The sequence below is a fragment of the Salvelinus alpinus genome, chromosome 35 (assembly GCF_045679555.1).
Source record: "Salvelinus alpinus chromosome 35, SLU_Salpinus.1, whole genome shotgun sequence".
NCBI lineage: Eukaryota > Metazoa > Chordata > Actinopteri > Salmoniformes > Salmonidae > Salvelinus > Salvelinus alpinus.
This window is the reverse complement of record NC_092120.1, coordinates 13,995,397-14,236,266: the sequence shown is the minus strand read 5'-3', so window position 1 is coordinate 14,236,266 and position 240,870 is coordinate 13,995,397. Positions and strand designations below refer to the sequence as shown.

Below are 240,870 nucleotides of genomic sequence, written 5' to 3'. Positions count from 1 at the left end.
CGTTGTGCAGACCTCACTACCCTCTGGAGAGCCTTACGGTTATGGGCGGAGCAGTTGCCGTACCAGGCGGTGATACAGCCTGAAAGGATGCTCTCGATTGTGCATCTGTAAAAGTTTGTGAGTGTTTTTCGTGACAAGCCAAATTTCTTCAGCCTCCTGAGGTTGAAGAGGCGCTGCTGCGCCTTCTTCACCACGCTGTCTGTGTGGTTGGACCATTTCAGTTTGTCCGTGATGTGTACGCCGAGGAACTTAAAACTTTCTACCCTCTCCACTACTGTCCCGTCGATGTGGATAGGGGGGGTGCTTCCTCTGCTGTTTCCGATCATACACTATTTACCAGGGGGCAGGGCTACCGACATTAACGCTAATTTGAAGATGGTGCTGGCTAAGGCTAAACCTGGCGAGTGTAGAGCATATAGAGATATTGTTATCCACGTCGGCACCAACGATGTTAGGATGAAACAGTCAGAGGTCACCAAGCGCAACATAGCTTCAGCGTGTAAATCAGCTAGAAAGATGTGTCGGCATCGAGTAATTGTCTCTGGCCCCCTCCCAGTTAGGGGGAGTGATGAGCTCTACAGCAGTCTCACAACTCAATCGCTGGTTGAAAACTGTTTTCTGCCCCTCACAAAAGATAGAATTTGTAGATAATTGGCCCTCTTTCTGGGACTCACCCACAAACAGGACCAAGCCTGGCCTGCTGAGGAGTGACTGACTCCATCCTAGCTGGAGGGGTGCTCTCATCTTATCTACCAAAATAGACAGGGCTCTAACTCCTCTAGCTCCACAATGAAATAGGGTGCAGGCCAGGCAGCAGGCTGTTAGCCAGCCTGCCAGCTTAGTGGAGTCTGCCACTAGCACAGTCAGTGTAGTCAGCTCAGCTATCCCCATTGAGACCGTGTCTGTGCCTCGACCTAGGTTGGGCAAAACTAAACATGGCGGTGTTTGCCTTAGCAATCTCACTAGAATAAAGTCCTCCTCCCTTCCTGCCATTATTGAAAGAGATCGTGATACCTCACATCTCAAAATAGGGCTACTTAATGTTAGATCCCTCACTTCAAAGGCAGTTATAGTCATTGAACTTATCACTGATCATAATCTTGATGTGATTGGCCTGACTGAAACATGGTTTAAGCCTGATGAATTTACTGTGTTAAATGAGGCCTCACCCCCTGGTTACACTAGTGACCATATCCCCCTTGCATCCCGCAAAGGCGGAGGTGTTGCTAACATTTACGATTTCAAATTTCAATTTACCAACATAAAAAACAATGTTTTTGTCTTTTGAGCTTCTAGTCATGAAATCTATGCAGGCTACTCAATCGCTTTTATAGATACTGTTTACAGGCCTCCTGGGCAATATACAGTGTTCCTCACTGAGTTCCCTGAATTCCTATCGGACCTTGTACTCATAGGAGATAATATTCTAACTTTTTAATATTCACATGGAAAAGTCCACATACCCACTCCAAAAGGCTTTCGGAGCCATCATCGACTCAGTGGGTTTTGTCCAACATGTTTCTGGACCTACTCACTGTCACAGTCATACTCTGGACCTAGTTTTGTCCCATGGAATAAATGTTGTGGATCTTAAGGTTTTTCCTCATAATCCTGGACTATCGGACCACCATTTTATTACGTTTGTAATCGCAACAAATAATCTGCTCAGACCCCAACCAAGGAGCATCAAAAGTCGTGCAGTAAATTATCAGACAACCCAAAGATTCCTTGATGCTCTTACAGAGAGGACGCGGCTGGGGATGCCGTCTGGACCTGCAGCCTTGCGAGGGTTGACACGTCTAAATGTTTTGCTCACGTCGGCTGCAGTGAAGGAGAGCCCACAGGTTTTGGTAGCGGGCCGTGTCAGTGGCACTGTGTTGTCCTCAAAGGGAGCAAAGAAGTTGTTTAGTCTGTCTGGGAGCAAGACATCCTGGTCCGCGACGGGGCTGGTTTTCCTTTTATAGTCCGTGATTGACTGTAGACCCTGCCACATACCTCTCGTGTCTGAGCCGTTGAATTGCGACTCTACTTTGTCTCTATACTGACGCTTAGCTTGTTTGATTGCCTTGTGGAGGGAATAGCTACACTGTTTGTATTCGGTCATATTCAATGCAAAAGGGATGTTCCAAAATCCTTAATTACGCTGTATAATAATTTACATTTTACATTTAAGTCATTTAGCAGACGCTCTTATCCAGAGCGACTTACAAATTGGTGCATTCACCTTATGATATCCAGTGGAACAACCACTTTACAATAGTGCATCTAACTCTTTTAAGGGGGGGGGGGGGGGTTAGAAGGATTACTTTATCCTATCCTAGGTATTCCTTAAAGAGGTGGGGTTTCAGGTGTCTCCGGAAGGTGGTGATTGACTCCGCTGACCTGGCGTCGTGAGGGAGTTTGTTCCACCATTGGGGTGCCAGAGCAGCGAACAGTTTTGACTGGGCTGAGCGGGAACTGTACTTCCTCAGAGGTAGGGAGGCGAGCAGGCCAGAGGTGGATGAACGCAGTGCCCTTGTTTGGGTGTAGGGCCTGATCAGAGCCTGAAGGTACGGGGGTGCCGTTCCCCTCACAGCTCCGTAGGCAAGCACCATGGTCTTGTAGCGGATGCGAGCTTCAACTGGAAGCCAGTGGAGAGAGCGGAGGAGCGGGGTGACGTGAGAGAACTTGGGAAAGTTGAACACCAGACGGGCTGCGGCGTTCTGGATGAGTTGTAGGGGTTTAATGGCACAGGCAGGGAGCCCAGCCAACAGCGAGTTGCAGTAATCCAGACGGGAGATGACAAGTGCCTGGATTAGGACCTGCGCCGCTTCCTGCGTGAGGCAGGGTCGTACTCTGCGAATGTTGTAGAGCATGAACCTACAGGAACGGGTCACCGCCTTGATGTTAGTTGAGAACGACAGGGTGTTGTCCAGGATCACGCCAAGGTTCTTAGCACTCTGGGAGGAGGACACAATGGAGTTGTCAACCGTGATGGCGAGATCATGGAACGGGCAGTCCTTCCCCGGGAGGAAGAGCAGCTCCGTCTTGCCGAGGTTCAGCTTGAGGTGGTGATCCGTCATCCACACTGATATGTCTGCCAGACATGCAGAGATGCGATTCACCACCTGGTTATCAGAGGGGGGAAAGGAGAAGATTAATTGTGTGTCGTCTGCATAGCAATGATAGGAGAGACCATGTGAGGATATGACAGAGCCAAGTGACTTGGTGTATAGCGAGAATAGGAGAGGGCCTAGAACAGAGCCCTGGGGGACACCAGTGGTGAGAGCACGTGGTGCGGAGACAGATTCTCGCCACGCCACCTGGTAGGAGCGACCTGTCAGGTAGGACGCAATCCAAGCGTGGGCCGCGCCGGAGATGCCCAGCTCGGAGAGGGTGGAGAGGAGGATCTGATGGTTCACAGTATCAAAGGCAGCCGATAGGTCTAGAAGGATGAGAGCAGAGGAGAGAGAGTTAGCTTTAGCAGTGCGGAGCGCCTCCGTGACACAGAGAAGAGCAGTCTCAGTTGAATGACTAGTCTTGAAACCTGACTGATTTGGATCAAGAAGGTCATTCTGAGAGAGATAGCAGGAGAGCTGGCCAAGGACGGCACGTTCAAGAGTTTTGGAGAGAAAAGAAAGAAGGGATACTGGTCTGTAGTTGTTGACATCGGAGGGATCGAGTGTAGGTTTTTTCAGAAGGGGTGCAACTCTCGCTCTCTTGAAGACGGAAGGGACGTAGCCAGCGGTCAAGGATGAGTTGATGAGCGAGGTGAGGTAAGGGAGAAGGTCTCCGGAAATGGTCTGGAGAAGAGAGGAGGGGATAGGGTCAAGCGGGCAGGTTGTTGGGCGGCCGGCCGTCACAAGACGCGAGATTTCATCTGGAGAGAGAGGGGAGAAAGAGGTCAAAGCACAGGGTAGGGCAGTGTGAGCAGAACCAGCGGTGTCGTTTGACTTAGCAAACGAGGATCGGATGTCGTCGACCTTCTTTTCAAAATGGTTGACAAAGTCATCAGCAGAGAGGGAGGAGGGGGGAGGAGGGGGAGGAGGATTCAGGAGGGAGGAGAAGGTGGCAAAGAGCTTCCTAGGGTTAGAGGCAGATGCTTGGAATTTAGAGTGGTAGAAATTGGCTTTAGCAGCAGAGACAGAAGAGGAGAATGTAGAGAGGAGGGAGTGAAAGGATGCCAGGTCCGCAGGGAGGCGAGTTTTCCTCCATTTCCGCTCGGCTGCCCGGAGCCCTGTTCTGTGAGCTCGCAATGAGTCGTCGAGCCACGGAGCAGGAGGGGAGGACCGAGCCGGCCTGGAGGATAGGGGACATAGAGAGTCAAAGGATGCAGAAAGGGAGGAGAGGAGGGTTGAGGAGGCAGAATCAGGAGATAGGTTGGAGAAGGTTTGAGCAGAGGGAAGAGATGATAGGATGGAAGAGGAGAGAGTAGCGGGGGAGAGAGAGCGAAGGTTGGGACGGCGCGATACCATCCGAGTAGGGGCAGTGTGGGAAGTGTTGGATGAGAGCGAGAGGGAAAAGGATACAAGGTAGTGGTCGGAGACTTGGAGGGGAGTTGCAATGAGATTAGTGGAAGAACAGCATCTAGTAAAGATGAGGTCAAGCGTATTGCCTGCCTTGTGAGTAGGGGGGGAAGGTGAGAGGGTGAGGTCAAAAGAGGAGAGGAGTGGAAAGAAGGAGGCAGAGAGGAATGAGTCAAAGGTAGACGTGGGGAGGTTAAAGTCACCCAGAACTGTGAGAGGTGAGCCATCCTCAGGAAAGGAACTTATCAGGGCGTCAAGCTCATTGATGAACTCTCCAAGGGAACCTGGAGGGCGATAAATGATAAGGATGTTAAGCTTGAAAGGGCTGGTAACTGTGACAGCATGGAATTCAAAGGAGGCGATAGACAGATGGGTCAGGGGAGAAAGAGAGAATGTCCACTTGGGAGAGATGAGGATCCCAGTGCCACCACCCCGCTGACCAGAAGCTCTCGGGGTGTGCGAGAACACGTGGGCAGACGAGGAGAGAGCAGTAGGAGTAGCAGTGTTATCAGTGGTAATCCATGTTTCCGTCAGTGCCAAGAAGTCGAGGGACTGGAGGGAAGCATAGGCTGAGATGAACTCTGCCTTGTTGGCCGCAGATCGGCAGTTCCAGAGGCTGCCTGAGACCTGGAACTCCACGTGGGTCGTGCGCGCTGGGACCACCAGGTTAGAGTAGCAGCGGCCACGCGGTGTGAAGCGTTTGTATGGTCTGTGCAGAGAGGAGAGAACAGGGATAGACAGACACATAGTTGACAGGCTACAGAAGAGGCTACGCTAATGCAAAGGAGATTGGAATGACAAGTGGACTACACGTCTCGAATGTTCAGAAAGTTAAGCTTACGTTGCAAAAAATCTTATTGACTAAAATGATATAGTACTGCTGGCTGGTGAAATAGGCTAGCTAGCAGTGGCTGCGTTGTTGACTTTGTTTGAAAGTGTAGCTGGCTAGGTAACCTCTAACTGGCTAGGTAACCTCGACAATTACTCTAGACTACACAATTATCTTGGATACAAAGACGGCTATGTAGCCAGCTAAGATCAAACAAATCAAACTGTTGTACTGTAATGAAATGAAATGTAATACTACCTGTAATACTACCTGTGGAGCAAAGCGGAATGCAACTACTCGCTCCAAACCAAACCGGAAGTGCGTATCGTAGAGGGAGAGGCAATAATAATAGTCTAAAGGAGACATAATCATAACTAATTTAATTCACAGTTGACTTATAAATAACATTGGCGTCCTTGCTGGAATGCCATGTACAACTACTGGAATGCGCAGATACGTGCACCCTTAATTTTGGCGGGTAGGCTCAGGGTCGGACTACCGCATTAAGGAAAACGGCTAACTTCCTGCATTTCAACACAATTTTAAAGCTAATTTCTTGCAATTTTGCTGTCATACGCTATCTGGGGGGCCAGTTTAATGTCTAGTTTTGATTTAACATTTAGTTGAGTTGTCAACTAACGTGAATTCAATGTGAAATGATCAAAAAATGTCACATTGGTTAATAAAAGTTGTGTAAAAAAAGACGAAATGTCTTACGTTGATGATTTTTTTCAAATCAAATCACTTTCCACGTTGATTCACGCCATCACATAGATTTTTGTTGGTTCAAATGACGTGGAAACAATGTTGATTCAACCAGTTTGTGCCCGGTGGGGTAGGCCTATCAAAATGAAACAAATGTCTACAATGTTTTAATAAACAAAGTGAATTAAATCGTATAACGCTAGAGATTATTGTAAGATTATATGGAATATAGAATTAGCAGGAAATTTGTTTTACTTGAAATCACAGCATCAGACACTTTCAATGGGGAATGCTTTCTAAAATGGCAGGAGTTTGAAGAGTGGAAAGGCCTAGTTTTTTTGACTGGTCTTCAGTGGTTTCTTAAAATCTCTACCACCTGCAATTTGTGACGTCTCAGCAGAGTGTTTACATTGATGGCAAAATCAGTTTAGAAATGGTTTTAAAAGTGTTGACAACTTGTGTTGGTCTATGGGCATAATGCTACTTTCTGTGGGTCCAGAGTAATGATTTTTTTGCATTCGCTGTGCACTATAGGACGGCTTTGCGGATAGAGTTTTTAATTTAAATCAGGACTAGGCTAATTCTACTTAAATAAATCCAGATTTAAAAAATGGCTTTATGAGACTTTGCTTAACTTCAGATTAATTAATTATAGACTAGGGAGTCCCAGACTACGGTAATTAAGGACTAACCAGTTAATCTTTGAAGCCTGATTAGATTAACGATGTGCACTTGATGCTGACCTGAGGATGATTCAAAAACCACGGATGGGACACTAATACATAAGTATTGTGTGGAATTGGAGCAAGTCACCTAAACAAAACAATGGATGGAGGTAAAAGAAAATGTTCAAAGAATTTTAATGACTTTGAAGAAAAAATTGTTTCAAGAGGTTAACGAGGACAAACAGCATGATTCATCAACAGAAAACAAGAAAAATAATGCCTGGACTACCATTTATAATGAATTCAACTCAAATGAAAAAGTTTAACAAAAAGGATGCTACAACAACTTCAGGTAAGGTACTGTATTTATTGTTGGCCCACTTTTACAAATCAGAGTCACTTTGGAATGTTAGTTTTCTTGTGTAACACAACATAGTGGGGCCTAAATGTATTTGTGTGACAGAAATGTAACACAAACAATACCATACATAATTACTAATATCATTTCTATGTTGTCTTTCTAAGGGCCTGTGGAAAAACATAAAAATAAACTTAAAGAAGACATGCTGTTGCTCAAAGAGAGCGTTTCAAGACTGTATAGCCTCCTTTGAATTCCATGCTGTCACAGTTACCAGCCCTTTCAAGCTTAACATCCTTATCATTTATCGCCCTCCAGGTTCCCTTGGAGAGTTCATCAATGAGATTGACGCCCTGATAAGTTCCTTTCCTGAGGATGGCTCACCTCTCACAGTTCTGGGTGACTTTAACCTCCCCACGTCTACCTTTGACTCATTCCTCTCTGCCTCCTTCTTTCCACTCCTCTCCTCTTTTGACCTCACCCTCTCACATTCCCCCCCTACTCACAAGGCAGGCAATACGCTTGACCTCATCTTTACTAGATGCTGTTCTTCCACTAATCTCATTGCAACTCCCCTCCAAGTCTCCGACCACTACCTTGTATCCTTTTCCCTCTCGCTCTCATCCAACACTTCCCACACTGCCCCTACTCGGATGGTATCGCGCCGTCCCAACCTTCGCTCTCTCTCCCCCGCTACTCTCTCCTCTTCCATCCTATCATCTCTTCCCTCTGCTCAAACCTTCTCCAACCTATCTCCTGATTCTGCCTCCTCAACCCTCCTCTCCTCCCTTTCTGCATCCTTTGACTCTCTATGTCCCCTATCCTCCAGGCCGGCTCGGTCCTCCCCTCCTGCTCCGTGGCTCGACGACTCATTGCGAGCTCACAGAACAGGGCTCCGGGCAGCCGAGCGGAAATGGAGGAAAACTCGCCTCCCTGCGGACCTGGCATCCTTTCACTCCCTCCTCTCTACATTCTCCTCTTCTGTCTCTGCTGCTAAAGCCAATTTCTACCACTCTAAATTCCAAGCATCTGCCTCTAACCCTAGGAAGCTCTTTGCCACCTTCTCCTCCCTCCTGAATCCTCCTCCCCCTCCTCCCCCCTCCTCCCTCTCTGCTGATGACTTTGTCAACCATTTTGAAAAGAAGGTCGACGACATCCGATCCTCGTTTGCTAAGTCAAACGACACCGCTGGTTCTGCTCACACTGCCCTACCCTGTGCTTTGACCTCTTTCTCCCCTCTCTCTCCAGATGAAATCTCGCGTCTTGTGACGGCCGGCCGCCCAACAACCTGCCCGCTTGACCCTATCCCCTCCTCTCTTCTCCAGACCATTTCCGGAGACCTTCTCCCTTACCTCACCTCGCTCATCAACTCATCCTTGACCGCTGGCTACGTCCCTTCCGTCTTCAAGAGAGCGAGAGTTGCACCCCTTCTGAAAAAACCTACACTCGATCCCTCCGATGTCAACAACTACAGACCAGTATCCCTTCTTTCTTTTCTCTCCAAAACTCTTGAACGTGCCGTCCTTGGCCAGCTCTCCTGCTATCTCTCTCAGAATGACCTTCTTGATCCAAATCAGTCAGGTTTCAAGACTAGTCATTCAACTGAGACTGCTCTTCTCTGTGTCACGGAGGCGCTCCGCACTGCTAAAGCTAACTCTCTCTCCTCTGCTCTCATCCTTCTAGACCTATCGGCTGCCTTTGATACTGTGAACCATCAGATCCTCCTCTCCACCCTCTCCGAGCTGGGCATCTCCGGCGCGGCCCACGCTTGGATTGCGTCCTACCTGACAGGTCGCTCCTACCAGGTGGCGTGGCGAGAATCTGTCTCCGCACCACGTGCTCTCACCACTGGTGTCCCCCAGGGCTCTGTTCTAGGCCCTCTCCTATTCTCGCTATACACCAAGTCACTTGGCTCTGTCATATCCTCACATGGTCTCTCCTATCATTGCTATGCAGACGACACACAATTAATCTTCTCCTTTCCCCCCTCTGATAACCAGGTGGTGAATCGCATCTCTGCATGTCTGGCAGACATATCAGTGTGGATGACGGATCACCACCTCAAGCTGAACCTCGGCAAGACGGAGCTGCTCTTCCTCCCGGGGAAGGACTGCCCGTTCCATGATCTCGCCATCACGGTTGACAACTCCATTGTGTCCTCCTCCCAGAGTGCTAAGAACCTTGGCGTGATCCTGGACAACACCCTGTCGTTCTCAACTAACATCAAGGCGGTGACCCGTTCCTGTAGGTTCATGCTCTACAACATTCGCAGAGTACGACCCTGCCTCACGCAGGAAGCGGCGCAGGTCCTAATCCAGGCACTTGTCATCTCCCGTCTGGATTACTGCAACTCGCTGTTGGCTGGGCTCCCTGCCTGTGCCATTAAACCCCTACAACTCATCCAGAACGCCGCAGCCCGTCTGGTGGTCAACTTTCCCAAGTTCTCTCACGTCACCCCGCTCCTCCGCTCTCTCCACTGGCTTCCAGTTGAAGCTCGCATCCGCTACAAGACCATGGCGCTTGCCTACGGAGCTGTGAGGGGAACGGCACCCCCGTACCTTCAGGCTCTGATCAGGCCCTACACCCAAACAAGGGCACTGCGTTCATCCACCTCTGGCCTGCTCGCCTCCCTACCTCTGAGGAAGTACAGTTCCCGCTCAGCCCAGTCAAAACTGTTCGCTGCTCTGGCACCCCAATGGTGGAACAAACTCCCTCACGACGCCAGGTCAGCGGAGTCAATCACCACCTTCCGGAGACACCTGAAACCCCACCTCTTTAAGGAATACCTAGGATAGGATAAAGTAATCCTTCTAACCCCCCCCCCCCCCCTTAAAAGAGTTAGATGCACTATTGTAAAGTGGTTGTTCCACTGGATATCATAAGGTGAATGCACCAATTTGTAAGTCGCTCTGGATAAGAGCGTCTGCTAAATGACTTAAATGTAAATGTAAATGTATAGACCAGCGACCGAGAGAAGAAAAAAAAGATGGGGGACTTGTTGACCAGGATCATTGATAGCCAGCAACCCCTGGAAGGTATCCCCGATGATGACCATTTGGACAGTTAAGATGGGGCACCGTTCCAATCCTCATTTGGTAGGACACATTCATTCAACATGTGTCATCCCTGGACTGCAGGGAATATGTAATGTTGTCAGTCATCTCTTGCACTCCCATAATAAAAAATGATGTAATGAACTCAACTCTTGAAATGTTCTCTAATGCAGCAACGTAATCATTTTCTAGAGGCAGATCACCATAGCTTGGAGGGGACTTGTCTTAACAGGAAGGTCAGCTCGTTACATCTGCAGCAGCCAAGAGGGAAGATTGTGTTATTAATCCGGGCCGGAGGACAAAGATAAGGAGGCTGAGCATGCATGAGAAACTGCCCATGGAATTTCATGAGTGCAAACTAATGTATTTGAAAGGGCATGATATGAAGATGCAAATCCTGCATGTTGAGTTGGCTATGAAGGAGGAGGAAAGAAACATGAAGCAGCAGCAGTTGTGGGTCTTGACATTTCCATTTGTGAATTAAAAACCTTTTTGTTACCAATACATGGCTATTGTTTGCTTCAATCCCGATCTATCTCTGCAGGCTTGACCATTTCTGTTATTGTCCGCGTCAACTATTGGAACATCTGGGTCATCCTCATCTTCAATGCGAGGATCTGGGCAGCCATGTTTGAGGTAATTGTGAAGCACTGCTTTTGCAATTATGACAACGCAGCATCTTTGTTGAAAGCACAGTGTTTCTGAGACACTGGAAATGACTCGTCCATACAACAAACATGCGCTCAACATCTCTGGTGTGGATATGAGCTTGGTTGAGCCGTTGTTGCTCAGGTCCGTTTGTGTGAAAATAGGGGGTGAACAAGAAGTTGGTTTGTGCATACCCACTGTTACCAAGTATGATTCAACTCAACCTCCTTCAAGCTGAGCATACAAAGAGGATCCTTGAGTCATTAGATGCACCTTTTCAACATACAATGTTGGAGAACTGCAAATTGGGAGTGAACACACTTTGTACATTTATTGAGAACCAGTTAAGATTCCTGTACTCCTTAGCATCTGCTCTAGAGGGACACTTGATGGGAATATGACATCATACAGCCAATGACTCCATATTTATGGAACTATACCTTGTAGGTGGATTGGGCAGCAGTATCAGGGAACTTGATTTGTCTTTTAGGTAATTGTCTTTTAGTTCACATATAGCATTGCAGACTTTGAACTATTCTACATGGAGTCGGTTCACTTACACCACACAAATGTTCTGTTTCACAATGGAAGGTTCCAGATGCCAAAAACCTCAAGGTGATCAGTGCTTGGAGGGATGGGACTTCCCCAAAGAGATTCAGATGAAAGCCTTGGATCAAGCAAACAAATGTCAGCTGCATTTTCTTTTGTACATACAGAAATGGATTTAATCAAAATCATTCACTGGGTTGCTCCTGTCTATAACCACCCTTCTGTCTGGCCTTGGTGGTGCTCTTTGATCGTCATTGAAATAGTCCAGGTAATCAATTTTCCTCCATTGCCAAGGTCAACCTGGGGGCCAACATCCATTCAACTGAAGTTAAACCTGCCTCGGGCCAGGTTTAATTAAAGCCTTCACTTATACTGAACAAAAATATAAACGCAACATGCAACAATTTCTAAGATTTTACTGAGTTACAGTTCATATAAGGAAATCAGTCACCTGAAATACATTTATTAGACTATAATCTATGGATTTCACATGACTGGGAATACAGATATGCATCTGCTGGTCACAGATACCTTAAAAATAAAAGTAGGGGCGTGTGTCAGAAAACCAGTCAGTATCTGGTGTGACCACCATTTACCTCATGCATCATAACACATCTCCTTCGCATAGAGTTGATCAGGCTGTTGATTGTGGCCTGTGGAATGTTTTCCCACTACTCTTAAATGGCTGTGTGATGTTGCTGGATATTGGCGAGAACTGAAACGCGCTGTTGTACACGTCGGTTCAGAGCATACCAAATATGCTCAATTGGTGACATGTCTGGTGAGTATGCAGGCCATGGAAGAACTGGTCAATTTTTAGCTTCCAGGAATAGTGTATGGATTCTTGCCACATGGGGCTGTGCATTATCATGCTGAAACATGAGGTGATGGTGGCAGATGAATGGCACAACAATGGGCCTCAGGATCTCGTCACAGTATCTCTGTGAATTCAAATTGCCATCGATAAAATGCAATTGTGTTCATTGTCTGTAGCTTATGCCTGACCATACCATAACCTCACCGCCACCATGGGGCATTCTGTTCACAATGTTGACATCAGCAAACTGCTCGCCCACACGATGATCTGCGGTTGTGAGGTCGGTTGGTCCTGCCAAATTCTCTAAAACGACATTGGAGGCGGCTTATGGTAGAGAAATAAATTAACATTCAATACTCTGGCAACAGCTCTGGTGGACATTTTGTAGACAGCATGTCAATTGCATGCTCCCTCAACTTGAAACATCTGTGGCATTGTGTTGTGTGACAAAACTGCACATTTTAGAGTGGCCCTTTATTGTCAACTTCTTGATATGCCACACCTGTCAGGTGGATGGATTATCTTGGCAAAGAAAAAATGCTCACTAAAAGGGATGTAATCTAATTTGTGAACAACATTTGAGAGAAATAAGCTTTTTGTGTTTATGTAAAATTCCTGGGATATTTTATTTCAGCTCATGAAACATGGGACCAACATTTTACATGTTACGTTTATATTTATATTCAGTGTAGATCTAGATTAACTCTAATCGTCCTTCTCGAAATCAGACTTTTTAAATCAAGACTAGGGCAAATCTGAGACTATTTTAAACCATGTCTGAGAAATGGAATTTCAGTTAGTCCAGTTTAAAAGTGCAAAACCGCCCCTAAGAGTCCTTAGAAGTTTCAAGTGACAAAAGTGTTGCCATTGAAGTGATATGGATTGTGCAGTCTTCTTTCTTTGTAGTCCCATCAGTTATTGCACAACTCTCTTCAAAATGATACATTTTCATCTATAATTCCCTCAATGTCTTTATAATCTATTTAAAATAGAAAACAATATGTCAAATCAAATCAAATCAAATGTTATTTGTCACATACACATGGTTAGCAGATGTTAATGCGAGTGTAGCGAAATGCTTGTGCTTCTAGTTCCGACAATGCATTAACAACCAACGAGTAATCTAACCTAACAATTTCACAACAACTACCTTATACACACAAGTGTAAAGGGATGAAGAATATGTACATAAAAATATATGAATGAGTGATGGTACAGAACGGCATAGGCAAGGTGCAGTAGATGGTATAGAGTACAGTATATACATACAGTATGAGATGAGTAATGTAGGGTATGTAAACATATAAAAGTGTCATTGTTTAAAGTGGCTAGTGATACATGTATTACATAAAGATGGCAAGATGCAGTAGATGGTATAGAGTACAGTATATACATATGAGATGAGTAATGTAGGGTATGTAAACATTATATTAGGTGGCATTGTTTAAAGTGGCTTGTGAAAAACATTTTTACATACATTTTTCCATTATTAAAGTGGCTGGAGTTGAGTCAGTATGTTGGCAGCACCACTAACACTCAATGTTAGTGGTGGCTGTTTAACAGTCTGATGGCCTTGAGATAGAAGCTGTTTTTCAGTCTCTCGGTCCCTGCTTTGATGCACCTGTACTGACCTCGCCTTCTGGATGATAGCGGGGTGAACAGGCAGTGGCTCGGGTGGTGGTTGTCCTTGATGATCGTTTTGGCCTGTCAGTAGCAATGTCTAGCAGACTGGTAGGTCAGAAATGTCTAGCAGGTTAAATTAAAACATTATTATATATTACCTCACACTGTACCTTATATACCTTACTATTTAACCATAAAAAATCTACTTGAATGAATCTGCCAATACAACCCCCCCAATCCCAACGTGCACCCCTTGGGGTCCTGAGGACCCGTTTAGGAAACCCTGCTTTATAGGGACATCATTTACAGTTCACTGGAAACATTACACGAGGGAGGAGAGGACGGTTTATGCAGTTCCATGTGTGACCTGCAGATGACAGCAGCAGCATGCGCGTAACATAACGGTAGGCCAATTAGCCAAGTAAAACTTAACTCCACGATGTACTTCACATCAACGGAGTTGAGGTGACTAGCGTGGGGGAACTGGAGCTCCGGCATCACATAAAATGTAGTTTTTATCAAAAACTACGGATTTCAGCAACCACAGACCAGCCCGCAATTATAAGGGACAATGCCGGAGCTTTAGTCAACCCACACTAGTCATGGATGTGAAGTACATTGTGGAGTTGAGTTTTACTTGGCTATAGGCCAGTATGCTGCTAGCCATTGTTACATAATCTGAAACATGCTCTGAAATACCATACCCCCAGCGAGCAAAAACACTGATAATGTATCAGGAAGTGCATTTGCTCTAATTTAATCAAACTTTTCTTAATCTCTCCTGAAATTCTCCTGAATTTGTTTAACCTTTTTGTGGTTAATTAAAAGGAAGCTCAGAAGACTTCCCTTACCTGCACTGCGTTCTATCATAACAATTTTTATTTGATTCATGTTCCCTCACTACCAAAATGAAGGTTTCACACATACCTACTCATTCTCAGTGCAATATGTCCCCTTACCTTTAAACGGTGGTATGAGGTCTTTTTTCTTGAGGAGCAGTCCGTCTCCAAAAAGGAAGCTATCAGCAGATCTGCACTCAAGTGAAAAATGGATTAGAATTTTTTTTTCATTTGGTTCAAAGTGGGGACATTTATTTCACAGTCCTGTACAATTCCAATAATGTCTCAGTGTGGTTTGAACTGCTGAGCGGGCCAGCTGGAGCGTTTTTCACAGTTTTTACCTCACTCCCAAGACTTTGTAACAAATGTCCACTAAGAGAAGGAAATGGCTTTGCTGACTTTTCACTTCAGTGTTTAAAACTGTGACATAGTGTTTTCTTTCATTTATACACAAAGCAGACATTTTCATGACAAGTTTATATGGACTTAAAAACGAATCTCAAATTTGACTGCTGGACGTCATCATGCTGTGTGTGAGTGAGTCAGTGTGTTAATTAGTTAGACACAGGAAAGTACTGTAGCATGACAGAAAAACAACACATTTGGGACAGATTAGGTGAGTGTTTTGGTAGATGCACTTTTTGCATTGACCTTTTTCGCACAAACTTTTTTTCTCATTACATACGCTGCTGCTACTGTTTATTATCTGTCACTTTATTACTAGTTATATGTTCATATCTACCTCAATTACCTCGTACCCTTGCACAACTAGTACAACAAGTTATCATTACTCATTGTGTATCTATTATTACTTGTTTTACTTTTCTATTATTTCTCTACTCTTTTTCATTCTGCATTGTTAGGAAGGCCCCGTGAACATTTCACTGTTAGTCCACACCTGTTGTTGATGAAGCATGTGATGAAGAAAATGTGATTTGATTTATTGTTCCTGCCATTAAACCTCAACACATATAGACGGACAGGGTAGTACAAGAGAAGGTGCCTGTACAGACACTATACTTAGAGATTTACTCTACGCTATCCAAGGGGGTTGGATCACTTTAATAAACAATGGACTGACATACAGCTGTTCAAACTATAGCAGAGAGCTTTGCAGGACGTCCAATTAAATGCCAGTCACAGTCCTAGAAAAGCAGAGGGCCATAAACATCACTCATTTTGGCTGGATTTTATTGGTCTATCTTGGAAGTAGAGGACTTCTCATAAAGCCACTTCATATGACTTCAAAGTACTCCGTATGGCAGTGCACGAGTCTGAGAAAGAATTCACCGAGCATTACCTCAAGGCTAATAGCTAGAGAATCTGACACTGGATGTCTGCTGCAAAATGCTAATCATAATCAACAAAGTGATGTCGATGACAAGAGATTTAGCCTCGTACACACCGGTGCCAGTTGCTGTTAGCATGTGTTATGGTAGTCCCTGCTTGATACAGTGGAGCAGCATTTACAACCTCCATAAGGTCATGGTACACATGGGAGACGTCAAGGGGCTTCTGTGTTTTGGGAGGGGAGGTGAAATGAAGTGGGAGAGACGTGAGTGAAGTCAATTATGTAGAGGGCAGGATCAGCTGGTGGAGAGAGTTGTTTGTTTTGTTCCCAGGCACGATGAGGAAAAGGCCTAGAGTTGCCCAGTGGCTCAGCTCTGTCACTACTCCTGATTACCAGGGGGAACGAAACCATGGGGGTTACAGAGGATATCGCAATGGTCTGTCACTACTCCTGATTACCAGGAGGAGCGAAACCATGGGGGTTACAGAGGATATCGCAATGGTCTGTCACTACTCCTGATTACCAGGGGAAAGAAACCATGGGGGTCACAGAGGATATCGCAATGTTGCTTATCACCAACTAGCTGTAATAATGTCATTGTTGTCAGTTCTAGTAAACTGCATTTCTTTGTAGTGCTCTGTAATCCATGGGGGACCGTAAGTGGTGTAGACATTGCATTCAACATGAGAGCTTGTGATGTGGAAGAGATGCTTTGATGTTCACACACACACACTCACACACACACACACATGCAAACACAAGCGCGCTCACACGCACACACACTTTCAAGCACTCTCTGTTGGCTTCTATTCAAACTAATGTGATCACCCTCAGTGCAAACCCTGCATTTTCCACATTCAATTTAGTGGATTGCGCTTGTTTTTGGGGACAGGCATTTGGGAGATAAAGTGGATGATAACTCTCAGGCAACAGTTCTCTTTTCCCCAACCAAATTGCAGTGGAGAGCACAGAGGAATTTTAAAAGACACATTTATCTGCTCCCGACAAGACCTTCATGCAGTGAATAATTAATGCAGTGGGCATGATGTGTCTTCCAGCTCTGTCCTTTAAGGCTGTTGTCTCGGGGGACGTTGAGTGTTGAGTTGAGCGTCCAGAGGTTGTTTGCATGGAAGTCTTACGATACCCACTCTGGGCCATATATTAGTGTCTAATAGTCGATTTACCATAGGGGTTTGCTTCACTGGCCAAAGGAAATTGTGCTATGAATTACCAGAGTAGTAGCTAGGCCATGTTTATTTATTTTTATTTTTTTAAATCCGAGAAATAAATTCAGAGCAATAAAAGGATGAACTGTGATAGTAAAAGCCATTACTGATAGTGAGGAGAGGCTAAATGGATTGTAATGGCTGTGTGGGGTATGATGAGAGAGCGGAGATTACACTTTTTCTTGCTAACTCCCTGATGAAATATAGACTTTATATGACATTATGTGTTATTATACTTTTTATTAGCTTTGGGCGTATCTGAAAGGATATTTCAGCAAGAAAGACGCTTTCAATATGCAGTGTTACACTGTCATATTAATAACATTAACATTTGTCTCAAATGCTCAGCAATGCAGCCATAGGCAGACAGTATCATTTTGATTTTAGGTGACAACAGTGTGATGCTGGTTTTATACTGCAGCATGGATTGTCAATGTAAAGGTATTGTAAGGTCAAGTATCTAGTGGAGCGTTGTCACTCGTTACCTCATACAACACGAGGTGAGATTAAGCTCCAACATACTAGGTTTCCAAATCCTGTGGCTTCACATATTGCACATATTTCTCATATTTCTAAGTGTAATACAATAACTTAAATCCTCTCTTCCCTTGCCTATGGCTATAGTTCTAGTACCTCTCCGTCTCTACACTCCCACTGTCATTTGGATACTTACTTTCTATGGCATTGATTACGGGTTGAGTGCGTATGTAGAGGATTTAAAGGGAATTAAGACACACTGTTGCACGCCAACGAGGTTTCCCCCAAATCCTTGGAGACTTGATTTGGTTTATCCGATGTTCACAGCTGTGGGGTCAGCTTATCGTCTTCTTTCACAGCCCTCAATTTATCTGGATTTCATCGAACGGAAATAAGGTCTTGGTGCACGGTTTTGTATTTGTTTGCTTACAACACAACATATATACTTTTTTCTGTGTTATCTGACTGGGATTAGGCAATAGGGACAAAGTATCATTTTAACATGGATTTCAGTGGAAGTCAATGTCTTCACTTTGATAGATTCACTTTTATGTGTAGATGTGAGCTTTCCCTTGTCTTTGTGTGTGATCTCAGTAAGAGATATGAAGATTTCCATGTCTCCGGATAATACTTGCTTAATATACATTGATATGATAAAACTGGGCAGGTTAGGTTAAATATTCAAATTAAAACTGTTTCAGGGATGTGCAGCAAGGCTCTACAGCTGAGGTTATTCTGGTCCTCAAAGCCTGCGATCGAGATTGCTCAGGTTGACAGCTAGGAACATTGATTATCTTTCCCAGAAGTCGTCTGTGAAATAATCTGTGCTCTGAGGTGCTGGGGCTTACTGCGGGTAATTGACCTCAACGTTTCCAAAGTGTTATGTTTTTTTAAAGGCAGTGGCCAATGTCTCAGAGTGATGGAGGGCTATTATGGCTCCTTTTGGAATATGATGTCATTTATCTCGGATTCTGTTCAGTTTATGACCGTTCACCACAGACGAATCTATATAGGAATCTTAACTCAGCAAAAAAAGAAACGCCCTCTCACTGTCAACTGTGTTTATTTTCAGCAAACTTAACATGTGTAAATATTTGTATGAACATAACAAGATTCAACAACTGAGACATAAACTGAACAAGTTCCACAGACATGTGACTAACAGAAATTGAATAATGTGTCCCTGAACAAAGGGGGGGTCAAAATCAAAAGTAACAGTCAGTATCTGGTGTGGCCACCAGCTGCATTAAGTACTGCAGTGCATCTCCTCCTCATGGACTGCACCAGATTTGCCAGTTCTTGCTGTGAGATGTTACCCCACTCTTCCACCAAGGCACCTGCAAGTTCCCGGACATTTCTGGGGGGAATGGTCCTAGCCCTCACCCTCCGATCCAACTGGTCCCAGACGTGCTCAATGGGATTGAGATCCGGGCTCTTTGCTGGCCATGGCAGAACACTGACATTCCTGTCTTGCAGGAAATCACGCACAGAACGAGCAGTATGACTGGTGGCATTGTCATGCTGGAGGGACATGTCAGGATGAGCCTGCAGGAAGGGTACCAGTTGAGGGAGGAGGATGTCTTCCCTGTAACGCACAGCGTTGAGATTGCCTGCAATGACAACAAGCTCAGTCCGATGATGCTGTGACATACCGCCCCAGACCATGACGGACCCTCCACCTCTAAATCAATCCTGCTCCAGAGTACAGGCCTCGTGTAACGCTCATTCCTTTGACGATAAACGCGAATCCGACCATCACCCCTGGTGAGACAAAACCGCGACTCGTCAGTGAAGAGCACTTTTTACCAGTCTTTTCTGGTCCAGCGACGGTGGGTTTGTGCCCATAGGCGACGTTGTTGCCGGTGATGTCTGGTGAGGACCTGCTTTACAACAGGCCTACAAGCCCTCAGTCCAGCCTCTCTCAGCCTATTGCGAACAGTCTGTGCACTGATGGAGGGATTGTGTGTTCCTGGTGTAACTCGGGCAGTTGTTGTTGCCATCCTGTACCTGTCCTGCAGGTGTGATGTTCGGATGTACCGATCCTGTGCAGGTGTTGTTACACGTGGTCTGCCACTGCAAGTGCGATCAGCTGTCCATCCTGTCTCCCTGTAGCGCTGTCTTAGGCGTCTCACAGTACGGACATTGCAATTTATTGCCCTGGCCACATCTGCAGTCCTCATGCCTCCTTGCAGCATGCCTAGGGCACGTTCACGCAGATGAGCAGGGACCCTGAGCATCTTTCTTTTGGTGTTTTTCAGAGTCAGTAGAAAGGCCTCTTCAGTGTCCTAAGTTTTCATAACTGTGACCTAATTGCCTACCGTCTGTAAGCTGTTAGTGTCTTACCGACCGTTCCACAGGTGCTTGTTCATTAATTGTTTATGGTTCATTGAGCAAGCATGGGAAACAGTGTTTAAACCCTTTACAATGAAGATCTGTGAAGTTATTTGGATTATTACGAATTATCTTTGAAAGACAGGGTCCTGAAAAAGGGACATTTCTTTTTTTGCTAAGTTTATGTAATGTTAGTATGAGTAGTTCTATTGTATAACAAAAACACTAGTCAGAGATAACATGCATTTTTAGATTTTCTCTATAAATCATAGTCAAAAACATACAAGATAGAGCTATTTCTTCATCATAAGAGAATACATTATATTTTGCCATAATGAAGAAATATCTTTATTTTGTATGTTTTTGTCTATGATTTATTTTGATGAACCTTAGAATGCATGTTATCTCTGACTAGTGTTTTAGTTATACAATAGAATTACTCTTATCTCTTCACTTGCCATATTGGTTCTTCTCAACTCTACCTTACTTCTTTTCACATTCTTAGCTATCTTCTTTCTAAAACAAATTCTATATGCTATATGACATGTATTGAAACACTGATATTATTGTATTGCCTAAATTACACCTTTATGTTAGGCTAAACCATGAGGGACACTTTACTTATTAGCCTTTGCATAGCTGAGAGTTTCTCTGAGGCAGTAGTGGTTAAGTGCCTTACTCAAGGACATCCTCTCATGGGACACACATGAATGCAGTGATAATCTCTCTGCCAAACCACAGCCCATAGACGAGGCTGGCTACTGGAGCTAATGCATGAACTGTTTACAAACACATGCTGTAGTGCTAATACAGTAGAGTGCTATGTGGACTGTAAGCATGCTTTAGTGTTAAGCAATGTGGCAACCAGATTATTATATACTGGCTATACCAGATTAACTAGGGTGAAATAATCTTAAGTGGCTTCAATTGCACCATAAACCCCTATATAAGGTATAAAATGAATAGTGGTCATACAGTTGAAGTCGGAAGTTTACATACACTCAGGTTGGAGTCATTAAAACTCGTTTTTCAACCACTCCACAAATTTCTTGTTAACAAACTATAGTTTTGGCAAGTCGGTTAGGACATCTACTTTGTGCATGACACAAGTAATTTTTCCAACAATTGTTTACAGACAGATTATTTCATTTATAATTCACTGTATCACAATTCCAGTGGGTCAGAAGTTTACATACACTAAGTTGACTGTGCCTTTAAACGGCTTGGAAAATTCCAGAAAATAATGTCATGGCTTTAGAAGCTTCTGATAGGCTAATTGACATCATTTGAGTCAATTGGAGGTGTACCTGTGGATGTATTTCAAGGCCTACCTTTAAACTCAGTGCCTCTTTTCTTGACATCATGGGAAAATCTAAAGAAATCAGCCAAGGCCTCAGAATTTTTTTTGTAGACCTCCACAAGTCTGGTTCATCCTTGGGAGCAATTTCCAAACGCCTGAAGGTACCACGTTCTTCTGTACAAACAATAGTACGCAAGTATAAACACCATGGGACCACGCAGCCGTCATACCGCTCAGGAAAGAGACGCGATCTGTCTCCTAAAGATGAACGTACTTTGGTGCGAAAAGTGCAAATCAATCCCGGAACAACAGCAAAGAACCTTGTGAAGATGCTGGAGGAAACAGGTACAAAGTATCTATTTCCACACTAAAATGAGTCCTATATTGACATAACCTGAAAGGCCGCTCAGCAAGGAAGAAACCCCTGCTCCAAAACCGCCATAAAAAAGGCAGACTACGGTTTGCAACTGCACATGGCGACAAAGATTGTACATTTTGGATAAATGTCCTCTGGTCTGATGAAACAAAAATAGAACTGTTTGGCCATAATGACCATTGTTATGTTTGGAGGAAAAAGGGGGAGGCTTGCAAGCCGAACAACACCATCCTAACCGTGAAGCATGGGGGTGGCAGCATCATGTTGTGGGGGTGCTTTGCTGCAGGAGGGACTGGTGCACTTCACAAAATAGATGGCAACATGAGGAAGGAAAATGATGTGGATATATTGAAGCAACATCTCAAGACATCAGTCAGGAAGTTAAAGCTTGGTCGCAAATGGGTCTTCCAAATGGACAATGACCCCAAGCATACTTCTAAAGTTGTGGCAAAATGGCTTAAGGACAACAAAGTCAAGGTATTGGAGTGGCCATCACAAAGCCCTGACCTCAATCCTATAGAGAATTTGTGGGCAGAACTGAAAAAGCATGTGCGAGCAAGGAGGCCTACAAACCTAACTCAGTTACACCAGCTATGTCAGGACGAATGGCCAAAATTCACCCAACTTATTGTGGTAAGCTTATGGAAGGCTACCCGAAACGTTTGACCCAAGTTAAACAATTTAAAGGCAATGCTACCAAATACTAATTGAGTGTATGTAAACTTCTGACCCACTGGGAATGTAATGAAATAAATAAAAGCTGAAATAAATCATTCTCTCTACTATTATTCTGACATTTCACATTCTTAAAATAAAGTGGTGATTGTAACTGACCTTAGACAGGGAATTTTTACTAGGATTAAATGTCAGGAATTGTGAAAAACCGAATTTAAATGTATTTGGCTATGGTGTATGTAAACTTCCGTCTTCAACTGTAACAACAGGGCACCAACGTACTATAGGTTATGCCACTATAGTTCCATGATTATAATACATAGTCTTATTGCATGGGATTTATCTTCCGTTTCCCATCATGCACTGAGACAGCTAGAATAATTAGTTATTGATAGAGGGCCGGTAATTAATGATGATGAGTCTAGGTGCAATATTAGCTGCCCGTGATTGCATCTGAGTGGCCGCTGTGATTGGTTCAGAGAGTCACGGAGACATGGACACTCGTTTGTTGTCCCTTGAACCGAATCTGGGGTAATTGGATGGAGTCACACAGTGAAGGGGAAGGGGACCAAATTCACTGCTCAATAGTTCTGAAATGGTCAGTGATAGTGATAACCTCCAAGCCATTTAGGGTGTGGTGTAATTCAGGCAATGGTTATGGATTATAGATCGATCCGTGCTCTGTCGCTTCTCTCGTTGTGTCTCTGTAAATTCTTATGAACCAGGTCATATTGTGTTATTTTAAAGCTCTCGATATTTATGGACATATTTTGATGATATCGATAGGGGGTTAGGATATTCAGATCAAATCTAATTGGGATTCATTAAGTGTTTATGAGTTGGTTAGAGATATTGATGGTTTCATGTTAATGTTTATTAACTATTTACAATAATCAATGGCATCATTTTGATAGAACCAAACAGAAAAAGTACATGTTTTATAATATGTAGAACTACTCTGAATAATCTTAAAGAGGTCCAGTTCAAACTTCTAGCCATTGAGATAATTGAGCTATAAAATGCAATAAAGAATATTTGATTTGCTTGAAATATATGATGTATCCCTTAGGAGTAGAGAAAGTGAGGACTGGAGCCTCTTGAAGGTCCTAGTGTGTGCCATGTGTGTGTCTGTGTGTGTGTGTGTATGTGTGTGTGAGTGCATGTGTGTGTAGCCTACGTGTGGAAGTGATCGTCTGTGTCCCTGCTCCCCCTGTGGGGACGTGTGTGTGAGTGATGGCTCTGTGTCTGAGACGGCGTTGTGTGTGAGCAGCAGAGCGTGTAATGAACGTTACCGTCACCCCCACTCCCCCGTCGTTCTCCTTCATCCCTCACTCTGCTACAGCAGATCCTGTACAGGGCCATTCCCATCACACACATCACAGTACATCCCTCCTAATCACTAGAAGTTATCAGACCACACACACTCCAGGGAGTACAGTACACTAGTCCCTACGGTCTGCACTGATGACAATGTTTGAACACAGATGCATAGGCTAAAAGGAAGTGTGATCATCAACTCCTTGACAATGGGATACAGTTTGATATTCTGTGCGCATAATTCTTTTGTTATGTCTGACCTATGATACATGATGTTTGTGAAAGGTCAATGTGTCTACATCTAATTAGCTCATTTGAACACAGTTGATGTAATTCTGTGAAATTTACGGAAAATATGATATGTAATGGAGACTGGATGACGTCCTCAGATCAATCTCTATGACAATGACAGAGTAATACTGTTGGCTACACGCAGCAGGATGGAAACAGAAAAAAAGCTTTGTCAGGTTGGATGGGGAGCGTCGCTGCACAGCTATTTACAGGTCTCTCCAGAGATGTTCGATCGAGTTCAAGTCCGGGCTCTGGCTGGGCAACTCAAGGACATTCAGAGACTTGTCCCGAAGCTCCTCCTGCGTTGTCTTGGCTGTGTGCTTATGGTCGTTGTCGTGTTGGAAGGTGAACTTTCGCCCCCCAGGTCCTGAGGTCCTGAGCGTTCTGGAGCAGGTTTCCATCAAGGATCTCTCTGTACTTTGCTCCATTCATCTTTCCTTTTGATCCTGACATCCCCCCAGCATGATGCTGCCACCACCATGCTTCACCGTAGGGATGGTGCCAGGTAACGCTTGGCATTCAGGCCAAAGAGTTCAATGTTAGTTTCATCAGATCAGAGAATCTTGTTTCTCATGGTCTGAGAGTCCTTTAGGTGCCTTTTGGCAAACTCCAAGCAGGCTGTCCTGTGCTTTTTACTGAGGAGTGTCTTCTGTCTGGCGACTCTACCATAAAGGCCTGATTGGTGCTGCAGAGATGGTTGTCCTTCTGGAAGTTTCTCCCATTTCCAGAGAGGAACTCTGGAGCTCTGTCAGAGTGACCATTGGGTACTTGGTCACCTCCCTGACCAATGCCCCTCTCCCCCGATTGCTCAGTTTGGCTGGGAGAGTCTTTGCTCTAGGAAGAGTCTTTGTGGTTCCAAACTTCTTCCATTGAAGAATGATGGAGGCCACTGTGTTCTTGGGGACCCTTTTTGGTACCCTTCCCCAGATCTGTGCCTCGACACAATCCTGTCTTGGACCTCTACGGACAATTCCTTCGACCTCATGGCTTGGTTTTTGATCTGACATGCACTGTTAACTGTGGGACCTTTAAATAGACAGGTGTGTGTCTTTCCAAATCATGTCCAATTAATTGAATTGACCACAGGTGGTAGAAACATCTCAAGGATGATCAATGGAAACAGGATGCACCTGAGCTCAATTTCAAATCTCATAGCAAAGGGTCAGAATACTTATGTAAAAAGGTATTTCTGTTTTTTTATTTTTAATACATTTCTATAAACCTGTTTTTGCTTTGTCATTATGGGGTATGGTGTGTAGATTGACAAATATTTGTATTTATTTAATCCATTTTAGAATAAGGCTGTAATGTTACAAAATATGGAAAAAGTCAAGGGGTCTGAATACTTTCCGAATGCGCTGTATACCCAGATAAGCACACCCATTCCTAGAAAACCTTTAGTAGTGCCGGCACACCTAAATGCTACAAATATACATTATGCTTTGTGACACACGTTCTGCTTATGAATCAGTACTCTTAAAGGCAAACAGTTTGACTTCAAATGCTCCACAAAAGGCTATATTGACCAATTCCCCGCAGCTCCACTGTTAAAACATGACAGTTTTAGGTCTTTGGTGCCCTGGTGCATGACAACCCAGTTCTGGCTAGTGTTAAAACCCCTTCAGTGCAGGCAAAGCAGCTCTCACTGTATATGGATTCCATATGGGTTACAGCCACATCTTTATTTTACGTATCAACATATTTCCTGAGACGGTATAGAAGTCCTGATTGGGTGAAATTTCAAAATCCCCACTACATACAGGCATTCCATTACCAAAGCTACAGAGGGAGAGTCTGCTTCCCAAATGGCCCCCTATTCCCTACACTGTGCCCTACTTTTGATAGGGCTCTAGTCAAAAGTAGTGCACTAAATAGGGAATGTGTTATTTGAGAAGCAGCCTGACTCTCCCTCTGTAGCTGTCTTAATGGAATGCCTGTATGTAATGGTGATTTTGAAATTTCACCCAATCAGGACCTTTATACCATCTCAGGAAATATGTTGATACATTAAAGAAAGATGTGGCTGTAGGCTTTAAGGCTGACAGGTCACAGTTCGACGTCGAGGTCTTACCTGTTCTGAGGAGATTGGTTTTGTGATGAATTGTTCGATGCTTGTTGTCGCCTGCAGCGTATGTTCTTTTCTCTTCCCTCCACTTAGTTGAAATGCAGCCGGGGCCAGAGGTCCTTCCCATTCATCAGGCAACTGATGCCATCATCTGGCAAACTGCTGCGTATGGGAGAAAATGTGGAAGGAAGGAAAATAGTGTGTGTAGGAGGATTGATCCAACCATGTGATCTGTGATCAGTAGAACTGTCAAGAACGATCAAAATAGATACAATGCTGACTGGATTCAATCTATGAAACATCCAAATATGCATGGATGGATGCTGGGGTGATTTTGATTGGACGGGTCAAGAATAATAGGAATGAATTCCTTGTTGTTTACATTCCTGCTGGGTATACAGATCTGCGAGTGGATATGTGTTATGAGACTTTGCTGAGTAGCATTAGTTACAGAGGCAAAAACATCTCATACACACACACACACACACACACACACACACACACACACACACACACACACACACACACACACACACACACACACACACACACACACACACACACACATACAAAGAGAGCAGGAATTCCATCTGCTGGAAATATTATAGCTCATAATTTTCTTTGACCAAAAAGAAAAACGAGTGAAAAGTTTGAAGATACATGTTTTTGGAAAACGTTCGATGAACGCAGAGAATACAAACATCTGGGACGTGTGTTGCTTTCCACAGCTTTTTCAATTTATCCTTATTGTTGCCATTATTGTCAATTAGTTGAACACATGGCTCATGGAACATGTAATGATGGTGAGTTATGTAAGCATTATAAAGACCAGAAGGTTGTCAGCGATTACTGATGTGGTGGGGAAGGATTTCTGTGGCGTTCTCGCTGGGCACTGCTATTATCAAAGAGAGCTATCTTGTCCAACAGATGCTAATTGATACCAGCTCTGGCTTTCCCGCTCCTTTAAAGAATCCATATGTTATGTTACGGCTTATGACGTCACAACTTTAAACGGTCTGTATCTCATTTTCGGTGATTGATACCACCCTTGGTTTTGAAGAATTGACATAGACTTTAATAGGTACAGTACTAGCATTAGAGAGATCAAGAAAGCTATTATAGTTATAAACCGTTTATTATCTTCTTGAAGCAATTTTGAGTAATGAGATTTACTCATCACACTCACAGTAAATGTGTTTCGGATTGTGTGAAAAGGAAAGAGGAAACGTTTCAAGACAAACAAACAAAGGGATCAATGTCTGCCTCTGTCTGTATATCTCCAAGCATTTTTTTGTGTGCGTGTTTGATTTTTAAAAATGTAACCTTTATTTAACTAGGCAAGTCAGTTAAGAACAAATTCTTATTTACAATGATGGCCTACCAGGGAACAGTGAGTTAACTGCCTTGTTCAGGGGCAGAACAACAGATTTTTACCTTGTCAGCTCGGGGAGCCGATCCAGCAACCTTTCGGTTACTGGCCCGACGCTCTAACCACTAGGCTACCTACCGCCCCACTGTACACTAATACACTGACAGGTTTGGAATTTTTTGTCTCTGATGAGACAAGAGGCATTGCTCTTTCTTGTCAACATTCTTTCCAAGCAGGGCAAAAAGGAAAGCACGCCCTTTCTTGTCTGTCATATTGAAGAATGGCTTTCATTTTCATTCGTTAATGCTTTCAAATGTTTATGAATAATTCTCTGATAAGAGCTGAGGACCATCGGCTTCCATATCTTTATATATGAGTTCCGTAGTCATACATCTAGTATGTTGATTGATGTATATATACTGTATGTATGATGAGATCTATATCTGTATCCTTACCATATATGGTTATCCTCATCTGTCTTTCTACGTCTCATTATCTTGCCTTTGCTGCAGAGTTCGTTACATGGAATGACTTGGTTTCAGAATTGCTTATCATTTCATTTCAAATCTCAGCATTTCTCCACATCGCCCTCTTCTAACTCATCTGCAGATTATCTGTACATGCAAGATTGTAATCTCATGAAATACTGCCACCCGCCAACGACCCCTTCAAGGTAGCTCCTTGATACAGTGGCTTGCGAAGGTATTCACCCCCTTGGCATTTCTTCCTATTTTGTTGCCTTACAACCTGGAATTAAAATAGATTTTCGGGGGATTTGTATAATTTGATTTACACAACATGCCTACCACTTTGAAGATGCAAAATAATTTTTATTGTGAAAATATCTGTACATTAGGAGGATGTTGAGCACAGATATTACTGCTTACACTAACCTGTGATCACATTATTTATGACCAAACAAATGCAAATATTTGAGGACCCAACCTTGAGAATGAGATATTGCTCATGTCCCAGAGTGGTGATTCCCTATACAGTGGCTTTTGGGGGTTTGTATCATTTGATTTACACAACATATCCTTAGGATATGCAAAATATTTTTTCTTGTGAAACAAACAAGAAATAAGACAAAAAAACGGAAAACTTGAGCATGCATAACTATTCACCCCCCCAAAGTCAATACTTTGTAGAGCCACCTTTTGCAGCAATTACAGCTGCAAGTCTCTTGGGGTATTGGAGGTTGTTGGCAAAGATCTCGCAATACATGGCCCCATCCATCCTCCCCTCAATACGGTGCAGTCGTCCTGTCCCCTTTGCAGAAAAGCATCCCCAAAGAATGATGTTTCCACCTCCATGCTTCACGGTTGGGATGGTGTCCTTGGTGTTGTACTCATCCTTCTTATTCCTCCAAACACGGCGAGTGGAGTTTAGACCAAAACGCTCTATTTTTGTCTCATCAGACCACATGACCTTCTCCCATTCCTCCTCTGGATCATCCAGATGGTCATTGGCAAACTTCAGACGGGCCTGGACATGCGCTGGCTTGAGCAGAGGGACCTTGCGTGCGCTGCAGGATTTTAATCCATGACGGCGTAGTGTGTTACTAATGGTTTTCTTTGAGACTGTGGTCCCAGCTCTCTTCAGGTCATTGACCAGGTCCTGCCGTGTAGTTCTGGGCTGATCTCTCACCTTCCTCATGATCATTGATGCCCCACGAGGTGAGATCTTGCATGGAGCCCCAGACCGAGGGTGATTGACCGTCATCTTCAACTTCTTCCATTTTCTAATAATTGCGCCAACAGTTGTTGCCTTCTCACCAAGCTGCTTGCCTATTGTCCTGTAGCCCATCACAGCCTTGTGCAGGTCTACAATTTTATCCCTGATGTCCTTACACAGCTCTCTGGTCTTGGCCATTGTGGAGAGGTTGGAGTCTGTTTGATTGAGTGTGTGGACAGGTGTCTTTTGTACAGGTAACGAGTTCAAACAGGTGCAGTTAATACAGGTAATGAGTGGAGAACAGGAGAGCTTCTGAAAGAAAAACTAACAGGTCTGTGAGAGACGGAATTCTTACTGGTTGGTAGGTGATCAAATACTTATGTCATGCAATAAAATGCAAATGAATTACTTAAAAATCATACAATGTGATTTTCTGGATTTTTGTTTTAGACTCCGTCTCTCACAGTTGAAGTGTACCTATGATAAAAATTACAGACCTCTACATGCTTTGTAAGTAGGAAAACCTGCAAAATCGGCAGTGTTTCAAATACTTGTTCTCCCCACTGTATGCAGGCACCACTTTTCCGTTTAGAATTTTTTAGAATTTTTTTAAACAAGTTATTTTTTTCATTTCACTTCACCAATTTGGACTATTTTGTGTATGTCCATTACATGAAATACAATTAAAAATCTATTTAAATTATAGGTTGTAATGCAACAAAATAGGAAAAACGCCAAGGGTGGTGAATACTTTTGCAAGGCACTGTAAGTTGATCATCAGTAGCCAGGAGCAAGTGATGTGCAAATAAAGCCATGGAGACGTTACTAAGAGGTTTGAATAATGGATGAATCATCATTCAAATTTAAGGCAAATGTAGGGCAAAAAGGACAGGTGCATTCTGTTTTACTACTTCCTGTATTAGTTGTTAACGAACCAGGTACCCACTCTCAAAAGATATCAGTCTCACTGCAGCACTCACACACAAGGTGACAGAGGCCAGGTAGATCATTGTGGGAGTGTCCATCATCCATGCAGAAAGGACAGGGAACCTTTCAGTCACCAGGCCCATATTGTTCAATGAAGGTCAGTGGCAAGGGGAAAATGAAATAGGGTGACACAGCAGAGAGAAAACACATAATGGAGAGGAATCTGTCTTGCTGACATGTATTATGCCAACATAAAACATATTCATAACCACTGTATATCACTTAGCAGCAGCTGGTAAAATCCAATCATTTTATATATGTGCTCACTTACAGGGCTTTCCCAACAATGCAGAGAGAAACAAAGAACAATTACAGAAAGATAATAACACAAGGAATAAATACACAATGAGTAATGATAACATCGCTATATACACAGGGTACCAGTACCGGGTCAATGTGCAGGGGTACGAGGGAATTGAGGTAGATATGTGCATATTTATTTTTATTTAACCTTTTATTTAACTAGGCAAGTCAGTTAACTTCTCTGCGCTACGGATCCCTTTAGCGGGATCATTTTCCTAAACAACCGCTGAATTGCAGGCCGCAAAATATTACAAAAAATATTTATAATCATGCAATCACAAGTGAAATATACCAAAATACAGTTTAGCTTGTTGTTATTCCACCTATCGTGTCAGATTTTGAAAATATTCTTTGCAGCGAAAGCAATCCAAGCTTTTGTGAGTGTACAACAGCTAGCCCCAAATTAGCATGGTCACGAAAGTCAGAAAAGCAATAAAATTAATCCCTTACCTTTGATAATCTTTGGATGTTTGCACTCACGAGACTCCCAGTTACACAACAAATGTTATTTTTGTTCGATAAATATTACTTTTATAACAAAAAAACGCCATTTGGGTTGCGCGTTATGTTCAGAAAACCAAAGCCTTGTTCCGTTCGACGAAAATTCCAAAATGTATCCGTAATGTTCGTAGAAACATGTCAAATGTTTTTTATAATCAATCCTCAGGTTGTTTTAAACAAACATAATCGATAATATTTCAACCGGACCGTAACCTATTCAATAAAAGAGAGAAAGAAAATGGAGAGCTACCCCTCTCGTGCGCAGGAACTAATCACAGGACACCTGACTAGTTTTAAAAAATCTTGCTCATTTTTCAAAATAAAAGCCTGAAACTATGTCTAAAGCCTGGTCACAGCCTGAGGAAGCCACTGGAAAAGGCATCTGGTTGATACCCCTTTATATGGAAGAATGACGGGCCAGGAAACACAGATAAAAAAATTATTAAAAAATCACTCCCGGGTTAGATTTCCTCAGGTTTTCGCCTGCAGAATCAGTTTTGTTATACTCACAGACAATATTTTGACAGTTTTGGAAACTTTGGAGTGTTTTCTATCCTAATCTGTAAAGTATATGCATATTCTACGATCTGGACCTGAGAAATAGTCCGTTTACCTTGGGAACGTTATTTTAAAAATAAATAAAAAATCTGACCCCTAGCGTCAAGAGGTTTTAAGAACAAATTCTCATTTTACAATGACAGCCTACCCCGGTCGAACCCTAACCCGGACAACACTTGGCCAATTGTGCGCCGCCCTATGGGACTCCCAATCACGGCCAGTTGTAATACAGCCCGGTATTGAACCAGGATCTGTAATGATGCCTCTATCACTGAGATGCAGTGCCTTAGATCGCTGCGCCACTCGGGAGCCCCCATATAGGTAGGGGTAAAGTGACTAGGCAACAGGATATATAATAAACAGTAGCAGCAGTGTATGTGATGAGTCAAAATAGTTTGTGTGGGGGGGAGTCAATGCAGATACACCATGTAAATTCTGTACAGTCGGAAAACACGTTTATTGGGTAATATTTTAAATAAATCAAAAGACTGGTTGGAGGCATGGGCAAACTAATGGTAAACAACATGCTGCGCACAGTACTCTGGAGTCATAATTCTGTCTGGAAAGCTTCCCAGGCAAGTCGGGCTCAGCATGAGTCTTTATGTACAGTCCTCTTTGAATTAGATCCCCTGGAATGATTAAACCTTTACAACCTAAAGGGATAAGTGAACTGCGCACAAGAGGGGATTTACCCGTCCCCCCGTCCCCCCCGCCCCCCCAAGCAAATCAGAACCTCCTGTGTATTTCACCAATAATGATTTAGTCTCAAATGACTTTCATATTTTTGGATACAGATATTAAGTCCTCTGCTCTTTATCGTTAGCTATTATTTTAATAGGAAACGACATCACTGGAAGCCCAAGGTGGGCCCGTTAAGGGACAAAACAACCGCACTGCCCATTGGCACAAACATGCTAGGGCCGGTTAGTTTTTTTCACTGAAATTAAGGGTATTTTGTTCACTCACACTAGGGTCCAAAAAAGATTATGCTGGGACTTGCAGAGACAGCTGGATAGTAAAAAAGGAAAAGAGGAAAATCCCCAGAAAGAAGCCTGGTCTTAATTACAAAAGGCTGATGGGAATGGTTGAATAGAGGAGCTTTGGAGAGAAGATATTTGCAGCGGGATCAAAGGAGAAATGAGGGATGACAAATAACCCCTGGACCAAGTCTGCTGGAATCCAACTGGTAGACAATCTAACCCGAGGGATAGGGAGAGAGAAGGAGAGAGAGAGATAAAAGGGGGATGGGGATTGCATCCATCTATTTGAGTTTCCTGCAACGTTTTAGCATCATTTGTATCCACAAAATTAGGAGCAGATGGACCTTGCCAATACTATCTTTTAAACAATTGCAATCCTCTCGAGCTGTACCAATACAGTACTGTTTTACAACTTTTTATTTTGCAATCGCAGCATTTCAATGTCATCAACAAATGACAGCAGAGTAGGAGAGTTTCTTTCAGCTCTTGTTATGTGTTTTCAATGTCCAGTTCAATGTTTCACCAGCGCTGTCAATGGAACTGTCACTTTAGGCTTTGGTGAATTGAGTGCCGGTTACAAAAACAGGAAATAAAATCACCCGTCTTTCCTCTCATTCTGAACATGCAATCTCCTCCGACATTGGGAGAATTCCCAGCCCAGCCACACTATGAGTCCCAATTGTTTACACACTTCCTCTATTCAACACCAGGCCGACTTTATGAGAGGCTCTATTGTGTATTTGTAGGCTGTTCTTAGACCAGGAATAGGGATCAAGACTAAATGAGAGGATTGCCAATAATGTGACAAAAGGCAATCCTTTTTGTTTGACATCTGTTTTCACTGGCGAGTGGTATCTTGAGTCATAGTCGCAGGAAGTAGGGGTGCTGAGGATGCTGCAGCACCCCTGAAAAAGCGTAATATATATACAGTGAGGGGAAAAAGTATTTGATCCCCTGCTGATTTTGTACGTTTGCCCACTGACAAAGATATTATCAGTCTATAATTTTAATGGTAGGTTTATTTGAACAGTGAGAGACAGAATAACAACAAAAATATCCAGAAAAATGCATGTCAAAAATGTTATGAATTGATTTGCATTTTAATGAGGGAAATAAGTATTTGACCCCTTCTCAATCAAAAAGATTTCTGGCTCCCAGGTGTCTTTCATACAGGTAACGAACGGAGATTAGGAGCACACTCTTAAAGGGAGTGCTCCTAATCTCAGTTTCTTACCTGTATAAAAGATACCTGTCCACAGAAGCAATCAATCAATCAGATTCCAAACTCTCCACCATGGCCAAGACCAAAGAGCTCTCCAAGGATGTCAGGGACAAGATTGTAGACCTACACAAGGCTGGAATGGGCTACAAGACCATCGCCAAGCAGCTTGGTGAGAAGGTGACAACAGTTTCTGTGATTATTTGCAAATGGAAGAAACACAAAAGACCTGTCAATCTCCCTCAGCCTGGGGCTCCATGCAAGATCTCACCTCGTGAAGTTGCAATGATCATGAGAACGGTGAGGAATCAGCCCAGAACTACACAGGAGGACCTTGTCAATGATCTCAAGGCAGCTGGGACCATAGTCATCAAGAAAACAATTGGTAACACACTATGCCGTGAAGGACTGAAATCCTGCAGCGCCCGCAAGGTCCCCCTGCTCAAGAAAGCACATATACATGCCCGTCTGAAGTTTGCCAATGAACATCTGAATGATTCAGAGGACAACTGGGTGAACGTGTTGTGGTCAGATGAGACCAAAATGGAGTTATTTGGCATCAACCCAACTTGCCGTGTTTGGAGGAGGAGGAATGCTGCCTATGACCCCAAGAAACCATCCCCACCGTCAAACATGGAGGTGGAAACATTATGCTTTGGGGGTGTTTTTCTGCTAAAGGGACAGGACAACTTCACCGCATCAAAGGGACGATGGACGGGGCCATGTACCGTCAAATCTTGGGTGAAAACCTCCTTCCCTCAGCCAGGGTATTGAAAATGGGTCGTGGATGGGTATTCCAGCATGACAATGACCCAAAACACACGGCCAAGGCAACAAAGGAGTGGCTCAAGAAGAAGCACATTAAGGTCCTGGAGTGGCCTAGCCAGTATCCAGACCTTAATCCCATAGAAAATCTGTGGAGGGAGCTGAAGGTTCGAGTTGCCAAACGTCAGCCTCAAAACCTTAATGACTTGAAGAAGATCTGCAAAGAGGAGTGGGACAAAATCCCTCCTGAGATGTGTGCAAACCTGGTGGCCAACTACAAGAAACGTCTGACCTCTGTGATTGCCAACAAGGGTTTTGCCACCAAGTACTAAGTCATGTTTTGCAGAGGGGTCAAATACTTATTTCCCTCATTAAAATGCAAATCAATTCATAACATTTTTGACATGCGTTTTTCTGGATTTTTTTGTTGATATTCTGTCTCTCACTGTTCAAATAAACCTACCATTAAAATTATAGACTGATCATTTCTTTGTCAGTGGGCAAACGTACAAAATCAGCAGGGGATCAAATACTTTTTTCCCTCACTGTATATATTTCCACAGAAGTAGTATACTTGGCCTTTAATAGTTCTGTATTAGCGGACCGATAAAGCCGTCTGAAGAGCAAACACAATTTAAAAGGATTCCACCTGATCATCTACTGTACATACCTTTGACATAACTGTAAGATAATTCAAGTACTGAGCTAATGCAGTATATTTTTCTTCCTGTGCTGTTCATGTAACTAACTGTGCCCAGTGCTTAAAAATCACCCATACAAAGGATTGCAAAACCGTTGTCAAATTGTTTCAAGGGGTTTGACCGGAAATCACGGTATATCATTATTGTTACAGGTTTAAAAAATAGCCAAAGTAATCTTCTTCAATCTTTCCAGATGTTAGTATGGTGATAGAAGACATACAGTGGCAAGAAAAAGTATGTGAACCCTTTGGATTTACCTGGATTTCTGCATAAAATGGTCATCAAATTTGATCTGACCTTCATCTAAGTCACAACAATAGACAAGCACAGAACTAATAAACTAATAACACACAAACAATTATACGTTTTCATGTCTTCACTGAACACACCTCGTAAACATTCACAGTGCAGGGTGGAAAAAGTATGTTAATCCTTAAATTTAATAACTGGTTGACCCTCCTTTGAAGCAATAACCTCAACCAAACGTTTTCTGTAGTTGATCAGACCTGCAAAACGATCAGGAGGAATTTCGGACCATTCCTCTTTACAAAACTGTTTCAGTTCAGCAATATTCTTGTGAAGTCTGGTATGAACCGCTCTCTTGAGGTAATGCCACTGCATCTCAATCGGGTTGAGGTCAGGACTTGTTGATTTACTTCTGTGTTTTGGGTCGTTGTCCTGTTGCATCACCCAACTTCTGTTGACCTTCAATTGGCAGACAAATAGCCTTACATTCTCCTGCAAAAAGTATTGATAAACTTGGGAATTCATCTTTCCGTCAATGATAGCAAGCTGTCCAGGCCCTGAGGCAGCAAAGCAGACCTAAACCAGGATGCTCCCTCCACCATACTTTACAGTTGGGATGAGGTTTTGATGTTGGTGTGCTGTGCCTTTTTTTCTCCACACATAATGTTGTGTGTTCCTTCCAAACAACTCAACTTTAGTGTCATCTGTCCACAGAATATTTTACCTGTAGCGCTGTGGAACATCCATGTGCTCTTTTGTGAACTTCAGACGCGTTTTTGGACAGCGGTGGCTTCTTCCGTGGTGTTCTCCCATGAATAACATTCTTGTTTAGTGTTTTACGTATCGTAGACTCGTCAACAGAGATGTTATCATGTTCCAGAGATTTCTGTAAGTCTTTAGCTGACACTAGGATTCTTCTTAACCTCATTAAGCATTCTGCTCTGTGCTCTTGCAGTCATCTTTGCAGGGCGGCCAGTCCTAGGGAGAGTAGCAACAGTGCTGAACTTTCTCCATTTAAAGACAATTTATCTTGCCGTGGACTGATGAACATCAAGACTTTTAGAGATAATTTTGTAACCCTTTCCAGCTTTATGCAAGTCAACAATTCTTAATCTTAGGTCTTCTGAGATCTCTTTTGTTCTAGGCATGGTTCACATCAGGCAATGCTTCTTGTGAATATTAAACTCAAATTTTGTGAGTGTTTTATATAGGGCAGGGCAACTCTAACCAACATCTCCAATCTCATCTCATTGATTGGACTCCAGGTTAGCTGACGCCTGACTCAAATTAGCTTTTGGAGAAGTCATTAGTCTAGGGGTTAACATACTTTTTCCAAACTACACTGTGAATTTTTAAATGACGTATTCAGTATAGACAAATACAATAATTTGTGTGTTATTAGTTTAATCACACCGTGTGTGTCTATTGTTGTGACTTAGATGAAGGTCAGATCAAATTTTAGGACCAATTTATGCAGAAATCCAAGTAATTCCAAAGGGTTCACATACTTTTTCTTGCCACTGTACCCCAGTACCAACCCCCTTCTAAAACACACCACAGGAAAGAGAAGAGTAGCAGAACGGTCCCTGTGGGATCTCAAGTTAGTCTAAAATAAAGCCCTCTGGGAAATGAGCAAGGAACCTGCATTGAGTTACCTAAGAAGTAATACCTTCATCCAGTCCGTTGATTTACAGTGGTGGCTAGTACTCTATGTTACAGTAATTGGCTTTTTAGATAACAAAACAACTTTAATAGGTTTGTGCTGACTGGCTGAGCAGGCTTGTTGTTATCAGTAGTGCAGTGCACTTTGGATGATGGATTATGTGAGTGGTCTCAGTCACACGACGACCGGGTCTTTGAAAAATGTACCCTTATCTTGCTGATGTCATCTAAGAGAGACTGTTGCCATGACTCATGATACAGCAATCATACATGTCTGGAATGTACAATCACAAGGGCAAAGTAATGACTTTCCCTGAGAGATATTCAGGACTATTTCCTCACTGATTTACTGGAGTAAAGATACTAGACATTGGTTATGAATTTGGAATTCTTGTGTTACTGGATAGCCATAGTCATTGGTCTTAGTTTGGTGTAATTGGGAAAAAAGTTGAAAGCACACAGAGAGCTTTTAAGGTGCTAAAACATAATTTCTGCAGTGAAGGAGAACTAATGAATGCCGGCCAAACAGTTTCCACCCTAGGAAAGAACATGGTTTATTGAATCTCTGTGTGCTCCACTGTATCCGAGGCAAATTAAATTCTAGAAGCCCTGTAATGGATTGCGCTGTCTGCTATTGTATTGGGCTTTCAATATCCACCTCAGCTGGGGCAATACAGCCCTTCTACTCAGTGCCAAAGTTGCCGTTAGCCCAGTGAAAGTAGCCTGTTGTTTCTTTCCTCCCTCAGTTTTTTCTTTAAAATTGGATAAAGCCAAAGTTGTCCAAGTTGCTTCAATATGCTGACCCAAAACAACATAGCAGAAATGGGAAGGCAAGTTGGTTGAAAACACATTGTTGTTTGTGTGATTATTTTTGGTACGTTTCATTTTAGGGGGTTTTGCGATCCAGATGCATGTAAAATCTATTTTGTGAAGTGCACCAGTCCCTCCTGCAGCAAAGCACCCCCACAACATGATGCTGTCACCCCCATGCTTCACGGTTGGGATGGTGTTCTTCGGCTTGCAAGCCTTCCCCTTTTCCCTCCAAACATAACGATGGTCATTATGGCCAAACAGTTCTATTTTTGTTTCATCAGACCAGAGGACATTTATCCAAAATGTATGGTCTTTGTTGCCATGTGCAGTTGCAAACTGTAGTCTGTTTTTTTTATGCCGGTTTTGGAGCAGTGGCTTCTTCCTTGCTGAGCGGCCTTTCAGGTTATGTCGATATATGACTCGTTTTACTGTGGATATAGTCACTTTTGTACCTGTTTCCTCCAGCATCTTCACAAGGTTCTTTGCTGTTGTCCTGGGATTGATTTGCCCTTTTCACACCAAAGTACGTTCATCTCTAGAAGACAGAATGCGTCTCCTTCCTGAGCGGTATGACGGCTGCGTGGTCCCATGGTGTTTATACTTGCGTACTATTGTTTGTACAGATGAACGTGGTACCTTCAGGCGTTTGGAAATTGCTCACATGGATGAACCAGACTTGTGGAGGTCTACAATTTTTGGCAGATTTATTTTTATTTTCCCATGATGTCAATCAAAGAGGCACTTATTTTGAAGGTAGGCCTTGAAATACATCCACAGGTACACCTCCAATTGACTCAAATGATGTGAATTAGCCTATCAGAAGCTTCTAATGCCATGACATCATTTTCTGGAATTTTCCAAGCTGTTTAAAGGCACAGTCAACTTAATTTATGTAAACTTCTGACCCACTGGAATTGTGATACAGTGAATTAGAAGTGAAATCATCTGTCTGTAAACAATTGTTGGAAAAATTACTTGAGTCATGAATAAAGTAGATGTCCTAACTGACTTGCCAAAACTACAGTTTGTTAACAAGGAATTTGTGGAGTTTTAATGACTCCAACCTAAGTGTATGTAAACTTCCGATATCAACTGTACTTAAATGTCCATGAATGTTTCATGTGTTTCGACCTGTCCCCAAATGAATATAGGTGGTTCAGAGTTTGTTTTGATATTTCAACCTGCGTGTCCTGATCGCATCTAGTGTGGATGGACAAAATCAACATACACACGATGGCACACGCACGTGCCCGGTCTAGTCAGCATTTTACTCTATGTCATGGAATTTTTGGTCAAATGGAACCTATTTTTAAAACCTTGTATGAAGTTGGTTTTGTAGCATTAACTGGGAATTTTGTATTTTTCACTGATATTATGGCTGTCTGTTTTGTTTCATATCTGCATAGTAATTGAAACGCTGTCAGATCCACTTTAAGTTAAGTGTTACCCAGTATTTCATTAGAGCATCAGAGGCAGTATAATGCAGGAGGGATGGCACAAGCATGGCAGGTGAACCGCTGTGTATAATGACAATGACACTGAGATTGTATTACAAGTATCAGGAAAGTGTAGTATTGCACTTGCTTTCGCAGAACTGAGTCAGGCCCTGAGAATAGCATGATACCAAAATACTTTGAAGCTAAAATAAATGAGCTGTTCCACTGATGACCTTTGAGATATAAGACATTTCAAAATCAGTTAAAATCTTAAAGTGAAACTGGAAGCGTTTTGAACTACTTTGCAGTTATGAAACAAACAGACAATGATAATATCAGTAAAACATATACAATTCCCAGTTTATGCTACAAAACCAACTTTAAACGAGTGTCACGAGAATTTTTATCCCAATGGTTGAACTCAACTATCACTATAGCGTTGACCAATTCCCAGAAGTTTGTAAGACCCTGGTTAATGAAGAATTAGACAAAGCCCCCAGTCTGCAATAGGTTAGTTCTTTATTCAGAGAGTACTCTGAAGTCAAACATGCAAACACAGTAATTTTATAACTCCCACCCCCACCTACATACACCCACACACGCACGCACGCACGCACGCACGCACGCACGCACTCACACACACACACACACACACACACACACACACACACACACACACACACACACACACACATACACACACACACACACACACACACAATATATCACTTTTCTACCAGCCTGGCAGTTTCTAGCCCTTCCTCTCCTCCCTAGATTAGAGGAACCTTGTAAGGAGCCTCTTTCCTGTTGTCCTTTGTTCTCTCAACTCTCACATTACTACATAGTAACACAATGGTCTAGTCACACACATTATGGAATTATGACTCAAACACATTTCATACAATTATATGATTTCAGGGTGGATTCCTTTAGTCATTACTATATACATATACATTCCTTTATTAAAGAGGTTTTAAAAATAAGTTATATTTGACTCAACATTCCAATGGCGTACACAAAGGCATTGTTGGCAGAATAGATGGATGCAGTTCAATGCATGAATAATATAATTCACCAATACATTTCTTGGTAGTCCAAAAAATATTGCTATCATGTTGTAAATCACAACTGGCCTGGTACATTATTTGTTGCCTCCATTCGGGATGCACTATTTCCGTTTCAATGACTCAATATTTTGGACAAAAACGGATGAATGTAACTAATGCCGGGAATGTCAATTCAATCAAACTAGCAAAGGCAATGATCACAAGTCAGTCATAACGTGGCTAATATGCTAGCGTATCTATTTATGTAGCGAGCTAAACACACAGAGCCTAACATTAGCTAGATATTTAACTAGCTGCTAGGAGGATGTCATGTCATTGGAGGAATGGGTGAGTGACTGACTTTTCCCCTCATATCGTTTTTCGGTGGCTACACAGGTAGAGATGCATGTGTCGTTTGGCTAGGTAGCAAGAAATGTGAATAGCTTTTTCTAGCTAGCTATGCTGACCGACTGATATCCAGTTAGCATATCTCTTGCATTTGCAAATTCACTCTGGCTAGCTATCTACTTCGATTTCAAAGCACTCTTGTCTGAATGTGCTAGAGCGCAGAATAACTGATGAATTTACGAACACGCAACACCCGCTGAATATGACCGGTGTTAGTAAACATAGGCCCAAAAAAGTTAATAGTCACGAACATTCTATGTAGTATTGATATTTTATTAGGATTCCCATTAGCTGTTGCGAAAACCGTAGCTACTCTTCCTGGTGTCCACACAGAACATGAAACATGACATAATACAGAACATCAATAGACAAGAACAGCTCAAGGTCAGAACTACATACATTTAAAAACGGCACACATAGCCTACGTATCTATACATGCACAAAATATCTAGGTCAAATAGGGGAGATGCGTTGTGCCGTGAAGTGTTACTTTATCAGATTTTTTAAAACCAGATTTGCTGTTCATTTGAGCAATATGAAATGGAAGGGAGTTCTATGCAATAATAGCTCTATATAATACTGTACGCCTTCTTGAATTTGTTCTAGTATCAGGACTATGAATAGACCCCTGGTGGCATGTCTGGTGGAGTAAGTGTGTGTGTAAGAGCTCAGTGTAATTTGACTAGGCAAATAATTAGGAATTTTCAACACATGAATGTTTCTTTTAAAAAGAAGTGATGCAGTCAGTCTCTCCTCAACTCTTAGGCAAGATAGACTGGCATGCATAGTATTTATATTAGCCCTCTGATTACAATGAAGAGCAAGTGGTGCTTCTCTGTTCTGGACCAGCTGCAGCTTAACTAGGTATTTCTTAACAGCACTTGGCCACATGGCTGGACTATAATCAAGATAAGACAAAACTAGAGCCTGCAAGACTTGCATTGTGTATTACATACAGACCTCTTCCCATCTTTACAACCATTGAATCTATATGTTTCGACCATGACCGTTTACGTTCTATGTTAACACCAAGTAATTTAGTCGCCTCAACTTGTTCAACAGCCACACCATTCATTACCAGATTCAGCTGAAGTCTAGAGCTTAGGGAATGATTTGTACCAAATACAATGCTCTTAGTTTTAGAGATGTTCAGGACCAGTTTAGTACTGGCCACCCATTCCAAACCTGAACAACTTATTGATAAGGGTTACAGTGATTTCATTAGCTATGGTTGCTGACACGTATATGGTTGAGTTATCAGCATACACAGCATATATAACATGTAAACAGTCTAACCAGCTCAGCTAGGGCGAGTAAAATGTAAAAGTAAAACGTTTATTAATGCATTTATGCCCGCTAACTAGCTGGATAATTTTGAGAACGTTTATCTAATGTTTTTTTATTCGATTTTAGCTCATCTTGCTCTGGCTAGCATTAGTTGACAATCTTGTTGATAGCCTACCCTTGTTTAATCAATAGGACTGTAAAGTTCCCAAATGTAAGAAGACTCCCGTGGTATTTAGCTACATATTTGCAGAAATCCATTCATGTGTATTTTGTGGCTATTGCAGAATGTTGTCCAATGATCTAAAGTCGTGCTGTTGCAACTGACTGTAAACACACAGTCCCGTTTAAAGTGAATGATGGCAGGCCCTTGTGGCAAATGGCTTGTTTGCATATAGGCCTACTGTACCTCTGATTGGCTATTATGCACCGGTCTGCGTAGACTCCGGTCCTGGAGGAGACACATGTTTTATTCGATTTTATTTACTGCAGTGTCTATAATTTTCCAACTGCACAGCCGCTTTGCCACTCTATATTGCTATAGAATTTTCACAAATGCCTTGGTATACCTAAATTCCGAAACATTCTAAGAATGTATGAAAATGTGAAATTACCATATCTAAGTGCTCGCTTGATTGGAGTCCATATGTTGTAAATTCAATTGATTGGACATGATTTGGAAAAGCACACACCTGTCTATATATGGTCCCAGAGTTGACAGTGCATGTCAGAGCAAAAACCAAGCCATGAGGTCGAAGGAATTTTCCTAGAGCTCCGAGACAGGATTGTGATGAGGATCACAGATCTGGTCGAAGGGTACCAAGAAATGTCTGCAGCTTTGAAGGTCCCCAAGAACACAGTGGCCTCCATCATTCTTAAATGGAAGAAGTTTGGAACCACCAAGACTCTTCCTAGAGCTGGCCACCCAGCCAAACTGAGCAATCGGGGGAGAAGGGACTTGGTCAGGGAGAACTCAATGGTCACTCTGACAGAGCTTCAGAGTTCCTCTGTGGAGATGGGAGAACCTTCCAGAAGGACGACCATCTCTGCAGCACTCCACCAATCAGTCCTTTATGGTAGAGTGGCCAGACGGAAGCCACTCCTCAGTAAAAGGCACATGACAGCCAGCTTGGAGTTTGCCAAAAGGCACCAGAAGGACATGAGAAACCAGATTCTCTGGTCCGATGAAACCAAGATTGAACTCTTTGGCCTGAATGCCAAGTGTCACGTCTGGAGGAAACCTGGCACCATCCCTATGGTGAAGCATAGTGGTGGCAGCATCATGCTGTGGGGATGTTTTTCAGCGGAAGGGACTGGGAGACTAGTCAGGATAGAGGGAAAGATGAACGGAGAAAAGTACATAGAGATCCTTGATGAAAACCTGCTCCAGAGCGCTCAGGACCTGACTGGGGCTCACCTTCCAACAGGACAACGACCCTAAGCACACAACCAAGACAACGCAGGAGTAGCATTGGGACAAGTCTCTGAATGTCCTTGAGTGGCCCAGCCAAAGCCCAGACTTGAACCCGATAGAACATCTCTGGAGAGACCTGAAAATAGCTGTGCAGCGACGCTCCCCAACCAACTTGACAGAGCTTAAGAGGATCTACAGAGAAGAATGGAATAAACTCCCAAAATACCCAAGAAGACTCGTGGTTGTAATCACTGCCAAATGTGCTTCAACAAAGTACTGAGTAAAGGGTCTGAATACTTATGTAAATGTGATATTTCAGTTTTTTATTTGTAATAGATTTGTTAAAAAAATCAAAAGCTGTTTTTGCTTTGTCATTATGGGGTATTCTGTGTAGATTGATGAGGGGGGAAAAACAATTTAATACATTTTAGAATAAGGCTGTAACGTAACAGAATGTGGGAAAAGTCAAGGGGTCTGAATACTTTCCGAATGCACTGTATATGAACAGATTTCAATAAGATTTCATGTTGCTAAAATGCTGTCACTTCCACTTTTAAAGTGTTTTTTTATTTCACTTAATATGGTTGTCAGTCTCTTTTGTATAATATAAAAATAACCACGTTTTAACTTTGATTCTCACAGCTGGTGTCAGTTCACATTTGTTAGGTGTGGTATGAGCACGGCAACCGATACATATGTAAAAGTGGAATGCATTTTAAGTTCTCCATGATTCATATGCAAGCATTACTTAGGTTTTATGCACTGCTTCCTGTAGTCAGGGAAGTTGAGGGAACCATAGAGGCAATCAACTGGGAGACAGACATCATATTGAGTTCTGGATGCTGGTTGGATGTTTGAAGATACTGAAGTTGAGCAACACTGTTTAGTGTATGTCACTGTGTTAGATAAGGGCTCAATGAAATGCTGGGTTCATCACATTGAAGTGGATGAAATTAGATGTCTCATTGGCCTGCTGGTCAGTGCAGATCTCATCAAAGCAGAAAGGTCTGTGTTCTGAGAGCTTTCAATATCTACAGCAAGACCCTCCCCCTCTCTCTCATCACTGTGTTAATCTCTCTCTCTCTCTCTCTCTCTCTCTCACTCCCTTTGCCTTCCACTCTTCCAATCCCCTCTCCTTCCCTTTTCTTCGCATTCCTCTTTTAGCTTTCTCCTCTGTCTGCCTGTCTTCTTTTTCTCTCTCCTCTTCCTCTTTTCTTCTTCCTCCCGTTGTCTTCTGCTAGTGTGACAGTGATACTAGGAAGTAGCAACCGTCTATTGTTCACACAAGCGTTTCATACTATGACACAGTCCTGGTGTCTCGTAGAATAGATCTCACTATAAATACAGTTAGTCCTAGTTGCTTTCCCTACTGTGCTGAGTCAAATGGTGCAGACATTTTAACATTAGTTTCCATTTTAGTTTTAGGATGAGAAAGGCCTGTATTTTGGCCTGTGTACTGTATGTACCCATTTACAGTCTTCATACAGGTGCACTGTAAAAAATCAAATAAAAAGAGAGAGAATGCCAAGAGTGTGGAAAGCTGTCATCAAGGCAAAGGTTGGCTACTTTGAAGAATCTCAAATATAAAATAGATTTTGATTTGTTTAACACTTTTTTGGTTACTACATGATTCCATATGTGTTATTTCATAGTTGTGATGTCTTCCCTGTTATTCTACAATGTACAAAATAGTCAAAATAAAGAACTCTTGAATGAGTAGGTGTGTCCAAACGTTTGACTGGTACTGTATTATGTTAATTATTAGGTTTTATCAAAAGGGAAAAGTAAGTTGAGTGTTGAAGAAGTAGGTTGCAATTTGAAATATAGGTTTGTTAATAATCAAATATAACAGTTGGCATTGAATCATATTGGTTTCAACAAATGTTTGTTTTTTTTCAATTGAGAAATCCTAACTTATTTGCTTGTACAGTTGACACATTTTTTTTTAGGTTGACCCAAAGAGTCATTTTTTTTCTAGTGTGGTTGGTGTACATGTCTTGGATATTGCAATTACGTTTTTCTTTTTCTGTAGAGCTATAGACTAATGTTTTCCTTCTCCGCTCTCCATCTGATGTGGAATGTATTTGCTTGTCTGATGTCGGTATTACAGTCTTGGACAGGGGCTCACCTCAAAGCCAAGGTGTCAGCACTGTTTCCAACCCTTTGCCATTACTCAACGACAGTCGAGTCAGTGTCGACTACAAGCTCTCCTCCATTCAGTTAGTTCCCTGACTGGTAATTACAGCATTGTGATCTGTGTGTCCGCCTAACAAACAGCCCACCGCTCATGATTGGCCAGCTCAAGGGCGACCGGGCAGCCCACCCTGTCCGCTGCCATTGCTCAACTGTCGGTCCCGGTTCACCGCCGTTCACGCACCCTCCCTGACTCCATGATTCTCCTGCCAGGTGCTGTCCTCCCTCACCCTGCCAGGGAAGACACATCAGGATGTTTCCACAGGATGTTTCCACATATATCTTGGTGATCGAGTTGGCAATGGAAAATAGGTTTGAATATCCAATAAAGTGCATCTTTCCTCGCTAATCTTGACAGAGGCAGGGGGAGGATGGAGGATGCGTCCATTTATCTTGCAGCGCCTTGGCGGGCCGGCGCATTTATTAGGATTTACGTGTCACTCGATGACAAGGTGCACATTCTTTCCGTTCATTATGGGTTGGATGATAGCGGTTCGAAAACAGTTAATAACCTCGAGGTTATGTATTTTATTGAGTTAATCATTGTCTAATTTACGATTGGGACGAGGCCCACAGAGAAAACGATACAACTACAATACCCAATGGAATGTATAAGGATGTGTAGAAAAATATCTGTTTTCCAGGAAGGGTTCTTGTTTGGCCTGTATCATGTATAATAATGTTATGAATCAATTCATGGCAATACCTGGACGTTTCAGAACAAATTCGTTTTGAGTTCAATTATGTGCACTCACACTGGATCGAAATAGCTAATGTATGTTCACGCTATCTATGAATAAAATATTAACGGTATAACACATTTAGTGATGAGCCGTGCAGCTATGGGATGTGACTATAGCGATAATGAGATATCTGCAGAACTCATCCTTTGTAAGGATATAAATGACCTCATGATTGAATGTTACACTGGTGTCATCGGGTTAGACAAGTAGGGTGTAATATTGGGGTGTTGCATTACTTCTATATTGGAGAATTTCCTCTTGTAGCACTCAAATCCAGGAATGATTCAAATGGATTAAATAAGCACAACAATCATTGTCTCACATATTTTACAATAGCAACCTTTATGGACCAGCCTAGAAAGTTTGTATTGGGCTAACAATATTGGGTGTCATCGATGACGTGCTTGACTGGAGAGACTGAATCCCTTAGTTTTGTACTTCATTCAGCCAAGCGGTGTTATGGAAAAATACTAACAGTGAGGGATTCAAGATGGAGATCGATTGTTCAAAGTCCTACTCACATCAGTTTTTCATGAGTAAGCAAAACTGGAATCGACGATTTGATTCTATGACAGTTGGCTCTGGTTTCTGATGGGAGGAAAGGTTTAAAGAAGTGTTCCCTGCAGGAGAAGCTAGATAACTCAGGCTTGGTTAGGTTCTGCTGATCAAATCCACAATGTCTCTTTAATTACTTGCCCGCACACTCAGCAACCTCCTCAGAATACGTCTGCACATTTCAGCTAAGATCCAACAAATTTCTGTGTGGCGCAAATCAAATCCATATTGACCCGGCGTCCTGAAGGCTTGGTGAGCTGAGGAGGCTGCCAATCGATAACCCCCACAGCTCAGATTGGCTTTAGCACTGAGACGCCATCTGTCCGTCACCCCACTACCTCTGTGATTCATAGCAGCTAAAACTCCCCACTCATGTCAGCAGCAATTAAGCTCTGGCTGTGCCTACTGTAATAGAGAAAAATAGATGTTGAGATGAGATCCAATCAGTTAAGGAGGGAGCTTTTTCTTGTAAGACACTTTCCCTGAAATGTCCTTCATGAAGCGACTGTCTGTGTCATTTGACACTGTCATGAGAATGACATAGCTTATGCTTTAAGCAGCCATAAAACTGTAATCAGTGTGTGTGACAAATGACGTGGCATTGTTCTCCATTGCAGCAGTACGCAACTGATAACCATGATCAGGTGATTGGCTACATCCCTAGCCAATCATAATTCATCATGGGCAACCACACACAGGACCCATCCAACCAATTTGTCCTATTTGCGGTACTTGTCCTGAGTAATATAATAAATATGTGTGTGTTTTTTGTTTGGTTTCTGTTTCTACCCAACATTTCAAACGTTACTAACTTCCACCCAGTTTAGCCCAGTTTACTTTCTCTGGTCCTCCTGAAGTCGATGTTTAAATGGCAAAGCCATCTTCCACAGCATGTACTTTGTCTTTTAGGCCGTTCTCTCGGCCCTAGATTTGCGTGAGTTTCGAACAAGAGCTCACAACTGGTTGGAATCCGACGATGTCAAGTCCACATCAGTATCCAATTAGAAGCTGTTAAAGCTTGGAACCTCTCCCGTTGAGTTTGGCTCGGCTAAAAGTTCAGAACCGTTGCTTTTTCTCATCCAATGTCAAGAGGAGAAGAACATTCCCCTGTTAGTCCAGCAGTAAAAGAGCTGGCAGACAAAGCTAAGACGAGATTACATTTGTTTGAAACGCCTGTTTTCAGAGATCCCATCATCCCCAAACCTCTGTATGTTTAATTCCCATGTTACAAGGGAACAACAATATGTAAGATGTATTGTTTTGCCATATTTCTCCTGACATGGAGTGACTTCATAACTCTGTATAGTGTTGTACAGTGCTGTGAAAAAAGTATTTGCCCCCTGTCTGATTTTCACATTTTTGCATATTTTTGATACTGAATGTTATCAGATCTTCAACCAAAACCTAATATTAGATAAAGGGAACATGAGTTTACAATAACAAACATTTGTTTTACTTTTATTTTTTTAATTAACAAAGTTATGCAACACCCGATTCCCCTGGGTGAGAAGGTAATTGCCCCCTGACACTCAATAACTGGTTGTGCCACCTTCAGCTGCAATGACTGCAACCAAATGCTTTCCATTCGCTATGGAGGAATTTTGGCCCACTCTTGCATGCTGAGTTGTAACTCAGCGACATTTGTGCGTTTTCAAACATGAACTGCTCATTTCTAGTCCTGCCACAACATCTCAATTGGGATTTTGTCTGGAATTTAACTAGAACATTCCAAAACTTCAAATTTGTTCCCTTTTCGACATTTCCATGTAGACTTGATTGTGTGTTGTGGGTCATTGTCTTGCTGCATGACCCAGTTGCGCTTCAGCTCACAGACGGATGGCCTGACATTCTCCTGTAGAAATCTCTGATACAGACCAGAATTCATGGTTCCTTCAATCAAGGCAAGTCATCCAGGTCCTGAGGCAGCAAAGCATCCCCAAACCATCACACTACCACCACCATGCTTGACCGTTGGTATAAGGTTCTTACTGTGGAATGCAGTGTTTAGTTTTCGCCAGGCATAATGAGACCGTGTCGTCCAAATGAGCAGTTCATGCTTGAAATCCCACAAATGTCGCTGAGTTAAAGCAGTTCTTCATGCAAGAGAGGGACACTATTCCTCCACAGAGATGTGAGAGTCTGATCAACAACTACAGGAAGTATTTGGTTGCAGTCATTGCAGCTAAAGGTGGCACAACCAGTTATTGAGTGAAAGGGGACATAACTTGGTTTATGAAATAAAGGAAATAAGTATGTCGGGGTGGTGTTATTTGTTCACTCGGATTCTCTTTATCTAATATTAGGTTTTGGTAGAAGATCTGATAACATTCAGTATCAAAAATATGCAAAAGTAGAGAAAATTAGAAAGGGGGCAAATACTTTTTCACGACACTGTATGTACAGTATATGCAATCGCAGGTATTTGAATAGAGCAATACAAAAAATGGTCCAAGGCTACATATGTATAATAGATTTAGCCATTTGAACATACCGTGCATTCGAAAAGTATTCAGACCCCTTGACTTTTCCCACATTTTGTTACGCTACAGCCTTTATTGTAAAATTGATTTTAAAATGTTTTTCCCTCATCAGTCTACACACAATACCCCATAATGATAAAGTAAATACAGGCTTTTAGACATTTTTGCAAATGTATATAAAAAAACAACTGAAATATCACATTTACATAAGTATTCAGACCCTTTACTCAGTACTTTGTTGAAGCACCTTTGGCAGTGATTACAAACTCGAGTCGTCTTGGGTATGACACTACAAGCTTGGCACACCTGTATTTGGGGAGTTTCTCCCATTCTTCTCTGCATATCCTCTCAAGCTCTGTCAGGTTGGATGGGGAGCATCGCTGCACATCTATTTTCAGGTCTCTCCAGAAATGTTAGATCAGGTTCAGGTCTGGGCTCTGGCTGGGCCACTCAAGGACATTCAGAGACTTGTCCCGAAGCCACTCCTGCGTTGTCTTGGGTGTGTGCTTAGGGTCTTTGTCCTGTTGGAAGGTGAACCTTCACCCCAGTCCGAGGTCCTGAATGCTCTGGAGCAGGTTTTCATCAAGGATCTCTCTGTACTTTGCTCCGTTCATCTTACTCTCAATCCTGACTAGTCTCCCTGTCCCTGCCGCTGAAAAACATTCCCACAAAATGATGCTGCCACCACCATGCTTCACCGTAGAGATGGTGCCAGGTTTCCTCCAGAAATTACGCTTGGCATTGAGGCTAAAGACTTTCATGTTGGTTTCATCAGACCAGAGAATCTTGTTTATCATGGTCTGAGAGTCCTTTAGGAGCCTTTTGGCAAACTCCAAGTCAATTGTCATGTGCTTTTTACTGAGGAGTGGCTTCCGTCTGGCCACTCCACCATAAAGGCCTGATTGGTGGAGTGCTGCAGAGATGGTTGTCCTTCTGGAAGGTTCTGCCATCTCCACAGTGGAATTCTGTCATAGTGACCATCAGGTTCTTGGTCACCTCCCTGACCAATGCCTTTCTCCCCCAATTGCTCGGTTTGGCTCGGGCGGCCAGCTCTAGGAATAGTCTTTGTGGTTCCAACCTTCTTCCATTTAAGAATGATGGAGGCCACTGTGTTCTTGGGGACCTTCAATGCTGCATACATTTTTTGGTACCTTTCCCCAGTTCTGAGCCTCGACACAATCCTGTCTCTGAGCTCTACAGACAATTTCATCGACCTCATGGCTTGGTTTTTGCTCTGGCATGCACTGTCAACTGTAGGACCTCATATAGACAGGTGTGTGTATTTCCAAATCATGTCCAATCAATTGAATTTACCACAGGTGGACTCCAATCATCTATAGGATGATCAATGGAAACAGGATGCACCTGAGTTCAATTTCGAGGCTCATAGCAAAGGGTCTGAATTAATTTGCAAACATTTCTGAAAATCTGTTTTCGCTTTGTCATTATGGGGTACTGTGTGTAGATTGTCAAAATGTTTTTATTTAATCCATTTAAAATAAAGCTGTAATGTAACAAAATCTGTAAAAAGGGAAGGGGTCTGAATACTTTCCGAATGCACTGCGTCTTATTCTTTTCTGCACACATAATCATGCCTTTCCCCTTTGTGTATTCCCTTGACAACATCACTCCCACCGTCTATTCATTTCCATTTCTCTCTCTATTTATCGAGTTTTCCTTGGATTCAAACCAGTCAGATCTATTTGTAGTGGGAAACATTTGTCTGAGGGGATGTTGCTCTTAGTGGCGCGATAAGCTCTTGACACCAATGTGTTGACACCAATGTGTGTTAGACTGCAGTAATTCTCTGTCCTCTGGAGATCAATACTTCCCTCCTTTCCTTCCAACTGCTCCTCTTACAAGCTGTAAAAGCAGATAAAGGAGAGAATAAAGGAAAAATAGAGAGAGAAAGAGGGGGACGGAGATAGGGAGAGAGAACAAGTACATTAAAGAATATGGAATTGGTTTGAATGCCGGAGCCTGTCTTGCCTGTATTCTGTTGGCTCTGTGATGTTCAGTGATAAAGTGAGGAGTGGGTGGATGAGGGTACTTTCCCCAAACTCTATCTAACTATGTCCATCAGGGTACTTTATCCCAACAAAGTGATGTGCTTCAAATCACCCAACTGGGTACAGAGCTATAGTGCACACACGTGGTGCAGATGATGGGACCGTGATGTGGTTGCTTTGTTCTTCACTGCTGAGAAAATAAATTACTGGATGATAAATTCATTGATTGATAACTGAAGCAGATTGCTAAAATATGATTAGAAAAATAGTTTAAATATGTTGTGCGCCAGTTTTGTTTAAATGGCCTCCTACTGCTGTTGGGCTTGGCTGAGACTCAAATAGAAAATATGGAGCATATAGGGGCCAAACCATCTCTATCATGTAAAAGGTGTTTCTGCATATTTGTAGGTGGTTAGAAATGTTACTTTGCGAGCGTTCTACCCTCTAGGTATATGAATGGTATCTCCCTGCTGTACACTATTGACCTGATGATGTAAAACACATGCTGAGGAAATGGTGGGAACCCAAGTTTTACTCCCAGAAGCCACTGCAGGAGGGAAGTGGGCCAAATCGCCGTCCACACACATGGAGGGATTACACACAATTAATGGTACTGTTTGCATGTAATGTTTCATTTCATAAACTATCTGTAACTGTCAACTATCATTACATTTACATTTAAGTCATTTAGCAGACGCTCTTATCCAGAGCGACTTACAAATTGGTGCATTCACCTTATGATATCCAGTGGAACAACCACTTTACAATAGTGCATCTAACTCTTTTAAGGGGGGGGGGGTTAGAAGGATTACTTTATCCTATCCTAGGTTTTCCTTAAAGAGGTGGGGTTTCAGGTGTCTCCGGAAGGTGGTGATTGACTCCGCTGACCTGGCGTCGTGAGGGAGTTTGTTCCACCATTGGGGTGCCAGAGCAGCGAACAGTTTTGACTGGGCTGAGCGGGAACTGTACTTCCTCAGAGGTAGGGAGGCGAGCAGGCCAGAGGTGGATGAACGCAGTGCCCTTGTTTGGGTGTAGGGCCTGATCAGAGCCTGAAGGTACGGAGGTGCCGTTCCCCTCACAGCTCCGTAGGCAAGCACCATGGTCTTGTAGCGGATGCGAGCTTCAACTGGAAGCCAGTGGAGAGAGCGGAGGAGCGGGGTGACGTGAAAGAACTTGGGAAAGTTGAACACCAGACGGGCTGCGGCGTTCTGGATGAGTTGTAGGGGTTTAATGGCACAGGCAGGGAGCCCAGCCAACAGCGAGTTGCAGTAATCCAGACGGGAGATGACAAGTGCCTGGATTAGGACCTGCGCCGCTTCCTGCGTGAGGCAGGGTCGTACTCTGCGAATGTTGTAGAGCATGAACCTACAGGAACGGGTCACCGCCTTGATGTTAGTTGAGAACGACAGGGTGTTGTCCAGGATCACGCCAAGGTTCTTAGCACTCTGGGAGGAGGTTGTTGGGCGGCCGGCCGTCACAAGACGCGAGATTTCATCTGGAGAGAGAGGGGAGAAAGAGGTCAAAGCACAGGGTAGGGCAGTGTGAGCAGAACCAGCGGTGTCGTTTGACTTAGCAAACGAGGATCGGATGTCGTCGACCTTCTTTTCAAAATGGTTGACGAAGTCATCAGCAGAGAGGGAGGAGGGGGGAGGAGGGGGAGGAGGATTCAGGAGGGAGGAGAAGGTGGCAAAGAGCTTCCTAGGGTTAGAGGCAGATGCTTGGAATTTAGAGTGGTAGAAATTGGCTTTAGCAGCAGAGACAGAAGAGGAGAATGTAGAGAGGAGGGAGTGAAAGGATGCCAGGTCCGCAGGGAGGCGAGTTTTCCTCCATTTCCGCTCGGCTGCCCGGAGCCCTGTTCTGTGAGCTCGCAATGAGTCGTCGAGCCACGGAGCAGGAGGGGAGGACCGATCCGGCCTGGAGGATAGGGGACATAGAGAGTCAAAGGATGCAGAAAGGGAGGAGAGGAGGGTTGAGGAGGCAGAATCAGGAGATAGGTTGGAGAAGGTTTGAGCAGAGGGAAGAGATGATAGGATGGAAGAGGAGAGAGTAGCGGGGGAGAGAGAGCGAAGGTTGGGACGGCGCGATACCATCCGAGTAGGGGCAGTGTGGGAAGTGTTGGATGAGAGCGAGAGGGAAAAGGATACAAGGTAGTGGTCGGAGACTTGGAGGGGAGTTGCAATGAGATTAGTGGAAGAACAGCATCTAGTAAAGATGAGGTCAAGCGTATTGCCTGCCTTGTGAGTAGGGGGGGAAGGTGAGAGGGTGAGGTCAAAAGAGGAGAGGAGTGGAAAGAAGGAGGCAGAGAGGAATGAGTCAAAGGTAGACGTGGGGAGGTTAAAGTCACCCAGAACTGTGAGAGGTGAGCCATCCTCAGGAAAGGAACTTATCAGGGCGTCAAGCTCATTGATGAACTCTCCAAGGGAACCTGGAGGGCGATAAATGATAAGGATGTTAAGCTTGAAAGGGCTGGTAACTGTGACAGCATGGAATTCAAAGGAGGCGATAGACAGATGGGTCAGGGGAGAAAGAGAGAATGTCCACTTGGGAGAGATGAGGATCCCAGTGCCACCACCCCGCTGACCAGAAGCTCTCGGGGTGTGCGAGAACACGTGGGCAGACGAGGAGAGAGCAGTAGGAGTAGCAGTGTTATCAGGAGACCACTGTAATATTTGTGTTGTGGAGAAATGACCAGGCAGGAGACGGGAGTACAGTTAGTTTTCGTTTAGTCAAAACCTCTCCTGCTCTACAGTTTCCCGGGCACACTCGTGCGCATGTGCATTTCCTATTAGGTGTAGTAACGTACACTGTCGTAATACATCACTGCTTAGTAACAGCATAGTAACTAATATAAACAGATGTAGATCCCAGATACTACACTCCTCCCCCATAGTGTTTAACTCCCAGAGAACAAGGTAAATATGTTAGGGAACTACTAATGCAATATCTGAACAATGCATTCTTAACATTTTTCAACTACTGGGTTGAAGCAGACTTTTCAGAGCCCAGCGCAAATCCAGGGGATTATTCTGCCCCGAAGATGGAGTTTGTGTCCTAATAACTAACCCAGGTAATGTCCTTTTTCTTTCCTTTTATCTAGGACATATTAAAGTGTTTGTTTGTTTTACTGTCTGTTACCTCAAACAGCTCAACTCACAGGTCAAGCTTTTGAGGTGCCTTTCGCTGTCGAATAGGATATCTCCGCTCCTCCTGGGCATCATCATTATCATCAGCGTAATACGTAGTTTACCTACCGAGCGTGTGGTTAAGTTAACATGGCCGATGGTGTTAAGTTTCCAGTGCTGTGGTTATGATATTTTCTGTCTTTAAATGACTCATGTTCTTGAAAGAGTTTGACCTAGTACTGTTTCTACTTCTTCTACGGTTGTCATGACAGTTCGACTCTGTACCCACAACACAGTTCCAACAGTATATTACAAAATCTTGCATTGCACCAAGTTTGTCAGTATAGACAACATCTATGAATATTCACACGATGCCTTGCATACATTGTTTTCAGAGAATTTTGGGGTTTGACTAACGCTGAGACTAGGGCTTGAGTACCAAACAGTATGGCCTAATAAAGGACAGAACCAGAATGACATGCCTGAAGGGCATTTTTCTCTGGTGGGTTTATTCACTTATTCAATTTGTTTATCAAAATGCAGTGGCGTAAAGTATAAAGGCACAAGGGGAGACCCAGATGCAGACACAGGAGGCAGATGGTTGGAGTCTTACAATGTTTATTAATCGAAAGGGGTAGGCAAGAGAATGGTCGTGGACAGGCAAAAATGTCAAAACCAGATCAGAGTCCAGGAGGTACAGAGTGGCAGACAGGCTCGTGGTAAAGGCAGGCAGAATGGTCAGGCAGGCGGGTACAAAGTCCAGAAACAGGCAAGGGTCAAAACCGGGAGGACTAGAAAAAGGAGAATGCAAAAAGCAGGAGAATGGGAAAACATGGCCACATATAAGATGAACTGACACAGAAAGACAGGAAACACAGGGATGAATACACTGGGGAAAATAAGCGACACCTGAAGGGGGTGGAGACAATAACAGGAACAGGTGAAACAGATCAGGGCATGACAGTAAAGTACTTAAGTAAAAAGACTTTACAGTACTACTTGAATATTTTTGGGGGGTATCTGTACTTTACTTTACTATTTATATTTTTGATAACTTTTACTTCACTACATTCCTAAAGAAAATGATATACTTTTTACTCCATACATTTTCACTGACACCCAAAAGTACTCATTACATTTTGAATGCTTAGCAGGACAGGAAAATGGTCTAATTCATGCACTTATCAAGAGAACATCCCTGGTCACCCCCCCTATCCCCCAACTCCTCCCGGTTCCGTGAAACCATAGTCTTAATGCAACTCTGCCACCCCCTCCCCTGCACACATCTATATCTATATGTGAGTTGGTTTAAGGTCACGACACCTGCAGCAAACCTGCTCTCGCTTTCACTCTTGCTCTCGCTTTCTTTCTCCCAACATGAAAAAAATACAATAGTGTACTTAAGCAATAAGGCCCGGTTACCAACGTAATTAGACCAGTAAAAAGTATGTTTTTGCCATACCTGTGGTATATGGTCTGATATACCATGGCTTTCAGCCAATCAACATTCAGAGCTCAACCCACCCAGTTTATAATATGGTATAAATACTATAGCATCCACTGTAGTGTTTTTGCAGACTAGGTGAAAAATCTGTCGATGTGCCCTTGAGCAAGGCACTTATTCACTCCTGTAAGTCGCTCTGGATAAGAGTGTGTGCTAAATTACATTTTTTTTTAAATGTACTGTAGTGTTTTTGTGGACTGTACTTTACAGTAGTATTTACTGTAGTGTTTTTGCGGACATTACTGTAGTATTTACTATAGTGTTTCTGTTTTATTATCTTTGACATAGAATAGTGGAGGCTCTCTTCTTCAGGAAACCAATGGAGAAATACTAAGAGAGCTAATTTTCTATAACCTGTAGGTAGGTGGGACTGGGGTCTGATCTGATAGTTCAGAGCTTCTGCTCTTTCTATAACCTGTAGGTAGGTGGGACTGGGGTCTGATCGGATAGTTCAGAGCTTCTGCTCTTTCTATAACCTGTAGGTAGATGGTACTGGGGTCTGATCGGATAGTTCAGAGCTTCTGCTCTTTTTATAACCTGTAGGTAGGTGGGACTGGGGTCTGATCTGATAGTTCAGAGCTTCTGCTCTTTCTATAACCTGTAGGTAGATGGGACTGGGGTCTGATCGGATAGTTCAGAGCTTCTGCTCTTTCTATAACCTGTAGGCAGGTGGGACTGGGGTCTGAACGGATAGTTCAGAGCTTCTGCTCTTTCTATAACCTGTAGGTAGGTGGGACTGGGGTCTGAACGGATAGTTCAGAGCTTCTGCTCTTTCTATAACCTGTAGGTAGATGGGACTGGGGTCTGATCGGATAGTTCAGAGCTTCTGCTCTTTCTATAACCTGTAGGCAGGTGGGACTGGGGTCTGAATGGATAGTTCAGAGCTTCTGCTCTTTCTATAACCTGTAGGTAGGTGGGACTGGGGTCTGAGCGGATAGTTCAGAGCTTCTGCTCTTTCTATAACCTGTAGGTAGATGGGACTGGGGTCTGAACGGATAGTTCAGAGCTTCTGCTCTTTCTATAACCTGTAGGTAGGTGGGACTGGGGTCTGATTGGATAGTTCAGAGCTTCTGCTCTTTTTATAACCTGTAGGTAGGTGGGACTGGGGTCTGATCGGATAGTTCAGAGCTTCTGCTCTTTCTATAACCTGTAGGTAGATGGGACTGGGGTCTGATCGGATAGTTCAGAGCTTCTGCTCTTTCTATAACCTGTAGGTAGGTGGGACTGGGGTCTGATCGGATAGTTCAGAGCTTCTGCTCTTTCTATAACCTGTAGGTAGGTGGGACTGGGGTCTGAACGGATAGTTCAGAGCTTCTGTTCTTTCTATAACCTGTAGGTAGATGGGACTGGGTTCTGATCGGAGAGTTCAGAGCTTCTGCTCTTTCTATAACCTGTAGGCAGGTGGGACTGGGGTCTGATCGGATAGTTCATAGCTTCTGTTCTTTCTATAACCTGTAGGTAGATGGGACTGGGGTCTGAACGGATAGTTCAGAGCTTCTGCTCTTTCTATAACCTGTAGGTAGGTGGAACTGGGGTCTGAACGGATAGTTCAGAGCTTCTGCTCTTTCTATAACCTGTAGGTAGATGGGACTGGGGTCTGAATGGATAGTTCAGAGCTTCTGCTCTTTCTATAACCTGTAGGTAGATGGGACTGGGGTCTGATCGGATAGTTCAGAGCTTCTGCTCTTTCTATAACCTGTAGGTAGCTGGGACTGGGGTCTGATTGGATAGTTCAGAGCTTCTGCTCTTTCTATAACCTGTAGGTAGGTGGGACTGGGGTCTGATCGGATAGTTCAGAGCTTTTGCTCTTTCTATAACCTGTAGGCAGGTGGGACTGGGGTCTGAACGGATAGTTCAGAGCTTCTGCTCTTTCTATAACCTGTAGGTAGGTGGGACTGGGGTCTGAACGGATAGTTCAGAGCTTCTGCTCTTTCTATAACCTGTAGGTAGATGGGACTGGGGTCTGAACGGATAGTTCAGAGCTTCTGCTCTTTCTATAACCTGTAGGTAGGTGGGACTGGGGTCTGATAGGATAGTTCAGAGCTTCTGCTCTTTCTATAACCTGTAGGTAGGTGGGACTGGGGTCTGATCGGATAGTTCAGAGCTTCTGCTCTTTCTATAACCTGTAGGTAGGTGGGACTGGGGTCTGAACGGATAGTTCAGAGCTTCTGCTCTTTCTATAACCTGTAGGTAGGTGGGACTGGGGTCTGATCGGATAGTTCAGAGCTTCTGCTCTTTCTATAACCTGTAGGTAGCTGGGACTGGGGTCTGATCGGATAGTTCAGAGCTTCTGCTCTTTCTATAACCTGTAGGTAGATGGGACTGGGGTCTGATCGGATAGTTCAGAGCGTCTGCTCTTTCTATAACCTGTAGGTAGATGGGACTGGGGTCTGATCGGATAGTTCAGAGCTTCTGCTCTTTCTATAACCTGTAGGTAGATGGGACTGGGGTCTGATCGGATAGTTCAGAGCTTCTGCTCTTTCTATAACCTGTAGGTAGCTGGGACTGGGGTCTGATCGGATAGTTCAGAGCTTCTGCTCTTTCTATAACCTGTAGGTAGGTGGGACTGGGGTCTGAACGGATAGTTCAGAGCTTCTGCTCTTTCTATAACCTGTAGGTAGGTGGGACTGGGGTCTGAACGGATAGTTCAGAGCTTCTGCTCTTTCTATAACCTGTAGGTAGATGGGACTGGGGTCTGATCGGATAGTTCAGAGCTTCTGCTCTTTCTATATCCTGTAGGTAGGTGGGACTGGGGTCTGAACGGATAGTTCAGAGCTTCTGCTCTTTCTATATCCTGTAGGTAGATGGGACTGGGGTCTGATCGGATAGTTCAGAGCTTCTGCTCTTTCTATATCCTCTAGGTAGATGGGACTGGGGTCTGAACGGATAGTTCAGAGCTTCTGCTCTTTCTATAACCTGTAGGTAGATGGGACTGGGGTCTGATCGGATAGTTCAGAGCTTCTGCTCTTTCTATAACCTGTAGGTAGGTGGGACTGGGGTCTGATCGGATAGTTCAGAGCTTCTGCTCTTTCTATATCCTGTAGGTAGGTGGGACTGGGGTCTGAACGGATAGTTCAGAGCTTCTGCTCTTTCTATAACCTGTAGGTAGGCGGGACTGGGGTCTGAACGGATAGTTCAGAGCTTCTGCTCTTTCTATAACCTGTAGGTAGGTGGGACTGGGGTCTGATCGGATAGTTCAGAGCTTCTGCTCTTTCTATAACCTGTAGGTAGGTGGGACTGGGGTCTGATCGGATAGTTCAGAGCTTCTGCTCTTTCTATATCCTGTAGGTAGGTGGGACTGGGGTCTGAACGGATAGTTCAGAGCTTCTGCTCTTTCTATAACCTGTAGGTAGGTGGGACTGGGGTCTGAACGGATAGTTCAGAGCTTCTGCTCTTTCTATAACCTGTAGGTAGGTGGGACTGGGGTCTGATCGGATAGTTCAGAGCTTCTGCTCTTTCTATAACCTGTAGGTAGGTGGGACTGGGGTCTGATCGGATAGTTCAGAGCTTCTGCTCTTTCTATAACCTGTAGGTAGCTGGGACTGGGGTCTGATCGGATAGTTCAGAGCTTCTGCTCTTTCTAAAACCTGTAGGTAGCTGGGACTGGGTTCTGATCGGATAGTTCAGAGCTTCTGCTCTTTCTATAACCTGTAGGTAGATCGGACTGGGGTCTGATCGGATAGTTCAGAGCTTCTGCTCTTTCTATAACCTGTAGGTAGATGGGACTGGGGTCTGATCGGATAGTTCAGAGCTTCTGCTCTTTCTATAAATTGTAGGGAAGACAATAATGTTGTATACTTGGCATGTAGGAGAGGAATGGGCAGGGTATATGCAAATTAAATACTTTAGTATTTACTATGGTTAAAGTGTAGTGTTTTTGCGGACTGTAGTGTTTTGCAGACATTACTGTAGGTTTCTACTGTGTACTACAACATTCTATAGTAAGTACTACACAGGATTGAGGGATACTACAGTGTGTAGTATAGTATTCTACAGTATACTTACTACCGTTTACTATAGAATTCTATAGTAAGTACTGTAGTATTCTATAGTAAACTATAGTATTTGTTCATGTGCGTCTCTCTCTCTCGCCTGGCTCTTTCCCAGATAGCAGTTTAAAGGCTTTGAAAAGCCGGGGAGTCTGCCTGTTGATCAGATAGCCATATAACTAATGGAAAGCATCATGGAAGTGACAGCAAGATTAATGAAGTAGCCTAGGCTGCACTTGCATATGGTGCAGTGGTGCTCCTCCGGGCTGCATCGCTGCTTTAACCGCTATTCATGGTGACAAATAATGCACCATCCCGCCACTGACACCTGCGAGTCAAGGTTAAAAACACATTCGCCCAGCCACCAGTGAGAGAGAGAGAGAGAGAGAGAGAGAGAGAGAGAGAGAGAGAGAGAGAGAGAGAGAGAGAGAGAGAGAGAGAGAGAGAGAGAGAGAGAGAGAGGCTGCCGTTTCAGATATGGAATAAACGTGTATACTGGAAGTGGGCTCGGGGGTTGGGCGAGACAGAATGGGAATTCAGGATTAATTGAAAACATCTGTGCGGCCCGAGATGGCCGCCATAGCTGAGCCTGAGGGGATAGGAGGAGAGGAATCGCAACACTTGAGAACATTGATTTCTTTTTGGGTCTTGAGGAGACAGTTATGATGTCACTAATGGCTGGGCTCGCTATCTCGCGGTGTGTGTGGACAGACATCACTCTGATCAGGACTGTCTCATTTGTAGTCGATAGCTGTGGCCAGACTTTGGAGCGGTCAATGCTGCTGTCTGACCTTCAGAGGCATTACAGTGAACCAATCAAAGTGATTGTGTGAAAACAAAACTGACACACACACACACACACACACATATATATATATATATATATATATATATATATACAGGCGAACCCTTGTTGTGCATCACAAAAGATAGTTGATATTTATGGGTAACAGCGACCAGCCATCTCTGTGTGGCCGGTGGCTGTCCCGTGTGCATGGTGCTGTTCTGTGTTGTGTTGTGTTGTGCCTGAGGAGCCACCAGACAGAGAAGAGCAGTGGCGCTCACACCAACAGCACAGCACTGATATCAGCCCAGCTCCAGGAGTCAGATTACAGACAGAGAGAGAGAGAGAGAAATAGAGAGGGAGAGAGAGCATGGAGAGAGAGATGGAGAGAGGTAGAGAGAACATGGAGAGAGATGGAGAGAGCATGGAGAGAGGTAGAGAGATCATGGAGAGTGGTAGAGAGAGAGAGAGAGAAAGAAAAAGAGAAAGAGAGAGAGAGAGAGAGAGAGAGAGAGAGAGAGAGAGAGAGAGAGAGAGAGAGAGAGAGAGAGAGAGAGAGAGAGAGAGAGAGAGAGAGAGAGAGAGAGAGAGAGAGAGCATGGAGAGAGAGAGAGCATGGAGAGAGGTAGAGCAAGATGGAGAGAGAGGTAGAGCAAGATGGAGAGAGAGGTAGAGCAAGATGGAGAGAGAGGTAGAAAGAGATGGAGAGAGAGGTAGAGAGAGAGCATGAGAGAGATGGAGAGAGAGCATGAGAGAGATGGAAAGAGAGGTAGAGAGAGATGGAGAGAGAGGTAGAGAGAGAATGAGAGAGAGGTAGAGAGAGCATGAGAGAGAGGTAGAGAGAGCATGAGAGAGAGGTAGAGAGAGCATGAGAGAGATGGAAAGAGAGGTAGAGAGAGATGGAGAGAGAGGTAGAGAGAGAATGAGAGAGAGGTAGAGAGAGCATGAGAGAGAGGTAGAGAGAGCATGAGAGAGAGGTAGAGAGAGCATGAGAGAGAGGTAGAGAGAGCATGAGAGAGAGGTAGAGAGAGCATGAGAGAGAGGTAGAGAGAGCATGAGAGAGAGGTAGAGAGAGCATGAGAGAGAGGTAGAGAGAGCATGAGAGAGAGGTAGAGAGAGCATGAGAGAGAGGTAGAGAGAGCATGAGAGAGGTAGGGAGAGATGGAGAGGCAGAGAAAAAGCGAGTAACAAGAGAAGAATAAAGGGAGTAAGAAAACAGACAGAGAAAGAGAGAACAGAGGAAGAAGTAAAGAATGAAAGATATTCAAAGGAGAGAAAAAGAGGGAAAGATATATAGAAAGTGTGAGGCGACGGGGAGAGTTTTACACATTTAACAAAGAAGAGACGGACAGAGAAGAAACCCAGAGAGAGAGAGAGGAGCAAAAGATCAGAAGAGAAGCTGTAGCTGGAAAATGTAGATTGACACCTTGGAGAGAAGAGAAGCACGCAGAGGGACCAGCACTCAAGTAGAGTAGAGAGGAGAGTGTACAGGAGGAGGGGAGGAGAGACAGGCAGAACCAGCAAGGAGGGAGGGAGAGAGGGAGAGATGTGTGGAGAGAGAGAGAGGTGTGTGGAGAGAAAGAGAGAGAGAGAGAGAGAAGTGTGTGGAGAGAGAGAGAGAGCAGTGTGTAGTGAGAGCAGTGTGTCGAGAGAGAGAGAGAGAGCAGTGTGTAGTGAGAGAGAGGGAGCGAGAGAGAGAGAGAAGTGTGTGGAGAGTAAGAGAGCGAGAGACGAAGGAGGGAGACACAGACCACTGTTAGAGGAGGGTGCCGGCTGTGCACGGTAACGGCTGCAGACAACACACGCAGATAGAGAGACGGACTCCAGCGCTGCACACACACTCACACAAACCTGCATAAAGAGTGTGTGAGACATGCCAAGGCTGCTGCCCATGGACACACACACACACAACCTGGCAGGGCATCCGAGAGGACATACAGACCCCTATGTCTAAGGAGTCATGGAGAGCAGCATGTTTTTCGGTGAGTTGATGTGTGTTTGTGTGTTTGTGTGGTATTAGCAGTACATACATCATCGTCAGAGATGGAGCGGATGGTTTGGTTAACGTAAAAGGAAGGAAAGTGTGAAGTTCCACATAAGCCCTAGGCACCGTGTCTATCCCCCCTAGCCATTATCCATCCTGCCAGACTAGATCCATGTGTGGGGTTGAAAGTCCAAGGTTTGGATTTCATCTCACATGTTTTATAGAGTCTCTCCGATGTGTTTATAGCGAAGGAATTCAAAGAAGGACAAAGTTAGCTCACGGTCGGCTTTGAGAGCCACTTGATATGTTGTGTAGAATAGTTCGAGAAATGAAAGAATTTGACTTCTTCCATTAGATTTGTGTTTGATGAGAGGCTTAGACAGACTTAAAGCAGGAGTGGTTTCCTTTCAAGTGCTCTTCACATCGCTGGCTTACATTCTCACGTTAGAAGAATAATTACACTGATTCTTCCGCAGCAAAGCTTCGTAAAAGGGCACTGTCTTTTTTGTGGGATTAAAATCATCTCAAATTACACTGCAGCCTTATAGAGTGAGACTCTGACATTATAAGGTGTTCATTATAGATCATGCTCATGACAAGACTTGTAATGCATTATAACTGCATTATAATGCATTACACCTGCGGGCTTTAAGTAAAGTGTTACAGAGAGTTTTCGTTTTGGAGCCAGGTGACATTGTGAGTAGACTGTTAATGTGTCCTTTAGGAAAGAGGTTATGATGTAGGATGTGTGTCAGGTGTGATATATTAGCTCTCAGAGACCTGTGACTGTTGGTTGTCTGGCAGGTGTTCATGTATTAGCTCTGAGACCTGTGACTGTTGGTTGCCTGGCAGGTGTTCATGTATTAGCTCTCAGAGACCTGTGACTGTTGGTTGCCTGGCAGGTGTTCATGTATTAGCTCTCAGAGACCTGTGACTGTTGGTTGTCTGGCAGGTGTTCATGTATTAGCTCTCAGAGACCTGTGACTGTTGGTTGCCTGGCAGGTGTTCATGTATTAGCTCTCAGAGACCTGTGACTGTTGGTTGCCTGGCAGGTGTTCATGTATTAGCTCTCAGAGACCTGTGACTGTTGATTGCCTGGCAGGTGTTCATGTATTAGCTCTCAGAGACCTGTGACTGTTGGTTGCCTGGCAGGTGTTCATGTATTAGCTCTCAGAGACCTGTGACTGTTGGTTGTCTGGCAGGTGTTCATGTATTAGCCCTCAAAAACCTGTGACTGTTGGTTGTCTGGCAGGTGTTCATGTATTAGCCCTCAAAAACCTGTGACTGTTGGTTGCCTGGCAGGTGTTCATGTATTAGCACTCAGAAACCTGTGACTGTTGGTTGCCTGGCAGGTGTTCATGTATTAGCTCTCAGAGACCTGTGACTGTTGGTTGTCTGGCAGGTGTTCATGTATTAGCTCTCAGAGACCTGTGACTGTTGGTTGCCTGGCAGGTGTTCATGTATTAGCTCTCAGAGACCTGTGACTGTTGGTTGCCTGGCAGGTGTTCATGTATTAGCTCTCAGAGACCTGTGACTGTTGGTTGTCTGGCAGGTGTTCATGTATTAGCACTCAGAAACCTGTGACTGTTGGTTGCCTGGCAGGTGTTCATGTATTAGCTCTCAGAGACCTGTGACTGTTGGTTGTCTGGCAGGTGTTCATGTATTAGCTCTCAGAGACCTGTGACTGTTGGTTGTCTGGCAGGTGTTCATGTATTAGCTCTCAGAGACCTGTGACTGTTGGTTGCCTGGCAGGTGTTCATGTATTAGCTCTCAGAAACCTGTGACTGTTGGTTGCCTGGCAGGTGTTCATGTATTAGCTCTCAGAGACCTGTGACTGTTGGTTGTCTGGCAGGTGTTCATGTATTAGCTCTCAGAGACCTGTGACTGTTGGTTGCCTGGCAGGTGTTCATGTATTAGCTCTCAGAGACCTGTGACTGTTGGTTGCCTGGCAGGTGTTCATGTATTAGCTCTCAGAGACCTGTGACTGTTGGTTGCCTGGCAGGTGTTCATGTATTAGCTCTCAGAGACCTGTGACTGTTGGTTGCCTGGCAGGTGTTCATGTATTAGCCCTCAAAAACCTGTGACTGTTGGTTGTCTGGCAGGTGTTCATGTATTAGCCCTCAAAAACCTGTGACTGTTGGTTGTCTGGCAGGTGTTCATGTATTAGCTCTCAGAAACCTGTGACTGTTGGTTGCCTGGCAGGTGTTCATGTATTAGCTCTCAGAGACCTGTGACTGTTGGTTGTCTGGCAGGTGTTCATGTATTAGCTCTCAGAGACCTGTGACTGTTGGTTGCCTGGCAGGTGTTCATGTATTAGCTCTCAGAGACCTGTGACTGTTGGTTGCCTGGCAGGTGTTCATGTATTAGCTCTCAGAGACCTGTGACTGTTGGTTGTCTGGCAGGTGTTCATGTATTAGCACTCAGAAACCTGTGACTGTTGGTTGCCTGGCAGGTGTTCATGTATTAGCTCTCAGAGACCTGTGACTGTTGGTTGTCTGGCAGGTGTTCATGTATTAGCTCTCAGAGACCTGTGACTGTTGGTTGTCTGGCAGGTGTTCATGTATTAGCTCTCAGAGACCTGTGACTGTTGGTTGCCTGGCAGGTGTTCATGTATTAGCTCTCAGAAACCTGTGACTGTTGGTTGCCTGGCAGGTGTTCATGTATTAGCTCTCAGAGACCTGTGACTGTTGGTTGTCTGGCAGGTGTTCATGTATTAGCTCTCAGAGACCTGTGACTGTTGGTTGCCTGGCAGGTGTTCATGTATTAGCTCTCAGAGACCTGTGACTGTTGGTTGCCTGGCAGGTGTTCATGTATTAGCTCTCAGAGACCTGTGACTGTTGGTTGCCTGGCAGGTGTTCATGTATTAGCTCTCAGAAACCTGTGACTGTTGGTTGCCTGGCAGGTGTTCATGTATTAGCTCTCAGAGACCTGTGACTGTTGGTTGCCTGGCAGGTGTTCATGTATTAGCCCTCAAAAACCTGTGACTGTTGGTTGTCTGGCAGGTGTTCATGTATTAGCCCTCAAAAACCTGTGACTGTTGGTTGTCTGGCAGGTGTTCATGTATTAGCTCTCAGAAACCTGTGACTGTTGGTTGCCTGGCAGGTGTTCATCCACAGGACTATTTTTGTTGTTGTATTTTATTAGGATTCCCATTCTTGCTGGGGTCCACACAGAACATGAAACCTGACATATAACAGAATATCAATAGAAAATAACAGCTCAAGGACTGAGCTACACACTTTGAAAATGAAAATAATAGACCCAAAGAAAGGTCCTACTGACAGCTACACAGATTACTGACAGTTACACAGATTACTGACAGTTACACAGATTACTGACAGTTACACACATTACTGACAGTTACACACACATCAGTACATATACATATGCCTCAAAGCCTAAGTGTTGTGCGTGTTGTTTTATTTGTTTGCTTGAATAATTTGATTGAAGGGAGTTCATGGCTCTATATAATACTGTGTGTTGCCTTGAATTCATTCTGGATTTGGGGACTGCGAAGAGACCCCTGGTGGCATGTCTGGTGGGGTAAGTATTTCTGTCAGAGCTGTATGTAAGTTGATTATACAGACCATTTGGAATTTTCTACACAATAATATTTCTCACAAAAACAAGAATTGATGCAGTCAATCTCTCCTGTACTGATATGCATACTGTTGACATTAGCCCTCTGTGTACATTGAAGGGCAAGGAGTGTTGATGTAGTGGGGACGTGACTGGTCTGGTGTCCTTGGTCTGTGGAGTCACCTAACTGGTTCTGGCTCAGCCTCATGACTCATCAGCTTTAGCCAACACACAGACCCACCTGGTGACGGGTAGCCCTAGTGACGATAAAGTGGTGAAACTCTATTTTGTCACTTTTGTCAAATGTACGAGAAGTGCATTGTGAATAAAATAATGTGATTATTTTGTTTTTGTACCAATGTCTAATGCCGTCATTGCATAATGGAGGAACAGGGAGGAAGGAAGCTTGTTAGGTTTTGGTTGTGGAGAACGTGCGTTGCTTAAGCATTTGTGGATGAAGATATTAATATAGTTTGCATAATATATTAGACTATTAACAAGCTAAATTAGCTGTTGTGTCTGTGATAGAATACTTTTAGAATACAAATCCAAGTTTGTGGTTTTCCTCAAATATGTTTTTAAATACGCATTTTGAATAATATAAATTCTCATATCACATAATATTTCTACAAATTCCTATGAATTTGATCCCTTACAATTTCCGATGGGAAAAAAATAAACAAAAATCAAGGGGGAAAATACCCCTGTCCCCTATGCAAATAACCCTCTTCATGAACCAAATGGATGAAGAAGGCCAATGGAAGGACAGTAACTCAGCAGGAGTAATGTCTCCTAGTGTGAGCTGTAATCATACAAGGGATTAGTGTTGAATTGGACGTATCTGGTGTATCTGGCCTGGCGGTTGGAGTTTAAGAGCACGTAAACTTCTCTTTGGTTAACCTCAGATTACAGAGCACAGGGGATGTGATTGTTGGATCAAACTCCGAGACAGCTGTGTTTATTAGAGGTTACATCACGAAAGTCATGACAACAGAGCGGGTTACGTTGGGAGGGTGGGGTTCTAGTGTTAGCCAGGTCTAGTCTGAGCCCGGAGCTAAATGCTAACGGTTAGCAATGCAGCGGAGAGCTTAGTGAAATGGATACAAACATGTAGCTTAGGGGTACATTGGCATAAATCTGTTTTCTAACTGACCAATCTTCAAATGTTATTGATTAATAAGAGATTTTTATGTTTCTACATGCTTTGTTGTTTTTGTAAATGGGGTGAAACCACTGTAACCCCTGCATCTTGATTACAGTGATTGATCCTGAGTGTAATTTTAGGGTCATGGAATTCAATCAGACAGCCCCTGAGAACACAATGCTGTGAAACACATCTGAATAGACATCATCAGGATATGAACGTTTTTGACACACAGTTGAACTCATATTTCCAAATAATAGGATTTATATTTGCTCCGTGAAATAGTAGACCGTTGCTTCGTAGATTCTATATTCCATGACAGCAGTTTTATGGCTGTGTGGAATCTCGGGCAAATTTCACAGATCTTATTGGAGAGCAGTCGGAATCAAGACCAGGAGAGGCGGAGGTGGGAGAGAGCAGTGGAAGACGATTAATTATTCACGTTAGTCTGTGTCCTTCAGACATCTTAACTCTCACTCGACACACTGCCGCTGGGTTTTAGTCCCAGATAAAGACATTTTTAAGAGGGCCGATAGGCAAGGCGCCCACACGCACAGACATGCATGAAAAGACGCGTGACGCACAAGACATTGACAGATACACATTAAACAAACTTACGAGGACACGCTTACATGCATTTACGAGCAGCACACATATCTATTTTACACGTGTTTCAAAACACACCACATGAAAACACCCTTGCACACTCCTCATAGGAGAACCCTTTGGTTCCAGGTAGAACCCATTTTGGGGTTCAATGTAGGACCCTTTTCAGAAAGGGTTCTACCTGGAACCAAAAAGGGTTCTACCTGGAACCAAAAAGGGTTCTACCTTGACCCAAAAATGGTTCTCCAATGGGGACAGCTGTAGAACCCTTTTTTCTAAGAGTGTACTATCCACAGCTAGAGAGTCTCATACCTAGAGACAGGACTTACTCAAGTCTACAAGCTCCACTCTTAATACTACAATGAGCCATAAGCCAATATAATGTTCAGGTCAGGGAGTTGAAACACTAGCCTTACACGAGGCAGTGTTAATAAAAGATGGAACGTCTCCTTGTGTGTTCGTGCATGTTGGGAGATCAGTGTGGCTTTGTTATCCTTCGGAACGGAGGAAAATGTGAAAATGAACGCATGAGGTTAAAGAGTCTTGTCTCAGTACGCCATCCTGAAATGGGGAAATTGGTTTTTGAGTTACTGCACTCTGTTAGCTGAGACTAAAAGATTGGCTAAAATATTGACCTACAGTTGAATTCGGAAGTTTACATACACCTTACCCAAATACATTTAAACTCAGTATTTCACAATTCCTGACATTTAAGCCTAGTAAAAAGTCCCTGTCTTAGGTCGGTTAGGATCACCACTTTATTTTAAGAATGTGAAATGTCAGAATAATAGTAGAGAGAATGATTTATTTCAGCTTTTATTTCTTTCATCACATTCCCAGTGGGTCAGAAGTTTACATACACTCAATTAGTATTTGGTAGCATTGCCTTTACATTGTTTAACTTGGGTCAAACGGTTCGGGTAGCCTTCCATAAGCTTCCCACAATAAGTTGGGTAAATTTTGGCACATTCCTCCTGACATAGCTGGTGTAAATGAGTCAGGTTTGTAGGCCTCCTTGCTCACACATGCTTTTTCAATTCTGCCCACAAATGTTCTATAGGATTGAGGTCAGGATTTTATGATGGCCACTCGTGGCAAACATAGTTTTTATTTGTCTCAAGCCGGTGTTTTGATATGGTGTCTGCGCTTTTAGTCATGCTGGCTCCGAGTTCGTCATGTTGTTAAATGTGCAGTGGTAAAAGTCATCCCTGGTTGTAATTAATGGGCACGGAATGGCTTTCTTTAGTTCCTAATGTTTTGGAAAGCTGCTTTCTAATCCCCCGGTGTTGAAGAAAGGCTCTGCTGGTTGTAATTGTTGGCTTATAAAGCCCGCTCTGGCTTGTCTTATGTAGATGACAATAAAAGTATTTACATTGGTTTTTCCAGGGAGTTTTGCACCCCTTGCTATTGAATCTTCTTAGTTATGGATCTGTCTGGCATGGTTCACTCATTTCACATTTGTAATTTAGAGGATGGTTTCAGCATTAGGACATTTCTCTTAAAGATGCACTATGCAGAAATCTATCCACCATTTCCTGGTTGCTAAAATTTAAAAAGTTTGCCTAATTTCAGTTTATCTGACAAAACAAGCAACTATAGTGTAGAGAATTATTGTACCATCTTAACCACTGTGAAATATATTTTCAATAACCGAAAATATAGTATTTTCATCTGTCTGAAGCTGGTGTACAAAACCAAAAGTAGAAGATGCAAAATCAAATCTTAGAAATCATAGAAATAGCACACAGAACATATCTGCCGCTTCTTAGACTTGGTTTCAATAAGAATAACAGATTTATAACTTAAATATCTATGTGAATTTGGTCGGGTCACCCAAGAAGTTACATATATTGATTGTAGCTTTAAACAGTGCTTATGAGAAGGATTATTAAAGAGTCAAATACTACTGGGTAACGCTGCCATGACATCCCATGATCCAATTAACATCATACTGTATTTGTCTCTGTAGGCTATGTCTCAATTGTCTCAATTTATCTACAACTTGTTCAGACTCAGTCTAGAGACCTTGTTTTCATTAGCAGAGAGGTCATCATAGTCAGGGAAGGCAGAACTATATCAGATTTTTTAAAACCTTTATTTAACTAGCCAAGTCATTTAAGAACAAATTCTTATTTACAATGATGGCTTACCCCGGCCAAACCCGGACAACACTGGGACAATTGTGCACCACCCTGTGGGACTCCCAATTACGGCCAGATGTGATACAGCCTGGATTCGAACCAGGGACTGTAGTGACGCCTCTTGTACTAAGATGCAGTGCCTTAGACCGCTGGGCCACTCGGGAGCCCCCGAAATACACTCGGGAGCCCCCCAGATACAAGTGCTCTCATATTTCATCTCATTTGAATCTGCATTTTTTGGTGGTTTGGTCTATGAGACGTTTTACAGTTTGCTCATAATATCATAATCCTTTTTAACCGAGAACCACCACAGCACAGACCATCTAACATGGCCCATTCTCTTTCTTCTCCTCTACAGGTAATGCATGTCAAAATGGCCTCCTGCCGACGCTGATACGTCCTGCTCTGCCCACCGTCCAGCATTCTCTGGGAATGAAGCAGTTCCAGCTCCCGTTTCCCCTGGATACGGCCTCAGCAGTCAGCCTTTTCCCCGGCTTCGGCACGGTAAGTCCCGGGTCATGTGATAAGGGTCAGCTCAGGGCATTACGATCTGGTTAGGTCTGGCTAAGGTCATAAAGTACGGTATCTGATATCTTTGGTGTAATGGTTTAGATTTAGTATGATGACATTCATGTTAGAGGGCATGTGATTTGTCTTTTGAAGTGTGAGCCTCTTTCAAACATTTGACCATACATTTCCAATACTTTCAGCTGCTGATGTAAACAATGATTTAGGACAGTCGTAAATGTGTGCACTAAACCAGAGCAGGCAGTCAACCAGGGTAATTTAAAAGAATATATTGGAATTGGGACTAGTTAAATACGTTGCATGTGAACAGACTTCACACATATCCAATGTGCACTTATTGTAGAAGTTGACTGTATTCTCTTGCACAGTTTTCTTTGTATGCAGACATAAATTATAGGCAAATACTGTATGTGGCCTCATCAGGTTTGAATTGAGCAAAATCATCACAAAATGATGACTAGTGGAAAATATGTGACAGATAAAAGTCTACGGCTTGAGCTTTTTGCGTTTGAATTACAGGGGATAGCTCAATTTAAAGTCTGCTTGAAACAGAAACAGAAATATGGAGCACAGCTGCAGGAAAACACAGGAGACAAGTGGGGACATCATTACGGAACAAGGCTTGGATAGTCCAGTTGAAGACCAGATAGTATCAGGAATGGATTTCATGAGAAAGTTCAAGTCTTGCCTCCATTCCTCTTCTCACCTTCTAATCTGCATTTAACAGACCTTTCGGCAAATAATGAGTTCACTTTCTGTGATTTGGGAAGCCTCCAAATCACGGAAAGCTGATATTGGATTAACATGGGGTAATTACCTCTCCCATACGCTATTTTCTTTCTCTCTCCATCTCTCTCTCTCACACTCCCTCGCTCGCTCTCTCTCTCTCTCTCTCTCTCTCCTTTCTCTGTGCCCTTGACGTTTAATCACTGGCAGAATGAATGTAGGGTGATTGTAAAAGCTAGCGTTGGAACGATCAACAGCGCTATGAAAGTGTTTATGCATAAGTTATTGTTCCAGGTTTGGTTGTGCTGCTTACACTTGCATATCTTTGTATTGGTTTGGTTTCAGGGACATAACAAAGTGGTGATGTCTGTTTTCTTGCATGTGGGATGGAGCGCTTTTTTATGTGTGTGTCCATTTGAAGTGATCCATGGTTAGTGTTGTGTGAAGAGGTTTCACAGCACTGTTGCGAGTGGGATCAATTCAATGTTTTGACTTGAAAACTCAAACTCAATTGAAAACTCAATGCCTTATTGATCTAATTTGAGATCAAATCGTGACGTTTCCACCGTCAATGCCCTTCATCAGAAAGAAGGGATCAATTCAATTAAATGATTGATGAAGTGGGTCAATAGCATGTGTGGTAATCCTGCATTCTTTTCCAGTGTAGATAGAGAGGTATTAGGCATTATTAAATGTACTATACAAGGTTTAGCTAAAGCTACTTACCATCATCAGCTATTGGAAAGGTCGCTGTTCTATCAGATATGAGGTCAGTTTTGCTAATGCGCCTCTAAGGCACAATAAACATTTATGCACTCTGATTCGCAATGTACAAAATAATTATATAGACTACGATGATGACTACAGTTTTCCGTTAATCTACTCCGGTGTAATAAAGTGTCAGTGTTCTGGCGTGATATTCAGCAGACACGTTTTCCACCTCCTTTCCAGAGCCGGGGAGTTACGTCCATGACCACACCTGCATCTGATGAGATAGATTCCAAGTCTCCTTGCAGCTCTCAGCCAGTGATGTTTTGTAATACAGTATGTTTCTGGATATGTTTCCCCAGAAAGGATAGCAGGAAACTTTTCTCAATGTTTTGTTGTACTCCAGCTTGGTTGCTATTCCTTCTTCCTGGGGTGCGATACTTCTCATAAAATCTAAATGTGTCCTTATGTAATGTAACAGTGTGTATATATAATATATAACGTAATATTTCTTTTTTACTCATTTGCTCTATAAAAGCTGTGCAACCCCCCGCTCAATTCTTTGCATATTACATTCTGGGCATTGTGCTGGAGTATTTTATGTTAGAAGGAATTGGTTTGTAGAATCTCCTCTTCACATTTCCTAGAAAACATTAGGTTTATTTGTCAGGATGAGAAAGAAAGTTTTTGTCGACAAAGGAACAACAGAGCAGGAAATAGGTGTAGAACTTTAGATTGCAGCAACTCTGCAGTAGTGATATTGAGATGACCAGAGTGAAAGAACAGAAACAAACCAAATAAAAAGAGTAAGAGCTCAACACTCAGCACAGGCAGGTGTTGGTTTGGGGGTGTAATGAAAGGAGTGAATGGGAAAAGTAGTTTCCAGTTAAGGGGGCTTTCTTCACCCCTGAAAATACCATTTATCTTTCCAGGGGCCTACATTTGTCTTGAAGAAACAATACAAACTCTATTTCCTCTGTAGAGTAATCAGGAATGTGAGTTATTGATTCCTTCTCACCGATCTGCACGCTGGAAAATTGCTTTGTAGTCCCGGACTGAGAATGACACATGGGCTTCAGCCAGGATTCCCTAAAGCATCACAACCCATTTCAATCCCCCCCTCTAAAAGTCAGTTATTCTATCAATACCAGTAATGGATATGTAGGTTTCAAATGCACTTGCGTATAAGCATACAGCGTTATCTGTTTTTGCTTTGGATGATAAATGATACCGGAGGAGCGCTGCGTGATTTGAAAAAAGAACAAAGGGCCGGAGACTATTTGCAGATTTTTATTTGATTTACGCAAGTCTCGTAACAGCTAATGGATTCTATAAATTGTATTCCCAGAAGGATAGCAGCTGAACCACCAAAGAGGAGAACGCAGTGGGGATAAGGACCACCCTTGTGGTGCGCCCTTTCAAATTACACCTGATGTAAAAACGCAATACAGCCTATATGGTTAATGCAATGGTTGCTATCAGTTAGCACTCTGTACTTTTTAACCTCTGCCCCTAACAGTAGCTTTACGTGGCCAGCACTCTCTTAATGGTTTCTCCCACGATAACATTTCACTCTCCTGGGTAGCGGCCAGCAGAGCTCTCTTAGTAGGAATGCAGAGATAAACTGTGGAGCTAAAGCCAATTCTTTATGGGGATGCTCTGTGTCAGCAGCTCGCCTGGCAAAGTATTGTTAATACTTGTACACTTATATTTAGTAGTGCTTTCTCTCGTCTCAAGATTTGCAGTAAGCCCTCTCCAAAGTAGAATATTTACAAAATTGATTTAGATGGGACAATTATGTATGTTGTAAGATGTTATGTGAAAAGTTGACAATAAATCATACTGTACTAGATGTGTTACAGTGCATTCAAGGGTCTATGTAGCCCCAAAGTCTATGATATACAGATTGATTTATACTGGATCAACCAATGAACCCTTGAGTTTAAAATCTTCCATAAGAAGGAAACATGATTCTGTTGCATTATTAGTTGCTCTCAAAGTGGGCCAAGATGAATAAGAAAAAGTGACAATGTATTAACCTTAAACTGTTCATCTGGCAATTTTAAGATGTTCACCTGTTTTCTGTGTATTACCCAACTGCTCTTTCTCACATCCCTGGTAGAGGCATCTGTCCATTGTGGGGATGTGTGCGTGAGGTTCAGGTCTGCACGGTACCATGTTTCACTGCTAAACCAGAAACAGCTGGGGAGTCACGCAAGCAGTTTGCACCTGCAGCACCGATTGTTCCCTAATGAAAAGCACACTTGCCATGTACGGTCCCTGGGGAAAGATTTAGTGGAGGAAAGATTTTTCCACCGAGACAAGGTTGACCCAGTGGATTTACGAGACTGACAAACTTTCAAGACTAGATCATTGTTTAGATTGTTAGCCTCGAGCAGCTAGAGGGCTGAACGTTCCTATCGTAGAAGATCTTTTGTGGTGTTTTGCCACACCCTACTTCGAGCTGGGATTCTGTGAACTTGTATACTTCCCTTCCGCTGTGCTTGTGAAAGGTTTATGATATGTATATAAGTCTTCCTCCACACTTGTCCACCTGAGACTCCTGAAACATCCTCTGATTTGTACACAAACTACAATTTCTAGAGCTCAGTAGTATTACAAACTTCAAAAGATATAATTCCTTGCATTCACATAAAAAAAGTATCATATCACTTCGAGCCAGGGCCGGCCCTAACCTTTTGGGGGCCATAGGCGGGAATTTGCCCACCTCGCGGGCAAAAGTAGTTTTAGAATTAGCTTTAATTTGAAAGTTAATTTCCTGCAATTCTACACATTTTGCCGTGGAGCTGAGAGAAGATTTTGCAATTATAGCACATTTCATGCAATTCTACTCGTTTTGCCATCAGGTGGAGGGAAAAATTTGCAGTTTTACAGATCATTTCCTGCAATTCTACATATTTTACCATGGCTTATGCCATGTTAATATGATATCTGAGTGAGAGTGACTAACAAAATCAATTGGGGCCTGTCATGCTAAACAATGTCCCCCAGACAAAAAAGGTTCGTCCCCCCCTGCATTACAATGGGATTCGATAAACTATTAGCGTCCGTTGCTATATCAATGGTATGATGACCTAATGCATCAACATTTTTAGATCATTACAGCCTAAATGGCGTTATTTTCTGCACGCTATAAAAACAAAGCTGATTTCCACAAGACAATCACTGTTTAAACTTGTTTTGTTTAGCCAATAAGATGAAAACATTACTTCTAGCTACTTTTGCGTACCTTGTTAACATTTCAACATGAAATCCATGTCTTAAACATTGCCAAGTTTCTGAAATAGCAAAAAAAAATATTGTAATCTGCTTGACACATTAAAGTTACTTACCTTACAGATACAAAGTCAGCTAATTTCCACTCCATTCATATGCAAATCCGTTTGATTCATACACTGGCTTGTCTGGCTGCCGTGTTTTTATTTTAAGCTACCCGTCCCTTATCCACACTGAAGTAATAATATTTCAGTAGTCCTCTATTATGATAAAATATATATATATATCTCTCATAGCTCATTAGTACACCCTTGTGGTTGAATATATATGTACCTATTGTAGGTCCCAGGATACAACAATGAATAATGTTGAACTAACAAATAGCATCAAAGGATACATTACCATTTATAACAACAAACAAACACCTTGTGAAACAGCTGTGAAAACCAACCTGACAATTTTTAAGATTTAAATATATAAACGTTGATCTTTTTTGGGTACAGTTGTCATTCATTTATTTTCACCACATTTTTTGGAACACTCACATGGCAATCATAGACTGAAATAGTGAATTCTGGTGTGTGTAATAGAGAGGAGGTGGGTGCTGTGTGGGTGGGAGGTTCTGCCTGTCACTTCTGCCTGTCACTCTCAACAGGCAGTCTTGGAAGGGGGACGTGAAGAGGGAGACTACAAAGTCCAGGCACTGCTGCTTTCTTTGTTCTGAGTGTTTGCAGTGCTCGTGTTTTGAGTTCATCTGTGTATCTCACATATTATGTGCCCAGTATGATGGAGCAAGAAAACTTTCTTAGCAGGTAATGACAACAGTAGCTGTAGATGTAATGAAAAGTTGGATGGTGGTTGATAATGAAGCATATCAGTTGAGTATTAGGCAGAACTCCTAGGTCCTGGTCCTGGAGAACAGGAGCAGAGTAAAGGGAACAGAGTAGGAGAGAGAGACATCAACAAGCAAACACACAGGTTACATTTAATGTGATGGATTACTGCAGTGTTACAAAATGAAGATATGTCATCTTTAACCCTTTTTGAAGGTATATCCTACCTCAAGTTGGTCCCCCGCCTACTGGTCCCACGCCCACAGAGAATCAGACTGATACGAACTAAATGGCTCTGTTGGTTGAGATACCTCCTGGGTATTGATAATCGATAGTACTAAAGTCATTTGGAGAGGTAAATTAAGGAGGTACATTTTTATAAGCTTTCTCAAATGTCAAGCAAAGCTTAACATACCTTGTCTCATAGGCTTCACCGAAGTGTAGGGCGTCAGGGCTTTCAGTGGTCGACCGTTCAACCACTCCAACTGGAGAGGATTATTGGCTTCCACCGAGTTAACCCTAGGAAGACAAAGACAAAAAAATCAGTGTTGGGGACACCACAACTTCAGGTTATTTTGTGTGTAAATGCAAATAGTTATTATCTGAGGTGTTTATATTCACCTTAACAGATGGTGACCCCAGCTAGGAGCAAAAGAGCAGCGAGGTTTCCCAGGTCTCGCCTTCCTTTCGTCCTTCTACCAAACCAAGTCATTTACCCGGATGTCGAAGCACTTGGTCCTCTTCTTGAATCTCCTCCAGTAGCTCTCCTTCTGTTTCTCCTGCGCTTTGTTGATGTTCACTCCGACCTTGATTGATAATAGAAATAAATGCGATTATATTTCATATTATTACAATACATTTCTTACATATCTCTTGGAGGGCCAGAAAATAAATGAACAGCGGACAATCAAATAAAATTTCAAATCAAATGTATTTATATAGCCCTTCTTACATCAGCTGATATCTCAAAGTGCTGTACAGAAACCCAGCCTAAAACCCCAAACAGCAAGCAATGCAGGTGTAGAAGCACGGTGGCTAGGAAAAACTCCCTAGAAAGGCCAAAACCTAGGAAGAAACCTAGAGAGGAACCAGGCTATGAGGGGTGGCCAGTCCTCTTCTGGCTGTGCCGGGTGGAGATTATAACAGAACATGGCCAAGATGTTCAAATGTTCATAAATGACCAGCATGGTCAAATAATAATAATCACAGTAGTTGTCGAGGGTGCAGCAAGTCAGCACCTCAGGAGTAAATGTCAGTTGGCCTTTCATAGCAGATCATTAAGAGTATCTCTACCGCTCCTGCGGTCTCTAGAGAGTTGAGAACAGCAGGTCTGGGACAGGTAGCACGTCCGGTGAACAGGTCAGGGTTCCATAGCCGCAGGCAGAACAGTTGAAACTGGAGCAGCAGCACGGCCAGGTGGACTGGGGACAGCAAGGAGTCATCATGACAGGTAGTCCTGAGGCATGGTCCTAGGGCTCAGGTCCTCCGAGAGAGAGAAAGAAAGAGAGAAAGAGAGAATTAGAGAGAGCATACTTAAATTCACACAGGACACCGGTTAAGACAGGAGAAATACTCCAGATATAACAGACTGACCCTAGCCCCCCGACACATAAACTACTACAGCATAAATACTGGAGTCTGAGACAGGAGGGGTCAGGAGACACTGTGGCCCCATCCGATGATACCCCCGGACAGGGCCAAACAGGAAGGATATAACCCCACCCACTTTGCCAAAGCACAGCCCCCACACCACAGCCCCCACAATAATTTTTACCTGGTCAAAAACCACCACATCCTTCTCAGCCCGTGCCTGAAGGTGGTCCTTGAAAGCGTTCTGATCTGGTTCCACAACTTCCACCACATCAGGTGGGGTTTCAGTGATCTGAAAGTACATTATACAAAAATATCAATAGACCAACAACACTAAGTCAATCACACATTTGAAAGACTACAGTATATACAATTATTGTATATACAGTACAATTGCATTGTTTACTTCAGTCTGCTGCCGCTCCCGTCCGTACATCAGGCGATCGGCGAGTACTCTGTGGAGGCCTGGACACTGCTCTTGTGTGCAAAGAGAATGACCTTCAGGTTGTCCTCTCACCGTTCTTGGAACCCGTCAAGGGACTTGCCCATGGCAGTCTTGAGTGTCTGGTTGGTCCGTTCATCCAAAATCTGGAGGAGGGGGTAGGAAAAGGATATCTATTGACAATGTAAAATATTGAAATATGTCTTATGTACCATAAAATAAAATAAAAAAAACAGAATATAACCAATAACATCCGTACCTTGTTTCACTCAAGATGGCCTCAGGAGAACTGTGGGTGTTGAAGATGTCCATCACCTTGGAGGTGGCCTCGCCAGTCTCGTCCTTGATTGGCATCATACAAAACAAAAATCTATTTTTGGTTCCAAGCTCCCTCTTTAATAGGTTACAGAAGGGAATTTAGAGTTAAGCACGTACTCTTCCTTACTGACCTTAATGGATATTGCCTCCACCTACTTGGTAAAGTGATTGGTCACCGTCAGACACCAGCGGTTGCCATTCCTGGATTTAGTGAAGGGTCCGATCAGATCCACCCCTAACATTTTAAAGTGTTACAGAGAAGATTACTTTATTCTTAACCGTATCTGTGTCATGCAGTATGCAGATTTTCATATTTGTAAGGATAGTAACACACACACACACACACACACACACACACACACACACACACACACACACACACACACACACACACACACACACACACACACACACACACACACACACACACACACACACACACACACCTACACACGCACACACACACACACAGACAGGTTCTATAATAAATAAAGCAACCATTACAAAACAACTTATCAGTGCAAAAATGGTATTGTTACACTTACCGATCATGGTGAAACAACTTTGATGGGCTTCAACTCTGGCGCCACAGTCTTCACCCTCTCAAACTTAGCTTCTGGCAGGCTAGACAGGTACTGACCTTTTAGTACAGAGTCACATTGAAACACTGTGTGCTCTCTGATTTGACATTCATTGAAATCACAATCATTTCAGATATAATAGAATGTGATTGATAAACAAAAGGTTATTTCACTTGCCAAGCTGTCCACATCCTTGACAAGCCCACGCCAGAAGAAGCGTAGGTTTATTTTGGCAATCATGCGCTTCATTCTGAAATGGCCAGATGCTTTCGGTCTGCACGGCCTCCTTAATAAAAAGCACCCTGCTGTGTGGCTGGCCATCCTTCCCTCGTAGGTACATGTGATTGCCTAACAAGTTGGAAGAGAAGAGTTGTTGAAATAGTGATGTCTAAGTCAATTTGCAGTGCTGTCTTTCTCTGTTTCTCTCTCTCTCATCTCTCTCTGTCTTCCACTCTCTTCCCAACTCTCTTTCCCTCTCTCACTTTCATCCTTTCTTTAAAATGTTCTCCCCCCTCTGTCTGTCTGTCTGTATGTATATGTCTGTCTAGCAAAGACACCTAGTTAAGTGCAGTTGGAATGATCATAATTGCTCACACCTATCCATTTGATTGATCCGGGTTTATTATAGCTAGATTCCTCAATATGACAGACATATAACTACATGTATTGCTATCAACATGTACAGTAGATGACTAACTAGCTAGATGGAATTATTACCCTGAATTATGAATTTGTGAATTTCTCTGCCCCCTACGAAATTTGCTTCTCTTGTCGAGATCAGTGGTGCCTTCATGGTACTTTGCCTGGTTGGAAAGATAAATTGGTAATTCGGCCAGGATTATTATAAATTTAGATAGTCTACCCAGCTAATTTACCAATCTAAAAAATATTAGCTGACATGGGCAAACAAAACGGTCACTGAGTTTATCAAGAAGTGGATAGGAGATGTTGTACCAACTGTGACTATTCAAACCTACCCTAACCAGAAACTGTGGATAGATTGCAGCATTCACATAAAACTGAAAGCACGAAACACTGTATTTAACCATGACAAGGTGACGGGGAATATCGCAGAATACAAACAGAGTAGTCGTTCCCTCCGCAAGGCAATCAAACAGGCAAAATGTCAATATCGAGACAAAGTGGAGTTGCAATTCAACGGCTCAGACACAAGACGTATGTGGCAGGGTCTACAGACAATCACAACTACAAAAGGAAAACCAACCACGTCGCGGATACCGACGTCTTGCTGCCAGACAAACTAAACACCTTCTTTGCCCACTTTGAGGATAATACAGTGCCACCGATGCGGCCAGCTACCAAGGAATGTGGGCTCTCCTTCTCCGTGGCTGACGTGAGTAAAACATTTAAACGTGTTAAGCCTCGCAAGGCTGCCGACCCAGACGGCATCCCTAGTCACGTTCTCAGAGCATGCGCAGACCAGCTGGCTGGTGTGTTTACGGACATATTCAATCTTTCCCTATCCCAGTCTGCTGTCCCTACATGCTTCACGATGGCCACCATTATTCCTGTACCCAAGAATGCAAAGGGGTAACTGAACTAAATGACTAGCACTCACTTCTGTCAACATGAAGTGCTTTGAGAGACTAGTCAAGGAATAGTATCTCCACCTTACCTGTCACTCTAGAGCCACTTAAATTTGCATACCTCCCCAATAGGTCCACAGACGATGTAATTGCCATCACACTGCACACTGCCCTATCCCATCTGGACAAGAGGAATACCTATGTAAGAATGCTGTTCATTGACTACAGCTCAGCATTCCACACCATAGGACCCTCCATTCTCATCATTAAGCTTGAGGCCCTGGGTCTCAAATCCGCCCTGTGCAATTGGTTCCTGGACTTCCTGACGGGCCGCCCCCCCAGGTGGTGAAGGTAGGAAACAACATCTCCACTTCGCTGATCCTCAACACTGGGGCCCCACAAAGGTGCCTGCTCAGCCCCCTCCTGTACTCCCTGTTCACCCATGACTGCGTGGCCATGCACAACTCAATCATCAAGTTTGCAGATGACAAAACAGTAGTAGGCTTGATTACCAACAACGATGAGACAGCCTACAGGGAGGAGATGAGGGCTCTCGGAGAGTGTGGTGTCAGGAAAATGACCTCTCACTCAACGTCAACATAACAAAGGAGATGATCGTTGACTTCAGGAAACAGCAGAGGGAGCACCCCCCATCAACAGCAGTGGAGAAAGTGAAAAGTTTTAAGTTCCTCTGCATACATATCACTGACAAACTGAAATGGTCCAACCACACAGACAGTGTGGTGAAGAAGGCGCAACAACGCCTCTTCAACCTCAGGAGGCTGAAGAAATGTGGCTTGTCGCCTAAAACCCTCACAAACCTTTACAGATGCCGAATTGAGACCGTCCTGTCGGGCTGTATCACCGCCTGGTACGGCAACTGTACCACCTACAACCGCAGGGCTCTCCAGAGGGTTGTGCGGTCTGCACAACACATCATCACCACAGGAAGGCCAAAAAGAACATCAAGGACAACAACAACCCGAGCCACTGACTGTTCACCCCGTTATTATCCAGAAGGCAAGGTCAGTACAGGTGCATCAAAGCGGGGACCGAGAGACTGAAAACAGCTTCTGTCTCAAGGCCATCAGACTGTTAAACAGCCATCACTAGCACAGAGAGGCTGCTGCTTATATACAGACTTGAAATCATTGGCCACTTTAATAAATGAAACACTAGTCACTTTAATAATGCCACTTTAATAATGTTTACATATCTTGCATTACTCATCTCATATATGTATATGTATATACTGTATTCTATACTATCTATTGCATCTTAACCTATGTCGCTCTGACATTGCTCATCCATATATTTATACATTCTTATTCCATTCCTTACTTAGATGTGTGTGTATTAGGTTTTTGTTGTGGAATTGTTAGATATTGCTGCACTGTCAGAACTAGAAGCACAAGCATTTCGCTACATTCACAACAACATCTGCTAACCATGTGTATGTAACAAATAAACTTGATTTGATTTGACTGTCAGTAAGAAAAGGAAAACTGCTGATGCACCACCAAATGTAGAAACTGTTCTTAACAGTAAGTTCCCCAAAAATATTTAAATGTTGGTTGAGGGCCTCGGTCCTGGGGCCCCCTCTGGGTGCACGTTTTGGTTTTTGTCCTAGCTCTATACAGCTGATTAAAATAACCAACTCATCATCAAGCTTGGATTATTTGAATTAGATGTATAGTACTAATCAAATCAAATTAAACTTTATTTGTCACATGCGCCGAATACAACAAGTGTAGACTTTACCGTGAAATGCTTACCTACAAGCCCTTAATCAACAGTGCAGTTTAAGAATAAGAAAATATTTACCAAGTAGACTAAAATAAAAAGTAATAATAAAAAGTAACACAATAAGAATAAGAATAACAAGGCTATATATAGGGGGCACCGGTACTGAGTCACTGTGTGGGGTACGGGCTAGTTGAGGTAATCGATACATGTAGGTGGGGGCGAAGTGACTATGCATAGGTAATAAACAACAGCGAGTAGCAGCAATGTACAAAAGGGGGGGGGTGTCAATGTAAATTGTCCGGTGGCGATTTTATGAATAGTTCAGCAGTCTTATGGCTTGGGGGTAGAAGCTGTTGAGGAGCTTTTTGGTCCTAGACCTGGCGCTCCGGTACTGCTTGCCGTACGGTAGCAGAGAAAACAGTCTATAACTTGGGTGACTGGAGTCTCGGACAATTGTATGGGCTTTCCTCTGACACCGCCTATTATATAGGTCCTGGACGGCAGGAAGCTTGGCCCCAGTGATGTACTGGGCCGTACGCACTACCCTCTGTAGTGCCTTACGGTCAGATGCCGAGCAGTTGCTATACCAGGCGGTGATGCAACTGGTCATGATGCTCTCGATGGTGCAGCTGTAGAACCTTTTGAGGACCTGGGGACCCATGCCAAATCTTTTCAGTCTCCTGAGGGAAAAGGTTTTGTCGTGCCCTCTTCACAACTGTCTTGGTATGTTTGGACCATGATAGTTTGTTGGTGATGTGGACACCAAGGAACTTGAAACTCTCGACACGCTCCACTACAGCCCCGTCAATGTAATCCATGATCAGCTCCTTAGTCTTGCTCACATTGAGGGAGAGGTTGTTGTCCTGGCACCACACTGCCAGTTCTCTGATCTCCTCCCTATAGGCCGTTTCATCATTGTCGGTGATCAGACCTACCACTGTTGTCGTCAGCAAACTTACTAGGGCAAAAACCAAAGCGTGCATCCAGAGGGGGCCCTAGGACCAAGTTTGGGAACCCCTTACTTAGGTGACCACCTACGTAGATTACAGTATACCAAGGGCCAGCCCTGCTTCAAGCAGTGTAGGCATGTGTGTAAAACCCTTGAATTCATTGGTATTAAAGTGTTCACCATTATTATATTCTGTGTTTGCAGGTAAGCCATGCATTTCTCTATTTCAAGGCATTGATTTGGAAAAGAGGAATTCAATAGCAATGTAGGTTTTTCTTTCATTATCATGAATATTGGCCTTGTTTGATATTCATGGAGAATATTATGAGAAGATAAATTGTTTCATCTTAGATTTCATTGAACCATGTCATGAGAGAATAACTCCCCTCGATGCAGTGGGGTGTTGCCAGAGAGGTGTGATAGATTGATAGATTAGAAATTGGGTTATGAAGGAATTTAGCAAAACACTACTGGACCACATCAACTTGATCTATGGTACACCAATGAATTGTGATGTATATGCGAAAGATGAAATCACTTTTTATTGTGGTGAGTTTGGCTCAAGACCTGGGAAGATATTGTATTGCTGTTGTAGATGGATTCATTCAATTAAGTTGATTTGTTGTGGGGGGGGGGGGGGGGGTGCAGTTAAATGCCCTTTTTAAGCGTTGTTTCATAATGTTCAAGGCTACTTTTTTTTAGGTGTTAGTTAGGGTTTTTATATCATGTCACGCATGACAGGTCTATGGATAAAGACAATTTGATGGAGCTCAGATGTGCTTTGTTCTGAGGCAAGGGGTGGGTGGGGCAGGGGTGAAGGGGTTAAGGCGTTACATTTTCATCTGAGCAGGTCGGGGACAGTGTGAGGCAGCCAGGTGGCTCTGGGGAGCAGAGGAGACACCCTAGTTCAATATTTCATCCTGACGGATCTTGATGGTGTGAGAGGGGTCAGCGGTGAAGACCGATGGGAAAATGCTAAAGTACCACTCATAGTGGAGAAAATACAATCTGAGACAAGAAGCAGAAAGCCGAGGGATAGATAAGTGGAACGAGAGGCGCAATGGAGAAAAAGAGCAGAGAAAGAGAGCGGGAGAAAGAATGGGTTATAAGGAGAGATTGGAGAAATAGAGAGGGAGAGAGAGAATTATCATTATGCTTGCTCTGTATTCATCAAAAGTAGTCCATTCAGTCTCTCTCTCTCTCTCTCTCTCTCTCTCTCTCTCTCTCTCTCTCTCTCTCTCTCTCTCTCTCTCTCTCTCTCTCTCTCTCTCTCTCTCTCTCTCTCTCTCTCTCTCTCTCTCTCTCTCTCTCTCTCTCTCTCTCTCTCTCTCTCTCTCTCTACTTACATTTGAATCATTTAACACTCTTATTTAGCGTTACTGACAGTAAGTGCCTGTATCAAGGGGAACAACAGCATAAAACGTACATTCTTTTATAGAATCCAAAACCTCTTAAAACCCCTTAAAAAGCAGTAATATCCACAGGAGCAATATGCGTAATGAACCCCCACCCCAGCCTTCTGTGCGGCATATTGAATAAGAAGCCCAATTGAAGAGCTGCCCCTTTGCATAGTAATGATAGACACACACAAGTACAGTACACACACAAATTCCACTGAGATCCACTAGACCTATTTTCCTCTACACATGATGAAGAAACACACTCAAATCATTTTCAGTTTGGGATGCTTCAACCCTAAGGAGGAGAGATAAACAAGTGCAACAATAGAAAGAAAACAGACTGTTCCCTGGGGCTTTCTGAGCCAAGTTAACACTTTGAAGAAGATCAAATTGATCTGTACTAACGGAATAATATTCCTATTCGAATATTAAATTGAATCAAGATTCTATGAGTTTCAATCTACTCACTGTCACTGTGAATGTTCCTATCCCGTGACCCACTCAAGTATACTATGGGGAAATTCCTTCTCGTCTCTCTTTCTCTCTTCTCCCTCATTCTCTCTCTCTCTCTCTCCTCCTGTTGCAAACAAATCCATACTACACCAAACATTTTCACTTCTCACGGTACATGATTACGAAAAAGTACTCAAAGTTTAACAGTTGTACTAAGACAGTGGGGGAAAATTGATTGATCTTTCTCTACCTCTGTCTTTCACTATCTTCAGGGGATAAATCCACTAGTCTGTGCGCTCAGTTTACAGCAGACTCTCTTCTCTTCACCCCTCAGACCTCATTGCTTCCTCTCTTCCCCTCTCAACTTCCTCTCATGTGATAAGGGTCTGCGTTTTTATTAACACCTGGGAAGCGTGTTGTTTCTCATTATAAGTTATGAGCGTCCCCCGCGTTTGACTTGCAAATGTTTTGGTGTGGCAACAATCTATAGCGGCGTGGCTGATGATAACTAACTGACTGGCCTAGGCAGCGAGGTAATTGGGAAACGCATAGGACGGAGGATTACTTTTGGCAGGTCATTCATCCCACTTTAGTTAATGGTAAGCGTGCCTGGCGGCCGTGAATGGAACATTCAGACCTCACGGTGGGGGCTGGCTCAGTGTGTTGACCAGTCATTCCCCCTCTCTCTCTCCCTCTCTCTCTCATTCTCTCTCTCTCTCTGATGCCGTCACATCACTGCAGTGGTGGAATCCTAAACAGTAGACTACGAGGACACATAAAGCATAAGTATGTTATTGGGCAGCATTTGAGCTGATGGCCACAGTCTTTTACTAAATGTATAAGAACACAAATACTATTATTTTGAATATAATTATGACAATATGCAAAAAGGCTGATGTGTTATACAGTGATATATGGGCATATAGAAAATATAATGTTGATAAATTAACAAAAATAGTGCTCAGTGTTTTGTTTGTCCAGTTTATCACAGTTAGGAAGGGAAAGTCACCCACACACACACTGCCACTGCGTCTCATCACTGTCTAGTCTTGTTGCATTATCTCCTGCTCTGAGTGAACCGGTCTCACGGCCGACGGGCTCAACTGTCCGACAGACAGGCTGCTGTCGGCTGTCGGATAGTATCCATTAAACTGCCTGGTTATTCCTCTATCGTCAGGGGCGATGGTCCCCTGACATCTCCCCAGCACATCAGCATGAATCACAGAGGACACATGAATGAAAGGAGACACTCTCTCGGACGGAGAGAATAAAATAGGGAAAACTACACGTCCGTGGGCTTTGATAACAGGCGTGTGACTTAGCATGAAGATGTGTGTGTAGATGGGGAGATATCTCAATGGAAGCCGGCTCCCAGCAGGAGGTTCTCTGTGGAGTATGTGGCGCAGTGGGTGGCTGATGGGAGAGTCTGATGGAGGAATGATGTGTCGCTAGGAATGCAGCTGTGCTGGCTAAGGCCCTGTTCACACTCAAGTGTGAACTGATTTACAACACATTTGTTTAAATGGTTGTGATACAACAGCGTTTCTCTGCACCAAAATAATTACACAAGTGCTGTGGAGATACCGTAAAAAATGTTTTGCAGACAAGCAGCCTGCCATTTCCGGAGACCTTCTCCCTTACCTCACCTCGCTCATCAACTCATCCTTGACCGCTGGCTACGTCCCTTCCGCCTTCAAGAGAGCGAGAGTTGCACCCCTTCTGAAAAAACCTACACTCGATCCCTCTGATGTCAACAACTACAGACCAGTATCCCTTCTTTCTTTTCTCTCCAAAACTCTTGAACGTGCCGTCCTTGGCCAGCTCTCCTGCTATCTCTCTCAGAATGACCTTCTTGATCCAAATCAGTCAGGGTTCAAGACTAGTCATTCAACTGAGACTGCTCTTCTCTGTGTCACGGAGGCGCTCCGCACTGCTAAAGCTAACTCTCTCTCCTCTGCTCTCATCCTTCTAGACCTATCGGCTGCCTTTGATACTGTGAACCATCAGATCCTCCTCTCCACCCTCTCCGAGTTGGGCATCTCCGGCGCGGCCCACGCTTGGATTGCGTCCTACCTGACAGGTCGCTCCTACCAGGTGGCGTGGCGAGAATCTGTCTCCGCACCACGTGCTCTCACCACTGGTGTCCCCCAGGGCTCTGTTCTAGGCCCTCTCCTATTCTCGCTATACACCAAGTCACTTGGCTCTGTCATATCCTCACATGGTCTCTCCTATCATTGCTATGCAGACGACACACAATTAATCTTCTCCTTTCCCCCTTCTGATAACCAGGTGGCGAATCGCATCTCTGCATGTCTGGCAGACATATCAGTGTGGATGACGGATCACCACCTCAAGCTGAACCTCGGCAAGACGGAGCTGCTCTTCCTCCCGGGGAAGGACTGCCCGTTCCATGATCTTGCCATCACGGTTGACAACTCCATTGTGTCCTCCTCCCAGAGCGCTAAGAACCTTGGCGTGATCCTGGACAACACCCTGTCGTTCTCAACCAACATCAAGGCGGTGACCCGTTCCTGTAGGTTCATGCTCTACAACATTCGCAGAGTACGACCCTGCCTCACACAGGAAGCGGCGCAGGTCCTAATCCAGGCACTTGTCATCTCCCGTCTGGATTACTGCAACTCGCTGTTGGCTGGGCTCCCTGCCTGTGCGATTAAACCCCTACAACTCATCCAGAACGCCGCAGCCCGTCTGGTGTTCAACCTTCCCAAGTTCTCTCACGTCACCCCGCTCCTCCGCTCTCTCCACTGGCTTCCAGTTGAAGCTCGCATCCGCTACAAGACCATGGTGCTTGCCTACGGAGCTGTGAGGGGAACGGCACCTCCGTACCTTCAGGCTCTGATCAGGCCCTACACCCAAACAAGGGCACTGCGTTCATCCACCTCTGGCCTGCTCGCCTCCCTACCTCTGAGGAAGTACAGCTCCCGCTCAGCCCAGTCAAAACTGTTCGCTGCTCTGGCACCCCAATGGTGGAACAAACTCCCCCACGACGCCAGGTCAGCGGAATCAATCACCACCTTCCGGAGACACCTGAAACCCCACCTCTTTAAGGAATACCTAGAATAGGATAAAGTAATCCTTCTAACCCCCCCACCCTTAGAGTTAGATGCACTATTGTAAAGTGGTTGTTCCACTGGACATCATAAGGTGAATGCACCAACTTGTAAGTCGCTCTGGATAAGAGCGTCTGCTAAATGACTTAAATGTTAAATGTTAAATGTTAAGCTCTGTCAGGTTGTATCACCATTGTGTCAAATACGTTGTACATCAGTTGTACAACCGGAGTGTGTACGGGGCCTTAGACCGCAGCTGAGTGGTGGAGGACTGTGTAATGGACAGATTTTATACAGTAGATCTAGAAGAGAGTTCTGTGAATGTTATGTGATGAGGCTACGCACTGAATATACACCAAGGTTACTTGTGTGAAGTACTTCCCTAGTAACTTTGGTGTATTGTGTGTTTATTATTCTAAGTCTATATAGCCCTGTCCCAATATTCATTTGACACTGATTGTGATGGTATTTCTGCATTTCTGACCCTCACGCCCAGTTCGTGTTTTAAGTAGAAGGTCATCCTTTTTTTCGTGGCACAGATGTTTCTCACACTCGATACGTTTCCAGTCCTCCATATTAGCCTATTTCCCAGCAGGCTGTAGCTAATGTATCGGTACTGAAGTTTTCCCTGCCAGGGACCTGTGCCAGATTTATGTCATCTTCTCTCCAAAACTTGGGTGAGATTTACAATGGAAGAATGTTGCGTAACACACGTTTCTTCAATTCACCCACAGTATAACTCTACTCACGAACTTGTGTCGACATTTTATGATTGCGTTAATCCAGTTATGTTCTTGTAGAATGTTCCCTTTTAACAGTATAGTTATTGCCCTATAGATCTAGATCTATAGACAGGTGGGTTATTTAGCAATAAACCGATGCGTGTGTAACTGTGGAGCACAACAGGCGGGGTTGGCTTAAAATCAAAGGATTGTTGACATGCCAACTATATTTCCTCTCCAAATCTTTATTGAAAACATAAATACATTTGCACAATGAGCACTTATTGTCTCTCAAATATATTGTTACTGTAGTTGGTTAGCTAGCTAGCAAATGTTTGTCACATTAGCATAGACGTGACAAGAGTCAGAAACACCTCAAAACGATGTTATCAAGAACAAGATGCAACAAGCTGAAACGATCCACCTATGATTCCCCACATGGCAGCTTCTTGTCATTGTCGCTAGCGATTTGACGGTCCAGAATCAAAACAACACACAGACTTCTGCTGTGGACGCTCGTGCATCGTCTTTGTGACATTGTCAGCTAACCCGTCTATATACACTATCCTTCAAAGGTTTGAGGTCACTGACAAATGTCCTTCTTTTGAAAGAAAAGCAATGTTTTTGTCCATTTAAAATAACATCAAATTGATCCGAAATACAGTGTAGACATTGTTAATGTTGCAAATGACTATTGTAGCTGGAAACGGCAGATTTTTTATGGAATATCAACGTAGGCGTACAGAGGCCCATTTTCAGCAATCATCACTCCTGTGTTCCAATGGCACATTCTGTTAGCTAATCCAAGTTTAGTTCCTCTGTCCAGTGTCTGTGTTATTTTGCCCATCTTAATATTACATTTTTATTGGCCAGTCTGAGATATGGCTTTTTCTTTGCAACTCTGCCTAGAAGGTCAGCATCCCGGAGTCGCCTCTTCACTGTTGATGTTGAGACTGGTGTTTTGCGGGTACTATTTACTGAAGCTGCCAGTTGAGGATTTGTGAGGCGTCTGTTTCTCAAACTAGACACTCTAACGTACTTGTCCTCTTGCTCAGTTGTGCACCGGGGCCTCCCACTCCTCTTTCTATTCTGGTTAGAGCCATTTTGCTCTGTTCTGTGAAGGGAGTAGTACACAGCGTTGTACGAGATCTTCAGTTTCTTGGCAATTTCTCGCATAGTATAGCCTTCATTTCTCAGAACAAGAATAGACTGACGAGTTTCAGAAGAAAGTTCTTTGTGTCTGGCCATTTTGAGCCTGTAATCGAACCCACAAATGCTGATGCTCCAGATACTCAACTAGTCTAAAGAAGGCCAGTTTTATTGCTTCTTTAATCAGAACAACAGTTTTCAGCTGTACTAACATAATTGTAAAAGGGTTTTCTAATGATCAATTTGCCAACATTAACAATGTCTACACTGTATTTCTGATCAATTTGATGTTATTTTAATGCACAAACAAATGTGCTTTTCTTTCAAAAACAAGGACATTTCTAAGTGACCCCAAACTTTTGAACAGTAGTGTATATCTGACCTCTTTTTTTTTACACGGATATATTCAAAGCCATTGCTACCCCACCTAATTATTGTCATTTTAATTCAAAATTCAAAGTTTCAATCCAATTTTAACCCAATTATTTTGAGTTTACTAATCTAATGCATAAAACAACAGGTAGCTCCCCCTAATCCAGCTCTAACAATGTAACTTTTCTCTGTGTCGGATGGCTGTTCACTCCTTTAAGATCGGTCATTAGACTGATTGAGGTGCAAACAATATCAAACAGAGAGAAAGAGGGTGCAGCAACACATGATAAAGGAAGTAAATGCTTCAACAGAAGTATCTTTTACACCTTCTTCCTGCCCTAAACTTCTAGAATTTGATCTATAGACTTTTGTTTTGGGGTACAGCACGACGTTGTTTGAATTGATCATGTGCTATTGGCTGATGATTATTGAACTTGATTTGAACAATGAAAGACCAAAGAGAGAGTGAACAATTACATTTTATTGTGTCTACTGACTAAGATTAATGTGCACTATGTCTGTGTCTGAGTTGGAAGACAGCTGCTGTAGCTAATATTAAACGTCTAACCCCCGAAGAAGCTCTAAAGCAGGGCTCATCAACTATATTCAGCCGCGGGCCTATCTTTTCTTGAGCGGATGGTCAGGGGGCCGGAACATAATTACAAATCATTTGTAGACTGCAAATTGGCCGCAAGAAGCCCAAACATATATAATATTTGACTAAAACATAATCATTTCAAACCTTGCTTTGTATACGATCACATATATCTCTCTACTATGGAACAGATTTCCAAAATTAAAATCACTTGTAGCTGATTTGCTGGTGTTTTTACAGTCTTTTGTGTCCAGCAATAAAAAATAAAAAATAATACAAAGAAATCACCTGCCGCAAGTTAGGGAACCCTGCTCTGAAGCAAATCATTTTCTCTTTCCACCCCACCAAGGGATGTAAGGTGGTTGATTTAGAGGTCTGCTCTAACACTGTATCTCACTTAGATTCTATACTCTCCTCTCTCCCCCCAGATGGACCCAGTTCAGAAAGCTGTTATGCATCACACGTTTGGAGTTCCTCCCTTGGCGAAGAGAAGACACGTCTCGTGCAGCGTGTGCCAACTGAGATTCAACTCACAGGTGAGTGAGCTTCGGGGTACCAAATGCCCTCGATGAATCCAGTGTTGTGTTGAGTCGTACTGACCTGAATAACAAAGCACAACGGTCCACTCCTACATGTTCGACCCATATTTACAGGATCACAGAAGACGTTGACGAGGTCATACTTCAAACAAAGTCTTGCTTGAAACATAAGACATAATGGGCTCATGAATCTTGAAAAGTATATGTAATTTGTTATAAAAGGGGACACATTGCATTCTTATATAAGATGTCAGTTGTGAAATAGCACATGATGTCACTTGTCTCATATGAGGATGTTTTCTGAATAATATATCCAGCACAACATGCCGTCTTTGTAATCTAGGGCAACTTTCTTGTAAAGGCTTTAAAGTTGGAGTAAGCAACTGTTATCTTGCAATACATTACAGCAGTTGTTTAATAATAAACAAAGTAGTTCTGATATAACCCTCATTACTAAAATGCATGGAAGCTGAATATACAATTTCCTTATTCTTACCATCAATACGCATTTTCCTACAATTTAAAACACATTTTTGAGCCAGGGGTAGTTAATTCAGTAGCATTACAAAATGGCATTGTCATACTTCCTCCTCTAAGGAAGCTAGCTATCTATTCAGGGCCCCAATGTGCTAGTGATTACTCAATGCGGCGGTTATTATTTATTTTGAGGTCTAGCTCAGGATAATCATCATCCATCCCAGCCATCAATCACAACTCCTGAGCAAACAGATAAAGATGGTGTTTACCTATCAAATCTCCGTGGTACCGGGATAGGGAGAATAAATTTCAGTTTGATGTCACTTGGGCATCAAAAATACTTTATCATCTTTGCAGATTGACTATATAGGAGTTTAAATTGGATGGAGAAACCTGGTGGACTTGGAGGTTGTTTGGGTGGTGGATGGTGCGTGTAGCTTAGCTTACTTTGGTGAAGAACGGAATACCTGAACTTTTGAGTGGTGAAAAATACTAAAATACATACAATATGATTTAATTAAAGTGGTCTTTCCATTGTACCATATAATTGGGATATTCCCACCCAGTTTTCCTCTGCGCTAAGTCAAAAAGGCCCCAATAAGCTGACACAGCTCTCAAATATCTTGCTGAAACAGTAAAACTATTTTTACCTTGAGTCATTCAACCTGAGGAGAGAACTACTGATGTTCTGATTGGTGACCAGTAAAACACAAGCCACAAACACACTCACTACCACCAAACCAGTCTCACGCTGTGGAGAACTTCACACTGATTCTCTCCACCTCTTGCTTGGCTGTTGACAGAAAATGTCAGTCTATAAAAAGGGCCTGAAGTATCTGCTTTTCTTCTTCAACTTGCTGCCCTGGATCGATGAATACATCCTTATGAGTGTCTCCATCTACCAAAGTGAATATGGATGGAAGCAGTATTGCAGATGAAGCAGTCCCAGCTCTAAACCTGAGTCATCACCATGGTGTTTGGCTTCCTGGGTTGTGTTGGAGCTGTTGTGACAAGGTAGGGGTGGTATACAGAAGATAGCCCTATTTGGTAAAAGATAAAGTCCATATTATGGCAAGAACAGCTCAAATAAGCAAAGAGAAACCACAGTCCATCATTACTTTAAGACATGAACGTTAGTCAATCCTGAAGTTAAAGTTGAAAGTTTCTTGAAGTGCAGTCGCAAAAACCATCAAGCGCTATGATGAAACTGGCTCTCATGAGGACCGCCACAGGAAAGGAAGACCCAGAGTTACCTCTGCTGCAGAGGATAAGTTCAATAGAGTTACCAGCCTCAGAAATTGCAGCCCAAATAAATGCTTCACAGAGTTCAAGTAACAGACACGTGGTTTTATTGATCTAATTACACCGCCAGCAAGATATTTCCCTACAGCCACCCATATACTGTAACATAGTGACTACAACCCAACCAAAAAATGTCACCGGTTTGGCTGATCTATATGTTTAGAGTATATTTTAAGAATGATTTAAAGAATGCACAGAACATGAAATATCACACGTGGGAATGCACTTGAATTTTTCTGTGCGATGATTGACTGACTAAATGGCTAATTGACAGTCTTATTTGGTAAAACGAATTGCCTCCTTCCCCACCTTAATCTGGTCTGTGTCAAATCTCAAGTATCGTTAAGGCAATTCTTCCACATCATTGCTCTAATGAAAGATGAATTATGGTCTTGATTACACTAAACACTCATCCATATCACTTGTCTTCTGGCAGAGATCTACTGATGGCTTGGATAACTGGAGCATGACATAAGGAAGCAATATATTGGAGGAAAGATAACATAGACATTAACCAGGTTTCCATCCAATCTTTTTATGCGTGTAAAGAACATGTCGGATAAAAAATGTCGTGACAGGCCTGATGGAAACAGCAAATTTGTCAGAAAATGTTCCAAATATCAACCAAACAAAATACGCTAGACAAGGTGGGATCTTTTTGTGTCTGTAAAATTAATGATGCGAAAAATGGCGGTGGAAATGCCTTTATGCGCAAATATTGATAGAATGACCATCATATCGAAGTAAATTTGAAGTCACGCGATGATATTGTGTGATCCTTCCACTACGACTCGTTTAGCAGGCTGTATATTAGGCTACAGATGAAATAAGTTATGATGAACTTCACAGGGGGGTGAAAGTGCACGGTGATTGATGCTCCTTTCCAATAAATATCTAGGGTCTTATTCTGATGACATGATAATCGATGCTTGGCTGCCATTCAGGAAAAATACAAATGATCTTGCTCTTATCATGTAGGTAGCCTACCCGCACTGTATCTGCGAGATGTTGGTTAGAAGGCACGTGCCAAGACCAGAGATTCGCTATATAACGCATCATTTCCTCTGACTTCAGAATATTTGCATGAAAATCTGTTGCCAATTGGATGGAAACTAGCTAGTGCCATGCTTGGCTTTTTGTGGTGCCTTGCATTAGAGGATTTAGTATTTTATGCATTTTCCAATGCCAATAATTGTCTATGTCCTCCACAGACTAAATCAATTTAGGTTGAGTGTAGAGAAAAGGTTTTTATTCTGGAAATTTCCATTTTGTTGATTTGCTCTAATGGCATGGAGACATTTTCTCCTAAAAATTGTAAACAGCAAGTAAGAATTATTTTCACGGGCAAAGTCAGCCAGAAAGTAGGTGGAGGTAAACAAGGACGGCTGAAAGTTTTTGCAAGTGGCCCAGTCCATGCGTCTGGGTAAATCCGTTGTGAAGGTGAATCTTGGAAGAATCGTGTCTGGACTCTAAACTCAAACAGCTACATTAATGAAACATCAGACTATCACAGATTCACCATCACATGGCCCCTGATACTATACTGACATGTGAGACAAAGACAAAAATCACATAACAGGCAAAGAAGCATGGATAACATTGTAAATAAAACTGGGACAAACTCTGCAGCACATTGTCCTTGTTAATGTCATGGATGTTCTTTTGATGCTGAAGCCCTTTAAAGTTTGTGTCTACTCAGCACTATAAAAGGCAAAGCTTTGTAATACCTGCTCACTGTGTTTTGTATGTTTCATGAGTCACTGATTTGAGTTAGTTTTTAGTCATAGTTTGGCCAGGTTTCAATCGAGCCTGCCATTTGTTCTTCTCACAGAGCCAAGCCTTAGCCCACTACAAAGGAACAAAACACGCCAAGAAGCTGAAATCTCTGGACGCTACCAAATGTAAGCTCAAGGGTTCAGTGGTCACCAAGGAAACCACCAACCACGAAACCCCTAAGAGCATCAACCCTCCAGCAATGTGCTACGGCACTGACAGGAAAGGTTGGTAATTTTCCTTTACTTTCCTTCCGTATCCACAGTTTTTTCCAATCCCCATCCACTCTCTCTGTCTGTCACTCTTTTCTTTGTCACATCCATCCAACAAATTTCAAAAGGTGCCAAGTCTGCCGAAATACCTGACCAGGTCCCTTTCGTGTAAAGGTTGCAAAAGATAACAGTACAGAAACAGTGTGCTGATAGTTTTCTTTCTCCACATCCATTTGTTTTCACCTGGATAACATTACTGTAAATGTTGTGTATCTGATCATGGTGTCACAATAGAGGAAGTTGGGAGCAGGAGGAAGTAGATACAGGAGACGTCTTGATGATGTATATTTACTACAGAAGACAGGCACCAGGACCAGAAAAGCTTGACTGTCTTTTATCTTTCTAAAATGTAGTCAGTGGAGGGTGACCTTCTGTCAATTCCATTAGTCTTACAGCTAAACCCATTGGACCTGGAGAACCAGAGTGCTATCTGGGTAACCTCTGTCCACTAGTGAAGTCTTCCTGTATCCATCTTTAATTGCCTAATAAAACGGCACCAATGGCTCTCCAGGATTAGGTCTGAGTGCCTCAGTCTAGGGCCTACAATTCAATGTTCCATGAGTAAATGATTTTAAACCAGGAGCACATTTCTGGAGCACATACAAGCATTCATATTTTTTATTTATTTAACCTTTATTTAACTAGGCAAGTCAGTTAAGAACAAATTCTTATTTTCAATGATGGCCTAGGAACAGTGGGTTAACTGCCTTGTTCATAGGCAGAACGACAGATTTTTACCTTGTTAGCTCAGGGATTCGATCTTTCGGTTACTAGTCCAACGCTCTAACCACTAGGCTACCTGCCGCCCCATAATTGAGCTCAGGTTTTGCGATTCCTCTTCACATTCTGTAAGGCACTGCATTGTGAACACTCTGGTCCCACATGCTCACACCTGCAGAATAGGATAATTCACAATTTACGGCGAGTGTATCAACATATTTCAGAAGTCATAAGATATTTATTCCAATAGGACAATGTTTTGTCCCCACATTGTAGTTACTTTACCCCTACCTACATGTACGAATTACCTCGACTAACCTGTACCCCCGCACATTGACTCGGTACCGGTAAACCCTGTATATAGCCTCGTTATTTTATTGCCTTACTTTTTATAATTTTTTACTTTAGCTGGCTTTATTTTTACTTTATTTGGTAAATACTTTCTTAACTCTTTCTTGAGCTGCATTGTTGGTTAAGGGCTTGTAAGTAAGCATTTCACGGTAAGGTCTGCACCTGTTGTATTCGGCGCATGTGACAAATAAAGTTTGATTGGAGTTGTGAAGGTAGAGTATACCAGGTCACTTTTTAATATAACGTTTGCTACACAATGGGGGATTTCGTCAATGTATGTGTTGGTCCTCCTCATGTTTTCTTCATTGAAACCCCCTTTAGTGAGATCTGATATCACTCTTCAGTCTGGTACACACCTAATGAATTCCAAAACAAGCTTTAGTTTATTCAGCCAGTATATCTTGTAATATTTATGCATTTGTTAGAGAAATGCAGTCCAGAGCTCACTCATAGGTGTGTTTCAAGAGCAAGCCCACATCTCACTATGTGGAAAATATTGTTCACAAAATAATGTTTAAAAATAAGACCCTGAAAGGCCTCAAAGACAGACCATTAAACACTGTATCGGGAAAGGAACAAATAGCCATAAATCATTTTCATCACTGACCTCCCAAAACAAAACAAGCAGGTTTCTCCTCCACCTCACTATCGTGTCCACAAAGCGTGGGAGCATCCGTTTGTCAAAAGTGGCGTTGGGTAATGAATATTAATGTGCTCAGATGTCAGGGAAATTAATTGGCGAGGCGGGTAAACGACACATTATCTTTAGGGCTGAAGTATTTAGCGGTATATCAGTGCCCGTGAGCTCCTCTAATGAAAAGCAGAGGTCAGGGAAGAGAAATGGCTACGGAGAGCAGATATGAGGAACGGGGAGAGGAACTGCAGTCTCTCTTGATAGTGGGCTCTCAGTGTTGATGCAAAACTTCTGCCAAAGAGCCATTATATGTCACGTTCCTGACCTTGTTTTCCTTGTGTATTGTTGTGTTTAGTGGGTCAGGACGTGAGCTGGGTGGGCAGTCTGTGTTGTTTGTTCTATGTTAAGTGTCAGGTTTAATTGACCTTGTATGGCTCTCAATCAGAGGCAGGCGTTTTCGTTTTCCTCTGATTGAGAGACATACATAGGGAGGTTGTTTCACATTGTTTGTCATGGGTGATTGTCTTCCGTGTCTGTGTCTATGCACCACACGGGACTGTTTCGGTTCGTTCGTTTTATGTAGTCATTTTTCCTGTTCGTGCGTTCTTCGTGTTACATGTAAGTTCTCAGAGTTCAGGTTTGTCCACGTTTTCGTTTTGTTATTTTGTAATATTTCAAGTGTTCTTCGTCTTGTTCTGTAATAAATTCATTATGTATTCACAACCCGGTGCATTTTGGTCCTCCGATCCTTCTCTCCTCTCCTCGTCCGAGGAGGAGGAAGATCTAGACACCCGTGACAGAATCACCCACCAACCTAGGACCAAGCGACGGGGGAGAGCGCAACAAAGAAACCAGGACTCTTGGACGGAAAAGGACCCTGGGCTCAGACAGGGGCATATCGCCGCTCTATTGAAGAGAGGGAGGCAGCTAAAGCCCAGGAGCGGTGGTTTGAGGAGGCAGCAAGGAGACGTGGCTGGAAACCCGAAAAGCCTGTGAGTAAACCCCAAAAATTTCTTGGGGGGGGGCTTAAAGGGAGAGTGGCGAAGTCAGGTAGGAAACCTGCGCCTACTCCCTGTACTTACCGTGGAGAGCGAGAGTACGGGCAGACACCATGTTACGCAGTAGAGCACACGGTGTCTCCTGTACGTGTGCATAGCCTGGTGCGGGTTATTCCACCTCCCCGCACTGGTAGGGCTAGATTGGGCATTGAGCCAGGTGCCATGAAGCCGGCTCAACGCGTCTGGTCTCCAGTGCGTCTCCTCGGGCCGGCATACATGGCACCAGCCTTACGCATGGTGTCCCCGGTTCGCCTACATAGCCCGGTGCGGGTTATTCCACCTCCCCGCACTGGTCGGGTGACGGGGAGTATTCAACCAGGTAAGGTTGGGCAGGCTCGGTGCTCAAGGGAGCCAGTACGCCTGCACGGTCCGGTATTTCCGGCGCCACCTTCCCGCCCCAGCCCAGTACCACCAGTGCCTACACCACGCACCAGGCTTCCAGTGCGTCTCCAGAGCCCTGTTCCTCCTCCATGCACTCTCCCTGTGGTGTGTGTATCCAGCCCAGTGCCTCCAGTTCCGGCACGACGCACCAAGCCTCATGTGGGTCTCCAGAGTCCTGTACGCACTGTTCCTTCTCCCCGTATTCGCCCTGATGTGCGTGCCCTCAGCCCGGTACCACCAGTTCCGGTACCACGCACCAGGCCTATAGTACGTGTTGAGAGTCCAGTGTGCCCTGTTGTTGTTCCCCGCACTAGCCTGAAGGTGCGTGTCTTTAGCCCGGTACCTCCAGTTCCGGTACCACGCACTAGGCCTACAGTGCGTCTCAGCCGGCCAGAGTCTGCCGTCTGCCCAGCGGCGCCTGAACTGCCCGTCTGCCCAATGGCGCCCGAACTGTCCGTCTGCCCAACGCCGTCTGAACTGTCCGTCTGCCAAGCGCCGCATGAACTGCCCGTCTGTATTGAGCCTTCAAAGCCGCCCGTCGGTACTGAGCCTTCAAAGCCGCCCGTCTGCCATGAGCCTGCAAAGCCGCCCGTCTGCCATGAGCCTGCAGAGCCGTCCGCCAGACAGGAGCCGCTAGAGCCTTCCGCCAGACAGGAGCCGCCAGAGCCTTCCGCCCGACAGGAGCCGCCAGAGCCTTCCGCCAGACAGGAGCAGCCAAAGCCTTCCGCCAGACAGGAGCAGCCAAAGCCTTCCGCCAGACAGGATCAGCCTGAGCCTTCCGCCAGACAGGATCAGCCAGAGCCTTCCGCCAGCCAGGACCAGCCAGAGCCGTCATCCAGCCAGGACCAGCCAGAGCCGTCATCCAGCCAGGACCAGCCAGAGCCGTCATCCAGGACCAGCCAGAGCCGTCATCCAGCCATGACCAGCCAGAGCCGTCATCCAGCCATGACCAGCCAGAGCCGTCATCCAGCCATGACCAGCCAGAGCCGTCATCCAGCCATGACCAGCCAGAGCCGTCATCCAGCCATGACCAGCCAGAGCCGTCATCCAGCCATGACCAGCCAGAGCCGTCATCCAGCCAGAGCCGTCATCCAGCCATGACCAGCCAGAGCCGTCATCCAGCCAGGATCCGCCAGAGCCGTCATCCAGCCAGGATCCGCCAGAGCCGTCATCCAGCCAGGATCCGCCAGAGCCGTCATCCAGCCAGGATCCGCCAGAGCCGTCATCCAGCCAGGATCCGCCAGAGCCGTCATCCAGCCAGGATCCGCCAGAGCCAGCCAGCCAGGATCCGCCAGTCATTCTGGTGTTGCCCCTCATTCCGGTGCTGCTCCTTATCCTGTTGATGCCCCTTAATTTAGGTGGGGTTATTTGGAGGGTGGTCATTGTGAGGGGGATAAAGAAGCGGGGATGTATTATGGTGGGATGGGAACCACGCCCAGAGCCTGAGCCACCACCGTGGACAGATGCCCACCCAGACCCTCCCCTAGACTTTTGGTGGTGCGTCCGGAGTTCGCACCTTGAGGGGGGGGTTCTGTCACGTTCCTGACCTGTTTTATGTTATTTTTGTATGTGTTTAGTTGGTCAGGGCGTGAGTTGGGGTGGGCATTTTATGTTTTGTGTTTCTATGTTTAGGTCACTTGTAATTAGCCTTATATGGTTCTCAATCAGAGACAGGTGTTTGACGTTTTCCTCTGATTGAGAACCATATATAGGTTGGCTGTTCACACTGTTTGTTTGTGGGTGATTGTCTTCTGTGTCAGTGTATGTTCGCACCACACGGGACTGTTTCGTTGTCGTTAGTATATGTAGTCTGTTCCTGTTCGTGCGTTCTTCATGTTTTATGTAAGTTCTCTCATTCAGGTCTGTCTACGTAGTTTTGTTGTTTTGTAAAATTATCAAGTGTTCTTCGTGTGTTTAGTTTCGTCTTGTTAATAAAGTTAATCATGTCGTCATACCTCGCTGCAAATTGGTCTTCCGATCCCTCTCTCCTCTCCTCGTCCGAGGAGGAGGAAGAATTAGAGTTTCGTGACATTATAACACACATTTTGTGTACATGTGAGTTCATGTATTTTCTGTATGCATTTTGAGGATGTGCGTGTGTGTGTGTGTGTGTTTTAAACTTGTGAACTTGTGTGTGGCTTTGAATGGACAGCTGGCCACAGTGAGATTGTATAGATTAGCCAATGACTTAGCCACTGCTTGTCAAGCTGTGTGTGGGTGTCTGTCTGTGTATGTGTGTGCGCATGCACGTGGCTAAGAAAGAGAAGAGTCGCCCATAGCGCAGTCGCCATCTCTCTGTTCCAGTCCAGTGCCTGAGGAAATGTACCCTGATATTAGCTATTAAAGAGCAGATTGTCAGGGGAGCCATGCCTGCACTGGCAGCAGCTGCACAATAGAACAGGCATGGGGCATGGGGGCTAGCTTAGGCTTGTTCAGCCGTCAGTTAACCACTAAAGCTCCCCATGCACGTCTCCTAACCAACAAGGAATTCAAAGATCCAAATCTGTACGCACTGGGTTGGAAAAAGCCCTTACACACAGACATGCATCACAAAGTGGCAAAGCTGATGACTCTGTGCATGAAACCTGCTTTTCACTTGCGTGGAACTATGATTTACTGTAAATACCCTCTTTTGTGAGAAGTTCTGAGGAGGTTTAAAGCTGTAGAAACTTTTCAAAAGGATTTAGTCTGGAGAATGAATTCCAATGAGGAAGGAGGGGCTGAATGAGTCAACGTAAGATCTATGACCCTTGCTGTGAAATATCTCAAAGATAATTTTGCTCTGTTATCCAAATGATAACCACTACCATTACAAATACACTTCTGAATCAAAGCTACTTTATCAAGATCCTAATCACAGTAGATTCAAAACTGCCTCTGTAGTTGGCCTGAAAATCAAAATGAAGAAAGGAAAGAATGCCTCACAACTGCAGGGCCTTGAGGGGTTTCTGTCCTTTAAGTCATGGTGGCATATAATGGGGCTCAATCATTTTAATTAAAGCGCTTAATCCAGCATCATTGAGAAAGGTAATCAGATATCATGGGGCGCTCTGTGATTGCCTGGAAGCCTAACGAGAGTGTAAGGATTTGAGAAGAGCATTTCTGCTCTATCGCCAAAGGAAATCTCCTGGGCAAACTGAGAGCTATAGAGGTATAGAAACAGGTGACATGGGCCTGCCGAGTGGCGCATTGGTCTAAGGCACTACATCGCAGTGATAGAGGTGTTACTACAGACTCTGGTTCATTCCCGGGCTGTTCCACAACCGGCCGTGGCCGGGAGTCACATAGGACGGTGCACAGCGTCATCCAGGTTAGGGGAGGGTTTGGCCAAGGGGGCTTACTTGGCTCATCGCTCCCTAGCTATTCCTTGTGGTGGGCCGAGTACCTGCAGGCTGACCCCGGTCGCCAGTTGAACGGTGTTACCTCTCACACATTGGTGCCGGGTTAAGCTGGCGGGTGTTAAGGAGCGCGGTTAGGCGGGTCATGTTTGGAGGACGCATGACTCCACCTTCGCCTCTCCTGAGCCCATTGGGGAGTTGCAGCGATGAGACAAGATCAAAATTGGGGGGTAAAAACAGAAACAGACGATAAAAAAGATGGGGAGCTCTCCAAGAGGGTCATGATAGCTGTCTCTTTTCCCCAATCAAATTCCCTCTTTCTTTGTGGCATCCACTCTCTTTCCCTCTCTCTTTAATTGTGTCCCTCTTTTGATTAGATCTCCTCTCTTCCCCTTTCCTTCTGTGGCCCTTGCACTCCCTCCTCTTTCTTTCTTTCACATACTGTATTTTTCATTCCCTCCTCTCTCACTGATGCTTCCTCTCCAATCTCTCTTTCCCTCTCCACGCTCTCTTTCCCTCTTCACGCTCTCGTTCCGTCTCCTTACTCCTTTCCTTATTTACTCTATTACTCTTATTTACTCTTATCTTCCCTTTTCTCTCTCTCTCTCTCCCTCTCTACCCACCCCCCTCTCTGAGCCCATAGCTGTCAGTCCCCACCCGCTGCCTCTCTAGATTGATCACAGTCATTACCTTCATTAATGAGAGGTGATTGAGTTCTTAACAGAGCCAGTTAGGTCACAGCGAGTGGGGATATGGATTACTGGAGCCTTCCCAGAGTAGAGGGCATTTTAGGCCAGCCAAGTACACTATAATCACCTGCTCGCGAAAGGCAAATGGCTCTTTTAATGGCGTTATGGAAGATGAGTGCACTGCAATGCAAGAACAAACACATGCATGTGCCTACATTGCTTTTTGAACAGGCCGCCCTTGATTGAAATGGAGGTGTGTCACTGAAATGGGATTTCCTGTTTAAAAGATGAAGCAACGAAGAGTCACATCCGTGCTTGTGTGTGAACAGTACACAACCACACACATACTGTAAATATAACATACTGTATATACCTACCACAAAAACACATTGTACATAGAGAGAGTACATACTCAAAAGCACATGTATAGAGACACGCATGTGCGCATGCAAGCACAATACATGTATGTTGACAGACAAACTACAAAAACGCATTTAACCCTGCTTTTCAAGGACAAATCAAATCATTATCTTGTGCTGAAAACCTGCCCACAGAAGGAGGTAGGTTGACAGCTCTTGGTCTCTAGTGAGTTGGCTTTGATTGAGTGATTGGCTTAGTGTGAGTGCGGGGTGTTTTGATACCTAGCACTTAAGAGAAGGCTGGGAGTAGCTGGATGATAATTGCAGGGGGGTGAGGGGGCACTGTTATTGTTTTCCTCTTAGCATAAACAGTATTCATCAGTGACAAGGTGAGGCCCACCATCAATTACCATCCAATTAAAGATTCACTCAAATGCTAATTATGGTGGCGTCATGTGATATAACAGAAATATCAAGTATCAACTAGAGTTAATGGTGTATATTGTAATGTGGATATTGTAGAGTATTATGAATGAAATGGTTTGGGGTCATGTGGAACTTCATGTAAAGTTTTCAAATAATTTAATTGAGATCTTATGGAATAAGCAACTACAATTCATGCACTGGAAGATTGATCAATACTCAATGACATTGTCACGGTCGTCTGAAGAAGAGGGAGTGGACCAAAGCGCAGCGTGGTAAGTGTTCATGATTTATTTTTTTAAACAACAAAATAACAAAGAGCAAAACGACAATGAACAGTTCTGTCAGGTGCAGAAACACAAAACAGAAAACAACTACCCACAAAAACCATGTGGGTAAAAGCTACCTAAGTATGGTTCTCAATCAGAGACAACGATAGACAGCTGCCTCTGATTGAGAACCACACCCGGCCAAACACAAAGAAATACAAAACATAGAAAAAAGAACATAGAATGCCCACCCAAATCACACCCTGACCAAACCAAAATAGAGACATAAAAAGCTCTCTACGGTCAGGGCGTGACAATTTAATTGTCACAAATCACATTCATTATTTTACGTTCATCAACACTAATAAATGAACGCATTTTTGTGTTTGTAATTACATACCAAAACTAACGGCTGCTCTCAAAATCACCTTAATAGCAGAAAGTGGATGAATTGCTTGTTCTTGGACTGTGATAAATGTGTGTCTAGTGATGTTGTAACTCCCATCAGTATTGTGCTTCTCTGACACGTCTACTGGGATAAATAAGAGCCATACATAGTGGTTCACTAAAATAGCACGAAATAATTCACTATTGATTCACTCCCTTGGCTGGCGATCTTCACTCTGTGTCATTGCAGTAGAGAGAACTGAGAGGAATTGCCATCGATCAGGGGATGCTGCCGAGACTAAAATGTCATTTTGGTAAATGAGGAGCCAGTTCACTGTATTTTTTATAACGACTTGTGTTGTTTCTCTCATCAGATCTTATTGATCCATAGATGACTTTGATCTCTCGACATGAGACAATAATTTTTGGTGCAGTAGTCGTCTTGGAACATGTTAATTTACCTTCCCTGCTGAAATAGCATATCTATCGCCCTCTGCAGATGGCTTTCCAGGTGCCTCGCCACTACCACTATCTCCTGTGCTCACACTGGCTCCAACCCTGGGATCCCTGGCATCAACCCTGGCACCCATGACATCAATGTTACCACCCGTGGCACCTACGCTGGCATCGAGTCCCAACTCATCCACAGGGACAGAGACTACCTCAGCTACAGGATGGGACGACCGGGCCTCGCCCAAACCCAGCTCACCTTTAGAACCAGACATGGAGGTGAAGCAAGAGGCTGAGACGGACGCGGAGACAGAGGAAGAGAAAGCCAGGCGTCTGCTCTACTGCTCGCTCTGCAAGATGGCCGTCAACTCGGCATCCCAACTGGAGGCTCATAACAGCGGTGAGAGACCTGCCCTCCTCGCAGGGTGTCCTGTCCCTGAGGGGCTCAATCGCTAACCCTGCATAGCAGCTCTTAAATAGAGTTAATTCTTCTGTCAATGAGAAGAACACAGCCAATCATGTCCATCAATTGATTGGTAGGGTCTATTCATTAGCAAATAATGTCAGTGCCTCTCAATGATGTTTCATAATAGTGGCAAAGGACTGTGGATGCAAATGCTTGAAAGACCTTATTGTGACTCACATTTTCCTATTTTATCGTCCAGGTACGAAGCACAAGACCATGCTAGAGGCCAGGAGTGGTGTGGGCTCCATCAAGTCCTTCCCCCGGCCAGGGGTCAAGAGTAACCTAGCTCCGCCCACCAAGGCAGTCACGGGCCTGCAGAACAAAACATTTCACTGTGAGATCTGCGATGTACACGTCAACTCTGAGACACAGCTAAAACAGGTGAGCTACACCAGGGTGTTATATGAACATTAGCCATTGTATATTATCACAGTTCCATGAGTGAACATTGTGAATTTGGAAATTGTTTGAATTCACTATATTTAAATGTCATGTTCTTATCAGTGGTATAACTGTATCTGTCTCTCTTGGGTTCGTTGAAGTAGTGTCTAATTGGAGATGATTACAAAGCCTACGTAATATAACCTTGAAATGACAGAAAACAGTTTTCAAGCATTGATTACACTAAATGAATAGAAACAAATTAGTAGGTAGGCTTTCAAAACTGGATGAATGGAACAGTTTTTTTATATATATATTTGGACTTTTAGAGTGCCGCATTGATCATGCAATTTTGACATATTGCATTTACTGGCAATTTTCGTGTACCTCTACGGCTGACAACCCTTCCAAATCAATTAGTGGTGTTCTGTCCTCCTTGGTCGTATAGAGCCCCCTTAACTCTTAAGGATCCGGCCCTTTTTTACAATTTTCGCCTAAAATTACATACCCAAATCTAACTGCCTGTAGCTCAGGACCTGAAGCAAGGATATGCATATTCTTGCTACTATTTGAAAGGAAACACTTTGAAGTTTGTGGAAATGTTAAATTAATGTAGGAGAATATAACACATTAGATCTGGTAATAGATAATAAAAAGAAAAAAAACATAGTATTTAAAAAACAAATGTACCGTCATCTTTGAAATACAAGAGAAAGGCCATAATGTATTATTTCAGCCCAGGCGTAATGTATATTTTGGCCACTAGATGGCAGCAGTGCATGTGTAAAGTTTTAGACTGATCCAATGAACCATTGCATTTCTGTTCAAAATGTTGTATCAGGACTGCCCAAATGTGCCTAATTGGTTTATTAATACATTGTCAAGTTCATAACTGTGCACTCTCCTCAAACAACAGCATGGTATTCTTTCATTGTAATAGCTACTGTAAATTGGACAGTGCAGTTAGATTAACACAAATTAAAGCTTTCTGCCAATATCAGATATGTCTATGTCCTGGGAAATGTTCTTTTTACTTACAACCTCATGCTAATCACATTAGCCTACGTTAGCTCAACCGTCCCACGATCCTGTAGATCTAGGACCAATCACTTGTAGTCACTCTCTTTCTTACTATATAACCTTACTGTCCTCTCCATCTCTCCTCCAGCACATCAGCAGCAGACGTCACAAAGACCGAGCGGCAGGCAAACCGGCCAAACCCAAATACAGTCCCTACAGTAAACCCCCGAAAAGCCAGGCCACACAACCAGTAAGTCCCTCCTTGTCTCAATACTGACAAAATACAGAATCATAGGAATCACCTAAACAATCAGAAAGTCTCTACTCCACAAATCTATGTCACCAAGATGTGAGAGACACGATTGAGGGTATCTCTTTCTCTTGTTTTGTCATCTAAAACAGTGTTCTTCATTATTTGTTTATTCAATAACCCCTGGATATGAAGTTGATACGGTTTGTGACTTTACAGGCCTAGTAAAAATGAAGGTCTGAGACCAGCATGCTAAAGGTGGAATGTATTGGGGATTCATCTGGGGCCAAATGGCAGAAAAAAATGAGGGAAAAGTCAAGTTTCCATCATGGGTCTCATAAAGTGGCAGACAGAGATAACTTGCGACCAGGCCCAGGGGTTGACAATCTGTGGGAAATGACTCCTCTAAATCCCATCATCAACTGTATTAACCCAGAGGAGACACTTTTATATGGAAAGAGCCAAGATTCCTCCCAGTAGGTTAGAATACATGAGTCAGTTGATTGACAGCACATAACAATTTCCATCTTGGTGTTCAGAGGAAGCTCCATTTCCCTATCACTAATACAGAAGACGATTTCAAAGGGCTCCATTGACCTTCAAACCCATACTCTCAGACAATGATTTAGTTTTTGTTCTCTGTCTCTCTCTCTCGCTCTCCCTCTCGCTTTCCCTCTCGCTCTCCCTCTCTGTCTCCCTCTCTGTCTCTCTCTCTCTCTCTCTCTCTCTGTCTCTCTCTCTCTCTCTCGCTCTCTCTCTCTCGCTCTCACTCTCCAGGTGAAGCTGACAGTGGGGAAGGAATTGTGCCAACCTCAGATAACCCAGATAATGCCCGCTCACCTGGCAGCATTGGCAGCAGCAGCCATGGGCTCGGCCTTCCCTGGCCTCCGCTCCACCCACGCTCCCTCCCATGGCCCCACCCTTTTTCAGACACAGACCCTCCCTGCTGCCCTGCTCCGCCCCGCCCCCGGGCCTGTCAGGACCTCCCATACACAGTTACTGTTTGCCCCCTACTGACTCACAACCCCACCCTAGAGACTCTATGGACTTCCCATGACGGACGTGCCACGGAGGTTGTTATGAACCAGAGTCCCCTTCCCTCTGCTTATCCCTCTATACATTTGAACCACAGGCCACCTTCACCAGAATATGGGGATAATAGGCACAGAGGAATTGTTTAACCCATACTGACAGATAAACCCTACTGAGCTGGCCAGACCTCGCGTTATGGATTTCCCAAGGAACCCATCAATGACCCAGAATTGATCAGCGTCCCCTTCCCTCTGCTGTTCCCCCTATATTCAGAGAAGAACCACACCGGAACGAATAACGGCTCAAATAAACAGATGGCCGCGGTGTGTTAGCGATCACCTGCTGGGTGTGAACGATCCAACATGTAGAATCATGGGGAAATAATAGCCGATATTCTGGTCAGAGGCGATAGGACGGCCACCCAAGGCTTTTAACCGTTCGTCGTCCTGGTGTGTATTCTCTGAAGACTACCATCTTCACCAAAACATGTGGACTACAGACAACCTGAAGCATTACATCTGGACTACTGCCCACTCTATTCCATTTGGATTACTACTGCTCTACAGTATTAACCTTGCATCTCCTGTTCCACTGGACTACAGGCCAGTCTCATCATTACTGAGTCATTGACTCATCACAATTCCCTCCTATAGTAGCTAGTACTTAGTAGTACCCACACAGCCACCCACGTTCCTGTGCCATTCTCTTACCCATGAGTCATACCCAAGGACAGGACTTGGAGTTATATTGTACTGCAATAATGTATAAGACAAACCAGTGAACTATGCAGTGTCATTTCTGTCTAATGCAAGGCACAGTTTGAGCTATAAATGTGCTATAGGGATATCATGTTTGTAAAGATAGTGTCGTACTAAGATCATTGCTTCAGTGGAGGTAGCTATCACTCATGTTTGTAAAAAAGACTGGTAAGGATCTCCTCTTTTGCTGTTTGCACTTTAAGTCCCCTCTCTGTTGACGTCTGCAGTGCATTAGATGGCTAGAGTATGTGTTGTAGTTTCTCTTGCATTACGTGTCTGTGTCTGTTAGTGTGTACGTGTTTGTTTCTTTGTGTGTGTGCGTATGTGTGTGGGTGTATATGGGCGTTTGTGTGTGACCTTGCCCTCCACCTTAAAGCCATCCCAGCTGACACCCAATAACCATTCTGAATGACCACGTCATGGGCTCAAGGGACCACTAAGGCTTGTGTATAATATCTGTTAATGTGTAAAAGATGAACAATTTCAAATAAAAGAGTCTTACTTTGTTAACTTTGTTGATGCTACAATTCACCAATGGGACTGTACAGTTGCACATGCATGTAGAAACATGTATGCACTACCGTAAGTCCCTCTGGATAAGAGCGTCTGCTAAATGACTCAAATGTAAAATGCACACACTCCTACATGACATAGTGTCATATAGACATACACCACAAGTGTTTTGTCATGAATCTTGTTCTGGAGGCAGCTCTGCGGAGTGATCACTAGCTGGCACAGCCACAAAGTAATACAATCAGATTTTTTACCTAACCCTAACGTTAAATTAAGACCTAAAAGCAACAAAAAATAATAATAAAATAAATAAAAAAACATGCTTTTTTTTTTATTTATTTTTTAACAATAGGTATATCAAATTTGGACATTGCAGCTGGACTATTTAAGGGGAAATCATCCAGTTCTGCCTCCAGGACAAGACTCATGACAATAAACGTCAACCTGCAGCTTGCTTCCCCTTAGGAAGTAAAATCATTGACAAACAGGTTTCGGCGCTAGCAATTTGAGCTCACCAAAACACTATAAGTCACCAGGTCAATATTGTAGCCAGTTGTTCAGTCTGTCTGTGGTCCTTTCCATGAACCCATAAGGCTGTGTGTCAATCCCCAGTCTGTAGTATATCTGCCCAAAAGACTCCTGACAACATTCCTGACACACACAACTCCCCTCTCCAGCCAGAGAGAGCTTACTTCCAACCCTAATCCGACTCCAAAAACAATACAGCAGGCTGCCTGATGACCAGAGAGCAAGTCATTTTTTTAAATGTATTTAAATAGGCAAGTCAGTTAAGAACAAAATCTTATTTACAATGACGGCCTACCCTGGTCAAACCCGGACGACGCTGGGTCAATTGTGCCCCGCCCTATGGGACTCCCAATTACGGCCGGATGTGATTCAGCCTGGATTAGTACCAGAGACTGTAGGGTCGCCTCTTAAACTGAGATGCAGTGCCTTAGAACCCTGCGCCACTCAAATCAAATCAAACTTCATTTGTCAAATGCTCTGAATACAACAAGTATAAACTTTACCATGAAATGCTTACTTACAAGCCCTTAACCAACAGTGCAGTTCAAGAAGAGTTAAGAAAATATTTACCAAGTAGACTAAAATAAAAAAGTAACACAATAAGAATAACAATAAGGAGGCTATATACAGGGGGCACCGGTACCGAGTCAGTGTGCGGGGGTACAGGTGAGTTGATGTGCCTGAGCCCATTGAGTGTGTGACAAATGGGTATTGAGGTTCCTTGGTACCACACAGTACAATACAGAGGGACTTATTTCCAAAATATTATCACCTTACATTTATCACCTGTTTACTAGAACTCCTGAGAAAACCACAGATTGGATTGATGAATTGCTTCATACTTGATGCCAACCAAACTTTCGATATATTTTGCCCTTCATTTAGAGGGGTGTTAACCTGTCTTTTTCTCTGACAACAGAAAACATTCATTTTATGATTGAAAGAGGGGATTATGAAGAATTTATCTGGTGGGCTGTGGATGGGTAACAGTAGGAGTGTTTATATGCAGTAGCACACACTGCTGAACTAATAGCTGGTAGTTTTCTGTCATCTTAAAAAAGACACAAGTTCATTGCACTATCGCTTCTATTGAGTTGTTTTCCCTTTCTATCCTGTAGGCTGTAGAAAGCAATGCCGTGCTGGAAGACTAATGTACAGGCAGGGAGATGTGTAGTAACAGAGTAGGAACAGGATCTGAAGTCGGATACCCTTGGGACACAAGGGCAGATTCAGACAGCGTGTCTGTCCGTGTTCACCTCGGATTCCACATTATGATAAATGCCTCAATTAACATTCCATGTCCATGAGAACTTTGATATATTTCTTCCATCAGGTTTTATACAGTTTTGAAACCTGGTGATGTTATCTTAGACTGAACACCTGCATCACATGCCAGTTGGTTTTTACAGTCTCTTCATGTTTCAGCAGACTGCTTTCATGCCTTTCAAGTTAGGATAGGGATTTGATTAGAAGTCCCAGTCGAATACTTTTGTGAGAAGGTAGAAATATTGGAGTGCTCAAAACAACAATTGCAATCCATTAAAATGCATACCTGCCGACCCTAATGTCAAACATAGGTCAGAATACTGATAGAGGTTTTGAGGTTTGGTTTCGAAATGGCACAGAGTACTGTGTCTAAAATGTACAGTAAACCTTTTGTTTTCCTCAGTCTTAAAGAGCTATACAGTACCTTTGACCTTGACAATAACGGTAGTCTTCAAAATGAGAACAAAGCCAACAAGCTTCGGCTTGTTTAGGAATCTATGGTTAACATGCAGTTCAGATTGACCAAGACACAACAACATTACAAACATGTTTCCCCAAATGTGTTGGAATTAGTTTGTTTGAATGGAACTGAGATCCAAACATAACTTACGGAAAGCATTTACAAGCAACACCGAGGCAAACGAATAGTCCACCTAAGTTCTCTGCTCTCCACATTGTACAGTATAGCTATTGTTGACATCTCCCATTGGCGCCAAATCCACCTTCATTCCGAGGCTTTGTCGTGTCCAATATCAATATGGGGAATCACTGAGTCAGAGGGAGAAGAAATTGGCTCAATTAGTATACAAATAAATAAATAATACTAGTCTACATGATTACTAATGTTGTCATGGATTCATTGCATGCATACAGAAACCCTTACTCTGTTAGCTCAGATTACTACTGGCTGACCCCTCATACTAAATTAGTATTTTCGGTTATACGACCCGCCCTTTGCCTTGCTCTCCTTGGCCACATCAATTATTGAGCCATTCATTATTGGCTCAAACAGATGTCACTCAAGTGGGACGGAGACTGTGACCTTAATGAATAACCTGCTGCCATAAACACACAGAGAGCGTGTTGGACCGGACTGAACGGATCTGAGAGGTGCTATAAATTACAAGGACAGAGAACTAGTAAAAGGGTTCCATGTCAGTGACTGGCCGATATATCAGCCAGTATGATGTTATAAATGCTTATACTGCTCCATGTCTCTTCTAGGAACCAAATAAGCGTTCCAATAGAACATATTAATACAGCTGAGGCAATATGGGAGGAGTAGCCTACCTATAAAAGGACACTGGGTGTGCAGTAACTACCCAGCTAGCACATAATGTTCTGAGAACCATATGTTTCTTTGAGCTTGGTGAGAGCGTGGTTGTCTTATGATTATTTTGCATACAACATTCTGGGAAAGGTGCAGGATACCCAGCTAGAGCGAAACATTCTGAGAACCATATGCTTCTTAGAAGGGAATTTCATTACTTCAGCATAACATTTCTTAAAGGTTTCCTCATGGTTCTATTTAAAATAATGTACTCAAATTGTTCCGAGATCGTTAAGAAACAACGTTCTTCTGTGGGAATTTCAGTACTTCAGCATAACTTTTTCTGCAGGTTTCCTCGTGGTTCTATTTGAAGTCATGTTCTCAGAACATTAAGAAAACTTTCCATAAAAAACACAAGTAACGTTCAAAGAATGTATAAGAATATACATTCCGTTCTCCAGGTCAACAAAACTCTCTCTATCCTCTGTCTTGTTAGGCGTGTTCAGATGTGCCCACTAATTGGCCACACCTGATCTTAATGAGTGTGTGTTTCCTTTGAAATTAGGTATTTTTGAATAGACAAAAATGTAAAACTTTTTATGAGTAAACAGGAACATTTTTATTTTAACCATTACGTTGACTGAGAACACATTCTCATGTAGAGCAATGACCTGGGGAATAGTTACAGAGGAGAGGATGAATGAGCCAATTGGAAGCTGGGGATAATTACATGTCTATGATTTGGAATTTAGCCAGGACACTGGGATTAACACCCCTACTCTTATGATAAGTGCAATGGGAGCTTTAGTGACCACAACGTCCAATCCGAAAGACAGCACCCTATACAGGGCGATCCTCAATCACTGCCCTGGGATATTAGCTTTGTTTCAGACCAGAGGAAAGAGTGCCTCCTACTGGCCCTCCAACACCACTTCCAGCAGCATCTGGTCTCCAGTCTAGGGACCGACCATGATCAACCCTGCTTAGTTTCAGAGGCAAGCCAGCAGTGGGATGCAGGGTGGTATGCTGCCCACTTCTGTTCTCAGAATGTTTAAAAAACGTTTTGTTTTACCGGCTAGGAAACTTATGACTTAATTCCCAGAACCAATGGGAAACCAAAAATGAACGTTTCCACAACTTCCAAAGAACCAAGCTGAGTATGATCTAGAAGGCAAGGTTCTGCACTTTATAGAGTGCTTAAGAAAATTCAAGTGCCCCTGGGCTGAGTGTAAGGTTGTTTAAGGTCTGCAGAAAGCTGTGTGTGTGTGTGTGTGTGTGTGTGTGTGTGTGTGTGTGTGTGTGTGTGTGTGTGTGTGTGTGTGTGTGTGTGTGTGTGTGTGTGTGTGTGTGTGTGTGTGTGTGTGTGTGTGCGCGTGCGCGCGTGCGTGCGTGCGTGCGTGCGTGCGTGCGTGCGTGCGTGCGTGCGTGTTCAGTGTTCTCTATCAATGTCAAGTGCCTATCAAGATTTAGTGGACAGGAAATATTCAAGCTATTATTAAAAGTGGAGATGGAGATAATGTAAACTGTTTACCAATGACACATTTTGCTTAGTCATTTTTTTAAACAACTTACTATAGATGACATATCTCTGCAGGTAACTGCCTGATTCTGATCGTTGGGAATTTGTGTTAGTTCCAGTGTTGCTGTCTCCGCATCAGCTGAACGCTGACATAGAAATGTAGCAGTAATGTAGGCAGGGCCAGGAGAGTTATCATGGTAATAGAACTGTCAGGGAGGTGACATCTCAGGGTTACAGTGATGACATCTAGGACAGGTGCTGCACGCTGCCAGCTAAGGAGATCACGCCAGGTAACAGCTGTGACTTTCAGGAAGTGTCACCTTGTGTTTCATGTCAACTGCAGTTTTTTAAAATTGTATTTAACTAGGCAAGTCAGTTAAGAACAAATTGTTATTTACAATGATGGACTACCCCGGCCAACTGTGCACTGCCCTATGGGACTCCCAATCACAGCCGGTTGTGATACAGCCTGGAATCAAACCAGGATCTGTAGTGACACCTTTAGCACTGAGATGCAGTGCCTTAGACTGCTGCGCCACTCGGGAGCCCCTAAAGGTAAGAAGGAAGTGAACACATTCTTGCATCCCACTGCTTCCCTAATGATCTATCGAGTGTGTTTCATGCAGTAATGTCTGTACATTGCAGCAGTGAGTTATAGCAACATTTTCACAAATGTTCTGTAAGGTACACTATAAATACAAAAGTATGTGGACACCACTTCAAATTAGTGGATTCGGCTATTTCAGCCACACCCGTTGCTGACAGGTGTTTAAAATCAAGCACACAGCCATGCAATCTGCATAGACAATTGTTAGTAGAATGGCCTTCCTGAATTGACTTTCAACATGGCACTGTCATAGGATGCCACCTTTCCAACAAGTCAGTTCGTAAAATTTCTGCCCTGCTAGAGCTGCCCCGGTCAATTGTAAGTGCTGTTATTGTGAAGTGGAAACGTCTAGGAGCAACAACGACTCAGCCGTAAAGTGGTTGGCCACACAAGCTCACAGAACGGGATCGCCAAGTGCTGAAGCGTGTAGTGTGTAAAAATCGTCCTTCTCGGACGGATAACCGAGTTCCAAACTGCCTCTGGAAGCAATGTCAGCGGAGCTTCATGAAATGGCTTTCTATGGCCGAGCAGGCCTACAAAAACCTAAGATCCCCATGCGCAATGCCAAGCGTCGGCTGGAGTGGTGTAAAGCTCGCCGCCGTTGGACTCTGGAGCAGTGGAAACGTATTCTCTGGAGTGATGAATCACGCTTCACAATCTGGCAGTCAGACAGACAAATCTGGGTTTGATGGATCCCAGGAGAACGCTACCTGCCCCAATGCATAGTGTCAACTGTCAAGTTTGGTGGAGGAGGAATAATGGTCTGGGACTGTTTTTCATGGTTCGGGCTAGGGCCCTTAGTTCCAGTGAAGGAAAATCTTAACATTACAGCATACAATGACATTCTAGATGATTATGTGCTTCCAACTCTGTGGCAACAGTTTGGGGAAGGCCCTTTCATGTTTCAGCATGACATTGACCCCCGTGCACAAAGCGAGGTCCGAACAGAAATGGTTTGTCGAGATCAGTGTGGAAGAACTTGACTGGCCTGCACAGAGCCCTGACCTCAACCCCATCTAACACCTTTGGGATGAATTGGAACGCCGAATGTGAACCAGGCCTAATCGCCCAACATCAGTGCCCGACCTCACTAATGCGCTTGTGGCTGAATGGAAGCAAGTCCCCACCGCAATGTTCCACAATCTAGTGGAAATCCTTCCCAGAAGAGTGGAAGATAGCACCAAAGGGGGGACCAAATCTATATTAACGCCCATGATTTTGGAATGAGATGTTCGACGAGCAGGTGTCCACATACTTTTGGTCATGTAGTGTGTTTGAGGTGCCTTTAGCGATGGTATGGATGTGAAATTCTCATTCTAATTGTTCATTAAACTCCAAGTATGAAATTATAGATTTGGTCAACATTTCAAGAGTATCCTATAAGGTAGGCTGGCTCACACTGACTCTTATTGTTTTATGGTCCCCTTTGAGATGGTGTACTACTGCTGCCATCTGTTGGATAAAAGAGGGGCATACAGGTGCACAAAGCCAGCTCTTTAATTAAGTACTTTAAGTAAATTGACAAGCCTATACTATTTTTGTTATTTTGTTGTTGTCCCCTTCCCCTCAACACTATTAATCAGACTACTACTTTACTCTTAATGTCCGTAATGACCAAAAGCCTACCAAACATCTTTCTTCATTTTATTCCCCGGAAAAACACACTTATTTGGAAGGCTCTTGCACAAGCTGCACAATTTTGTCATAGTGCCTTTAGTTGCCAAGGAAACTGTTTCCGTGGAAAGGCCAGTAAACAGCTGAACCCAATCTAAAGTACTGTCATTACTTGAGGCGAGCATAAATGGACTCATGGTACACCTCTTCACATTACATCTGGAAATATTCACTAGGCTAGTTTGATAAATAAGTCATTCTTTGTTACTAATACAATGGAACTTGTGAAATGGAAAATGAAAGGGCGACACGTTTCAGTCCTGATTTGTTTGTGTTTGTATTCCCATTCTTTGAATAATTCTCACTCCAGTATTCCCATAGAGCTCCCTGGGGAATCCTTTGACTCCAGTCCTGACACAGGAGGCCCTTACCCTTCCCAACACCATGCCCTCCACCACAGTGGGAGCAACATCCATGGCATCCCATCTTCCAATCTGGAGAAGGGTAAGAGCCACTTCAGCGTCAGGGTCCAGTGTGTGGACTTTGTCCAACTTCAGCGCATGGCAGAATACAGCGTCACCAAGCACAAAGGGAGCAACCCGTTAATCCGTGCTGTGGCAGCGTGTGAGGAGAAAAACTCCACATGGAAAAAGAACATGGAGGATGTGACCGTTTTCCATGAGGGGTATGGAGGCAAAGAGGGGAACAGCTTTTTCGGGGTCTTTGACGGGTTCCACTGACAAATTTCTGCAGTTACGGCAGCCAGGGAGATGCTTGTTTTAGTCCTGAAGCAACTCTCCAAACAGGACCCCTTGCTCTCCTTGGAGAAGGACCAGGTGAAGCTAATGTCACGCTTTGAGGCCCTGTTCCAGGAAGACTACAACAGACCTTACCCAGGCCAAGCCCAGAACATTGCACTAGGACTAGGCCCTAAGCAGCTAGAGAATCTGACCAACGTGGAACAGGTGAACCTAGCCTTCCCCACAGCCTTCTGGAAGATGGACCGGGTCCTGGGGCTTGGCAAGGACGAGACCTCCAAGATCCGCTGGAGTGGCTGCACAGCGCTACTCTGCCTTATCGACAGTGGGCTGCCCTCCTCAGACGGGAAGGAGCAGGGAACAGGACAGGAGAGTAATATACCAACCCCCTCACAGGAGTTACAGGGTGGAAGAATTCTCATTGCTGACTGTGGTCAGTATTTTACTAGCATACTGATAATACACTGCAAATATGATACAGAACAGGTCTTATTCATTGAATACTATACATTTCCAATTAACGTCTCTTGTTGATTCCCATTTCATGGGTAACGTCCAAGGCGGTGGCTTCCGTCTGACCAAAGCACGTCCAACCCAGTGATAAATTAATGAACTGCTTTGAGGAAAAGATCATGATCATCAGAAAGCAAATTACGGACTCCTCTTTAAATCTGCGTATTCCTCCAAAGCTCAGCTGTCCTGAGTCTGCACAACTCTGCCAGAACCTAGGATCAAGGGAGACACTCAAGTGTTTTAGTACTATATCTCTTGACACAATGATGAAAATAATCATGGCCTCTAAACCTTCAAGCTGCATACTGGACCCTATTCCAACTAAACTACTGAAAGAGCTGCTTCCTGTGCTTGGCCCTCCTATGTTGAACATAATATAAGGTTCTCTATCCACCGGATGTGTACCAAACTCACTAAAAGTGGCAGTAATAAAGTCTCTCTTGTAAAAGCCAAACCTTGACCCAGAAAATATAAAAAACTATCGGGCTATATCGAATCTCCCATTCCTCTCAAACAATTTTGGAAAACCTGTTGCGCAGCAACTCACTGCCTTCCTGAAGACAATGTATACGAAATGCTTCAGTCTGGTTTTAGACCCCATCATAGCACTGAGACTGCACTTGTGAAGGTGGTAAATTACCTTTTAATGGCGTCAGACCGAGGCTCTGCATCTGTCCTCGTGCTCCTAGACCTTAGTGCTGCTTTTGATACCATCGATCACCAAATTCTTTTGGAGAGATTGGAAACCCAAATGGTTTACACGGACAGGTTCTGGCCTGGTTTAGATCTTATCTGTCGGAAAGATATCAGTTTGTCTCTGTGGTTGGTTTGTCCTCTGACAAATCAACTGTAAATTTCGGTGTTCCTCAAGGTTCCGTTTTAGGACCACTATTGTTTTCACTATATATTTTACCTCTTGGTGATGTCATCCGGAAACATAATGTTAACTTTCACTGCTATGCGGATGACACACAGCTGTACATTTCGATAAAACATGGTGAATCCCCAAAATTGCCTTCGCTGGAAGCCTGTGTTTCAGACATAAGGAAGTGGATGGCTGCAACTCGGACAAAACAGAGGTGCTTGTTCTCGGTCTTGTTCTAGGTGCTTGTTCTAGGTCCCAAGAAACAAAGCGATCTTCTGTTGAATCTGACAATTAATCTTGATTAATCGTCTCAAATAAAACTGTGAAGGACCTCGGCGTTACTCTGGACCCTGATCTCTTTTGACGAACATATCAAGACTGTTTCAAGGACAGCTTTTTTTCATCTACGTAACATTGCAAAAATCAGAAACTTTCTGTCCAAATATGATGCAGAAAAATTGCTTTTGTCACTTCTAGGTTAGACTACTGCAATGCTCTACTTTCCAGCTACCCGGATAAGGCACTAAATAAACTTCAGTTAGTGCTAAACACAGCTGCTAGAATCTTGACCAGAACCAAAAAATGTGATCAAATTACTTGTGCTAGCCTCTCTACACTGGCTTCCTGTTAAGGCAAGGGCTGATTTCAAGGTTTTACTGCTAACCTACAAAGCATTACATGGGCTTGCTCCTACCTATCTTTCCGATTTGGTCCTGCCGTACCTACCTACACTACGATCACAAGACGCAGGCCTCCTAACTGTCCCTAGAATTTCTAAGCAAACAACTGGAGGCAGGGCTTTATCCCATAGAGCTCCATTTTTATGGAATGGTCTGCCTTCCCATGTGAGAGACGCAGACTCGGTCTCAACCTTTAAGTCTTTACTGAAGACTCATCTCTTCAGTAGGTCATATGATTGAGTGTAGTCTGGCCCAGGAGTGTGAAGGTGAACGGAAAGGCACTGGAGCAACAAACCGCCCTTGCTGTCTCTGCCTGTCCGGTTCCCCTCTCTCCACTGGGATTCTCTACCTCTAACCCAGGGGTGTCAAACATACGGCCCGCGGGCCGGAACCGGCCCCCAAGGAGGTTCGATCAGGCCCGCAGGATAATTTGAAAGTGGAAAAAATGCATAAAAGACATGGAATTAATATTTTTAATTCGCTGCAATTCATGGATTATCCGCTAAGGGGCGCACTCTTTCCATCAGAGTAGAAGACAAGCCGCATCACTGAGACAGACTGAAAACAGCAGACGGTATCAATGCGCCATCTGCTGCTTGTTACGACGTTGTTAATACCTTGGTCTCTACCTCTCCGCTACACCCTCATTAGCCAAAATGTCGTTATCCAAACGGAGAAAAGTAGATAAGGAGTGTAGAATTTTCAAAGAAAAATGGACCACGTCCTATTTATTTACAGAGATGCACGGAAAACCTTCGTGCTTGGTGTGTTTGCAACAAGTTTCGGTATTTCGGTACCTTTAAAATGCTGCCTTAGATACTGTTTGCATTGAAAGAATACAGCTCTGTGAAGATGAATCCTTACTGTGGTGATTTAAAAAATGTGCACTTTAATGTTAGTCAGCAGCTTCAAAACAAAAGTTGTGTGATGGAATTCTACTGTTCATACAACTCCATAAATTTTCAGTATGTATTGTATGTGTATGTATGTTTCATGTATGAAGTTTACAGATTTACAGGACAGGCGAACACTTTCTTCATTACACATTTAAAATCACTCTCCTTAGTTTGTAAGGTGTACGCAGGGATTACATTTAGATTTTATATGCGTATGTGTAAGTGGTTTAAAAATTCCTTTCTTTAAAAGTCTCATTTAATCTTAAAGTGCATTACTATATTTTTCAGTACCAATTAAAGTTTTGTGCCTTTGTACAATCAGTGGGATCAGTTGCAATGCATATTTGTGAATGATAAAAGTAAATTGCACATTTGTCTAAGGAAATATGAGGTGTTTCATGAAATGTTTTGTAAAAGGATAGTTCATTAAATTTCAATATTTTCCTAATGTTCTTGTGCTTCTTTACACCAAAACAAAGGAAAGACATGATATTTTGGTTATTTATAGCAGAGTATGGTATAATTTTAATGGTCCGGCCCACTTGACATCTCCCTAGGCCGTATGTGGCCCACGATGCGAAATGAGTTTGACACCCCTGCTCTAACCCTATTACAGGGGCTGAGTCACTAGCTTACTGGTGCTCTTCCATGCCGTCCCTAGGAGGGGTGCGTCACTTGAGTGGGATGAGTCACTGACGTGATCTTCCTGTCTGGGTTGGCGCCCCCCCCCTGGGTTGTGCAGTGGCAGAGATCTCAGTCCTGCAGCAGGAGTGAGGTCAATGTGAAGGAAACTATGGCTGACAGTCTGAAGAATCTCACCTTGGACTACGAGTGCCTTGCAGCCGACAATTGTAGAGAGCTAGTGGACACAGCATTGGTCTCAGGTTCAAAGGAAAACATTTCAGTCATGGTCATACTACTTCAGGGGTTGGATGTGCTCAGAGAAAACACTCTCAAAGGAGAGTTGACAAACCAAACAAATACCACGTAATTATAACTTCAGGACAATTTTTCAAGTTTTGCAGAGAATGAATAGCTCTTGCATTTCTTGTGGTATCAAAAACATAAAAGGCATACAATAGCAATATACCTAATTTATTGAATTTATTGACTTGTACCCTGACACTCAAACTGATCAGTCCTTCTTCACTAGTCATGTTTGACATTGTTAAATCCACCTGGCTTCAGAAAGACTACCAGTCAGTAAGCCACTACCGGTTGTTTGCAATAGGTTAGCAAGTCCGACACAGTGCATCAGTTTTATAAATTGTAATGGCCAGTCATCAATTAAAATATAACCAACAATTGTGCAATGCAATAGTCCTCTCAAATATGAACAGACCATTGAGAAAAGTAACAAGACACAGGAGATACAATTGAATTGTTAATAACACTACATAGTTAAAAAGACCACCATTGATTAGCATTTGACCAGTTTGTTTGTGACAAGGTCACAAACCCATAGCAGACCTAGACCTACATTGGTGTACTGTACAATTGTTCAGAATCTCTAGATACTTTCCTGACAAGCTTATGCCCTCCAAGCTGTATTGGTAGAAGATACATTGCAACACCCTATATAACAGAGTAATATTCCACAGACTGATGATAGGTAATAGTCAAGACTTATGTTGGTGCATGGTTTGAGGCCTACTTTTTAACACCACTAATTCTGACAAGTTGATAACTGAACAATAACAGTTTGGGGAAACAACGGACTAGTCATGTGTTAGGTCTTAGCAAGACATTTTACTAAACTTGTCTGAGCATGTCCAACTGTCTCAATGTTCTCCTTAAATCAATGTTTCAACCAGAGAATATTGTGGTTTGAAGAGGGACTTCCCATGATGCACAAGGCTGTCATCATAGATGTGACAAACTTGCAGAGTCATCAGCCATCCAATCACAAAACCCCCCTTAAATCCTGTTCAACCGGTTGCAGTGGGCCAGTGGTGTAATAGCATTGGAAGTTCTTGCCAAACATCTCTGCAGACGGATATGTCGTCGTCTCGGCAGCAGGTGCAAGGAGGAATGCTTGGTTTGATAGTCCTTACCTGACACTGCTTCAATGATGTTATTATACTCAGTACAAACTGTCATAGCCTCCAGGCATTTCACAATGGGTGAATTTGGTTTGTTTTGTTTGGACGGACACTCAACTCCCTTTTACCCCCAGTCGAATAACCCTATGACCTAGGTTACACTTTCTCTTCAGGGAATCAGTCACACTCACACACACACACACACACACAGCTTACTCTCTCTCGTAGGGGCTAGTCTTCCAACTGAAGTAAAAAAAAAAATGTTTTAGGCCTTGTAGTGATACATGCATACATTATACTGATATACACTTTAAAATAAAAGTAAAACCAAACAAGGTATTAGAAATGCAGCTATACAGAGTCTTCAGCTATTCCAAGGAGAAAGGACGAGAGGTGGAAGGTCTGATGTCAGGAAGGGGAACACCATGTCCAGATGTTATTCAGAGTTAGGAGGAGAGGGGGAAGGTGCATGTGGGACGAGTGGGCCAGGTTTAGGTACTGCAGCAGGAGCGGCTGGCTGGCTGAGCTGTCTCCGTAAGATCCACTCCCCGGTTCCGCCCACTGTTCGCTCCGGCAGCTTGAGGCTCGTTCTTGGGTAATTTCTTTGCTGTGAAGCAATAGGGAAAATGTTTATGACCTGTGTTTCTATTATCAGATAGTTTGAAAATGTTAAAGATTCTATCAAAGTGTAATGAACATGGAACATAAAACACTTACCAATAGCCATGAATATCTCATTAACGTTCATAGAGGTCTTTGCTGATGTTTCCATGAACAGTAAACTGTTATCATCTGCATATGACTGGGCATCCTGGAAGAAAACCACCAAAATCAGTCAATATGCAACAAAGGTTGTGTTTAACTGCCTTATAGGTCAAATTGTATGATGACTCCAATGAGAATAAAACTAGCACAGTGTAATGTCCAATAGCAAATTCACTGGCACAAACCTGAAAATCCAATGCTCGTTTGTTTGCAAGGTCAGCTTTGTTCCCAGCCAACGCTATTACAATATTTGGACTGGCTTGTCTCTGAAGCTCTTTAACCCAGTTCTTTGCTCGTGCAAAGGAGTCCTGGCAAACAGCAGAGGATGAGAGATTAAGTCAGAAAATAACAAGGTCCTTGAGGAAGAATGACAACACAACCACTCCCTTCATTCCCTGGTTATGAGATTGACTTTGCAGGATATCCAAGACGTGGTCTTGTTAAAGGAGAACTTCTATAAAATATGACAATTAGATATAATGTTCCCCAGCTTACATGTATGGGGAGTTCGTCAACGAGATGTACAGTGGGGCAAAAAAGTATTTAGTCAGCCACCAATTGTGCAAGTTCTCCCACTTAAAAAGATGAGAGAGGCCTGTAATTTTCATCATAGGTACACTTTAACTATGACAGACAAAATGAGAAAAAAAAATCCAGAAAATCACATTGTAGGATTTTAAATTAATTAATTTGCAAATTATGGTGGAAAATAAGTATTTGGTCAATAACAAAAGTTTATCTCAATACTTTGTTATATACCCTTTTTTGGCAATGACAGAGGTCAAACGTTTTCTGTAAGTCTTCACAAGGTTTTCACACACTGTTGCTGGTATTTTGGCCCATTCCTCCATGCAGATCTCCTCTAGAGCAGTGATGTTTTGGGGCTGTTGCTGGGCAACACGGACTTTCAACTCCCTCCAAAGATTTTCTATGGGGTTGAGATCTGGAGACTGGCTAGGCCACTCCAGGACCTTGAAATGCTTCTTACGAAGCCACTCCTTCGTTGCCCGGGCGGTGTGTTTGGGATCATTGTCATGCTGAAAGACCCAGCCACGTTTCATCTTCAATGCCCTTGAGGTTTTCACTCAAATCTCACGATACATGGCCCCATTCATTCTTTCCTTTACACGGATCAGTTGTCCTGGTCCCTTTACAGAAAAACAGCCCCAAAGCATGATGTTGCCACCCCCATGCTTCACAGTAGGTATGGTGTTCTTTGGATGAAACTCAGCATTATTTGTCCTCCAAACACGACGAGTTGAGTTTTTACCAAAAAGTTATATTTTGGTTTCATCTGACCATATGACATTCTCCCAATCTTCTTCTGGATCATCCAAATGCTCTCTAGCAAACTTCAGACGGGCCTGGACATGTACTGGCTTAAGCAGGGGGACACGTCTGGCACTGCAGGATTTGAGTCCCTGGCGGCGTAGTGTGTTACTGATGGTAGGCTTTGTTACTTTGGTCCCAGCTCTCTGCAGGTCATTCACTAGGTCCCCCCGTGTGGTTCTGGGATTTTTGCTCACCGTTCTTGTGATCATTTTGACCCCACGTGGTGAGATCTTGCGTGGAGCCCCAGATCGAGGGAGATTATCAGTGGTCTTGTATGTCTTCCATTTCCTAATAATTGCTCCCACAGTTGATTTCTTCAAACCAAGCTGCTTACCTATTGCAGATTCAGTCTTCCCAGCCTGGTGCAGGTCTACAATTTTGTTTCTGGTGTCCTTTGACAGCTCTTTGGTCTTGGCCATAGTGGAGTTTGGAGTGTGACTGTTTGAGGTTGTGGACAGGTGTCTTTTATACTGATAACAAGTTCAAACAGGTGCCATTAATACAGGTAACGAGTGGAGGACAGAGGAGCCTCTTAAAGAAGAAGTTACAGGTCTGTGAGAGCCAGAAATCTTGCTTGTTTGTAGGTGACCAAATACTTATTTTCCACCATAATTTGCAAATAAATTCATTAAAAATCCTACAATGTGGTTTTCTGGATTTTTTTTTCTCATTTTGTCTGTCATAGTTGAAGTGTACCTATGATGAAAATTACAGGCCTCTCTCATCTTTTTAAGTGGGAGAACTTGCACAATTGGTGGCTGACTAAATACTTTTTTGCCCCATTGTATCATATTGCTGAGTTGAAGATATTCTCTGCTCCAAACATTGGCTTAAGATTTGTGTACAAAACTTCGAGTTAGAAAACCAAGCTCTTTTGACAGCTTATTTCCATGAAATACAATGTTCTAACAACTTCCCATCAAACGTCTCAGCAAATAGAGCAAAAGCAGACATGGGGATCAAAATAGAATTTCTCATTGGAGTTGCTCTTTTTTTATTTTAAAAACCAGGTTTGTTAATCTCTTTTACAAGAGAGACCTGGCCAAAATAGCAGCACAAAGTATCAGAAACATTTACAACATAAAATATCAATTTACACATTGAACAGAAAGAAGGTTTGGGAAAGTGTGGTGCAACTAGGGGTCAAAACATTGACAGCTCCTCAATTAATTTGTTAAAACAAAAGTGCCCTAGATGTGACAGGTTTGTTAGGACCAAATTAAATGAATAGGGATATTTTAGACTTGTCAAATCTAAGAGAAACTACAACTACAGAAATGTGCTTGAAAACATGTCAGCAAAACAAGGCTAGCCTTTTTCTCAATCTTTTCTTCAGATTCTCAACTAGGCCTATTATATAGGGCATAATCTTCAAACTCCTGCTAAATTTTCACAAAATGTCTTCAGCTGTACCTAATGCTATACAGTTCATTCGTAAAGTATTCAGACCTTTACTTTTTCCACATATTGTCACGTTACAGCCTTATACTAAAATGGATTCAATTGTTTGTTCCCCCTCATAAAATCGACACACAATACCCCATAATGACAAAGCAAAAACAGTCATAGAAATTTTTGTAAATGTATTAATGAACAAAAGAAATCACATTTACATAGGTATTCAGATCCTTTACTCCGTACTTTGTTGAAGCACCATTGGCAAAGATTACAGCCTCGAGTCTTCTTGGGTATGACACTACAAGCTTGGCACACTTGACTTGAACCCTGTCAAGCTCTGTCAGGTTTGATGGGGAGCTATTTTCAGGTCTCTCCAGAGAAGTTCAATCGAGTTCAAGTCCGGGCTCTGAATGGGCCACTCAAGGACATCCAGAGACTTGTCCCAAAGCCACTCCTGTGTTGTCTTGGATGTGTGCTTAGGATCGTTGTCCTGTTGGAAGGTGAACCTTCACCCCAGTCTGAGGTCCTGAGCCCCCTGGAGCAGGTTTTCAGCAATGATCTCACTGTACTTTTCTCTGTTCATATTTCCCTCGATCCTGACTAGTCTCCCAGTCCCTGCAGCTGAAAAACATCCCCACAGCACTTTGGTGCGAAAAGTGCAAATCAATCCCAGAACAGCAGCAAAGGACTTTGTGAAGATGCTGGAGGAAACAGGTACAAAAGTATATATATCCACAGTAAAACGAGTCATATATGGACGTAACCTGAAAGGCCGATCAGCAAGGAAGAAGCCACTGCTCCAAAACAGCCATAAAAAAGCAAGACTACGATTTGCAAGTGCACATGGGGACAAAGATTGTACTTTTTGGAGAAATTTCATCTCATCTGATGAAATAAAAATAGAACTGTTTGGCCATAATGACCATTGTTATGTTTGGAGGAAAAAGAGGGAGGCTTGCAAGCCGATGAACACCATCCCAACCGTGAAGCACGGGGGTGGCAGCATCATGTTGTGGGGGTGCTTTGCTGCAGGAGGGACTGGTGCACTTCACAAAATAGATGGCATCATGAGGAGAGAAAATTATGGGGATATGTTGAAGCAACGTCTCAAGACATCAGTCAGGAAGTTAAAGCTTGTTCGCAAATAGGTCTTCCAAATGGACAATGACCCCAAGCATACTTCCAAAGTTGTGGCAAAATGGCTTAAGGACAACAAAGTCAAGGTATTGGAGTGGCCATCACAAAGCCCTGACCTCAATCCTATAGAAAATGTGTGGGCAGAACTGAAAAAGTGTGTGCGAGCAAGTGGGCCTACAAACCTCACTCAGTTACACCAGCTCTGTCAGGAGGAATGGGCCAAAATTCCCCAACTTATTGTGGGAAGCTTGTGGAAGGCTACCCAAAACATTTGACCCAAGTTAAACAATTTAAAAGCAATGCTACCAAATACTAATTGAGTGTATGTAAACTTCTGACCCACTGGGAATGTGATGAAAGAAATAAAAGTTGAAATAAATCATTCTCTACTATTATTCTGACATTTCACATTCTTAAAATAAAGTGGTGATCCTAACTGACCTAAGACAGGGAATTGTTACTAGGATTAAATGTCAGGAATTGTGAAAAACGGAGTTTAAATGTATTTGGCTATGGTGTATGTAAACTTCCGCATTCAAATGTATGTAAATATGGTATTTCTGTTTTTAATCACTTTGTCATTATGGTATCTGTTTTTTATTTTTAATACATGTTAATGTCTAAAACCCTGTTTTCGCTTTGTCATTATGGGACATTGTGTGTAGATTGAAAAAAAAGAAGAAGATTTAATACATTTTAGAATAAGGCTGTAACGTAACAAACTGTGGAAAAAGGGAAAGGGTCTGAATACTTTCCAAATGCACTGTACCTAATATAAGAGTATCTTATAATGTGTGACAGAGTACATAAACCCGGCTGCTGACTCACTTTGTTAGTTATGTCGTAGACCACGATGGCGGCCTGGGCACCTCTGTAGTACATGGGTGCTAAGCTGTGGTAGCGCTCCTGACCAGCTGTGTCCCAGATCTCAAACTTGACTGTCGTGTCATCCAAACATACTGTCTGAGTCAGGAAGGCAGCTGAGAGGGGACAAACAGTCATTGCAGCATTTAGAATTTTGTTTGCAGTAGGCTATAAAAGAAAAACAGCTGGCTGTCCAGTTTCCAACAATGGACTAATATATATCATGGGAGATTGCATAACCTACAGAATGTAGTCAGAATCACTACAGGACAAAAATATAGTGGTGTTGGGTTATGTCCATTCCACTAACACATGAATAGAAGATGTCAGATCAGCCTACCTCCAATTGTGCTCTCTTGGAATTCCTGAAACTGGCCCTTGACAAAGCGAAGTACCAGACTGGACTTTCCCACAGCGGACTCCCCTAAGAGTACTAATTTGAACTGGGAGATCTTGTTGCCTGTGTTTGGCCCATTGGGTCGTGTTGCACCACCCCTACTTGCCATGTCCTACACCCCAGTCTCTTGCTCTGGATGCAGAAGTACCGCTTGAATGTTCACTCCTAGAACTGCCAAAAATGAGATGTCACATTACATAAATTGTGAACAGATCAACAGTGAATAAAGTAGTGTGGGGAAAACAAATACAACAAAATAATACATAATTATCAACTTTGACGTTGAATTGGTTAGAAATTGTTCAATTAGCTTTGTCTCTGATCATCATTGTAATATCATTGAATCACAGGATGTAGTTACTTAAAACTAGACAATCTTTGGAAATGTGACGACTTTCACTTGGCTATTAGCTAGTAACGTTAGACTTGTTTACAAAGACTATATTACACTTATTTCTTAACTGACCCAACAAGTAAACACAACAAGCCCATGTCTAGCCAAAAATAATTGCAGTGAAGACATGTGGGTCGAACTCGTGTTACGTCAGTCTTGCCCACTAATAACCACTGTGTTGACAAGCTAGCTAGTCAGTTAGGATGGCGGCTCAAACTTGCTATCATCAAGCACTGTGTCCGTCAAAAAATAATGATTAGCTTTCTCAGTCCCACCCATTGGTCCAATCTTGTTTTAGACAAATTGGTTAACTAGCTAGTTCACGCTAGCTAGCCAGTCCGTTACAGCTAGCTAACTAGCTTTAATTATTCAGATTAGGTGGCTACTGTTAGCTGCTAGCTAGTTTACTATAGCTAGCTAACTACACACAGTATATTGAATAATTAGCTAGTTCGCTAAGCTAGGTCGTACACGAAAGTTATCGGTCTTACTGTTAGTAAGCTACATAACGTTGAACCACACCTCACCCTGCTTCACACACGCAAATACGTAGTAACTAGGAAGCTAGCTAGCTAGCCCCCCACCACACACATATATATATATATACATACATACATTTCAATGATCAACACACAGCTGTATATTAATTAAGAACGGGTCAACTGCTGGCTTATTATTTGATGTGAGCTAGCTAACAAAACATAGTTTTCGGCCTAGCAAGCTAGTTCTGCCGGTAAATCAGCTAGCGATAATGATATCTACTTACCCTAATCGAGATAACTAACTAGCTAGGTAGCTGAATGGATTTCCAAAAAATAATATTTTCGGCACTCAAATATATTCACAGGGCGAGAAATTTCATAAAGCTTGTCCCTTTCTCACTTCTTCCAACTTCCCGTGTGTTTTGCATGGCACAGTGTATGATGATAGATCGAATGCCTACGTCGCACTGAGAATAAACCAATCACACGCTCGTGTTCCAATTTGTGAACGTGTTAAAGGGGCAATTTGCACTTGAAACAACAACGCGTCTACCCCGCCACTGTTTCGGTAAAAAGCTGAGGGATGGGACTGGAGAAATGTAACCGCTCTCAAATTAATAGACAGAGCTATGGATACAAGGACTGGCCATCCATGGTATCAACATTATACACTGCTCAAAAAAATAAAGGGAACACTTAAACAACACAATGTAACTCCAAGTCAATCACACTTCTGTGAAATCAAACTGTCCACTTAGGAAGCAACACTGATTGACAATAAATTTCACATGCTGTTGTGCAAATGGAATAGACAAAAGGTGGAAATTATAGGCAATTAGCAAGACACCCCCAATAAAGGAGTGATTCTGCAGGTGGTGACCACAGACCACTTTTCAGTTCCTATGCTTCCTGGCTGATGTTTTGGTCACTTTTGAATGCTGGCGGTGCTCTCACTCTAGTGGTAGCATGAGACGGAGTCTACAACCCACACAAGTGGCTCAGGTAGTGCAGCTCATCCAGGATGAGACATCAATGCGAGCTGTGGCAAGAAGGTTTGCTGTGTCTGTCAGCGTAGTGTCCAAAGCATGGAGGCGCTACCAGGAGACAGGCCAGTACATCAGGAGACGTGGAGGAGGCCGTAGGAGGGCAACAACCCAGCAGCAGGACCACTACCTCCGCCTTTGTGCAGGACCACTATCTCCGTAGCTGCACTACCTGAGCCACTTGTGTGGGTTGTAGACTCCGTCTCATGCTACCACTAGAGTGAGAGCACCGCCAGCATTCAAAAGTGACCAAAACATCAGCCAGGAAGCATAGGAACTGAAAAGTGGTCTGTGGTCACCACCTGCAGAATCACTCCTTTATTGGGGGTGTCTTGCTAATTGCCTATAATTTCCACCTTTTGTCTATTCCATTTGCACAACAGCATGTGAAATTTATTGTCAATCAGTGTTGCTTCCTAAGTGGACAGTTTAATTTCACAGAAGTGTGATTGACTTGGAGTTCCATTGTGTTGTTTAAGTGTTCCCTTTATTTTTTTGAGCAGTGTAGTTTGACCTATGTTTTGAGGTTATACAACGTTTGTTTACATTTACTTTGTTGGAGTAAAACAAACGTATATTAGGGTTCTGATGGGGTCCGACAGTTGAACTAAGTTCAATAGGCATTTATAAGTTATATTCTTAAAGAAGTAATTGGTACATATAATAAATTTACAAGTCCAAAAATCGATGTAGCAACTGCAGATTGGCTCTTTAATGAAAGGATCAGGGAAACTAATCGTTTTATAAGGCAAAGAGGAAATGTTACACAAGTGTGCTAATTAATTCACAAAAAACCTTTGTAACATATGACATGACGTATGCAACTTTATGTCATAATATGCCATACTGCCAAAGTGTAGGCTAAAAGCAAACATGGGCATGCATTTGCAATGTTCATAATCATACAGGTTCTTAATTGGGGTTGGTTGGGATTTAACCATTGTTTCTTTAACATTTCTTAGTTTGGGTCTGAAACAATTGTATCCATTTATCAGTTTCAAAGACAAGTCATTACATGATATTGTAATGAAGCAGGCAGGGAGCAGGTCTCGAACCCTCGACCTTCTAGCCCGAGGTCCGGCGCGCTAAAAAAAATAATATATATTGTAACGACCCTGGGTTTATAAGCGCGGAAATCGACTATGCCGCACGATCATGCTTTTGCGGCACAGTCGATTTCCGCGCTTATAAACCCAGGGTCGTTACAATATATATATATTTTTTTTACAAAAACTGTAATTATTCAATACATTCTAAATCACTATAACATAAATCAGCATAGATGCGGTAAATGGAACGCAGACAGTTTCCATTGCCCAGATCGGCGCACATCCAACAAATCCGTCATGATGTATGTATTGTAGAAGGCCCACAATGTGGTTACTTGAATCCGATTTGGATATATTTAGCTGTTTTTGCTTTAGAAGTTGTCCCTTTTCAGGTTTAGAATAAGTGTCTGCTAAATGCTAACGCCCTTTCAGATAAACTGGTTAGCATAGCTAGCATGCAGAAATCAGTAGTGGTAGTCTGTCGTTTTTAACTGTAATGCAGTTGATTGGTGACAATGACATGAACATGTGTTGGGGTTGACATCTATACAAGCATTATACTCAAAATTTTACCTCAACATAGTGTGAAATACACAAACAATAGCCGAAATGTAGGCACATTTTGCTGGGAGGCAATGAGAAGGGATATTTCCCTCACCGCCCTTTCCCCCACGCGTTTCCATGTCAATTCCATTGTTTTGATCGAGTTCGATTGACCTCTTTGCGGTGGAGTATTTTTTTCCCGCCATAGTAATATATATATATTTTTTTAATAAAAAAAAAAACGTTTTTTTTATTGCCATAGTAATTATAACAAGGTATACTTTTGGTGTCTTTATTCTAGAACACTTGCACAGTAAGCCTATAATTATAGCGCCATTATAGCCTCGGTTTCCTAGTGGCGGTTGCCATGTGACTCGAGATAAACATTCTATCAGAATATCCTCAGAATATCCTGGAATTTGATACAAAGTAGCCATTTTAAGCTTCTCTCTTCAGAGTGAAACATTGTAACTAGCAACTAGACATGTAAACCCGTGTTGAGTAGACTACATATTTTTATAGCAACTTGTTGATACGCTAACGATATGAATTTGATAGAAAGGAATGCAACCAACACCTGGAAATACACCGAAAGTTTCCCGGATATTCGAAGGGTAACAAGCAAATAGGCTTGGTAGCCTAGTTATTTCTTTGCGTTTGACTGATTCATCTGGTAACTATTTTATCTTGCAAGATGTGCGTATATGATGTGGTCTACTGTAAATGCATGTTACCATACTGTATGTCTATGATATCCCCATGTCACCTAGGCTGGGAAACGTATTCCTGTAGGTGACAGAGCTAAGACTTGCTTACAAGAAATATCACCCAAGGTAAGTTGAGATCGTGCTGCCAAATAATAAACATCAATATGATATAGCTAGATCAACACACTAACTGAATTAACATCACTACCAAACTGTCCTGAATGGCAATATACAATAAGATCTGATGTGCCTGGGATATACAGTGCAGTCCTTTGTCATTCTCCTTTTTGCCTCAGCAGCATGTGTAGGGGGGATTGTGCACAAGTGCATGTGTCTGTTTGTGTGGGTGTATATTCACTGTCTCACACCTTCCTTTTAAAGCCCCAAACCCCACCAGTAGTGAGGAAGTTTCTCAACACAACACGCCCAGGTGCAGGAGCTATCCGAGTGTTCCATGGGAAAGCCGACGACCCTGATATTGCCAGTACTCTAGTTCATGGAGTGAGCAGCCAAGCTTCTATTTCTGTAAGTAGAGGCCTAAATTAACATGTATAGTGAGTTTTAAGCTAACTAGCCTCAGGTTTTCATGTTACAGATGTAGGATTTTAATTTGATCACTATTTTGTTGCTGAGAATTTTTACTGCATGACAGGAAATGCAAACTTGTAGTGTTTTCATGGTTTAAAAAGGCTTCTGAATCAGACTTGATTTGCCCTAACAAAAAATGTATCAAACTCTACAGAAAATGTCCATTAATTATAATCCACATAATAATTCAAATTTCCTGTTGTTGCAGGATTGTTTTCCTGCTGTAGCAAACTGGCTAAAATTAAGATCCTACATCTGTAGATGCATTTAACATGGTAGAGATCATGCACACATTAATTAATGGAATTGGTATGGTCGCATTTGTTTCTGTATTTCCTACAGGGTGGATTAGTGATCAACCCACCACCTAAAACCATCTATCAACAGAGGTTACATCAGCTCAGTGAAGCTGGGTATTCCACCAATCAAAAAGCCCCCCTGGGCAGGTCACATGATCAGAGCCCTGGGCTTCCAAATTGTCTCGACACTGGCAAAGCCACATTTGGTGTGAAATCCCCCAAAAGTGAGTCAGACAATAAAGAAAGACCGTAGAAGCTACAATGTGTCACCATGAACATTCATATTATGACTGAAAGACATATCCACAAGCCTTCATGTACAAGTGTGTTCCTTCTGATCCAGCTGCAGCTGCAGGTGCGATTATCAACCCACCTAAAAGTGCGGAGCAGGTGGCGACAGAGGCTCAGGAGGGACACCAGTCTTATATCCGCTCCCACAATGCCTACTTTGTCGGTGAGTATTGTGGACATTTGTCTCTCTTTAGTTCTGACAGTGTTCAAATGGGGACTTCATTTCGGCTTGAAAGTTATTTATATGCTATTCAATATGTTGTTTTACACATTGATTTAACACCCATCATTTTCAGACACATTTCTGAAGAAACACCATAGCCAGTGGTTAATCACACAAGTCGATATTTCTCTGTTTGATTTCAGCCTGGGTAAATCCATCATAACTGTGTTGTGTCCCAGGTGAACAGGTTGATAGGAAATACAAGTGGAGCCGTTATGAAAAGGACGGCAGGTTCGGAGTGCCTACTCCCCACCACAACGATGGACGCAGTGTCTCCAAATCTCTCCACTGGTTGTGTGATACTCAGAAGTAAGCACTTATCCTACCTTATGTTTATTCAAAACACTTGACTTCTTATCGCTCATCACCATTCAGTGTCACACAATGCATTGCCAATAGTCATGACATCAAATGTTGATTTGTGTACTGCTATTTTTCCAATAGGCATAACAGTGCAAAGTTTGTTTCTCAGAGATGTGATGACTTCAGGGAAAGGACACAGCCACAGATTGGCAAAGTGCATGACCCGTAAGTCTATCACATTAACTCTTTAATGCAGATCTAGTTAAATGCCTGTTCAGTATACATTCCAGACCTGTTAATTGCACAACTCATGCCCAGCTACTACAGTAGCTTTAATTCCTCTGTTCCCGGCCTTTTACAGCATAGCAGACACATTGAAAGTGCCAGCAGGTCATACATTTGGAATCTTGATGCGGCCAGATGACTTTGGTGAGTCAAATTTGAATTAATAAAAGTACACATATTCATAAAAGGACAGATATTGAGTTTTCTATTCCAATGCAAGTATGAAATTGGTAAAAAAAATGGGTCAAGCTATAATGTAGTCTAGAGGGGTGACCAAAATGTAAGCCTTTTGTTATTGTTTGAAGATGAAGAATTTGGTTTAACTTTCTCCACAGGTGCGGGTGACCTTCTCCACTCTACCCCTCCAGCAGAGTACCAGAAAGGCACAGACAGACAGCGCACCCTGGTCAGTGCTGTACGCCAGCACCTCAAGAAGGTCAACTTCCACCACTTTAACTCCCTGCTGCAGGCCTTCAGGCACTACGACAAGGTAACATACAGTGCATTCGGAAGGTATTAAGACCCCTTGACTTTTTCCACATTTTGTTACGTTACAGCCTTATTCTAAAATGGATTAAATAAATTAAAAAATCCTCATCAATCTACACACAATACCCCATAATGACAAAGCAAAAACATGTTTTTAGAAATCTTTGCAAATTTATTACAAATAAAAAACAGATATCATACCTTATTTACATAAGTATCCAGACCCTTTGCTATGAGACTCGAAATTGAGCTAAGGTGCATGCTGTTTCCATTGATCATCCTTGAGATGTGTCTACAACTTGATTGGAGTCCACCTATGGTAAATTCAATTAATTGGACATGATTTGTAAAGGCACACACCTGTCTATATAAGGTCCCACAGTTGACAGTGCATGTCAGAGAAAAATCCAAGCCATGAGGTCGAAGGAATTTTCCACAGAGATCCAAGACAGGATTGTGTCGGGGCACAGATCTGGGGAAGGGTACCAAAAAATGTCTGCAGCATTAGAGATCCCCATGAACACAGTGGCCTCATCATTCTTAAATGGAAGAAGTTTGGAACCACCCAGACTCTTCCTAGAGCTGGCCGCCCAGCCAAACTGAGGAATCGGGGGAGAAGGGTCTAGGCCAGGGAGGTGACCAAGAACATGATTGTCACTCTGACAGAGTTCCAGAATTCCTATGTGGAGATGGGAGAACCTTCCAGAATTACAACGATCTCTGCAGCACTCCACCAATCAAGCCTTTATGGTAGTAACCAGACGGAAGCCACTTCTCAGTAAAAGGCACATGACAGCCAGCTTGGAGTTTGCCAAAAGGCACCTAAAGGACTCTCAGACCATGAAAAACAAGATTCTTTGGTCTGATGAAACCAAGATTGAACTCTTTGACCTGAATGCCAAGTGTCACGTTTGGAGGAAACCTGGCATCATCCCTACGGTGAAGCATGGTGGTGGCAGCATCATGCTGTGGGGATGTTTTTCAGCAGCAGGGACTGGGGGACTATTCAGGATAGAGGGAAAGATGAATGGAGCAAAGTACAGAGTAATCCTTGATGAAAACCTGGTCCAGAGCGCTGAGAACCTCAGACTGGGGCGAATGTTCGCCTTTCAACAGGACAACAACCCTAAGCACACAGCCAAGACAACACAGATAAGTCTCTGAATGTCCTTGAGTGGCTCAGCCAGAGCCCGGACTTGAACCCGATCAAACATCTATGGAAAGACCTGAAAATAGCTGTGCTGAGACGCTCCACACCCAACCTGACAGAGCTTGAGAGGATCTGCAGAGAAGAATGGCAGAAACTCCCCAAATACAGGTGTGCCAAGCTTGTAGCATCATACCCAAGAAGACTCGAGGCTGTTATCCCTGCCAAAGGTGCTTCAACAAAGGACTGAGTAAAGGGCCTGAATACTTATGTAAATGTAGATTTTAAAAAATGTAATAATACATTTGCAAAAATGTCTAAAAACCTGTTTTTGCTTTGTCATTATGGGGTTTTGTGTGTAGATTGATGAGGGGGAAAAAACTATTTAATACATTTTAGAATAAGGCTGTAACGTAACAATGTGGGGAAAGTAAAGGTGTCTGAATGCACTGTATGTACTGTATTAACTTGATAATATCACAGAATTTCTAAACCCCAGGAACAACATCGCAATACTTCTGGGAAAGCTTTGCGAAGCAGACTTGACCGACCAGACATGGGTTTGGGGTCTGCAAGTCAATGGGAGAAGTGAAAAATGATTCCTTAGTTGTTGAGTTTCCTGGAATCTAAAGGAACAACCTAGATTCAAGCCAATATCGAAAGTAGCTGACCATGTTATTACTCCAACTTTGTGAAAGTGTCTGACACATTTTCATAAACAACTACTTAATATCGAAGGAGTGCCTTTGATTTGATTGCCTGCACATGCGCAGTTTGGCGTGAGACTACCATTAGACCTGATGAGATGTTTCTGCGCATGAGCTTAGCTAACCAACGTCGCCATGACATCGCCTACAAGCATGATCTGGGATTTCTATTGGAGAAGCAGTTTCTAGATATCTTCATACTGTACTGTCTTTGATAATATTATGTTAGTTTGAGATAGACACAACCTCTGTTCAGTCTGTCTGTGTGCGTACTACGTGCATGCGTTTGTGTGTGTCTGCGACTCCACAGAAGGGTCAGGGTGTGATCGACAAGGAGGACCTGCAGGATGTGTGTCGTCAGTTTAACCTGGACCTGAGTGGGCCGATGCTGGATGACTTGATGGAGTACTGTGACGTGGACAAAGACGGACTCCTCAACTTTCTGGAGTTCGCCAACTTCCTCAACTGGAAGGACAAAATGCCCATCAGTAAAGTGGAGCAGCGCATTCTGACCAGTGGTTAGTTACAGTGTCTAAGCATAGAAATATAATTACTAGAAGGCTCATTCCCATTCAAGTCAACGTTCTGTGATTGGTGGACTGGTGGTAATTCTATTCCCTTTTGACTGACAACTCTACCTCAGAGTGTAAGACCAGCACAGCCCCAGATAACATGCAGAGAGAGGCTCTCCCTGTGAGACCTGCAGCCTCAGAGGCTTTGGCCAGACCGGAGGACCTGGAGCCTGTAGAGGTGGGCAGCATGCTGAAGACCCCCAAGACCCTCAACAGACCCAGGACCATCCAGGACCGCTTCATCACCTCCTCCTCTCTCATCCGGGCTGTCGTGGGTGGTCTCCCTACAACTGGTCAGTTCTGATTGTGTTTACTTGTAACACTTCACTGTCCAGGTTTACCTCAGACTACAGTAAATAGATATTTAGGTGAAAGATGCATGAAGAATTTGTATATACACTACCGTTCAAATGTTTGGGGTCACTAAGATATTTCTTTGTTTTTGAAAGAAAAGCAAAAAAAATGGTCCGTTAAAATAACATCAAATTGATCAAAAATACAGTGTAGACATTGTTAATGTTGTAAATGACTTGTGTAGCTGGAAACAGCTGATTTTTAATGGAATATCTACATAGGCGTACAGAGGCCCATTATCAACCAACTACAATAGTCATTTACAACATTAACAATGTCTACACTGTATTTCTGATCAATTTGATGTTATTTTAATGAACAAAAAATCTGCTTTTCTTTCAAAAACAAGGACATTTCTAAGTGACCCCAAACGTTTGAATGGTAGTGTAATTCCCATACTTCTCCCCAAAAAATTCAGGGAGGGACATTTCTCCGTGATTCAGCACACGATTTCTGACATTTGTATCTTTGCATTACAATGGACTGGTAGTCCTTTCCCCCCTGCTTCTCTACATTGTGTGAATCACATTCTCACTGTATAATTATGACATCTTTCCACATAGACTATCGTATGTATGGGACTCCCACAGTGCGCACCGACCTGGCGGCCCCACGGATCAAGCGCGTCAGCGACAGCACTAACTACGGTGACCAGACCACGGCCTTTGACCTCCTGTATCCTACGCTGCACTCCCTAAGGGGAGTCCACAAGGAGCACTTCTTCTGCCCCCGCACCAAAGAGGAGGTACAGAATACCAATGAACCCACTGAAGAATCAAGGGAGAGAAAGAAAGATATGGTCTAGTAGATTTTATAGAATAGCACTGGGACCCACCGTACCATGTGGAGGTTTTGTGGGATTTTGTTACAGCATTCAAAATGTAGGAAAAAACGTTGTTTCAAAAAATGATAATTGGTATGAACAATTCTGCCATTGGAGAAGTGATTGACACAAAATGTTATTGAAATAGGACGGAGCATAAGCAAATCATTTGTGAAAGACATCTTCTGATTCTTATTTCCACCTCCATTTCCTTTTCAGATTGCTGACATATTCCGAAATGTGGGCGCGAGTATTGCCGCGGAGACATTTGAGGAGGCGTGGAAGCTGGCATCCATGAGACACCCCACTGGGGACGTGTGTGTGGAGATTTTCCGGGACGTTCTAAAGGAAATTCAAGCTAATTAAATCTGAATAGTATCTTTTACCACCTCAGTATCTATTCCGTGAAAGAATGTAATTCAAGTATTACATATACTACATAAGTGTTATACTTCTTTTTTTTTCCTGTGACACTAACTATTAATTGTCATATTAACTGTCATTAAAATTATTTTTGATTGTGGACTATAATGTATTTTCTAATGTTGAGAGCAATAAGCTGTTGCTAGAATAAGTAATACCTTTTTTCTGCTTCTAACTGAATGCTTAGTCTTCCTGCATGTGATAATATACAGTATCTACTCCTGAAACCGAAGTAAATATTGAGAATTATGAGTACCATCATGCCATCGGAGTCTTATCATTTGAAGTCCTGTTTATTCTGTCACACTCTTTGATTAGATTTACACACATATTTACTCTATGGTTTTATTAGTCAGTGTTATAATGTCAATCTGTCAATCCTAATTAAATATGTGGCCATAGCCTTAGACACACAAACACACAGGCGTGCGCACATACACACAGGCGTGCTGAAACACCCACCTACTGTACTGACGGCATATTGAAGTAATTGTTTGGATAACAATATCAACTTGAATAACCAGATGAATAAAAGGTACAGTGTGCATACACTAATCCATGTCAAAACCCAACAACACAGAAATATAATGTGTTAATAAACACAACACATTAGCTTTTGTCAGTGTTTTATCACTTGAATTATTCCACTACTGTAAATTACCATTTAACAATCTGACACCCTGGCGTGGTGAATTGGCTAATATGCTATAAACATATTCACTAGCATTTTAACATAAGTAAAGCTATCCACACTCATAATCACATTAGGAATAACCAGGAAGCGTCTCTAACCAGAACCCCCTACGCACCTGCCCATATTACCACGCCTGGAAATGATAATAATCCACACCCATATTTCATTATGCATGAAGGAATGCTTACTAATGAAGGAATTGTCTCTCTATTTGATGCATCATTAATAGTGTGATTTAAGAGTTGACAGAATTGGATGACACAGCGTTCAATAGCCTGTCAGTGTAATTGTTTTACATTGTATTTTATTAAACATTTATTTAACTAGGCAAGTCAATTAAGAACAAATGATTATATACAATGACGGCCTAATAGAGGATGCTTGATTTTGGCAATGGCATAATACATTACAGTACACCAACATCTGTGATTCCTTTGAGACATTTAATCATAATGTAAGATATTTGGGTCCCACTTGAAACAAAGTACAACTTAAAAAGGCTTTAAATACCATACATAAAGGCTTCATAAGCACTACATAAACGCTTCACAAATCATCTGTCATACTCTATAACTGATGCAGAAAGGGTGACATAACCATTACCACTGTAGGGTGAATTGCCAAATGTGACATAACACACCTTGTATGTTTTTACAACATTTATAGAGTATGTCATGTGCTTATAGATTATTTGTGAAGCATTTATGCTATATAAAGCCTTTACAAGTTGTACTTCCTTTAAAGTGGGACCGGTATGTGTATACTATCCTATCCTTGTTTTTTCCCAAACTAAACCGAGGTCACTCATGTAAAATGTGTATCATATAAACACCTATACAAGGATAAAGAGACTTGCCAGTTATTATCCAACAGCTTTCAATAAACACTCATTCATATTGTGATTTGTGTAACACAATAACACAATAACATAACGATTGTTGTGTTTATAGATGCTATGCGGCATCAATTTTACTTCTGAATAATCAGACAACTAAGTTGTTTCTGAACAATACAGAACAACAGTTTAACCTGTGATACTGTTTCAAAGAGACAAAAGCTCACACAGCATCACCATGAAGCAGTTTATTTTGTTCTGGGACAAACTGTAACAGCAGGGATATTGTAGGCACTAATTGTTCATGCTGAGGAGATTCAGATAAAGTCTATTGTTCCCAACAAACCTCAGATTGGAGAACTTAGGGAGAAATAATACGTCTGTATTTCAGTGTGTAGGGCTCTGGTTCCATCCAGTCCACCCTACAAAGCAGCTAGAACTCAAGGTGACTCTTCTGTTGGCTTGTAATGGTTCAGTTGAGTTTGGGTGCGCTTGGCTGAGTACAATGGTCCTGCTGATTGAAGTTCTGTTGGTTAATAACGTTTTGTTGAGTTGAATGTTGTCGGAACTGAATTAGGTAAACTGTGCTGTGTATGCTTGGTCTGATGCTGTATCCTGGTGACAGAGGTGTTCATGGGTCTTTTCCAATCACCCAATCTGTTTCCAGTGCCAGTGCCAGATGTTAGTGACTGTCCAATCAGGTTCAGCTCCCCTGGTCAGCTCCCGGTGGAATCTGAGAGGAGAGATGGAGGGAGGGAGAGAGAGAAAGGGGGGAGAGGGAGAGAAACACATTAAAATTAGATCTAATAGGAATTGCTTTAGATTTTTCGATGGTGTTTTAGCACCTCTGCAAAGTGACAAGAGAAGTAGAGTGAATGAGACAGAGAGAGAGAAAGAGAGTGTGACGACAAATATTTTTTATGGAGTATACTTTTGAAGATGAGAAAAGTTGTTTCCAAACAGCTGAGGGAAGACCATTGAAACCAATGCTGACAAACAACCAAACTAATCTTCCCACCATCACCTTGAAAATAAGGTGAAGCATCTTAACAGAGCTCTCTTATCCTGCCAAACTGTATCTCAGCAATGAAAGGGAAAACATATGAAGTATGACAGGCTTTTAGAAAAGAGTTTAAGACCTGAAACAATGAGAGTGAGATTCTGGCCAACTAGATAGGTGGGTATTAGGTATGACAACCAAACTGTGTGGTCCAATTCCTAACGGCATTTCTGATCAGGAATGGGAGAAGAAGCTTGATCCTGCTCCGTGGATCGGAAGTGGATTTAATTCCTGTCATTGTGCTTGGAGCAAATCGCGTAAGTGATTCAGACCAAATCAGAAGTTACAGCACTGAAGCTTTCTCTTCAATTGGTTATCCATAGGTGTACTTTTATAGCACTTAGGAAGTGTTATAACACATTAATTACACTGTCAACATGGCTGTCATGACACACTACAGTACTATGAGACGTAATACAGAAAATATAAAAGAATCAAGAGCAACTACAATGTGCTTTCTTTATACACAATATAACTAACTACCTCACGTAGAGGTTTGTATGCTTCCATACTTCCCCCAACCTTTCTCTATGAGATGCAGAAAATTAAGTCTCTGGTTAAATGTTTCCATTACTTAATTGTGGGTTCACATACATGGAGAAAGTAAAGAAAATATTGACAAACTCTCGCATATCAAATCTCTTGGTTTATCCATCAAGATTTAAGAGATTAAGAATTGGTGGAGACACAGCACTAAAAAGTATTTAATTCATATTTAAACATATTTAAGTAAAATTTAGGGAGACTTAATACAAATAATCCAAACATTTGGATGCGTGAAATGAATATTGATTAGTCGGATGCCATGCTTACTCATAGACAGCTGTCACTATCTTCTTCTGTGGGCCGTCTTCTTCAGTGGCGGCCATTTTGAATATCTTGGTACTCTCCGGGTCCTCAGGAACATCAGCAGTGGACATATGCCAGAACCTAATCACAATGAAGCAAAACTTCCTACCTGAGAATAACAGAGGAAGCAGGAAAACAGAGTGTTAACAAAAGACAAATATACAGAAACAATGAAGTAGGACAAAGTTATGCATCACACTCGCACGCACGCACACACACACAGCAATACCATTTGAATCAAAAACTATGGAAACTTCCTCTGGCAGAATAAATATAATATCGTCCAATGAGATAGCTAGATGTCTTCTTTGGGTTTCTGAGAGAGCCCTACATCTCTGTTGCGCATAGACCACCATCTGAAATAAAACCAGATAAGACACAACTTATGGGACATGGCTATAACAGGGGCCATTGATTCGTCAGAAAACTGATAAAGGAATCTAAAACAGGACACAACACTTTGTCTTTACAATAGACTATAATGTAGATGAATATAAAATACGACTTTGGAGATGGTAAGAGTAGGCTACCTCAGTTGATACCAACCCTCTCAGCTCCTCAAAGTTGCCATTGGACATCATGGTGGAGACATGGACCAGTGCCTATTTCAAAGACCAGGTCAGTCAAGTGTCTAGTTCACATTTGCCAATGTGTAGTTTCTAGTATCCCAAACATATATGATGAATACAGTGAGTTATGACCCTATCATAAAGCTGACATAACCCTTATCAAACAAGGGATATAATGATATACCAAAGAGCAGCCTATATATAACACCTGAGAAACCATACCTGCTTGACTCCATTGTCAAATTCCACACTATTAATGCCCAATTGAAAATAGAGTTCTATCAGGTAGATGTGGACTTTATTCCGAATCCACGTGAGTGGATCAGGGATGCCGACAACTGTGATGCCATGATGACCATGGCCGCCAGTGCGCTTCCGTTCATTCTCGCGCTCTGTGCAGTAGTGTCTGTATTTCTCATGGGGGGAAAAAACACTTTGTCGCCACAAGTTATGCAAGCTACATTGTGCGGTCGGTTCTCCAAGCGGACCCGCGGTGCACGTATAGATAGACGTCAATGAACGGCATAGGGGCTGTTTTGCCATTGTGGAATAGGTCCTATTCAAGGGGGAGGCCAGCGATGACACGTAGGAGCGCTTTACCAACCCGCGGAGCTCACGGCACGTGGCGATACATGTAAACCGCTGCATCATGCCAACGCACTTGCGAAAGCAAAACGATATAGTATAATTTTCATTCTGGATTTTGATAGAAAGCAATGTGCATTCTCCTGTGTGGTTCTTCCGGCAACCTTATGTAACTGTCCGATGCTGTACCCATAATCCTTATGGAAAATACACAACATTTACTGTACCTATAATATCCAGTAGAGGGAACTAAATGTCTACAATTCAGTCTTGTACATGGATAGTTTCACAACTAAAATTGTCGGGGGAAAATATGCAAGTTTCTGAGCGTAAAATATTCCCCATGGAACCTTGAATTGCAGAAGTTCTGTAAGGTCTTATTTCTAAAACGTTGCATTCCAGAACCATGCCTTTAAAGCTGCGATTTGTAACTTTTTGGGTGACGACCAAATGCACATAGAAATGTGAGTTATAGATCTGTCATCCTCATTGAAAGCATGTCTAAGAAGCAGTAGATCTGTTCTATGTGCTATTTCTATTCTTTCCATTGTTAAGTTTCGTTTTTGCATCTTTTACTTTCAATTTTGTAAACCAGCTTCAAACAGCTTAAAATACAGTATTTTTGGTTATGGAAAATATATTTCATAGTGGTTTAGATGGTACAATGATTCTCTACATTATACTTGCTTGTTTTGTTACATAAACTGAAATTAGGTGAACTATTAGAATTTGAGCATTCAGGAAATGTGGATAGAATAGTGTATATACAGCAATAGTTGAATAGGTTGGACTTGACTAGAATACAGTATAAACATATGAAATGGGTAAAACAGTATGTAAACGTTATTAGTGACCAGTGTTCCATGTCTATGTACATAGAGCAGCAGCATCTAAGGTTCAGGGATGAGTAACCGGGTGGTTACTTGGTAAAGCGCTCCTACCATTGTGGTCCCGTGTGGCTCAGTTGGTAGAGCATGGCGCTTGCAACGCCAGGGTTGTGGGTTCATTCCCCACGGGGGGACCAGGATGAATATGTATGAACTTTCCAATTTGTAAGTCGCTCTGGATAAGAGCGTCAGCTAAATGACTTAAATGTAAATGTGGTAGCCGGCTAGTGACAGTGAGTAAGTTCAGGACAGGGTACTGGGTGGAGGCTGGCTAGTGATGGCTATTTAACAGTCTGATGGCCATGAGATAGAAGCTGTTTTTCAGTGTCTCAGTCCCAGCTTTGATTCACCTGTACTGACCTTGCCTTCTGGATGGTAGCGGGGTGAACAAGCCGTGGCTGAAGTCCGTGTTGATCTTCTTGACCTTCCTTTGACACCAGGTGCTGTAGATGTCCTGAAGGGCAGGCAGTGTGCTCCCGGTGATGCGTTAGGCTGACCGGTGCGGTTGCCATGCCAGGCTGTGACATAGCCTGACAGGATGCTCTCAATGGTGCATCTGTAAAAGTTTGTGAGGGTCTTAGGGGCCAAGCCACATTTCTTCAGCCTCCTGAAGACGCTGTTGCGTCTTCTTCACCACACTGTCTGTGTGGGTGGACCATTTTAAACCGCCTGTGCTATGTACGCCGAGGAACTTGAATCTTTTCACCTTCTCCACTGTGGCCCCATCGGTGTGGATGGAGGTGTGCTCCCTCTACTGTCTCCTGAAGTCCACAATCAGCTCCTTCGTTTTGTTGATGTTGAGGGAGAGGTTATTTTCTTGGCACAACTCCGCCGGGCCCTCACCTCTTCCCTGTAGGCTGTCTCGTCTTTGTTGGTAATTTACATTTACATTTAAGTCATTTAGCAGATGCTCTTATCCAGAGCGACTTACAAGTTGGTGCATTCACCTTATGATGTCCAGTGGAACAACCACTTTACAATAGTGCATCTAACTCTAAGGGGGGGGGGGGGGGGGGTTAGAAGGATTACTTTATCCTATCCTAGGTATTCCTTAAAGAGGTGGGGTTTCAGGTGTCTCCGGAAGGTGGTGATTGATTCCGCTGACCTGGCGTCGTGGGGGAGTTTGTTCCACCATTGGGGTGCCAGAGCAGCGAACAGTTTTGACTGGGCTGAGCGGGAGCTGTACTTCCTCAGAGGTAGGAAGGCGAGCAGGCCAGAGGTGGATGAACGCAGTGCCCTTGTTTGGGTGTAGGGCCTGATCAGAGCCTGAAGTAATCTGGCCTACCATTGTTGTGTCGTCTGCAAACTTGATGATTGAGTTGGAGGCGTGCGTGGCCATGCAGTCATGGGTAACAGGGAGTACAGGAGGGGGCTGAGCACGCACAATTGTGGGGCCCACAAATGCTTAGGCCTACATTGTGTGTGTTAGAGAGAGCGAGAGAAAGAGAGAAAAAAACACAGCAATGGTTGAGTAAACATACAACTGTGTTCAAATAGCTTTGTTTTCAGTCGGATGTTTGTGCACAGGTGCACAAAATCATTGTCTCAAAAGCTGAAATTTGATCAGTAGACCAAAACATAATTAAATTCCCGCTGTTCTTGGTGATTACAGGTCACGAACATTTGTGTTTGCTTGATATTTCAATTTCCTTTTAGTATTCAGGCGAATTAATCGGATAATATATTCTAGTTTGAGATAATATTCCCACGCATGAAATCAAGCGGAGAGACGCCTGCATGTGTCCACACCCCTTTAAGTTCTGCAAGTCATTTTATTGATAAATAATTGCTAGCGCAGCACTTGATTATTGAAATTGCATTCAGATATGGAAACCTTTCTGAGAGTATTATAGTAATCATCCATGTCAGTTTAAAATACTTTTACATCTGTCGGTTGAATGGAGCAAAATAATAAAATCTATTGCTGCTCTGATTCCACACAATTGCCAAACTATTTCTATATGAGAATGATGCCACCTTCATGTGCAGGGAACAGTTTGGAATTTAATTGTAGTTGGTAAAGCCATAATCTCTTTTGCCACTTTTGTCCGCAACTTTGTCAATAAAACATCCCCATTAACAGGCCAGCAAATACAATACATTTAAAACATTTAAAAGAAAGAAATGTGACAAGGTAGGAACTATAGTTTTGGTCAGTGTTTCCCCTGGGACTATAATGAGTGGTGAACATGTAAACTGGTATAAAAACCCTCCGTGTATACCTGTCCCCCCCCACTCCTCCCCATTAATCTAATATTATTGACTTTAATATAATTTATCATCTAATTTCTTAGTTAGCTATTTTATCTTTTAATCTAATAAAGTTTATTTTAAATAAAATCATGTTGGGCAATCACATTTGTTGAATGCTTACAGGGAAACTACCTGACCCAAGAGCACCTTTAGAATCACAATTAAAATCCAATTTAAAGCAGAGAAATGCCTTGATCTAACCACGCCCTCCCTCCTTGATCCTTGCCTGCCTCGCGTCTTCCTCCCATCCAAGAGAACTATATGGACAGAAAAGAGCAGAAACTCTGAGCTGTCCCATCAGGCCCAGTTAGTCTTAATCTCTCTTAGTCTCTTAGTGTCCAGATGAGAGCTTTTGTGCAGAAGGTACTGTGTGGAGTCATTAGGCTACTGCGTCCTTGCTGTTGGCCCTACTAGTCTACAGTGTATTTGTGTGAGAGCAACCATTTTCTGACCATGCTTTTTTAAAGAAGTATTTGGGTTTTGGTCAAGAGTTTTCTGAGAAGTTATGCTTGTTTTTTATATAAAAATGTACATACACATATACAGTACCATTAAAAACTACTCATTCAAAGATTTTTCTTTATTTTTACTATTTTCTACATTGTAGAATAATATTGAAGACATCAAAACTATGAAATAACACATATGGAATCATGTAGTAAGAAAAAAGTGTTAAACAAATCAAAATATATTTTATATTTGAGATTCTGCAAAGTAGCCACCCTTTGCCATGATGACGGCATTGCACACTCTTGGCATTCTTTCAACAAGCTTAATGAGGAATGCTTTTCCAACAGTCTTGAAAGAGTTCCCACATATGCTGAGCACTTGTTGGATGCTTGTCCTTCACTCTGCAGTCCAACTCATACTTAACCATCTCAATTGGGTTGAGGTCGGGTGATTGAGGTCGGGTGAACTCCCTGTAGGCCTAGATGGGTAGTTCGAATAAACCCTTACAGAAAAACCACATGATTTCACATGTGGAAAATCACATTATTTCACATTCACATTCACATTTCACATGTGAAAAAGTGTTTTTTGAACACTTTTCATGTGCACTCTTAGAAAAAAGTGTTTCAAAAGTGTTCTTCAACTGTCCCCATAGGAGAACCATTTTTGGTTCCAGGTACTTTTTGGTCTACAAGGAACCCAACACATTTCTACTTGGAACCAAAAGCTTTCTGCAAAGTATTCTCCGTTGGGGACAGCGGAAGAACCCTTTTAGGTTCTAGATAGCACCTTTTTTTTAGTAAGTGTGCAGTGTCATGTTATCACATGTTGCTTTACATGTTGTCACGTGTTATCATTAACTTCACATAAAATCACATGTGATTGCATTAAAACATGTTTTTGAAACACTTCATATGCTCATGTAAAATTCATGTGTTTTTTTCGTATGGGGATTAAATAAAGAAAGAGATAAAGAAAGAAAGATCAATGCAATATCCACATTTTAGATGCAAATCCATGGATCAAATTTAAAGGGCAATTCCGCCACTTTTCAACCTCATATTCATTATCTCGAGCGCCATACCAGTCTACATATTTGAAAACAGCGTGTTTCTATGATCTGTACTTAAAAAGATAAGAAGAAAGATCCCACCCCACAAAAAATCTGTGACATCACAGGGTAGGATTCAAAGTCAGAAAAACTGTGATTTTCAAAACCTGCAACGAGGTGTTGTCTTTTCTTGCTCCCCACATCACCGTGAATCTCATAGTGTTTGGAAATCACTGTTTTTAAAATGTTTTGACTTTTGATGATGTCATTGGGTAGAACTTTTTTACTTTATCATTTTTCTCCTGAAACAATGAAATGCGCTATTTTCATAGACACTAATATTGTGCTGGAGATAATGAAAACGAGGTTGACAAGTGGTAGAATTGCTTTTTAAGACAGTCATTATCATCCTATTATGGTTATAAGAATCTGAGGCCTTATCTGCCTCATCAGCACTCTGTTTGTTAGTCAAGTCTTTCCCATGTCATGCCACTGAAAGGCACTGTTGTCCACAAATGAACCCATGAATGCCATAGGTTGATAGTGAATTACAAATCACTTTTGTTGAAACGCATAACTGCTATCTGTCTTTATTAAAGATTTGGATAAACAATTGAAAAACTTACTTCTTCTACAAATTGTCCTAGCATACTTGGACCTGCAGACGTTTCACATTTTTGTTGTGGCCCTGAACTAGCTCACTGAATTCACCTAATCAAGGGCTTAATGATTAGAGTGGAATCAGGTGTGCTACTGTAGCTGTGGAATAGTTCAAATACATTGAATGGCTGAGGTCCCCGAGGAGAGGTTTGAAAACCCCTGGCCTAGACTTAACTGTGATGATTGAACGAAGCATGAGGGCTTCTGAGTGCGTGTTCAATGTGCGTCCTCTCCCCTTAAATGTGCGTCCTCTCCTCAAGACCTGTGGCCTTTGTTAGTACGTTGTCAAGGAGGGTGTTCATGTGCTTTTGCGAGCAGAGGATCACTAGTTCGAGCCTGGTATGGGACAGGGACAGTGGAGGAAGCACGCGGACGCTGGTTTCGCTTATACAACCGAACAGCTTGCTTTTACTATTTAACACAACTTTCTTGCAATAACTTTTATGCCATGTGCACTACAGGTTTGGCATGTATTATCTGGCCACTTGCACAATCCTCGGCCAAGGTGTGTTGATCAAGGAGAAAAGAAAAATCCACATTTAAAAATTGAAATTGGAGTGACAGTCACCGCAGGAACAAGCTCAAAGTGAAAGCACAAATCGATTCAGGAAAATAAATCATATATTTATTTTATTTTTCCTTCCCAAAATATATCTTAAAATAATATAGAGCTTGTTGATCAAGATTCTGAGCAAAGATGCCTCCTTAACTTTGGTGCAGGTTAATGAGAGAAATGAGTGCAAATGCTCTAAGTAATAGTTCCTGATTTTTTTCCATCACAAATAATTTTTTCAACTCGTTTTTGTATCTATGCATAAATTTAAAAATCCGCTGAAATTTATTATTCATCTGAGATGTGATTAATATGCAAAATTATGTAAATTAAGATGCAATTAGGCTCCAATTCTCTAGTGGAATTTTCCATTATAATTTAATACAAAGTAACAGAGTAATTGGTGTCACGTGTAATTACGGTTACTCAAGTATACTTTCAGGCATGCAAATGATTTGCTATATGTTGGTTATCCTATGCAAATGTACCATGTGGTGCTTTAACAAGTTGGGAAATATGAAGGGAAACCAAGAGGGATTAACAAAAAAGGTAACTCCACCAAAGTGCATTTCTTTATTATGAATGGACATTCTAGGTGCTGTATGTTTTAGGATGAATTTACCAAAGATACTTGTCAAGAAAGCAGTCAACTGAATGTTGAGGAGATAGATGGGGCCTCTTATATTGAAGCTTCTAAAACATCACCTGTGCACATCACTATCATATTGTATCTGATCAATGAGAAAAGTAACATCACTTTCAGAGATGGACGAACTAGCATAACAGTTGGATATAAACAGTTTTCTGTTTTCGAGGGCTAAATTGGGCATTGAGTAACATTAAAACTGTTGATTGCCAATCAGGGTAGATCATGCTAGAGAAAATAAAGGGGCCATGAATATTATACTATATTTGATCAATGTGAAAGAAAATGTCACAACCAATAGTAGGCCTGCAACATAATGTATGAGCTCAATTACTCTGCACAGGGTGACTAACTTCCCCGTGGCAGTCTGCACTGAGGGGAGAAAAAAGCGATTATGTAATTGATATCTATTTAGATAGAATAAAAGTCCTTTACTGCTTCTTGGGAAATTCCTTTGCGGAGAGCAACTCCCTCTCAGGAGCCAAATTGATTTAAAATTGTTACATGGCTGGTTACATGTCCTGACATCTTGCTTTGCTCTCTCTCTCTCTCTCTCTCTCTCTCTCTCTCTCTCTCTCTCTCTCTCTCTCTCTCTCTCTCTCTCTCTCTCTCTCTCTCTCTCTCTCTCTCTCTCTCTCTCTCTCTCTCTCTCTCTCTCTCTCTCTCTCTCTCTCTCTCTCTCTCTCACTCTCTCTCTCTCTCACTCTCTCTCTCTCTCATTCTCTCTCTCTCTTTCTCTCTCTCTTTCTCTTTCTATCACGCTCTCTCTCTATATATCACACACACACACACACACACACACACACACACACACACACACACACACACACACACACACACACACACACACACACACACACACACACACACACACACACACACACACACACACACACACACACACACACACACACACACACACACACACACACACACACACACACACACACACACTGCTGTCTGTCTTGTTCATGATCATTGCACTGAACAAAGACGTCCTTCCCCCCTCTCCCAGCGCTCTCTCCGCCTCCACGCTGTGTGCCTGCCTGCTTGCACAACTCTCTCAAAGAACATAATCCCTCAACAAAATGCCAACACAAAAGAAACTTGAGCTCAATCCTATAACACACGGACACAGCAGACAATGCCCCCTCCCACCAGTCCCCCCCCCCCCCCTCCATCCCGGCTTCTCTCCCAGCAATAAATGCCCCGTGGCACAGATCAGGCATTATCAGCCCCCCCTCACCCCATTTCCCCTCCTCCTCCATCTCCATCCTTCTCTCCCTCCCTCTTTTCCCCAAGCAGGATGATAAGAACCCCCACTCCCCCAGAGACACACACTGCAATCTCCCCTACCTTCCCCAGTCTCTCCCATACCTCCACACACACGACCCATCCCTATCATTAGAGCTGAAGAATGGAGGCTGCAGCTCCATAAACAAGGGTCTCTGTGACCTAAAGACAGACTGATGTGTCATGCAGATAATGGATTACTTACTGTAGGTTGCCAGGGTGATACTGATGATGGACAGCCAGATTAGAGAAATGTAATGCCGAATGAATCTGCATGTGTTTATAATGTGTGCCACCTTGCACAAGCCCTCATTTTCTTTTCTCCGTGAGGGTTATTTAACTACAGCACAGCTGTCATGTGTAACGGAGGTAACACCTCATGTGATGAATAACCTTACCTGAGGTTGGCTCTCCACGTGAATGTCTAGGCTTTAGCGCGGAGGGCTACATCAGCCTTGTGTCATGCAGGTGACCCGGGTTCAAGTCAGTCACACTGTGTGATAGTGAGATTTGTGGCCTTTTTTTAACGTAAATGCAGGGTGATTAACTTATTTGACTGTCAGAATGTCAACATTTGTTATAAATGCACAAGGCTTCAAGGGGACATATAAAAATCAGAAGAATGACGTCTGTGGCTTTTGTGCATGTAATGTAGGATAGTGGTGGTATGCTTCTGCCTAGTTTTTACTTGCATTTGATATTACCACCCATGCTTCTCCAATGCACTGATACCTGCCTATTTTCTCTCAGTTTAGTGTGTGTTGTCAGCTCTGAGCTCTGGCTGCGTAGCTACACGGTAGCGGTTGGGCAAGTGAGTGGGTGAGGTGGGTGAGAGAATGGCGGAGGTCTGATGTAATCTCATGTCGGAGGCGTTGGCACGAGCAGGGCTCTCATTCACTGTGTGGTGTGGTCTTCTGAGAGCGTCTACACCCCCCCGGTTTCGGGACAAGACAAGCGCTCTGCCCCCCATCTGCTGATTACATCAACAGTGCACTGGCAGACGTGACACAGAGAGAAAGTAGGCCACCTTAGCACCTCATTGTCACACAGGAAGTGTACCGGTGCACCTTCTTCACCTGTCTCTGTCTGTGAGCTCAGTGATGTAGGCTACAGTACTAGTCAGGCGCACATCACTGTGATGCTCTCTGCAGGATGTGGTAGCTTTCATAAAAGGGTCCTAGCATGTTTGCCTTTTGAATGGTCATATGCGGCCTCAACATCTAACGGAAAATACATATAGTTGTGTATAGATGATTTTCCACTTAATATCTAATCACTTTTCTTATATATAAGTAAAGTATTGTGCACATGTCTATTCCAAAAGTAACATATTGTATAATGCAAGAATAGTATATATATTAATTACAATAAACATATTTCATAAATTAATATAACACTCTAAAGTGCAAATATGTTTATTACATTATAATAACTGCACAAAATTAGAAAAAAATATATATATTTTTGTTCATCATTGCATTTTTATCCAAAAAGCAGCGCAATGAACCCGAAATTAATGTGAAGTTTAAAAATCATAGTAAGGCATTTTAATGATTTTTTGGAGGATGTACAAGGCTATTGAACCTCTTACCAAAAATAAAACCAAAAGACATCAGAGATGTGGAATGGCGGGTTCAAAATACATTCTATAAATGTGTGCTCTTTTTCATGGATTACTGTCATTTGACATCCTCCATTGTGAGAGCCTGCCAGCCCTGCTTGCCATTTCTGGGCCTGTGTTTGGAACCTTGATATATTTGCCAAATTAATATTTGAAGCTTTAATTAAATGCATTCCACCTCTACACCTTCTGTAAGACGGCCAAGGCCACCTTGCACATTTCTCATATTGGGTCTATAATGTACCTGCTGGGTTGGGTGAAAATTTACAGCATGTTGCCATTTCAGAGAATATTTCAGCTAGGTTAAATTAACTGATTTGTGAACATGTATAAAGCTGTAAATATAGGCTTTACTGTAACAGGATCATTAAAAGATGGCTTTAGTCCTAAAACATATAAAACAAAGTCAGTCATTATGACCAGAAAGAAGATCACAAAGAACAAATCAGAAATATAATTGAATCATACATATGAATACAAACAGTAATGACGCAGTAGAACTGTGCTGTGATGTTTTTCTGGTGCTAATCTCCACTCTCCTGACAGACGAGGGACTATTTCCAGCCAGCCAGGGGAGGACGAGCTAGCATACTTTTAACCAGGACAGAGTAATACATCTTACTCTGAATACTTACTCAACAACATAGAGCATTTCCCTTTCATATACCCACAGAGATGGTAACTTCCATTATATTGGAATTGTTCAGGGGTAAGGGGTTATATTCCAACTGTCATTGTGTTTGCCAAATTAAAAATCTAATTAACCATGCTTACAGTAGATGTGTAATTGACTGTGTACATGTAGGTTATAGATGGGTGGAGGGATATGAATAGGAAGTGTTCTGTGAATACTATTCATGCCTACCTACCATAACAGTATTCATGCCTACCTACCATACAGAAGAGTTACACTCTGACAAACAAACACTTCTTTATGGAGAAAGAGGGCATTGAGGTAATGGTAGGACCCTGAAAACATCAAATATATATTTGATTTCAGAACACAACATTTGTCTGACTGTTTGAATTACCTCATAAAATCCTAGCTCCTCGCCCTTCAACAACCCATAGTATTCAATAAGTACACCTTACACACCATAATCTTCCCAAGGAATCTTGTTAGGTACAGTTGAAGTCGGAAGTTTACATACACCTTAGCCAAATACATTTAGACTCCGTTTATTTACAATTCCTGACATTTAATCCTAGTAAAAATTCCCTGTCTTTGGTTAGTTAGGATCACCACTTTTTTTTTAAGAATGTGAAATGTCAGAATAATAGTAGAGAGGATGATTTATTTCAGCTTTTATTTCTTTCATCACATTCCCAGTGGGTCAGAAGTTTACATACACTCAATTCGTATTTGGTAGCATTCCACAAGCTTCCCACAATAAGTTGGGTGAATTTTGGCCCATGCCTCCTGACAGAGGTGGTGTAACTGAATCAGGTTTGTAGGCCTCCTTGCTTGCACATGCTTTTCAGTTCTCCCCACAAATGTTCTATAGGATTGAGATCAGGGCTTTGCGATGACCACTCCAATACCTTGACATTGTTGTCCTTAAGCCATTTTGCCACAACTTTGGAAGTATGCTTGGGGTCATTGTTCATTTGGAAGACCCATTTGCGACCGAGCTTTAACTTCCTGACTGATGTCTTGAGATGTTGCTTCAATATATGCACATAATTTTCCTCTCTCATGATGCCATCTATTTTGTGAAGTGAACCAGTCCCTCCTGCAGCAAAGCACCCCCACACCATGATGCTGCCACCCCCGTGCTTCACGGTTGGGATGGTGTTTTTCGCCTTGCAAGCATCCCCCTTTTTCCTCCAAACATAACGATGGTCATTATGGCCAAACAGTTCTATTTTTGTTTCATCAAACCAGAGAACATTTCTCCAAAAAGTACAATCTTTGTCCCCATGTGCAGTTGCAAACCATAGTCTGGCTTTTTTATGCCGGTTTTGGAGCAGAGGCTTCTTCCTTGCTGAGCGGCCTTTCAGGTTATGTCGATATAGGACTTGTTTTACTGTGGATATAGATATGGTACCTGTTTCCTCCAGTATCTTCACAAGGTCCTTTGCTGTTGTTCTGGGATTGATTTGCGCTTTTCGCACCAAAGTACGTTCATCTCTCGGAAACAGAACGCGTCTCCTTCCTGAGAAGTATTGTCACGATCTTGGAAATGAGCGGACCAAGGCGCAGCATGAGTATAGTTCCACATATTTATTTAAGTGAAACTAACAAAACAAAATAACAAAACTTACAAAGACCGTGAGGACGTAGTGCCCAAACACACTAACAAACAATCAATATCCCACAAAACACAGGTGGGGAAATAGCTACCTAAATATGATCCCCAATCAGAGGCAACGATAAACAGCTGCCTCTAATTGGGAACCACATTAGCACCAACATAGAAATAGATATACTAGATCACCCCCTAGTCACGCCCTGACCTACTACACCATAGAGAACCAAGGGCTCTCTATGGTCAGGGCGTGACAGGTATGACGTCTGCGTGGTCCCATGGTGTTTATACTTGCGTACTATTGTTTGTACAGATGAACGTGGTACCTTCAGGTGTTTGGAAATTGCTCACAAGGATGACCCAGACTTGTGGAGGTCTACAATTTTTTTTCTGAGGTCTTTGCTGATTTCTTTTGATTTTCCCATGATGTCAAGCAAAGAGGCACTGAGTTTGAAGGTAGGTCATCCACAGGTACACCTCCAATTGACTCAAATTATGTAAATTAGATTATCAGAAGCTTCTAAATCCATGACATAATTTTCTGGAATTGTCCAAGCTGTTTAAAGGCACAGTCAACTTAATGTATGTAAACTTCTGACCAACTGGAATTGTGATACAGTGAATTATAAGTGAAATAATCTGTCTGTTAACAATTGTCGGGAAAATTACTTGTGTCATGCACAAAGTAGATGTCCTAACCGACTTGCCAAAACTATAGTTTGTTAAAAATAAATTTGTGGAGTGGTTGAAAAACTAGTTTTAATGCTCCAAACTAAGTGTATGTAAACTTCCGGCTTCAACTGTACACTTCAAAGGCGTCCTCACTCCTCTCCCTAGCCCCCCAAATGCCTCCTTTCCTGTCTTTAGATAATTACCCCACTGGTTCCCAAGCACTTTTAGATCGCGGTTATGGTGACATAATTCATTAGTGTTGGCCCAAAGAAATGATTTAAACTCTTTAAAGTGCTCCTCCAAGCAGAATAGATATTACTGGAGCCATATGCACCAGCTTAAGTATTAAACGGTTTGTTGAAGTCAACTACGGTACAAGAGATGATAAACATAAATTATGGCTAATATATTGCACCAGTGGTTTTTAGAAAAAATTAAATGTTACTGACACAGGGAAAACACTTTGGAGTCACCGTCGCAGCAAAACTGCCCTTCTAATCCGTGACTGGTGAAGCGAGTGCCTAGAAAACACAACACAACATGGCACCGCGTCACCTTGAACATTCAGAAGGGTTACTGCATCGTTTATGCCTGGGTACACCAGTGTGATTAGCGACTCCTGGTTTGGCGTAACTTTGATTTGTTGAGATATCTAGGAAAACATAATTAAATAGAATGTATGAGTTCTATGTTTTGGGTTGCTCCTAGTAAATCATATTTTACCCTCAATGATATTGTGATGAAAGTAAAGACTGCTAACTATCACCGTCTTGTACGTGTGGTTAAGATTGATCTAATTATTATCCTTCTATATAAAAAATCCCCTAAGTAAGTATGTGTTTTAAATGTCAGAGAAGAAGGGTCTTTTTATCATTTAATAGCAGGTAAATCAGGTTTCAACGAGTCTAACGCCATGTACTTTCAATTATTACTATTGTATGATTAAATGACACTAATGTTCTACATTTGTTGCTCTACTCAGGGAGATGAACAGTATTCTTCTAATGTTAACTGACATGTATAACTTTGTATCCCACACTTGAACTGTTTGTTCTTCTATTCATCATGATGATAATGATAGCGAAATATGATAGCGTCAGAAGGGTCCAGTAACTCTTATCTCCTCACCTTGTAGCTGTACCTTGTCACTACAGTTGTGACATTTAGTTCCAATAATTTCCAGTGATTCTGAGGGAAAAACTAGAGGGTGCTTAGTGCAGGTTCGCTATTATGAGGGAACTGATGTGACCTAGCAGCCACTCCCAGTAGCTGAGGGGTCTTTGTGAAGGCCTGGGGTTCATTGTCAGCATGGCCTTGCTATTACCATATACAAGCATTCATGACTTTGTCTCGCCTTTGTGTGTATCACTTTTTTAAAGGAACTGCAGGAATTATTAGAGGCTTAGCATTGACAGGGCCTCTAAGTAGCTTGAGGGGTGTAAACCTCTTCCCCAAGTCAAGGCCAACATGCACACTCTGATCCCCAGTCCTATTCAGTGATAATGTACATGTCAGTGGGGACATGCAATGATCCCGCACTTCTCCATGCTAAATGATCACTCTCTTTCTTCCCCTCTTTCTTTCATTTAACTAAATCCATTCTCCTAAAACTCACAGCAAATATTAACATGTTCCCAAACAATAGTCCACAGAAAGCATGAATCAGCAGACAATTTCCAATTCCAGGCACACAACAGGGGACTGTGTAGGGGAGGGGGAGCTCTGTCGAAGCCTCCATCTTAAAAAATTCCAAACTCCGGAATAGGGGGGCTTTTGATCCTGGGAAAACCAAAGCGAGTTGCGAGCAGTGCCGCACAACTCCGTGTCTCCAGACAGCCTGATTTGGGAACGCCGTGAAATCCGTGGCACCTCTCCTGCTTCTCTGGCTGAATCGGTGCCATATCTGTGATGGACTGAGGCAGGAGAAGGAGGCAGCCAGGGATGAATACGGCTTAATCTTTACCCAGGCCACATGTGTGTGTATGATAACATGGATGCTTTCTTCCTGTGCAGGGCAATACTCAGCCAGCTGCCAGGTTGCTGCTTCGCTGCGATATTTGCTCACACTAAAAATAACTATTGCACCTAAGGAGGGGGTTAATGCATGTTTTTGGAATAGGAGGCTCAAATGGTAGTAATTCCTGACACATTTCGAGAGACAGATAGGGTTGTCTTATGGCTACTGACAATATGTAAAAGCAACTACACATGGAGCTTTCTCCCTTCTAGGTCCTTATATCTGATTTGTGCAGATCACCTCACGTGAGGTTATTTTTGTACACAAGTGACGGTGTTGCCATAGATGCTCTTGTCAATTAGAATAAATACGACGTTTTAGTCTCCACACACGAGGAGAAATGCTACCTGCAGCGTAACACCCCACCAGGATTCTATGGAGAATGAATGTAGGCCGTGTTCTGTTTACCTTAAATCCTCTGATTTAACAGAATATAAACAAATGTGTACTCCTAAGCATGTATGGTGCATTAACAAAATACCTTTGTGTTTGTGTGTGTGTGTGTGTGTGTGTGTGTGTGTGTGTGTGTGTGTGTGTGTGTGTGTGTGTGTGTGTGTGTGTGTGTGTGTGTGTGTGTGTGTGTGTGTGTGTGTGTGTGTGTGTGTGTGTGTGTGTGTGTTTGTAACATCTTTCACCGCATACTGTCGCCTATATGCAGTAGTCACTTGGACAGCTTTGTTTAAAAAAATGTAAACTGCCTCCCCATTCCCCACCCTTTCCCACATCAAGTCCCCCCCCACCCAGCAACAAAAGCCATTTATTATGATTGCATTACCATAAATGACTTTATAACATCTGCTTGTCAATAATTATCGTACAAATTCCCCTACCCTCTGACCCCTGGTTTGGATGAACCCCAGGTGTATGCCACAGTCAGGCTAATGAGTAGTGCGGCGCTAGCACATTGTCCCCACGTCACTGCACACAGCCACATAGCCACTTCAATTAAAACACAGTGTGGGCCTTAATATTAAGAGGAAATGAGGAATCATGAGCTAATTGAAAACAACACATTCAAGAGATACTGTAGCTTCGAAACAAAAGACTAGGATATTTAATCTAATATTGCTCAAATAGCTCATCAGTAACACATGGAAGGATGGTATGTATTGTATGTGATTGTTAAAACAAGGGGATGTATGAGTATTATTTATTTTATTTATTTATTTTATTTAACCTTTATTTAACCTTTATTTAACTAGGCAAGTCAGTTAAGAACAAATTCTTATTTACAATGACGGCCTACCAAAAGGCAAAAGGCCTCCTGCGGGGACATGGGCTGGGATGAAAAAAAAATATATATATATACACTACAATACTAAAGACTAGTCCCACACAAGAATATCCCACACAAGAGTTTGGGGTGACTTAGAAATATCCTTGTTTTTGAAAGAAAAGCTAATTCTTTGTCCATTAAAATAACATCAAATTGATCAGAAATACAGTGTAGACATTGTTAATGTTGTAAATGACTGTTGTAGCTGGAAACGGCTGATTTTTTTATGGAATATCTACATAGGCGTACAGAGGCTAAGGCTAATTGATCATTAGAAAACCCTTTTGCAATTATGTTAGCACAGCTAAAAACTGTTGTCCTGATTAAAGAAGCAATAAAACTGTCCTTCTTTAGACTAGTTGAGTATCTGGAGCATCAGTATTTGTGGGTTCAATTCCATGCTCAAAATGGCTAGAAACAAAGAACTTTCATCTGAAACTCGTCAGTTTATTCTTGTTCTGAGAAATGAAGGCTATTCCATGTAGTACCCGCAAATAGTACCGCAAAACACCAGTCTCAACGTCAACAGTGAAGAAGTGTCTCTAGGATGCTGGCTTTCTAGGCAACGTTGCAAAGAAATAGCCATATCTCAGACTGGCCAATAAAAAGAAAAGATTAAGATGGGCAAAAGAACACAGACACTGGACAGAGGATCTCTGCCTATAAGGCCAGTATCCCGGAGTCGCCTTCTCACTGTTGATGTTGAGACTGGTGTTTTGTGTTTTGTCCTATATTATATCAATATAAGACAAAACACACATCACGACAAGAGAGACAACACACCACTACATAAAGTGCGACCTAAGACAACAACATAGCAAGGCAGCAACACATGACAACACAGCATGGTAGCAACACAACATGACAACAACATGGTAGCATCCCAACAATGGTAGCAGCACAAAACATGGTACAAACATTATTGGGCACAGACAACAACACAAAGGGCAAGAAGGTAGAGACATCAATACATCACGCAAAGCAGCCACAACTGTCAGTAAGTGTCCATGATTGAGTCTTTGATTGAAGAGATTGAGATAAAACTGTCTATTTTGAGTGTTTGTTGCAGCTCGTTCCAGTCTCTAGCTGCAGCGAACTGAAAAGACGAGCGACCCAAGGATGTGTGTGCTTTGGGGACCTTTAACAGAATGTGACTGGTAGAATGGGTGTTGTATGTGGAGGATGAGGGCTGCAGTAGATAGCTCAGATAGGGGGGAGTGAGACCTAAGAGGGTTTAATAAATAAGCATCAACCAGTGAGTCTTGCGACGGGTATACAGAGATGACCAGTTTACAGAGGAGTATAGAGTGCAGTGATGTGTCCGATAAGGAGCATTGCTGGCAAATCTGATGGCTCAATGGTAAATAACATCTTGCTGCACGAGAGCACCCTTACCTGCCGATCTATAAATGTCTCCGTAATCTAGCATGGGTAGGATGGTCATCTGAATCAGGGTTAGTTTGGCAGCTGGGGTGAAAGAGGAGCGATTACGATAGAGGAAACCAAGTCTAGATTTAACTTTAGCCTGCAGCTTTGATATATGCTGAGAGAAGGACAGTGTACCATCTAGCCATACTCCCAAGTACTTGTATGAGGTGACTACCTCAAGCTCTAAACCCTCAGAGTTAGTAATCACACCTGTGGGGAGAGGGGCATTCTTCTTACCAAACCACTCTTTGCTTTGGAGGTGTGCAGAACAAGGTTAAGGGTAGAGAAAGCTTTTCGGACATTAATAAAGCTTTGTTGTAGAGCATTTAACACAAAATCCAGGGAGGGGCCAGCTGAGTATAAAACTGTATCATCTGCATATAAATGGATGAGAGAGCTTCCTACTGCCTGAGCTATGCTGTTGATGTAAATTGAGAAGAGTGTGGTGCTTAGGATTGAGCCTTGGGGTACTCCCTTGGTGACAGGCAGTGGCTGAGACAGCAGATTTTCTGACTTTATACACTGCACTCTTTGAGAGAGGTAATTAGCAAAGCAGGCCAAAGACCCCTCAGAGACACCAATACTCCTTAGCCAACCCACGAGAATGGAATGGTCTTCCGTATCAAAAGCTTTGGCCAAGCCAATAAAAATAGCAGCACAACATTGCTTAGAATCAAGGACAATGGTGACATCATTGAGGAGGTTGCAGTGACACATCCATAACCTGAGTGGAAACCAGATTGCATACCAGAGAGAATACTATAGACATCAAGAAATTCAGTCAGTTGATTATTGACCAATTTTTCCAACACTTGATAAACAGTGTAAAAGTAGTGTTTTAAATAAAAAACAGTGCTTGGATTAAGGATTTTATTAGTGTTCACTGGATTTATAACTATCATTTTCCAGACTCTATGTCGTTATGAGAGCTAATAGCAAACATATTTTGTAAAATTACAATATCTGACAAAGTTTCAAAGCACAACAATGCTCACAATACAAAACAACATCTTTCAAATGCCTAAATAGTGCAAAGTGTGTCAATCTATTACCCAAGTCTCCCTAAACAGCAGTCTAGTTGCTTGACTAGACACCACGACAATGTCAGATGCAGCACTAATTGAAAAGTTAATTATCTTTTTTAAGCCATCAGCTGTCATTTCGGCAGATCAGATTCTAGCACAGCCTCCTGGGACCAACTTTATTTTCTTCTTAATGGCTTCCATTTAGCTGTGTGGGAACATTTGGTCATTGAAAGTACCATTTATAGAGCATTGTTTAATTAAAGTCAAATTAAGAGAACTGTATGCAGAATTACTTTTCTGTATAAATGATTGTCTAAAAAACTGTGTGCAACTTAGATAATCAAACTTTTCATTATCCTTCCCATCTCTCGAGGTGCATCTGTTGTTTCGCTGACGCCTCTCTGCATCTTGTTGACGGCTCCCAAAACATAAATGAGAGGAAATCACCCAAAATGCACTGCATATCTCTTCAATGAATTTGTTTTTTTGCAATACCTTTTCCAAAACATGCAGTGAAATGGGTTGTGAGAACTTGTTTATCTAATTTCCTTGTCAAAAATGTAGCCCTGCATTGTATCACTACAAATGAGGTTTAAGTCTAGAGAAGATAACTGTCACTAAAGTGTTTAAATCAGTGGCTATTTGAAATTCCAAACGATTTAGGTTTGCAATCCATTTAAGTAAGTAAGGATTAAGCCATCATGATTACAAGGGTACAACAAAATGCATTCTGCCAAAGTTTGAGAGTGGTTTAGACCCAAAACTGCATTATTGAAATCTCATTACAGTGCATTGTGCATTGTGTACAATATAAACTCACGGACTATTTCCTCCTGTTCTTATGGTTCACATCATGACTTTAGAAAGGCTTTGCATTGAAAATATGCATATTCCATCCCAAATGTTGTCTTGAGACAAATGTTTTTGTGTACCACCTTGCTTTTCGTAGTCACATTCCTTCCGAGGGTCAGCATCAGTGTAATTGATTCTGCTTCTTCTTATTCCATTTGTTATTAGGGCCACATCGCTCTCCATGGGAAGGCCTAATTGGTCTTCCCAGGTGGCCACTTGGAGAAACAGACAGAGGCAGTCTAGCAGTCACTCTCTGTGTCCAGTGGGACAGCAGCTGATAAAAAATGTACTTCATCTTGCAACTATAGGATTCTGCCAGTGTTGCACTCATACTAAGGTATCTCGCTCAAATGAGTTGTGTTTTTGTTTTGATCTGCATTCCTGTCAACCAATGTTCCCTCAAATTTTTTCGGCACTGAGTAAATTTATTCTGTGCAACTTTCAGTGCACGAGGCTGTACCCGCTTTAAATTACAGTTTCAACAGTGACCAAGTAGGCTACTGTGGCTATTCGATCATAACGTAGGCCTATCAAAGTGGCCTGACATCAAAACAATGGGGAAAATGCATCCCATAATAACATGGAAACAGCTGTTCTATCATTCAGCCTACAGTAGCACCCAATGTGTGGTGTTCAAAGTAGCCCCACATTCCATGAGACTTGAAAAAAACATGCAGGGCGTGACATTAACATGTTTATACACTTGTCCTTCAGACAAGGAGGTGACTGAAAATGTTGTTGTGTTGTTTGATGCAAGAAACCACTTTACAAAACAAAATGCATTATTATTCCCATACCGTTATTACAGAGAATCAGACAAATTATGTTAGCTACCCTCTGCCTATTGGCTACTTAGCTTATTCAAGCATTTTTCAAAATTATGACGTAAAATCTCTTTACCTGACTCACTTTTCAAAGTTTTGTGCTCTTGTAGGAAGCAATCACTCCCCTATTGCTGACTACAAATTATCTATATGTGGGATAATAACTCACTAACTAGCAAAGGATATGAACAAAATAATATAGGCCTACTGCAGCTCTGATTGGTCTGTGTAGAGTGCGAGCTGAGTCGGGCTGAGTTGTGCAATAGAATCCTACTCCAATGTGTTCTGCCTACAACAAAATTACATCGTTTTGCATTTGGAGTCTTGTATAGTTCATTTTGTTTCGGTATGTTGCATTTAAAGTGGATAATATTGCGTTGATTCGATCACAATTGCCACAGTAAAGGGAAATGTTGATATAGTTTTAACTAACAGGGAAAACTCTAGAAAGTTCAGTGAAGTTCAATCTCGTGCTTCTCTCAGAAGACTTGTATTTCTTCTGCTTTCTTCTACAAGGCAGTCCCAGTTTAAAGGGAACATTGGTGTCAACCATGTTCAATTTCTTCGTAAGGGGATCTTTTTTTGTCGAATAACTTAGTTTGTATGTACACACTACACTAGTGTGCAATTTGAGCAGATTGATGCTTGCGACCATGCCTTACTTTATAAGGTAGATGGGTGATGAGGATATGTGTACATTTATCATTTGCTACTGTATGTGTAGGCCTATAGAACACAGTGACATTTTCAGAAGGTCAGAGAGAGTAGCTTGCAAAATGTTTTCTAATATAACAACCATTAAACTCTGTAACTGTTTTAAAATCTCCATTGGCCTCATGGTGAAATCCCTGACAGATTTCCTTCCTCTCCAGCAACTGAGTTAGGAAGGACACCTGTTACTTTGTAGTGACTGGGTGTATTGATACACCATCCAAAGTGTAATTAATAACTTCACGATGCTCAAAGGGATATTCAGATATTTGACCAATTAAGTGCTCTTCTTTGCGAGGCATTGAAAAACCTCCCTGGTCTTCACTACTCAACTGAGGAACCTTACAGATAATTGTATGTGTGGGGTATAAAATAATGTTAACCACTATCATTGAACACGGAATGAGTCCATGCAACTTACTTTGAGATTTGTTAAGCACATATTTACTCCTGAACTTATTTAGGCTTGCCAAAACAAAGGGTTTGAATACTTATTGACTCAAGACATTTCAGCTTTACATTTATAAATCATTATAAACATTTTCTACAAACAAAATCCTCTTTGACATTATTGCGTATTGTCTGTAGATCAGTGACACAAAATCTCAATTTAATCTTTTTGAAATTCAGGCTGTAACACAACAAAATGTGGAAAAAGTAAAGGGGTGTGAAAACTTTCTGAACACACTGTTGGCTCGTATTACTTAGCCAACTGGAAGGATGAAGTAAGAAGTTAACGTTAAATGGGGTCTTCCTCAGCTGGAGCAAAAAATAGGATACTAAGTTCTCATAATGACTTTGCTTTACAGTGAGTAGGCTACTGAGACAGACAGTGATGTGGCGCTCAGTGGTGAGGCTGAGGCAGGCTGCAATCACTGAGGTATAATAAGAACTAGAGACTGCATCCAAGATGTCCAATTGTTGTTTTCAAGGCAATCTACTCAGGTTCTCATACGCCGATTCATGGACCATGTATATCTGGGTTGACCAACATCACATGAGCCCTAGCATCACATCATCTAAAAACCTGGCACACATTGGATGAATATAAAATGTGAATATCTTCGACTGTGAGTTATGAAGAACAAAAATAGGTCTCAGCAACTATTATTTGAATAATTCAATTGATGTTTTGTGCATGGAGGTGATGACTAAAGTGTCTTATTAGGAATTTTCTAATCTGACTTCTCTATGTGTCCGTCTATGGAAATTGTCTTTCTGGGCTGGGCGTCAGTTAAACTGCAGTACTGAAGCAAAACTATAGGAGCAATTGAAACCGTGCTTCTAGACCGGAAACCCTGGCTCCTTGGCTGCAATGCATGCAGGAGGAAGCAGAGGAGACAGAGAGAGAAGAAGCAAGCAGAGATAGAGGTTAGTACAGCGGTTCCCAAACATACATTTGGGGCCCCATATGGGGCGCCTAAGAAAATCTGTTCTAATCTTATCAAACAAGTCAGGAACAAAAAATGAAGAAGATATGTTTCAATATGCTTTCTTCCCCGTAGGCCTACTTTGAAATGCAATCAAACAATACAGTTCGAAAAAATGTCATACGATTTCATTTAAATTGGTGGTTGTTCGTCTTATCTCGATCGCCCACTGGAGTTTATAGTTAACCCATTACCAACTTTTTTTTTTACCACTACATCACTGATATTAATACAGAATCATAAGTAATATTCGAATAGATTATGTGAATGTGATAATAGGATCATCTGTTGATGTCTGTTTGTGCGGAGTTTGATTAGAACCACCACTTTTCCAGACCTGACTAAAACTCAATCACAGTTTATTGATTTGAACCTTTATTTGAACCTTTAAGTCAGTTAATAACAAATTCTTATTTACAATGACGGCCTAGGAACAGTGGGCTAACTGCCTTGTTCAGGGGCAGAATGACAGATTTTTACCTTGTCAGCTCAGGGATTCGATCTAGCAGCATTTCGGTTACCTGTTCAACGCTTTAACCACTAGGCTACCTGCCACCCCATTGGTATGGCAACTTTTACAGTAAATAGATTTATACTAATAATATCCAAATGTCAAAATGAACTCTGAAAATGACACACCACCACTTACAGTACCTATGGTATGACTCAACATGTGAATTGAACAAATACTTTCAACTTTCCCATGCTTTGTTGTTGCAGTAATTCTTTTCAGAACGCCCTCAATTTACCTGAAGTACCTCAACACAATTTTTCCAGTACTTTGCTAGACAACAAAGAATTCAAGGTACAAAGACAAGTGAACTGAGAGAAACAGAGCCCAAAACGTTTCTGTTTATTCCTCACATGCCATTCTGTGTAAGATAGCATGGGTTTATTCCATGAAATCACATCAAACAACATAAAATGAGAAGAGATAGTGAGATTTGTACTTTAGGAAGTTGTTTTAGCAATACATGAGATAGAGGTCTCAACAGTAACATGGGCTTGTGAAAGGTTTTCAGTGCTATCTTTCCTTCCGACAATAAGTATTGATTTGAAAATGAATGTACACATGTTTGGAGGATACAAGAAGACCACATTTTATTAAAATGCATCAGAGTTTAAAATTACAATATCTGAATACAGAAATCACTGTGGGTCTCCATTGCCCAGCTTTAGCATCTCAGGGTTAAATAGTATTATCTGTTGTGATTAAGGAGTGTGTAAAGGATACCTGATCTACCACTGAGACAGCCATGGGTGTCAATAGGGCTAATTAGCTCATTACACCGCTATTTAACTGTGCCATAATCATTCCATGTCATCACTTAAGCCTTGGTAGAGCATTGGGGCTCTGAGGGCTGAATACCCTGCAACCTCTGAAATGATCTGAAATATGGAATACTTAAGTTTGAGTGACTGATTAACAAGTTTGTGTGAATAGCTTTTATGAACTTTTCCAGCAACATACCCTCACAAAGAAAATCACCCCAAAAAAGTTATATGCGATGCTCATGGCTTTCTCTGTGAGTCTGTGGATTTTAAGGGCCACTTCTGTACTCAGAATTCTCCTCTCTATGGACTGATAGCACACGTTTGGGCAAAACAGTCACAGAAACATTGGACAGAAAAGTTTCAATGCAGTCACATTGATGTATTTATCAAACCTTTAACACCCCTCTCTTTTTGTCAACCTGCCACTTGCATAATTCCATTGATTTAATTCAACATGTGATCTTCTCATATCCCACATATTCCATGGTACAGTCATGCCTTCACTGACAGTCTCTAGTTGAGGAGAAGGGGGATGACTTCAGGGCCTGAATGCTGGCATGGCGTTGACCGTGCCTCTGCTCTCTGTGAAAGGAATGTGTTTGGTGTGGCATCAGCTCACTGCTGGCATCTAGGAGATGGGCTGCCAGTCCCCCATCAAATGCCACCGTCACACACACACACACACACAGAAACTTCGACCGTCACACTCGGCTCTCACCCCGTGCAGGGTAGTGATAGGCAGAGGAGGACGACCGAGGCTCCTTATCGACGCCAATCCAGATGAACCTAAAGACACGCTCCCCAATATCCCAGACTCACTCGCACTGTATTTGGCCACCATTAGCCGTCTTTTAGCTTCAGCAGTCCTAAGGCTAGGGTAGCCCCACTGCCAAGGTGCTCTCGTGATTTGCTGCTTCTCCCTGGGCTACGGGGCCTGTGGGCTTACTGGCCCATGGAGACTTAAGCCCCGGCCTCCCTGGGGGCTCTCGGCCAACTGAAGCGCTTGGCATGGGCTGAACCACCCCACGGATCCTTCCCAGAGCAGTGGATGACTATAATACTATCCTTTCACCGAGGGCCATGTCAGTCACGTGTCATTTGAAAGGATGAAGGGAATGTGTGGAGCTGGCCTGCTGGAGAGAGGGAGTTCACCTGCCTTCACATCACATCCCTCTCTCATAGGGTTCCAGTCAATGATGGCTTAAAATGGACCCATACTTAACTCGAGAATAATTGCCATTTTGGTATTGAAGTGTATAATGTACCCATGTCATTAGTGAGGCCTGGTTTAGATTATTGTGCAACTGGCTTAGTTGACAGTTAAAGTCACATTGCCAAGTACAATGGAAAGCACCCGTTATTTCTAAATCTAAATGCACTCACTGAATCAAAGGTAGTTATCAGCATTGTGTTTTCTTCATTGTCTGTCTATTGCAGTAGCAACGGCTTTCTCCTTTGTGAGACTTAATATTCTTATAGATAATTACTTGGAGACATATATCATTTCATAAGAACTGTCACAAGTAACAAAATAATTCAACCGAGACTGCGCCACTTCAACGCGAATATATCCAAGGAGTTAAAAACACATTGAGGGATTACTGTAATTTTTTATTAAGACATGTTGTTTTTTTAATTCTCTCCGACTGCTTTGCATTGATGGTTTTGATTAATATCTCTAGGAAGTGTTTGTGAGTAAGACGTATACCGCGATTCATCTGCAAAATAATCCAATCATTACCAGCTAATGACAGGGGGGTGAAAAATGATGCGTCTACCCCGGTACTCCCCAGCATGCGCGATGGCCCAATAGGCATGGTGGATGTGGGCCCCACCTGTCACAGCATTGCAGTAATTGCATTGTGGGTCCTCTCGCTCTCTCCTCTTGTCACTGTCTCCCTCCATCCTCTGCAGTTCAGCTGCACAGACAATACTGGTCTTAATGAAGTCGTCTGACGAGGTGGCAATTAAAGGCTTCTGTCGCCGTCACCGGGGGCAACCAGGAGCAGGGGAGGGGCGTGCTGATGTTTAATAGGAGGGAGGAGGGAGGCTAAGCTGCTATCAGAAGCAACTTGGAGCATAGAAGGATGAAGGGTTACTGTATGGGTAAACTAGAACAAGATAGTGTTAATGTGGAGATGGTGGGACTGAAGGACTCAGCAGGGCCCACCCAGTGCAATGATGTAGCAATACGATCAGCTTGATACTCCTGTGTAAATACCTTCATCTTTGCATGTTGACTTTACGTGTATGTGATATACAGTGCTTTCAAAAAGTTTTCGTACCCCTTGACTTATTACACATTTTGTTGTGGTACAGACTCCATTTAAAATGGATAAAAAAAAAAAAATCTGACCCATTTACACACAATACCCCACAATGACGAAGTGAAAACATGTTTTTAGAACTTTTTGTGAATGTATTGAAGATGAAATACAGAAATATCTTCTTGACACTACCGTTCAAAAGTTTGGGGTCACTTAGAAATGTCCTTGTTTTTGAAAAAAAAGCAAATGTGTTATTCATTAAAATAATATCAAATTGATCAGAAATACAGTGTAGACATTGCTAATGTTGTAAATTACTATTGTAGCTGGAAACGGCAGATTTTTTATGGAATATCTACATAGGCGTCCAGAGGCCCATTATCAGCAACCATCACTCCTGTGTTCCAACGGCACATTGTGTTAGCTAATCCAAGTTTATCATTTTAAAAGGCTAATTGATCATTAGAAAACCCTTTTGAAATTATGTTAGCACAGCTGAAAACTGTTGTCCTGATTAAAGAAGCAACAAAACTGTCCTTCTTTAGACTACTTGAGTATCTGGAGTATCAGCATTTGTGTGTTCGATTACAGGCTCAAAATGTCCAGAAACAAAGACCTTTCTTCTGAAACAGTGGATGATTTTGCCTGTGCTTAGCTCCATTCCATTTCTTCTTTATCCTGAAAAACTCCACAGTCCTTAATGATTACAAGCATATCCATAACATGATGCAGCCACCACTATGCTTGGGAATATGTAGAGTGGTATTCAGTAATGTGTTGTATTGGATTTGTGTTTGGGACAAAAAGTAATACTGCTTCTCCACATTTTTTGCAGTATTACTTTAGTACCTTGTTGCAAACAGGATGCATGTTTTGGAATATTTGTATTCTGTACAGGCTACCTTCTTTTCGCTCTGTCAATTATGTTAGCATTGTGTAGTAGCTACAATATTGTTGATCCATCCTCAGTTTTCTCTTATCACAGCTATTCAACTCTGTAACTGTTTTAAAATCACCATTAGCCTCATGGTGAAATCGCTAAGCGGTTTCCTTCCTCTCCGGCAACTGAGTTAGGAAGGACGCCTGTATCTTTGTAGTGACTGGGTGTATTGATAGACCATCCAAAGTGTAATTAATTACTTCACCATGCTCAAAGGGATATTCAATGTCTGCCTTTTGTATTTTTTTGAGGTAGTCATTCAAAAATGATGGTGAACATTATTATTGCATACAAGTGAGTCCATGCAACTTATTATGTGGCTTATAAAACAATGTTTTACTCCTGAACTTATTTAGGCTTGCCATAACAAAGGGGTTGAATAATCATTGACTCTAGACATTTCAGCTTTTATTGTGTGTAGGCCAGTGACCCAAAAATGCAAATTGAATACATTTTAAATTCAGGCTGTAACACAACAAAATGAGTTAAAAAGTCAAGGGGTGTAAATACTTTCTGAAGGCTCTGTAAATACTATGTTATGGATCATTTAATACTACTTTGGCATTTCATGTTTCATGTTCTGTATGATTGTAGAGTACAACAGTCTGGCATAACGTATAATAAGGCAAAGTATGGAAGCGAAGAAATGACCTGCCACATAGTATTTATATCGCACAAGCCTTACGTCAACATGCAGCGACATTTAAAGGTTTTACACAGGAGTTTTACACTGCTGACAGTTGCATCATTGCAATGGGCAAAGTATGGAAGCAAAGATAAAGCAAAGAAAGTATGGATGCAAAGAAATTAATTAAAATCAGTGATCTCTCCTTATTTGTCAACAAGTGTATGTCTATCTCTAAAAAGTTGTTAAATTGTTTAACACGGATACCTTTTTTTCTCTCAATTATTTATCTTCTAGGACAAATGTTAATTGAATCAGGCCTTAAATGCTAGGCTGAAGTGTTTTGACGACTTTAATGAAGCTGACACTTGCGACACGTTCACTCACTCACCCCCCCCCCCCCTCCCATCACACCATCCCACCCCTGATTGGCTTCAGGTGTGCCCTGACGCTTACAGACGTTGCCATGGTTACATCATGCATTCCACTCCTATATAATTATGTGGAATAACTTGACGTGGCTCCTCAACATAACAAAATAGTGTAAATATATCTCTCAGTACGTTCCACTCTCCTCACATCTCTACCCACACAGACTTCTTACTCTTCTCTCTCAAACAATTTGAGCGATGTGATACTATCCATGTCATCTGGAGTGTAGGCTACATTATATTTAGTCATATGTGACTTCACTTAATTGACACTCTTACTGTCTCACATATTGACAAAATAAAAACAATGACATGTATGAAAGTAACTCTTGGTAATTGCATGAGTAAACTATTGGAGGACATATTGGCGACCTCATTACTTTGAATAGCAAGTCACCCAATAAAGTACGAGGGCATATTACTTCATGCCCTGTCAAAAGTCAAGGTCCTCATTTTGGTCTGAGATAGGATAGGAAGACTATTGTTCAGAAAAAATCCAATGCCCTGGATATCTTGAGTTTAGCTGGCCCTTTAGTAATGAGTTCATTGTTAAACAACTTCAACAACCATATCCTGAGATGCAGGAGCAGAGAAAGTTCAAATTGTAACTCAATGTGCTCCCCTGTTACTTTTTGGAACTCTGTTAATTTGCAGAGATACTTCTGGCATCTTCAATACACTGTATGCTACTGTACCGCTAATGCACTGTACTGTACTGCTACTGTACTGCTACTACTACTGTACTGTAAATCTTTATTTTTTACAGTAAGTAACACAGTCCAGTATGTGTTGGTAATTGGGAGTCAGTTGAATTGAGTGATGACTCATTTCCCCTCAATAGCTATAAGGGCAAGGGAAATTAGGTCACATGGTCAAGCAAAACTCCTGGCCGTAGGCTTAAAGTACCCTACACTCAATGACTCATTCACACTCTCAATGACTCACTCACACTCTCAATGACTCACTCACAATATCAATGACTCACTCACACTCTCAATGACTCACTTACACTCTCAGTAACTCACTCACACAATATGATTCACTCACACACACTCAATGAATCACTCACACTCAATGGCTCACACACTCTCAAGGACTCCCTCACACTCTCAATGACTCACTCACACTCAATTTTTCACTCACACTCAATGACTCACTCACACTCAATGACTCACACACTCTCAATGACTCACTCACACTCAATGACTCACACACTCTCAATGACTCACTCACACTCTCAATGACTCACTCACACTCAATGACTCACTCACACTCAATGACTCATTCACACTCAATGACTCACTCACACTCAATGACTCATTCATTCTCAATGACTCCAAACAAATCAAAATAATGACAGAGAGAAATTCTCCTTTGGTGTTCATCAGTCATTGATTGTCAGCATCCTTTGGGCCCACCCAACATATGTTTGACAAAATGAATGTAATTTGCCAGTCGCAAGCTTTCTGGTTTACAATATGAGCATTGCTATCAACCCTTATCCATCGTTAGTTTTACAAAATCTGAAAAACTTCAGATACAGTAGGCTACGTCCCAAGCATTTAATTCACAAATAGACACATTACCAACACACAAGCTCTCAAGTTCAGTGAGGAGCGTATTACTGTGGAATAGGTAGGCCTACCATTAATAATGCCTAGCCAGGGGATGTGGCAACACTACTCCTCTCATGGCCGCTTCCTTATCAACGATTCAGTCGTGTGAGTTTGGATCTGTCTAATTACATTAGTTTAATTAAGCACGGCTAATAGACTCTCCTGGAAGATATGATGTCTTGCTGTGACTGGAGCGCCGTGTTGAGATGCATGTCAAACACACAGACAGGGGCATTGTGGGGACTCCAAATGCTTTGTATTGGCAGACATGTCAGACCAGGCAGCTCGGAGTGGAGGGCTGCAGGTTAGATAAAGTTCAACTACTGGGAGAGTTAATCAACGGAACTTACTGTAATTGCCTATGGAATGTTTCAGCATACTGTAAACTCAGCTTGTAGCCTACCAATAACTGAACAAGTGAGTATTGACATGTAAATGTAATTTTCTTGTGTGATTGTAATAACTGAAAGATCATTGTTTTGTCTTGTATTTCACTTACAGGAAGCATAAAGGTGACAGCAAGTATGGATTTAGCCTCGGAAGCCCAGGCTTCAACTAGACGAGGTTTGGAAGGATGGTCTCACAAGACTAGTTTGGATGACAAGGGTATGAAATGCACTGTTGAATGTTCTGTTATTACAACACATCTCTGACTGAGTGTGTAGCCATACACTTGGGGCAGTAGTTAGCCAACGGCTACAGAGTTGGACCTGTGGCCGAAAGGTGGCAGGTATGAATCCCAGGCCAGGCGCTGGAAAAACGGTCGGAATTGATCTGGCAACTGAAGGGCTGCTGGTTCACATCCTCAAGACATTCCCCTATCGTTGATCCCTTGGGCAAGGCCCTTAACCCCACAACATGCTCTGCACTGCAGCTTGACCCTGTGCTCATCTCACCTGTATACGTGATGTCTGGGGGGTGGGGGGGAGAACAGAGCGGAAGACACATTTCTGTTGTTCGCTGTAACTAATGGACAATAAATTGTATTTGATACACTTTACTGACATTTAGCAGCCATTAACAACCAGTGGGCAAACAGACGTGATAAATACTTTTACTGAGAACCTAGGACTGTGAACCTGACTGACTGACACACCATTAGTGCAGTAGGCATATTAGGCATGTGCAGTTTGGATAGGGCCTCTGTGGGTCAGCTTACTGTTCTGCTTGGTTCTCCTCTTCAGAGTCATCCCTGACGGAGCACAGCAGCATCTTGAGGGAGCAGATGAATGAGGATTAATAGCGTTTCATCTGGGCTGTGAGCATGTTTAACACAGCAGAACACATCCAGTTAAACATAAAGGTCCCATTGCCACATGCAGAATTGGGGAAAGGTAGAGGCTACAAAGGAGGGAGGGTAGGGGGGGCATTGAGTTCAAATTCCCTCTTTGATTTGTAAGGGGTGAAAATAGAGTTCGCCCTGTGAAATTCACCCTGTGAAATGGTGAAATTATCAGAAAACAACATGAAATGCTGGAAAATACAAGTAGATGACAAGTGCTAGTTTGGATTCCTCAGGAATTCATGTTAAGCATAAAAGGTGATGAGAAGTTAATTATGAAAGAGAGTAACTCAAGCGAGCAGTAAACAGTAACCGCAAAATCAAAACAATCAAACACATTCCAGATTTAGACGAGACGTCTGACTCGTGGCTCAAGGCATATTTTTTAGACAAATTACATTCAGTAGAAAATAGTCTGTAATTAAAATAGACCCACTTGATGTAAATGCAATGATGTCTTGCCATTAAGGTGGTTGGAAACATTAATTCTGGAGTGTTGAACCCTTGTAATCTTAAAAGTACTGTTTACTGTCTTCAGAAAAACACAGACAATTAAAATGTTTCATGGACCCAGCCCATGGTGTTGCTTGATCATGATTTGTGTTAACTTCACTTCACACATCTCAGTTATTTTTAACCATATTCCTAGCAAGAGAGGTTTCCATGTTACTACAGCTCAGTGCAGAATAGTTGATGATATGCATTATCATTGCTATTTGGAATATCCGTAATACTTCTCCAATACTCACAACTATCAAAGTGTAATGTCTCTATAGAGATAGTTATTATACAGTTATTACAGTTTCAAACATATTACTATTACATTTAGCAGTTTTGTAAATTTCATGTGTGGTTGTTGGTCAATGAGATGAAAAGCAAAATAATTGTATAAAATGTCCCCAAACTGATGGGTGAGAAATCAGTATTATGGGGAGAAAAGGTCATCACTTTTCTGCTTCCGTCCTCTGAGTTCTGCCATATGTCTGATGCAAACGTCATAGTAGTCCCCCTTGTGGCCAAAGTGGGGAAAACATATCAGTGCTTCAGCAACTAATCAAGTGGAGGATAGACATTTGAGTAAATACGTACATTGTTTGTTATCCATATCTTTAACTTCTACTGAGGCAAATTACAAACTTAAACATAAAATAACAGTAAAAAACGTATACTCCGAATCCCTTTAACTGTAACTTTGGAACCCACTTCATTCTCCCATGAGAATGCAGTAAATGTGCGTGCAATCGTGAATCATATGGAGAAACTGATGTTTTTAATGTAGGTTTCAGATATTACTCATCATGAAACCAAAATGGCTTTTGTGGATTCCCAAACCCACAACAAAAACACCTTTCTGAGAAGTATTTCTTCCTGTGCCTTACAATAAACCTGCATCCATATAAAACCAGTTGAAATAGTTAACATTACACTCATTCTTACTTGTTACAAAGTAGTAGGCCTACCAGTAAAGTAATTGTTATGCTACAACTCCTTCTGTGATTTAAGTTTAGTTCTTTATGTTGAGCTGCAGCTACTGGTACCTCTGTGTGCACGTTGCAATAATAAATCAAAGATCAAATTGTCAATCACTTAGTCCAGACAATGTACTCTACACGCACGCACACACACACAAACACACACACACACATAAGAGAGAGAGAGAGAGAACATTCTGTAACTATCATATAGGATTAAAAAACAGTCCTCGTTACATCATCCTAGAAGTACCTTAGGCTTTATTCCAAAAATGTATTAGATAACACATTCTGAGGAAAAGTCAATTACACAATTAACTGACCACGTCCTCATAGGCTACATAGTTTGGTCATGTAATACAACCACTCTGTTCCTTTGAATGTTTACACATGCATTCCCTTTGCAGTGCATGGCCATCATTGACTAGTCTTTCGATCACTCATTTTTAAGTCACATTATGAAACATATCAAAGTTACCTACATTTAATTACCTATACTTTACAAAGCATTACGCACGTTTTCACATTGGCAAAATGTTTTCAACCCACTGCATTTATATTTTCAACCCACCCCTTACTGTATTTATACATGTGAAACTATAGGATTTAGCTAAACTTATTTAAATTGTTTTACTAGAAATGTGAGAAAACCTCTCATATAGACTGCAATTAACTTTTAGCAAATTAAATACACGTAAATGTTATTTTTCTCTCAACACCTATAACCGCCTTTTGTTAAATTGTTAACACATTTTCAAACAGGCATAATCCAATAACCTAATAGAGTAAAATGATATAGAAAATCTAATTCAGTATTTTATTAGCTTTGGACTAATAAAGCCTTATAGGTGGCACTCTTATCGACCACAAGATGATTTTCAATTCGATTGTGCCATACAGTAGCCATCAATGCGCCATTTTCGGCTACTGTATTAACTATGGCTGAAGCAACAGCTTGCTATCTTAAGTGATTTAAATGGTAGATATAGAATGCCAAAGGCATTTTTCTTACATAGAAAGTAGGCTATATTATGTATATGTTATTATTGTTATTTTTACATTTTATTCGTTGTAAATGTAATTACTGTTATTTTTAAGTATGTGTGTGTGTGTGTGTTATCTTTGCAATGCAAAAGCCTTTCAATAAGTTTGTCTCGTATAGCAGTTTTTAGTATCTTTTCAACAGACATTGATGGAAATTAAACAATGAAGTGGTTATTTTATCGCTTGTTTGGTTAACCATGGATGAAATGTTAGGATATGATAACCGGTGCTGTAATTTATTTGATACTTGATGTTGTGGTCTGAGACCAGGTTGGATACCAACACTACAAACCACTGCATAGGAAGCCTCTATAGTTTTATATTATCCGGCAGGACCAATTTGAGAGTTTGGACAATATAATGATCCTTTGCCATGCACCATTGTTAAAAAGAGGCTATGCGCACCCTCAAACAAATGTATCTTATGAACACGCAATGTTTTATATTATCAGTCGTTTTTCTTGACACCCAAACATGTGGCGTGTAGATATGAAAATGAATGAGTGTGAACGCTCTCCTGGCAGTCGGCTCCTATCTGCTATTCCCGCGTCGAGCTCCCTGGAGACCCTGGAGAGCGCGCCGGGAGAAGAGCGTTGTAAAAACCAAAGTGGGACACGAGACAAGCTGCGCCACAGCTGGCAAATCATCGATTTGAGCATCAGAAACGGGGAGGGGCGGTTCGTTTACCTGCCACCCTTTCAAAGAAACCCTCCTCCCATGCCGCTACTCAAATCTACCACACTCGCGCAGCACACGTTGCTCGCATTTGCGCTCAATTCTGGCTCTCCGAAGTTCAGCTTTGCGCAGTCTTTGCGAGTGCAGTTTTGACAGCTCGTGTGTTCCTCTCAACCGTAGGAATTTCCCGAGCAGTTTTGGATCGGTCAAGGTGGAGCAGACTCTATTAGAATTCTGAACTTTTGATGGAAAACAAGAGGCTTCACGGTAACTGCTAACTTTGAAGGTATTGTGACATTTTCTCCTGAATTCATTTTTTTATTTTTCAATTCAACAGAACCTGCTTATTTTTGCTATTTGCTATTTTGTAGGCTACTGATAGACTGGAATGTCCACCTATTTTAAAAATGTAACGTTAGGTGTGATCCTTGAATGAACGGAAGTAGACTTTGACAGTAAGCGTTTAAGTCAGTTGACCAACAGTTTTCAGACCCTTCTCGATAACCGACTAAAGGCCAAAATGCATCTGAATATAGGCACATTTATGTCTTCTATTTAGAGAAGACAATCTCTACGTTCTGAGTGCATGATTTATGATAAGCTATAGATGAAATACTACAATAGGCTATAATATGTAAATGTATATACTTTTGTGTCGCGTTTAGTTCAGTTGTAAATAATAACTTGGCATATTCCAGACTTAATAGGCACCCATGAATGAGGTTAAACCGATTCATGTACATTGCGCATCTTGAGGGAACGCACCAACTCTGTGCTTCCTTATCTTTTCAGCTCGGTGATGTAGCCTATAGGCTACCTGCAAACTTGGCTAGAAAAATGCATTACATGACCAGTATTTGTTTTGAGTGATGTCTTGGAATAACCCCAATAGAAAAACATTAGCCACCTTTTATAGTTATACAACTGTATATAGGCATAGATAACAGTGTCTTTGACAAAAGTCAATTTTCTGTCGCGTCAATTGTTTGACATGCTGTTAGATTAATTATATACATTCTGAACGTGTCAATTTGCATCACGTGTTAATAACAAGTAGGCTAAGTAGTCTATTACCCTTTACCAACAGGCCATGATAGCCCCCCCTCCTTGTTTTGCCAATGGGTGTTTTATGAAGTCAAGTGATAATCGTTCAAACTTGAGTCTATGCTTATTTTAAGACAGAACTCACACATTCCAATGAATCCATATAGTTTAAGATAGTTATCCAGATAACTTTACATTTTCCAGGATTCAAACAATAGGTGAGCTTTAATAGTCAGAGAACATAGTTATTATACCGTACTACTTATATATCTAACGCTGCACTATTAAGAATTGCTTTATAATAGCTTCATAATCAAATGCCTTTTAGCCTAATGGAACTAAAATAATAAATTAAGAAATAAAGTGGATTGCGAACATATTGAATATCCCCTTTTGCAATGGTTGAGTTGACAACATGTATTGCAACTGATAGTGAGCATATTGGGTAAAAGTAGTGATGATGGCCTTGAGTTTTTGTCTAATTGAGGTTTTTGTAATTGTGCTGATAAGGTGTTTTCATTAAGATCCAGATGAGTGTGTGTGTAAGGGCAGTTGGGAAGTTGTAGTGTGCCAATGTGAGATTGTGTGGGCATAGTTGTGTTGTGGTTTTGTTCAGGTTCGACAGTCTCTTTCATATATCTCAGTACGGCTTGGATTCTTGACAAGCCATAATCACTAGCATTGCTGCTGACTTAGATTAATCTGATCTGATTCACTGATCACCAATAGGTAAACAAGCTGTCTGTTGTCTCAGCCCTGAAAAATGTCATGGTATCTTTATATCAGCTAATATTAGTAAAATAATGCTAACTGGAAAATATTTATTTATTAAAACAATTATTCCACAGGAACATCAGGTAAAATCAGCATGATATGGGGAATTGCATTTACCATAGTTACGTTTTAAGTAATCTTATTGTTAAGTTTTAAGTATTCTTTTACAGGAGCAAAAGTTTGTATGTCTAATATTTCTAACTAGCCTATGCAATATGTTATAGAAGAAGTTGATTTGACTAATCTAGAGCGTAAACTTTTTTCTTTCCACTGCTGACTGTGTGCTGAGAGTGTGATAGTCCTGTACGCTGAGAGTGTGATAGTCCTGTACGCTGATAGTGTGATAGTCCTGTACGCTGAGAGTGTGATAGTCCTGTACGCTGAGAGTGTGATAGTCCTGTACGCTGAGAGTGTGATAGTCCTGTACGCTGAGAGTGTGATAGTCCTGTACGCTGAGAGTGTGATAGTCCTGTACGCTGAGAGTGTGATAGTCCTGTATGCTGAGAGTGTGATAGTCCTGTACGCTGAGAGTGTGATAGTCCTGTACGCTGAGAGTGTGATAGTCCTGTACACTGAGAGTGTGATAGTCCTGTATGCTGAGAGTGTGATAGTCCTGTATGCTGAGTGTCTGGTAGTCCTGTATGCTGAGAGTGTGATAGTCCTGTACGCTGAGAGTGTGATAGTCCAGTATGCTGAGAGTGTGATAGTCCTGTATGCTGAGAGTGTGATAGTCCTGCCATTAGTAGTGCTCATGCATTTTTTTAAATGTCAAAGTGGCACAAGCTGGAGAAAACCAGGTTATGGTTTTAATAGAGGTGATTGTATCTTGTCAAATCTCTCACCGTTTGAGGAGCTGTTGTGGTTAATCTGGTCACTATTTCACAGAACAATGTCACAGCCCTTTTCCTGTTTGAGCGACCGTGTCACTTCTTGTAAGTCCTGTTTAAGATGAAAGACTGAACGTTGAACGTTGAGCGCTGCTGGTAGCCCTCTCAGTCTCACTTTCTGCTTACTAAAACCAGTCTTAACACTTAGCTAGCCGTTGTGAAAGTGGCACACACACACTCACAAACACACACACACAAACACACACACACTCCTTGATCTTTTACCAAAATCTGTTACTTAACGTTATTTGACAGGAACAACACAAGTCAGATGGTGAGCACAGTGCTAACAGTCCAGATACCTAACAGGACACAGATCCAATAGTCATGCTCAGAAGAAGCCTATCATTGTGCCATAACTGTTTCATGTTCACATACCCTTTTGCAAATTCCTTTGACATGTAATAATGACCATAAGGCGATCAATTATCAAGAATAAAAGCAGAAGAAATACCAAGACATTTAACTGCCTGTCTTTGCCTATAGATGTTTTTGAGGTTATCAAAAGTCGGGTTATATTTGTTAGTGCACCAAAGTGAAAGTAGTGCGCGTCTTTGTTATTGACTGCTCTGTAATAGCAGGAAATCAACCTACTGTTTGAGAACTGTTAGAAACACACATAGGGGATCTCTCCCTCTCCTCTCCACCCTACTCATCTTCGTGGCACTTTTGCCTCACATCTCCAATAATTGCCACTTCATTTGTCAGGTCGCTCTAGCATACGAGAGAAGATTCTGAGGGAGCGGAGGCTTTGCAGGCTCAGCTGAATGTTGGCTGCTGCTCTTAACATACAGTACAGAAAACAGGAGTAGGGTGTGCAACTCATAGTGCTCTTTCAGATGAGGTCCCCACAGCAGTTAAACAGCAGTTGTGGTAAGGGATGTAGGGTTGGAAGTACATAGTAATAGATACTAACTTACATAATAGGTGGGCGAGAGGAAACAACGTCTTCAGTTCATGTATTGACCCTAAGAGACCAATTAGGCAGTACAGTACATCATAGAGGTTTTCTCTTTGCTACTGATGTGGAACTTCTCCTCAAGAACACATGATGAAGGCTCAACGACACTCAACAACACTGACGCTTGAAACTGAATTATTCACTCAAGATTCTTGCAGTTGTAGCTTGTTTCTGAAGAAGAAAAAAAAGATGTTGACTCTAAATGGTAAAACCTCCAGACTTTTTTTTTTTTTTTTTTAAACGATGGCTTCAGGTTAGGGTGTAGCTAACAGAGTCTGGGGCTTCTTCAAAATACCACCTACGAAGATCTCTACATTATTAAAATTCATACAGCCAAGTACTTGGAGAGTTTAGAGTTGGGTTGTGTCTCGCTGTGCTGAGACTGATATCTAGGGTAAAACCATTAATCGTCTTTACCACCCTCGATAATTAGCACTGTAGAAATAACAGCTCAGCAAACAGTGAAATTATACCTGTGGTAGGGAGCAGAGTAAATACCTGTTTAGCTGCCAGCAAATGCATTTATTAGACTGTCGCCAGTAAATAAGAGGCCTGTCTCGTTTTTTAATGTGTGGCTCTTTGGGGATTCCACCTCCTCTGAAATAGGTATGTTATGATTGCTAATAGAGAACAAAGGTAACAATGAATCTTAGCCTTTTTGATGACATGCTGCAACCAGTTTTGGTTTTAGGTCTTTGTCTTAATAGGGATTGTTTACACATTCCAGGGCTCAGTGTCAAACATGTAAAAAGGCCTGACAATTACAGACATACCACCCTGGATGCGCACTTGTATGCAACTGCAGAGTTACAGCACATTTTGCCATGATCTGAGACTCCTTTAAAAGGGGGATATGTTGCCCCAGCATGTTGAAAACAATTTATTTTGGCATATGCTTTGCATACTGTTGATCCAGATTCCTTGGCTTAACGATAAAAGCTTGCATTGTTTCTGGTCCTCACAATCAGCACTGTTCGGTTGAATGGGGAGCCTGTCTTTCCACAGAGATAAATAACCAAAGTCTGTCATGTCGATTCTGTCACGGTTTGGCAAAATTACATTTCTGTAAAAAATTGAATAGCAATTGTTTGCATGCTTCACGGCACCATAACAAACACAATTTGAAACACATGTTGACTGATACCTTGAACTTTTTATAATTCAAATCACCTTATTTCAGGCCCAACATATGTTTTGATTTCTTGATTTTTTTTAATTGTGTTTTATTTTTATGCTTGTCGTTATCCGATCTGTGTAGGTTTTCCTGAATCCTTTGTTCAGATAATGCAACAAAAAAGGAACCGAGTGCTTTGGTGGAATTCGCATCCTGCTAAGATCAGCTTGTTAATACCCACCCACATACTCCGATGAAACCATTTCAACCGATACTGTATTCTCTTGTACACACAAACACAACCTCAACCATTCCCTTGTCAAATGTTTTGTACAGTGGTGGATGATGAATCCTTTGACTGCAGATTAAATGTGCAGAGGAAAATATGTAGATAAAACTGCATTGACAAGTTTTCACTCCTTATCCAATTCTCCCACCCAGGCCTATGGAATGGTTGGCTCAGTAGCCTTTCTGTGTACTGGGCATAGTAAAAATTCGTATCACCTGCCCACATTCACTTAACCCTCTTAAGAGTTCTCCTGCACCAACCGTAGTTTTGTCCTTTCAAGTATCCTCCACAGCAGAGTATATGGCATCCTATGCATCATCTTTGGCCCCCCCCTCACTGTGTAGCTTAACAACAAAGCGTGGACAAAGCCATCTTCAGTGTTGCTTTCCGAAACACACAACCCTGTCTCTCTAGCTATTAATTGTTGATGTGTTGCAATCCACGAGGCAGAAATTACAGTTCTAATTATTCAGTCATGTGATGAGCACTGGCCCTGCAACCAGTGACAGAAAAGTCATTTCCAAGGCCCTGAAACTGATGCTAGTTGATTGTTCTATGACTAATTTGTTTTATAATTCGATAAAAGCGAAGGGGGATAAACAAGCCGATACATGGTCCTCTCACCAGCCTCGGGGACACAATCATTTGTTTTGAATCATTAATAAAGATTCCTGTGGGCAGACTAAAACGAGGCCAGCTCTGGCCCGGTCGTCGTCGTGGCACCACTGTCGCTACGGCTGCTGTGGCTCGGGACAGTGGTCTTGACCTTACGATGCATATAGGCCCAGACAGACACAGAGCCGAGACCAGCTCACTCTCAGATACTGAGAAACCTGTGTTTCCGTGTGTGGGGGGACAGTGCACACCACACATCGTCCTAGCGGTGGGCGTCAGAGTTCCGTTCTGTGAGGCAAAATAGTATATTTTGTAAGAGAGCGCGGCTTCTCAAAATCGTCACCGTCTCATTTCTGTTACTCTTTGATGCCAGCGTCTACGACTTGACGCATACTGTGAGGCCTGTTCAGAGGAAAGTGAAAAGGTCTTCCAGTAAGTGGGCAGGGACGTCGTCCGGTTCTATTTTGGACATTGGTGTTCATTTGAATCTCACTCTCCTTCTCCGACGATGACACAACACTGCCAAATCAGAATTTTACCTTCTTTCACTTTTAATACAAAAGCATACTGACTATGAGGGCCTAATATAGAGCCTACAACTCGTTCAGTTTAAAGAACACTATCCATTGCTGATATGGAATATCTTGCATATTCAGGTTCACTGCTTAACGACTGAGTACTCAAAGGATCTCTCAGTTACTCAATCATTACTTTTTAGTAATAGTTCATTTGTATATGTGGCACACCATGCAGTACTGCTGGAAATGTCCCTTCAACTAAAACAATTTGCACCGGACACTATCCTCCTCAAGTTTTCATGTGACTTTGGTAATTGGCTTGCTGTCTACACACTCTCAATGCAAACACACTCTTGCAAATACCTACTACTGTATAAACAATATCTCATTAGTGGAGAGGGAATTTGTGCATGTACTATAATAATGTTTTGACACATTCACACCAATATTAATAATACACCGATTATTGAATTCCTCATTGGCTTATTAGTGCCTTCTTTTTTTTGTGTGCTTTCATATATCCCAGATCCTACACAGCAAACTGAGGTCTGCACTGACAGCATTACCCCATGCTGTTAGTATTCACACACTGCTAAGACGCAGACAGACTCATTTGTATTAGATAATCCAAATAATCGTATTAATGCCCATTAAAGTGGTGAGCATGAAGACATCACAACACCTACATACTGTGTGTGATGACGTGTTCGGCATCTGGGACAACAAAGAAACCACGTCGTCCTAGACGCTAAGCCAACATTGCAGCGTTCGCTCATGCCACTTTCTTTTGCAGGATCTTAACATGTTAAAGAGTAGATTATAAACTGGTTGTTAAAACTGACCTTGTACTTATTTTCTCTCCATTATTTAACAAGGGACTTCATGATCGTTTTATGTGATGGTATAGTGAGGGTCAAAGAAGGGGCTACAATATGGCAATAATAACTGTAAAGTTATATAATATGGTGGTGCAAAAGATGGCAAAGCTGATAGCACAATAGAAGGGATCATGAGTAGGTGTTGTAAAATATTGTAACTAAATCATATGGCTCAAGTATTACACTATTTAACAGAGATTCATCTTTAAAGACATTCATTATATTGACATCGTTTATTTTATTGAAGATGTGCATGTCAAACCACTGCTTCATAATAAGGAGCTCAGCTATAACATCACCCATCTCTTACAAACATGTAATAACACATATGCCTTGGCCCTGGTAAATATATCACAATAGTGTGTTTGTAATCAGCTGGTATTGATAGAGGCCTTTCAGTGTGAAAAATATTTTATTCTCTCTGATACAAAAACCTATATGTTAATTGATAATCAGTACTGTTGATTCAGTGGTGTAGTCAGTGCAAATCTGTGCCCTTCTGGATGTCAGAGGGTTTTCACAGCCATGTTTGTGCCAACGTCGCTGGCAGTGGTAGCACCTGTTGGCATTGTCAGAACCTGGCTGGCAGGGTTATCAATGCTCTCTGATGGTCTCCCACAATCACAGTGGAAATGACAGTGGCTGCTTGCGTCACGGCAGATAACAATTTGCCCGACTATAGCTCGCATTCGCTGTTATTTCTATGTCCATGTCCACTCTGACAGATATGAAAACGTACACCCAACCGAATGTACAGAACGCGGCATGTGTTGTCTCTCAAAACTATTTTGATAACAAAGATTTTATGTATTTAGCTTGGAATTTTCCCAATGTGTTAAATAAAACTTTGACCCTGCTATTACAGGTGATATCATGTGAAATGAGCAACGGATTTGACCCAAAAAGATTGATAGTTGTTCTTGTACATTTTACTACATCACCAGTAGTAACACTGTAATAACATAGTAATAGCCCCAGAATATCGCTTTGTCCTTTTCATCTTTATTATCATGCACCTTACTTGATTAACACAAATGAATACGGCAGTACTCTGTTGATGAATGCAGTATGAATTTTGCAGTTTAGCCAGTTTTTACATCTCTGTACAACCCAACATTTTATAGATAGGCTACTAAGTTTATTGAATTGTGAAATACACCTGACTAGTTTGAACCTTAGAAGGTAAGGTTTTAACATTGGAGCATACAGTATGGGTTTCCTGTGACAGGCCACAGACACGGGACAGCATCACTTACCGGCAGCACAGACTCACTGCTTTGAAAGTGACTGACATTGAGCTAGGTGTTGTTGTTGACTCAAGACAGTGTTCTACCTCAACTTGATACCGCTGACTCTTACCTTGCTCTGTTTACTTCCGGCTCAAACGTTTTTCAGCAATACATTCATTGGGAATACAGTGACTCGGGTGCTCTTTCTATCAAAAAACATCAAACACTCACATTTGTATGCGATAAAGAGGTCAACTGCTGGGTCAATCCTTACAAAGCTTGAACACCATAAAGTAACACCTTCTTGGCTTAAAACTCCGTAAACAGGTATGAACTAAGAGTTTCCCTGAGCTCAAGATGTCTCATCTCTAGGAATCATCTCTCAGGAATTTAAGAGAAACCCTCTTTTGAAGAGTTGGACTTTTTATGACAAATCTTTTCCCCTCACATATTTCTTTCTGCTCGCCTCTATGTGTGTTATTGACAAAACAACAGGGTTTTTTTGTGTGGGAGGAGATTTATGATTTGACTTAACATTTCTGGGAGCTATAGGCCTTACCATGGTTTATGACTAAATACTACAATATATATACAACATTTTGTTTCTATATGCAACATTTCCTCTGTGTTTGACCAAAGAGGTAGGCAATCACTGCATATATAGAGTTTGTGTTTATGGTTTGCAAGGTATTAATGCGTCCTGTTTTGGTTGGTTTCCTTTTTAGCTTTTTTTCTGAATCCTGACTGCCTTGTTTTCATGTTGTGTTGACAACATGCCTGATATACTGTACCTAATATCTTGGTCTGTCTCTGAAAGTATTTGCACCCACATTTGTTTTTGTTTATTGTCCCCTGCTGACAATCTTTTCATGTAGAATAGTGTTTTATCTCAGGGTATGCAGGATAACTGTAAGGATTTACATTCTTTGATTCTGTGTGACAATTGATGTTATCTCTACGTTGTTTGTACAGACGTATGTTTTATAGCATCGCTGTGCTGTGCACATTGCCATTTGAGCAAGAATAATTGTGTTGTGATGTATATAGGAATAGACAGCAACATTGCTTTCCGTTATAGACAATACTTTGTTCAACAGAAGTTGTAAGGCACCTGCCTTGACAGTGATGTCCTTGAGGTGTGCCTCTAGGGTCTTGGGAAGGTCGCACTGACTCTCTCCCAGTCTCCCCTCTCTCCTGTGCGAGGTTAGGACAGTGTCATATTTGTGGTCAGGGAAAGTCAGTACCGTAATCCAATCTTTTTAGTAGTAGAGGATTGGCTATGCTCTCTATTGCGTTGTCACCCGTGTGTAGGGCTGCTCGTAGCATGTGTGCAATGAATGCACTGTGTACATAAACTATTTAGAAAGGCACCAGAACAGCTTTTGCTCACCACCCTCTACTTCTATGATGTGTGCTGTAGCAATAAGACATATTCAGCCATGAGGCACCTCTAAGTGATATGCAAACACAGTTAACAGGCTTGTGTTCACACCTAACAGATTTCATCTCTCTTCAATAATCCTAATATCGGATTTTGAAATTATTATTGTAGGCTATTATTCATCTTATTATGGGAAAAGTTCAGGAAAATAATAGTAACCATGTAATAAACAAACAGCCTATTATAATTCGGGATACCAATTTTGTTTGTTTGTTTATTTATTTGTATGCACAATAAGAATATCTTACGGGTCGAGTAGGCTACTCAGGACTGACGTAGATCAATAGCCAAAATGGCATGGGAGTTATTCTATTGTGCTCTCTCAGATAGCATTTCAGTGATGTGCGGTTTATATCGGCCTATTTGAACCATTTCCACATGTTCCTCCTGTAGCCTATATAATGTCCATTCGCATAGCATCTCGAATATGTATAGCCTATGCGCGCCTCTGTGTATGTGCATGTGTGTGTGTGTTATTCAGTAATAAATGCAGAACCGCCTCACTCCAATCAAGCTGATTAAAAATTCCTGCGCGCACAGCCGGAAATCGCACCATCCTCTGTTTTCTTTGCACTTTTTACTTTATTTTAGGTTCTACACTCCGCCAGGACATCAGCTGTCGCGAGTGGCTCCCTTCAACACTCGATATGCAGGTTAAATCGTCTTGTTTTAGGGGTATTTTCTTTTGAAATGAGGAGGAGAAAGGGAAAGCACAGGCAGCACCAGCAAGGGGAGTGATGAGTCAATACAACTCATAATTTAATGGGGACACAGAAGGGGAAAGCGAGAAAGAAAGAAGAGCTCCCGTCCGGACGCAAATCAAACCAACAGAAAGAACAAATATCGCAAGCAGCTGTTATGCATCCATAGCAAGCCTTAAATCGACATTGGAAAGTAAATCGCACTTTTTAACATGGGTGTGCATATCGTTGCGCCATCGTCTCTACATGAGATAGCAGATCATTGTCGATAAAAAAAAATCTAGAGAAGCCGAATTTATTGAATACACGATATTTTTGTATGCGTTTATACATCAGGATTGTTCGCGACTGGTAGAAATAACAGATTTCAGCACCGCTTATCACTATCCGATGTTCTATTCACGACTGACTGATAATCGTGGTGGATACGTTGTGTTAACTCGTTGCACTTGTAACGGATGGACTATGCTCGAGACAGTTATCCAGTTTATTGTATCAGGTGTTATTTTCCTCCGCTACTTCTAATAAGACGTAAGAATTACTATTTTTCCAGTGAGCAAATAATTCGATTTATTTAGGCTATACTGTACAGACTTAATTCCTTACCAATGTTATCGTATCCCAGTCTGTCTCGACGTCTTCTTTTATATAGATTTGGGTTGCTCTTTTGTATATCAACCTTTCATCTCTCAAAAGAAGAACACATTTCTGTAGAGGACCTATCATTTAAACCTAGAAAGCATCAGACATTGAAGTTTTCTTTCCCTTGACAAAACTTGAAGAAGGCATCGTTCACCAAGACTTCAATATATGCTTTCGAGTTTTGAAGTGCTGAGTTTCAGGTTGGTTTGCCCTAAATGTAACTTAACTTGTGTTTTGCACTCTTGCTTGTCTTTTTTAAAGGTCATTCAGAAATCCTGCCCTGGACTACCACCATATCCGGGTCTGGATTCTGTTGCCCCTATTTAAACAATTAGTTGCTTCATTGCATATCATGAATGAGATAGTTCATGATCATGTCTGTGCTGGTGGGAAGGTGGGGGTACATTATTTTGACCTGTTCAATTTTTGTTTAAATAAAAAAATAAAAAACTTTGTATTGCACAATGTAAACACTGTATAATAACCCAACTGAATGTAGCCTTCATTTTTATTTTATTTTATGAAACACCATAACAGATACTTATTAAAATGTTGCTAAGCAAATGGTGTGTATTAGGTGTTTAACCCTGTCATTCAGTTGTGGAGAGACTGTCAAGGTGTTGATTGTGTGCTTCCTGCAGTCAGTGGCTGTGTATGTGGGCGGCAGGTAGCCTAGTGGTTAGAGTGTTGGGCCAGTAACCAAAAGGTTGCTGTATCAAATTAAAAATGTGTTTTCAATAATCAGGTGTTTCCGGCATGTCAGACTTCACCTTGTCCTCTGTCCATTCTTTTTTTCTGATTGCACTTTTAATTTCTGATAGGCTCAAAGGTATAAAAAGTCAGCATTCTTTCTAATGGTACTGCTTTCATTTAGTTTTACCTCACATTTTGTAGTCTTCTCTTAAATTTAAAGAGCAATTTAAAGAGACCTCCCACACAATTTGTTTTCCTCATATCATGTCCTGTTTAGGCACATGTGATACCACTCTGTCATAACAATGTTCTTCAGGTCCCTTGCCTTTTTATGCTTTTTTCCCACAAAGCCTGTCTGGTAATTTTTTTTGTGGGGGGAGTGCTGAAAGTGACTCAGGCTGAATATGTTTAGCTCTACTCTCTCAGCCTTCACTTCACTGTTGCAAGGCTTGTGGGCTTGTGCTGTGAACTGCAGTAATCATCGGAGTGGAATCTTTCTGCAAATTAATGTGTTTGCACAAAAATGGGCTTGTTTGCCCACCATATGGGAATCCGTAGTGGGACAGACATACATAATACATGCTCTGAAAAATGGGAACATTACGATGGCACGAAACATTGTGAGTGCCAAGTAATGAAAGCACAAAATTGGCAGTTATTGTTGTAACTGTTATGTTATTGTTATGTGCTTTTTCCCATAGATAGATGTTCATGTTGACAAGTTATCACTCTCTTTTTTCTAACCTTTTCAATGTCCAAACAATCAACCCTAAAAAGATAATTTGGCATACTTCATATCATGCATTTGAATATGATGTGCTTACTGTGTGAAGGCCTTACATGTCCATGAAACCCCCTAATGTCCTGCCAGCTAGTTAACACCCAGACTGTCCCTGTCTTATCTCCTCCCAGGTGATAGTGAGCAGAGGTGCTGAGAATGATGGACCATCTCAGCGAGGCGTGCCTGGGGAAGGAGAACTGTGACCTGGTCAACAGCATGGGTGACCGCGACTCCAAGGCCCCCCCAGCCAAGCTGGCCCGGCTGGAACAGAACGGCAGCCCCCTGGGCAGGGCCCGCCTGGGCAGCACGGGGGCCAAGCTGGCCGGGGTACCCTACAAACCCTCGGGACACCTCCTCAAGAACTGCCACAAGAGGGGTGAGTGACACTGGTCAGGGTGGTGTGTGTTTATGTGTGTAGGTGTGTGAGATAGCAAAATATAATCCCTCAGACACTTCAAAAGGACCCTCAGTACAAGTAGGCCCAAATTATGGCCTGTGTGTGTTTGGCAAGATGGGAGAGAGGTGGAATGTCGTAAGTGTGTGTGTGTGTGTGTACTGTCTGTGTTTACAATTATAATGTCTTCATGGTTCACAAGTGTCATGTTGTCATGGTTTTGTTTCCATCTTCCTGTGCAAACCGATTTAAATTTCCCTTAGTCATCTTAGTGCACACACCCACACTTAGGCCTATCTACGAAGACCCATTGTTTATACCGAAGCCGTTTGAGAATTATTACTGTGTTATTCTGCATAGCACTGCATCACTGTTTCTCTCCTGTTGTTGTTTATTATAGAGAATGTAGGTCCCCCACTTAAGGGGCATTTATTTTGAGATGATGACATATAGCTTTTTTATATACAGTAACTACTGGCCTGGTCATTACATGAATAATGTTATTATTTTATGAATTTTTGGGGCTAGATACGAGCATTCAGACCTGCAGATTTTCATGAGTTTATTAGCGGTTGGCCGTTATGTCTCGTCTGTTTGTTCGGTGGTGTTTGTGGGGACTTTGGAACCATAGAATGTTGCGTTGAGTGTCTTGATGCGCTGTTACTTAGTTGGTTCCTGTCTCATTTGTTGCAAAACACCAGCTGAGAAAGTTAAATTTTACTCCCCAATCATCATCCTCAGGCCCTACATCACTCTGTCCTCGCGTTTTTCAGAATGTTCCAGCATATTTATTAGCCTTTTTCGAGAGGAAATTGTGAAATTTATAGAAGCGTCTGTTGCTGAAGTTTCGCATGGCCACAGTGGGCATTGTTTGAGCTGAATAATATTTACCATGGGCTTTTCTCCGCTCCATGAAAACAAAGGCTGTATTGATCCTGAAATGAACCTACACAGCAGTCTTTATTGTTAGATCTCTATCTATTAAAATCAGGGAGAGAAGCAGCGTTTCAGCACATTCCCTGGCACCTGCTGGTGATTACCCCGTTTATTGATTGTTTGTCAGAGATGTTTGCATCTTCAGGATGCCGGACATTAGAAATATGGTTCATTGCAACTGCTCAAACTCCATGAATAATGTGCTGCATATCATCACCACTGAAGGCTATAGAGGAACATTTTAACCAGAAAAGTTATGATGCTCCGAAACTTAAGTCACCGAAACATCAAAAGACGTTTTTAACCCAAATGGTATAATTTGAAATTTGCACAGTGCAACGTCTTTGGACAAGGATTCCTCGTTTTCTACCTAATATCAGTGCAGTGTTTACACAGACTAGTAAACCTCAGGGCGCACTGGAGTGTTGGGATTTGGAGCGGTGCATCATGGGAAGGTGATATGGGGTTGACAGCAGAGGCAGAAGCAGTCTAATGTGATCTGAGCTCCTTGACAATGAATCAACAGATCTCAGTCAAAAAGTGGTTAAAAGCTGAGATAGGCCAAGATTCATCTGAACAACATTCAATTTATTTAGACTTTAGTTCAAATCGAATAATGATATCATTAATAATGACTAAGGACATTGAAATCATTACTCTAATCATGATGTCACTGATCATGATTGAATAACTAAAATCACAGTACCCCCACATCTACTACCACTACTAGTTCTATCAATGTGAACAATGCTAATATGGAAATTCTAATAAAAAACTATGCAATATTTATCATAATGCTGTCACTGATAATACGAATGGCACTGACATTCATTCATTCATGAATAGAGGTAGTCTGACTGTATCAGCTGTGTCTAAATGTAATATTAATCCCCCCATTGAAGGTCACCATTTGTCATGTCTGAGCCCCCGCTGTGTTGCTCTGTGTCTCTCCAGGCAACATGCTCCCTGTGTTCTGCGTGGTGGAGCATTACGAGAGCCCCATCGAGTTTGACAGCAAGGAGGAGCACGCCGAGTTTGTGCTCGTCAGGAAAGACATGCTGTTCAACCAACTCATCGAGATGGCCCTTCTGTCACTGGGCTACTCGCACAGCTCGGCGGCACAAGCGAAAGGTAGGACTGGCACAAGCCCCCAATCTATTGATGACCCGCTCACACACACATACACACACACGCAGATACACACACATACACACATACACATACAGTTGAAGTCGGAAGTTTACATACACTTAGGTTGGAGTCATAAAAACTTGTTTTTCAATCACTCCACAAATTTCTTGTTAACAAACTATAGTTTTGGCAAGTCGGTTAGGACATCTAGTTTGTGCATGACACAAGTAATTTTCCCAGCAATTATTTACAGACAGATTATTTCACTTATAATTCACTGTATCACAATTCCAGTGCGTCAGAAGTTTACATACACTACGTTGACTGTGCCTTTACACAGCTTAGAAAATTCCAGAAAATGATGTCATGGCTTTAGAAGCTTCTGATAGGCTAATTGACATATTTTGAGTCAATTGGAGGTGTACCTGTGGATGTATTTTAAGGCCTACCTTCAAACTCAGTGCCTCTTTGCTTGACATCATGGGAAAATCTAAAGAAATCAGCCAAGACCTCAGAAAAACGCCTGAAGGTACCACGTTCATCTGTATAAACAATAGTACCCAAGTATAAACACCATGGGACCACGCAGCCGTCATACAGCTAAGGAAGAGACGCGTTCTGTCTCCTAGAGATGAACGTCCTTTGGTGCGAAAAGTGCAAATCAATCCCAGAACAACAGCAAAGGACCTTGTGAAGATGCTGGAGAAAACAGGTACAAAAGTATCTATATCCACAGTAAAACAAGTCCTATATCGACATAACCTGAAAGGCCGCTCAGCAAGGAAGAAGCCACTGTTCCATAACCGCCATAATGACCATCGTTATGTTTGGAGGAAAAAGGAGGACACTTGCAAGCCGAAGAACACCATCCCAACCGTGAAGCACGGGGGTTTCAGCATCATGTTGTGGGGGTGCTTTGCTGCAGGAGGGACTGGTGCACTTCACAAAATAGATGGCATCATGAGGGAGGAAAATTATGTGCATATATTGAAGCAACATCACAAGACATCATTCAGGAAGTTAAAGCTTGTTCGCAAATAGGTCTTCCAAATGGACAATGACCCCAAGCATACTTCCAAAGTTGTGGCAAAATGGCTTAAGGACAACAAAGTCAAGGTATTGGAGTGGCCATCACAAAGCCCTGACCTCAATCCTATAGAACATTTGTGGGCAGAACTGAAAGAGCGTGTGCAAGCAAGGAGGCCTACAAACCTGACTCGGTTACACCAACTCTGTCAGGAGGTATGGGCCAAAATTCACCCAAATTATTGTGGGAAGCTTGTGGAAGGCTACCCGAAACGTTTGACCTAAGTTAAACAATTTATAGGCAACGCTACCAAATACTAATTGAGTGTATGTAAACTTCTGACCCACTGGGAATGTGCTGAAATAAATCATTCTCTCTACTATTATTCTGACATTTCACATTCTTAAAATATAGTGTTGATCATAACTGACCTAAGACAGGGCATTTTTACTCGGATTAAATGTCAGGAATTGTGAAAAACTGAACATAAATGTATTTGGCTAAGGTGTATATAAACTTCTGACTTCAACTGTATACACACATGTACAAACTCAGGCATGCACGCACACACACCCACACATGCACATGCCCGCTCCACGAACTATAGAACTGGCCCTGCTATGATTTGGCTTCTCCCACAGCTTACCCCACACACGCTGCCCCCCTTCCATCCATCCATCCATCCATCCATCCATCCATCCATCCATCCATCCATCCATCCATCCATCCACACACACACACACACACACACACACACACACACACACACACACACACACACACACACACACACACACACACACACACACACACACACACACACACACACACACACACACTGCCCCCACTCTCCCCACACACACACACACAACTGCCTTAGCTGTCCAGGCCTCCGATAGTTTCCCAGCTGATCTGAAGGCTCAGTAACGTAGGCTGACATTGATCCCAGACAGAGGATGTAACTACATGCCTCTCAGGAGTTCTCAGGGCCTCTGCTCTGTAAACCTCTAGCTAGAACACTCAGTGGGAGTGAAGGTGGGACCCGTTGCAGCTGACTGCAACTGGAACACACAGACCTGGGCTATTTCCAGGTGCCTTTGCCCTTTATTACAGGCGGGTCTATCATACAGCAACATAGTTGACCAAAATACCCCACATTCTCTGTAGTAGGGCATACTGTAGGCTCGGATGTTTTCATGCCATTTATTGGTGGTGGGAGGGGGGGGGGCTTACTGGGAAAAGAGATGTCAACCTTAATGTGACCTTGCTGGAAAAATATAGAATCAGTAAATTATTATAAATGTTTATCTGTATGTGTCTAAATGTGAGAAACATAACATTTACCGTTTGTTTGTGTTTCTCTTTCCATTGCAGGTCTCATTCAGGTGGGCAAGTGGAACCCGGTCCCACTGTCCTACGTGACGGACGCGCCGGACGCCACCGTGGCAGACATGCTGCAGGACGTGTACCATGTGGTCACGCTGAAAATTCAGCTGCACAGGTCAGTCTCCGCCCTGTTGCCCAATCAACCCACCAACCCACCCACACAACCACCCACCTAACCAACCACCCACCCAATGCCAGTCCAGTGAAGTACCCAACCACACCACCCTCCTGACCCCACCCCCCACCTATGCCAGTCTAGTGTGGCATGCGTACCTAGTTAACTTGGGTTAAACACCCAACACATAGGCCTACCATTTGCTTTCCATGCTTCCACACTAACTGAAATTAGCATAATAGCCACAGACCTTGAAGCAGCCATAACAGCAAAGACATAACTGGAATCTAGCCATACACCTGATAGTGATGGATGGGCTGGACATAGCAATGGTAGCTATCCAGTCCATACAAAAACCATGCATGGCAGTCAGGTTTGCTCATAGCACCTACTGTAAAACTGTACACACCATTTACGTTGACCACAGTCAGTAGCCACACCAACAAGATGTCATAGTTTCCCTTCGAAATTCATGATGCTTTCATTATGTGTGGTTACAGGGTTTATTCCACATGGTTAAAGGGTTAAAACAGAAGCAACTCAAAGGTTAACAGTTTGGGCATTAATAGTTAAGGTTAGGGCTATGGTTTGGGGAAGGCTTATCCTTTTACTGCAATGGGTTAAATCAGGGTCACAAGAGTGTTTCTTGGTAGTCTTAAACAAATCTACTTTGAGTTTGCATCCCAATATTACACTTTATATACATCACAGAAGACTGAAATATACCAAAACCGTTTGACATAGAAACACAGATTATATTAATTATGAAATTATGAAAAATATTTATAACATTCTACTTATGAGGCCACTATTTCATTTGACTTCAGGAAAGGGCTACAACAAAATAATAAACAACTATACAATATTAGCATCAGGTATCATCATTATTCACAGTGGTCTCAAGGCTTGCTAGAGCCTTGTGAACTGCAGTAGCACAGTGGTCTAAGCAGCATGCTCCAGCTCCGATCATCATCAGTCCGTGCCCAGTGCTGGGCAATCTTTATTTTAGATTTGTTTTGTGAGAGCCGAGGAAGGCATATATCGACGTTCTCAGGACGTTTTCAAACATCCAAAATCGGCGTCTATTTCTAATGACCAGTCTGGCCACACAGCCCACACATACTGTTTACAGACCACATAGCAGCCACAGACTACACACACACACACACTGAGATTGGTACTGCTGGTGTAGAGGCCTGTGCCAGCTGCACACACTCAGCCCTACCCTCACTAGCTCACTGCTAATGCAACCCTCTGGGGGGCTGTTCACACACACACGCACGCACGCACTCACACACACACACACACACACACACACACACACACACACACACACACACACACACACACACACACACACACACACACACACACACACACACACACACACACACACACACACACAGGTTGTTCTCCCTCCCTCCTCTCTCTCCTCCCCTCCTCTGCACACACACCAGCCAGAACACAGAAGGTTGTGTTTATTTCCAGCAAGCTTGTGTGTCTGCATGGATAGCTGTCTGTCTCCACCACTCACCCACCTCTCTTTTCCTCCCCTCTGTTCCTTTGCTTTCCCCAGAGGCTCTCTAGCTGCTACAGCCGTTTAAGGTGTTCTGGCAAAGCCTCAACCAGAGCCGTGTGTGTTGTGTGTTGTGTGTGTGTGTGTGTGTGTTCGCCCTCCATCTTTGAATCCTCTAACTTCTACCGATCTACCTTCTGTTTATTATATATGCATTACACATATCAAAGTACCTACAACCTTTTGATAACCTTTAAGACAATAGCAACCCATCTCCCCCACCACACACACATAAACTCAATAGACACCCATACAAACTGTGGAGTGTGCGGTTCACGTGTTTCTTTTGTCATTGCCATAATTCAGGAATGCATGCAATGCGAACATGGCCATATGTCCCACACACGTGACGTCTGCTCGTGCTTGATCACATGGAGAGATCCTTATCTGAAGCGAACGGGGCTCTCTCACTGGAGACCTGCTTGTTCTCGTTCGAATTCCCCCTCATTAAAATGATCTGGTTTGAAAGGGGGTCCACTTGTCTGTAAATAGAGTACATTCATCTGTATATCGCATAGACGCGCACACACACACACACACACACACACACTTTTCACATTCTTTGTCTTTTTATCAAAAATTTGTGTTTTTACGTGTGGCATGTTGTTATTTCCTTTCCCCCCGCTGCAGAAATCTAGCCGGTAACACCTTAAATTGTTTCGCCGAGCACATCGAGCCAGGAAGGTAGAAGTAACATGAAATAATAGTCGCCACATGCAGCTGATGTATAATTCATGCATCAATACAGCAGATGTGTTGTATAAAGTAATTAACTAATCAGAACAATCAGGAGAGAGAGAGAGGGAAGGAGAGAGAGCGAGGGAGAAGGGAGGGAGGGAGAGAGAGCAATCTCCAGATGCATCTGCTTGATGCGCCAAATGAAATCTGTCTGTCTTAGAGGGGCGCTTGCAGCAGGAAAGCAAGGCCCTGTGCTCATCTCCCTCTCTCTTTCTTTCTCCTCCTATTCTCTCCTGTTCTCTGCCCTCTTTTCTCTCCTTCTCTCTATTCCCCCCTCCCCTGTCTCAATCTCCCTGTTCTCTGTCCTCTCCCCCCACCCTCATCCCTTTCTCTTTCTCTCTCCCCCTCTATCTCTTCTTCCTACCTCCTATCTCGTCTCACAGTTGTCCTAAACTGGAGGACCTGCCGCCAGAGCAGTGGACCCACTCTACAGTAAGAAATGCCCTCAAGGAGTTACTCAAAGACATGAACCAGAGCTCTCTGGCAAAAGAATGTCCCTTATCACAGGTGCTGGAGCCGTCCACAAACCCCCACTATTCCATTTGCCAAAGACTGCCAGTGTCCCTTTTTCAAATGCCCAGAGTTTGATAGAGTGGAACACGATGGAGAATTGCCATAGAAAATCCAAATCAATACCCATTGTCGTCCATATAGATGCACGTCCGTCCCCCCCTTCTTCTTCTCTTCCCCCCTCATTTGCAGAAGCAGTACTGTTGATTGAATGCAGGGTTATTGTTGGGTAAACAATGGACCGACCCAGAATAATCTTGATTTTGCTCTTTATACGTCAGGCTAGAAATATGTATGTTTTTTTTTCTTTTTTTTTCTCTCACCATTATGTAATACACTCACTCTGTATTCAAGTAGCTTGACTCTATAGAATTACAGCTTACGTCATATATCATAGCTCATAACAGAAGCTGTTCTGCAGAAAAGTTCACAGGAGCCGTCTGGGTGTGTGCGCTTACGATATAGAGTGTGTGTGTGTGAGCGCTTATGGTATGGAGTGTGTGTGTGTGAGCGCTTACGGTATGGAGTGTGTGTGTTATGGAGTGCGGTATTCAGTGGACTCTCCCCTCACCGAGGCTGCCGTATGGTCACCTAGAGGCCCGTGGTGTGTGTGTTTAGCCGGGCAGAGCGTGGTGATGATGTAAAGAGTCCCCCGGCGGTGTTCAGGCTGAGCCGAGCCGCCGCTCCCTCCCTCAGCCCGGTAATCACCCTGTTTAGGGTCCATATGTGAACCACTCTCTGGTGCGGTCCAACCGCGCAGGCTCAGAGGATAGCATCGCTGCTCGATTTTACTCCGTTGTTCAGCCATTGTTATTTACTCATTGTAAGATGCTCTGAGTAAGTAAGAGTGTCTGTTTTACAGGCTACCTGAAATATGAAATGGTAGTTGAGATGTGCATTGTTAATCCCAAATATCATATGTGATATACAATAAGCAGCGATCCCTTTACTCGCATTGTAGGGGTTCACAGATGGCCGACCTAAAAATATCTGACATCTGTTACACTGTGAGTTCTGCATTGCTATACCCACAGAGAGGTGTGTTGTTGCTTTTCATAGGTCTCTCTATAAGTCTCATTTGGTCCATTGAGCCCAGCCCAGTATTAGACCTGCATGGCTACTGCTGTTTCTTATCAGTATTAAACTCTGGCTCAGGGTCTCTGATGATAGTGCCTGAAGGGGACGTGATGGGCGGCAGGTGAGAAGCCACAGAGGCCGCAGCGCTCCTAAGGCTTCTGGGAAGTCAACAGCGCCCGGGGAGAGGAAAGGGTGTGTTCGGAGGCAGGGAAGATTGGCAGCTTTTATAGGATTAGTGTCTCCTTGATATTCAGGAGGGTAATCCTGGGGAGAGAAAGGTTAACAAACAGAGAATTTGCAGGAGAGAATGAACCCTACCTCAGAACAGGGCTCAAAGAGAGAAAGAAAGAGGGGGGGCCATCTTGAAAAAATGGCGCCTTTGTTCTGTGTCTTGTCAAACATTTAGTTCATTCTTTTGTGGCGCGGAGTCATGCTTTGTGTGTTTGGCCTACAAATGCCCTGAAGAGACTCCAACTCCAAGAGAGGGGAGGGGGGGCTGAGAGAAAAGAGACTGTATTCACCACTGTGGCCATTGTTATTGTTCCCAGTGGAATATAATTTGACTGCGCTCAGATGGAGTTCCAATGTAATGCCCCCCGTAGAGGAAAAGTAGATGAGGTCTCACTAAAAAGTTTGACTCCCATCCACCACCTTCTCCTCATCACCACCCTCTCTGAGAGGGCCGGCTCAGTGACTGGGAGCGAACTTAACCCCCAGGCTCCTCTGAAACTACGGCAACAAAAGAGGCCCCCCTCGCCACTCTGCCCCCCACCCCCTCCTTTCCCCACCGGGCGGCCCTGACAGAGCAGCTGTCCTGTTGCATAGCAGCAAATAGCCATGAAATGCCATCTTTGTGAGCCTGGGCTCTGCTCTAAGGCTGCTAGTGGCTGAGGTAGCGGTAGGGCCTATTGGTGTGTATGTGTGCATGTGTGTGCGCAAGAGTGCGTACATGTGTGTGTGGGGAGGGGTGGGGACGCTTAACCCAATTGGCGTGGAATTGACTGTAATTAGTTTTAGATGTTTGGGGGGGAAGCAAGATATTAGCCACAATCAGAGCTAGGGAACAAGAAAAGGGTGTGTGTACGGTGTCTTAGTTAGTTTATGTGTGTGTGTGTGCAATATGCTTGCAGGCCATGGCAGGTTTTACCAACGTGTCTTTTTCATGCGTCTCTCTCCCATGACGGAAAGTGGAGTAGATAGTTGGGGCAGATAATGGCCCTGTGCGACTTCCCGGGGGACACTGATAAGCTCCTGTGCTGTAGATGGCTATCACTTAAAGGGCCCAGGGCAGGCAGACAGCAGCATCCTGGTGCCACACCACGGTACCTACCACTACCTGTTGATGGCTGCTGGCTGGCAGAGGCTTCGTGGGCGCGAGGTGGCGGTGGTTATCTGCACGGCTTGGCAAATGTGTGTACCGTGTCTGTGCCTGCGTGTGTGTGTACCTGCCTGTGTGTGTGTGCCCCAGTGAGAGGCGTGATGTATGGAGGGAGATGCCTGATTAATGAGGACCGTTTATTAGAACATCTGTGTCAAAGATGGAGGAACACAGGCAGTGTGTCTTGGGTGGGCCCTGCTATAGCTGGCTCTGCCTCACCCAGATACTGTAAATGCAACATGCTACGCCCAAGGAATAGCATTATGCCAAAATATGCACTATACTCACCAAAATAGTGCATTCATATGGACTGGGTTCAGCTGATATACTGTACTGTATGTGCCATTTTCTGTTAACACTATTGAAGATACCAATCCTCAATTGTCAGATCCTCAATAACTCATCCTCAATGATCATTCAGCAATTCACCAGGCTTGTAATGTATGGTGGTTGTGTAGTGATGTTGAGGTCAGGAGTTCAACATCAGTTCCATAGTGATCCACAGCAGCAGACTCAACCCTCCCTCGTCTTCCATCTCCGGTGAGGAGGAGTGGGAGATGAGGCTGCGGCTCTGCTGCCAGCGCCGTGTGTTGTTCACTGAAGTGCTGTTGTGCCAGAAGGTTCCCTCCCGTCCCCAAGTGCTCATATTAAAGATATGATAAAGATGGCATACCTGTAATTTGAAAACAGATGGTTTCATCTTTTGAATATTTATAACAATCAAAACAATTTCTCCTGCTATTCACCCGCAGGCCAGGAAGGTGTTAAAACATTTAATGAAAAGAAAACTGCGCCTTGTTTGCGAGGAATGCGTTCGAGAAATAAATAAGGAAGAGTAGAGTCAATTGTGGAGAAGGCGAGAGGGCACAGATATAAAGCCTTATGTCTCTTGAAGATGTTTTTTAACATATTGTGGAGAGCGAGAGAAAAAAGAAAAGATTCATCTGTTTACATTGCCTGATTTCCAGATGCTAACTTTTAATAGTCTGTTTGTTATTTTACTTTTTGAAAGCAAACTGCTCTTTACCGTAGTACTACACCCTGATATCAACAAGGCTACTAATTCAGTGAAGCCCATTATTTACCTTCCTCCCAGAAAGGTTCTCTCAAACTCTGTGGCATTTGCTATAAAGGGACACACCTCTTATATTTCATTTTGATTTGTTTTACATTTGGAAAGACAAGACCAAGATTTGTGCATGACTGATAAAAAATGGTCTTTGCTAGATTATTGTTGTTTGTGCACCGAAATGTTTTATTCATTTTGACAAGAAAACACAGTATTAGTGCATGTCACACCAGCGTTAATATATGCCCTCATGGTGCACATTGCGGATCCTGAAGGTTTTCTCTCTCTTTACCAATCTCTCTCTTTCAGAGTATGATCTCCTCCATTGTGAACAGCACTTACTATGCAAATGTGTCGGCGGCGAAGTGTCAGGAATTTGGGCGCTGGTATAAACATTTCAAGAAGACAAAAGATATGATGGGTAAGCAAAATGGACAGAGTGCAAAATGTTACACTAACACTGTCTTATCAGACCCCCCAATCACCATTCCAATATGTCTGCCCCATGGTCCCCCCCCCTCTTCCTGGTACATTAAACACATTTTAATCACATCATCTAATGATGGCTCTTCTCAGATATTTCCCTGTACACTGCTCAGGTGCACAATGTTTTCACCGTTTTTCCTGAATCCATTCAGAGTAATCTATTATTGCTTATCAGATGTAGTTTAGTATTCAGTAATAGCTGTCAAATCACAGACTAAATTGAGGTCCGCGACCTTTGTTTACGAATACTGTTTCAGTTACCTACAAATGACATAGGGATGATTTTCCTGGCTATCATCTGGTTTGAAATCAATCTGTTTTTCCTTGTCAAAGTAGAACAACGCTGGCTTTGTATTTTAGATAACTCAGTTAGTCCTCCTTGTCCCTTTTTGAAAATTAGGTCACATAATTCAGATACTGTCTATTTGATGTGTTTTGGTCATGAAATACCATACCAGTCATATTAATAGAGTTTAATATACAGTCATTTAGAGTATTGGTTTCAACCTACTGTGTAGAAATCCACCTTCCTATACAAGCTAGTGCTCATGTTGATTACATTCAAGATCAGTGGCGGTCGGTGCTGTTTAAGATTAAGGAGGACGATTAATTTTTTATGAGCATGGCCTTATTTCTATTACAGCATATTAGATGACTGTCATTCATATTCCATTTACCCAGCTCAATGTAACATCGATAGGTTTTGGCTACTAGTAATCAAGATGAAAGACAGTGACACATTCAATACCTTCTTGCACACTCTTGCTTGCATCTATCTGATCTAGGGTGTTATCATTAGTCCAAACAGTTCCAAACGAGAGTTTCTATTGGACAAATTCAGGTAGATTTGTCGCCGTTTTGTTCCATTTGCTTCCGTTTAAGAAACGTTTTTTCAACAGAATCGGCGGAATGAATACACCCCTGATTATCCGCACACACAGTTCACTTTCATAGCAGCTACATACAAACAGCATCATCACTTTGCTCGTTGTATAATTCCTTCTCGAATATACGCACTCCCCTCTTCTCACCTTTTCCATTCGCTTGTGGACTTCAGTGCACAACACATCAGCTGTCTGTGACCAGGCAAGAAAAACTTTCCAAGCCAAACCTTCATACCAGAACCGTTAACTGCTACACACAGCCTACATCTTTGTCACCATATTAGCTAACATCATAGTCAACATAGCTACTAGAATTAACACATTAGTAAACCTGCTACAATCACGCAGTACAGTGTACAGCAAGTAGTTTAGCAGTTACACTGGCTGACCTCTCTGTTTGAGCCAGGTGTTTGAGTAGGCTAAATTAGCTAGCTGCATTAGCTAGCTAAGTAAGTTAAAGTGAAAGTGAAAAAAATACAACAAAATATAGCTAGCTCTCTCTCTCTGCTGCTTCTCTTACATTTTGTAAGAAATTAATTTGTTCAAATTTGTTAAACTATTGTCTTTCTCTCGCTTTGAGTAAACTACTCACCACATTTTATGCACTGCAGTGCTAGCTAGCTGTAGCTTATGCTTTCAGTACTAGGTTCAATCTCTGATCCTTTGATTGGGTGGACAACATGTCAGTTAATGCTGCAAGAGCTCTGATAGGTACATCCTCCGGAAGTCGTCATAATTACTGTGTAAGTCTATGGAAGGGGGTGAGAACCATGAGCCTCCTAAGTTTTGTATTTAAGTCAATGTACCAAGAGGAGGGTGGAAGCTTGCTGTCCTCCAGCTACACCATGGTGCTACCCTACAGAGTGCTGTTGAGGCTACTGTAGACCTTCATTACAAAACAGTGTATTTTAATCAGTTATTTGGTGATCTGAACATATTAAGTATAGTTTTATCTAAAAAGGAGAACTTTTTAAATGTTTCACTATTTTAATGTTTATGAAATTCACTGAGTAGGGTGGTCCTCCCCTTCCTCCTCTGAGGAATCTCCGCTGGTCAAGATATACGACCAGAATGTTTTCATGGTTTTGCCTGTGGACACTGTTCTGATCATGGACACGTAACACCACTGGCCCCCTACCCATCCTCTTGTGTACATACACACATTTTACGTAACATTCTTTATGGTTTATGGAAGAGTACATAAAGAATGTAGGATCTCAAGTAGCAGTCCTGTGTGTATTTAGAATGTGATATTTATGTGTACATGGGATATGAGGTGAAGCATAGTGGATATTAACTCTGTGGCATCCCTTATGTCCACATTAACCCTTTCTTCCCCTGGTCATGTATCATTTAGATTGTATGGGGTGTTAACCCTCTCTTTCGCTCTTTCGCTCTCTTCACCTGTGCACTGTGTGTCTTGTCCTCTGTGTGTGTGTGTGTGTGTGTGTGTGTGTGTGTGTGTGTGTGTGTGTGTGTGTGTGTGTGTGTGTGTGTGTGTGTGTGTGTTTGCCCGTCTTGCCCACACGTCTGTGCAGGCATGCGCCAACCCTCGCAGCTGGAGGGCTACCTGGGGACGTGTGTCCTCCACGACAGCCCGCGTGCCAACACACTAGGTACGTCACGAGGCTACACACACACCGTCTATGGGCACACACACTGCACTGTGTCCCTACCCAGTCCCTGCAAAAGCTGGCACCCCTCAGGTGACTGTTTGTCACCCACAGCGACACTCTCAACCTTAATATTCATGAAAGGATGCCTACTATGCGTGCCCGTTGAGTGGCAGCGATGGCATAGAGTTAAAAGGGAGTGTGTAAGTCTCTCCTTTGTGCTTCAGTGCCACTGTACTTTCATAAACATACACTTAGTCTACCACCATGGGCAGTGTAGTTATATTGCCTTACATCGAGACACTGTCTGTAATTGAAAATGCGTCTGGTTAAACACATTGAAGGGCCCTGGTCGACAGTCTCTGCTGTCAGAGTCTGCCTCTATGGGACCCAGCAAAGTGGTCTCTACTCTGTTGAAGTATGAGAGCAGTCCTCCTATCCAGCAGGAGACAGAGTTCCATGGGTTTTTAGACACCCCCCCACCCTCTCACTCTCTCTCTCTCTCGCTCCCCCCCGCTCCCTCTCTCCCCCATCTCTCTCTCTCTCTCCCTCTTTCTCTCTCCTCCCTCCCTCCCTCTCTCAACCCACATCCCATTCCCATTGTGTGTTTAATCCGGGGCTCTTTTGTAGCTGGATTCCACACAAGGACTCCCGCTTCTGTGGCTGCTTTTTCTCCAGGGCCTGCCGCCACCCCTTTTTTTTCTTTTTTTCATGGAAATGCTGTGTTTGTGTGCGTTCAGTCTGTGTGTGTGTGTATTTGTGAGCATGCCCCCCAGCAATGTGTGTGAGCACAGAGTAGAGAGACAAGAGCGAATCATCACAGCCAGGGAATGCCGAGGATTATGGGAGAGATGTAATTATTACCACGTTTTTTCCCCTTCTTAATAATTTGTTTCGACAAATACTGAAAAGAACAGTCTTGGACAGTTTTTGTGTTTCCTGACAGTTAAGAAAATATGCTGCTATATTTGTGATTATTGTGTGGATTCTTGGAGCTCTTCCAGGCACTCAATCTTTTATATCCCGCTGAAATATTGAGTTTGTGGAAAATGTTCTCCTCCTAACACCAATTGGTGCCTCTCAGAAATATGATTTATATGATTCAATATGATTTTTTGGCCCCATGTTGGCAGTTGCACACATCCAGGTGTACATGGTACTATATGGATTATTTAAGATATACTATTTTAAGTTCAGTGAATGTAAATGATTAAATCTGTATGAATTCTTTAGATAGAAAACCAGATTCTAGCAGATCCAGTTTGACGAAACCTCACATTCACTCATAGTCACTTTGATATCCCCTTAGATTTTTAAAATTATTATTTTCATCCACAGACTTGTAATTTAGACAAAGCTCAAAATACTCACAAACTGCCATTATGGACTTAAATATTCCCAAAATGAGAGAGACACCATAAATAGTACATTCATTTTTTCTTAGGCCCGAACAGGCTGCCATATGGAAGAGGTCATGTCTAGGATGCTCCTTATACTGTAGAGCTTCTCTCTCTCTTCTCTCTGTCTCTCTCTTCTCGCTCTCTCTCTCTCTTCTCTCTCTCTCTCTCTTCTCTCTCTCTCTCTCTCTTCTCTCTGTCTCTCTCTTCTCGCTCTCTCTCTCTTCTCGCTCTCTCTCTTTTCTCTCTCTCTCTTTCTCTCTCTCTCTCTCTCTCTCTCTCTCTCTCTCTCTCTCTCTCTCTCTCTCTCTCTCTCTCTCTCTCTCTCTCTCTCTCTCTCTCTCTCTCTCTCTCTCTCTCTTTTCTCTCTCTTCTCTCTCCCCTCCCTGGGGATATATTTAGGCCGTCCCCAAAAATGTCATATTGGCTAGCTTCCGTACCTTGTTTTAGAATTAGGGACATAAAGAGCGATTCAGGGATTATCTGTCTCCCAGTATGTGCTGACATACACACACACACAAACATACGTACACACACACTTGTTTTTATTGCTCACATGATTGGGCCATGGACGTTATAAACTAATTTCGGGAGCTGCCAAGGCTCTGGGGGCAGCCTGCAGGTCGCACACTGAGGCCCTTTATCTGGGGCCTGAATCTAGGCTGGGGATTTTTAGACAGGCAAGTGTCTGAACAGCTATGTCTTATCACAGGGACACAGGTTTGTTCAGAGGCTGTAAAGTTTTGTTGCTTTGAGATTTAGCCTGATGCACTGTTTTCAATTTCAAAGTCTGTTTTACTCATCTGAGTGGGTTGGACAGTGTGCATTGGTATATTCTGTCTGGACATTTTCTGCTGTACTCTTCAGCCAGTATTCAAAGTGTTTAAATTGACTCTCTCTCTCCTCTCCCCCTCCCTCCCCTCTCTTTCCCCTCTCTTTCCCCTCCTCCAGCAGACATGGACGGCCTGTCCGATCACTCCCCTCCGGGCCCCAACCACAACCACAACCATCTGACCTTCTCCCAACAGCCCATCCCGGGCAACACGGCCGAGCAGCCCCCCTCCTCCCCGGTGCCACCCCTGCCCCCTCCGTCCCACGGTGGGGGCCAGACCCCCGGCCGCCCAGCTCAGCTCCCCCCCGGCCTGCACCACCCGGGCCTGGTGTCCACCCCCATTAGCCCCCAGCTGGTGAACCAGCAGCTGGTCATGGCCCAGATTCTCAACCAGCAGTATGCCGTCAACCGGCTCCTGGCACAGCAGTCGCTGTCGCAGCAGTACCTCAACCACCCGCCGGTCAACCGAAATGCCCTGACCAAGCCCCTGGAGCCCCAGGTAGCCAGCAACACCGAGGTGTCCATGGAGATATACCAATGGGTGAGGGACGAGCTGAAGAGGGCCGGCATCTCCCAAGCCGTGTTCGCCCGCGTGGCTTTCAACAGGACCCAGGTGAGGAGGGGCAGAATTTAACACTGACTTTGGCATAAATCCCCCATTGATGCCAATAGGAGATTTAGGGAAAGATTGCAACATCTCAGGATAGTATTATGTGCTACCAGGACTGAAAATTAAAAAAATACACAACTCTTGCCTTTCCCCAAAGCACTCTGACAAAGCGCTCTGACACATCTGTCACAAGGACAGAATTGTTTTGAGTTGTAGTGCCTCAAAGTCAAACTCTGCATTCTTGTCGAAGCCCATCATCAAAACAGTTCATCTTATAACCGCTTACAACAACCTAGCACCACAACAACAACAATTTAAAAGCTACCGTACACCTGGCAAGCCGCAACGTCAGAGCATCAGGCGCGGTCACGGCTTGCGCTCCCTCCGCTAAGACATGTGATTTCACTTCACAGGCAGGCAGCGCAGCAGGGCCCTGACAGAGATAATGTCTTAAGATGTTCTGCATATTTTGGGGGAGGTGGCAGCAAACCTCATTACTCCTCCGCCACTTTGAAGTTGTGTGCGAAACCTCTTGATAAGAATCTATTGGAATCAGTGCGTACCGACGCTCTCTCCACAAAAACAGTTAAGTGGATAGCAAGCAGACAGTGGTGTTTTTGTGCAAATTGGCAAGCCTCTCTCCTTTCAGCCTTATCTCTCCGGTATGAAGAGTTAGTAATGTGCCTTTTGAGAGCCTCCTCTTGTATTACTTACTTTGCATTATTTTTTTCTCTTCCTGTTTCTGCCATTTGTGTTAATAACGGGTGTGATGGTGTCTACACGGGGCGGGGCGGACGCACGGGAGCTCGCCGATCCTTTTTTGTAGAAGCGGCCGATTGACTGGGGAGATTAACGGAAAGGGTTGATGGCCGGGCGTAATAAACATACAAGCCTGCACAAACACAATTGCACACACACATGCGCACACACACACACATATTCTCGCACAATCTTCAGAATACCTGTGACATGCACTCAATGTCAGTATAAAAGCTGGTCTCCCCGTTCAGAGTTGATACCTCTATCTAGTTATACATACTTGGCTCCGTCATAAAGCTAATTTATTCCATTGTTCTTTAGTGTTTCACTAAGTCACAAGCACAATGTGTTTTCTTAAACTACCATACCATTAGTTAAACAGCGGAGCCACTAGTTCTAGCTCCGGTAGTTGGTGTAATTATCAACAGAATTGACGTCAAGTTGTTTATTACAAAATCATTTTGTTTATTTCCAAATCACACACCTATTGAAGAAGAGAAGCTGAAAATGGATCACTCAGTGTGTGTACAACGGCGGATGAAAAGCCTCAGTCACACAGTCCTGATAGTACAGTGATTCCCGTAATGACAGGATTCATAGCTATTGAAAAGGAACAGTGGATACGCTGATTGCTACGCTGATGCTCACTGAGTCAATGTGCTGTAATAGTTACATTATCCTCTGGGTCTGGGAGAGTTTACTAGTAGAAATAGAATGTTCACAACGGACATGAAGTTGCTATAGTGATGTCAATGTATGAGTCTTCTCAGGGCTTACAAATAGGGCATCTCTCTCTCTCTCTCTCTCTCTCTCTCTCTCTCTCTCTCTCTCTCTCTCTCTCTCTCTCTCTCTCTCTCTCTCTCTCTCTCTCTCTCTCTCTCTTCCTCCCTCTCTCTCTTCCTCCCTCCCTCTCCCACTCTTCCTCCCAGGGCCTGTTGTCTGAGATCCTGCGTAAAGAGGAGGATCCTAAGACGGCCAGCCAGTCTCTGCTGGTCAACCTGCGGGCCATGCAGAACTTCCTGCAGCTGCCCGAGGCCGAGCGAGACCGTATCTACCAGGACGAGAGGGAAAGGAGCCTGACGGCTGCCTCGGCCATGGGGCCTGCGCCACTCATCAGCACCCCGCCCACCCGGCCAGTGCAGGTATGGAACGAACAGGCAAGCATACACACAGACAGAGGAGAGTGGACACAAACACACAAACAAACGCATTTATTTTGACCTTAAGTTGTACAGCAAGTGCCACTACCCACCCCACTCTTAAAATAGGAAGCAACTCAATGACGACAAGTTCTGTGGATTAGTGAATCTCCCCCAGTCTGTCAGTCAGTCACTTCCTCATTCAACTGCCTGACCACCAGCTCTCCACTGTCTCTCCCACAATCAAAGTCCTTTATTGGACAGGTATGTGGCAACTTTTCCACTTAAGCACATTTTGAGTGCGGTCGAGTGTGTCTAGGGCGGAGAGAGCCAGACAAAGACCTCCTCTGTTCAGCCTCGGACTAAAGACTGCCTTTTATTTGGGAGAGTGAGAATGTCCCTGTGCCACCCATTGGCCAAACAGGGAGGCCCTTTTGACTGCATGGCCAGATCGCAGTGGCCGTCCTTACAAAACTGGAAGGAAAGGGAAGAATCAGACTCTGAACCAGTGGTTTTAAACTAGGAAAAGGCCACTTTACAGTTCACAGGTCTTCCTCAACAGTCAGTTGGCTGTGAAAGCTGGACATGGAAAAAGGGAGAGAGAGCCGATCGAAGGAGGGAGACAGAGTGAGAGAGAGCTGTCCCTCGTACAACGACACATTGACCAGACTCGACCATGTTTCTGCTATCAGACATACCTCTGTTCAGGCACTAATTCTGTTTACTTCAGTGTCGTCCATTTCAAACATGTGGATCAGGAGGTGCACACACCTTTCTCGATTGAATAATTGTGTTAGTCAAATTCCAGGGCTGGGATTTCAGTTTGTATTCTAAAGGCATCATTTTATGGGGCAGTACAGGGCACACAGACCTTGTCGTTTCGTTATAACCGGTTTATTCTAGATAGGTCACATCTAAATTTCCACCATTTACTATACAGTTTTTTACTTCTTGCTGAACATGAAACATCACTGTAGCATATGATCATCAGCCCTAATATGCGTTTTTCTATTCTTCCCTTCACATATGACTGAGTCCTATCATGGTAGGCCTAGCCCTGGCCTGGACATATGCCAGTCTCCCACTGACAGCTCCTATAGAGTATTAAGTAATGCGTTGGGAGATTTAGCCACATAAATCAGTCAGGGTGGCAATTGAGCAGAGACAGGGAGGCTTTTATAGGCCTCCTAAAAAATGATGCGGAGGTATGTTTCTCATGTGTGCCCATGGGTGGCTCCAGTGCCCTCACCAGCCTCTGCATGTCCCAGGCTTAACAATTAGAGCTACTGAGGAAAATGTTGGTAGTCAGTACACACACTGACACCCCTCGCCTATTGAGTCATAAATGGTTAAAAAGATGCCCAGGAATCTTAAAACATTCCAGTTTACCACAAATTTGGGGTCCATTATCTTTTCATAACCACCAAAATGGCTCCCCCGTTAAATGTCTAGACATATGCAGTAAACATTTATTTTAGATTTTTACTGATTGTTTTGGGCAAGTTTGTAAATGATAAGATTAATACTGAGTAATGAAATTATTGCATACACGTAAATAAAAAAATGCAGTATTCACACAAGTTTTAAAAGGGTTTCCTCTGGACTTTGGATATGAATGACAACAAGCCACGGAATGATGTTGATTCAATTCCATGTATCTCTCTGCAATCTGATTTCTGATCAGTTTAGCTTCATCAATGAGACTGCAGTGTACTAACGTTGTCATTGCACATGTAATATCCTACCTTTGTGTCGATACAGCCTAACAATTTTTTGTTAGGCTGTGTGTGTGTGTGCGTGCGTGCGTGCGCATAATCTGTGCTAATGTGGTGTGTGTGTGGTTAAGTCCCTTTTCTGAGGGTGGAACTAAACAAACATGTCTCTGTTGCCCCAGCAGCCCAGGAGAGAAGACTGTAACAACGTCAGACCTGAGGACTGGAACCCCAGAATCCCTGTGGGCATCTCTCCTGTAAGCAAACACGACAATGAACCATCTCTTTGTAACACTTTCACCATTACTGTACTGTATCAATAACATTGTAATTCATGGTTATCGTAATAATGTATGTTATGGCATTTTATGTAAATAATAGCATGATTTGTTCGTAACACTTTTAGAATTTAGAATTTTAGTATTAAGTATTTCGTTATAAATTTAATAGCTTATTAATTCAAGTAATTCAATTAATACAAAACATATTTATTAATAGTTGATCAATTGTTTATTAATGCTTATTCGTAAAAGTTATTATAAAGTGTTAGCAATATGTTATCTTATATATTCTTATATATGTTAAGTGAAGTTAATTAGACGAATTATGAAATGTATGAAATAATTGAATGTGAAATTGTCTCCCATGTTTTAAACATAGTTCACTTTCCTCCCTTTATCTATCTGGACAGATCCCCGAATCCAGAAAACACGGCAGCATCACCTTGTTTTCCAACCCTTTTGCTGACACTCCTTACCCTGCCCAGGTGAAGGCCTCGCCGCTCCCCAGCGAGTGGAACGGCAAGACAGAGAGCTGCATCCTCAACATCAACTCATCCATCTATGACGAGATCCAGCAGGAGATGAAGAGGGCCAAGGTGTCCCAGGCTCTGTTTGCCAAGGTGGCCGCCTCCAAGAGTCAGGTACAGACCCATCTAATGACCTAGACTCTGGTTGCCATTTTTGTACACACAACATACAGTTCTAGGCCAGAGACCAATAAGAGCACTATTTTGGTACAGACACACAGACCTGCAGAACAACACCACACACAATAAGTATTATTTTCCACTTTTAAACAAACATTTAAACAAAATATAGAACAAAAGACTGTCTCAGGCTATATTTTTGGGAACGTATGTTATTAAACTATTAGTTACAGTTCTGTGAATGTTACAGCTTGAGATATAATGCATCAATATTTACAGAGCTAATATTTTCATTTCCTGCCTGAACTTGTCGTGGAGACATTTTGGCTCCTTCCCAGTGTGGTTGATGAAACATTAGAAAACAAAAGAATAAAACACAATATAAAACCAGATCTGGAGACATTCACCAGTTAGGGGGTTCAAAAACTGAAGCGCCACATTGTGCAACTCTCCTCTCTTCTCCGACTGGTGATTTATCGCCATAATGACATATGTCTCCTTTATTGTGGGTTTAGCGAACAGCAGACCGTGTTTCAACACAAAACAAACGTGTTTATATTAGCTGTGCTCTGAATGACTCTCAGCTAAAGCCTGTTATCTCGCCCAGGGAACAACCCACTCGTTGAATACCGGCTTGTGTGAGCAAAATTACCATCAGTTTAACTCTTATTAAAACTAATTAAAGAAATGCGGAGCAAGCCGTTATTATTAAAGGTTTCATATATCGGTGGAGCACAGTTGAAAATGTTTCCACAATTGTTACTTGATGAAGAAAAAGAAAATAGATTAAACAGGGGCCAAATTATCTGGAAATATCTGTGGAGGTTGTTTTTTTCCCGCTGATTGCGATGATTATAGGGCCAGATACCTTTGTTTTAGCAAATTGCAGTTTGATGCACAAACCATTGTTTTTGTTCAGGAGTTCAAAGACTTTTTGGAAGAGAGGAGAGAAGAGGGGGAGAAAAAATATATTTTCTCAGATTATCATTTGTGAGTGAACAGGTTTCCACTGTCTTTCCCCTCTCCCCCCTCTCTCTCTCTCTCCCCCTCTCTCTCTCTGTCTCGCTCTCCCCTCTCTCTCTCTCTCTCTCTCTCTCTCTCTCTCTCTCTCTATCTTCTCTGTCGTCTCCCTGCTCCACCATTCATGGCGATGGAGGCGGAGGGTGTGAATGTGAATTGAGCAGCAGATAAGAAGTGTGCTAATTATGCCTGTGAAAGGGGGCCTGGGAGAGCACTTATCTCTGGCTCCATCTCGTAATGGGCGCTCCCCGGGCAGCTGGTGCCCCTCCCGGCCCAGGCCCACACCACCACCGGGGGCAGTGGCGGCTCCGCACCAGGCCCAGACTCAGAACCAGAGACCCAGGCCCGGGCTCTGCACTTTAGCCCAGTGGGGGTTGCTGGGGCTAGGGTTGGAGGGCGAGGGAGTGAGGAGCTGGTGGTGGGGGGTGGTGGTGGAGGAAGGGTCCATCCATTGGAGTGCAGACTGGCAGGAGGAACGGGGGTTTGGGGGCGGGGGAGGCTCAGTCTCGATATGGAGGCTGGCACATGCGTGTCTGATTGGTGTGCCGTGCCTCCTCTGCCCACTGCCACCCCGGCACAGTGCAGGAATTCTCGGTGGTCGCACGCTCGCATGTATGCAGCCCACCACCCTGAAAGAGCTGGCGAATGTTGGGGGGTTGGAGGACAGGAGAGCTTGGCTCAGGCAGCTATTGTGTGTCTGTGTGTGTGTTTGTCTTGTCTAGTCCTGCCACTGTGAAAGATAGATAGAACGAGGAGAGGAGGGGAAAGGAGGAGCGAGGAGAAGAGGGGAGGAGATCTGAGAAGGGGAGCAGGGGGCTGTGGAATGGGAGAGGGTGGGAGCAGTGGTGGTCCCCTGAGTGGGAGAGCTCTAAGCAGGAGTTTAGAGATTGGCTTACACTCCAGTGTGTGAGATTGGCTTACACTGTGTGTGTGTGTGTGTGTGTGTGTGTGTGTGTGTGTGTGTGTGTGTGTGTGTGTGTGTGTGTGTGTGTGTGTGTGTGTGTGTGTGTGTGTGTGTGTGTGTGTGTGTGTGTGTGTGTGTGTGTGTTGTGTGCATGGGTGTGTTGCGTGGGGGATGGGGTCTGGAACACAGCCATCCCGTCCCCTCTCAGGGCTCGTAACCACAGCAGACCTCTCTTTCTGCCAGTCTTTAACTGGTACGTCTCTCTCTCATATTCACAGTAGCATTTCAATCACCTTTTTAACCTCAACATTTTGGGTGCAGTGATTAAGTACAATTGAAAATCTCCATTCCGCTGCTGGTTGACATCAAGTTCAGTCATGCAGCCTACAGTATATCTTGAGACTACAGCCCATTTTGATTTATTTGTACAGCTATACATTGCATTAAGATAGAATCCAATAACCCTTCATATTTCATTTTTATCAAATTTCATTCTTATCAAATTCAAAGTAGAGCCAACATTCATCTGTGGGAGACGTACTGTATAGTAGTTTGAGCAGGTTGTTAGAGGGTAACTATAGTATTGAGGTTGCGTTTGTTGATGATGTTGGTTTGAAGCCAGCTACAGGAGACAATGCCGCCAGAATCCTCAGCCAGCATTAGGAGACGCCCCTTTAGTGATAGCGTTCGAAAAGATGGATGCTAGATTTTGATGAGAGCCCTTGTCAGTGCTAACAAAGCTGCACCGGTAGAGGTGGTAGCTAGCTAGCTATCTGTTTTAGCTAGTGAAATGGAGGCTATCCGTATTGGCTAGGCTAACAGAGAGGGTGTTTAGCTAGCTGTATGTTGTTGGCTGCTAAAGGAGCTGAAGCTAGCGATGGGAGGCTAGCGGTGGGAGGCTAGCCGTGGGGAGCCACTGACATGGCTTTGGTGTCTAAACTGCCTGACACACATCCTGAGAGGGAGCTGTGATTGTCTGTATCAGAGTCCCTGCTGTCACACAACAAGCGATCCGGGAGCTCCTGCGCCACAGGGCTAGCTCACATACCCCCCAACACACACACACACAGAGTGACCAGTGGAATACAAAAAAGAAACGCCACCACCAAGCGCCCCTCTCTCTCTCTCTCTCTCTCTCTCTCTCCCCTGGAAGAGGCTACGCTAATTAGCCAGGCTCTAATGAGACAGAATGGCACTGATCTGGTCCGCCGCTGCGCTACCAGGGGGGGGGGGGGGGGGGGTTGGTGCAGGGGGGGCTGGTGTGTGCCATCTGTCACCCTGCGCCCGCCTGGCACGGAGCTCTCCGGGGGGGTGGGGGGAGGGACACTGACTGCCTAGTTGGTCTGGAGTGGAAAGGTGGAGAGTGGGAGAGAGAGAGAGGGGAGAGGAGGAGGGTGGTGGAATTACTGGACCTGCCCCCCCTGCCTATAATTTCTGAAATGATTCATATCCTGAGTTAGTGGAATCTGTGTTGTTCTTTTTGACTGGGACAGCTTGAACGCTGTACATCCATCCCACTCATATGGCCCAACCACCTCCTTAATACTCATGCATGGACCCCTCCCATCCTACCAAACCTGTCAATCAATTCTCACCAGAAATGTTGGGTTCCTCTCTCTGCTGAGTCTAAGGGGCAGATGTGACGGGAGATGACATTTGGAACTCACTGCTTTGACAGAATTGAATAATATCTGATCTTCTAGATCAGGAAGAGCCTAGGGAGAAACTGGGCATGACCACCTAGAGTCATGAACCTAGAGATAAAAAATGTGAGGGTTTTATAACTTGAGTGTTTTTCCTTCATGGATAATATGACTGTGGTGCTGTTATAGGGCTGATCCAGAGTGATGTTATAAATCACCTCCCAAAGTTTCACTTCTGTTTCTGTGGTGCAACGGCCAACAGAATATCATCATTGTTTGTTTACAGACTCCGGATTGTCTCCCTGCGAAGCTGAGGCAGATTAGAAATGAGAGAGCATCACCAAAAGGGAAATAAAGGCCATGACTGTTTATTAATTGATTTATTTATTTATCCGGTTGCTTGGTTATTAGGTTGCCGGGGAAACGGTGGCAGATCCTCTATATTATTAAAGAGACGATTTCTTGAACCGGAGACCCAGATGTCTGAATAATTAATTTTGTGTATGAATTATCTCGCAAAAGGCAGTTCCTTCTCCTCCCTCTGAAATGAGCATTTTTGTAATTGTTTAATGGACAGAGGAATCACCACCAGCATCTAACCCACTGCCTCTCATTTCATCAACCTCCTCTAACCCCCCCACTCCCCCCCACTGAGCATGCACATACCTCTCTACTGTACTGCTCAACTGTCTGGTTCTCTCTCTCTCTCCTCCTCTCTGCCCTTTTGCCCACCTCTACCACACCTACTGTACCTACCTCCATCCCCACATTCCACTCCCCGACATTTGCCCCCCGCTGTCCCAAGTCTGAGGTAGCTCTCACCCTCCACGCCCCCGTTGCTTCTCCTTCCCAGGCCGGGCTAACAGTGTGGGGAGAGCCTCGCTCCAGCTCCAGCCCTTTTCCACTATCTCCTCTGACAGACCACACAGGGCTTGTTCTGAGGCCCATTCTGGCTAATCTGATCAGGCAGGCAAATACGCCGGGAAAAGCGCTTTAATGATCCCCCTAATTACCTCAAGTCAATACCAACTGTATTATTAGACTCGGGGAAAATATTCCATTAGGGTGCCCCCTGTGGGAGTCCCCCCCGTGCGCACCGATGTCACGCGCCGCGCGCCCCCACGCTTGTAATTAATTTTATTTACACACGCAGGAATGCACAAGGTCGCACCTGCAGCCCGGAGCCGCCCGACTCGGCCCGCCTAATCAGATCTGTCATAATTACCATTCTGCATGCTTCTGACACACGCCGGGAAATATTTCAATTTAACTACAGCCACTAGCTCCGGCAGATGCAGTGTGGGGATGTGTTAGTCTGTGTGTATGAGAGAGAGAGAGAGAGCGAGAGAGAGAGAGAGAGAGAGAGAGCGAGAGAGAGAGAGAGGGGGGAATTGCATGGGGAGACATTAGGACCTATTCGAGTGCTTGTGTACTCCCGCTTTCTATTTCTCCTGCTCTCTCTCTCGCTCTCTCTCTCTCTCTCTCTCTCTCTCTCTCCTTCTACTTGTTTCTCTTCAGACCCTGTCTCTCTCCTCTCTCTTACTACGCACATGATGCCACAAAGTAGACTTCTCACACTGTATAGCTATGACTTTCCACATCAGTTCTCATTTCATACAGAGGGTTAAGACGTCCCTCACATCTCATGCATATCATTCATTGAGACCCTATTTGGAGATTTGAACAAATGTAACAGTCCCTTCCATCTGAAAGCAGACTTGTAGACCAATTACAGATACAACTTTAGCTGACATACACAATTTGCAGGTTTTCTGCTATTTTAATCCATAATTCACTAAAATCAGCCATGATTTATCAGCTTAATTATGCTCTGATATTAGCAATTAAACTCCAGCTTTGAATTAAATCTCAATCAAGTGCTTATAATTGATGGAATCACACTCCTCGTAGGTGATTGGTGTGTTCCTTATTCAGATGCTGTTTAGCTCTGAAACTTCTTCTCTCTTCCTCTTTTGTGAGTTGGTGGTCCTTTGTGCATTCATTTACTCTCTTACTTGTTCTCCTGTTTCTGTAGCTGCCTCAATACTGTTGTAGACTCTATAGAAGACGTAAACCGAGGGATACTATAATGTTGAAGAGATTTTACTGGACTCTCTCTCTGTGTTTAATAGTTATCAAAACCGGAATAGCTTGATACATTTTTTCCACAGTCAACTGAACCTGCCTCCTAATGTTTGACAAAGAGACCCGGCATACAACATAGTGAATTGTTTTGTCATTTTGTAGCCTGGCAGAGCAGAGCACAGATGTGTCAAGTTCTGTATTTGAGGATTTTATTGACCTGCTCTGGTCGTTCTGTCCCAGTTCTAAGTGTTCCCGTTTTAGGAATTCATACTGCAACTGCGACATTCTGTGACGATGAACCGATTGCCATTGTTCTGAGAGTAAATGCTGAGAAAGAGAACATTTCCTGCACAATCATGCTTTCACTCCGCAGCATATGTGCAATGGAGATTTTCGAGTCTGCTATTGTTGACAACTGGCGCATTGTGATGCGAGAGGGCATGACCTTTCACTCAGTAAACGCTGATATCACATGTTTCCCAGCTGGTGTCTTTGACATCATATATCTTCCACTGCGGGTCTGAAATGTGTCGGTCAAGACTTCCCATGTTGCAATTTGAAAATGAATGCAGGGAAACAGGTTTCCTTGTTTGTTTCAGATTGAGCAGATGTGGGTATGTATGCATACTCTACTCTTGACACTCCTGCAAAAGGGGTTAGCTAACCAATCTGTCAACTGATTCGAAGAAATTCCACTTTGACAAGACATTAATGCATGTTTTTATGTAGCTACAGGTTAAACTCTGTATAAATGTCCAAAATAAGGGATTTAAATAACAGATTACATTGTATTCTGTTGAGCAATATATTTCCTACTAAGGATTCACAATTTGACTGGATTGTTTTGTGTACAAATCCCTCAACACAAATCATCACTTTTAATTTGTTGTTTCTAAAGAGTGTTAATTGATAGATTCATTCTATAGCACAAATGCTCGTGGACAGTCAGGCCCCAGTCCAATGAGTTCTATTGCAGGGAGTCAGATGGTTGAGTAATGAACAGTCAAGAGTATTACCATGTATTTCCATGCGCAGAACAATCCCCTGCAGGATCAGTGAGTAAAGCCCAGGACCTGAGCTCTACCAGGTGGAAATAATGCAGTGGTGCACATAGACATCTGCATGAGCTCTTTCACGGTTCACTCTACTTGTGTTACCAATTACTTCAGGTGAATCCTGAAAACAATTACAAAACATAATAGCTGTATACTTACATTGAGGAGTTTACCACAACAGTTACGGCCTTCATCAATAAGTGCATACAGTGCCTTCGAAAAGTATTCAGGTCCCTTGGATGTTTTCCACATTTTATTACGTTACAGCCTTATGTGCTTAGGGTCATTGTCCTGTAGGAAGGTGAACCTTCACCCCAGTCTGAGGTCCTCAGCGGTCTGGAGCAGATTTTCATCAAGGATCTCTCTGTACTTTGCTCCGTTCATCTTTGCCTCGATCCCGACTAGTTTCCAGGTCTCTGCCGCTGAAAAACATCCCCACAGCATGATGCTGCCACCACCATGCTTCACCGTAGGGATGGTGCCAGGTTTCCTCCAGACGTGAAGCTTGGCATTCAGGACAAAGAGTTCAATCTTGGTTTCATCAGACCAGAGAATCTTCTTTCTCATGGTCTGAGAGTCTTTAGGTTCCTTTTGGAAAACTCCAAGCGGGCTGTCATGTTCCTTTTACTGAGGAATGGCTTCTGTCTGGCCACTCTACCATAAAAGCCTGATTGGTGGAGTGCTGCAGAGATGGTTGTCCTTCTGGAAGGTTCTCCCAGCTCCACAGAGGAAATCTAGAGCTCTGTCAGAGTGACCATCAGGTTCTTGGTCACCTCCTTGACCTAGGCCCTTCTCACCTGACTGCTCAGTTTGGCCGGGCGGCCAGCTCTAGGAAGCCCAGGGTGTTCTTGGGGACCTTCAATGCTGCAGCATTTTTTTGTTACCCTTCCCCAGATCTGTGCCTCAACACAATCCTATCTCAGAGCTCTATGGACAATTTCTTCAATCTCACGGCTTGGTTTTTGCTCTGACATACACTGTCAACTGTGGGACCTTATATAGACACGTGTGTGCCTTTCCAAATCATGTCCAATTAATTGAATTTACCACAGGTGGACTCCAATAAAGTTGTAGAAACATCTCAAGGATGATCAATTTCAAGCAGGATGCACCTGAGCTCAATTTCGAGTCTCATAGCAAAGGATCTGAATACTTATGTAAATAAGGTATTTCTGTTTTGAAAAAATTATACATTTGCAAAAATGTCTTAAAACCTGTTTTTGCTCTGTCATTATGGGGTATTGTGTGTAGATTGCTGAGGAGTTAAATTTTTTTTCATCCATTTTAGAATAAGGCTGTAATGTAACAAAATGTGGAAAAAGTCAAGGGGTCTGAATACTTTCCGAAGGCACTGTAGACGATGTCATCCCCACAGTTACTATAAGAACATATCCAAAGCAAAAACAAGGCATTACCTACTGGGCTAGAGCTACCGCTTACAAGAAACGGGACACGGACATGGACGCATGCAAGAAAGCCTGCTACGACCTCCGATGAGACATTGAACATGCAAAAGGACAATATAGGAGGAAGGTGGAATCCTATTACACCGGCTCCGATGCTCGTTGTATGTGGCAGGGCTTGCAGACGATAATGGATTGCAAAAGGAAACGCAGCCATGAGTTGCTCAGCGATGCAGAACTCCCAAACAAGCTAAATGCCTTTTATGCTCGCTTCGAGGAATATAACACTGAACACGTGAAAGTTGCTGTTTTTCCGGATGACTGTGCGATCTCGCTCTCCGTGGCCGATGTGAGAAAAACGTTTAAACAGGTTAACAATCACAAGGCCGCCGGGCCAGACAGAATACCAGGGCGCATTCTCAAAGCATGCGCAGACCAGCTGGCAAGTGTCTTCACTGACATTTCTAATCTCTCCTTGTCCCAGTCTGTAATCCCAACATGTTTCAAACTGACCACCATTGTCCCTTTTCCCGAGAGCTCCAAGGTAACCTGCCTAAATGACGATTGTCCTGTCACACTCACATCTGTAGTTATGAAGTGCTTTGAAAGACTAGTCATGACACACATCAACACCATCATCCCAGACACCCTACACCCACTCCAATTCACATATCGCCCCAAAAGGTCCACAGATGACACAATCTCAATTGCACTTCACACTGCCCTCTCCCACCTGGACAAGAGAGGAAATAACTATGTGAGAATGCTCTTCATAGACTACAGCTCAGCGTTCAACACAATAGTCCCCTCCAAGCTCATCACCAAGCTACGGACCCAGGGAATGAACCCCTCCCTCTGCAACTGGATCCTGGACTTCCTGATGGGCCGGCCCCAGGTGATGAGGGTAGGCAACAACACCTCTGCCACGCTGACCCTCAATACGGGGGATCCTCAGGTGTACGTGCTTAGTCCCCTCCTGTACTCCCTGTTCACCTATGACTGCATGGCCATGCACAACTCCAACACCATCATCAAGTTTTCTGACAACACGATGGTGGAAGGCCTGATCACCGACTGGCTGCATCACCGCCTGGTATGGCAAATGCACCGCCCTTGACCGCTATGCCCTACAGAGGGTGGTGCGGACAGCCCAGTTCATCACTGGGTCCGAGCTCCCTGCAATCCATGACCTCTATATCAGGCGGTGTCAGAGGAAGGCCCGAAAAACTGCCAAAGACTCCAGCCACCCAAGCCATAGACCACCCGGCAGCCAGGCACTAAGACAGCATCTACCCCCAAGCCAAAGACTGCTAAATAGCAAGACTGCTAAATAGTCAATGAATGGTTCTTGAACTATCTGCACTGACTCTATCTGCACTGACCCTACGCACACTCACTAGACGATATATACACCCTACATTGACACTCCCACACAAAACCCACACACATTCACGTACACTACATACGTACACACACACACACACATAACAAATACACACATTCCGACACAACACAAACACACATACATACACATTACACACACACACACACTTTTATACTCATCATATGGTGCTGCTACTCTGTTCTTTATTTTAGTATTATTATTATCTATACTGATGCCTAGTCACTTTACCCTGCCTTCATGTACATATCTACCTCAAATACCTTATTATTATCTATCCTGATGCCTAGTCACTTTACCCTGCCTTGTACATATCTACCTCAAATACCTTAATATTATCTATCCTGATGTCTAGTAACTTTACCCTGCCTTCATGTACATATCTACCTCAAATACCTTAATATTATCTATCCTGATGTCTAGTAACTTTACCCTGCCTTCATGTACATATCTACCTCAAATACCTTATTATTATCTATCCTGATGCCTAGTCACTTTACCCTGCCTTCATGTACATATCTACCTCAAATACCTTAATATTATCTATCCTGATGTCTAGTAACTTTACCCTGCCTTCATGTACATATCTACCTCAAATACCTTATTATTGTCTATCCTGATGCCTAGTCACTTTACCCTGCCTTCATGTACATATCTACCTCAAATACCTTATTATTATCTATCCTGATGCCGAGTCACTTTACCTGTACATATCTACCTCAAGTACCTCGTACCTCTGCACATTGATCTGGTACTGCTACTTCCTGTATATAGCTCCACAGTAATCTGGTACTGCTACTTCCTGTATATAGCTCCACAGTGATCTGGTACTGCTACTTCCTGTATATAGCTCCACAGTGATCTGGTACTGCTACTTCCTGTATATAGCTCCACAGTGATCTGGTACTGCTACTTCCTGTATATAGCTCCACAGTGATCTGGTACTGCTACTTCCTGTATATAGCTCCACAGTAATCTGGTACTGCTACTTCCTGTATATAGCTTCATTCTTGTGTATTTTATTTTATTCCTTGTGTTACTATTTTATTTTATTATTATTTTTAAACTCGGCGCATGTGACAAACACTATTTGATTTGATTTGACTTATTTGTACTACTTACTCTACTTATTTGCTTCAAAATCTTTACTCATTGTTTTATTACAGAATGAGTGAGACGGGTAGAAGGAATCCCAACTCTAGTCAGCACTGTGAATGCATGCTAAGAGTGTAGGATTTTTCAGGTTGGCCACATGGTAGCTAGACCTCCAATTCTCCCGGGGAAGAATGGTTGAGTTCAATTAAGGGCCTCGACCCCATTTCCTCCTCGTTCCCACCCCTCTCTTCTCTCCACGCCAAAGACTATTTGAATAGGCGCTCGGACCTGCCTTATTTGCATATTAAGATTTCCTCACACACACAAAACATTGGGTCTGTTTTCCACAGTCAATTTTTGCTCATTGTTGCGGGAGATTCACATATGCCGAGCATCAAGCAGGTCGGCATTTCCCGTCAACAGATGGGCATGGTGCCGTATTTACAACCCAGTGCACGTAACTGTGTGGGGTGAACGCGCTCTAAGGTGCACGCGCTTGCAGAGGAGAAACAGGTTTGAACATACCGTGTTATCAGCTGCATTTATCTGCATAGCATTGTCTGCTAGTGGAGCTGGGCCCTATGCCAGGTTCAAGGAGGGAAAGACAATAATGCTTTGTCTCTCCTACTTTTTATTTCACTCTCCATCTCGGACACAGAGATATGAGTCTGGCTGGCTCTCTGCAGCTTTCTGCAGCTCTCAATCCCTCCTCTGACAAGTTCCACAAGTCCAGCCACAACAATGGATCGCAATATTTTTCTCCCAACTGTCACAGGTTTTTTTTGTTTCTCCCTCCCGTAAAATACGTTTTTTTCTACAAGGTCAAATGTGCTTTTGTTTCAGAGTAGACAATTATTGTATAAAGCACCATATTCAATTTGATTGTGTTATAATCCCCCCCCCCACCTAACAAAAAGAGAATCAGAGTTGGTCGACATCTGCCGGCTTATTTTTCGGTGGTGGACTGATGGGACTGATAATGACCAAATGAGATTAGAGATAGGTGTTGGCCCTGCCGTGTGACTGTGGAGGCAGGCCTCTCTATCTCTCTATCTCTGTCTTTTCCATACAGGGTTTCACAGCAGGGTGTTGTTTATTGATGCAGTAATGTGCATCCATGTTGTGGAGGGAGAAGGGAGGGAGGGTAAGGGAAGAGGGGTGGGAGGTGAAGGGAAGAGGGGTGGGCGTGAATACCGGGCTGTTCCCTGACAGAGGCAGGCCTATGTTCTCATTGGCAGCTTGTGACTGCTGCAGACACACACAAACATGGTACGGTGTGCCGCTGCATAGTTGGGTGAATCTTGCGCATGAATTCAGCCATTGTGTTCGGAGCGAAATAAATCAGAGTGCCTGGTTGCTATTTATACTGTGCTATACAATGGGAGCTCTGCTGGGCTGTGTGAGGCCTACTGCTGAGGAGTTTACTACTCTGTCATTCTGCAGCTCTTCACCCCCTCAGCCCGTGTGCTGACGGTCAGATTGGACGAAAAAACAGGCAGGGTGGTCACTCTCCTCACTGCTCCATTCTCCATGCTAATCATTATGAATAATACATTTTTATTTATAGAGAGCGCTTCACTAACTCTGAGAGAGTTCGAGGTAGTTCAGAATTGGTGAGCAGTGTAAGTACAGCGTATCCAAACACTGTTGTTAGGGGGGAAATGAACAATATGGACGTAGTACACAGAGCAACAGAGATGTTTGGTTCTTATTGTAAGTGCCTGTTTCAACACAGTAACACAACATGCATTGTGCTGCCAACCTAATAACTATTACACCAATTGATGCAGCTTATACATTTCTGCACAGTCTATCTAAAGCTTTGAATGTCTGCACAATTTCAAATAGAAGTTGAAACAATGGTTAAGTCATATATATTACAGTAAACTGCAACACCATTTTAAATTTTTCCACCACGTCACATTGTCATTGTGATTATTAGACAGAAATCCTCACTCCAAATGAAGTTTTCGCATCACGTTTTTTTGACCGAAACCAAGTTTTTTTCCCCCTGATTTTGCTGGAAAGAGAGCCAAGTGCCACCTCCTCTGACCAGCTCTCCCACCTCTCTTTCTCCCCTCAATGCTTCTGCCAGGCCTGTGGAAGCAATGCAATTAGACAAACACAAACACAACTTCAGCTCTTTAAACCAGGGAAAACGCTGACTGCCCACTTGTGTGGGGACAACTAAGGGAAGCTGCCATTTTGACATTAGCTACACTTTTGTGATAATTTTACCAGTTTTTGCGAAAATATGTAAACTTCTCTGCGTCAAACATCCTTTACTTTAGTCGTAGAACATTCTATCAACGAGCTTTCAGCAAAATATGAATAGCATAGTGACAACATATTAAGACTTTACCTCTTGTTTTTACTGTAGTTATTTTGAACTAGCTAGTTCATTTATGTGAGGACTTACTATGGGGTTCATGTTGGCCTTTTGTTTGACTGACTTTAGTACTTTGGGTTTAATCCTGCTAGTTTGGGGAGTGTTTGAGTTGGATTACTTCATCGTGCCTTGGTAGTGTGGTTCAGTTCTGTCTGAAGAGGCGGGGTGGCATGTGGGGGTGTTCCTCAATACCGAATCAGCGGAAACCGACAGCCATCAGAGTGGTAACGCGGTCCAAATCCCTCTGCATGCAAATTCAAAAAGGCAACAATAAACGTGGCAGAAGAACAAGGTGGGCACGCAGTCTTTAGGTCCCTTCTACCCCTCTCTCTCTCTTTCTCTCTCTTTCACTCTCTCTCTCCCTGTCCTTCTTTCTCTCTCTCTCTCTCTTCCTTGTTCTGTTCCCCTCTTTCTCCCTCCCTTGCTCCCGGCTTTCTCCAAAACCCTCCTGGGTTTGATGTGGCTTAGGGGAGGAGTTGGAACAGGGGACAACAGAAATGCTGAGTTATCTCTTGCATGCAGTGTGGTGGCGTGGCTCTGCCCCTGTATGTGTTTGTGTGTGTGTGTGTGTGTGTGTGTGTGTGTGTGTGTGTGTGTGTGTGTGTGTGTGTGTGTGTGTGTGTGTGTGTGTGTGTGTGTGTGTGTGTGTGTGTGTGTGTGTGTGTGTGTGTGTGTGTGTGTGACCAGCACAGTGTAATCCTGTGGAAATGAAAGGTGCTGCCGCACACTGGCTGGGAGATTACAGTACTGCTCTGTCACGCTGCCAGGACAGACTACCGGCTGAACAGCTTCAGTCGCTCTCCCTTCTCTCCTCTTTAACTCCCTCTCCCCTCCCTCTCTCTCTTTCTCTCTCTCACACACACACTCACATTCTCGCCCTCCCTAAATGAAGCTGCTTTCCCTCCTTCCCTCCCTCCTTCTGCCTTCTCACCCGTTACAGCTCTCTTTTAGCCACGGTCATTTAAAATTCCCTATTTTTCTGTCTGTTTCTCTTCCCTTCTCTCTCTCTATCTTGCTTTCTCTCTCTCTTCCTTCCTTCCTTTCTCTCTCTCTCTCTCTCTCTCTCTCTCTCTCTCTCTCTCTCTCTCTCTCTCTCCCTCTCTGGCTCCCTTGTTCTCTACTCTTCATCTCACACTATTTTCTCTCACCCTCTGCTTCAGTTCTGTCATGGTGATCACCCCCCTGCCCTCACACGGCCTAGTTGAGTTCCCTCCACATCCAGCGCTGTATAACTGAGTCACAGGACCTCATCACAGAGCTCCATCGACGGGCTCCGTCTCTACTGTACTGTACCGCTCAGCTGCACCCACACAGTCACACACACAAGCTGCCTTTGACTGTGGCTTCTCAGATACATGCCCTGTGTAAATTCATATTGTGTAGCTACAGTCCTCCCTCTCATGGCCCTCTGCTGGGCTAGAGTATAATGTGTCATGTAAACTGTTAAATGGGTCCTTCATCTTGTGCTACGTACTATGAATACTACATACATGTGTATGTTGTCATACCTAATGGTCACAGAATGTGTTCTTCTGCTGCCTTTGGAATTGTATTATATTGGCATGTTACAGGAATGGGCTAAAATGTATAGCTAAGGGTATACTCTCCGCCACTGGTTAGGGTTTCTTTCTGTGTGAGTACAGCAGTTGAAGTGGAGGGTTAGGCTTAACCTCTCTCTCGTTTCCTTTCGGTAAAGGGCTGGCTGTGTGAGCTTCTGCGCTGGAAGGAGGACCCCAGCCCAGAGAACCGTACGCTGTGGGAGAACCTGTCCATGATCCGCCGCTTCCTGAGCTTGGCCCAGGCGGAGCGTGACGCCATCTACGAACAGGAGAGCACGGCCGGCCAGCAGCAGCACCACGCCGACCGGCCCCCGCACACAATGCACATGTCCACTGACCCCATGCAGGTGAGGAGGCAATGACGTGCACATTAATACATACATGCCCGCACACAAGCGCATAAATACACAAAGACATGTACACACACACATACACACACACGTACCTATGTGCAGTGGACATGCATACACATCCATTGGAGATGAGAGGAGATACACACACACACAATTACAGACACCAACTGTGATGTCTGTACCCACAGAACCCAACTCTGATGTATATGTCCCACACAGATCCACTACAGGTGAGAGAGAGAATTTATATTCTATCATTGATGTTGTGATTTCAAATAAGCAACCAGTATTATCCCTTAGTTTACATTGTAATTATCTGGTGTTCGTAATAACCAGCAGTAATGGGACATTTCTACAAATTAGCTCTATTAATCACAAACAGAGTAACAGTCAAAATGTTTGTTTTTAATGAAATACTTTTTAAAGTTACTTTTACTTTTAATTAACTTATCTAAGTTTTCTTTTTAAAAAGGCAGCTTGCAAATGAACACAAAAACCTGAGACTCACGTTAAACTTTTAAAATTGTGAATTGTAAACATAAATACTTATATTAAACATAGTGGCAGCTGAATGGCTGATCAGTTATTTTGTTAGCCAGAAACATATAAAAGCACCAGTGTAGAAATACCAGAATCAGATTTCTCTCATCGAGCCTAATATCAGATTCAAAAAGTGAAAAGAAATGACCAATTTGGGATACTTCGCAGAAAAGTTAACCGCTAATGAAATAGAAATGATTTGGCTTCCAGTAAAATGTCTCAGTACTGTAATGCATAGAGGAACTACTGACACTTGCAATTCATAGTGCTTATTGGTGTTGGCGTTGAACCTCTGTCAACCCAGGTCAGTCGACTGATTAAAAAGCTTGTTCTCAAGAGAGACCTGTTGCAAAACAGTGACGCACAGATGTGGAGAGAAGCCGGCACTCATTGGCTAACCTTCCCTTATTAAAGCTCCCTAAATGTGTGTTGTAGTGTAAAATGGGATCTTTGAGTGAAGATGTGCAGCTGGCTGATAAGCTATCTGTAAAGTGCTGTGTTTTCTAAACTTCATTACCAAACTCCAATTGGTAACTCCCTGACGAAGGCCATGCAGCCGAAACGCGTCGGTTTAAAAAAAACGTTGTTTCTATTGAACATGCCATACTAATAAAGGCATTTTAATTAATTATATGAAGAGTGCCTTGGTCCTCCTTTCTTTTTGATGTCCAATTGGAGTGTGTCTGACTCAGGGGGGGAAAAACTGTTGGGTGTTCAATAGAGAGCACGAGTTGCCCACTGAACCCTCTCTCCACTCAAACAATGAGACATTTTAGGAGTAATGTGTAATGTGTTTACACTAGCGGGATACTGACGGCAAAGCAAAGCCATCGTTAGCATTCTCACAACCATGGCAATCGGCGGCGATCGCGTTTTGAATTGTACACACATTGAGTTTGTTTATCGCGGTCTGGCAATATCATTTGAATGGGGTCTGATAAGCTTGACAGTACCAATCAGAATGGACAGTTTCCGTGTGAATTTCCGGCATCTCAGTGTCTTTGTATGTGTTTGCATGCGTGTGTGTGTGTGTGTGTGTGTGTGTGTGTGTGTGTGTGTGTGTGTGTGTGTGTGTGTGTGTGTGTGTGTGTGTGTGTGTGTGTGTGTGTGTGTGTGTGTGTGTGTGTGTGTGTGTGTGTGTGTGTGCATGCAGGTTTGTATGTGAGTACTGGTGCCACTACCACACAATGAAAGACACAATTTCCGCATGAAAAAAATTTCCCAAGGACTGATTACATTCAATAAGATATTACATGGAATTCCTCCAGCCGAGCGCCTGATCTGTACACAGTGGGCCCATTTTTCTACACAACTCAATTGAGTTGAATTAAAGGCGTTATTAAGTCGCCGATAAGTGTTCACTGATAACATCCTGTCTCTTGTCCCCCCCCTTTCCCACTACAGTCTCAGACCCATCAACCGCCACAGCAGCAGCACCAGCCCCCCATGTCCCTCCAGCACCCCTCCCAGCCTCCATTGTCCCAGCAGCCCATGCAACAGCAGCAGCAGCAGCAACCACCCATGGGCCCCCGGCTTCCCCCTCGCCAGCCCTCCACCGCCTCCCCGGCAGAGACAGAGGACCAGGCCCGCGGCGGTGGGGGCACCAAGGCTCGCTCCGGCGGGGGCAAGATCTCCCAAGAGGCCCTAGGCATTCTGCAAAGCTTCATCCAGGACGTGGGGATGTACCCAGACGAGGAGGCCATCCACACCCTGTCGGCCCAGCTGGACCTGCCCAAGCTCACCATCATCAAGTTCTTCCAGAACCAGCGCTTCTATGTCAACCACCCGGCCAAGCCGCCCAAGGAACACAGCAACAGTAGTAGCAGCAGCCCGGCCTTCGAGGAGGAGCTGTCGGACTTCAGGGAGGGTAGTGCCGAGCTGCTGAAGGAGCTGGAAGAGAGCACACAGACCAACAGCACCATCTTCTCCATCAAGATCGAGGAGCACCTGGCCCGCGCCGAGGCCCTTTCAGAATCTGACCACGAGACCAAGGAGTAGAGAGAGCAGCCCCCAGTCTGAACACTGTGCTGAAAGAGTAGTGCTGCTGTACACACAGAGACTGAATGCAATGCTAAAGGGTAATGGTCTGGCTAGCGCAGTGCGGCCGCTGCGAGAGTAAAGAGTAGTGTTTTTATCAATGCAGAGTCTGGACTCTATGCGTACGAGTAGCATTTATATATCAATGCAGACTGAAAAGCTACGCAACGCTAGCATTCTCACACTGGAACCCCCCCATTTCCACAGACTACAGTAATACGAATAAGTATTGCTTTTTCTGATTTTGTAAAACTTGTATTATTCACTGTAAAGACTGATGCATCATTTAAATAACCTGCACAAAAAATTATTCTAAGTATGTTGCCGTGGATATTTGCTGACTGCACTTAATGTCTGTTGTTTTACACTGATTTCCTTTCTTTTTGAGCTACTGATATTATAATAAAAAGCCCCATGGAGTTTGATAGGTGTTTACGTATGTGGTGTTAACTGGATTTTTTCAAATGCATATTAAATCGAGGACCAAGTGGATGACAAGGCCTTAATGATGAGGTACTAAGTCTGGAAGCCTGCTGGCAAATTAGTTATTCTTTGAAAAAGCGAAAAACATGACGGTGATTACGGATCACTCAAACTCTGGAACGCAAACCGCACCCCAGGTGCGTCGCCGAGAATAGCTCAGTCGTTACATATTATTTGTTAGGAAGAAATATAAATATATATATAGACATTATATTAACTGTAAAAAAAAAAATACAGTCTTAAAGAAACTATGCCAATAAATGCCTTGTACTATATGGCACTGCCGATTAGATTATTTTGCAAAACCTTTGTCACTGTAACTTTTTGAATCAGCCACACACAGTTTAAAAATGTGAATCACAAACTCTGTTTTTTGTTGTCTTCTACATTATTTATTTGCAGTTCATGCAGTGTTTCTGATGTAATTACTTTTTTTGAAAGTTTGTTACATAGCGCTTTTTTTTATTTCAATGATCCTTTTCTATTTATAAATGTAATTTTGATGGGCAGTAAAAACAAAAAGTGTCTTAACGTTTTAAATGGAAAATGTGCTTTAAAGGTTGCCTATAAAAGTGCTGTATGTCAAGCAACTCATGCTACAAGCTTCACAATTAATGTTGTATGCAATTTTTACTATCATGCAAATAAGCTTAGGTAAATTACTAACCTATAGAACACCTTAGAGAGAAAAACATATGCAATCTGTGTGAATATCGATGTCTGCAATGTGTCTTCCTTTGGTTAACAATCCAATTCAAGCTGTTCCTGTATAAATATCCTGTATAAAAAAAGTGTTTCTTTTTTATGAGTTTATTTCAATGAGAACACCAGTTATTTTGTTACAACTGACTGTTTTATAAGTGTTTCTCGGTTTCTTTATGCAGAAATTGTCTAACTAGGAGTGGTTCTTTATTGTTAATTACACAATTAAACTGTTTGTATTGTACCCCAGATTCTTGCCATTCATGTGACCATGCTACTTGCACCTATAGAAGAAGGTTTCACTTACCATATTCAACAGTATGTATCAACATATAACGACTTTTCAGTCAAATTAGTAAATTTTTTATCCTAGAAAGTGTAATACTTGTAAGTATCACAATTTATGTTTGTCCTTTTTTTTTTTTCTATGCAAAACTTAACACTTTTAACAATATGTACATATCCAGTACCTTTGAAAACCACTGTACATGAGCTCCACTCTTGCATCTTTTATCTTGATACTCTCCTGAGCTTCTGAAGTAGCTGTGAGACCTGAAAAGTAAATAAAAGTGGGGTGTTAATTCCTGTGCTAACGAAGCCCTCTACAGGGAGATAACGTGTCAAAACAGCACAGGTGCCCTGACCTCTCCCTGAACCCCAGGTGAAATCAGGTGTCTGTCTGCTCCACACAGAAATGACCTTTACCTGTTAACACCCTCGGATATGTGCCAGCCAGTCTGGGCTGAATTCCCTCGAGGTTTTGCTCTTTTTTCCCTTTTTCAAAATAAAGACCAGTGTAACATTGTGTGTGTTTGAAGCAAAGGAGGAGAAATGCACAGATGCTTGAATCACATATTCACATAAGGGGATTCTAAGGGCTTCAATCACCGGAGATTTGAGTTCTTGAGCACTTTAGGTTATTTATAATTCAAGGGGAAATGGTCACAGTAGTTTAATATACACTGTACACTTTTAGAAGAAAGGGTGCTATTTAGAACTTAAAATGGTTCTGTCCCCATAGGAGAACCCTTTGAAGAACCCTTTTTGGTTCCAGGTAGAACCATTTTGGTTCCAGGTAGAAAATCCTTTTGGGTTCCATGTAGGACCCTTTCTATAGAGAGTTCTACTTGGAACCTGAAAGGGTTCTACGTGGACCCCGAAAGGGTTCTCCCTGGAAACAAAAAGGGTTTTCCTAAGGGGACAGCCGAAGAACCCTTTTTTCTAAGAGTGTACATACCAGGGTTGGGATCAAATCTGAATTGTGTTACAAATGGCTCTTTAATTCCAATCTGAATCTTGAATTTGAATTGGCCACACCCTGCTTGAAGCAGAATTTGAATTTAATTAAAAGAAGTAGAATTAAATTAGATTACATTCAATTCAAATGGCTCATTTATCACCATAGAAATGTGTATTTTGACATAATGTATGGTTACCAATAATATGTAGCATAAAGTTGAACATTTCATTTCAATTTGGTTGAGGTCGGGAGATTGTGGAGGCCAGGTCATCTGATGCAGCACTCCATCACTCTCCTTCTTGGTCAAATAGCCTGGAGGTGTGTTTGGTCATTGTCCTATTGAAAAACAAATGATAGTCCCACTAAGCCCAAACCAGATGGGATGGCATATCATCGCAGAATACTGTGGTAGCCATGCTGGTTAAGTGTGCCTTGAATTCTAAATAAATCACAGACAGTGTCACCAGCAAAGCACCTCCTCCTCCATGCTTTATGGTGGGAAATATACATGCAGAGATCATCCGTTCACCCACACCGCGTCTCACAAAGACATAGCAGTTGGAACCAAAAATCTCAAATTTGGACTCCAGACGAAAGGACAAATGTCCATTGCTCGTGTTTCTTGGCCCAAGCAAGTCTCTTCTTCTTATTCTTCTTATTGGTGTCCTTTAGTAGTGGTTTCTTTGCAGCAATTCAACCATGAAGGCCTGATTCACACAGTCTCCTCTGAACAGTTGATGTTGAGATGTGTCCAGTTATGATGGACTGTCGTTGTACTTTGCTTATTTGATCTGTTCTTGTCATAATATGGACTTGGTCTTTTACCAAATAGGGCTATCTTCTGTATACCTCCCCTGCCTTGTCACAACACAACTGATTGGCTCAAATGCATTAAGAAAGAAAGAAATTCCACAAATGAACTTTTAACAAGGCACGCCTGTTAATTGAAATGCATTCCAGGTGACTACATCATGAAGCTGGTTGAGAGAATTCCAAGAGTGTGCAAAGTTGTCATCAAGGCAAAGAGTGGCTTTTTGAAGAATCTCAAATATAAAATATATTTTGATTTGTTTAACACTTTTTTGGTTACTACATGATTCCATATGTGTTATTTCATAGTCTGATGTCTTCACTATTATTCTACAATATAGAAAATAGTAAAAATAAAGAAAAACCCTTGAATGAGTAGGTGTTCTAAAACTTTTGACCGGTAGTGTATATGAGTGCAGGAGTCTCTGTGTGTATGAGCTGTGTGTGTGTGTTTTGTGTGAGTGAGTATGCGGGAGTGCTGTATGTGTGCAAAAAAGTGCGGGACAAAGTACCGTGCAGGTAGACGGCTAGTCATGGCTGTTCAACAGTCTGATGGCCTGGTGATAGAAGCTGTTTCCAAGCCTCTTGGGCACTGCTCTGATGCATCTGTACCATCTGCCAGACTGTAGCAGAGTGAACAGTCCGTGGCCCGGCTGACTGAGGTGCTTAATAATCTTCTTGGCCTTCTTTTGACACTGAGTGCTACAAATGTCCTGGAGGGCAGGCACCGTTGGTGCGTTGGGCTGACCTCTCCACCCGCTGAAGAGCCATGTGGTTGAGGACGGTGCAGTTGCCATACCAGGTGGTGATGCAACCCTACAGAATAATCTCAATGGTGCATCTATAGAAGTTTTTGAGGGTCTTAGGGGCCATGCCGAATTTCTTCAGCCGCCTGAGGTTGAAGAGGCGCTGTTGTGTCTTTTTCACCCCGGTGTCAATGTGGCGGGACCATTGATGTGCACCCCAAGGAACTTGAGGCTTTTGACCCTTCCCACAGCCACCCTGTCTATGTGGATTGAGGCATGCTATCTGATCTGTCTCTTGTAGTCCACGATCAGTTCCATGGTTTTGTTGACATTGAGGGAGATTGCCCTGGTACAACTCCACCAGGGCTGTAAACTCCTCCCTGAGCTAGAGTCGTGCATGGCCACGCGGTCGAGGGTAAACAGAGAGTACAGGAGGGGACTAAGCACACACCGCTGGGGGTCCCCTGTGTTGATGACCAGCATGGCGGAGGAGTTGTTGCCTACCCTCACCACATGGGGTCAGCCCGACAGGAAGTCCAGGACCCAGTTGCACAGGGATGAGAGCTTTGCATTAAATAAGTTGCACATCCTTACGATGAAAGATTTGTGAAATGAATTTCACAATTGGTTTGAATTGCTATGAATTAAATTATGCTTCCTTTAATTCTAATTCTATTCAAATTGCATCTTCCTGTGGGGAGTGGCCAATTCAAATTTAATTCAAATTCATGGTTTGAATGGAATTAAACTTGGAAATTCCGAATTGACCCCAACCCTGGTACATATAGTAGACAGACAGAAGGCGTACCTCACACTTACTCAAGTACACACAGTTGAAATCAGTTGTTTGACTTGACTGACCTATGAGAAGCCTTAATATCCTCACATCCTTAACACGGGTCTAACCTGTGTAGTCCCAAGCTATCTCCAACATATTCTCCAACTCCATTCTCACTGGTGTTGACCGAGGGCTCTAGTTGTTTGTCTCAGCTTCAGAGTTTATTTCTTTCTATTATGGTGGCAATATAATACACAGGCCCGACCCCAGGCATAAGTGGCACAAGCGGTCGCTTAGGGCTAGGTGGACTCCGAACTCACTCAAGGTTTCAACTTATTGTTGCGTGTTGAGTAGTAGAATACACAAGGTGCAATTTCAACATTTGGTTGTACATCAGAAGTTTTTCTCTTGTTATGTCAGTCACTGACAGTCACTCAATTAGCCCATGTCAGCAAAAAAAAATTAGATTGGTAAATTAGTCTAGCCAGCTTCTAAACTTGTAGTAATCATGGTCAATTATCGACCAGGCACCCAGGGCACGTGACCATGGGTTCTGACCTCCAGGGTGCCCACATAGATTTGGCAAAATGTGTAGAATGGCTTGAAAGTAGTTTAAAACACTGCAACATTTTCTCTCTCTGCCCCATGGCAAAATGTGTAGAATTTCAGAAAATGTGCTTTAAAACCACAAAACTTTCTCTACACCCCATGGCAAAATGTGTATAATTGCACTAAATTAGATAATTAAAAATTATCTCCGCCCTTCAAGGGGGGGGGGGGGGGATCACTAAAATGTTTTACCTGCGAGGTGGGGAACCCCCAAACCAAATCTTGCTTAGGGTCACCAAAAAGCTAGGGCCGACCAATATAATACAGATATCTAATACTTCGGCACTTGCAGTGGGAGGATTTGGGCAGGAATCTCCAGCACATTGAAGGATGTTGAGTATCATCATGGGCGGTCTTTGTAGGAGCGGGAGCTAGAAAACATAGGGTGGTGCACAATTGGCCAAGCGTTGGCCGGGTTTGGCTGGGGTAGGACGTCATTGTAAATAAGAATTTGTTCTTAACTGACTTGTTAAATAAAGGTTGAATAAAAGAAGAAGAAAAAGGAAGAGGCAACTACAGATGTAAGATCTTAATTTGATCACTCTTTTGTTTGCTGAGAATTTTCCTGCAAATTAGGAAATGCTAATTTGTAGTGTATTTCAGTTTTCCAAAGACTTCTAAAGTGTGTAATTTCCATGTTGAAATGTCAGAATTCGCCCTAACGAACAATGTATCAAACCCTGTCCATTAATTACAATAATTTCCTGTTGCTGCAGGATTATTTTCCTGCTGTAGCAAACTGGCTCAAATTAAGATCCTACACCTATAAGCCCCCCACAGCCTTTTATTGACAGATGTCACTATACCCTCTTAACACATTCTCTGGTGCAATATGCCCCTAAATAACACTCTGCCATCTCATAAACACATAAAAAAAATAGACACAATGTTTTCACAATTACAATGGAGATTCTGATGATTCAGTGGCCTCATTACCTCAGGCCTCGACTACTGCCGTTGGCTATGTAAGAAGTTAGCGGGCTATGGAAGTACTGTGAGGAAACGCTTTACGTTGAGCAACATGGCTTCTTCCACTTTTCCCTCTATGGCCTTACAATTGTGGGAATGAGGTAGAGATAGTAGTCACCTTAATCATACTTGTTTTCGAGGGAGATTTGTGTCACTGGCACCCAATGTGGGTCTAGCATTGCCCTGTTCTGTCTGTCATTTGTTGATGTACTGAAAGCTATTTTAAGATGTAGATATCCAACCCATCATGCGGTTCTATAACCTATCAATGCTCTTTTGTTCCTTGAAAACAGCAGAGGATACCTTGTTGTAGGCAGTAATGGGGAAGCCAGGGAGGAGCGCACTGAGGTCTAAGTGGAGGATGATCATTTATCAACACACCAGTTACACACCAAGCCATGCATGTGCTGTATTTAAAGGCCCGGTGGTGCTGATTTATCGGCTAAGGCCTTGGTAATGTTTCTGCAACGTTTACCTCCAGATTAATAGGGACGTTATACTCAGATTGCTGCACAACAATGGCAGCCAGGTCTGCCACGTGCAGAGGAGTCCTCCTTGGCTCAGCAGTCTACCTACAAGCCCCTGGGACTGCGCAGTAAATTAAACAGGAAATACAGCAGAAAGCCTAATAAAGTTATTCTAATGATAGCGATCTCCGCAGAATCGCCCAGTGTAAATCAGGAAGTTATCCCTCTCCTCTCCTGCTGAATCGTTTGGCAAAGCCAAAATGTTTTACATGTTGTTTTTGTATTCCCGAATTGAAGGAGCAGAAACAGAAGGTTAGGGTTTTCAGAATTAATAACATCAATCGCCACGTTACTTTCCCCCGCTGCGCTCTTGCCCTTTGCCCTCCAGTTTTTAGCAGAGCAGATTAAACATAGGACCAGATCAGGGGGATTGAAGCATCTTTCTGAACACATTAATTTGAGCAACATCACACTTACATGAATATGCATGGCAATTCTTAGAAAAACTGGCACAAGGCTCCATATTATCATAATACATTTTATTATCATGTTTTAATTTTCTTTTCAGTATGCGCTAAACATGTTTTCACTCAGATGGCATTGCTATAATTTAGTGAAGTCCACTGAAGTACTACTTTCAGTGGTAAACAGTGATGACTAGGCCACAGAACTGCCCCACTAAAAGGAGCTCAAATTTGGTCTTTCTTCAGGGACAATAGAAACGTATAATTCAGTGAATAGTTTATAAACTGAACATATTCATGTAATGTCATTCAAAAAGATAACATAAAGGTCACATTTACGGATATAATAGTGTTTGCAGGAAACACAGGTTATAGGTCACATGTTTGACTTTGTTTACCCTTATGTCCTTTGATCCATTGCCCTGGGAAAACTTAGGTCATTGGCAAGTTGTATATTGTCTAGGCTTTGACTGATCCCTGTTACAATATTGAGGTTTATCGTCAGGACGGACAGACACATCTCGCTCTTTATCACCCTCTCTGCTCCCAGCCAAAACAACTTTTGTGTGAAAAGTGAAGCAGTCATAACAGCATAGCCATGTTTCCTCTGCACACTGAGGCTATTCACCTCTGTGTTGACAATTCATGTTTGTTGTGCAAGACGTGGAGCCACGGACAGATACATGTCTGGAGCATAAAAAAAACTGCAGCTTGTCTTCAAAGACTTGGCAGAAATCATTGTGAATGTGAAGTGTCTTATCTGACTCATCAACAATTAAGTGTGTAGACCTTGCATTCCAGATGTGGAATAACTGAATGACCAGTGAAGCCCAGAGCTTAGCTGCACTAACTTACCTCAGCTCTCACAATGCCATAGCCTGTATTGTATACATTGAATACAATAACTCCAAGCACCTACTGTTTAAGTCCAAGCACCTTGTCTATCAGTCAATATTAAAATGTTCCCCAGCAACTACACAGTTGAAAGATCCACCGTAGCCATTTCTTTAAGTCTATAAACAACACATTTTCTATTAACACGAGGAAGTTGACTCGATACACAATTGTATGTGTAAACCTCACCCTGCATACATGCAGCCCACTATACGCTCATCATTGTGTAACATGTTTCTTTAAGAGGATAAGCTCTGGTCAGCAGGGTATTGTACCCACAAACCATGGGATGGGAGGATGAATCTACCCGTGGTTCTCCTCTCTAAAGGCAAACAACCTCACAGTACTTACTGTTCACCCGGTGAGGGAGACCATTACGCTGAACAACAAAATCATCCCTATTTACAGTCTGTGGCCTGTTGTTCATATTCTAGGAATTTAGCTCAAGTGGCCTCTTGTTATTTGAAGTAATCATTGAACCCATTTTCCTTTTCTAAACCTGTCTCCCCGCATTCATTTTAAAGCAATAACTCATCGATGAACAACACCACTCGACAGTAACCACTCGTTTCGATGGCTCCACTTAGGCAGTGACCAAAACAGACTCCACACAAAAAGTCACATCACAATTCACCGCCATCGCTTCATTATCTAACTGTAGTGTGTCACCACTTGTTCAATGAATTACAGTTAATATATTCAAAGTTTAGGTTATTTTGTAAACCGACATTGGCGTGGTGTGTTGTACTGGGGACTTTATATTTTTGTGGAAAGAGTGATGACCCATGGGGCAAAACCAGCTTGAATCAATGTTGTTTCCATGCCATTTCATCCCAAATAATCTATATGATGACGTTGAATCAACGTGGAAAACTGATTAGATTTGCAAAAAATCATCAATCCCATGGGCATTTCGTCTTTCGCCCAACTTTTAATTAACATAAATAACTTTTTTGTTGATTTCACATTGAATTCACAGGTTTCTTCTAAGCTAACATCTGGAATTGTTTTAAGATGGTCATGCCAAGGATCATTTAACTATTTCTCTTTGAATTTTAGTACCCCTGTAAGTATAAATGTTTCTTATTTAAAACTTATTTGATGACATTTAATTTGTCCTTACTGCTATTAGCCCGTAGAAACGTATTGAATTACATATTCATACATGGCAAAAAATAAATAAAAAGGAAATATATTTTGTCTGTCCTATATCTTGAGCGATATAAGAAAGTTCAGTGTCGTAGAGCCAAACATGTTAGTGAGAGTCTCACCTTCTAATGGTGGGGTCATATTAGTATATAGCCCAAACCGTTCGGACGCTACAGACAGAAGTTGGCACATCGACGATACCGACTTCAGACGAGTCTCGTGACACTTGTGGGGGTCATAGAATGTCTCGTCTTTCCATAGAGGGGTCAATTTAGTTTGTAGCCCAAACCGTTCGGAAGCTACAGACGTTTTGGGTAGAAGACCGATTTTCAGGGTGTCTCATGGTCTGACAAACACTGCTGTAGCTCTGCCACCTTCCACTGCAGATGCAAAAGACTGACATCGGCGGATGAGGTGAATTGAGATGTAGCAAATGCAAAAACCAGATATCTATCTTAAACAGATGGATTTTGATGTGGATTTTTTTATTATGCTAATTTGAGTAGGCCTAGATGTGACCTAGATGTGACAGGGTAGACCTAGATGTGACAGAGTATAGGGGACAGAGTAGGAACTAGATGTGACAGAGTAGACCTAGATGTGACAGAGTATAGGGGACAGATTAGGCCTAGATGTGGCAGAGTATAGGTGACAGAGTAGGCCTAGATGTGACAGCGTATAGGGGGCAGAGTAGGCCTAGATGTGACAGAGTAGGCCTAGATGTGACAGAGTATAGGGGACAGGGTAGGCCTAGATGTGACAGAGTATAGGGGACAGATTAGGCTTAGATTTGGCAGAGTATAGGGGACAGAGTAGGAACTAGATGTGACAGAGTAGACCTAGATGTGACAGAGTATAGGGGACAGAGTAGGCCTAGATTTGACAGCGTATAGGGGGCAGAGTAGGCCTAGATGTGACAGAGTATATGGGACAGAGTAGGCCTAGATTTGACAGCGTATAGGGGGCAGAGTAGGCCTAGATGTGACAGAGTAGGTCTAGATGTGACAGAGTATAGGGGACAGAGTAGGCCTAGATGTGACAGAGTAGGCCTAGATGTGACAGAGTATAGGGGGCAGAGTAGGCCTAGATGTGACAGAGTAGGCCTAGATGTGACAGAGTATAGGGGACAGGGTAGGCCTAGATGTGACAGAGTATAGGGGACAGATTAGGCTTAGATTTGGCAGAGTATAGGGGACAGAGTAGGAACTAGATGTGACAGAGTAGACCTAGATGTGACAGAGTATAGGGGACAGAGTAGGCCTAGATTTGACAGCGTATAGGGGGCAGAGTAGGCCTAGATGTGACAGAGTATAGGTGACAGAGTAGGCCTAGATTTGACAGCGTATAGGGGGCAGAGTAGGCCTAGATGTGACAGAGTAGGTCTAGATGTGACAGAGTATAGGGGACAGAGTAGGCCTAGATGTGACAGAGTATAGGGGACAGGGTAGGCCTAGATGTGACAGAGTATAGGGGACAGGGTAGGCCTAGATGTGGCAGAGTATATGGGACAGAATAGGCCTAGATGTGACAGAGTAGGTCTAGATGTGACAGAGTATAGGGGACAGGGTAGGCCTAGATGTGACAGAGTATAGGGGACAGGGTAGGCCTAGATGTGGCAGAGTATATGGGACAGAATAGGCCTAGATGTGACAGAGTAGGCCTAGATGTGACAGAGTATAGGGGACAGGGTAGGCCTAGATGTTACAGAGTATAGGGGACAGATTAGGCTTAGATTTGGCAGAGTATAGGTGACAGAGTAGGCCTAGATTTTACAGAGTATAGGGGGCAGAGTAGGCCTAGATGTGACATAGTATAGGGAACAGAGTAGGCCTAGATGTGACAGAGTATAGGGGACAGGGTAGGCCTAGATGTGGCAGAGTATATGGGACAGAATAGGCCTAGATGTGTCAGGGTATAGGGGACAGAGTAGGCCTAGATGTAACACACCTGAGCTACTGTAGGTTTCAATTAATGACTGTATTACTATAAATTACTGCTAATGTTAAGACAGGGATCTGCCATTCCAGGTGTCCTGACCTGCTCCTCTCTGGACCAGGCAACCCACATAGCAGGAGGTCTGAAGGTGTCTGACCATCTTTACACAAAGACAGATGGGAAACGCTGCAATGCACCGGTATACGGCTTTATAACATACACCACGGTCTAACAGAGCTCATGCAAATAATCAAGCTTTTAAGTGGTCTTAACACCCGCCTTCACTCATTATTGCTTTTTCACAATTTTCCTAGAGTGACATTTTTGGATCTAATTCTGGAATTGTAAGGTATCGATGAATATCATTTACAGGTGGATATTATACTGTGGCCCATTTCTGGACTTACCTGCGGCCTTCCTCAGGTTCCCAAGATGTTATAACAGTTGTGAGGCCTTCAGCACTATGCTCCTCTCCTTCGGAGTAGAGGCGGTTAAATTGCCTTAACAGCTGTGGAGGGGATGAACAACTCGTTAGCTCTGTGCATTCTAAGTCATCAAATCCCGAACCTCCTCACCTACTCCTCATTTGCAAAGGGGACAGTTGTGAGGTGCTAATTAACGTGATAAAGAGAACAAATCTGATGGAAGCGCAGGATTTCAGAGGGGCATCTGTATTCTCATACACTCACAGAAGGTGTTACTTTCATGTTTAATTAATTAAGCATTCTCTTTAACTGTATCTTGACAAATACGAGCCAATTAGAAATAAAGGAGAAATGTTTATAGCTAATTAATGGTGGATTTCAAGGGAAAAAGTGTAATGTGCAGGTATATCCCTCTTTATTACTCTTATCGTGAATCTGTAGTTTACACCTATACTGAAGTTGGGTATGAAGGCTTTATATGTTGGTTGGTTGGTTGTTCAGAAAAGTTAAATCAAGGCAATTCTATGATACCGGGTGGTTTTGGACTCATGCATATGATGCAATCCATTTTCTGTTGTCGGTCTCTGCTCCAAAGGGTTTGAAGGCAAAAGGTTTGACTCTTTTATATTGTAACTTTTGTGAGGCAAGTAATTGTCAACGGAATGTGCATAAAGATGGCAGAATTCAGATATGATGTCATTGTTTTAGCACTCTCCACTATCCAACTACGGAGTGCGATATGGTTTAATGTGCCAATAAAACAGCACAATCTACTTTTCCGGTTGAAAAAATTGCCAGCGTCTTGGAACTAAAATTGGGATCATGTATACTCTGCTAATAACCATTCTAAAATGTGTATTGGTGAGCAATGTATAATACAACAAACAAGGAATTTATAGTAAGTGCATGGACCGCCGCAATTTCTCCATCCCCACTTTAAAGTAGTAGGAACAAATGTTTGTGTCAGTGTTTCCCAGAGGGCCTCAATTAGTAGGGAAGACGTAAGAAGTATAACAGATAGTATAGATAATTTGCTATAAATTCACCCACTTGAAGCACATTTACACTATGTCCTGGAACTGTGCTGTGTTTTTGATTGGTACGTTTTGGGTATGATTTTGCTATGACTGAATAACCAAAGTGTATATTTTAAAGATGAATTCCAGTGTGGTAGTGCTGTTTCCCTGGCCTAATTATTATGAACAACAGGAA

General features: G+C 42.9%; 5 protein-coding genes and 1 long non-coding RNA gene across 19 annotated transcripts; 3 read left to right on the top strand and 3 right to left on the bottom strand.

Annotated features, from left to right (window-relative positions):
- Positions 1-12,423: 12,423 nt before the first annotated feature.
- On the bottom strand, positions 12,424-26,055 carry LOC139564581 (uncharacterized). Its single transcript, XR_011672784.1, has 3 exons — positions 25,947-26,055; positions 14,712-14,782; positions 12,424-13,875 (listed from the first exon to the last, which is right to left on the bottom strand). It is a non-coding gene; the product is annotated as an uncharacterized lncRNA (long non-coding RNA).
- A 36,362-nt stretch (positions 26,056-62,417) lies between these two features.
- LOC139564708 (zinc finger protein 385D-like) lies at positions 62,418-108,945 on the top strand. Its single transcript, XM_071384482.1, has 8 exons — positions 62,418-62,667; positions 70,498-70,643; positions 91,535-91,642; positions 95,256-95,424; positions 104,578-104,928; positions 105,194-105,375; positions 106,544-106,645; positions 107,423-108,945. The coding sequence occupies exons 1-8, from the start codon at positions 62,646-62,648 to the stop codon at positions 107,660-107,662; spliced, it is 1,320 nt and encodes a 439-aa protein (XP_071240583.1). The 5' UTR covers positions 62,418-62,645; the 3' UTR covers positions 107,663-108,945.
- Positions 108,946-120,543: 11,598 nt separating this feature from the next.
- On the bottom strand, positions 120,544-128,759 carry LOC139564707 (ras-related protein Rab-5A-like). Its single transcript, XM_071384481.1, has 6 exons — positions 128,560-128,759; positions 127,343-127,570; positions 126,967-127,118; positions 122,457-122,579; positions 122,224-122,317; positions 120,544-122,113 (listed from the first exon to the last, which is right to left on the bottom strand). Exons 2-6 carry the CDS (start codon positions 127,506-127,508, stop codon positions 121,998-122,000), a joined length of 651 nt encoding a protein of 216 aa, XP_071240582.1. The 5' UTR covers positions 127,509-127,570; positions 128,560-128,759; the 3' UTR covers positions 120,544-121,997.
- Positions 128,760-131,319: 2,560 nt separating this feature from the next.
- efhb (EF-hand domain family, member B) lies at positions 131,320-138,379 on the top strand. Of its 2 annotated transcripts, none has more exons than XM_071383675.1 (13): positions 131,320-131,524; positions 131,681-131,743; positions 131,999-132,142; positions 132,548-132,728; positions 132,848-132,958; positions 133,198-133,327; positions 133,463-133,546; positions 133,683-133,750; positions 133,942-134,096; positions 136,260-136,467; positions 136,593-136,814; positions 137,439-137,620; positions 137,918-138,379. In XM_071383675.1, exons 1-13 carry the CDS (start codon positions 131,456-131,458, stop codon positions 138,062-138,064), a joined length of 1,764 nt encoding a protein of 587 aa, XP_071239776.1. In that variant the 5' UTR covers positions 131,320-131,455; the 3' UTR covers positions 138,065-138,379. The 2 variants fall into 2 exon arrangements, with proteins under 2 accessions (XP_071239776.1, XP_071239777.1); XM_071383676.1 differs by having other exon boundaries at positions 131,329-131,524; positions 133,942-134,042.
- Positions 138,380-139,883: 1,504 nt separating this feature from the next.
- LOC139564283 (m-AAA protease-interacting protein 1, mitochondrial) lies at positions 139,884-142,915 on the bottom strand. Its single transcript, XM_071383677.1, has 5 exons — positions 142,351-142,915; positions 142,090-142,161; positions 141,789-141,915; positions 141,524-141,668; positions 139,884-140,383 (listed from the first exon to the last, which is right to left on the bottom strand). The coding sequence occupies exons 1-5, from the start codon at positions 142,777-142,779 to the stop codon at positions 140,299-140,301; spliced, it is 858 nt and encodes a 285-aa protein (XP_071239778.1). The 5' UTR covers positions 142,780-142,915; the 3' UTR covers positions 139,884-140,298.
- A 33,371-nt stretch (positions 142,916-176,286) lies between these two features.
- On the top strand, positions 176,287-229,416 carry LOC139564211 (DNA-binding protein SATB1-like). Of its 13 annotated transcripts, none has more exons than XM_071383524.1 (14): positions 176,287-176,524; positions 188,937-189,181; positions 191,090-191,266; positions 193,668-193,794; positions 196,492-196,615; positions 200,452-200,563; positions 203,051-203,128; positions 205,477-205,967; positions 207,653-207,865; positions 209,760-209,831; positions 210,266-210,496; positions 225,195-225,404; positions 225,599-225,640; positions 227,355-229,416. In XM_071383524.1, exons 2-14 carry the CDS (start codon positions 188,962-188,964, stop codon positions 227,946-227,948), a joined length of 2,691 nt encoding a protein of 896 aa, XP_071239625.1. In that variant the 5' UTR covers positions 176,287-176,524; positions 188,937-188,961; the 3' UTR covers positions 227,949-229,416. The 13 variants fall into 13 exon arrangements, with proteins under 13 accessions (XP_071239625.1, XP_071239621.1, XP_071239624.1 ...); XM_071383520.1 differs by having other exon boundaries at positions 207,653-207,880; positions 209,757-209,831; XM_071383523.1 differs by having other exon boundaries at positions 205,474-205,967.
- The last annotated feature ends 11,454 nt before the right edge of the window (positions 229,417-240,870 follow it).

Bases quoted from the DNA above. Each gene is read 5' to 3' on its own strand.
- LOC139564708 (XM_071384482.1), top strand. From the start codon at position 62,646: ATGGAGAGCAGCATGTTTTTCG. The intron at 70,644-91,534 runs GTAAGTCCCGGG...CTCTCCCCCCAG, and splicing joins TTTTCCCCGGCTTCGGCACG to ATGGACCCAGTTCAGAAAGC. The intron at 95,425-104,577 runs GTTGGTAATTTT...CGCCCTCTGCAG, and splicing joins CTACGGCACTGACAGGAAAG to ATGGCTTTCCAGGTGCCTCG.
- LOC139564283 (XM_071383677.1), bottom strand. From the start codon at position 142,779: ATGATGCAGCGGTTTACATGTATCGCCACGTGCCGTGAGCTCCGCGGG. The intron at 141,669-141,788 runs GTATTGCTGTGT...TGTTATTCTCAG, and splicing joins CATAGTTTTTGATTCAAATG to GTAGGAAGTTTTGCTTCATT. The intron at 140,384-141,523 runs GTAAGCATGGCA...CTCTCCTCTCAG, and splicing joins ATAGTGACAGCTGTCTATGA to ATTCCACCGGGAGCTGACCA.
- LOC139564707 (XM_071384481.1), bottom strand. From the start codon at position 127,508: ATGGCAAGTAGGGGTGGTGCAACACGACCCAATGGGCCAAACACAGGC. The intron at 122,580-126,966 runs GTGAGTCAGCAG...GCTGTTTGCCAG, and splicing joins TCTACGACATAACTAACAAA to GACTCCTTTGCACGAGCAAA. The intron at 122,318-122,456 runs GTTTGTGCCAGT...GTTTTCTTCCAG, and splicing joins AACGAGCATTGGATTTTCAG to GATGCCCAGTCATATGCAGA.
- LOC139564211 (XM_071383517.1), top strand. From the start codon at position 188,962: ATGATGGACCATCTCAGCGAGGCGTGCCTGGGGAAGGAGAACTGTGAC. The intron at 205,968-207,652 runs GTGAGGAGGGGC...TCTTCCTCCCAG, and splicing joins TGGCTTTCAACAGGACCCAG to GGCCTGTTGTCTGAGATCCT. The intron at 225,405-225,598 runs GTGAGGAGGCAA...CTGTACCCACAG, and splicing joins TGTCCACTGACCCCATGCAG to AACCCAACTCTGATGTATAT.
- efhb (XM_071383675.1), top strand. From the start codon at position 131,456: ATGAATTTGATAGAAAGGAATGCAACCAACACCTGGAAATACACCGAA. The intron at 132,959-133,197 runs GTGAGTATTGTG...GTTGTGTCCCAG, and splicing joins CCACAATGCCTACTTTGTCG to GTGAACAGGTTGATAGGAAA. The intron at 134,097-136,259 runs GTAACATACAGT...GCGACTCCACAG, and splicing joins CCTTCAGGCACTACGACAAG to AAGGGTCAGGGTGTGATCGA.